The sequence below is a fragment of the Mesoplodon mirus genome, assembly GCF_964341445.2.
Source record: "Mesoplodon mirus genome assembly, chromosome: 2".
Lineage (NCBI taxonomy): Eukaryota > Metazoa > Chordata > Mammalia > Artiodactyla > Ziphiidae > Mesoplodon > Mesoplodon mirus.
Window position 1 is genome coordinate 54,176,093 of NC_138977.1, and position 288,358 is coordinate 54,464,450.

General features: G+C 35.2%; 1 pseudogene across 1 annotated transcript; it reads right to left on the minus strand.

The window, feature by feature from the left end:
• Positions 1–265,182: 265,182 nt before the first annotated feature.
• LOC309815803 (E3 ubiquitin-protein ligase RNF13-like) lies at positions 265,183–266,165 on the minus strand (annotated as a pseudogene). Its single transcript has 2 exons — positions 265,980–266,165; positions 265,183–265,748 (listed from the first exon to the last, which is right to left on the minus strand). The product of its transcript is annotated as an E3 ubiquitin-protein ligase RNF13-like (transcript).
• Positions 266,166–288,358: the final 22,193 nt, after the last annotated feature.

Sequence of the window (288,358 nt, forward strand, 5' to 3'; positions counted from 1 at the left end):
CTTTTATTTATTCATCTGATTATAAATTCATTAATTTAAACATGACTGTTCTACCTTTCTAGAGATTTAGAATGGAGAGAGCCAATTGCAATATGTAGTTACAATTTTGATCCAAGTTTCCTAAGTCAGTTTTTCCTTAAAAACTTTTGCAATAAAAATTAGTTATTGAGTACTCTAAATATAATATCTTAACACAACAACATCCCAAAACAACAGGATTGTTGAGTATTCAAATCAGTAAAATCTTATGCCCTCTTTTTTTGCCAAAGCAAATTTAAGGGTAAACAATAAGCTATTATAAATGTTTGCAATAATACATATCTATAATTTTCATGAGCTGTCTTCAGCTTCAGTTCTACATTTATAACACTGATGACTTTCTTGAGGAGTCTTTCTAGACTCACGAAGTAACTGGCAGAATCTCCAGCTAATTTGACATAGAAATGGTATTCCCATGATGAGTTAGCATGGACATTCAATCTCTAACATGAGGACTGTGGGATCAGTTAAAAATGATTTTCCTGAGTCCTATAAATCAGCAATCTACTTGGAAGGAAATAGCTTTTGTTTTTGTTTTGTTTATTGGTTTTGTTTATTGGTTTCCTGAGGACACCAAACTCTAGATTTTGCTTTTTCAGTTTATCGACTACTTTCCTTTGCATACATCATTTTTATACACATATTGCTTATGAATCTAGTACGGTTTTTTCCTTTAAAATACCCTAACTCATATGGCAGTTCTATTTTTAGTTTTTTAAGGAACCTCTATACTGTTCTCCATAGTGGCTGTACCAATTTACATTCCCACCAACAGTGTAGGAGGGTTCCCTTTTCTCCACACCTTCTCCAGCATTTATTGCTTGTAGATTTTTTGATGATAGCCATTCTGACAAGTGTGAAGATACCTCATTGTAGTTTTGATTTGCATTTCTCTGATAATCAGTGATGTTGAGTATCTTTTCATGTGTTTGTTGGCCATCTGTATGTCTTCTTTGGAGAAATGTCTGTTTAGGTCTTCTGACCATTTTGTGGTTGGGTTTTTTGTTTTTTGATATTGAGCTGCATGAGCTGCTTGTATATTTTGGAGATTAATCCCTTGTCAGTTGCTTCATATGCAAATATTTTCTCCCATTCTGAGGGTTGTCTTTTCATCTTGTTTATGGTTTCCTTTGCTGTGCAAAAGATTTTAAGTTTAATTAGGTCTCATTTATTTATTTATTTTTTAATATCCATTACTCTAGAAGGTGGGTCAAAAAGGATCTTGCTGCAATTTATGTCATAGAGTGTTTTGCCTATGTTTTCCTCTAAGAGTTTTATAGTGTCTGGCCTTACATTTTGGACTTTAATCCACTGTGAGTTTATTTTTGTATATAGTATTAGGGAGTGTTATAAGTTCATTCTTTTAGATGTAGCTGTCTAGTTTTCCCAGTACCACTTATTAAAAAAACTGTCTTCTCTCCATTGTATACTCTTGCCTCCTTTGTCATAGATCAGGTGACTATAAGTACATGGGTTTATGATCCAGCAATCCCACTCCTGGGCATATACCCAGAGAAAAACAGAATTCAAAAAGATACATGCACCCCAATTTTCATTGCAGCACTATATACAATAGCCAGGACAAGGAAGCAACCTAAATGTCCATCAACAGATCGATAAAGATGTGGTGCATATATACAATAGAATATTGCTCAGGCATAAAAAGGAATGAAATTGTGCCATTTGCAGAGATGTGGATGGACCTAGAGACTGTCATACAGAGTGAAGTAAGTCAGAAAGAAAAACAAATACTGTAGAATATCACTTATATGTGGAATCTAGAAAAATGGCACAGATGAACTTATTTTCAAAGCAGAAATAGGGACACAGATGTAGAGAACAAATGTATGGATACCAAGTTGGGGGTGAGGTGGGATGAACTGGGAGGTTGGGATTGACATATATACACTATGATAAAGAAAATGGGCAATGAATGAGAATCTACTGTATAGAATAGGGAACTCTACTCAGTGCTCTGTGGTGACCTAAATGGTAAGGAAATCCAAAAAAGAAAGGATATATGTATACATATGGCTGATTCACTTTGCTGTACAGTAGAAACTAACACCACATTGTAAAGCAACTATACTGCAATAAAAATTAATAAAATAAAAAATAAAATACCCTGACTCATAAGTGGCATTATAAAGTACATATTAGCAGTGGGATATTCAGAGAGAGAGAGACAGAGACAGAGACAGAGAGACAGAGAGAGAGAGATTCTTAGAAGCTTAGATATAGTTTAAAGAGTTACCAGTGTGTCATCTCTATTAAAGGTAGCTCAGAATCACATGCCAAGGAAAAAATGGCAAAGAAAAGAACAACAGAAATAAGAGTAGTGCTCTGAGTGGAAACTAAAAAATTTGAAATGAAAAGGCAAAAGTAGACAGAAAATGAATGTTTTCAATTTATGAAGGCATGAAAGAAGTGATGAAAATATCTCATTGTTCTACATGACTAAGTATAATTCACTTTACTTTCATTACAATTTATGGTCACTTCTCTAAACAGTTGTTTCATTTAATATGTGATTGACAAGTATTTTCCTTTTTAAAATAAACATGCACTTTAGCTTCAGTTATACATTTGAGGAAAAGAGAGACTTTTTTTAAATTTCATTTTTTATTTGTTTTACTTCTTTATAATCACAGAAGTGTTGGACTTAAAGTCAAAAATAAATAATATTTCATTTGATGCTGTCTTATCTCAAAGATGCATGAAAGGATTCACAGTGATTTTCTGGATAATGACATTTTGCAGGTATGTTATGACCCAGAATTTTAAGTTCTTTTATTTTCAAATGTACTGTTTATTTAAGTACACCAACATGATTATCAATAGGTTTTATGTATTATTAATAGGATGAAAATGGGGAATATGTTGGTCTTATAATGCATACATTATTCATCTTATGTCATTTCATTTACTCTTGAGCAAAACAAGATGTGACCTTAATGTTTAGGGTAATAGCTGACTGGCTTCCTTAACAAGAAGTGTGCCTGCATATCGAAGTTAACTTTAATCCCTTAGATATATCTTTAAAAGTTACTTTTTTATTTTAGAAAATTTCCAAAAGTTTTTTGTATACTCTGAACACTTAATTAACAGATATTGCTAAAATAATAAGTGCAATTTACACCAGAGAGGTAACATGGCAAATCCTAGAACCGTAGATATTATCAAATCTAAATATATGTAACATTATATACTGCAAATCTGTTTGACAAGTTCAAGTACAATAGCTTTACAATTCAACTTGCATTATGCTAGTGTTAATTTAGAACCTAACTCAACTCACATAGAATCTTTACTAAGCACACACATATACAGACACCCACATATTAAAATATATCACTTAATATTGTAGGCTTTCATATTATAAATATTATATAAAATTTTGATTTCTTAATAGAACTTCAAGAGACTTAATTTGTCTAGACATAAGTACAATTGATAGTATTGTGTCTAGACAATATTATAAAGCTTGTATAAGAAAAAAATTAATAATAAAACATTCACTTTTTAGGTGTCAGTAAATCTGTATAGAATTGAACATTTCAGAAATATTGTGATGACTAATTATGACAAGCTCTGCTTATACCTTTTGTTCCCTCTAAGAGAAATTGTGTCCCTTCTTAGGTTGGCACTTATCTCTCCACCTATATGTTTGTACTCATATATAATATTCTCCTGGCCTCTAAGGATTGTTGTTTCTTCATATTACCCCCATCTTGTCTAAATTTTAACTTGTCTACACTCACTGGCTCTTTGCAGAAGGCCCTAAACATATGCTATATTGCAAATCTTCCATATTATTGTTATCATTATTTTACTACATTTATTGTGGTTCCTCCAAAGCTATGTTCCTCTCTCTGACCTTTGCTTTCCAAATTCTTGGAAAGAACTTTCTTCCTGTTGATAATTCCCATTTATATTTTTAGTCTCTGGTTTAAGAATCTACCCCTGAAATTTCATTGTACTGGACTGCAGCTACCAAATTTAATGAATTCTTCATTTTTAATATTGTTCCATCCCATGAGATATATCTAATAAGACATGAACTCCTGTTCTGCTTTTATCAAACCATTTCATATCAGTCTTTGCTGGTGTCTTTGTATTGTGTCAACAGGGCTGGGGTGAACTACATTTCATTTCCCAGAATACCCTTCATTGTATATTTTATTAAAATGGGTCACAAAAGAGATATTTTAGAGATTAGAAGGTAAAAGTGAAGCACAATTTTTTTTTTTTTTTTTTTTACTGTTTACAGTGTTGGTGCAAGGGCAGCAAGAAGTCTTATATCTCAAGCATGTTGTCACCTACCTGTTAGTTTGTCTCATTGACTTGAGGCATCAATTGCTCCACCTTCTCTCAGGTCTGTCTTCAAGTTCTCCAAGTCCTGGGATAAGGGTTTTTTAAGTTTATGTGTAAGAGTACGATTTTCTCCTGAGGACAGCTATGTCATAAAGTTGGAGTCAGTAAGACACTTAGGTTCCAGTCTGTCCTGTGAGTTCCAGCCTATGTTCATGGGTTCCAGTTTATCTTTATTCTCCCCCCACTTCATATACATCTTCTGTTTCTCACAGGCTGCCCTACGGATTTCAACCTCTAGGATCAGATGTGAATACAGCAATCTTTTTTTTTTTTTTTTTTTTTTTTGGCTCCTTTGGGTCTTTGTTGCTGCGTGCAGGCTTTCTCTAGTTGTGGCGAGCGGGGGTTACTCTTCGTTGCAGTGCACAGGCTTCTCACTGCAGTGGCTTCTCTTTGTTGTGGAACATGGACTCTAGGCATGTGGGCTTCAGTAGTTGTGGCTAGTGGGCTCTAGAGTGCAGCTCAGTAGTTGTGGCGCACGGGCTTAATTGCTCCATGTCATGTGGGATCTTCCTGGACCAGTTATTGAACCTGTGTCCCCTGCATTGGCAGGCAGATTCTTAACCACTGCACCACCAAGGAAGTCCAGTAGAGCAATCTTAACACAGCCTCTTTAACCAACTCCCACAGTTGTGCAAGGGCAGACTTTTCTAATACATTATGTAAGTATATTTACCTCTATCTCATCTATCTATATCTCTATATATCTCTCATCTCTCTATCTAATCTGTCTCTCAATCCATCCATCTCTCCTAGTGATTCTGCTGCAATTATAAAAGCCAGAATGAGTCCTGTGATCTCTTAAGAATTCTTGTCTTTGATAGGGATTGCATTGAACCTTTAGATTGCTTTGGGTAGTATAGTCATTTTCACAATGTTGATCGTTTAATCCAAGAACATGGTATATTTCTCCATCTGTTTGTATCATCTTTCATTTCTTTCATCAGTGTCTTATAATTTCTGCATTCATGTCCTTTGTCTCCTTAGGTAGTTTATTCCTAGGCATTTTATTCTTTTTGTTGCAGTGGTAAATGGGAGTGTTTCCTTAATTTCTCTTTCACATTTTTCATCATTAGTGTATAGGAATGCAAGAGATTTCTGTGCATTAATTTTGTATCCTGCTACTTTACCAAATTCATTGATTAGCTCTAGTAGTTTTCTGGTGGAGTCTTTAGGATTCTGTATGTATAGTATCAAGTCATCTGCAAACAGTGACAGCTGTACTTCTTCTTTTCTGATTTGGATTCCTTTTATTTCTTTTTCTTCTCTGATTGCTGTGGCTAGAACTTCCAAAATTATGCCGAATAATAGTGGTGAGAGTGGACGACCTTGTCTCGTTTCTGATCTTAGTGGAAATGGTTTCATTTTTTCACCATTGAGAACAATGTTGGCTGTGGGTTTGTCATATATAGCCTTTATTATGTTGAGGTAACTTCCCTTTATGCCTACTTTCTAGAGGGTTTTATAATAAGTGGGTGTGGGATTTTGTCGAAAGCTTGTTTTGCATCTATTGAGATGATCATATTGTTTTTCTCCTTCAATTTGTTAATATGCTGTATCACATTGATTGATTTGCGTATATTGAAGAACCCTTGCATTGCTGGGATAAACCCCACTTGATCATGGTGTATGATCCTTTTAATGTGCTGTTGGATTCTGTTTGCTAGTATTGTGTTGAGGGTTTTTGCATCTATGTTCATCAGTGATATTGGCCTGTAGATTCTTTCTTTGTGATATCTTTGGTTTTGTTATCAGGGTGATGGTGGCCTTCTAGAATGTGTTTCAGAGTGTTCCTCCCTCTTCTGTATTTTGGAAGAGTTTGAGAAGGATAGGTGTTAGCTCTTCTCTAAATGTTTGATAGAATTCACCTGTGAAGCTCTCGGTCCTGGGCTTTTGTTTATTGCAAGATTTTTCATCACAGTCTCAATTTCAGTGCTTGTAATTGGTCTGTTTATATTTTCTATTTCTTCATGGTTCAGTCTCAGAAGGTTGTGCTTTTCTAAGAATTTGCCCATTTCTTCCAGGTTGTCCATTTTATTTTATTTTATTTTATTTTTATTTATTTATTTATTTATTTATTTGCGGTACACTGGCCTCTCACTGTTGTGGCCTCTCCTATTGCCTAGCACAGGCTCTGGACGTGCAGGCTGCGGACGCGCAGGCTCAGCGGCCATGGCTCACGGGCCCAGCCGCTCTGCGGCATGTGGGATCTCCCTGGACCGGGGCACGAACCCGTGTACCCTGCATCGGCAGGCGGACTCTCAACCACTGCGCCACCAGGGAAGCCCAGGTTGTCCATTTTATTGGCATATAGTTGCTTGTAGTAATCTCTCATGATCCTTTGTATTTCTGCAGTCTACAGATTCAGTGCAATCCCTATCAAACTTCCAATGTCATTTTTCACAGAGCTAGAACAAAAAATTTCACAATTTGTATGGAAACACAAAAGACCCCAAATAGCCAAAGCAATCTTGAGAAAGAAAAACAGAGCTGGAGTAATCAGGCTCCCATACTTCAAACTATACTACAAAGCTACAGTAATCAAGACAGTATGATGCTGCACAAAAACAGAAATATAGATCAATGGAACAGGATAGAAAGCCCAGAGATAAACCAACGCACATATGGCCACCTTATTTTTGATAAAGGAAGCAGAAATATACAATGGAGAAAAGACAGCCTCTTCAATAAGTGGTGCTGGGAAAACGGGGCAGCTACATGTAAAAAAATGAAATTAGAACACTCCCTAACACCATACACAAAAATAAACTCCAAATGGATTAAAGACCCAAGTGTAAGGTCAGACACTATAAAACTCTTAGAAGAAAGCATAAGCAGAACACTGTATGACATAAATCACAGCAAGATCCTTTTTGACCCACCTCCTAGAGAAATGGAAATAAAAGCAAACATAAACAAATGGGACCTAATAAAAGTTAAAATCTTTTGCACAGCAAAGGAAACCGTAAACAAGATGAAAAGACAACCCTCAGAATGGGAGAAAATATTTGCAAATGAAGCAACTGACAAAGGATTAATCTCCAGAATTTACAAGCAGCTCATGCAGCTCAATATTGGAAAAACAAAAACCCAATCCACAAATGGGTGGAAGACCTAAATAGACATTTCTCCAAAGAAGATATACAGATTGCCAACAAACAAATGAAAGAATGCTCAACATCACTAATCATTAGAGAAATGCAAGTCAAAACTACAATGAAATATCACCTCACACCAGTCAGAATGGCCATCATCAAATATCTACAAACAATTAATGCTGGAGAGGGTGTGGAGAAAAGGGAACCCTCTTGCCCTGTTGGTGGGAATGTAAATTGTTACAGCCACTATGGAGAACAGTATGGAGTGTCCTTAAAAACTAAAAATAGAACTACCATACGACCCAGCAATCTCACTACTGGGCATATACCCTGAGAAAACCATAATTCAAAAAGAGACATGTACCACAATGTTCATTGCAGCTCTGTTTACAGTAGCCAGGACATGGAGGCAAACTAAGTGTCCATCGACAGACGAATGGATAAAGAAGATGCAACACATATATCCAATGGAATGGTACTCAGCCATAAAAAGGAATGAAATTGAGTCATTTGTAGTGAGGTGGATGGACCTAGAGTCTGTCATACAGAGTGAAGTAAGTCAGAAAGAGAAAAACAAATACCATATGCTAACATATATAAAATCTAAGGGGAAAAAAGGCTCTGTCGAACCTAGGGGCAGGACAGGAGTAAAGACGCAGATGTAGAGAATGGACTTGAGGGCACTCGAAGGGGGAAGGGTAAGCTGGGACGAAGTGAGAGAGTGGCATGGACTTACATACTACCAAATGTAAAATAGATAGCTAGCGGGAAGCAGCAGCATAGCACACAGAGATCAGCTCAGTGTTTTGTGACCACCTAGAGTGGTTGGATAGGGAGGGTGAGAGGGAGATGGGAGAGGGAGGAGATATGGGGATATATGTGTATGTATAGCTGATTAACTTTGTTATAAAGCAGAAACTAACACACCATTGTAAAGCAATAATACTCCTAATAAAGATGTTATTAATTAATTAATTAATTAATTAAAAAAGAATCCTTGTCTTTTCTGACTTCGATTATTATAATCTTCAAATTGGTCTTTCTGTCTCCAGTCTTCACCTCTTCCAAGCATTCCCTACTGCTCTAAAACTTATTTTTTTATGAAAATCTGTAAATGTACTTCCCAAAGTAAAAATCCTTTAATAGTTTCAAGTCACTTTTATGGCACAGTACCGACACCTAGGTATGATCTCCAAAGCTTTATGATTTCTGGCATTTCTTTATCTCTCTACCCTTATTTTTCACTTTAACCTCATCTAGAAGTATCATATACATATTTTAAATCCAGCCATGCCTAACTACCATTAATTCTCTAGAACATTATTTTTACTCATGTTTCCCTCCTCCCTGTATTCTTTATGACTATATATTCATCTTCATGGCTTAGCTCATGGAATATCCTTACAAAATTTTTCCTGATCATCCTTTCAGGTAGATAACTTATTCTTCTCTCATTTATTTAGCTGTGGATGGAGACTGTCCATATAGCCCGTCCCAATGATAAAAGGAAAATTTATTAGCTTCACTGATTCTTCACCTTTCTAGTGTGGCCCCTTAACATATTAATAGGATCGGAGAGAGTGTGTTGGAAAGTTAATTTGGAATAACCTTGTATAGTACTCCTTAGTCAGCCAATGCAGGTATGTAAAATATGTTGAACTACACGCTGGGGATGTCTTTATGTCTGATAAACCTGTAATAATAAGTGTGCTTTGCTTCTGTGTGGTCAGCATTTCCATTCCTATGGACAGTGTTTCTGACTCTTAATAATTTTAGTCAGTATAGAGTAACCTATCCATTTTTTAGCTTTTTAATTCTTATATGGCAAACACTCTTTACAACACCTTTCAGTGTATGTTTTGTTCATTTACTTCCTTGACCCTTTCTCTGGACTTGTGGCTACCACATTTCACTCTGTACTAAATTCTACTCTTCTAAATTTGATTATGTGCAAACATGCAAAAACAGCCAAGGATCATTTATTCCTCTGTTCTACAGCTATTCAAAGCTTGGGATCTAATTATCTCAGATGATGTATGCCATGACTGATGTTCAAGATAAGTGGGATTCCTGTCCAAGGTGTCAACTCTGAGAGAAGTGGTGAAGGTGAAAGAGGGCCTTACTAACTGAAATGTTAGGATTAGCTACTTTCCTCATATTATACCCTGTACCATTTCAATATAGAAAAGGAGCACCTAGTGAGACAGAGGGGTCTCATGTTAAAGCACAGGGTTCTGAGCCAGCTTGTCTGCTCTTGATTCTTGGTTTCACTATTTACCTCTTATGTGAGTTGAGCAAGTGTCTTTCTCACCTACAGTTTAAAATTCTGCTCCTAGAAAATGGGTATATTGCTACCTACCTCATAAGGTTGTAGTGAGTAATTTAATAAGTTTAATGCCAAGCTTAGAATGCTGAGTGGAGTGAAATTCCCTATAAAAAAAGATGAAAAGACCATGACCTCAAAATCCCTTTATCTGCTATTTGGAAAAAATAGAGTGCTATAAATAGTTTCCCATCCTTTCTTTCTTCCTTCTTACCTCTCCCCCCTTTTCATTCTTTTTAATTAAACATTGTTCTGCCTTCAACGTCCAAAAATATAAGAGAGTATGGCCCATCACTGGAGATTTTTGTATGGAACCCAGAGAATGGGGCAAATCGGTTATTTTCTCCTGTAGGTTCAGTTCAATAAATCCACAGTGAAGAGATACAAGAGAACTGCTTCCTCTGTGTCCCTTTATTTTCTCTCATTTCTCTTGGTCCCTTATCTCTTAACATCACCACATTCCCCCACAGGGTCCTTTTATCTCTAAGCCTCTGCCTCTTCTGTAGGTGTTCCTTTCTTTATGGTATCTCCTTTAAAATATTTGCATATGTGGGAGGATTGAGAGCCTCACAGCCACTAAATTTGTGTAAAGCATGAGGGAAAGCTGTCCTCCCTTAACTGAGAGAATACTCTATAGCAGAAACATGCATTTCTAATGTTGAGATTTAGTACAATAGTAAAACACCAGTTATTATGCCAAAAAAGGATTCTGTTTCTTCTATGTCTTTCCAAAGTCCTTTAGTATTACTTTATCTTTATATAGCCCAGAGCACCATAGTAGGAGTATAAAACTTGCCTAAGGGGAAGAAGTACCCTCTCACTTTTTAGTTTTTTGTTTCTGTTTTTGTTTCCCTATGTTTTGATTTGTTTTACCTTTATGGCAAAGGCAGAGAAACAGGCCTATTATTTCTAAGCAGGAGCTTTGCTTATAGTGGACATGATAGTGAATGTTCAAGAGCAGGGACAACCCGTGCTGTATGAGTATGAAGGCCACCTTCAACTCTGAGTGCTTAGTATAGAATGCTCAACCAGGTAAGTATCAAAAAATAGTCATTTGACAACTGAGTAGAGTTGACATTGATGGGACACTGGTAAGAGTGGCAGCAAAGTCAGAGCAATGTTCCTGAAAGCAATAATCCAGGCTGCACTAATGGCTACATTTCTGGTTTCCTAGGAGCTACTGAAGAGTCTAAGTGTCCACAGCGATAACTGTGACTGTGGCCTGACCAAGATGACCTTAATACTCCCCCCAGCCTGACGAAACTTCAGACAGATTTCTTCCTGATTCCAGGCCTTTGACCTCCTTTTTCTTAGAGCATTTACTTTTTTTTAGTAAATTTATTTATTTATTTATTTTTGGCTGCATCGAGTCTTCATTGCTGTGCTCAGGCTTCCTCTAGTTGCGGCGAGCAGGGGCTACCCTTCCTTGTGGTGTGTGAGCTTCTCATTGCGGTGACTTCTCTTGTTGTGGAGCACAGGCTCTAGGTGTGTGGGCTTCAGTAGTTGTGGCTCTTGGGCTCAGTAGTTGAGGCTTGAGGGCTCTAGAGCACAGGCTAAGTAGTTGTGGTGCACGGGCTTAGTTGCTCCGCGGCATGTGGAATCTTCCCCAACCAGAGGTCAAACCCATGTCCCCTGCATTAGCAGGTGGATTCTTTTTTTTTTTTTTTTTTTTTTGCGGTACGCGGGCCTCTCACTGTTGTGGCCTCTCCCGTTGCGGAGCACAGGCTCCGGACGCACAGGCTCAGCGGCCATGGCTCACGGGCCTAGCCGCTCCGCGGCATGTGGGATCTTCCCAGACCGGGGCACGAACCCGTGTCCCCTGCATCGGCAGGCAGATTCTCAACCACAGCAGGTGGATTCTTAACCACTGCACCACCAGGGAAGTCCGGAGCATTTACTTTATTTTTTATTTTATTTTATTTTTTTTATTTTTATTTTTTTCAAGATATAATCTTTTATTTATTTTTTTTTAATTTTTTGCCTTATAACAAATTTAATCAGTTATACATATACATATGTTTCCATATCCCCTCCCTTTTGCGTCTCCCTCCCACCCTCCCTATCCCACCCCTCCAGGCTGTCACAAAGCACCGAGCTGATCTCCCCGTGCTATGCGGCTGCTTCCCACTAGCTATCTACCTTACGTTTGGTAGTGTAGACCTACTAGAGAATGGACTTGAGGATATGGGGAGGCGGAGCATTTACTTTAAACTTGTAATTGTAAACCCTTTTTTACCCCTTTGAAATGTGTGTAAATTTTCTTCCGGGCTTTTGTCAGTTTTACAACCCAGGACTGAGTTTCTCAGAACTCAGAACCTGGGAGCCATCTCTTTGAAATGCAATCACCAAGGAAGATTGCACCCCTGGGTTCCTCTTTCTGTGGGAGGTAGGGGCCTGAAAAGGGACTTGCTTTGTTCCAAGTTGTAAAACTACCTCCTGTCATGAAGATAAGAGAATGTTTACTTTTCCTTTGGGTAAGGCTAGTTACCAAATACAGATGACCAGGAAGCCTGCCCACCTCTCTTTGTACCCCTGCCTAACTCTTAAAAATTCTCCAGCTTTTTGTCTCTGGGAAATTGGGTATTCATAGTTGCTCTATGCTCTCTCCTCTATCAGTGGCAATGGTATCATAACATTGACTTCTGTCTTCTCATCATGTCTGGTACAATTTTTCCTTAACAGACCCAACCAGGAGAGTGCAACATGTACAACTGGTCACTTGAAGATTTGTCCTCAAGGAACAAAAGCAGGCCAGCAAAGCATCTGAAGCAGCTTCAGACATGGGAACCATAGAGCAGAGAGTTACCCGGACATTACTACAACTGGAAGAAAAAGACATCCAGGTAAATAAGACTTAGTAAAAATATGTGTGGGGAAAAAAGAAGCAGCCCCCTTACAGTGCACATGCACATACGTTTAGGAAAGCGTGAGGTAATTGTAACTGAAGCTGTTACCTAGAACAAACTCTCCTCTGACTGTGAGTGCGACTGCAGAATAATCTAGAGCTCCTATGGACAAATATATTGAACAGCCTGTTAGTCTCACCTTTGGCTCCTTAACCAAAGAGGAAATCTCCACCTTTCACCCTATTTATTAAACTTTCTTGTTGGAGCACAGCGAAGTCTATACAGGGACCATCTTTCCCTCCTGCCTTGTCCTCTCTGATACCTCAGGCCCTGGCAGTTTGTCTCGTGTCCTCCTGATGCTGTGTTGCAGAAACTTTATTTTTCTTCTGTCATTCACCTTACAACCCCACTCACTTCTCAGTCTTCACTTATTCCTTTTTTCCAATAAAAACAGTCTCTTCAGGATTTTTTTTGTAACTGTAATTTCTATGACAACCATAGAATTAACTAATTTAGAAAGAATCAAGGAGAGAATAGAGACAGGAGAGAAAAGAAGGAGAGGAAGAGTAGGTGTGAGGCTAAAGTTATAAACTGACCAAAGCTTCAGATTATAACAGAAGGGGGTAAGGTAAGTAGGGAAGGGACATACATACAGACTAATGCAGGTGAGCAAGGGCAAAGGCATAGACAAAGAGGCATAGACAAGGCATAGACAAGACATCACTTGTTCCAGAAGATGTCAGAGGCATAGTTCAATGCCAGCCATCATCAACTGGCCCCATGAGGTTTATATGTATTTAAACGCATTTATTGAAACTACACCTTTTGTGTTCAGTGAAAATGTAAGGCCTTTGTTTAATTTTGGACTAATCAAGTCTTTGTCTCAAGTTTTCACAAGATAACTAGAGGGATTGGGGATTCGATTTTCAGTACTATCATGTTCAAAACTGGCAACTTCAATAGTTTATTTTATGCAATACTCAGTCACAAATAGGAAAACTTCCTAGTCTTGCAGAGATTCAATTTCCTAATGCCTTCCTGGCTTCTCTCTAGGATGGCATCTGGGTATGTGGAGGATGAGAAGAGTGCTTTTACATTTAAAGTGGAGGCTAATATTCTGAGTGTTTGTGGTTGGCAAAGCTGGTTTCCAAAGCTACCCTGAGGTGAAGATCCTTGTCCACCCTGTTGTCGCTTGCCTGATAACATTTTGTGGTTGAGGCATGTGGCTTTATAACTCATCTGGAACCTTTTGTGGAGCTCAGAGCTCAGAATTGCTTCCTGACTAACTAGTGCCCACCTCTGGTCTTGCTCATTGAAGAATTCACAGTTTTCATTTGGATACATGTTATCATGTAATGAGGCATCCAAATGGGTATAAAAAAACATTGCCTAATTTGGTGTTCTTTGTTCAAGACTTTACTGGGTACCGTGGGAACTGTGAGATTACTGAAAAAGTGTTTCTAGAGGTGTAATATAAACTTCAGAAGGAATAGATGTTTCTAAGTCTGGAAAGTAATTCGATATACATGTGCACCTGAGGTTGCAAAAGAGAAAGCGTTACAAAGCCATAACTAGAGAATTTAGGCATAGATTTTTTTTGTAGCCAGACTGCATAGATCCTCCATTTTTTAGCTGCCTGTCTTTAGGTAGGTGACTTAACCTCTAGTCTTTATTTTTCTTAACTATAGGACGTGTATAATTCTAGTGCTAATTTCATAAAATTGTAATGAGGATTAAGATACATACAGCACTACTGTTGGTGGGAATATAAATTGGTATAGCCACTCTGAAAAACAGTATGGAAGTTCCTCAAAAAAACAAAAAAAATAGAAGTACTATATGATCCAGCAATTTCTGGGTATGCATCAAATAATACAAGAACACTAATTTGAAAAGACATATGCACCCCTATGTTTATTGTAGCTATTTTTTTTTTTTTTTTTTTTTTTTTTTGCTGTATGCGGGCCTCTCACTGTTGTGACCTCTCCCGTTGTGGAGCACAGGCTCCAGACGCGCAGGCCCAGTGGCCATGGCTCACAGGCCCAGCCGCTCCACGGCTTGTGGGATCCTCCCAGACTGGGGCACGAACCCGCGTCCCCTGCATCGGCAGGCGGACTCTCAACCACTGCGCCACCAGGGAAGCCCTATTGTAGCATTTTTTACAACAGCTAACATATGGAAGCAACATAAGTGTTCATCAGTAGATGAGTGGATAAAGAAGATGTGATACACACACACACACACACACACACAATGGAATATTATTCAGCCATAAGAAAGAATGAAATCTTTCCATTTGCAATGACCTGGATGAACCTAGAGTATATAATGCTAAATGAAATAAGCCAGACAGAGAAAGATGAATATCATATGATTTCACTTGTATGTGAAATCTGAAAAACAAAACAAGTGAACAAACATAACAAAATAGAAACAGACTCATAGATTTAGAGAAGTGGTGATCACCAGAAAGGAGGAAAGTAGGAGGGTGGGTGAAATAGGTGAAGGGGATTAAGAGGTACACACTTCACAGGGGTGTAATGTACAGGATAGTAAATATAGTCAATAATATTGCAGTGATTTTGTATGGTGACAGATAGTTACTAAACTTGTATTATGGTGATCAACTCATAAGGTATATAAATGTCAAATCACTATCTTGTACTAGAACATATAATATTGTATGTCAATAATACTTCAATTAAAAAAATGAAAAAAATGATACTTATAGCACTTAGTGCCTGTCATATCGTAAGTGATCATTGTTAGCTACCAAAATCATTATCTTTGTCACTGTCATTGTTTTTAATCTTTATTATTACGCCTCAGCTATCAGTTGAAGGATAAAGAACTCAGGAGGATTTTCCTAGTTCGATTATCTATGCGTACAGAGAGGTCACGTATGAGTAGGTCAGTGCAATTACTTCATGTGACCCAAATAATTAAACTAAGTTTTGAAGACAGGTAGACATTTGTTCAGAATTGTCAATTTAAACATTAGACCCCCTCCCTGCTATTCAGGTAAAATATCGATAGCATTTTAATATGTGTCCTCATGAAGTGATAGAGAATTCAGGGCAATAATACTGGACTCAGAATGAGAAGTTATAAATCTGAGACTGATCCTCCATCCTGTTCATTGAGCAATTTCTGGAACTTTCCTGAATCTAAATTTATTTCTCAGTAAAATGATGGCCTTGCCTGCCATACAATCAAGTGAGATAATATATGATTATATTCTTTAAAGTCCTATAAGGATTGTCAATATTCATTTAAAAATTATTCATAAAGTTCTTACTCTGTTAAACATTGAGAGTTACTTTTATGGTTTTTTTCTTCTTCACCATAATTCCAAATTGTTAATCTTGGCTATTTGCTTCTGATGAGAGTGGGCAATAAAACCTTGAAAGAGAAATACCCTGTATTCTTAAAGGCTATGGAAACATTTTTATTCACCAAAGGAAGAAATTCATTGTAGGAATTTAATAGCAAACTTCATGAAGCACAGAAAACCACCTTTAAATCAGTTTTTCATCCTCAGTCCTAAATCTAGAGCACACAGAAATACAAACAGACAAAATACGCTCTTCAGAGTTTGCTCTGTCCTAAGGAGGAAAACAGATTTTTTCTGATTTGTTTGTACTTTCCTGGAAATCTACGTATAATAAATGTTTTAATAGTGTACCAAAGACTCCAAGAGCCTGTTACAATAGCAATGCAGGTAAACAAATTTTGCTTGTTTCTCTTTTGATGTGTGATTTATTTGGAATCCTAGTTTTATTGAAGAACAGATTTTTTTTTATGCTGGATCTACAAGTCTCTAACATAAAATAAAGAATAACATATTCATTGTGTACAGCACAGTCATGTTTCTGTTACAGACAGCAGACTCTTAAGACTTTGTATCTTAAGATTGCACACACACCATTATTATGTGGCATTTGAAATACATAGCTCAGTGGTCTTAAAGCTCTGTGATGCTCTGGACTACATGCTTCCCATATACAATTTTGCCATCTGCAGCATCCTGATAGGAATCTCTATATCCAAGTACTGCAGTAAGATTAGGAGCTACAATAACATAAACAGATGCTATGCACTTTCTTTTTCAGTTATTAGAAAATTAATGCATATTATGAAGATTTTAAATTTTCTGGGTGGCAATTAAATATTTTTATAATGTAACATTATCCTTTATCAAGTAATACGTGGAAATAGTTTTAAAAATTAAATAGTTTTATATAGTTTATTTAAAAAAAGGAAAACAATTTCCTTCTCCCCGTCACCCCCCTTCCAGTCCTTGATTCCCACTCCACGGAAGTAACCACCCACCGCTAATTTAGCTCCACTTTAGTGCTCATTTAGTTCTTCTGTTTGTCCATATTCTTATGTAATATGCTTGTACTATTTAGTAGATTTTTATTCAAATATAGTTACTTTCTACTAACCTTACATTGTATTCGTATATCAACGTCATCTCCTAACTTCACATTTTATGTTTTAGATATAATAACTATTTTCTGTTATTTAGACTTTCATTCTTAAGATACCTAAATTTTCTTTCAAGGATATATCATATATCACTGGACATTTCTTACAATTATTTTTTATTATTGATGGTTTTCCTTTTCTTGTTCTGAATTGGCTCTGATTATTTTTAATTCCCCCTTTTTTTGTTTGTTTGGGTCTCTGTATTTCATGCCACAGCTTTTCTCAAGTATCTGGCAATCCTTGATTATCTAATATATTAAGAATGAAGCACTGAAAAGCTGGTTGGAACCTCTTAGTATATGGAAAGAATTTCTCAGTAGCAAGTGGCAGTACAATTTGAAAAATCTCTCATGAAATTTTTGGACGATGTCTGATTTTCAAAATCTACAGATTATTTTGCATTTGGGATGGTAAATTCCTGTGAGAGAATTCTCCAGTCTCTTGCTTAAGGGGGAGAATCTTGCCAACATCCTGAGAGCAATAGCAAGAAATGGCCTTTAGTATCATGGATTGGAATATAGTCCTTCAGTTAATCCCCTTGTTCCAGTGTTGCTTCCAGTCACTAGTAGTATCTGTCGTCCCTGGATTCAGCTTCTTGGGCTCAGTATCTCGAGAAAGTAAGTTGCCAGTCTTCTGCTGGAATGAGGATAGGTTATTTCTTTGCTGTGTGGATTGACGGGAAGGGATCTGTTAGGCTAATTGCTTTCAATTCCATTGGCACTTTCAGAGCTATTTAGGGTGCACTGTTCTTGAACCCTTCTATGGTTGTGCAGGTAAGGCATCTTGTGTCAGAGGTTTTCTCCACTCTCAGCTCTGGTTTCAGATTTATTTTTCTAAGTCAGCTAACTAACTCCTTTCCATTTGCCTCTCAGCTTCAGTAACGCTGTTTTGTTATTCTCCTTTTACTTTTACTTGGAGTATATTCCCTTTGAAAACATTTTCATCATCAATTTAAAGGAGTTTAGAAGGCAACACAAGTAAACAAGTGTTTAATATGTCATGTTTAAACAAAAGTTCACACTGTCCTTCTTTCATGGGGTCTAAGCATGATCCTTGAGGAGTATTATGGAAGAAAGAAAATTTCAAAAAAATTGCAAGTTACATGGCAGAACATTTGATAGTTTTTTTCCTATTTAAAGCATCAAATCACTATTCAGTCTACCTTAATTTGGTCACCAAGTCTTAATGTTTTGGAGAAAACTTTAGCCATATCATCGATAGGCAGTGAGTCACTACCTCTCACTGTTGTCACTTACAAAGTATTCCGCCCTTTCTATTCACATCACCAGATTGTTCTATACAATCCAAAGCATGATATTGATTATCAAGTTATTTTCTGTGGACTCTGAGTGTCTTTTGTTTGACTACTTTGTAGTTTTATTTAAGGGATTTCCATTGCTTCTTATAAACTCTCACTTGTGCTTTGAACGTTTTCCGCTTTCCTAGGCTGTAAAACTATTAATCTACTGAACCAGAGAATAAAAACTCTGAATATTGATCTACGAATTTAAAAGGCCACTGGTGAATCCAACAGATAGATTCAAATAAAAACTTGTAGAGAGGATTTTTCTACCACCAGACTAGAGGAAAGGTCCTAAAGTTGAAGGAAAAAGTGAAAGGGAGGGAAACAGAGCCAAGATTGAGTTAGAGAGAAAAGCTTGAGGTCGGCAAGCAGAGAGCCTCCTTGGAGTCCTATTGGCTGCTGCCTGGTGAGAACTGCCGTGGAGCGCAGCCAGCGAGCACCGACCTGCAGTGACACGGATCTGTGGGGCATGAAGCCCCACTTGAGTGGCTTAGGACACCCATGAGATGCCTGAAACTGAGATTGGGACATGGACCAAAGCACTGTAAATGGATCATTCTAGTAAAGACTCTATTAAGAATCAAATTATTCTTTTCTCCTTCTTTCTGAGGATAAAGGGGGAAAAAATATCTTGGCTACTTTCTTCCAGTAACAGATTCCCAAAGTGTAGTTAATGGATTTGAACATCAAAATCTTTTGGTGGGACTTTTATAACATATGCTGCTCAGCCCCACTGCAGCACAATCTCTGGAGGTGGGGCCAAGGGTTCTGCACTTTGAAGAACTGCCCTAGGTTGGTGTGATGCACACTAAAGTTTTAAAGCCTCTTCTATGATTATCTCTATTTTGAATGATTTCCAGGAGGGAGAGTATTACTTATATGAATTAATGAAGAAATTCAAATGTTTCTGTATGTGGTTTGGTAGATTTTGACCTACATTTGCATAAAGGATCTTTATTAACTGGTCACACTTTAATCCCCTACACATGACCTTTATTTTCTAATTATTCCTAACTATAAATTTACTATCTATTCATCCATCCACCTATCCATCCATCCATCCATCCATCCACCCATCCCTTTCTCTTATTAAATTGTTCATTTATGAATTTAACAGGCATTTATTGACCAAAATTATATATTAAGCATTTGGGAGATGTTGACTACCAAAAGATATAAAAGAAAGGATCAGGGTTTAAGAAATACATACCTGGGTATGAATCCTACATATGTTATTCATAAACTACGTGAGTTTAGTCAAGTTAATTTATCTCTTTACGTTTATATCCTCAAAGTCAGTAGGGAAATAATGATTTCTACTTTTCAGGGTAACTGAGAACTGTAAGTCATGTAGCTAATATAAACTATGCAGTGCAATGTGTAGTATATAATACTAAATCTTCTTGTATTATTGTATAATCTTCTTATGTTATTGTATAATCATTTAAATTATTATTCCTGTACACCTTGTGTAATTAACCTCTACGGAATTATACTGTGGGTGAGGATTTAACCCTGACATGTCTTGTAGGCTTTGGTCTGACAGGGATTTGTTCCAGTTGTAAAGTATAGAGCTTGGGAGTAACTTTAAGAAGTAACTTCATGATTATATTTTTACGTCAGTAACAAAGTGGACATTTAGGCACAAGTTTATGGACTCTAAACAGAGTAAAATAACAAGAGCAAAGTAATATGTAAAGACAAGAGCACTGGAAAATGAGGGACTTTTTGGATGAAGAAATTCAAAAAAGTAAAGACTGAAGAAATTCTGAACCAAAATTTCAGAATTGGTCATAAATATGGGGTGCCATCAGTGTAGGCAGAGAGGAAAGTAACAATGAAAAGAACACTTTTTCTGATGTAACTCATAGCTCTGTGAGGGAAAAATCCATGAAGATGAGTAACTAAAACAGCACATGAAAATGTAACTATAGAAGAACATACAAAGTATTATGAAATCACAGAGATGAAGAAAACAGTTAAATTTAGAGACTGCAGCTAAAATACCTGGTATAACAAACACAATCCCACTCCCAATATTTGCAAGGCTCAGGCAAGAGCACAAATAGAGACCTGCACACTGTTTGCCTAAATATTTAAAAGTTAAGAATCAAACTAACAAAATTTTATGCTAAATATGTTTTAAATTCTAGCTACTAAAACCATGGACTTGTATAACTGTTTGGAGAGCCCAGTACTAACTGAAATTCTTTTAGCTCCAGTGAGTTTCCTATGGGAACTTGGTGGTACTGGATTAAAAAGCTACAAGCTCAATTCCAGAAACCCCCTTTCTTTTACTATCCCACTCTCCAACTAGCATAGCAAGGGCCTGTGGACATCCTGGCATGTACTGTTAAACCTCTACCCATCACCATCCCCAAAAGCCACCCCTTGGTCACTCCCCATGCCTTGGCTTGTACATACTATTGGGTTAAGATATTTGGACAGGGAATTCTGGATTTCTGCATACCCTGGACATTCTCTAAGCATGGAAGAAATGGGTTCTTGTTACAGGATGGCCACATCCATGACTCTTTAAAACATGGGGCTTAGAGCAGGGGACCGTCTCTCTTGGGTTTCAGTTAATTTTAAGCAAATGTTTTATGGAAAACTTGAATATTGATGAGATAAATGTGGGCCGGAAGAACACACAAGAGTTCATCTGAAGGAGAAGATAAAGGTTCTTCTAAGAAAATGGAACAGTATGAGCAAATGCACAGAGATGCAAAAGAAAATGATTTGTGTTAAAGGAGTTAACCTGGCAAACCTCACAGTGGAAAGCTGCTTGCTCCACAGCAGACTTGGTCCACAGCAAGTGTACTGCAGACTCTGTAGAGAATCTCAGTCAAGGATTCAGGCCCTCATGCATATCTACATCCCCAGCCTAGTGCTCCATTTGGAGGCCATTTATGTGAGGCCTCCTCATGGTAGGTCTTGACTAAGACCCTGTTGAGACATCTCTGCCAGGACCTCCTTATAAGACGAGCGAGGGGAGCTTGAGAGCACTTAACTTTGATTCAGTTCTCAGTACTCTTCCACTCCTAGCCCTTCCCCCTCAACCTCCTCCAGCCCCGGGGGTCCATAAAATGTTAGGAGCCTTCCCTCTGGGACTTAGTGTCTCCCCAGCAGTGAGATGATCCTGCTGTGCTCTGCCCCACCCCTGCCCTTGCCTCAGTTTGCATGGTCACCTCTAACCTCTGGCCTCACCCAGGGCCGTGCCTTTGACAAAAATGCTATTGTAGGGATTCCTCTGTCATATAGGACTAGCAAATGCCCTTTTAAACTCCACTCTACCCTTGTTTTTCTTTCCATGGTAAGAAAGCAATTTTATATTACAGCATTATTAAGAGGAATTCTCTTCTATGTGTTGAGAAATGTTATGTTTAAGAAGAGGCAGAACCTAAAGAAAGTTTAAGAATTACTGAATGGAGCTTCCCTGGTGGCACAGTGGTTAAGAATCCACCTGCCAATACAGAGGACACACGTTTGAGCCCTGGTCCGGGAAGATCCCACATGCCGCGGAGCAACTAAACCTGTGCACACAACTACTGAGCCTGCGCTCTAGAGCCCGTGAGCCACAACTACTGAGCCCACGTGCCTAGAGCCCATGCTCCGCAACAAGAGAAGCCACCGCAATGAGAAGCCCACGCACCGCAATGAAGAGCAGCCCCCGTTCGTGGCAACTAAAGAAAGCCCGCATGCAGCAACAAAGACCCAACACAGCCAAAAATAAAATAAAATAAATAAATTTTAAAAGAATAAAAAAATTTTAAAATAAAATAAAAGTGACTTCTCAGAGAAGGTCCCTCCTATCATACCATTAAAAAAAAAAAAAAAAAAAAAGAATTACTGAGTGTACCCTCCCAGCACTGGCTGCTTGTGACTCACACCTGCTTTATAAAAAAGGACTTTGGAGAAAACTCACGCAAATGTCTCCTGATAGATGTTTAAAAGGAAATTCAGTAACCAAAGGCAAGTTTCATTTAAGTGTTAATGTAAAAGTAAGCATTATTGGAACTGCACAAATTAAGTGATCACTATCTTTGTAAAAAGAAAAAAAAATATGGAAGTTGTTCCAATATAAAAAAGGTTAAAATTTTCATTTTAAGATAATTTATATTGTTCATGGATAAGTCTGCTCTTGTCACTTTTTCTGGGTATCAACTACAATGAAAAGTAAAGTCCCTGATTAAAACACATAACTTCCCCTCTGTCAGAATAATTTTATGTTTATTAAAACTTTTTGATTACAAGTAAGTGCCAGAATTTTCTTATTCTCCTTTATGCCTTATTTCTCTGGCTTCCCATCTGCTCTGGTTCCTCCAGTTTGGCAGTATATCAGCTTTTTTTGATTCACAACCCTGCTGTTCTGCCTCTGCCTTAGGATCAGCAGTATACAGTGCAGCATAAATAAGTGTAGCCTGAGCTCCTATGAAGTCTAGGCGGGGAAAGGGGGAGACATCCATAGGCCTTTCTAGCAGCCTTCATCTGTGGATATCCTGATTCTAAGGGTTCCAACCAGGCTGACCTAGAGATTTAAACACAAGTTATACACACAAGATCCAGGTGCCTGGGGATATGGAACATGGGTAGTAGCTGATTTTTCAAAGTCAACCTCAGAATAAAAATCAGAAAAAGAGAGAAGTTGTAAAAGAAATGAAGCATATGGAATGTGGAGAAAGAAGGTTTGTGGATAGGAACAGAGGCAGCTCAGGTTTTACTGGCTTTGTAATCCCAAACCAGTTCCCTATGTTACCTGTAGATGAGATAGGAGTGCAAAAATATGACTAAGCTTGGCTTTCTTTAGAGCAGTGACCATAAACCCAAATGTCTGCAGAAGAGAGATACACGAATGAGTGAGGCAAATCCTGTGTAAGAGCATCGTGATCACATTGAGGAAATGGGGAAAACTGGCACATTATCTGGTAAGAAGAACTGTTACTCAGGTGCAGGCAATTATTGCCATTTGGAAATAAGGTCCAGTGTTGCCATCTATAGATTTATGAGGAGCTGTGTATCTAAAATTTAGGTGAAATCTCCTGTTAAAATGTTGGCAGAAATTAAGAAAGGAGAAAGAGTACTCTGTGTATAGCAGCAAAACAAAGTCTGCACTTGGTTGCAGACTACCAGTTTGAGAGATCTATTTAGATAGTAAGGAAAGCTGAGTTAGCAAATCAGTCTGATCCTGACCATTTTGGACAATCTCTGTGGACACTGGCCTAATGAAGCCTCTATAATGTTGAAATTTATTAAATTCTGTTGTCAAGAGTAGAATGACTTTCCCCCACTCCAGTAGTTCCTATATGGATAAAATTTTCTTAAATGCACGCCTGGCCTCTATCTGTACTATTACTCACTTTGCCCCAAATGGTTGTGAAGTGAGACTTGATTAGTGAGTATGGGAGCAAGACCTTGATATGCATGACTCTTCTCTTCCTTTCTTCCTCCTGAGGATAAACTGCTTATAGGGCAAAGTTAGTTGCCATTGTTACTCTAGGTACTTCTCCATCACTGGGAAAATTGCAGCACACAGACCTGCATGGTTTGGCCCAAGGGGTTGAATAGCTTGACCAATTTGGGGATCCTGTTCGAGCAAGTCTACTTGTCCAGTATAGCATAACGTTCCATAATCTGAGCATCCTTCAGGTTATATTTTTACTTCCATATACTACTCCTTCATTTTGTTTCTCAGATGAAATCATATGGGGAAGAGAGATGCTATTTATCAGCTGCCTTTTGAGAGACCTCAATGAATGTGTGCCAATTTTGTTTTACCAGCAAATAGTGTTCTATTTGATTATCTATTAAACATATCATAGAACACTATTTTGAAAGTATTGATTTTGTCCAATATTCTTTATTACATACATAGAAGCCAGTATACTGATTTATATAAGGTTATCTGGAAATTATTGTCAAATCTATGGTAAAAAAGTAAGATAGACTTCTAGTTTCCTTTCTGACATGTAAAGAACTTGGAAGTCATCTCTCCCATTTTGACAAAAGGAAAACATGCTGAACAATTTGTAAAATAACAACTCTTTTTAGATCCATCAGAGAATTGAGGTCACAGAGTAAGCTGTCACCCTAAAAAATGCAGAGGAAGATGGATCCTGAGAATCAGAGCTGACCAGGAGCAGAAGCTCACCTCTGAGGACAGCACTAGCAGAAAAACGCTGTGATTGATGAACTGCTGGAGGCTCAGTATGGACAAGCTTGAGTTAGGTATTCTGGGGGCCCAGTCTTAGGAGGACCCCTACAGTTTCATGAGTTTTACCTCCAGGAACCCAAGCATGTGAAGATTCTCTCAGGGTGAATATTGGAGAAAAATCCCCTCATGTTTCCAGCACAGGGAGGGAAAAAAATAGTCATTTTAAAATGTATTCGGAGCATTCTGTTCTTACTAGAGGATGCTTTCAAAGGAACCTCTTTTGCCGGATTCTAATTGACTTGAGGTTATCAGAGCAAAGGCCATTCAATAGAGTAAGGATCATCTTTTCAACAAGTGGTACAGGAACAACTGAATATCCAATTAAAAAATGAATCTAGATACTTTGCACAAAAATTAACTCACAATGGATAATAGACCTAAATGTAAACTGCAAAACTATAAAACAGCTAGAATATAACATAGGAGAAAATCTTGAGTTTGGTGAAGAGTTTGATACAACACCAAAAACACTATGAAATAGAATACCGGTAAAGTGAACTCTGTTAAAATTAAAAACTCCTGTACAAAAGGCACAGTTAAGAGAATGAAAAGACAGCCATGGGCAGGAAGAAAATATTTGCAAAACGCGTATCTGATAAAGGACTTGTATCTAAAATATGCAAAGAACACTTAAAACTCAACAATAACAAAACAGACAACACAATTTTAAAAATGGGAAGAAGATCTAAACAGGCCCTGCACCAAAGAAAATACGCAGAAGTAAATAAGCATAGGAAAAGATGCTCGACTTCGTATGGCATTAGGGACTTGGAAATTTCCTAATTTCCACTATTTGTTTTACTAACCTAGAATTGCTCTCTTACCATACCCATGAAGCAGTCCAAATTATGGAATTTGTTTTCCTATTTTAGAGGTAAGGAAGCATACAACCATAGCTCCTTTAATTAATTGGGCTATTCCCTCTTTTCATGACTTGGTTATGGTGGAATACTCCAAAAAGCAGCATTGCAGTGTGGTTGTTCTCCAGGGGCCAGAAATCTAAATTGTGGTTAAGCTCACCAATGTTATTTCATTCTGCACATCTAGCATACATGAATAAACAAAGTAGTATCAGCCCTGAGATTCAATGAACAGATATGCTGTTAACCATATACATGTCCTCTAAAGACCCAATGACGTAAATAATGAAATGTTACCACAACATAAAAGTAAAATCTTTGCAAATAAGTACATGAAAACACTCAAAAATATTTACCAATACTTATCTTAAATTTTGAATTTACATTTTATGTTAACATTAAATTCAGAAGGATAAAATCTGTACTTCAAATTCTTAGAGTAATTCTGGCATTTCCACTGCTTAATAGCTGATCAACAGAATGAACAGTGTGTTTTTACAGATATCTGCTGTTGAAGGAACCTGCTGTGCAAAAAGATGTAGATTTTTCCAATTTGGGGAAATTACTAGATTTTATTGTCTCCCTTTTATTATTTCTTCTTTTTTTCATGAATCCAATCATGAATATGTAAGAATATTGGCAGTCTATTTGTAGGTACAAGGAAATTGCAAAATAATATTCTATTCAGAGAATTTTCTATTAATAATATCACATTTAAGTTAATGTATAAATGAAACACCTCACACAATAAGAATTCTTAGCATCTTTTGTTTATATGTGGAAAATCTCCTTTTTCAGACTCCTGTGAACATATGTGTGTATGTACACATTCATAAGTCCACGTTTGTATGTGTGCTGTATTAAATGGGTCAGGGAGATCTGGAATACAGTGCACACTCAGTGTTAGTACTAACATATGGAATTACTACAACTTCATTGATATGACCAAATATTTACATGAAGGCAAATGTATAGTTTTGGTGTGTTTCAATGTCAAGCAACAACAAAGAACTAAAACTTTGACATGCAGATTCTTGAAGTTTAAACTGCTAAGATATTTCTGGAGAGAATTTGATAATGTCAATAATGTGCCTTAAAATTACAATTTTAGTCAGATAATTCTACTTCTAGGAATTATCCAAGGGAAATAAGCAGAGATACTCAAAAAGATGTATCTGCTGAGAAATCCACTGTCGTATTATTTGTTGGAGTGATAGAAAACAAACCAAGATCCTAATAAAAGGGTATATGTAATTTGATGAGATACTATGAATGAATAAAAATATGTTTTGGAAGAAAATTAATTATGATGTGAGAAACTGTCCTTGTAATATTATGTGGGGTAAAACAAAGCACAAACTTTATACAGAATGCGATCATGATTTTGTCTTAAAACACATTTGTCTACTCAAATGGTAGAAGGAAATATTGTACATTAAAAAGTTAATAGTGACACTCTTCTATTGTAAAATTAACGATACATCATATCTTAGTTTTATAACCAATTTACTGAATGAAATAGAATGTACAAATTAATTTTTAAATTAGCATATATGTTATAGTACCTAGTTTAATAAAAGCCACAAAATCAAGAGAAGTTTCAAAATCCTTGGATTCCAGAAGTAAATAGTTAAAAACTATAGAACTTACTAAATAACATCTAACCATGATAGCTTCTGATGAGAAGACATGAAAACTCAAGAAGGACTGTTAAATTCATGTGAACCTTCAAAGCCAGATGCTGGAGAATGTCCCATTTCATAACTCACCCATGTCCCCCATTGTTAACTAGGTGGTTATTGAAAGCCTATGTCTGATACTTACAGAGAAAAAAAGAATCAAGGAAATAGAAAGAATGAAATGATATAAAAGGTATATAAACCATGAATTTTTGTCATTAAAAATATTAGAGGCTATTGCATGTTTCTCAAAGCCACGTAATTAGTGTAGAGTTACCCAGAGTGTCTAATTAAATTCAGCAGATAATAGTGGAGCATACTCTTCACTCTGTGAAGAGGTGAATGCAAATGGCTCTTGCTTCTCAGAGGTTTTCACTGTAACAAGGGGTTAATTTTTCTGTATTTTTCTTTGGCTATAAGAGCAAAATCATACTATTACCTACCATTGATAAATCAAATACATATACAAAATATTTATATACATGTTTAGAAGTATACTTTGTGTCATTAACTGAAGATAATTCTTAGAAGAACAAAATGGAATTGTTGAATTAGTAAAGTAGATATTTGGAATTGGCATAAAAACAATATTGTGGGAATTTGGGAGGAATAAATAGGAACTGGAAGGCATGGTTCATGACTCTGCTGTTTACCATCTTCTTGAAGAGAGAAAATATGTATAGGAAGTGTCATGAACACAATGAAAAATAATGTACCTCAAGAACACAAAGAGCATGCAAGCATTTTGTGTAGGCATTAAAACAGGTTGGGCAAGATAGTCATTTGAGTTTTGTGGTAAGAAAATCAGGATGGCATTTTTTTTTCTAAATAACAATGATACGAGATTAAAAACAATGCCTAGCTCAGTGATATGTTATGCAGACGTGAACAGCATACTCTCAAATAATGTTCTTGAGTTAATGCACAAAAGCAGTTCTTAAAAAGAAAAATTTATGTAGAAACTGATGGTTTGTCTTTGCAATTTCCCTTACTTTGATATTCTAAAAAATGAATGTACTTTATTAACTAAAAAGGTGTGCATGGTTGCGGATGAGTTACCTACCTATAAAATATCTCATACTAACTGGTAACTGGGAAAACAGGAATCCTCATAAGATTTTGAACTTGAATCTACCTCAGCAATCCTATTAAAAAATCCAATTATACTTGTCTCTCCTTTTCTGTTTCTTTTGGATGTTTTTATCCTGAGCTTCAACTCAGGCAGTCAGATCTCCTCTCCTTTCTCAAAACCTTTTCTTTACCTGACCCTTATAAATCTTTGGAAATTTCAAAAACTAAAATGTTTTCATAATTAACTGAGCACAGCGGGGGTATATGTGCTTTTGCTTACTGGGAACATAATGGTCGTGTTAATATATTTCCTGTCTCTATAAAAAGGTGTAAAGATCTAAATGTTTTCTTTATTTAATTGCTGTCAAATAATTCAGTTAGTTACTTATTTAACTTGAAAACTGTATTCTTGAAAAACATAAGTGGTCACTTTTTTAGCCTCAGACAGTTAGATAATTCATAGTAAATAATTAGAGGGACTAATTAATTACTTATGTCTCCTCTTCTTTTTAATGTGGATGTATGTATATCCCCACTTTGTTCCAAAAATAACAGAGGCATATCAATGATGTTAGAAGACCCTTAACTCTGATAAAATGTAGTTGAGGTGTAAAAATAAGGAGAAATTTATAGAATTATAGAGACTGCAGTTTGGAAATGACCTCAGAGGGCATCTAATTTAACTAGCTGCCTTGTGGATTGATGTCTTCTGAAAGGCTCAGGAGTTGTGGCTGTATAGTTTCTGCTTGAATACCTCTAGAGAAAGGAAACTCATTCCTAATGCAATTAGGCTTTTTCAATTTCTGGAGAGAATAGTTATAAAGCTCTTTTTATTCTTCAGATCTATTTTATAATCCAAAACCAGAAGTCCTGCATTTTTTATAAATGTAACTTTCCTCTTCATAGTTTTCAAATTGAAATCAAAATGTGTACCAGAGGGCCTCACTGCAAGGGAATAATATTCAGTCCCAAAGGTACATGGTATTTGACATTTCTGCTTTAGTGAAACTGACTTGTTTTCCTCTTCTTCTTCTTTTTTTTAAGCAAGTTTTTTTTTTTTTTTTCTTAAGCAAGCAATACACAGAGCTAGGGCCTGACAATGTCTATATTCAGATATTCAAAGTGTTTCTTACACTGAAATTGCCTCGTTGGTTAAGATAACTAAGGGACATTGTAGGAAGTTAAGAAAAGTCATATTAGTTGAGGAATGTGTGGCTATTATGTGTGTGTGTGTGTGTTTGTATAAATGTATCTGTGTGGTTGTGTCTATGTTTATTGTGTGTCTGGAGAAGTGATTGTGTATATGAGTAAGAAAGGAGTACAAAACAGAGATTTATTATTGGTTCTGACTTCTTTGAGTGTCACTTAAACTTAACCCCCAGTAACTTTTAGCAATAGAGGAAGACTTTTGACTGTTGCACCTGCATCTTTGAATCATCTTGTGTTTTCACTTGAATATATAAGGCATAGGAAAAGTAAAAATTTATAAATAGCTTTAGGTGAATTGTGCATAATGTTGAATTTGTATATTAGATCAACTTTGTAGAGATTTTCTGATTTCAAGTATGTGTGTCTTTGTTGGAATAAGCATGGTATTTTTTTGTTTGATGGTTTTGGAGGAAGAGAAATAATCATTTGTTTGAGCAGTTATGTGACTTGGCAATATGTAGTACTCCTGGACTGAATTAAATATTCTGAATTTTGTATATGAGAAGTGAAAGATTTAATTTGCAAAATGTGAAAAGAAAATTATTAGATTTTGTGAGCACATACTGTTACCTTCTGCAACCATATTTGGGGTATTTTTAAAAATAAAGAATACCATTTATAAATTTGGAATTCTATCTTTCCTGGGTACCCAGAAAATAAAGCCAAAGGATTCATTTAAAAATACACTGGTAACTTTACTAATTAAATGTTCTATACGTAAATCAGTGGTACCAAAGACATGGAGCTTTTAGAAAACCTTATTGTTATAGGAGTACATATTCAATTTTCTATTTGGCTCTATTTTATGTGCTAAAATTACCAGGCATCTTGAATATAGTGTTCATTACATGAAAAATTAATTTTCTAACACAAAAATCATAGTGATTATTGAGTTTTACCTTTTCTGTCATATGAAGTATGCTTAGTATGCTTTTGTTTGCAAGACAATTTTAGAAATATTAAAGAGACATTTAAAAAATCAAACCTTTAAATACATAGAGGCTCTGAAGTGACTTTTTTCTTCATGTTCTCTTCTAAGGTTTTTAAGTTTCTGGTACAAAGGAGCCCTAACTGGTTTTTCTTGGCCCTGATATTTCTTTTGATCCACTGTGCTTATAGCATACTCTTTAATACATTCATTCATTCATTCATTCATTTTGTGGTATGTGGGCCTCTCACTGTTGTGGCCTCTCCTGTTGTGGAGCACAGGCTCCGAACGCGCAGGCTCAGCGGCCATGGCTCACGGGCCCACCCACTCCGTGGCATGTGGGATCTTCTCGAACTGGGGCACGAACCCGTGTCCCCTGCATCGGCAGAAGGACTCTCAACCACTGCGCCACCAGGGAAGCCAGACTTCTATTTTTTAAAAAAGCAAAAAAACAAGAAACGACTTTCTAAGCTTGTGCTCCACATTTTCCTATAGTTAACTTGAAACTTAGCCACAATCATTTATATTAATTAAAATCCAAATCTTAAAAATATAAGATTTGGATTTTAATCTTAAAAATATAATTATCTGAAGAAATCATATTTAGAATATATAAAGTACTCATACAAATTAATAATTAAAAGGCAAGTAACTAATTGTTCTAAGTGTGTAAAAGAATTCAACAGACACTTCACAAAAGAAGATGTTAAAGTGCCCAATAAATACATGAAAAGCTGCTTAACATCTTCAGTCAAGAAGGAAACACATATTAAAACCACAATAATATATCGTTGTGCAAAGAAGCTGTACCATTTCACCCTCCAACCAGCAATATATAAGATTTCCACCTATTACACATCCTTGCCAATATTTTGTATTGTCAGTCTTTCCTCCAATTCTAATTGCCTGAATTAGTATGTCATTGCTAAATAATATTATTATACATTTTTTTTTTTTGCATGCGGCAGTTTCTTATGAAGATAAACTTATACCTGTCCAATGATTAAGCAATTCTACCCCTGGGTATTTTTTCAAGAGAATGAAACAAACATATGTCCACAAAAAGAATTGTACAGAATGTCATGACAGCCTTATTCATAATAACTGAAAGTGAAAGCAATATAAACATTAATGAATAGCAGAATCATTAAACAAATTGTACTACAACTATTAAGTGGAATACTACACAGCAGTAAAATGGGAAACAAAACTGCAAATGCACACAATAATGCGGATGAATCTCAAAATTATTATGAGTAAAAGAAGCCACTTTCCAATGTTGCAGGCTGTTAATTTAAAGAGTACATTTCTATTGTTTCTTGCAGTGTTCTAAATATGTTCTGTACAATATGTCCAATAGCTGCATGTCAGTGGCCACTACCACTGACCTGTAGCTGTTAAGAATTTGAAATGTGGTTAGGTTAGTGTGATTAAGAAAATGAATTTTAGATTTTATTTAACTTTAATTAATTAAAATTGAAGACTAAGTAGCCACATGTAGCTAGTGATTGGTTACTACATTGCACAACACCATTCTTTATTTTAGATGGTGGTTAAATGGGTGTGTACAATTGTCAAAACTAATCAATATAAAATCCTAATACTTTATTAAATTTACATTATATCTCACAAAAATGCAGAGGTTGCAAAGTTTGTGAACATTTCTATTTAAACAACAAACAAAAACTAAAATTTAAAACAAATAATGACACATTTTTCAGAGGATACTTAAGAAGGCAAGAGGGGGGCTTCCCTGGTGGCACAGTGGTTAAAAATCTGCCTGCCAGTACAGGGGACACAGGTTCAAGCCCTGGTCCGGGAAGATCCCACATGCCGTGGAGCAACTAAGCCCCTGCGCCAAAACTACTGAACCTGCGCTCTAGAGCCCACGAGCCACAACTACTGAAGCCTGCGTGCCTAGAGCCCGTGCTCTGCAACAAGAGAAGCCACCACAACTAGAGAAAGCCCACGCACAGCAACAAAGACCCAATGCAGCCAAAAAGAAATTAATTAATTAATTATAAAAAAAGAAGGCAAGAGGAATAAAACTTCATCTATCTTCAAAATTCAAATAATCCCCAACAAATTAAACTAATGAAGGAGAGCCTTCAGGCCCAACTCAGTCTCTGTCTGTCCTAGCCTTTCTTAAAAATTTTTAAATTTATAAGCTGAACCCACAGTATGCCATCTATTTCTTCCAATGAGTTACATATGTGATTAATTGCATAGCTTTAATTAAACAGCAGATAGCTTGGGTTGATCACCACAACCTCCAATCAGATTAGTTCTGTGAACTCCAACTCTCTTATTGCAATTAACGCCACTCTTTCCACAGGCTCCTAAGAGAATCCTAATATGACCAGTGTCAAGAGGTAAAAGGGTTTGTGAGTTTGCGTTGCTTGCAAACTAACAATTTAGCCTGTCACAGTTTCCTGGGTGCTGGCAGAAGACATGAAGCTCATGGGTCATAGACAAAGAACTTTATTACTTGTAGCAAAGCAAGAAACATGAACTTCATTGTTGACCTGAAACAAGTAGACTGCTAGATATTTCCCCAGAAAAGATTGGTTTATTTGGGATCAGCAGAGAATTGCAATTACGTTTCTGTGTCTGCAGCCATGGCAAGCAACATGCAAGTCCCCACAAGGGAAGGGAAGGAGAACGCTTTTATAGAGATGAAAAAGAAGTTGGGAGGCTATATAAAACAAAGAGTCCGTGCCTTTTCATTGGCTGACTCCTTGCCAGGAAAGAAGAGTATTTCTTCTTTCTGTTGGGCTCTGCTATCACTGAAGGGCATGAGAGCTCCCCATTTTGGACTCCCATCTCTATTTAATTGTGGTTTCTGTTTATTTATGTTTTATATTTCCTCCTTTTGATCAAGATCTTTCTCTAAATTATCACTGAACAAGAGTCAGGTTTTCTGGTTTTAGAGTCTTTTTGTCCTTTGTCCTTTTTGTCTTTTTGTCCTCAGAATTCTTCCTGAGTGTAGTGTCTCATGTTGGAGGGAAAGTGCAAGGATTGGGCACCTATTAACTTCACATCTGAGTAACAAGGAGTAGTCTCAGGTACTTTTAATCTAAAGTCCATATGTTATCAAGATGCTAGACATTGGAGATCACCTAAAGTGTTACGCCATTATCAAAACTTTGACAACAAACTTCCAACAGACCTGTTCTGGATATCTTGGGAAAGCTCTCTCATCAGGTGTTATCTGCTTCAGTTCTGGGACGTCTTTACTTTCAGATCACCAGATAATGTGCAGTTACAATCGTGTTTGACACCTTTAGGTGCATCACGTGAATCCAAGTGTCTGTTCCTTGGAGTTTGTCGGCACAATGTTTGGTTAGTACTACCTGATAGGGACCCTTCCAGCCACATTGAAGAGAGTCCTAGAGGTTTCTTTTCCAATAACTAAAATCTTCAGATTGCAAAGTATGACACTTAAGGTCTTCATCTCCCAAAGGCTCACTGTGAAAAGATTGTTCTACCAAAATATGGTTACTTTTAGGAGAAGCAACACTACAATTAAGCCTTTGCAGTATCTCTCCTTTCATCAGTTGTGAGTCAAAAGAAACAGGAATCAAGTGCATTGGGCACCCTGTGACTATCTCAAAGACTGGGAGTTTATAAGTTCCAAAAGAGGTTGCTCTGAGATTTAGAAAGACCAGTGCTTTTGACCAGAGTATTGGAGAGCTCCTACAAATTTGACAACTGAGTCTTCTTCTTTTTTTTTTAATTATTATTAGTTTCTGCTTTATAACAAAGTGAATCAGTCATACATATACATCTGTTCCCACATCCCTTCCCTTCTGTGTCTCCCTCCCTCCCACCCTCCCCATCCCACCCCTCCAGGCGGTCACAAAGCACCGAGCTGATCTCCCTGTGCTATGCGGCTGCTTCCCACTATCTATCTACCTTACTTTTGGTACTGTATATATGTCCATGCCTCTCTCTCGCTTTGTCACAGCTTACCGTTCCCCCTCCCCATATCCTCAAGTCCATTCTCAAGTAGGTCTGTGTCTTTATTCCTGTTTTACCCCTAGGTTCTTCATGACGTTTTTTTCTTAAATTCCATATATATGTGTTAGCATACGGTATCTGTCTTTCTCTTTCTGACTTACTTCACTCCGTATGACAGACTCTAGGTCTATCCACCTCGTTCCAAATAGCTCAGTTTCGTTTCTTTTTATGGCTGAGTAATATTCCATTGTATATATGTGCCACATCTTCTTTATCCATTCATCCGATGATGGACACTTCGGTTGTTTCCATCTCCGGGCTATTGTGAATAGAGCTGCAATGAACATTTTGGTACATGTCTCTTTTTGAATTATGGTTTTCTCAGGGTATATGCCTAGTAGTGGGATTGCTGGATCATATGGTAGTTCTATTTTTAGTGTTTTAAGGAACCTCCATACAGTTCTCCATAGCGGCTGTACCAATTCACATTCCCACCAGCAGTGCAAGAGTGTTCCATTTTCTCCACACCCTCTCCAGCTTTTATTGTTTCTAGATTTCTTGATGATGGCCATTCTGACTGGTGTGAGATGATATCTCATTGTAGTTTTGATTTGCATTTCTCTAATGATTAATGATGTTGAACATTCTTTCATGTGTTTGTTGGCAGTCTGTATATCTTCTTTGGAGAAATGCCTATTAAAGTCTTCTGCCCATTTTTGGATTGGGTTGTTTGTGTTTTTGCTATTGAGCTGCATGAGCTGCTTATAAGTTTTGGAGATTAATCCTTTGTCAGTTGCTTCATTTGCAAATATTTTCTCCCATTCTGAGGCCAACTGAGTCTTGATGCCATTAGTGTGTTCAGGTGAACCAGAGGATTGAGGGTGGTAAAAGCACAGCGACAGTGTTGTAAGACCAGCCAAACAGCACAGACCTGTCAGAGTGCCTGGGCAGTAAAATGGATTTCTTGATCATTATGCAATTTGAGTGAAGTTCCCCAGGTAGAGATAATCTTTTCCAAAAGGACTTTAGCCACAAGAGGCAATAAGCTTATCTGCAAGGAAAGGCTTCAGTCCAGTGTGAAAACATACCGAACGTGACTAAAACATATTTATATCCATTGGATGGAGGAAATTGTCCAAATTCCAATTGTCAGACCTCAAATTGTCAATTAGGCAGTTTAAAATGTCCAGGAGCAGTAGAAACAGGCTTCCTCGGTTGTACTTAGGACAAGGGGGACGAGGGAGGTAGGCACTTTTTTCAGCTTTGTTAATTTTTCCCCACCAATATTGATTTATAAAGACTATCATTTTGTTGGTAAACCAATGGTTTAATGCAGGCACAGTGGTAAGCGGGGAGAATTTTAGATTCTACAGCAGTACTGGGTTGTTATTAGGTCCAAATCAGAACTTTCTCTTTTTATCAAACCAACGATTGTTGAATTTCCAATCTTGTTCTTTTTTTTTTTTTTTTTTTTTCCTGAGTCCAATTGTTGGCCCTTTCCAGCCAGTTTTTCTAAGTTGTAATTTGGGGAAATATCCCTTTGTACCATGACAGAGGTTTGCCTGCTGTTGGTCCCTTTAAGGGCAGCATTCCTTGCAGAAGTATCAGTAAGCTGATTTCCTTTAGCTTCCAGACACTCAACTTTAGAATATGCAGGAAATTTAATGATAGCTAAAACAACAGATAAAAGTATCACATTCAATAATTCCTGAACATAAGGACATTTTTAATCTTATTTCCAGTGGAAGTAAGGAAACCATATTGCCTCTGCAACATTCCAAAATCATGAGCTATTCCAAAAGCATATCTACTATCAGTATAAATATTGACAGTTTTGTCCTTGGCTAAAGTACAAGCCCTTGTAAGAGTGTATAATTCAGCAGGTTGAGCTAAAGTAGCCATAGGCAAAGATGCTGCCTCAAGAACATCAATAGGAACTGTAATAGTACACCCAGCACATTATTTGCCATTGTCACCTTTTAAGTAACAACCGTCAGTGAACCGTGAGAAGTCAACTTTACCCAGTGGATTTTCCTATTATGAGGAGTCAGGAGGTGATCCATTAGCATTAAGCAGTGGTTATGACGGACTTTCTCTGCGATGAAGGGGAAAACAGTATTTGGGTTAACGTTATTACAACATAAAAGAGTCATGTGAGGGGAAGTTAACAAAAAGACATTATGAGAGGTGAGGTGGCTAGCTGAGAAATGTGGAGGGAGATGAGAATTCAGGAGAGCTTTTACTGTATGAGGTACAAAAAAAAGTTGACCCTTGAACAATGTAGGAGTTAAGAGCACCAACACTCTACACAGTCGAACATCCGTGTATAATTTATAGTCAACCCTTTTGTATACACAGTTCCTCCATTATCCACAGTTCCATATCTGCAGACTGAACTGCGGATCCTGTAATACTGTACTATTTACTATTGAAAAAAATCTGCGTATAAGTGGACCCATGCAGTTCAAGCCCATGTTGTTCAAAGGTCAACTGTATTAAATCCCTCAGCAATTCTGTGAGGATCTAAGGTTACTTTGGGGAAATATTTGACTATGGCTCACAGTTCAGCTTTAGTCCAGAGAGTATAAGAAATTAAGGGTTTAGCTTTAGGTAACTCAGAAAACTTAATTTTAAAGGGACTGGTTTTGACAAGTTCAGAGGAAAAGGAAGTTGGGAGAGTTTTATGGAAAAGGGAAAGTTTGGCAAGAGAATTAATATGGGGGAACTGAGGGTATAGTAGAGGCATGGCTGGTGTAGAAGGGAAAAGAATGATTCCACTTGAGGCAGGGTCTGGCCATGAGGAACTGAGGGAGAAAGATAAGGTGGTGCCAGAGGTGGAGCCTGAGACAATGAAGCCAAGGAAGAAGAAACTGAGGCTTTGGGAAGCATTTTGCTTTCTTTAATTTTTTGTTTGCCTCAGTTAATTTTAAAATCTTATTTTGCAGAGAGGCAATTTTAGACTCCTGATAATGCTTGGAAGCCTCAAAATACCAATCTAAATAAGCATTCCACTGGGTTTTAAAATTTTTTGAGCTATTTTTAAGGAAATAAGTTTGGAGAGTTCAAAGTTAAGGTTTTAAGGAAATTAAGTTTGGAGAGTTCAAAGTTCACCATAATGGCCATTGATATTTTGAACTGCCTTTGATCAGGTTGGTTCATTTAGTTAGAAATTCACATGAAGAGGGATCAGTGTTTTTAAACATAAGCCAGAGTTCCTGTATGAGGGGAAGGGACACCCTCAAAACACTTAGATATCTTGGATCCCATTTGTAGAGGTTTTCCTCTATAGAAAAGAATAATTTTCAAACAGCTCATAGCACAAACTACTCAACTCAAATAGCTTGAAAGCCAATTCCAACCAGTCCTAAGGAGATAGTTTGGTCCCAGAGGAGCCTGGCTGAAGACAGCCTTTCCAAAGGAATAGGCTGAAAGCCATATGGGCACAGTTTCATTTAAAGCAGCTTTGGTTGAAACTGTCTGACCTCAAGATCAGACTGAAGTGCCAAAGGAGTACTCTCATATTGAACAAGGCTTTAACCAGAAAGATGAATTCTTTAAGTAGATGCCAAATTAAATCTGAAGATCTTCAAATGCAAAGAGGGAATGAGCTCGGATTTTATAATGGCCTGCAAGCAAACCTGCCCAACGTTTGCCCTGGATGGAGACTTTATCTTCATCTTCCAAGGCTGTTGACAGTACATCTATGTTTGAAAAGATGTTCCAAAACAAAAGCTGGGTCTGTTCCTGACCGTGATAAGGGGACAACATTGCAGATCTGGGACTGCTGTCCTTAGAAGATCTGCTTGCAAGATTGACCCTTGGCTGGCATCTGAACACATGAATGGTAAACAGTTCTATACACTGACATAAATTTTTCCCTAAATTATAAGAGTAACTCACTGGAACTAGACAGTTTGTACAAACTGAATGCTTACCTTCCTTCTGAGAATCTGGAATCTTGATACATGCGTGGCAGAAGTTACCTCCTGACTAGCTCTCAATAAAAACCCTAGGCAGGGCTTCTCTGGTGGCGCAGTGGTTGAGAGTCCGCCTGCCGACACAGGGGACACGGGCTCGTGCCCCGGTCCGGGAAGATCCCACATGCCACGGAGTGGGTGGGCCCGTGAGCCATGGCCGCTGAGCCTGCGCGTCCGGAGCCTGTGCTCCGCAACGGGAGAGGCCACAACAGTGAGAGGCCCACGTACTGCAAAAAAAAAAAAAAAAAAAAAAAAACCTAGGCAGTGAGTCTCTAATGAGCTTCCCTTCTAGACAGTCACACTAGTAGACACAGTTTGTCAGCAGCTAGTTTCTGGGGTAATTGAGTCCTGTGTGACTCCACTGAGAGAGGATTCTTGGAAGTGTGTGTGCCTGATTTCCTCTGGACTTTGCCCCTTGTGCCTTTTCCCTTTGCTGATTTTGCTTTAAATCTTTTCACTATTATAAATTATAGCTGTGAATACAACTATTTCCTGAGTCCTCCTAGTGAATCATTGATTATGGGGGGGTCTTAATGATTCCCAACACAACGAGAAACATAAGAAACCCGTGGAGAATTATGTCCCAAAAACCTGGAGCTAAATTTTCTTAAGAATCATGGTACTCATGCCCCTCCTGGCACACCTTTGCACCATATCACTGTGGCATGAAGAAGATAAGCACAGCTCCTACCAACTTCCACTCCTCTAACCTCTAATTCAGGAACCACAAGCATAATCAAACCATCATCAACCTATGCTTTTGGTAACATTAATCTCAAGTGAGTCTTTCTGACACTTCCCTGCTCATCTCAGGTTCCCTGACACATTGTGCCTTTGAGAATCCACTTCATGCATTGTCACTTCCCAAGTTTCCATAGATTAAGTTTTTCCTACCTGCCTCTTTTTATTAAAATGTATTTGCCTCATATCAGGTCAATAAAACTACAACCTCCAAGAGTGAGTTAGTTATTTGATAAATAAATCTGGATTAATACATTTATACATGCTGAGACACATCAGTTTAACTAGGGTGAGTTCAACTGAACAAAAATGGATTGCATGTCATTTAGGAGCCAGTCATTGTTATAGATGATATGAACAATGCCTTATAGTCTCCAAGTTAAAAAGATAGCATCATACATTAAGAAAGGAACAAGATGTAATAAATGGATGCTTGGCCAAAATTAGACCAACTAGATTCTAGACCGTAACTGTTTGAGTGAGATTGGGCAAATTACTTTGTCCCCAAGTTTTAGTAGTCCCTTCTATAAAATGAGGAAATTGGGCTAGAATGTTCCAAAAGTCCATTTCAGGTACAAACTTCTACTCAATAACATAGTTTTTTCCTCACTTATTATATAGTTTAATAATTATTATAGTAATAATAGATACTGATTATTTAGCATAAATTACATGCCAGAGACTGTCATGAACACAATATTAATAGTACCCCAAAAAGCAAATATTTAGTCAATGCTTACTAAGAGTTGGGAACTATGCTTTTCACTTTATTGACACTGTTTCATTGATTTCTCATGTCAAGCCTGAAAAGTAACTTATTAATCTAATACAAGTATTAGAAAATTGAGACCCAGAGTTAGAGTAATTTGCCAGAGTCACACAGCTACTGAGTGTGTGTGATATGAACATAGACTTTTTCATCTCAGATTCTCCCTGATGAATGGTGTAGGAATGTACTACAAGCAAGGAATTGACCTCCCCTCCATCCTCAGGCAGAAAGCACTTTGACTCTGAAACATGCCATCACCACCGCAGATCAATACAGAAAATTATGGTCCCAGTGGCTGCTCGGCTTGCAACATTATCCCCCACTGATATTCATTCACCTGTTCATCCATTTATACATTTTGATTAGATACCAATTTTTAAGGTGTTAGGTGAGTATATGGAGTGATTTTTATTTTCAATTCAATTTGTTTGGAGTACAAATAAGGTCAGATGGAATCTCACAAGCATAATGGTTGGTGACTTCTTGGTAACAGGACTCAATCTACAGTCACAAATTTAAGTGGAGACAATTTTTTTTTTACTTAATTGTGCCACATATAAATTATAAATTTAATGATTTCTAGTTGATTTTGTTTTCTTTTTTTTTTTTTTTTTTGCTTTTGCGGGCCACAGTGTTTCAAAGTCACATATCACTTTGCAGAAATATGATTTACTGACAGTCTTATCAACAAATTTACAAGTTAGTACTCAAGACTGGTTATGTCTAGATCAAGAGCTACACAGAATTTATGTGCTTTATTGTTCTTGTTCTTGTTGGCCAGAGTGATCCATATAAAGACGTACTACTTAAGGAAAACTATTTTCAACCAATCTATTCTGAGATCTACCAATGATTCTGAAATGTTCCTATACTCATTCTGAAATGAGTTTTTTTCCTAGACTCATAATAGTATTCTACTATAATTAAATATCCTTTATATAGTACTACAGTTTGGAATCATAATATATGTCTACATTTTTCCTACCTTTAAAGTTTTCAATTTCTTGAAATGTCATACATGATATTAAATCAGATCTTAGCTACTCATTTAAAATACACACATCCAGCTTGAATTAATGAATAGATGGTTGAACACTAAATTATCACACATCTATTTTTATCATTACAATTTCTACTGATAAATTCCCTTACAGATTTAGACACAGCACAGTAGAGTGGAGCCAGCCAGGTGGCTTGAATTTGAATCTTCACTATCTTATTCATCCACTACTCTGTATATTTGAGCATATTTGCATAGCCTCTCTGTACCTCAGTGTTTATATCAGCAGGAGACATCTCCACATTCGTGTGTGATTTGAGAGCTGCATCTCTGAATACCTAGATTAATCATTGTTCATCCTGCCCTAAGCTATGCTTTTCATAATTTATTAATAGTTTAACGTTAGATTCTAATGAATTCCTCTTCCTTCCATTAAATAAATCTTTCTCAGTTGCTTTAAAGAACATTTCCATTGTGTTAGGATATTTGCCTAAGAATACTTGTAACCTAAGAGATGGAAAAGAGAAGGGAACTATAATTAGATTGCTATCTATGATTTGGAAAGTTTTCATTGTTTTAGTAAACAGCACATTTTCACTATTAAGATAGTATTTCTGAATCACATTTGCAAATAGTGGAATATGTACCAATAGCAATCATGTTATACTAAACAGAGAATTTGTTTTTCTCATTCATATTGGTAAAATAACTGCATTAAATCAAAACGCTATTGTGTCATAAAAAGAGTTCTGCGTTTTGTAGAATTTCTTTTTTTCTTTACTATTTTAGAAGCTATCTTAAATATTCAACTATTTCTATCTTTTTTTTTTTAAATAGAGCTTTATTGGAGTATAATTGCTTCAAAATACCGTGTTAGTTTCTGTTGCACAACAAAGTGAATCAGCCATATGCATACACGTCCCCATATCCCCTCCCTCTTTAGCCTCCCTCCCACCCTCCCTATCCCACCCCTCTAGGTCAATGCAAAGCACCTGTGCTATGCTGCTGCTTCCCAAAAGCCAACTAACTATTTTACATTCGGTAGTGTATATATGTTGATGCTACTCTCACTTCGCCCCAGCTTCGTCCTCCCACCCCATGTCATCAAGTCCATTCTCTGTCTAACTCTTTATTCCTGCCCTGCAACTAGGTTCATCAGTACATTTTTTTCTTATTTTTTTTTAGATTCCATATATTTGCATTAACATATGGTATTTGTGTTTCTCTTTCTGACTTCAATCTGTATGACAGACTCTAGGTCCATCCGTCTCACTACAAATAACTCAATTTCATTTCTTTTTATGGTTGAGTAATATTCCATTGTATATATGTGCCACATCTTCTTTATCCATTCATCTGTTGATGGACATTTAGGTTGCTTCCATGTCCTGGCTATTGTAAATAGTGCTGCAATGAACATTGTGGTGCATGTCTCTTTTTGAATTATGGTATTCTCAGGGTATATGCCCAGTAGTGGGATTGCTGGGTCGTATGGTAGTTCTATTTTTAGATTTTTAAGGAACCTCCATACTGTTCTCCATAGTGGCTCTATAAATTTACATTCCCACCAACAGTGCAAGAGGGTTCCCTTTTCTCCACACCCTTTCCAGCCTTTATTGTTTCTAGCTTTTTGATAATGGCCATTCTGACTGGTGTGAGGTGATACCTCATTGTAGTTTTGATTTGCATTTCTCTAATAATTAGTGATGTTGAGCATCTTTTCATGTGCCTCTTGGCCATCTGTATGTCTTCCTTGGTGAAATGTCTATTTAGGCCTTCTGCCCATTTTTTAACTGGATTGTTTGTTTTTTTGATATTGAACTCCATGAGCTGTTTGTATATTTTGGAGATTAATCCTTTGTCTGTTGTTTCATTTGCAAATATCTTCTCCCATTCTGAGGGTTGCCTTTTTTTTTTCTTTCAAGATCCTCAGTTTAATCACATCTGCAAAGTTCTCTTTGCCTTTTTTTTTTTCTAACATCTTTATTGGAGTATAATTACTTTACAGTGTTGTGTTAGTTTCTGCTGTATAACAAAGTGAATCACCTATACATCTATACATGTACATATATCCCCATATCCCCTCCCTCTTGCACCTCCCTCCCTCCCTATCCAACCCTCTAAATGGTCACAAAGCACAGAGCTAATCTCCCTGTGCTATGCGGCTGCTTCCCACTAGCTATCTGTTTTACATTTGGTAGGGTATATATGTCAGTGCCACTCTCACTTCATCTGAGGGTTGTCTTTTTGTCTTGTTTATGGTTTCCTTTGCTGTACAAAAGCTTTTATGCTTAATTAAATCCCACTTGTTTATTTTTGTTTTTATTTCTGTTACTCTAGGAGGTGGGTCAAAAAAGATCTTGCTGTGGTTTATGTCAAAAAGTGTTTTTCCTATGTTTTCCTCTAAAAGTTTTATAGTGTCTGGTCTTAAATTTAAGTCTTTAATCAGTTTGGAGTTTATTTTTGTGTATGGTGTTAGGTAGTATTCTAACTTCATTCTTTTACATGTAACTGTCCAGTTTTCCCAGCACTGCTTATTGAAGAGGCTGTCTTTTGTCCATTGTATGTTCTTGCCTCCTTGTCATAAATTAGGTGTCCATATGTGTGTGGGTTTATTTCTGGGCATTCTATCCCTGTACCATTGATCTATATTTCTGTTTTTGTGCCAATGCCATGCTGTCCTGATTACTGTAGCTTTGTGGTATAGTTTGAAGTCAAGGAGCCTGATTCCTCCAACTCCATTTTTCGTTCACAAGATTGCTTTGGCTATTCGGGATCTTTTGTGTTTCTATATGAACTGTAAGACTTCTTGTTCTAATTCTGTGAATGATGCCATTGGTATTTTCATAGGGATTGCATTGAATCTGTAGATTGCTTTGGGTAGTATAGTCATTTGCACGATATTGATTCTTTCAATCCAAGAACATGGTATATTTCTCCATCTGTTTATGTCATCTATGGTTTCTTTCATCAGTGTTTTATAGTTTTCTGAGTACAAGTCTTTCGCCTTCTTAGGCAGGTTTATTCCTAGGTATTTTATTATTTTTGTTGCAATGGTAAATGGCAGTGTTTCCTTAATTTCCCTTTCTGATTTTTGTTGGTGGTGTATAGGAATGCCCGAGATTTCTGAGCATTAATTTTGTATCCTGCAATCTTACCAAATTCATTGATTAGATCTAGAAGTTTTGTAGTGTCATCTTTAAGATTTTCTATGTGTAGTATCATGTCATTGGCAAACAGTGACAGTTTTACTTCTTCTTTTCCAATTTGTATTCCTTTTATTTCTTTTTCTTCTCCGATTGCCATGGCTAGGACTTCAAAAACTATTTGAATAAGTGTGGTGAGAGTGGCCATCCTTGTCTTGTTCCTGATCTTAGTGGAAATGCTTTCAGGTTTTCACCATTGAGTATGATGCTTGCTGTATGTTTATCATATATGGCCTGTATTATGTTGAGGTAGGTTCCCTCTATGCCCATTTTCTGGAGAGTTTTATCATAAGTGGGTGTTGAATTTTGTCAAAAGCTTTTCTGCATCTATTGAGATGATCATATGGTTTTTATTCCTTAATATGTTAATGTGATGTATCACATTGATTGATTTGCATATATTGAAGAATCCTTGCATCCCTGGGATAAACCCCACTTGATCATGGTGTATGATCCTTTTAATGTGCTATTGGATTCTGTTTGCTAGTATTTTGTTGAGGATTTTTGCATCTATGTTCATCAGTGATATTGGTCTACAATTTTATTTTTGTGATATCTTTGTCTGGTTTTGGTATCAGGGTGATAGTGGCTTCATAGAATGAATTTGGGAGTGTTTCTTCCTCTGAATTTTTTTGGAACAGTTTGAGAAGGATGGGAGTTAGCTCTTCTCTAAATGTTTGATAGGATTCACCTGTGAAGCCATGTGGCCCTGGGCTTTTGTTTGTTGGAAGATTTTTAATTATGGTTTCAATTTCATTACTTGTGATAGGTCTGTTTATATTTTCTAAATCTTCCTGGTTCAGTCTTGGGAAATTGTAAGTTTCTAAGCCTTTGTCCATTTCTCCGTGATTGTCCATTTTATTGGCAATATAGTTGCTTGTAGTAGTCTCTTATAATCCTTTGTATTTCTGCAGTGTTAGTTGTGATTTTCATTTCTAATTTTATTGATTGCATCCTCTCCCCTTTTTTCTTGATGAGTCTGGCTAAGGGTTTATCAATTTTGTTTATCTTCTCAAAGAAGCAGCTTTTAGTTTTATTGATCTTTGCTATTGTTTTCTTCATTTCTATTTCATTTTTTTCTTCTCTGATCTTTATGATTTCTTTCCTTCTACTGACTTTGGGTTTTCTTTGTTCTTCTTTCTCTAGCTGTTTTAAGTGCAGGGTTAGATTGTTCATTTGAGATTTTTCTTGTTTCTTGAGGTGAGATTGAATTGCTATAATATTCAATAGAACTGCTTTTGCTGCATCCTGTAGGTTTTGGGTCATCATATTTTCATTGTCATTTGTTTCTATGTATTTTTTATTTTCTTCTTTGATTTCTTCAGTGATCTCTTGGTTATTTAGTAGTGCACTGTTTAGCCTCCATGTATTTGTGTTTTTTATAGTTTTTTTCGTGTAATTCATTTCCAATCTCATAGCATTGTGACCAGAAAAGATGCTTGATACGATTTTAATTTTCTTAAATTTTCCGAGGCTTGATTTGTGACCCTACTATTTCTTTCTTAATGATCTATTGTGCTCTTTCCTTGAGTTAGATCACTTCCAGTTTAAGGATTATTATTATTTTTTTTTTTTGCAAATAAATAGTTTAGCTCCTAAACGGCACAGGTGAGAAGCAGGATAGTCCACCTTAACATTGTATAATCTTATTATGTTTTAGCAGTTAGTTAGAATTTTGTCAATACATTAAAACTACAAATATTCTGAATATTTTATACAAAGATAAAAAACATTTTAAAACTATTTCTTTATCACTCAATATTATTGAGTCTAAATAGTTTTCCTGTCATAATTTAAAATTAAATTATTTTGTAGTCTCTAAGGCCTTCAAAATTTGAATTTACTAATTTGCCAATCAAATATCATTACTTTTATCATTCAGGTATTTTTATTCACTAGTGCTACTAACCTAAGGATGAGCAATGAAATTTAGGATTTAGTTTATTAGGCCTAAGAAAATGAAAACTTTCAGAATGTAAAGGATGTTGATCTGAAACTAACTTACTCTGATTTAATCTCCAGGGATTCCAGAAAGAAGTTTGTGATGGTTTTGGAAGAGCTACTTGTTCATGCTCAGGCCATTCAGACATAGTAATGTTGGGGTCAGGTTTTAACAGTGCTGTAATACAAAATCCATAACATAGTTAATAATGATTTAGACAGTAGTCTAAAATGATGGACTCCTTGTATTAATACTAGATATACTGTGACTTAGAGAAGAAAAAATGTGTAGTTAAGTAATATATATTTTTTGCTCCTAGCAAAAAAGCAATAACAACCAACACAATCCTGGACTGAATTTGTGAGAGTCCTTGACACTAGGAGGGCTATACCAAATAGCTGATGTAGCCTTAGAAAAAGATTGTATCAGAAAATGGAAACCCATTAGAGGATAGTAATGATAGTGAGTAGTTTACCAAAAACAGTTGTTTCTGCATCAAGAATGGATCGCAGCCATGTGATATCTGATTTCTGGTAAAGGGCTCTGCTAAGCACAGTGATTAACTATGAACATGTAAAGTTTTCATTTTAGCTTAGCTACCACTTCTCTGTCAATGGGTTACATATTACTGAATCAATAAGGAGTTTGCTAAACAGTATATAAAAAAATCATTTGAGCAGATTCATTAAGAATTTATCTACTTTCTTAGGAAAATAGTAAACCTAAATAAAATACTAGACAATTATACAAGGTTACTGAGCAAATAGAGTAAAACTCTTTATAAGACTTATGAAAAGATGTCACAACACAAAGAAAAATATATAAGTCAACAGGCAAAAAGGAATATTTTTGAAATTGATATTACAAGGAATTAAAAATGAACTTCTCACTAACTCATTTTACTTAGTATAATACAATTTTGGTCTATCCATGTTGTCTCAAATGGCAATATTTTGTTCATTTTATGGCTGAGTAATATTCTATCCTGTATATACAACATCTACTTTATTCATTCATCTATCAGTGGACACTTAAGTTGCTTCTATATTTTGGTTATTGTAAATAATGCTGCAGTGAACACTGAGGTGCATGTACATTTTCAAATTAGTATTGTTATTGTCCTTGGAAAAATACACAGAAATGGAATTTCTGGATCATATGGTACTTATATTTGGAAATTTTGCAGGAACCTAAGTACTTGTTTTCATAGTGGCTGCCCCAATTTACAATCTTACCAAGAGTGCACAATGATTCTTTTTTCCACATCCCCACCACTACCTGTAATTTGTTGGCTTATTGATAATAGCCGTTTGACAGATGTGAGGTGATATCTCATAATGGTTTTGATTTACATTTCCCTGATAATTAATGATATTGAGCATTATTTCAGATGTCTGCTAGCTATTTGTATGTGTTCTTTAGAAAAATGTCTATTCAGGTTCTCTCCATTTTTTAATTAGATAGTTTTTTTTTGAGTTGGGTGAGTTCTTTATATATTTTGGATATTAACCTCTTATTGGAAATATATTGTCCCATTCAGTAAGTTGAATTTTTTAGTTGTTTATGACTTCCTTCACTGTACAAAAGCTTTTTAGTTTGATGCAGTCCCATTTGTTTATTTTTGCTTTTGTTGTCCTTGTCAAAGGAGAAAGATCTAAAAAATATTAAGAATGATATCAAACAGCATACTACTTATGTTTCCCTCTAGGAGTTTTATGGTTTCAGATCTCAATATGTCTTTGATCCATTTTGAGTTTGTTTTTGTTTATGGTGTAAGCAAGTGGTGCAGTTTCATTCTTGTGCATGTCGCTGTCCAGTTTTTCCAAAACTACTTATTGAAGAGGCTGTCTTTTCACTATTTTATATTTTTGTTTCCTTTGTCATAGTTTAATTGATCATATAAGTGTGGGTTTATTTTGGGGCTCTCTATTCTGTTCCATTGAGCTGTGTGTCTTTTTGTGTCAGTATTATACTGTTTTGATTACTATAGCTTTGTAGTAAAGCTTGAAATCAGGGAGCATGATATCTCCAGCTTTATTCTTCCTTCTCAAGATTGCTTTAACTATTCAAAATCTTTTGTGGTTTCATACAAATTTTTTTTCTTTTAAAATATTCATTTATTTATTTGGTTGCATTAGGTCTTAATTACAGCAGGTGGGCTCCTTAGTTGTGGTGTGTGAACTCTTAGTTGTGGCATGCATGTTCTCACATCTAGTTCCCTGACCAGGAATCAAACCTGGGCCCCCTGCATTGGGAGTTCAGGGTCATATCTACTGCACCACCAGGGAAGTCCCTCAGACAAATTTTCAGATTGTTTGTTCTAGTTCTGTTGGAAAATGCCGTTGGCATTTTAATAGGCATTGCAATGAATCTGTAGATTGCTTTGAGTAGAATAAACATTTTAACAATATTAATTATTCCGATAGGTAAGCACAGTATATCTTTCCATTTTTTTTGTATCACCTTCCATTTTTTCATTAATGTCTTATTGTTTTCAGAGTGCATGTCTTTTACCTTCTTGGTTAAATTTATTTGTAGATATTTTATTCTTTTGACACAATTGTAAGTAGGATTTTTTTTCTAATTTCTCTTTCTGATAGTTCATTGTAAGTGTATAGAAGTGAAACAGGTTTCTGTACATTAATTTTGTACCCTGCAACTTTACTGAATCAATTTATTAGTTTTAATAGTTTTTGGTGGAGTCTTTGTGGTTATCCATATATAAGATCATGTCATGTGCAAATCGTGACAATTTTACTTCATTCTTTCTGATTTGGATGTCTTTTATTACTTTTTCTTGCCTAATGACTATGGCTAGAACTTCCAATACTATGTTGAGTAAAAGTGGCAAAAGTGAGCATCCTTATCTTGTTCCTGATCTTAGAGGAAGATCTGTCAGCTTTTCACCATTGAGTATGATGTTAGCTGTGGGTTTATCATATATGGCCTTTATTATGTTGAGATATGTTCCCTCTATACCCATTTTGTTCAGAGTTTTTATCATAAATAGATGTTGAATTTTACCAAATGATTTTTCTGCACCACATGATTATTAGCCTCTGTTTTGTTAAAGTGATGTGTTATGTTGATTGATTAACAAATGTGAAATGATCCTTGCATCCCTGGTATGGATCCCACTGATTATGGTATATAATCCTTTTAATGCATTGTTAATTTGGTTTGCTACATTTTGTTAGGAGATTTTTTCATCTTTTTTCATCAGGATTTTTGGCTGGTAATTTTCTCTTTTTGTGGTCTGTCTGATACTGGTATTGGGGTAATGCTGGGCTCATGAAATGAATTTGGAAGTTTTTTTCCCCTTCAGTTTTTTGGAACAGTTTAAGAATGGTAGCTATTAACTCTTCTTTAAATGTTTGGTAGAATTCATCTGTGAAGCCATCTGGACCTGGACATTTGTTTTTGGGGAGTTTCCTCATAAAACTAAAAATGAACTACCATAAGATCCAGCAATTCCACTTCTGGATATTTATTCAAAGAAAACAAAAACTCTTATTTGAAAAGGTATATGTACTTTTGTATTCATTGCAGCACTATTTATACTTCCAAGATATGAAAGCATCCTGTGTGTCCATTGATAAATAAATGGATAAAGAAGAGGTGTTATATAAGTACACACACACACACACACACACACACACACACACAGTGGGATACTATCCAGTCAGAAAAAGGAATACAATCTTGCCATTTGAGACAACGTGGATGGACCTTGAGGGTACTGTGCTAAACAGAATAAGTCAGGCAAAGAAAGACAAATACTGTATGGTTTTACTCCAATGTGGAAGCTAAAAAAACAAAACAAATGAACAAACAAAACAAAATAGAAAAGAGTTATAGATGGAGAGAACAAACTGGTGGTTGCCAGAGGGAAGGGTGGGTGGATGGAGGAAATAGGTGAAGAGGATTAAGAGGTACAAACTTCCTCTTAACACATAAAATACGTAAGTCATTAGAATGTAATGTACACATAGGGAGTGTAGTCAATGATATTGTACAACTTTGTATGGTGATGGATGGTAATTGTACTTATTGTGGTGATTATTTCATAATGTATAAAAGTGTTGAATCACTGTTATACCCCTGAAACTAATATTATACTGTATATCAAGTATAATGACTTAAAAAATAATAAACTTACTAAGTGATTATTTTAACTGCCACCAGGGGCTTTTAACTTCCCACTGTTCTTAGAGAAAAATATATTTAATTACCTTTGCATAATAACTCAATTACATATAACTAAGTATTCTTCCTATGGCCATCTCAAAGTTAATGTAATTTAAATCAAAATATGTGTAGAACACAACAGCTGAAACAGTTTTTTAAAGCATTTCCTTAAATGTTAGATCTTATGTTGGTTCTATTTCCTTCATCACTTCTCTCGAACTTTCAGTTCTCAATCAGATGCTGAAATTGAATGAAACTAGCTTAGTAATTTTAACACTTGAATATCAATTAAATATTACACAGTCCCTGAAATATGCATTTCATATATTGTACTATGCATGAATGTGATTATCCAAATAGAGAAGTTTCTATATTAATAAATATCTTTGACTATTTATAGAGTATATTCTAGGTTGTCTTTTTTTTTTAAATCTTGCAATTTTTTGCTTTGAGTTAAACAAAGAATGTTAAGCATACTCCCAACATTCTGATAATTCATTCACCACATTTCAAAGTTAAATACATGTCATACACTGATACAATAATGACCTTGTGTTTTAGCTTTCCCCAGCATTTTCCCTCTGGTTTTAAACTTTTTTCTCATATGCTGTCTACTGTGATCTAGTTAAGAAAGTAAAATTTTCCATTGTACTACTAAGCTGATAAACAGTTTTATTCCTTGAATGAAACTGTTTTTGAAATTTTACTGTTTATCAGATATAGTGAGTGTGCAAAAATATGTCAAACATTTATTTTCCCTTAAGGTAATCACATACATGTTATCATATATATCTAACATTTCTGTTTTAAATTGCAAGTCATTGTCACGAGGTCTATAACACAACCTCATGCATCCAATTATGGTGGCACAAAAAGGAGGAATAAACTTCACTTTGAGCAAAATCGCAAGTTGTTTAGGTAAAGCTGCATCAAGAAGATGCTTAAGAGCATTCTTGGAGAGTAGCATGTACAAACATTAAAGTGCATAGAAAACAGAGAGAGAAAGAGAACTAACATTTTTTTAATGCCTATGATGTATGAGACACTGTGCTAAGTGCTTTACATGGATTATATTCTGACAATAGAAAAGTGGTTTGAATTTTTTTTTATAATGATCATTCTTGTTGCTGTAATTTGGAGAACTAGTATGGAACCAGGAAAAGCAATTAGAGGCTATCACATATATCAGGGGAGAGAGGATGACAGCTTGAATAAAGATAGCAATAATGGAGACAGGGGACCGATGTGTTCTATATTTTGATGTAAAATTGAAGGGATTTGATAATTTATTGTAGTAAGAGTTAGAAAAAGAGATAAATCAAGGCTGGCTCTTAGTATTTGTTTAAGTAATTGTGGGTATGATATACTAATTACTGAGATGAGGAACACAAAGGAAGTAATCAATTAGGTCAGGAGAGAAGGAAAAGATGGAAAAAGAAAATTATAGTTTTACTTTAAATGTGTTAAGTTTTAGGTGACTCTATGGGCATTTATGTAAAGAAGAAAAGGAAGCTGTAGCAGTAAAGGGCCTGGAGTAGTTTAGGATAGGACTTAGGACTAGTTAGAGAGAACACTGAAAAGGCAAAAATCAAGAGAATGAAGTATCACAAAGAGGAGGGTATTTCAGGAGAAGAAAGGTGATCAAGAATGTCATTTGCTGTTGAGGGAATGAAAACAACACTCATATTTAAAGCCCTGACTATTCCTATGTAAATCTATCATTTTTTTGGAGAGTAGTTTTCTAGTTTTGTTCCAGGGTAAGTGATGTGAATCAAGGTAACAGTTCCAAAAGCAGTACATCACTCACCTGCTTCAAGTTCTGTGCCTTTTCCTACACCCAATCTCTGTATCTTTTCACTACTTTATTGTGGGCTTTACAAAAGTTGGATTTTTGGTGATAAGGTAAAATTTGAATGCACCTGTATTAGTCTTAACTTACTGTAATTTGCTCAGGAGGGTGCTCTGCATTGTCATTGTAGAAAAGAATAGGTGAATGAATAAATGAATGAAGGAATGGATAAATGAATAAATTTTGAGTAACTAATGTGTGTCAGTTACTAAGGTTAGATCTTTCATATGTATAATCATTTAATGTGTTAATATATTTCTATGAGTTAAATGTTCATATTCTCATTGTGTATAAAGAATGAAAAACACAAGGTTAGAGGCTCACTGCCATGTGGGTAGTAGGTTGAAGAAGCAGAATTTAAGCTCGGATTCCCTAACTTGGAGGGTTTTTTTCCATTGCACCATAACTATCTCAATAGTAGCAAACAAAGACAGCAACTCATGAAAATTCTATTTCTTTGATAACTAAATTTAAAAATAAATATTTTGACAATATAAAAATAAATTAAATTGAAACTATTGTTAAATAAAAAATGCATGTAAGACACAGCTTTACCTTTTTACCTTTAAAGGAAAAAAAGCCCCACAATCTGTGTAAACTGCGATAAGGAAAAACATAGGCAGAAAATATTTTCAAAATTTCTACAAAAGGCTTGTTGGCACTATAGAGATAACCATCAAATTTTGTTCAAAATTGTTTGCAATCATTGTATTACACTTTTATCAATAGCATTTCTATTAAATAATTAATTTAATAATTAATATTTAATAAAAATAATTTTGTGGAAAAATATGCTGGAGGAAATGCCCAGAGAGTAGGTACTTGTGAGCTGGTTCTTTAAGAATCCAAGAAGAAAATGGAGAGAAAAGATTGGGAGCTTCAGTGAGCATGTCAGCAACATATTGGGATGTTTCATAGTACAGTTCAGCTTCATGAGAGTTTATGGAAAAAATTAAATCAAAAAGTAACGCTGTGAAAAATAAAGTTTTTGGTGTCACTACCTTTAGGATACTCCCTAGAAGCTGTGGACTTGTTTAGAATCATACGACCATAGAGAGAGTAGATATTAGCAGTTAATGATAGGATATCACAAACCCAGACAAAAGAATAAACTATGTCCAAAATTAAATTATACTCTATCTCCATGTTATAATATGTTCTCTAAACTCTTACAAATTTAATTCCCTCCCATCACCCTAATGACCCATACACCATAATGAATAATTAGAATCGTATTCAGAGAGGCAAGAAAGAAAAAGAGATGCTTGTCTCCACAGTCCATCAGGGGCATATATCTTGCTCTTGAAATTGTTTATGTATTGGGAAATGTGGCCAATATTTGTATAAAACAACTCTGAGAAATTCAACTGCTCTGCTCATTTTGGAGTCAAGCATACAACCTAAGCCTATGCATGCCCCCCCAGTGTCAAGAAACTACATTACATATTTAGACAGAAGAGCTTAACACTACTTTAGCTTTTCTATCTCTTGCACCCTGACTCCCCAGATTACTGTGTATGACCCAGAATGATAACTTAATACTAAACTGAATCCTTGACAATTTTAAACACACACACACACACACACACACAAACACATGCACACCCCAATGGTGTGTTTTATTTTTTAATATTGAACTGAATATTAGTTGTCATATCCCAGCAGTCTACTTTTTACTTTGTATCAAGCACTCTCATTTTCTTTCTCCTCCCCAACTCAGAAATAAAACAAATATCTTGTCTAATTTCATACATATTGTTTAGTGATTACTTTTTTTGAATTTAAAAATATCCCAAGATTTTATATTTCCATCCTATTCTTTTTCAAATAAATTAGTGCTTTCCCTAAGAAAATGTGAAGAATAAAATTTGTTTCCATCTAAATATATACTTTTCATATATCTAGTTTCAATAGTTTTAAAACTCTGCTTCTCTTAACAAAAATAAGAAATGAAAAAGAGAATAGCTGTGAGACGGAGATTAATTATGCTTTGGATATGCTAAAGATTAAAGAGAAAAGAATGTACAGTGGATATCCAGGTTGGTGATTAGAAATATAGGACTGGAAATACGGAAGTATTTGAAGGCTTTTGATATACATGAGTAAGTTAAAAAGATATATGTAGCAGCTGGAATAAGGTTACTGAGAAAAAGTTAGCCATTGAGAATATATTGGATACTTTCATTTTTATAGAGAGGAAAGTATATGGACATCTAGAGAAGTAAATAGTAAGGAAGAATTCAAGATATTGAAAAGGAACCAAGAAGTTAAGGCAGGAATAAGGGAGAAATAAGAAATATGGAGTAGCCCTCAGCTTTAAATACTAATATTGTGCAAGAAAACATTGTGTATTAATCCTTTCCTTTGGCTAACAATTTTTGTGTGACTAACATGACATATATACTGTTCTAGGCTCTGGGAATACGAACTTGCTTAATTTTTTGTCTCTTACCTTTATGAATTTAAAAATTATGGAGAAACTCAATAATGCACCATAACTGCAATACAATTCGATAAGAGCCACAGTAGAAAGTGCTTTGGAAGAAGCACTGTGACAGAGACTGGTTTTTCTTCTTCTGGAGAAGATGGAGAAATCACTGCATAGAATAAGCCTGAACCGTTGAATCAGTGCTTGAAGGAGAACTATTCAAGAGAGCAGAAGTACCAGGAATATCGATTTATACTTGTTTTTCAATATGTGATAAAAAATGTTTGCTACATCCCTGAGATTCAGGAAATCATTTGTGACTGTAGCATAGTATTGTATAGCTTAGATAGATTTTAATATTGAGAAAAGGTCATTGGATCTGGAAAGTATGAGATCGGAAACCATTGAGAGAACAGGTTCCATTAAGGTAGCAGAGTTCAGATTGCAAAGGACAAAATGGTATGTGTTTTATGAAAGTGAATTAAGGAAATAAAGATGATTAGAGTCAAAATATGTTATTTTTAAAATCTGTTTTTTAAAGAAAGAAGAGATAATTTGGAAACTTGGTATGGAGCAGGGAAAATCAAAAGGAACGGCAGCAGCATGGGTAAAACTTGGATGTAACATAGTAGTCTTTATAATTGAGGCAAATGTACCATAAAGCTAGGTGTTTTATGGCTCTTTGATGAGCACATTAAAATAACTAAAATTGAGCTTCCCTGGTGGTCCAGTGGTTAAGACTTTGCCTTCCAGTGCAGGGGGTGCAGGTTCGATCCCTGGTTGGGGAGCTAAGATCCCACATGTCTCGCACCAAAAAACCAAAACATAAAACAGAAGCAATATTGAAACAAATTCAATAAACACTTTAAAAATGGTCCACATCAAAAAAAAATCTTTAAAAAATTAACTAAAATTAATAAAAGAAAATATACTTGTTTGGAAAGCTGTGCACCAAGTGGCAAAACAATTAAGAAGATAAAAGAATGAACTGGAGTTCAAAAGGCAGTGATAAAGAAGATGAGGAATGACAATGGATTTTTTTTAAATGTTAGTACATGTTTTCAGAATAAAGGCCTAGACTAGAGGCTGTAGTGAAGATCAGAGTATGTTGGTCCTCTTTTTCAGTCCTGTGACCAGAAAAAATAAGAGAAAAAGTAAACTCTTTCAGAGTTGGTTCCAAGGATAAACAATGTTATCAGGATATTGCAGGTTTTGATACATGTGAAAAGATAAAAAGAGTGTTTGTGTTTATATCAAATATCCTGGAATGATGGGTTTACAAAGAACTTTCAGACAGCATGGTGAAAGTTGTCAAACTTCAGGCTGAATTGGATGGGGATGATAATACAAAACATAATATGATTTGTACAAATGACACCATGCTACCTTGCTATGACCTTACCCATACTCTTCCTTTCTCCCTGGTGCCAGTCCCTTCTGTCACCCTGTCCAAGGCACTCTGACATACTATTGATTGAAATTCACAGCAAAGGTACAAATTATATATAGCAGATAACAAATTTGGAATGTGGGCAAGAGATATGAAGTCATTAAGAGGTGAGGTGGTCCGCTATAGAAATATGCTTAGACCTCTGGAGTTCTTTTCTGATTTTTCAGTTTTGTTAAATTAAATTTGGAACTTTGGAGCAGTGTATGAACACCAGGTACAGTTTGTACTGTTAAGACAGCTACATTTGTCTGCTTTATTTTTGCACACTTTATAATCTAAATTACTGTGGAGAGAAGGAAAACAGGAAAAAAAAAAACCTACTGTTAGTCTTATTTAAAATATTATACAGCATTATCTTTGGAAAGATGGGTTGACCTCTTTTCCTAGGTTTCTTCTTTTGAAAAAAACATCACTTTACTGATTGTTACCTAGCAATATTGCAACTTAAATTTCTTATCAAATTTCTTGACCCAAAGTTCCAATATCAAAAGAGAATTTAATGTATACTGAAATATTTATTTTGAAAAGTAGAACATCTTATCAACCAAACATGGGCTTAAGTAACATAAGTGCCATGATCTATAAGTCTGGTAAGGAAAAAAAGAATTTAACTTTCCTCCCATGAAAGCATTTGCCTATACATGGAGACATAGCTAAGAGCACCACATAGGAAAAGATGCATGCCCGGAATGAGAAGGAGAAACCCCCATGTCTGTTGAATTTACCACCCTCTTAGTCTATCCAAGAGAACTTTTCTGGAAAAAAAAAATGAAATGCAGCTGTTAAAGGATTAAGCAGATTTTCTCACAATGTAATCTGAAAGAGGAGAATGAAACCCAATACTTCTGCCCGAATGTGTAGGGCACAACAGGGAAAATTAAACCTAATACTGGAGAACTAAAACTGAATTTACAAACCTGAAATCATTCTATAAAGCCAAAACCAATGATGTCAGAAAACCCCACACATGAATGTTTGTTATTCTTCTAAGTTAAAGATGGTTGATAGGGAGAAAAAGTGGGTAGTTTTAAATTCTTTAACTTATTTTTCTAGTGCTTCAAAGGGGGATAGAAGAGTCTACTAGAAAGGTGACATTGAGCAAGTAGTTATAAGAAATGTAGAGTGGTCAAAAGTAACATTAATAGCCATGTTATTAGTAGGTACTCTTAATATGATATAATGAAAATGGCACGTACCTCTGTGGTCTTTCTCCCAAAAACACATAACCCCAATCTAATCATAATAAATATACCAAACAAATCCCAACTGAGGGACATTCTGCCAAATATCTGACCAATATTTCTCAGAAATACTACAGTCATCGAAAACAAGGACAGCCTGCGAAATTGTCACTGCTAGGTGTAGCCTAATGAGAATGATTACTAAATGCAATGTCTTATCCTGGATGCAATCCTCTAGTTCCTGCTAATATATCAATATTGGTTCATTCACTGCAACAAATATACCATACAAGTGAAAAATGTTGATAATAGAAGAAAGTAGATGCAGGGCACATGGATTCTCTCTCACAATCTTCTCAATTTTTTATAAACTTAAAACTGTTCTTAAAATATAGTGCCTTTTAAAAAAAGTATGTACAATGTATGGGTAGAGTTTAAAAAGTAAGAATAATAGTAACATCTGTGTACCCAGTGCCTGATACAACATAGAAGAAAATGACTAGTAACTTTGAAATCTCCTGAGTGCTCTTCTCCACTAGCTTTCCTCTACTCCATTCTCTTTATGATTTATGGTGTGTTACCTATAAAACATATAGTTGAGATTTTCCCCTGTTAAAATTTATATGAATGGCATTATTTTGCTTTTTGTGTTTAATGCTGTGCTTTCAAGATATTCATGTTGATGTAACTAGCTATAGCTTTTTTTTTCCTTCCATAAAATTGTTAATTTTAAGTTTCTTCCTCTCTGGTTTGTACTTTTTGTCATTTTTCAGAATTACACTCCTCTTCAAAAAAAAATCTTTGTGTTTTTCAGTATTAGCTTCTTTTTTGCTTTCCATGCACATTTCTTTGATCTACCTTGAATCAATGCTGTTTATGATGTGAGGTAGGAATAATTTTTATTGTTATTATATGTATAATAAAATCTCTCAGCGCTGTATATTTGGTAGTCCGTCTTTTACTACTGGTTGGCAATGCTGCCTGACAATATATAAAATCTCCATGTAGGCATAGGTTCATTTCTTAGCTTTTTATTTAGTTTCATTGGTCAGTTGTTATATTCCTATTTCACTAACACATGTTAATTTGTTCTCTGTTCTTTTAGATGATGGTCAGTCAGGTGCAGTTACAAGGGGAACACAGAAGAGGCACAGGAAAAACAAAAAGCTTACTATACTCAGAGGTCCTAGACAGAGTCACTGCCGTCCAAGAGTGGGTCTCATATAGGAGGAAGCACCAAGAAGCAGGCTCAACCAAGCAGATAGGAAGCAGAGAGAGCAAGCGCCCATGGGTAAATGCCTTTACCGGAGATCAGTGCGCAGTACACAGGAAAAGACATGAGGGAATTTCACTGATGTGTTCGCATGTCATTGGGACAGTCAGGGGAGGGAAGGAAGGAGAACTTGTGGCAGGGACCAGCCTTATTACATTTGGTGCATCTGGTCGCTAGCAGGATGCTCACAGCATGTTTGTGAGGATGCTGAGAGAGCAGGAAAAAATGAGGTTTCAAAATTTACAATGCAAAATTTGTATAGCATTATAAAAACTTTATGATATTGGGTGAGGCAGTCTCACCCAAATGTTAATCTTCTTTAGGAGTATCGTATTTATACCTTGCCTTTCATACTTGAATATATTTTTTCAAACTAACTTGTCAAGTTTCTAAAAATCAATTATATGATCATTTTGATTGAGATTGTATTAACGAGTTTATTTCGGCAAAAATTGATATATTTTTAATTTTGAGCCCTCCTATATATAAACACGGTATGTCTGTTTATTTATTTACACAATCTCTAAGGTCTTTAAATAAAAGGTGTGACTTTTGCATATAAATTATTGCATATTATTTGTTTGAATTAGAGTGCCATTGCTATTAAAAGTGTTTCTTTTTTAAAATTACTTTTTTTCTGTATGGTGGTTATGCAAAAAATTAAACAGAGAATTACAATATGATAATATCTAGCAATTCCACTTTTAGGTATGTAACCAAAAGAATTAAAAGCAGGGACTCAAACAGATATTTGTAAACTGCTATTTATAGCATTATTCACAATAGCCATATGTGAGAACTATTCAAATATACATCAAATGCGGTATGTACATAAATTGAGTATTATTTAGCCTTAAAAAGGAATGAAATTCTGACACATGCTGCAACATGGATGGAACTTAAAGACATTACGCTAAGTAGAATAAGCCAGAGGTACCTAGAGTAGTCAAATTGGTAGGCACAGAAAGTACAGTAGTGCTTGTCTGGAGCTAAGAGGAGGAGGGAATGGGGAGTTATTGTTTAATAGGTAATCGAGTTTTGGTTTGAGAAACTGGAGGTGTTCTTGAGATGATGGTGGTGATAGTTGCACAACAATGTGAATCTACCTAATGCTACTGGAATTTATACTTAAAATGACTAAAATGGTAAAGTTTATATCTGTATTTTACCGTAGTAAAAAGCATATTTTCAAAAAACTGAAAGGAATGGAAGTGCAAAGTTTCCGAATTATGCCTTTTTGTTACGCTTCTTTTCCTCTGTCATACCAATGTTGCAGATATGGGTACTCTGGATACTATGGCACAGCCCTCAGACTACCTGTCATAAACTTGAGGCATCTAGGTCAATTTCAGTCCATTTTTAATGCCAATTCTTGCATTCCTAGTTTCTAAAAGTTTTACATATTCCTTTTTCAAATGTTCTGGCTATTTTTTGTAGCCCCTCGCAATGTAATAATGTAGATTTTTCCTTTTTATTTATTAAAACACACTTGTATATTACATGTAACAGTTTTATTATTTGTTTTTAAGGCTCTTCTTTTGTAGCTTGTTGTTTCTTTTTGGTTTTGCTCAGGATACATTGTGTTTTGTGGTGTTTTTGAGCTCATGTCTCTAAGGGAACAGGTTGAGGTTTGTGTTATATTGTCTTTATCCAGAGAAGATTTGCCTTTGCTTCCCCCAAGTGTCTGGGGGCACCACCTACCTGGGACTAACATCAACTCTATTATCTATTTTGTGTTTTAATATCAAGAATTAGTGTAAATTCTAGCTTCAAATCCATGTAAGGGCAAGGTAGTACTTCTTAAGTCTTCCTAGAATCTTTCTTTTAATTAATGTTTGTATGTGTGTGTGTGTGTCTGTGTGAGTGTCTGTGTTTTGATTTCCTACACAGAATCAAGGCTGAGTAAAAAAAGCATCCCCATTTTTCCCCTAAACAAATAAGATCTACCCTACTGTACATATTAAGTGTTATATTTTAACACAGTAGGTGCCAGAATCTCTGGTCCAATCTTTCACTGTGCTTGCGTCAATCTTTGTACCATGCCCCAGATGCACCCATTGAAAACCAAGTTCAGGGCCACTAGACAGAGGTAGATGCCAGCTTCAGTGCTTGCTTGCCTCTCTAGATTTGTGCTTTCTTGTTATTTTCTTTCTGTGAGCATTTTTCTTACTTTCCCCTCAACCCAACCTAATATTATAGTCTCTTTTTCTTTTTTATCTGCAACATTGCAGGCGTTCTCTTCTAGGCTTTTTTTTTTTTTTGATAGCTTGTTTACCATATTGATGGAAAGATTATTCCCCTTTAATGATTTGATTTCTTCCTTTGGTTTTGAGAGATGTTTATTTTTTTTTAATTTCTTTATTTACATATCATTGTACAGCACTGGACAAGCAACCACAAATGCTCTTTAGAAATAGAGAAGTTATAAGTAAAATAATTATGCAATCAGTATGAATAAATAATTTATAATTCCTCATTTAATTAGCCTAATATGTAAGAGGACTAATTTGAAAAATCTTTTAGAAACAATTTATCTATGTGGTTATACGATGGGTGAATTAAGGAAATAGTCTATTGTTTGACAAACTAGTTATGTTTATATTCTGATTATCTCTTATTCACTCCATTGGTTAAGGAGGGATTCCCCTACCCTAAATATTAGTAGATAGCCAAACTCATGACACCTGATATTGGACAGATGAGACTGAAGGTAGTTTATTATTCACATATACTCAGCCCAAGAGAAGAGGATACCAAACACCACACAGGACCACATGGATGTTATACTGAAGAGCAGAGTGAAATAACAGAAGCTCTGGGTTGCAGGGTTTGTAGTGACAAGAGGATGGGATAATTCAGTGGGCTGGCAAGGAACTGAAATCCCCTATGTTGAGGATTATGTAGGGTATAGCTGGTCTGGCTGCTAAGAGTACTAGCTGGACAGGGAGCCTTTCCCACTGAGTGGGGAGCATATCTGGAAAGAGCAAGAGAGCTCATTTCTAGGTCTTTGGGAGGCTGTGAGACTCAAAGATATCAGGTCAGCAGACATAATTTCAGGTCTTATAATCCTGTTTGACAAGGGGTGTCAAAACCCTAGTATAGTTGCTATCACTCCTCTAGTCAGCAACCATGGTATACCTTGCTAATCAATTGCAGTCATATGTATCTGGACACTGAAGATGGCCTTAGAATCCTTCTCAAGACAGCACACTAACCAGACACTGTTGAAATATTTTAGTTACTGAGTCTCATGAAGCCTATTAATCTTTCCTAGTCAAGATCACTCATATGACAAGTACTTCATATTAATTTCAGCATATAGATGTCTTGAACATCTATGCAAGGAACAATATCTAAGATAAGTAGACATCTCTCTACTTGACTTTGCACATGATTAACTTTTCATACTCTGGATTTTTGTTTGATGGGTATGTGTGGGTATGTTTTTTTTGGGGGGGGGTTTGGGTTTTTTTTGCGGTACACGGGCCTCTCAATGTTGTGGCCTCTCCCATTGCAGAGCACAGGCTCTGGATGCGCAGGCCCAGCAGCCATGGCCCACGGGCCCAGCCGCTCCGTGGCATGCAGGATCTTCCCAGACTGGGGCATGGACCCATGCACCCCGCATCGGCAGGCGGACTCTCAACCACTGCACCACCAGGGAAGCCCATGGGTATGATTTAGATAGATAGATAGATAGATAGATAATGGAAAGTTTACATATCAGTTTTGCATTGAATTGCTTTCCAGTTTAATCATCTTTGGTATAACCATGTTGGACATTTCTGTCTTCACTGAACTTCCCACCTGAATTTTATGAGGCTTAAACTAACAGTGTTAACATATTTAAAATGTGTATCTCTATAGAAAATCACTTTTAAATGAAGTCACTTGTGACTATGACCATTGTCGACAAATATTATTATGAAGAAATGCCCAGTGAACCTGAAAGCTGGAGTTTTGAAGTTATGATAAAGCCACTTTGGAATCTTTCAGGCCAATAGAATCCTGAAATGTCACTAAGTTTCATTCCCCCAGTACAAAATAACTACATGTGCTTTATTTTTGCATTTTTGAAAAATATTGATGATGTTGAAATCTTATTTATTTACAGTTTCAATAAAATTCTACCCTAGATACTCTATTTGACAAAAATTTCACTATTTTTCAAAGTGCGCTTCATACATATGCATATGTGCATACCAAATATGCACATATGCATATGTGTGTATATCTGTGTGTGTGTGAGGCAGAAAGAGACAGAAGGACAGAGAGATTGAGAGACAGATGAAAAAGTTGTTTCTAAAATGCCAGGAAGCCAGAAAAGCATTTTTAAAGCCTGTGAGGATTGAAAAATACTTGCAGTTTCACTCATCTAAATGAAGTTTAGACTCAGTATATATTTATTTATAAACAAACAATTGAATGAATGATTAAAGGATGGATTGAGAACTTCTAGCATATAAATTCATTGCTGCTGCCACTGTATGTTATTTTAATGATTTTTTATTGGAAGTATGAATTGTTAGTAATTTACTAAGTATTTGATCCTCTGGTTCCCGACTCAGACACTGAGACCTTCGTGCAGTATGTGCACAGAAGTGCTGACTCAAAATCTAAGAGACTAAGTCAAATATAGAGAAAACAAAACATCCTGAAATAAAGTAAAAATCTCAGTGGAAATCAAAAGGGGCCACTATAGCACTAATGAGGCAGTGTTAGGCTCCCTCGATACATTTCTGGAAAAAAACAAAAATATTATTGAGAAACTAGGGAATGACAGTAAAGAAATTTTCAGGCATGATGATCTTGTCATCTACTTAAGAAATGTGCTGATAGTACTATGTATACTAAACACTTTAAATGAAGGAAAGAAGTCTACTTTGGGGGTGGATGTTCTTGTAAGTGATAGGATGCCAGATGTTCCTGTAATAAAAAATTTGGGCCAGCCGCACTTTCTTTAAAGTTCTTGGATATTTACTAGTGTGGCAATCTCAGTATACAGATATTTTAGGAGGATGTTAAATAACTTTGTTTAAAAATACATATAAATTATCATTTTTTTTTATGTTGGGGGTAGGAGTTTATTAATTTATTTTTGCTGTGTTGGGTCTTCGTTTCTGTACAAGGGCTTTCTCTAGTTGTGGCAAGCGGAGGCCATTCTTCATCGCGGTGTGTGGGCCTGTCACTATCGCGGCCTCTCTTGTTGCGGAGCACAGGCTCCAGACGCACAGGCTCAGTAGTTGTGGCTCACGGGCCTAGTTGCTCCGCGGCATGTGGGATCCTCCCAGACCAGGGCTCAAACCCGTGTCCCCTGCGTTAGCAGGTAGATTCTCAACCACTGTGCCACCATGGAGGCCCCAAATTATCAATATTTTTTACTTAAGTAAGGAATTTTTATTTTTAATGTGTATCAAATCTTTCATTATTGGAAAACAAAGTCTTGGGAAGACGTGTTTAAAATATTTATCTGTATAAGAATAGAACTGGCAGACATTTTAAATTTCCTACACAACTATTCCAAGTTTGTGAATTCATATTTAAATTTAAGAAGCATTACTTGAACGCATATACTTTATAGCATTATAATGTAATGAGTGATCTCTCTTAGACAAAATAGTAAGACGAAATCTTTTCATACTGATGGTCATAAATTTTCCTGTTTGTTCAGTATTTCTCAGTTCACAGGAACCAATCAACAGCCAAGGTTGAATACTGTAAAATGCATGGCTGCATTTTACAAATTCCAGAGGAAACTTATATAATAAATTTCTTTATTCTTTTTAAAACACATGGAATAGAGAAAAACATCTTCTTGGAAAGCCTTGTTAGTACACTGTACTGAGGAATAAATATATTTCACCTCTGTTTCAGCTAGGAATTTGTCATACCTAATTTGGATTTAACAGAATATGATGATCATTAATAACACTTGCCAAACAGTTATGGACCTCCCTGCTTCTTGGATTATGATGGGATAGTCTTTCTGTTAGTTACAGTATATAATTTAAATCTGAAAAAATGTAAATCTTTACTTCAGCTGTACTATCCATAAGTTGTCTATACAAATACAGTTAGCCAGTCAGTATGAAAGGCTAGTAAATTAATGTGAACTCTGGTTGGCTGATCTTTTCTAGGTAGTATAGAAGCAACTATACCATATGTATTAGAATTGTACTAATTTATATTTTCTTGGCATGCATCATGTTCGGCTATAACTTGCCTGGAGACAGTGGTTTAAATTAGTGTTAATAAGAAGCAAATGCCAATGCATATAGACAATTCAGTGTAAATATTTCTCCTCTATTTTGATTGTATTAGAGGTGGAAATAATGAGAACATAAATAGCTGCACAACAGTTCCAAACATTAATAAAGTGCTAGCCTTTCTCAGAAAGACTGTGAGACTTACATTTTTTAGGCAGTAAATAAGCAAACATGAGGCATCATGCTGGGCAATAATTTTTAGTCTTAGAGGATTTTAACTATCTTGCACTGACATCAAAATTATTTGATCGAATTTAGGTGCATTTTTCAGCCTTTGGGAGAATCATGGATATATAGAGAGATTTATCTTAAGTTTGCATCCTACTTAAGCTATATTTTTCATTTTATAACCCATTTTTAATATTCCGTTATATGTCAGACACCATTCTAAGTATTTTATAAGAATTATTTATTTTATCTTCATAATGATTTCATCAGGTAGGTGTAATTGTCCCTGTTTTTTTGATTGAAAAACAGGATCATAGATATTAATACAAGATCATTTAGTAAATGACAAATGTCTAATGCAAAGCCAAGTCTTTATAAATCCAGAATCCATATTCATGGCCACTGTGCTCTACTGTCTCTTTGTCACTATGCCATTTTTATTAGTATACATCTTCTTATATCTAAGGGAACTGCCATTACTGAATAGTGAGCCCCTCCTATTAAGGAAAAGAGAGAGAGAGAGATGGAGAACTGATAGTTCAATATGGGAAAATAATGAAGGATGATAAGATCTTTTCCATGAAAATTAGAATTAAAGAAAGAAAACAAAGAAAAGGCAAACCTAGATAATTGAACTTTCTTCCTCAATCTGTTCTGTGAGACAGAGCATAGACCTCTTTTGATGATGCTTGTCTGAATTTGGGTGGCAGAAGTAAGCATTTTATGATCGTAAAGCCGGTCGGGCTTTGAATACGTTCAGTAACAGAAAAATCTGAAAAATATTTTCTCTTAGTGTATATATTATGTTCAACAAAAATGAATTTATAAGTATTTCATTGAAATTATGAGAGATTCTGAAACCCTTATGTTAAGAATAAATAAAAGTATTATATTGGGTGTGTTATCACTAAAATAAAAAGCTTAAAATTTCATTGGAAATTCTCATAGTGTGATATTCTTATTCTTTTATTTTTGTGTAAAATAAAATTAAAATAGCTCTCTTAAAGTGACTGCTAACCTAATTCCCTCTTTGTCAATAGTGTTAGTCTTCAACCCTAAATATTTCCGTTGAAGGATTTTCATGAATGCAATAAACCCAACAAGAAAGGAATTAGAATTGCAAAATCTTAGAGCTAGAGGAGACATTGGAGGTCATAGTCTGATCCATAAATGCATTCTGTGATTTGATCAAACTCTGTAATCACTCCAGAAAATGACCTAGGAGTTACTTTTTTGAATCAGTGACTTTCCCCTCATCCAGTTTTCCTGTCCTCCCATTCAGAGCCATAATTTTCACTTAAGTCTGATGCCTTACTCCTCCATGGGCACTTTGCTATTTACACCTACTCCCCCTGGCTTCTTGGTCTGCTTCCCCACACCCACCCCACCCCAAGCCCTTTCTTCTGTACTCCTACAAGTTCTGTCAGGTATGTCCATTCTATTTCCCATTTCCCTAGATCTTGTTCTGGAATAAAAGTAATTTTTAGAAAGATGTTAATTAACATTGGTTTATTGTTTCCATAACCACCAATTACATTTCCATTTTTATAAATACTTTTTTTTTTTTTTTTTTTTTTGCGGTACGCGGGCCTCTCACTGTTGTGGCCTCTCCCATTGCAGAGCACAGGCTCCGGACGCGCAGGCTCAGTGGCCATGGCTCACGGGCCCAGCTGCTCCATGGCATGTGGGATCCTCCCAGACCGGGGCACGAACCCATGTCCCCTGCATCGGCAGGTGGACTCTCAACCACTGCGCCACCAGGGAAGCCCTATAAATACTTTTAAGTTACAAATACTACAAAGTGCCTTTCCCCAAGATCATGGGATTTGAGGCTGGAATTTAGGGTATGTCAGTTCGAAAAAAAAAATGTTTATTGGGAACAAGAAAGGTAAAAATATTGGTGATACATATTCACTGAGAAACAATGAGGAGCTTCTTTCCAGAGAGATGAGGAAACCATAACTAAAAATATGCAGTTAAATATGGGGTTCATGGTCATAGGTGCCATCATAGGCACCTAATTCAATTTTTTAAATTTCTCACATCCATGATGACTTTTGCTCTGGGGTGTCTTAAAGACACAATTAGGCCTCTGACAAGAGAAAATAATTTGGAAAAATTTGTGGTTTAGAGAGCTTTAGAATTCCTAACATTAAACTTGATTATTCACAGAAATTATTAATTATAACAATTTATACAATATAATCTTATGTCATCTACTTTTATGGTAATTAATTACTTATTTATTCACAATTATTACCTCTACTTCCATCATTTTTACCTTTCTTTTCTTCTCCATCCCTGCCTCAGGGCTTTTGCATTTCTATTTTCTCTATTTTCTATTTTCCCAATTGCTTCTCACTGGATTTTGCATGGTTAAATAATCTTCTCAGAGAGGCCTCCCTCTACAATAATTCTATCTAAATATCTTTGGTGCAGGTCATGTGATCTCAAGGAGCAAGAGTGATGGAGCAGTGAGAATGAGAAACGGAAGGAAGAGAAGCCAATTAAAAGTAGGTTGATTATCACTGTTGAAAACATATTTAAACCTGCTCTGACCCTCCTGCTCCAAGGAAACATCTAGACTGTGCCTCAGAATTGTTTCATCAAAGAAAAGTCAGGAGGCTGTGTCACTGATCCATTAATCCTGTCACCTGTCTTAGGGATGTTAATTTTTCTCTTTTGCTTGCATTTCTGGCTTTCCTGCACATAGGTTCAATGGAGTTTGATAGCTTCTGAAGATGCTCTCAGGAGAGCAAATAGAGAGATAGGCAGGTGGATTAGATGGGATGCTAACAGCATGCAAAGGCCCTGTCCACCAGAGCAGCAGTAGAGGGAACTGGGGCAACCCACGAAGAGCACCTGCTATATGAATAGAGTCAAACCATCCAATCAATCAATTGTTTTTTAATTATCATGTTTTATTTTCTTTACTGCCCTTACCACTTTCTTAAATTGTTTATTTTCAATTAACAATCAACTTCTCCAACTCAAAGGCAAACTTGGTGAAAACCAGAACATCATCTATCTTACTGATTACTCTATGCCCATGATGTAGAACAATGTTTAACACATAAGAGATACTCGGTATGCACTAGCTGAAACAATGAATGAATGAACATCTATAAAGGGAAAAATGGAGTAAAAAATCTCCAGGCAAAATTCTGACAAAACTTAACACTAATCATATTGCCTAAATCATAATCCAAGTACCTTACTTATCCTGACAACTAAGCCCCTGCAAGAACACATCAAAATGTTTTATTCAATCTACTGAAGGCCTTCTATACTTTAGCCATTTCAAACTAATCATTATTACTTAAGAATTTCCTGCTTCTGAGAATTTGCTGATGCTACCCCTTCTCTCTAGTATTACTTCACACTGGTTTCTACTCTTTAAAAACTTACCCGTTCTTAAGTGTCTGTTTCAAGTACACTTCTTGTGTTAAGGCCATCTTACTATCCAATATTACTCTATCTCTCCTTTATGTTTCCATAACATATTTATCTCCATCACTGTACTTTTCTCATTCTGCTTTGTATACAAGTCTGTGCCCATATTAGATGGACTCTTGAAAGCAAGAACATGGTCGTATCACTTAAAATTGTTTCTGAAAAAAGAGGGATAATAAGTAATTGTTAGTCATCTTTGTATCTCACTTCTATATGTCTAGCATAATGTAGGACCTAAGTAAATATTAATTGAATTAAATGATTCAAGTCTGGAGTTTTGAAAGAAATTCCTAGCCATAAGTTACAAATGATCACCAAGTGACTTAATCTTTTCAGAGCAAATTATCCATCAATCTGTTTCTATTGAGCATCTCATTTCCATTTTTCCCTTTTCTCTTTCCCTGGTGTTTTTCAAACCATATAAAATGCCACAGTCTTGGGATGGGGTTAAATATTCTCTATTTGAATAATGTAGTGGACACCTTAAAGAGTAGAGTGCCATTTCTGCCCTTGGAATTGAGATCTTTTGAGTAGGTAAATGGATAATGGCATTTCTAAATGACCATTGCTATTTAGTGGCCTTTTTCTTTTCCAGAATTGAGATGGCTGTCTCACTCAGTTTTAGCTCATACAATCTGCAATTTGTACCTAATTCATTAGTAAGGGATTTGGTTATAAGGAAATTAAGTGTTGAATGTTCAGTTTGGGGGCAATCTAGTAGACTTGGTCTATTGTGGTTGCTTCTTAATAAAGATATTAGACTTCATAGAGTTTCCTCCAGCTATCTCTGTTAAGTATCTTCAAGCAGAAAGACACTTCATCAGTATTTTAAAGCTTTTGTATTTTTATTGTGTTTGGAAAATGTTTGAGACATTCTAACAGTAATGAAAAATTGAAGCTATATAACAATTCTAGGGATAGTACTGCCTTGTCTTTTTCAAGAGGTATGATTTTGTCCCCCTTTCAAATAATCTTAAGTTTCTTAACTCCTTTCCCTTAATAAATTTTGAATTTTTAAGCATTCAAATATGAACTATCATATAAGATCTTCCAAATAGCTGAAGACAAATAGCTGCCTAGATCGCTCCACTAACTATTTTCTCCAGAAATAGGGAACAAGGAGGGAAAATATAACACTACCAAAAAAGCTCAGTATAACTTCAAGACAAAAGATGCTCAAACACCAAATTACCTAAAAGTAAAAATAGGAAAATGCCAAGTTCTGGCATGTTATCTCTAATGCTCCCACCCAGTGCCAATCTTTGAGGCAAGCAAAGGCAGATTGAGAAAAATGCAGGGAATGGAGAAGGAAGTAAGCAATAGGACCTATGTTTGATCTAAAACCACTGTCAGGAAGACAAATTCACCCTAAGTATAAAAATACTAAAACATATCAGGGAAGATGTGACAGAAAATAAGTAAGATAATTAAAAGTATATGCAATCTTAATAAAACTTTGTAGCTTCTGGAGGAGGAAAAAAGTGGAAAAGGGGGAATTAGAAGCACCTTTTGGTAACTGAGTGGTTAAGGGAAAAGAGAAACAATGTGAGAAAATGTATGGTCTTGAAAAGCAAAAGAGAGCTAAAAATTCAAGAGGTACAATTTCTCCATCCACCAGAAGAACAAACAAAGAAACAAAATTCATTAAAGTACCTTGATCTTGCTGTATTTAGAGGAGAGTCAAGAATTTTGAACCCTCCTTATAAGAAAAAAATCAGGAAATGACTAATAGATTGATCAGAAAACAAAACTCAACATACATCAATTAAGGAAAATTCCTCCTTAACCATAAAGCAGAAGAAAACTGTAAGAAACACACCAAAGAAAAATAAGTATACTAAAATAAATAAGTAAACTCTATGAAAACCCACTTGAAATTAGAAATTAGTACACTAAGGAAAAAATGGACAAAATATAGGAAAAAATGAAAATAGTATTGATTAAATACAGGAAAGAAAGGGGTGAAAATGACACAATTATCTTAGAAATAAAGAATAAATTGCAAAATAAATAAAGAATCATCTTACAGATACAGAATGAATTACCTAAAATAGAATAGACTTAAGTAAAACTTCAATTTAAAAAAAATTGAAGAAAGGCACAAAATAACCAAGACAATAAAAATAAAATAAAGAAGTAAAAAAGGGTCTGAAAGAAAATAATGAAAATGAAAGACAAGCAAAGAAAAGATAACATTTGTTTTATTGGAGACCCTGAAAAAAAGAAAATAGGACAAAAATGCATACTTAAAACTTTAATTCAATAAAATCTTCCAGAATTAATGAAATATTTAAATATACATATTTGAAAGGTCCATCAGGTACTTGGAAAACTAAAACCAAAACAAACTACTCAGACACATATCATAGTAAAATTATTAGATTAAAAATATGCAACCTATAATAACTTCAGGCAAAAAAAGAAAAAGAAAAAAATGTCTTAAAATGGCAAAAGATTAATGAATAACAACATGGATAAGAAAGCAGCAATTGGGTGGTATTTTTTAACTCAAATAAGGTCTGAACCTTATTTATAAACTTAGTGCTTTATAAATTTATAACCTTATTTATAAAGTATTTTATATATAACCAAACTGTCCTTCAAGTATCAAGGCTATTGGGGAGAATATATATATATACACACACACACAAAAGTAAAATGAAGGAAGGAAAAATGTGGAATTTTTTTTCACCCTGTCATATTTTAACTGATGTAAATATCATTGACTTTTGCACTGGACACATATAAATCTTAATTTTGCCAACAAAATCCCTTGAAACAATTATGAAGATGTCTCTGAATTGATATTCACATTCTGACTCACTTGAAAAATAGCCACAGTATTCAAAGAAGGATCAAAATATTACCACTATTGCTGGTAAACCAAGTGAGAAAATGCTGCCTGGGTCTGTCATCACTTTAAAGACTTCTAGAATTCAGGGCCTTCATTAGAGCCCCTTTGCAAAGCTAAAACTCTACTAAATATTTGCATAGAACATGAGGGGCTGACTTTGCCCTGCTCTCTTTCCTGGTGCTAGAAGTCAGAAACTGGACCTAATCTATGTGCCTGTAACAGAGGAGAATATTTCTGTGTCCCAGCAAAGTATCTAGAAAAATAGAGATCAGAAAGGACTAACTCAACAGGGTCATTTGTTTTCCAGATCTTACTGATCAGATGAGTCATTCTTCCTTCCTTATGAAGTTACTGAGTAAGGAGTAAGGGCAAGTATTCTCAAGAAGACTTAGTTTATACTTTATCTATTAGCAGGAACCTGGGAGAGGGTAAAGAATTGTTATCTGTAATTAAATTGGCCATATATCCTAGCTTGCACCATAATATATCAGTTTCCACAGGAATGAATAAAATGTTACATAATGTTCTTGTGAATATTTTTTTCTTCAGACAGATCATCAGCTTTTCACTTTATCTGTAGTTTATGAATTATTGCTAACATTAATCAAAATGAGTCATTAACCAATATGATGGTAAAACTTCCTGTCTGGATTAACTATTTGATTAAAAATAGTTTCTTAGGGTTCTAGAGACTTGTTTTTCGACATCAATCCCCTCCTATTTTGTTGCTCTAGAGAACACTCTCTGACCCTAGGTAAGGAGGAAGACAAGTGTGCTCACTCTCACTATTCCTATTCAACATAGGACTGGGACTAGTTCAACATAGGACTAGTTAGAGCAATCAGGAAAGAAAAAAAAAGGCAACCAAATAAGAAGGAAAAATGTATAATTGTCTTTGTTTTCAGATGCTATGTTCTTACACATAGAAAATCCTAAAATCCTAAAGCACAAAATTGCTAGAACTAGTCAATATATTTAGTAAAGTTGCAGGATACAAAATTCAATGTACAGAAAGCAGTTGCTTATACATCAAAAACAAACATCAGAAAAAGAAATAAAGGAAATAATCCCATTCACAATAGCATCAAAAATAAGAAAGTGCTTAGAAATAAATTTAATCAAGGAAGTAAAAAATCTGTAAACTGAAAAGTACAAGATTTGATAAAAAAAATAGAAGAAGACACAAACAAATGGAAAGCTATCTCCTATTCATGAGTCAGAGAAATAATATTGTTAAAATGTCCATATTACACAAAGCCATCTGTAGATTCAATGAAATCCCTATGAAAACTCCAATGACATTTTTCACAGAAATAGAAAAAACATTCCTAAAATCTGTATGGAACCACAAAAGATTCCAACAGCCAAAGCAATCCTGAGAAAAAGAAATAAAGCCAGAGGCATCACAATTTCTAATTTCAAACTATACTGCAAAACTATAGTAATCAAAATAATATTATGTTGGCATAAAAATAGACATTAGACCAATGGAACCCAGAAATAAACCCTCCTGTATATGTCAACTAATATTTGATAAGGGGGCCAAAAACACACAATGGAAAGAGGATCATCTCCTCAATAATTGGAGTTGGGGAAATTGGATAATCACATGCAGGAAAATGAAACTGATTCTTTATCTTACAGCACTCACAAAAATTAACTCAAAATGGATTAAAGACTTAATCATAAGACCTGAAACCATAAATCATAAGACCTTAAATGCAAAACCTGAAACTGTAAAACTCCTAGAAGGGAACGTAAGGAAAATCTCTTTGACATTGTTCTTAGCAGTAATTTTCTGGATTTGACACAAAAAGCACAAGCAACAAAAGCAAAAATAAATAAGTGGGATCACATCAAACAAAAAAATCTCTGCACAGTGAAAGAAACAATCAACAAAATTAAAAGATAACTTACAGAATGGGAGAACATATTTTCAAATCTTGTATCTGATAACAGTTAATCTCCAAATATATAAAGAACACATAAAAGTCAATAGCAGGGCTTCCCTGGTGGCACAGTGGTTGGGAGTCCACCTGCCGATGCAGGGGACACGGGTTCGTGCCCTGGTCTGGGGGTATCCCACGTGCCGCGGAGCGGCTGGGCCCGTGAGCCATGGCCACTGGGCCTGTGGGTCTGGAGCCTGTGCTCCGCAACAGGAGAGGCCACAACAGTGAGAGGCCTGCGTACCGCAAAAAAAAAAAAAAAAAAAAAAAGTCAATAGCAGAGGAGACCTTCAGGATGGCAGAGGAGTAAGACATGCAGATCATCTTCCTCCCTGCAAATACATCAGAAATACATCTACATGTGGAACAACTCCTACGGAACACCTACGGAATGATAGCAGAAGACCTCAGACTTCACAAAAGTCTAGAAACTCCCCCACGTACCTGGGTAGGGAAAAAGAAAAAAGAAAAAACAGACAAAAAATAGGGACAGGACCTGCACCTCGGGGAGGGAGCCCTTTCACTGGTGTAGACTGCGGGTGGCAGAGGGGCAAAGCTTCGGAGCCATGGAGGAGAGCCCAGCAACAGGGGTGTGGAGGGCAAAGCAGAGAGATTCCCGCACAGAAGATCAGTGCCGACCAGCACTCACCAGCCCGAGAGGGTTGTCTGCTCACTGGTCGGGGCGGGTGGGGCTGGGAGCTGAGTCTCTGGCTTCAGAGATCAGATCCCAGGGAGAGGACTGGGGTTGGCTCTGTGAACACAGCCTGAAAGGGGCTAGTGCACCACAGCTAGCCGGAGGGAGTCCAGAAAAAGTCTGGACCTGCCTAAGAGGCAAGAGGCCATTGCTTCGGGGTGCGAGAGGAGAGGGGATTCAGAGCACCGCCTAAACGTGCTCCAGAGATGGGCGCGGACAGCAGAGAAGGGAATGAGACTCTAAGGCTGCTACTGAAGCCACCAAGAAGCCTGTGAGCAAGCACAGGTCACTATCCACACCTCCCCTCCCAGGAGCCTGTGCAGCCCGCCACTGCCAGTGTCCTGTGATCCAGGGACAACTTCCCCGGGAGGACACACGGCAAACCTCAGGCTGGTGCAACGTCATGCTGGCCTCTGCCGATGCAGGCTCGCCCCGCATTCTATACCCCTCCCACCCCCTGGGCCTGAGTGAGCCAGACCCCCTGAATCAGCCGCTCCTTTAACCCCCTCCTGTCTGGGCAGGGAACAGACACCCTCAGGTGACCTACCTGCAGAGAAGGGGCCAAATCCAAAGCTGAACACCAGGAGCTGTGTGAACAAAGAAGAGAAAGGGAAATCTCTCCCAGCAGCATCAGAAGCAGCGGCTTAAATCTCCACAATCAACTTGATGTACCCTGCATGTCTGGAATACCTGAATAGACAACGAATCATCCAAAAATTGATGTGGTGGACTTTAGGAGCAAATGTAGACTTGGGGTTTGCATTCTGCAAATAATTTGTGTCTGGTTTTAACTTTATCTTAATTTGGTATTTATAGTTTATTATCACTGGTAAATTTGTTTATTGATTTGGTTGCTGTCTTCCTTTTTTATTAATGTGTATATATATATATATTTTTTTCCTTTTTCTCTTTTTGTGACTGTGTATGTGTATGCTTCTTTGTGTGAGTTTTTCTGTATAGCTTTGCTTTTATTATTTGTCCTAGGGTTCTGTCTGACCATGTTTTTCTTTTCTTTTCTTTTTTTTAAGTATAGTTTTAAGCACTTCTTATCATTGGTGGATTTGTTTTTTAGTTTGGTTGCTCTCTTCTTTCTTTCTTTCTTCCTTTTTTAATTTTAAATTAATTTTTATGTTTAATATATTTTTTATTTTAATAACTTTTTATTTTATTTTACTTTATTTTTTTCTTTCTTCATTTCTTTTTTTCTCCCATTTCTTCTGAGCCATGTGGATGACAAGGTCTTGGTGCTCTGGCTGGATGTCATGCCTGTGCCTCTGAGGTGGGAGAGCCAAGTTCAGGACATTGGTCTACCAGAGACCTCCTGGCTCCATGTAATATCAAATGGCAGAAGCTCTTCCAGAGATGTCCATCTCAATGCTAAGACCCAGCTCCACTCTTTGACCAGAAAGCTACAGTGCTGGACACCCTATGCCAAAGAGCTACCAAGACAGGAACACAAACCCACCCATTACCAGAGAGGCTGCCTAAAATCATAATGAGATCACAAACACCCCAAAATGCACCACCAGACGCGGTCCTGTCCACCAGAAAGGCAAGATCCAGGCTCATCCACTAGAACACAGGCATCAGTCCCCTCCACCAGGAAGCCTACACAACCCACTGAACCAACCTTAGCCACAGGGGGAAGACACCAAAAACAATGGGAACTACGAACCTGCAGACTGTGAAAAGAGACTCCAAACACAGTAAGTTAAGCAAAATGAGAAGACAGAGAAACACAGCATATGAAGGAACAAGGAAAAAACCCACCAGACCAAACAAATGAAAAGAAATAGGCAGTCTACATGAAAAAGAATTCAGAATAATGATAGTAAAGTTGATCAAAATCTTGGAAATAGAATGGAGAAAATACAAGAAACGTTTAACAAGGACCTAGAAGAACTAAAGAGCAAACAAACAATGATAAACAACACAATAAATGAAATTTAAACTTCTCTAGAAGGAATAATAGCAGAATAATTGAGGCAGAAGAACGGATAAGTGACCTGGAAGATAAAATAGTGGTAATAACTACCACAGAGCAGAATAAAGAAAAAAGAATGGAAAAAACTGAGGACAGTCTCACAGACCTGGGGAACAACATTAAACATACCAACATTCGAATTACAGGGATCCTAGAAGAGGAAGAGAAAAAGAAAGGGTCTCAGAAAATATTTGAAGAGATTATAGTTGAAAGCTTCCCTAATATGAGAAAGGAAAGAGTCAATCAAGTCCAGGAAGCACAGAGAGACCCATACAGGATAAATCCAAGGGGAAACATGCCAAGACACATATTAGTCAAACTATCAAAAATTAAATACAAAGAAAAAATATTAAAAGCAGCAAGAGAAAAGCAACAAATAACATACAAGGGAATCCCCATAAGGTTAACAGATGATCTCACAGCAGAAACTCTGCAAGCCAGAAGGGAATGGCAGGACATATTTAAAGTGATGAAAGGGAAAAACCTACAACCAAGATTACTCTACACAGCAAGGATCTCATTCAGATTCAACGGAGAAATTAAAACCTTTACAGACAAGCAAAAGCTAAGAGAATGCAGCACCACCAAACCAGCTTTACAACAAATGCTAAAGGAACTTCTCTAGGCAGGAAACACAAGAGAAGGAAAAGACCTACCATAACAAACCCAAAACAATTAAGAAAATGGTAAAAGGAACATACATATCAATAACTACCTTAAATGTAAAAGGATTAAATGCTCCAACCAAAAGAGACTAGCTGAATAGGAAAAAACAAACAAACAAACAAAAAAAAACAGACATAGACTGGCTTAATGGAAACAAAAACAAGACCCATATATATGCTGTCTACAAGAGGCCCACTTCAGACTTAGGGACACATACAGACTGAAAGTGATGGGATGGAAAAAGATATTCCATGCAAATGGAAATCAAAAGAAAGCTGGAGTAGTAATTCTCATATCAGACAAAATAGACTTTGAAATAAAGACTATTACAAGAGACAAAGAAGGACACTACATTATGATCAAGGGATGAATCCAATATGAAGATATAACAATTGTAAATATTTATGCAACCTACTTAGGAGCACCTCAATACCTAAGGCAAATGCTAACCATCATAAAAGGGGAAATTGACAGCAACACAATCATAGTATGAGACTTTAACACCCCACTTTCACCAATGGGCAGATCATCCAAAATGAAAATAAATAAGGAAACAAATTTTAAATGATACATTAAACAAGATGGACTTAATTGGTATTTGTAGGACATTCAATCCAAAAACAACAGAATACACATTCTTCTCAAGTGCTCTTGGAACATTCTCCAGGATAGATCATATCTTGGGTCACAAATCAAGCCTTGGTAAATTTAAGAAAATTGAAATCACATCAAGTATATTTTCTAACCTCAGTGCTATGAGACTATATATCTATTAGAGGGAAAAACCTGTAAAAAATACAAACACATGGAGACTAAACAATACACTACTAAATAACCAACGGATAACAGAAGAAATCAAAGAGGAAATAAAAAAATACCTAGAGGGGCTTCGCTGGTGACGCAGTGGTTGAGAGTCTGCCTGCCAATGCAGGGGACACGGGCTCGTGCCCTGGTGCAGGAGGATCCCACATGCCATGGAGCGGCTGGGCCCATGAGCCATGGCCGCTGAGCCTGCGCGTCTGGAGCCTGTGCTCCACAACGGGAGAGGCCACAGCGGTGAGAGGCCCCCATACCTCAAAAACAAAACAAAACAAAACAATAAAACCTAGAAACAAATGACAATGAAAGCATGACAACCCAAAACATATGGGATACAGCAAAAGCAGTTCTAAGAGGAAAGTTTATAGCAATACAATCCTACCTCAAGAAACAAGAAACATCTCAAACAAACAACTGAACATTACACCTAAATCAATTAGAGAAAGAAGAACAAAAAAACACCAAAGTTAGCAGAAGGAAAGAAATCATAAAGATCAGATCAGAAATAAATGAAAAAGAAATGTAGGAAACAATAGCAAAGATAAATAAAACTAAAAGCTGGTTCTTTGAGAAGATAAACAAAATTGATAAAACATTAGCCAGAAACATCAAGAAAAAAAGGGAGAATACTCAAATCAATAGAAATAGAAATGAAAAAGGATAAATAACAACTGACACTTCAGAAATACAAAGGATCATGAGAGATTACTACAAGCAACTCTATGCCAATAAAATGGACAACCTGGAAGAAATGGACACATTCTTAGAAATGCACAACCTTCCAAGACTGAACCAGGAAGAAATAGGAAATATAAACAGACCAGTCAGAAGCACTGAAATTGAGACTGTGAAGAAAATTCTCCCCACAAACAAAAGCCCAGGACCAGATGGCTTCACAGAATTCTATGAAACATTTAGAGAAGAGCTAACACCTATCCTTCTCAAACTCTTCCAAAATATAGCAGAGGGAGGAACATTCCCAATCGCATTCTACGAGGCCACCATCACCCTGATACCAAAACCAGACAAAGATGTCACAAAGAAAGAAAACTACAGACCAATATCACTGATGAACATAGATGCAAAAATCCTCAACAAAATACTAGCAAACAGAAGCCAACAGCACATTAAAAGGATCATACACCATGATCAAGTGGGGTTTATTCCAGGAATGCAAGGATTCTTCACTATATGCAAATCAATCAATGTGATACCCCATATTAACAAAATGAAGGAGAAAAAACATATGGTCATCTCAATGGATGCAGAAAAAGCTTTCAACAAAATTGAACACCCATTTATGATAAAAACCCTCCACAAAGTAGGCATAGAGGGAACTTACCCTAACATAATAAAGGCTGTCTATGACAAACCCACAGCCAACAACATTCTCAATGGTGTAAACCTGAAACCATTTCCTCTAAGATCAGGAACAAGATAAGGTTGTCCACTCTCACCAATATTATTCAACATAGTTTTGGAAGTTTTAGCCACAGCAATCAGAGAACAGAAAGAAATAAAAGGAATACAAATCAGAAAAGAAGAAGTAAAGCTGTCACTGTTTGCAGATGATATGATACTGTACATAGAGAATCCTAAAGATGCTATAAGAAAATTACTAGAGCTAATCAATGAATCTGGTAAAGTAGCACATACAGTATTAATGCACAGAAATCAAGGAAACACTCCCATTTACCACTGCAGCAAAAAGAATAAAATACCAAGAAATAAACCTACCTACAGAGACCACGACCTGTATGCAGAAAACTGTAAGACACTGATGAAAGATATTAAAGATGATAGAAACAGATGGAGAGATATACCATCTTATTGGATTGGAAGAATCAACATTGTGAAAATGACTATACTACCCAAAGCAATCTACATATTCAATGCAAACCCTATCAAACTACCAATGGCATTTTTCACAGAAGTAGAACAAAAAATTTCACAATTTGTATGGAAACACAAAAGACCCCAAATAGCCAAAGCAATCCTGAGAAAGAAATAGGGAACAGGAAGGATCAGGCTCCCGGACTTCAGATTATACTAGAAAACTACAGTAATCAACACAGTATGGTACTGGCACAAAAACAGAAGTATAGAGCAATGGAACAGGATAGAAGGCCCAGAGATGAACCCACGCACATATGGTCACCTTATTTTTGATAAAGGAGGCAAGAATATACAATAAAGAAAAGACAGCCTCTTCAATAAGTGATGCTGGGAAAACCGGACAGGTACATTTAAAAGAATGAAGTTAGAACACTCCCTAACACCATATACAAAAATAAACTCAAAATGGATTAAAACCTAAATGTAAGGCCAGAAACTATCAAACTCTTAGAGGAAAACATAGGTAGAGTGCTCTATGATGTAAATCACAGCGAGATCGTTTTTGACCCACCTCCTAGAGAAATGGAAACAAAAATAAACAAATGAGACCTAATGAAATTAAAAGCTTTTGCACAGCAAAGGAAACCAGAGACAAGACGAAAAGACAACCCTCAGAACAGGAGAAAGTATTTGAAAATGAAGCAACTGACAAAGGATTAATCTCCAAAGTTTACCAGCAGCTCATGCAGCTCAATATCAAAAAAACAAACAACCCAATTCAAAAATGGACAGAAGACCTAAATAGACATTTTTCCAAAGAAGAAATACAGATTGCCAGCAAACACATGAAAGGATGCTCAACATCACTAATCATTTCAGTATTGCAAATCAAAACTACAATGAGGCATCACCTCACATCAGTCAGAATGGCCTTCATGAAAAAACCTACAAACAATAATGCTGGAGAGGGTGTGGAGGAAAGGGAACCATCTTGCACTGTTGGTGAGAATGTAAGTTGATATAGCCACTATGGAGAACAGTATGGAGGGTCCTTAAAAAACTAAAAATAGAACTACCATATGACCCAGCAATCCCACTACTGGGCATATACCCTGAGAAAACCATAATTCAAAAAGAATCATGTACCCCAATGTTCATTGCAGCTCTGTTCACCATAGCCAGGACATAGAAGCAACCTAAGTGTCCATCGACAGATCAATGGATAAGGAAGCTGTGGCACATATATACAATGGAATATTTCTCAGCCATAAATAGAAACGAAATTGTATGACAGACTCTAGGTCCATCCACCTCACTACAAATAATTCAAAGTGAAGTAAGTCAGAAAGAGAAAAACAAATACCATATGCTAATACATATATATGGAATCTGAAAACAAAATAATTCTGAATAACCTAGGGGCAGTACAGGAAGGAATGAAGATGCAGTCATGAGAATGGACTTGAGGACACAGGGTAGCGGAAAGGTAAGCTGGCACGAAGTGAGAGAGTGGCATGGACATATATACACTACCAAATGTAAAATCAGTAGCTAGTGGGAAGTGGCCACATAGCACAGGGAGATCAACTCGGTGCTTTGTGACCACCTAGAAGGATGGGATAGGGAGGGTGGGAGTGAGATGCAAGAGGGAGGAGGTATGGGGATATATGTATATATATGGCTGATTCACTTTGTTATAAAGCAGAAACACACCATTGTAGAGCAATTATACTCCAATAAAGATGTTAAAAAAAGAAAAAAAGTCAATTGCATAAACAAAAACAAAACCTCGATTAAATCCTGGGCATGGGACCTGAATAGACAGTTTTCCAAAGAAGACATTCAAATGGCTATCAGGTACAAGAGAAGGTGCGCAACATCACTAATCATCAGAGAAATGCAAATCAAAATGACAGTGGGATATCCCCTCACACCTGTTCGAATGGCTAGCATTAGAAAGACAAAAGTGTTGTGGAGAATATGGAGAAAAGGGAGCTCTTGTGCACTGCTGGTGGGAATGTACATTGGTACAGACATTTATGGAAAAACAGTATGAATATTCCTAAAAATTTTTTTTGAAAATAGAACTACCGTGTGATCCAGCAATCCCACTTCTGGGTATATATGCAAAGGAATTGAAGTAAATATCTCATAGAGATATCTACAACCCAGTGTAACTTTCAGAATCATCTGTGAAAGCCAATTGGAAATGATATAAGTATCTGTCAACAGATGAATAGATAGAAAAGCAGCAGGATATATGTACAATGGAATACTATTCAGCCATGGGAAAGAAGGAAGTCCTGCCGTTTGTAACAACTTGAATAAAATTTGAGGGTATTATGCGAAGTGAAATATGTCAGAGAGAGACAAATACTGTATATCACTTATATGTAGGATCTAATACAACCAAACTCAGAGAAACTGACAGTAATGTGGTGGTTACCAGGGGCTAGGGGTTGGGTGAAATTGGAAGATATCAGTCAAAGAGTACAAACTTTCATTTATAAGATTAACAAGTTCTGGGGATCTATTGCACAGCCTGGTGATTATAGCTAATAATAATGTATTACATACTTGAATGTTGTTGAGAGTAAATCTTTATAATGTTCTCACCACAAAAAAGAAATTGTAATTGTGTGCCTGGATGGAAGTGTTAACTAAAGCTGTGGTAGTAATCATTTTGCAATGTATAAATGAATCAAATCAACACCTTGTATACCTTAAACATATACAATATTCTATGTCAATTATACCTCAATAAAGCTTGGGAAAAAGTTAAAATGACTCTGTAAGTTTCTGATTACAAATACAATCAGTCCCCTGTATCTACAACTTCTGCATCCATGGATTCAGCCACCCTTGGATCAAAAATATTTTTAAAAAATTCCAGAAAATTTCAAAAAGCAAAACTTGAATATACCATGCACTGGTAACTATCTATATAAGATCTATATTGGGGCTTCCCTTGTGGCACAGTGGTTGAGAGTCCGCCTGCTGATACAGGGAACACGGGTTCGTGTCCCGGTCCAGGAAGATCCCACATGCCATGGAGCAGCTGGACCCGTGAGCCATGACTGCTGAGCCTGCGCGTCCGGAGCCTGTGCTCTGCAACGGGAGAGGCCACAGCAGTGAGAGGCCCACGTACCGCAAAAAAAAAAAAAAAAAAAAAAAAAAGATCTATATTGTATTTACTACTATTTATGAAACATTTACATTGTATTAAGTATTATAAGTAACCTAGAGATGATTTCAAGTATAGGGGAGAATGTGAATAAGTTATATGCAAATACTATGCATAATTTTATATAATGGCATCCTCAGATTTTGGTATCTGTGGTGGTGGGGGGTGTCATAGGACCACTCCCAGAGGATACCAGGGACAACTGTAAATTACATTATATTGGAGGAAGAATCTAACAGTATCTAAATAAGTATATGATAATCATATCCATTGCAATAATTGAAAATCATTATTTAATGTGCATTGAGTCATATGTGCTAGGGTTCATTGAGAAATAAGACACACATGGTCTTTACAATTAGTATGTGGATGTAATTATTTTGGACATGTATGTGCACAATAGAGGCAAAGTGTTAGATGACTTTGTAGGAAGAGAGAACCAAATAAGCTGTGAGGAAATGTGACACTACATCAGGTGTATATTTGTGACCACATAATGTTTAAATTGGCCATTTGGTAATGTAATTATGGAATTTTGCTCAGTGCCCTTAAAAATATGTTAACTAAAATGAATAAAGGTTTATGCTCCATCAGAATCATGAGTGAGTAGTTTGAAGGTGTCCACCTAATTTATTTATCTGCCACTGATTGAGAAAATAAAATGTGTCAAAAACGGTTATTTCTGTAAACATACAGAAATGTTCTTTACCTCAATACATTATAAATAGAGAAAAAATAATGATTGAGACCACAATATAGGATGAGAGCTATGTATAATTTGTTACCATTAGGCTTAAGTATACTTAAGTCTACATAAGCACAATGAAATATTAACATATTTATAACATCAATATGATATTAATTTTCTATTATAATTCCAGAGAACTTCCTACACCAAACTTAAGTATGGGAAAGAGTAGGCTCAATTGCATTTCTAGGCCCATTTATTTTCTCACATTTTCCAAGTTCAAATGATCCCTTCTTATTGACCCATCTCTTTTTTCTTGTCTCCTATTGTTTAGTATCAGAATGAGCACTTCTGTTATCAAGGTCTGCATTTGCAAGCGAGTTTAACCTTATTGTAAAACAAGAAAATTAACTAGAGGAGATCAGGAAAGAATGCAAAAAAAAATTCCATACATATGCAGAGGAAAGAGAACAAAGGGAAACTTTTTTAAAAATTTTATTTATTTATTTATTTATTTTTGGCTGCGTTGGGTCTTGTTTGCTGTACACGGGCTTTCTCTAGCTCCTGCAGGCAGGGGCTACTCTTTGTTGAGGTGCGCAGGTTTCTCATTGCGGTGGCTTCTCTTGTTGCAGAGCACAGGGTCTAGGCGCAAGGGCTTCAGTAGTTGTGGTTCATGGGCTTCAGTAGTTGTGGCTTGTGGGCTCAGTAGTTGTGGCACATGGGCTCAGTAGTTGTGGCTCACGAGCTCTAGAGCACAGGCTCAGTAGTTGTGACGCACGGGCTTATGTTGACATGTTGCGTGTGCTGTTCCATGGCATATGGGATCTTCCCAGACTAGGGCTCGAACCCGTGTCCCTTGCATTGGCAGGCAGATTCTTAACTACTGCTTTACCAGGGAAGCCCCGAGGGAGACTTTTAAAACTAAAATATTTCTAACCTCTCATAATTTAGCATTTATAGCCTGGAACTTTAGTTTCATAAACAATTGCTGGTCCCACGATGAAATTTGCCGTCTTTCCCTTGCAGGTTTAAAGGGTATTTTTCATTCTGTTTCTTTCTCTTTCGAACACAAGCAAAAAGTTACACAAGCTGAAAGTGAAGCAAAAATCAAAGCCTAGAAGTATGTATCCTTCCCTCCAAACCATGGTTAATCACTGATTTCCTCAGAATAGTCAGCAGAGACATTAAAAACAGCAGAGGAGATGGACTTCCAGAATGGCAACAAGAGGACCTGAGTAAGTTGTCATCCCAGAAAAATAATGAAATTACTGTCAAAACAGTAAAATTAACTATTTCAGCATTCAGGAAATTAACAAACGAAACAGAATAAACTGAAAAATCCTTATTCAAGAAAAATTACTGAACCTCTGTAAGAGAGCATTGCTTGTGGTGTTTCAACTTGGGTCTATTCCCATGGCCTTTCAGTTTCCCTCCTACCCCATCTCTCAGGTGCAGTAGCTCTGGAAAACTGGTAGTCTCACAGCCAATGGGGATCACTAACCTCTTTTGGATCTCAGTTATAGGACCCACCCCCCATTAGCAGTGAACTTTTCCACTGAACTCCATTTCCAAGATATGTGGCTGTTTGCCATGATTCACAGCTCATTTCAGTAGGAAGGGGAAAAAAGCCCTATCCCCTGGGCATTACTAAAAAGTATAGCAATCACCCTGCAACATCATGGATGTTTAAGGCTGTGATTTCCGTTGTGGTAAACAAAAACCCAGCATTCCCCCAAAAACATTAAAAGAAGGTAGTAGTGAATTAGATAATCACAGGGGACTTTAAAAAGCTTCAGCGTATTTCTAAAGATCTAGAAGGCTACACATAGGCAAAAGGTTGTATACATTTCCAGGATAGAACTGGGATAAGAAAAGACCACTGTCATTTACCGCTGGCTGGCCTTGAGTCTATACCCAAGCAAGAAGTGAAAGCTAAAGCTGGCTTATAAACTGCCTGAAGTTCAAAGGTGTGCCTTCACACAGAGCTCTCTTTGGCAAAAGATGGAAATCAAGGCTTTTAAGGAATTTTCCTGACCAATTAATGAATGACCACTAAATTATAGTGACCCAATGAACCCTAGGAAGCCAGGCTTAAAATTTTTTTAAATGCAAATATTAAAAAAAAAGAACTCCATGCTGTGTACCACAGACAATGCACAATCTACAGAATTCATACAGAAGAGTGGCTAAACAAACAGAAGTAACAAGAAAAATAACAACAACAAAGATAAATATTGAGGGAAGAATTTATCTGAGAATAAACCTTGGAGGAAGGGATCTGACCCTAGAATTGTTAAAATATATTACAAAAATGTCCAGTTTTCAAAAAAAAAATTACATGATACCCAAAGAAACAGAAAAGTATGCTACATACACAGGAAAAAAAAAATAGCCAACAGAAAACGTCCCTAATCTAAAAGTGTGTGAGCTGTATTTTTAAAATGGAAAAATTTTATGGTATATAAATTTTACCTCAATAAAACTACTAATAATATAACATATACATTTAGATGTTCAAGTTAGGCTTACTTTACACTACCATCATTGCATAGAATTACATCTGTGCCTAAACTGAGGATAATGAATTATATATAATTTTCAATAGCCCATGTAAAAAAGAACATAGGGATTTGCAAAGGTTTATGTTTTAAACATTACAAAGCCATAAAATGAATGTATACCAACCTTTCGTCTGCTACCATTTAGGTGAGCATTTCAATTGACACTTTTTGCTTAGTGATTTTAGTGATTTTCTTAAAAAAGAGTAAATTAGACCCCTTAAACATTGAATATTCATTTCTATGCTTTAACACATAGACTAGCCCTCCATTTTATACCTTTGGTAGACAATTGTTTTCGTACATGAGTATGTAAAAGTAACACACAGTTTCGATCCAGTTTTGCATTTTAAACTATGGTGGAAGGTGGATTTTTTTCTTCTAAAGGAACATATCAATCTTAAAATGTACCACACTGTAAATAGTGTGCGTAAAATTGTGTCTCAGCAGGATAACCAGACTGAAAGTTTGGGGACTGATATGTTCCTCTGGTAAAAAATGCAGTTCAATGAGTTAGCAAAATTTAAGAGTAGAACAATAAGAGATAATGTAACATGTTCTAAGTACACTGTGAAAAAAATCATGTTCTCCTTTTCACCTCCACCATGTAGCCCGTCATCTGTGTACCTAGCTATACTAATCAGAGACATTTGTTCAAAAGGCAGTGATGGTGAAATGTAAACATATATTACAAGCTGCAGAGATATAACCATGGAAATCCAGATAATGTGCAAGATAATACATAGTTATCATTCACGGGCCATTTGAACAAAGAAATAAGTTTTTTTTAAGAAAATAAAGCTGTAAGGTTACATCTGAATTATAAAATGAAAGCTAAAGCTTGATCGTTGCATTTGAAAATGTCAGAAATTATTTAAGGTGCCTGGAAGTCAGGTAGAAAATATACCACAAGCCCCCAGGAATACTGAGAAAGTATTTGGAAAATGGAGGCAGCGGCTTGCAAGATATTTTAATGGATCTATAAAAGCTCATGTCTCTACGAGACTTTTCTTTACTCAAGAAAATGTCATGGAGATGTATGTTTCAGACAGTGCTTATGAACAATAGAGTAATTCATAGCTTTCTTTCTGCAATTCCTGTGGTCTCTTTGTCAAACTGCTTGTTTACATGTATGATTGTCTCCTGACATATGAAGTTAGGTGACAATACATATGAACTTGTGTTGCTCATACAGCTTTCACACACCAACTGGCTTAGAAGTATCCTTAATCTAAAGAATCTTTATGTAGTTGTTCAACTAAAGTTTGTAAGAAAAAATGTAGATAGTTTTAAATTAGCCGTGGATTGAAAGTAAGTACATAGATGTAATTCACTTATTAAACTTCTCACTTGCCCTCTTGATATTAAAAAATAATATGTTTGAGTGGAAATGTATTGATAATTTACCTTAAATTAAGTTAAAATAGAAAATAAGAGAGGGACAAAGAGGCAGAGAAAACAGTCTAGTGGCTTTATGGCTTGGATATGCTTCCAAAAGTGTATTATTTGAAGGACTTTTCTCCCTGGCATTTATAAGGAAGGAATTTAGTTCAGTAACTTCATCGTTAAGACCTACAGAGTCAGATACACCAGAAATACAGCTACACGTGGAACAACTCCTACAGAACACCTACTGTGTGCTGGCAGAAGACCTCAGACCTCCCAAAAGGCAAGAAACTCCCCACGTACCTGGGGAGGGCAAAGCGGAGAGATTCCTGCAGAGAGGATCGGTGCCAACCGGCACTCACCAGCCCGAGAGGCTTGTCTGCTCGCCTGCCGGGGCGGGCAGCGCTGGGAGCTGAGGCTCGGGCTTCGATCGGAGTGCAGGGAGAGGACTGGTGTCTGCGAAGTGAACACAGCCTGGAGGGGCTAATGTGCCACAGCTAGCCGGGAGGGAGTCCGGGAAAGTTTGGACCTGCTGAAGAGGCAAGAGACATTTTCTTCCCTCTTTGTTTCCTGATGTGCGAGGAGAGGGGATTAAGAGCGCTGCTTGGAGGAGCTCCAGAGACGGGCGCGAGCCGCGGCTGAAAGTGCAGACCCCAGAGACGGGCTTGGGACGCTGGGGCTGGTGCCGCCACCTCGAGGCCTGTGTGCGAGTTCAGGTCACTGTCCACGCCCCCCTTACGGGGAGCCTGTGCAGCCCGTCACTGCCAGGGTCCCGGGATCCAGGGACGGCTTCCCTGGGAGAATGCACGGCGCGCCTCGGGCTGGTGCAACGTCATGCCGGCCTCTGCTGCTGCAGGCTCCACACGCACTCCGTGCCCCTCCCTGCCCCCCGGCCTGAGTGAGCCAGAGTCCCCGAAGCGGCTGCTCCTTTAACCCTGTCCTGTCTGAGCGAAGAACAGACGCCCTACGGTGACCTACATGGAGAGGTGGGGCCAAATACAAAGCTGAGACCCAGGATCTGTGAGAACAAAGAAGAGAAAGGGAAATCTCTCCCAGCAGCCTCAGAAGCAGTGGATTAAAGCTCCACAATCAACTTGATGTACCCTGCATCTGTGGAATACATGAATAGACAACAAATCATCTCAAATTGAGGAGCCAGGAGTCAGTGCTGTGCCTCTGAGGAGGGAGAGCCAACTTCAGGACACTGGTCCACAAGAGACCTCCCAGCTCCGCATAATATCAAACGGCGAAAATCTCCCAGAGATCTCCATCTCAACACCAGCACCCAGCTTCACTCAACGACCAGCAAGCAACAGTGCTGGACACCCTATGCCAAACAACTAGCAAGACAGGAATACAACGCCACCCATTAGCAGAGAGGTGGCCTAAAAACATAAAAAGTCCACAGACACCCCAAAACACACCACCAGACGTGGACCTGCCCACCAGAAAGACAAGATCCAGCCTCATCCACCAGAACACAGGCACTAGTCCCCTCCACCAGGAAGCCTACACAATGCACTGAAACAACCTTAGCCACTGGGGACAGACACCAAAAACAATGGGAACTATGAACCTGCAGCCTGCAAAAAGGAGACCCCAAACACAGTAAGATAAGCAAAATGAGAAGACAGAAAACCACACAGCAGGAGAAGGAGCAAGATAAAAAACCAGCAGATCTAACAAATGAAGAGGAAAGAGGCAGTCTACCTGAAAAAGAATTCAGAATAATGATGGTAAAGATGATCCAAGATTCTATTTCCATGATCCAAAATCTTGGAAATAGAATAGACAAAATGAAAGAAACAGTTAACAAGGACCTAGAAGAACTAAAGATGAATCAAGCATCGATTAAAAACACAATAAATGAAATGAGAAATACTCTAGATGGGATCAATAGCAGAATAACTGAGGCAGAAGACCGGATAAGTGAGGTGGAAGATAAAATAGTGGAAATAACTGCTGCAGAGCAAAATAAAGAAAAAAGAATGAGAAGAACAGAGGACAGTCTGAGAGACCTCTGGGACAACATTAAACGCACCAACATTCGAATTATAGGGGTTCCAGAAGAAGAAGAGAAAAAGAAAGGGACTGAGAAAATATTTGAAGAGATTATAGTTGAAAACTTCCCTAATATAGGAAAGGAAATAGTTAATCAAGTCCAGGAGGCACAGAGAGTCCCATACAGAATAAATCCAAGGAGAAATACGCCAAGACACATATTAGTCAAACTGTCAAAAATTAAACACAAAGAAATCATATTAAAAACAGCAAGGGAAAAACAACAAATAACACACAAGGGAATCCCCATCAGGTTAACAGCTGATCTCTCAACAGAAACTCTACAAGCCAGAAGGGAGTGACAGGACATAATTAAAGTGATGAAGGAGAGAAACCTGCAACCAGGATTACCCTACCCAACAAGGATCTCATTCAGGTTTGATGGAGAAATTAAAACGTTTACAGACAAGCAAAAGCTGAGAGAGTTCAGCACCACCAAACCAGCTTTACAACAAATGCTAAAGGAACTTCTCTAGGCAAGAAACACAACAGGAGGAAAATACCTACAATAATGAACCCAAAACAATTAAGGAAATGGGAATAGGAACATACATATCAATAATTACCTTAAATGTAAATGGACTAAATGCTCCCACCAAAAGACACAGATTGGCTGAATGGATACAAAAACAAGACCCATATATATGCTGTCTACAAGAGACCCACTTCAGACCTAGAGACACATACAGATTGAAAGTAAGGGGATGGAAAAAGATATTCCATGCAAATGGAAATCAAAGGAAAGCTGGAGTAGCAATTCTTATATCAGACAAAGTAGACTTTAAAATAAAGACTATTAGAAGAGACAAAGAAGGACACTACATAATGATAGAGGGATCGATCCAAGAAAAATATATAACAATTGTAAATATTTTTGCACCCAACATAGGAGCACCTCAATACATAAGGCAAATACTAACAGCCATAAAAGGGGAAATCGACAGTAACTCACACATAGTAGGGGACTTTAACACCCCACTTTCACCAATGGACAGATCATCCAAAATGAAAATAAATAAGGAAACACAAGCTTTAAATGATACATTAAACAAGATGGACTTAATTGATATTTATAGGACATTCCATCCAAAAACAACAGAACACACATTTTTCTCAAGTGCTCATGGAACATTCTCCAGGATAGATCATATCTTGGGTCACAAATCAAGCCTTGGTAAATTTAAGAAAATTGAAATTGTATCAAGTATCTTTTCTGACCACAATGCTATGAGACTAGACATCAATTACAGGAAAAGATCTGTAAAAAATACAAACACATGGAGGCGAAACAATACACTACTCAATAACGAAGTGATCACTGAAGAAATCAAAGAGGAAATTAAAAAATACCTAGAAACAAATGACAATGGAGACACGACGACCCAAAACCTATGGGACACAGCAAAAGCAGTTCTAAGGGGGAAGTTTATAGCAATACAATCCCACCTTAAGAAACAGGAAACATCTCGAGTAAACAACCTGACCCTGAACCTAAAGCAATTAGAGAAAGAAGAACAAAAAACCCCCAAAGTTAGCAGAAAGAAAGAAATCATGAAGATCAGATCAGAAATAAATGAAAAAGAAATGAAGGAAATGATAGCAAAGATCAATAAAACTAAAAGCTGGTTCTTTGAGAAGATAAACAAAATTGATAAACCATTAGCCAGACACATCAAGAAAAAAAAGGAGAAGACTCAAATCAATAGAATTAGAAATGAAAAAGGAGAAGTAATAACTGACACTGCAGAAATACAAAAGATCATGAGAGATTACTACAATCAACTCTATGCCAATAAAATGGACAACCTGGAAGAAATGGACAAATTCTTAGAAATGCACAACCTGTCAAGACTGAATCAGGAAGAAATAGAAAATATGAATAGACCAATCACAAGCACTGAAATTGAAACTGTGATTAAAAATCTTCCAACAAACAAAAGCCCAGGACCAGATGGCTTTACAGGCGAATTCTATCAAACATTTAGAGAAGAGCTAACACCCATCCTTCTCAAACTCTTCCAAAATATAGCAGAGGGAGGAGCACTCCCACACTCATTCTACGAGGCCACCATCACCTTGATTCCAAAACCAGGGAAGGATGTGACTAAGAAAGAAAACTACAGGCCAATATCACTGATGAACATAGATGCAAAAATCCTCAACAAAATACTAGCAAACAGAAGCCAACAGCACATTAAAAGGATCATACACCATGATCAAGTGGAGTTTATTCCAGGAATGCAAGGATTATTCAATATATGCAAATCAATCAATGTGATACACCATATTAACAAATTGAAGGAGAAAAACCATATGATCATCTCAATAGATGCAGAGAAAGCTTTTGACAAAATCCAACACCGATTTATGATAAAAACCCTGCAGAAAGTAGGCACAGAGGGAAATTTCCTCAACATAATAAAGGCCATATATGACAAACCCACAGCCAACATCGTCCTCAATGGTGAAAAACTGAAACCATTTCCACTAAGATCAGGAACAAGAAAAGGCTGCCCACTCTCACCACTCTTATTCAACTTAGTTTTGGAAGTTTTAGCCACAGCAATCAGAGAAGAAAAGGAAGTAAAAGGAATCCAAATTGGAAAAGAAGAAATAAAGCTGTCACTGTTTGCAGATGACATGATACTATACATAGAGTATCCTAAAGATGCTACCAGAAAACTCCTAGAGCTAATCAATGAATTTGGTAAAGTAGCAGGATACAAAATTAATGCACAGAAATCTCTGGCATTCCTGTACACTAATGATGAAATATCTGAAAGTGAAATCAAGAAAACACTCCCATTTATCATTGCAACAAAAAGAATAAAATATCTAGGAATAAACCTACCTAAGGAGACAAAAGACCTGTATGCAGAAAATTATAAGACACTGATGAAAGAAATTAAAGATGATACAAATAGATGGAGAGATATACCATGCTCCTGGATTGGAAGAATCAGTATTGTGAAAATGACTCTACTACCCAAAGCATTCTACAGATTCAATGCAATCCCTGTCAAACTACCACTGGCATTTTTCACAGAACTAGAACAAAAAATTTCAAAATTTGTTTCGAAAAATAAAAGAACCCGAATAGCCAAAGCAATCTTGAGAACAAAAAACGGAGCTGGAGGAATCAGGCTCCCTGAATTCAAACTATACTACAAAGCTACAGTAATCAAGACAGTCTGGTACGGTCACAAAAACAGAAAGATAGATCAATGGAACAGGATAGAAAGCCCAGAGATAAACCCATGCACATATGGTCAACTTATCTTTGATAAAGGAGGCAGGAATGTACAGTGGAGAAAGGACAGCCTCTTCAATAAGTTGTGCTGGGAAAACTGGACAGGGACATGTAAAAGTATGAGATTAGATCATTCCCTAACACCATACACAAAAATAAGCTCAAAATGGATTAAAACCTAAATGTAAGACCAGACTCTATCAAACTCTTAGAGGAAAACATAGGCAGAACACTCTATGACATAAGTCACAGCAAGATCCTTTTGGACCCACCTCCTAGAGAAATGGAAATAAAAGCAAACATAAACAAATGGGACCTAATGAAACTTCAAAGCTTTTGCACAGCAAAGGAAACCATAAACAAGACCAAAAGACAACCCTCAGAATGGGAGAAAATATTTGCAAATGAAGCAACTGACAAAGGATTAATTTCCAAAATTTATAAGCAGCTCATGCAGCTCAATAGCAGAAAAACTAACAACCCAATCCAAAAATGGGCAGGAGACTTCAATAGGCATTTCTCCAAAGAAGGTATACAGACTGCCAACAAACACATGAAAGAATGCTCAACATCATTAATCATTAGAGAAATGCAAATCAAAACTACAATGAGATATCATCTCACACCAGTCAGAATGGCCATCATGAAGAAATCTAGAAACAATAAATGCTGGAGAGGGTGTGGAGAAAAGGGAACACTCTTGCACTGCTGGTGGGCATGTGGATTGGTACAGCCACTATGGAGAACAGTATGGAGGTTCCTTAAAAAACTACAAATAGAACTACCATATGACCCAGCAATCCCACTACTAGGCATATACCCTGAGAAAACCATAATTCAAAAAGAGACATGTACCAAAATGTTCATTGCAGCTCTATTCACAATAGCCCGGAGATGGAAACAACCGAAGTGTCCATCATCGGATGAATGGATAAAGAAGATGTGGCACATATATACAATGGAATATTACTCAGCCATAAAAAGAAACGAAACTGAGCCATTTGTAATGAGGCGGATAGACCTAGTGTCTGTCCTACAGAGTGAAGTAAGTCAGAAAGAGAAGGACAAATACCGTATGCTAACACATATATATGGAATTTAAGAAAAAAAATGTCATGAAGAACCTAGGGGTAAAACAGGAATAAAGACACAGACCTACTTGAGAATGGACTTGAGGATATGGGGAGGGGGATGGGTAAACTGTGACAAAGCGAAAGAGAGGCATGGACATATATACCGTACCAAAAGTAAGGTAGATAGATAGTGGGAAGCAGCCACAAAGCACAGGGAGATCAGCTCGGTGCTCTGTGACCGCCTGGAGGGGTGGGATGGGGAGGGTGGGAGGGAGGGAGACGCAAGAGGGAAGGGATGTGGGAACAGATGTATATGTATGACTGATTCACTTTGTTATAAAGCAGAAACTAATAAAAAAAATGTAGTTCATAAAAGAAAAAAAGACCTACAGAGTCTTAGACAAATTCAATTTTGATACTTCTTTCTAAAGCTTATTAAGTGTATAAAAATTTAACATTTATTAAGTGTGTTTAAATTTTTCATTCTTATTTTTACCATGAAAAATATTGTGTTAATAACGGTGCACATTTAGGTGGGTTAATGGAGGTGTAAAGTCATTGTAACAATACCTGATGCATAAATTGTTGGTATGATTATTATTATTAAAGTAGTTCACCCTAAGTGACGGTTAAAGTAAGTGAGGTTTGCCTTAGTGCTCTCTCATCTTCCTTTTTATCAGTCTTTTCCTTTCTATTCCTTGTCCCTCAATACTTTTCTCTTGATTACTTTGTATTTATTTCAAGGATATTGATCTCCCTGGTAACTATTTCCTTTATCCAAAAAAAAAATTAAGAAAACAATTCCATTTACCATAGCATAAAAAAGAATAAATTATTTAGGAATGAATTTACCCAAGAATGTAAAAGATCCATACACTGAAAACTACAAAACTTTAATGAAGATAATTGAAGAAGCCACAAATAAATGAAAAGATATCTCCTTGTTTGTGGATTGGAATAATTAATATTGTTAAAATATTTCTAATACCCAAAGTGATTTACAGATTCAAAACAATTCCTATCAAAATTCTAATTGCATTTTTCACAGAAATAGAAAAAGCCTAAAATTCATATGGAACCACAAAAGACCTCAAATATCCAAAGCAATCCTGAGAAAGAAAAACAAAGCTGGAAAGATCACACTTCCTAATTTCAAATTATATCAAAAAGCTATGTAATCTAAACAGTATGATAATATTATAGACATATAGGCCAAAGGAACAGACTAAACAGCTCTGAAATAAACCCATAAGTATACAGTCAACTAATTTTTGACAAGCATGTCAGAAATACAAAATGCGGAATGGATAGTCTTCTCAATAAATGATAATGGGAGAACTGTATACCCAGGTGCAAAAGAATAAAATTAGACCCATACCTTATATCATACACAAACATCAATTCAGAATGAATAAAAGGCAAACTTAAGACTTGAAACCATAAAATTCCCAGAATAAAATGGGGAAAAAACTCCTTGACCTCAGTCAGCTATAAAACAACATGGATGAAACTTAAGGGTATTATTCTAAGTAAAATAGGGAGTCACAGAAGGACAAATACTGCAGATTCCACTTATGTGGCATCGAAAGTAGTCAAACCCATTGAAGCAAATAATAGAATGCTGCTTGGTATGGACTGGGGATAAGGAGAAATGGGAGTTGTTAATCAATGTGAATTAAATTTCTGTTGAACAAGTGAGATCTGTTGTATAATGCTGTGCCTATAGATAACAATACTATATTATACACTTAAAAGTCTAAGAGGGTAAATCTACTCTTAAGTGTTCTCAAATAAATATTTTAAAAACTTTAAAAAATAATTGGAAACAAAATTACTAATGGCAATAAAGAATTACACATGAACAGGATTGAAAAGTGATTTGAAGATGTAAGTCTAGGCACGGCACTCTTAATCTTAGGCAAGTCATTTAACTGCCTAACTCCCATATCTTCATCTTTAAATAGGATAGAAAAAGTGGATTATCTAAGGCCTATGTTATAAAATTGAGAGTCTATAACTATCGTTTTATAAGTACAAAATAAGAATAAGAACAATCCACATAGGGAATATGTTTCTTTTATGATAAATGTTGACATTTTTAATATTGTTATAAAATACTTTTCCTTTCTGGAAGGACAGTTGTAGATCAGGATAGCTACCAATCTAAGGCACTATTTTAAAGTCAAGTGAGACACATTTTCAAAGATAAAAACCCTGTACAATTCTGGTAGGAAAAAAATTGTGATTTTTCACTTATTACAGGGAATACTGAGTGTTTAGCAATATGGGTGTCCTCTATCTGATCCTAGGAAAATCCTAGAATAAACAAATATGAATAGACAGTAAGTGGCCATTATTATTACTATTAATAATTTCTCTTCTTTAGTTTATATGATTTCAGTGACTTATGTCACTGAAATATCTTACCTATTAAAATGATAATATGATAAGTCTTTTTGTGTAATGCCTCAGCAACAAATAACCTCATATTTTCAGTGTCTAGTAAGACAGTTTATTTCTCACCCATATAATATATCATATTTTATGGATTGGTTGTAGATATGATTTGCAAATCCATCACCCTTGATACTGTACATGCTGATTTGGTAGCATAGGAAAAGTGCAAGGCAGATGATAGAAACATAGTAGCTTTTAATGCTTCTGCTTAAATGTTGTGTATGTCATATGTGTTCATGACTATTGGCCAACATAAATCATGTGACTAAGCCCAATATCAGTTGGGTAAAGAGGTATACCACTTCCTAAAGAGGCACTACAAAAGACATGTCAATGGGTAGGTATGATGATTTCAAATGAAGGGGGATTAATATTTGACCAATAATAACAATCTACCATAGCTACTTTTCCCCAACTTAATCAATATTCTTAAGTAGGCACAATTTCAATGGTATCTTATGTATTACTTCAGAGGTATAGATTTTTGTTTATTCACTTATAAGGTCTCAACTTATAACACCTACTGAATTTGAATTTGTGCTAATGTTGCTGATTTGATATGGATTCAGACATTTAATTTAAAAGTGCAGTTTTGGATTTAAATATTTATATTTCAAGATATTCCTGATACACATTTGTTATAATTGACATTTTAAAGAAGTTAACTTATCTAAAACCTGAGGGTATCTTAAATTTTGTACCCTTCTTATTCTTTAAATGGAAGAAGTAGTATTTCTTCTTGAGGGATTAGAACCAAAAGAGATTTGACTCAAATTTCTTCCATTTGACTTTGAAGAAGGAAGTCTAAATAAGAGAAGCTATGTCCTGGAAATGTAGGCTCTAAAGAAGAAATTAATACATCACATTTTCACAGAAATTATTTTAATTATAATCAGAGAGTTAGCGAATTCAGTTTATGTAGGATTTTTTCCCCCTAAGGCAAGCACGAAGCACATACTTAGGGTTGTAAATATAAGCCTTAAAATGTAAATTTCTAAGCAGAGTATGGCAAAATAGATGAAAGGGTTCCATTAATGTCAGTGGGAGCCATGGAGTTAAATCCTTTTTCCATTTGCCTCAAAAAATGAAGCCCTAAGCAAGTTTTGCAAATGGCAAGTTTTGCAAATGGCAAGAGAAATAACGTCATGAAATAATAGTCATGAAACTATTGCTCTTAGTGTAAATGTATTAATTCATTATACCAACTTCTCTTCTAAAGTCATTTTCTAAATGGTTTCTCAGCCAAAATGCCTGGCATGATGAAAATCTAGATTTTGGTTGTTTCCTTTATCCCCATATTTTGGTAATTCTTTAAAAAATACCCTGCATCAAATCGTTTTCCAAAAAAACGTTTTTCCAAAAAAAGTCTTTAAAATGTATGACAGGTTTATTATTTGATAATGTTTTTCATGATAAAAAATAAACCAACAGAATGTGAAGAAAATTCACAATTGTATTGTAAATTCTAAGAAAATTTTAATTAAATTGAGTCATTGTGATAGCTCTAGAACAGGGATCAGCAAACCCTGGCCTTCAGTCTGTTATTTAAATAATGCGTCATTTGTTTACATATTATCTATAGGCTCTACTTTCATGCTACAATGGCAAAGCTGAAACAAAGAAAGGGAAGGGAAGGGAAAGGAGGGGAAGGGAAGGGAGGGGAGGGGAGAGGAAAGGAGGAGAGGGGAGGGGAAGGGAGGAGAAGGGAAGGGAAAGGAAAGGGAGAGAAGGGAAGGGGAAGGGAGGGGAGGGAAGGGGAAGGGAAGGGAGGGAATGGTTGGGAGGGGAGGGAGGGGAAGGGAGGGGAGGGAAGGGAAAGAATGGAAGGGAGGGGAAGGAAGGGAAGATAAAGGAGGGAAGGGAAGGGAGGGGAGGGCAGGGAAGGGAAGGGAAGGGGAAGGAGGGGAGGGGAAGGGAAGGGAGTGCAGGGAAGGGGAAGGGAAGTGGAAAGGAAGGAAAGGGAAAAGAGGGGAGTGGAGGGAAGGAAAGTGAAGGGAAGGGCAGGAAAAGAAAGGCAAGGCAATGCAAGGCAAGTCTCCTTTTTCTGTAGGACACAGATACTTGGCTATGTGGCTCAAGCTAAATGATAGAGCCATTCTGTACTCGGCAGACATTTTTTCTTTCTACCCAGATTCCTATCATCCCATAAAATTGGAACTTCATCCTTTTTAATGGGAAAAAGCTTTACCTCTTCCATTCATTATTAATTGGATGTGTCAGTAATAGGGACATAGTTTGTCAGCCACACCTCTGTTCATATTTCTCTTTGTTAAAATCACACATCTCTTGGTTTCTTTGACCCTTTTGGGGACACAGAGTCTGAGATGATAGTATCTTCCATATGGCTCATTTGATAAATGTCTGCTGTGAAAAAACAAATCTTGCCACATGCAAGCACAAAGGTTAATTTTTGAGGAAAATAATATTAAACTTGATTTTAGTCTCCAGTCCAAGTCCTTCAATTCAGCATTTGTAGAAATGTTCAAAATCACTGATGTTTTGATTCCTATTGATTCTTACTGAAATTACTCAGTTGACTGAAAATTTGGAGAGAAGAGAGGAGTGAATAAACATCATTCTCTAACTTCTACACCAGCACATGAACCCCAGCACTCCTGGAGCTGACCAGGAGTCTCTCCTGTGTCCCACACCTGGCAAGGAAGAATTGTACTACAAAATGCCCAATGTTTGGTAAAACCAATGTGGTAAGTGGACAAAAATCTGTAAATACACAAAAGAGATATTTCTCTCCCAATAGCACACACTGTGCAGCCCCCAAAACAGGAATTTTTTTTTGTAGCATTGAGAAGATAGCTGCTGCTGTTCCATCACTCAAATCTTCCCAAGGGGACTATTTTGCTTGGTCAGAAAGAGAAAGAGGTCTTATGAGCCTGTGGAGTAAGCCCTTCTTGGTTCTCTATGATTTGTTTTTCTGAACAGAGAAGAGGCTCTCCTCTTACTCTCACTTCCTTGAGTTATACAAACCTGGATCAAGACCCAGACAAGGCCTAGGTCTCTTCAGACTCTCTTGGGCTCAAGGGCACACTTGACTGACAAGTGAAAAGGTCAAGATTCTTTTTGTGGCTGAATTAGAAACCCCATCTCCTGGAGTCTGGGGGAGAATGGATACATGTATATGTATAGCTGAGTCCCTTTGCTGTATACCTGAAACTATCACAACATTGTTAAACAGCTATACTCCCATATAAAATAAAAAGTTAAAAAAAAAACCAAAAACCCATCTCCTGATTAATGAATTCCACAATTTACATGTAAAGGATGGGAAGACAGGGCCATTTCATGGATGAGTGACCTATGCAGTTGCAGAGGACCCCATGATTAGAAGGGCCCAGTGTTAATGTTCTACTATTATTTTGAATTTCTAAATCTCTTTAAAAACAAACGATGCTGCATTTTCATGTTGCATAGAGTCCCATAAATCATGTAGCTATCCTGAAGAGAGGTATTAGAAGTCACACTCTTTTTGTTACCAACTCTTCCCCAACAAGGGTCCTCCTGCTTGGTGTCATTTGAGCCAATAGAATGAGGTCGAGTTCAGTTCAGAAGCAAAGGAAATTTTTATTCTTTGATTTAAGAACGGAGAGAGCCTTAGGGTTAGGAATGTCGAGGAGGGATAAATTGGGAGATTGGAATTGAGATATACACACTACTATACATACAATAGATAACTAATTAGGACCTACTGTGTAACACAGGGAACTCCGCTCAATACTCTGTAATGACCTATATGGAGAAAAGAATCTAAAAAAGAGTGGATATATGTACGTGTGTATAACTGATTCACTTTGCTGTACACGTGAAACTAACACAACACTGTAAAGCTACTCCAATAAAAATTATTTTTAAAAAAATAGAGGTTTCAGTTTGACCTCTTGAGGCCAGACGGTCCCTGAAAGGCTGTGGGCAGGGCTGCTTTATCGGGTTTTTTCCCGCGGGGCGGGGCGGGGCGGGGCGGGGCGGAGTTCCCGCGGGGCCGAGCTCTCCTGGTGCCGGGCGCACCTGTGCTGCTCAAGCCTCCAGATCCTCAGCTCCCAGTGTGGAACGCAGCACGTCTCCACGCACCCACGGAGCTAAGATGTCGGTGCAGCCGTTTTACACTAAGAACTCTAGTCTGAAGCGCCGAGACAAGGCCTGTGTGGCACCCTAGGAGCAAGTGAATCTAGATGAAGCGAAAAGGAAAAGGAAAAAAAAAAGGTTAGACTTTATGTTATTACCCAGATTCTATTTTTATTCCCCAGGAATTATTATTGGGCTTTACCTCCTTGGTCTCTTGTCCTGCTCGTCATCCTTGAGAGGAGCTGAGGGGCACTGGTCCATCTTCTGAAACTGCTTTCTGCTGATTTGGGGTGTTGTCATAACCGTGGGTAGAGCGGAACTTCTCCCAGCTGCCTTTACACGTGTTTGATTATCATCGGGTTTCAGCCCTGATTATTGCTGAGCGACCACCACTTCTCTAACCTTCTGGAGACAAAGGACACCAGATAATTTAAAATTCATGGACCAAATATTAACAGGAGGATAGTGGTCACATGTCAAATTTTTGCTAAAAATGCAGGTTTCTAGGTCTTTTGTCTGTAGGCGAAAGTGTGCTCTGATGTGGAGGCTCACCGCCCTGGCCAGAATCTCCCTGGTCACACTTTTGTTGTTTTTTGAGAAGAGAAGCTTCAGGGCAGAGAGAGAAGTCAAGGGGGTTTGTTGCCCCAGGTTGTCTTCTGGAGGTTGGGATGCTCTTCACTCAAGTGTGAAGCACCCACAGAGTGACCCCCTGCAGCTTTGGGGCAGAGTGAGTGGTTAGGATCACCCAGTGGAGTCTGCTCCACTTAGGAGTGAGCTGGTCTTGCAGACCACTGGTTTTCCAGGTTTTTAGGTTCACCCAGTCTCCTTGCTGGAGGGGATGTAAGGCCAAGTTAGTACGTGCCAGCACCCTGTTACCATATTCCATGAGAGCTTTCATGGTTTCTCCTACCTGAAGGGCATACTGAGTTGTTCCATTTCAAGGGGGGTTAAGGTGTCCCTTCTCTCAGGCTTGGGGAATGAGTCTACCATACATGAGTTGAAAAGCGCTTAGCTTTAACCCCTTGGGGCTAACTGCATGTGGAGCAGGGCAATCAGAAGTAACTGAATCCAATTTTCTTGAGTTTCCTGACATAGCTTAAGTAAGGCCTATTCCATAGTCTGACTGGATCTCTCTACTTTCCCTGATGATTGGGGTCTCCAGGCTGAGTGCAAAGTCCATTTTATGCCCAGGGCACTCGTTTGCCACTTAGTCACTTGAGACACAAATGATGGACCATTATCTCTTTCTAGGGATCCTGGGAGCCCAAACCTGGGGATTATTTCTTTTAGTAATGCTTTAGCCACTTCAGCTGCTGTTTCAGTTCTAGTGGGGAATGCTTCTATCCACCCAGAAAATGTGGCTGCTAGCCCCAAAAGATACCTGAAATTGCCCGATGTTCTTGGTGTGACAGTGAAATCAATCTGCCAGTCCTCTCAGGATATGTCCCTCTGGTCTGAATAAGCCTTATCGGGGGTCCTCTCATGTTGGGGTTGTTACTTTTCATGCTAGGAGCTAACATGACCTCAACTAATCAGTTATATAGGGCTTCCCTCCTGTAGTGAGTTCCTTGATCAGCCTCCCTGATGGCTTGACAAGCTGCAGTTGGGGGAAAGAAGTATTGCCCACGTTCGTTAACTAGCCACCCATGGCCTCCTAGATCTCTCTTACAGCCACATTTTGGGGATTTGTCTAATTCTTCCTTGGTGTAGATTGGGGAATAATTGGATGGGACATGTCTTCAGGGCATGAGGAGTAGTTGCCAATTTACTGGTTTTAGGGCCACCCTTTTGGCAGTTGTGTCCACTTTGTTGTTTCTCTTTATTATCTCTGCATCCCCCTTTTGGTGACCCCCTACAATGAATCACTGCCACCTTTTTTAGAAGCTGTGTGCTGCTTCTAAGAGCTTCCATATGCTTAAGCCATGTTTCACTAGTTTATTCTCCACAGTAAGCATAGCATTTAAGATCTTCCCTGGTTCCAGCTCTAAGGCTCAGGTGAGGGCTATCAGCTCCACCTTTTGGACAGAAGTTCCTGGGGGTAGGCTTCTTGCTTCTATGACTTGGGTTTGGGAGGTTCCTGCATATCCCACCAGGCTTTTCCCTCTCTAGTGAAACTGCTTCCATCTGTGAACCATTCCTCTTTGATGTTTGGGAGAGGGTCACTTCCTAGGTTGGGGCGACTGGAATAATCATGTCTATGCTTTCTGTACGATCATGCTCCAGGGACCCATTTCTGTGGGGAGCAGGGTGGCAGGATTTAGCATATGACAGGTTTTTATGGTAGCCACTGGGTTGTCTAAAAGCATAGCCTGAACTTGAATCAACCTTCTGGGGGATAGCCTTTCTGTTTCCTTAGAACTTGCTAAAGCCTGAACCTAGCATGGAGTCCATAAGGGATTGGCTGACCAAATGTTAACCTCTCAGCCTCCTTTAGCAGAGTTGCAGCAGCTGCAATGCCTGTAGGCGAGGAGGCCATCCCTTAGCAGTTTGATCAAATTGTTTAGAGAAATAAGCTACCACCCAAGTAAGCTAATACTCCAAGGGCAATTCTGCTTCTCTCATGAATGTAAAAGTCAAAGGGTTTAGCCAAATCTGGGAGGGCCAGGGCAGGGGGCTGAAGTAATTGCTTTTTTTAATTCTTGAAAGGCCCCTTCACATTCTGGATTCCATTCAAATGGATCATCATCCTTTCCTTTCAAGTTTTCATATAGAAGCCTAGCTATCCCTAGTTAGGGATCCAGATGTGGCAAAACCTGGAAACCCCTAAGCTGTCTTCTATTTTTAGGAGGGGCAAGGCTACAAATGGCTTCTTTTCTTCCCTGGGGTAGGCTTCTCTGATAATGAAACCTAGGTAGATCACCCTAGTTTGTGATATTTGAGCCTTTATCTTGGACACCTTATATCCTTTATTGGCTGGGTGATTCAGGGTAGTTACAGTATTTTAGGTCAGAGTTCTCCTTAGTAGGGCTGGCAATCAGAATGTCACCTGCATACTGGAGGAGGATCCCCTTCTCTTTTAGGTCTTTAGCTAAAGTTTTCCCAAAGATGGCGGGGGAATTTTTGAACTTCTGGGGCAGGACTATCCAGCAGAATTGTTTTTCTTGTGTTTGGGTCCTGCCACTCAAAAGCAAAAACTTCTTCTGACTCTGGGGCTAATGGAATACAGAAGAAGGCATATTTTAACTCTAATACAGAACACCAGGTTCTGATGGATGGTAGAATGGCCAGCAAGGGGTAGGGATTAGGGACTAGTGGATATATATCCTGTGTGGCTTCATTGACTGCCCTGAGAACCTGTACCATATGGTATTCCCCATTAGGTTTCTTTATGGGGAGAATGGGAGTATTGCAAGCTGACTGGCATGGTCTAATAGGACCCTGGTCAGTAAGGCTCTGTATGGCAGGGGCAGTGCCCAACAAGGCCTCCCAGCAGAGAGTACTGTTTTCTTTTGGGCCATGTGTGTCTGGGATTTAGATGGACTATCACTTACTCCACCAGTCCCCAGGCCCAGACCTTGGGATTTACTCCAGGGAGGTCGACTTGCTCTGTCTGAGGAGGTTTGTCCTCAGTCATTAACATTGTCATCTTGTGCCTTTGTCCAGGGGACGCCAATCTCCAGTTTGTCTCCCATTAGGTAGATAGTAGCCCCCAATATACATAAGATATCTCTTCCTAGCAGGGGCATAGGGCATTCAGGGACATACAGGAAGGAATGGGTGAGCTTGTGTTCACCCAATTTATATTCTATTGGCTCTGTGAATGCCTGCTCTTGGGCTTTCCCTGTTACTCCCATACTTTTACAGCTCTTGCGACCAAGTTTGCCTGATCTGGTGTTTAGAACCAAGTAAGTGGCACTAAGTATTGACTAAGAATTTGATAGGCTGTGCCCCTATGTCCAATATCAGCTGGACTCCTCTGGGGTCCATCGGAGTGCCAGCTTAGGAACCCCCTGACCCCATAATTTTAATCTATTTGGGCCATCCGCCTTCCAGGGGAGTGGCCAGGAACTGCCATTTCCATCTCCCTTTGGGAGCAGTAGAGAATTCTCTCTTCCAGTGTCCCTCTTGTTTACATTTGGCACACTGACTGGGTCCTAATTTCCTTGGCTTGCTATCCCTCCATGGGGGCTAGGGGTCACTCTCCAGAGTTGAGAATCTCCATGGGCAGTTAGTCCAGATTCCTATGCCAACCAGTTGACATTGGAGGGCAACAACCAGTGGGTGGGCTTGCCTCTGGGCCTTTTCATCCTCTAACTTTTCCTCCTCTATATCTCAGTTATTAAACACCTGGTAGGCAACCTCGACCAGGTAAGAGGTAGGAGGTATCTGGTTCTATTTCCAGTTTCTGAAGTCTGTGCCTAATGTCAGGAGCACTTTGGGAAATGAAATACAACCTCAGGGTTGCATTCCCTTCCAAGGACTCAGGGGCAATGGTAGTATAAATTCAGAGGCAGTCCCTAAGGCTCTCTAGGACTGGGAAGGGTTTTCTTTTGGCTCCTGATTGATTTTCCTTATCTTATTCCAGTTGACAGGTTTCTTTCCTGCTGCCTGGATTCTCTTTAAGATCATATTTTTATAATGGGTCAGCCTCTGTCTTGCACCCCATTCTCCATTGTCTCAGTGGTCCCAGTTAAGTTTGTTGTCTGAGATCTCTTGATTCCCCAATCTGAACATAGCATAACCTGAATCGTTTCTGTTCTCTTTGTTTGCTTCCTCTCCAGCTTTTGAAAAGACCATGGCCTTTTCTTTCTCTGGTAGGGGTACATTGAGGAGGCTCTGGATGTCAGCCCAGGTGGGGTCATGGGTCTCAAAGCTTCTCCTAATCTGGATCTTTCCTCAACTCTTTACCATGACTTTTCCAGTTATACAGATCAGAAGTGGTAAAGGGAATGTATACCTGGACGAGCCCTCCTTCTCCATTGGGGACCTGCCTCAAAGGGAGTTGTTTTTCTGAATTTCACCCCATTTCTTTTGTCTCTGGCATATCAGGCCCAATTGTAAAATGGTGTTGTAATTTAGAGACCCATGGTTAGGCCAACTTTCCCCATTTCCCAGATGGTATTGAGGCGAGGCTGTATTCCATAGGAAGATACAATGTTTGGGGATCAAGGAGTGATACCCGAAAAACTTCCAGTTCTGGAGGATATACCCTAATGGGCTATCTTTCCATATGGTAGATATTTGGTTCCCCATACCTTAGATGTTGTTTTGGATTTGTTTCCATCTACCGAGGGGGTGGCTGGAATAATTTGTTGGCTTGCAAATGTCACAAGATTTAACCCAAATAAGATTTCCAGTTCAGGAAATTTGGAACCAGCGCCAAACTCATAATGGATTCCTCAAAAGATCAAAATAGGAGGTGTCCAAATGGCGTGGTGGGCTCTGGTATAACTGGGGGTCCCCCTTTAATTCGTAGCAGCCCGTTCTTGAGACAGCCCCTCCTCAGTCAGAACATCCCACAGGTGGTGAGATGAGACCACCTCCAGGCCAGAGCAGCTTAGCCATATTAGTTCCTGACCAACTTGGTCCGTTAGTCAGTGGCACAGCTGTCTGAGGTGGGGGGGGGTGTCTTCGTTTTCCTCCTTTTGCTTGAAAAGGAGGAGTTTTCAGACTTCCCACTGGGTGAGACCTAAAAGCACAAGGGATTCCCAATGGGTACTCACCAGGTCGCTGGGCAACTGGTATTCTGTGCTGATACTGGGAGGAGAGCCCATGGAATCTAGGTCAACAAAGAATCACCCAAGGTTCACCTCACAGAGTGGTGGGGAGGGGGGCAGGGGCAGGCAATGAATGTTTCCTGGTCTTTCCAGCAGCTCACAGGGTTCCCCAGCCCACTTCAGAGAAACTAACTCTGATTGGAAGAGGTCAAGTCAGCAGTCATGTACCTACCTTGGGACCCTTTCACACATGGGCATCCACAGTGCCTTTGCCTGAACTGGACTGAGTATCCTGTTCTGTTTTGTCAGGTGGTCCTTGTTATCTGAGCCTTTTCCTGGTCTTGCCTCTTGACTCACAGAGCTGGACATTTTCCTTTACCAAACCAAAAGTGACTATGGAGAGTGCTACTGTTGACGCCTGGAGATTGGCAAGGAGGGAGAAAAGGCCCTGGTGTGGCTGCTACTGACTTGTACAGGGGTCAAGCAGACAGCACTACTGGCAAGACAGTGGGCAAGACTGCTGTGGCTCCCTCTTGTCCACAGGTCCCCACTGTCCCTTGGGCATCTGATACTGTGGGAAGGACAGCCAGAGGAAGGGGGCAGACACAAGTGAGTTTTAGTCTCTGATCCCCAGTGATGCCACAGTTTGATCCCCTCACGGGAGTACAGTCTGAATGACTCTGGGGGCTACACGGTGTGTGTGCGCCACACCTGAGTGGTTGCTGGGCAGAGCTGCTCTGAATTTGGCCAAAAGCTGCTGCCACTCTACCCCATCAGAGTGTACACAAAGACCAGAGCCAGTCATCCACATGCGAACCGCCCAGAGCTTCTGCCATCCTCCTGCTGGAGCCCGGGTGAGCCCAGAGCCTAGTGGATAGGTGCAGGCAAAAAGGAAGAGGTCACGGTTTGTACCATCTGGGGTGCCAAAATTTGTTACTGACCCTTTTGAGTCAGGCCCCCACAAGGGTCCTCCTGACTATTGAGCCAATAGAAGGAGACCTAGTTCAGTTCAGAAGCAAAGGAAAGTTTTCTTTTTGATCAGAGAGCTCCTTGTGCTGTAGGGTACATGCTCTCCCTGAAAGCTGCTCTATAGGTGGAGCTGCTTTATAGGGTTCTTATTAGTGCAGAGGGGGTCCAAGTTCTTGCCAGCCAGGTTCAGGGGTATTGATCACAGCCCTTCAGATCGCAGTGCCGGGCACAACATGTCTGCACCTGTCCGGGCTGGCCATTTCACACTAGAAACTGGTCTGAAGTACTGTGCTGGGTGTAAGGCCTCTGCATGTGGCACCCTATGAGCAAGAGAGACTAGACTGAACACAAAGGAAAATAAAAAAAAAGGTTAGACGTCATTACCCAGATGCTGTTTTTATTCCCTGGGGATTGTTAATGGGCTTTGCAGGTAACATTTTGTCAAGTTCAACCAGAAATAAAGATTACTTTGATTTCTGTGTTGTCCCTATGTGTATTTCCCAATTGCCCCATTACTCAGTTGAAAAAGACTAGTGTCCCCCTGCCTCACCACTGCTAGGAATAGTTTACCCAGAAATCTCAAGCAGTTTGTTCAAGCAGATCATCAAATGTCTGTCCATGAATACCTTCCTATAGTCTCAAACTTGCATAATCATGTTTCTAGAAGTAAATCCCCAGCTCTGCTCTATACACACATTCAAGGTTCTATATTTCTTTTACTTTGTCGCTGTGCCATTTTTGTAAGGAGTTGTCCTTGACCCAGCGGTTGAGGCTGGCATACTGCTGTGTACACATTCCTGTCCGTAGGTTAGAAAAAGATCTGTCAAAGATGAAAGGCTTCATTTTTGAAGAGGGAGCCTGCAAGTGCATGTGTGCCTTTTTCCTAAGGTATTATTTTCCCACTTAGTCATGACACTGTAACTATGAGGGGAGTAGCAGCTATGGTTCACGTGCCAACTAAAAGTGACTTCTCTTAGAAGAGAAAGAGGAAGAGGACAGAGGAGGAGAGGAGAAACCATATGAGGGTTATAATTAGTGCTACAGTATCTGAAGTGTCGAAGTATTTATTGTTGCTAACACATAGTTCTAATAGGGTCCAAAATACATAAAGGATTTAATATGTAAAGCATGGTAGTTAATTGTTAGCATTGTTCTCTTTCAAAGTTGGTTGCTAGCAAGTAGAAAAATATTACAACCAAGTATTTATTCAGTATCCTTTTTTCCTTATTTTTATATTTATACTCTTTCAAGAATTTGATATTAAAATATATTTTTATTTATAAAATTACAATGATATAGGTTTTGCTTATTATTGTTAATTCCATATTTCTAAAGTATAAGTTGGTAATCCATAGTGGTGTTCTGTTTAAAAAATAAATAAACAAGTAAGAATTAAAAATACAGATGAGCCAAAAACATTGTGACTAATAATATGAGGAGTAAATGGAATTTTTCTCTCTAATGTGTTTATATTGCACAATGCACCTCTGAAAAAAATTCCAAGATAAAATCATATCTTTAGAGTATTAAGATAATTTAAGAATCATCTAGATCAAGAAACAACACAGAAGCCTTAAAGAATTTGTGCAAGTTTGTCCAATTTAGTAAAGGCATTTCTGGCCCTAGAACAGTAGTTACCAGCTCATTTTTTTCTTTTCTTTTTCTTTTTTTCTTTTTTTATTTATTTTTATTTATTTATTTTTGGCTGTACTGGGTCTTTGTTGCTGCACACGGGCTTTCTCTAGTTGCAGCAAATGGGGACTACTCTTCGTTGTGGTGCATGGGTTTCTCGTTGTGGTGGCTTCTCTTGTGGATCACGAGCTCTAGGCACGCAGGCTTCAGTAGTTGTGGCAGATGGTCTCAGTAGTTGTGGCTTGCGGGCTGTAGAGTGCAGGCTCAGTAGTTGTGGTGCAGGGGCTTAGTTGCTCCGCAGCATGTAGGATCTTCCCAGACCAGGGCTCGAACCCATGTCCCCTGCATTGGCAGGTGGATTCTTAACCACTGTGCCACCAGGGAAGCCCTTCATTTTTTTTTTCTTATTTCATTAATAAAAGTAATGCTTCTGTTAAAGCAGTATTGCTCAAAGTACAGAAAGTAGAACACAGTTCCACTGAATATCGTTTTTTACAAAATAAATTGGAGACCATGTCAAATAAGTTCATAAAAATCTGTAGTAACAATTAAAGAATGGAGCTAGCTTGTAGGGCTTTACCCAGTTTTTCCTAAACTAAAATCCTTTGTGAGTCATGAGAGGGATAGAAGACAGAGCATTTCACATAGGTCCCTGGTTTTGAAACATCACTTTATGTTTACTCTCTGAGAACACTTTTTGAGAAATGTTTCTCTCTTGGAAATGGTTTTATCAAGCAGTCAACAGAATTTCAAAAGTCCTATTGTATTAATACATTTCAAATTCACAAAAGCCTTATGATATGCCATACACCTTATGCGTAATATGCAGCACACTGACAAACTATTAACTGAAAATCCATGGATATGAGTTTAGGGTTCAAGGAGTACAAATCACTGTTTACTTTTTTGTTCTTATGGAATCTTTGTACTAAAGTAAAAAGTATAGTAATTCAGGACACTCACCTTTAAGTTTTTGAACAGCATTTGATGCATAATATGTGCTAAAGAATGCGTAGCATGAATCACTTGTGAAAGCTGCCCACTTTAGGTTTTTAGGATTTGTCATTAGGTGATTGAAAACACTAGAGGCACATCTTCCCTCTTTAGTCAATGACAAACAAAGAAACAAGAAAAGTCACACACACACACAATTGAGGAGGTGATTGGAACTACAAAAACTATCGATAGCAGGTTATCCCTTTTTCCATTTGTACACAATTTTATCTAGTTTTTCTGATTTAGTGTTTTTTTTTTTTTAATTTGGGTCCTCTTTTCCAGTGCTCTTAATTTCCCATTGCTCTTTTTTTTGTAAATGTGCATTACTTTTTTCACTCTATTACCCATAAATAGAACTCATTCTAATTGACTCACAAATGATCCCAGAGCACAGAAATATCTTTAAAAGAATATTTCTGAAGTTCAGAGGGTTTTATTTTTATTTTTTTTTAAGTGAAACAATGAATACTCTGTATCTGGGCTTGTTTCACGTTTTACAAGAAGATTAATAGAGATGTCATTAGAGTCAGGTAGTAAGTATTTTTTGGAAAGTGGTTTGGTGTTAGTTTCACATCTCATATTAGCAGATTTGTTTAGTGTTAATAAAGTTCCTCTATTGGGATTTGTCTGATATTTTTCTCATGATTAGACTCAAGTTTTGTGTTTTGGGAAGAAAGTCACTGAGGTAGAGTGCCATTCTCATCTAGTCATATACAAAGTAGTACATATTGTCGAGATGACTTATTATGGTTCCTATTGACCTGAGAGAGTGTTTGTCAGGTTTAATCACTTTAAAGTTAGGGGTTTTTTCTCCTTACTTTTCTATACTATATTCTTTGGAAAGAAATTACTATTTACAGCCCATGCTTAAAGGAGTGAGATTCATGATCCACCTCTTGAGGGCAAGGAATCTAAATAAATTATATAGAATTGTTCTGCAAGGGAAAAGCATCTCTTTTTCACCACTTATTCATTCATTTATTTATGTCAGTTTTGACTCATAGATATTTATTTTATTCTTTGGGTTATACTCCAATAACATTTGATTTATTTTGTTGCTCAAATTGTCCCAGGTTTAACCATTGGGAACTCTCTCAGTTGGTTCCTCTGTCTCCTTAATATACCCCCATAATTGTGGGTTTTTTCGTTGTTGTTGTTTTTGGTTTTCTTGCACAACTCTTATGTTTCATCAGTACAAGATACTCTGGGATCATCTTGTGCATTCTCTACACAGTCTTAGAATCTGCCATTTCTCCAAGGAGTCCTGATTTATTTTATTGACGAATGGTATTCGAAACTAAGATCGGAATGCTATGTATTTGTACATTATTTGATACAACTACTCTTTCCCCACTTAAAAGTGATATCCCATGTAAATTCTTGCAATAATGCTGGATAGTATTTATTGAGTAGTTGCTGAGTTCTGGGCAATGTTCTGATTACTTTATCTATATCGCCTCAGTCTCTAAAATAATCCTTTGTTATTGGTACTATTGCTTTCCCTACTGTATCCAAGATTGCTCAAGCTCACACAGAATAATAAATTATGTGATAGGTATTCACACCCATGCAGTCTGACTTGTCTGATGTCATTCTAATCCAAAAATGCTGGTTATTTACTATACTTTTTTAAATGACATTTAGTTCTTTCTCTTTCATCATATTACTTTGTATATATAACTATCAGCTTATTATATTTAGAAATTAATTTCTAATTTTGTGGAAGCCTTCCCTAGAAACCCCAATAATATATAGAAATTAGGTGCCATTCTTCTATTTGCAATACTGTGTCACTATATTGTAATTGTACACGTTTAAATCTCTCTCTTCACTAGTTAATAAACTCCTTAAGTGCTGGAATTCTGGCTTGTATATCCCAAGTCCTGTCATAATTTATGGTTTTAGTATATTTGGATAAATGTACATCTTTATGAGGCTGCAAGCAACTAATATAGTTGATTCATATTAATATTTTTAGAAGTAATTTGCAGTCTTTTGGCCAACTTGTAGTTGTTCAATAATTGTTGAGTGAATGAATATGGATTTATGAAATAAGTCCTATCACTCCTTATGTGGACTCCTTATTGAATTGTTTCTCAAATAGAAAATAAATACAGAAGGGCTAGGTCTAATTTCATCTAGGTCTTCATGCTAAGAATTTGTTTCTCTAAATAGTATGTGATACTTCTATCATTTGAAATTGTTTTAAGGTTCATGGAAGTTTGTTTTGTTCTGTTTTTGTGTGGAATTAATAATTCTTTATTGACCTAATAAACACAAAACTTGTTTTCCTGCATATTTTAACCAAAATAAATGAGAATATACTTTAAAAAAGATTGGGTAAATGGTAAATTTAGAAGAGTTAGGAATACTGGAACAGAAGAGAATTATTTCTGGTACTTAAATATTTATTCATGATTTCTTGTCTCTGGCAAAAAGAAAGGGAGGGGGAGTTAAAAATCAAAGTGGATTTAATTCTTTATCATTATTCAACAAATTCAGTGAACAGAAAAATATAATGGATTTTCTAGGAACAACTTTTGTTATTTGGGAAATGTTAAAGTAGGTTAAAAGAAAAATAGTTATTGACCTAAATATCTCCAGTGTTAGAAGATTTTTTCCCTATTATTCAGAAATAAATACTTTGCTAAAATCTGTAAGTAAAATGGTCCTGTTTTTATATTATATTTGAAGAATTCACTTTTGATGCAGTTGATCAATCCAAGATAATTTTAATCTATTGAAAAAATTAGAGAGTCATGTTTATTAGATGTTTAACTCTGCATGAGAAAGGATTTCTTATTCAAGTTCCTGCCAATTTTTGCACCCTAGAGTGCCTAGCCCATAAAAGTCACTGAATAAATAGTTACTAAATGTCTGCATAACATATTGGTTAAAATTGAGCTTTAAACCAATTTTCTCATAGGGAAATACTCTGATTAAGAAATAATATTAAGTAATCCAGTACTTAGTTATTGAGATAATAGTTATTGAATGTAAATATTATTCCATCCTTTATTGGATGGAATTCTCTTTAAAATAAAATCATTTATTCAACTGCTATTGTACCCCCACCACTTTGAGGGGGAAGAAGTATCAATTATAATATGCAAGGGAATCATTTTGACAAGAAATAAGTGACTGATAAGGTCAGTTTTCTGAATTTCACAGTCTTCTGAAGTTCTACAATAAATGATATTAATATTCTCATTGAATTCTAATAAAGTTCTATGCATAAACTTTTTTACTATTTTAACCACCCTGAGAATCAAAATACTTAGCCCTCATGTATTGATATTTTAAGTCTCATTCTAGAGACTGGTCAATTCAGTCAAAGCTATTGCTTCACAATCCCAATAAATAAACTTCCTTGTGTTAAAGGAATCTAATGTACCATATAGATTTACACTCAGTGGAAACCAACAAATAAATTCAATATATAAAATTGTTTTCTGACAGTGTGCCCAGAATGTTCTAATATTTCATTTATTATTTCTTTAAATGAGTTGTAGAAATCTAGTTTACAAATCATTACATTGGCCATTAGCATATTATAATTCTCAACTTACTCCATCATGCATGAAGAAAAAAATGAAGTCTTAAAACTAATGCATAAATAAATTCATACCAGTGACTCTAGAAGAAGTAACAGCATTTGTAACTTTGTAAATAGTCCAGTTTATGGCAATAAGCCCATGTTAAATCATTCAAAAAGGATTTGTTGAGTTTATATTAAATCATTCAAAAAGGATTTGTTGAGCTTATATTTTCTTTGTGCCTAGCATAGCTATAATATATGATCTCTCTCTCCTTCTCCCTCTCCTTTTCTCTCTCTCTCTCTCTCTCTCTGTATGTATATATATATATACACACACATATATACACATATATGTATATATAATCTATATTTAATATCCAATATATACAAATATATACATATATATATATATATACTTTGCTCTTTTTATATTTAATATTACATATACTTTCACAGCATGATCATCATAATGCTGGTATTTTTCAGGTAAAGAAAAATCCTCTTCTTTCAAGGTCATCAACAGAATCCCCAGGCTCTCCCTGAAGCCTTGCTTATTATCACAAGGGAGACCAGGCAAAGACTATTAAGTGCCTCAGCCCTGCACAAAAATCAGTTCAGGGTTCATATTCTACTGAGAGTGAAGCCAGGAATTCCAGAGGGTCATGTTATATTTTATAGTAATGATTCCACTTTCTTTTGCTTTCTGTCTGTGTGTGTATACACACACACACACACACATTGTACTGGGCAAGAATAGACTAAAAGGATTTTACTAAAAGAAGACTAAATTAGAAAATGTATCAGATTTGCATGTAAGGGGAAGAGGCCAATAATGAAAAAGGGAACTAGCACTTGGAAATATGGAAATAGCCCTTAGCAAACCATGGTAAACTATTCAATTTTGAATTAACAGTTTTATCTTGGGGTAGGTTCTCAAAGTTGTGGTTTTAGATTCACACCTTTAAAAATCATTATGTATCAACAATACCTTTTGGTTTTGTGGGTTATACTTTATGATCTTTACCATATAGAAATTAAGACTGAGAAACTAAAATATTTATTATTTAATTTAAAAATAACATTTAGAAACCCATTTCACATCAATAAAAATGTGGTTTCTATTAAAAAATAGAATATAAACAACAAAAATAATTTTATGAGAATAATGACATTGTTTCACATGTTGACATATCTCTTTCATGCATAGCTTAATTTAAGACATCTGGATACTCATACTGCTTTGGAATTCATCCTGCTGTGATATTTTGTCTTGGTTCAAGTATATGAAGAAAATATAAACTCACACATACATATATATATATATATATATAGTTGGAAAATGGAGGAATATTTTAGTAACCTTGTCAGATAGTTGCAGACAGTCTAATTTGATGTTATATCAAACCTTGATAAATGGCAGTTTCTTAAGGGTTAGTTGCTATTTGGAATGTGAAATCATATCAATGAGCTCATATTCTGTTAAATTCCATTAATATGTCTTGGACTTAAAATAGGTTTTGTGTGTGTGTGTGTGTGAAATCATTGGTCATTTGAAAAATATTGTTTTACTGGGCAATGTAGACTTCCCAAAAGTTGATACATTTCAGGAAAACAAAATTTAAAAATCACATGCTAATATCATTTAGCTCATAAGAAAATTTTTCACATCTTAAGAAGCAATGGTGCTCATGATGGTAGATAAAAATTTTCCAAAATTCAAATATTCCCCTGAAATTAAATCATTGGCAACACATACTTTAGCTGTTTGTTTTCCTTGAAGTAACAAGTAGTGTTCCTTCATTTTTGAGAAAATATTTCCTAAGCACAAAATTCTAAATAACAATAGTTTTTCAGTCATTCTTTTAAATTAAATGGTATTTAACAACAATAAAGTGGTTAGTTCAGCTCACAACTCAAACAATTTCTTGGGTGGGCAGCAGAAGTGCTTTATTGGTATATGTACTTCCCATTTCATCACTTAGAATATTAAAAAGACATGTTCTCAAAGTAAATATTTAATAAAATTAATAATTATCAAAGATATTCTTAGATGAAAACAAGTATTTTTTTTCCATGTTTGTGTAGCAGGTAAAGTTACGACATTTTGTACAATTTGGCACCACTGCCTTGAGTTGTGTTAAGACATCAGCTATCTACACACCACTGCTTTTATACCATCAGTACAAATATCTACAAATGAAAGCAAATACTATCTTAGTATTGTTAAGAAAAGAATTTTCTTGGACTGCCTGAAAGTGTCTCAGTGAAATCTGAGGACAAAAACTGCACTTTGATAACTATTGTTCTAACAATATCAACTCAAAGCCGATAGTATTCTATGGAATTGAAAGCAAAGTCACTATTGACTGCAGTATCTCCCATACATGCACCAAGAAAAAAATTTTGAATCAGAGAGAAATTTGTTTTCTGGGGGGATTTTTGCTTATTGAGCATATTTTGGAGGGTACATTCTTATTATGTGAATTTAATACAGGGCCATTTGTATCTTAATTCATCATTTCTTACAGGTTCTTTTATGTTTCTATTCACCCCTACTACCTTTAAAGGAACATCTAATTGATAGACATTCAGGATTCATATTATAACTTATACCTAATAATGAAACAGTACTACCTTTAAAGGAACATCTAATTGATAGACATTCAGGGTTCATATTATAGCTTATTCCTAACAGTGAAACAGTACCTATTTCTCATGACAATAAATAAACTTTACTTACATCTTACTTTACAAAGCCCCTCAACTTAGCAGATACAGTGTGGGAGAGCATACCACCTTCTCTTTTCAGAATCTAAATTTGTGTATTGAAAGGACTTTAAGAATCAGTTCAAATCATTCTTATGTAGAGGATGAAAATGACAAATATTTATATAAGTTGATATAATATTTACAGTCAAGTTATAATGTATATACTGTGTTTTGCTGGAGCCAGCTCATAATGGCTCACAAGAGTCAAGTGTATATCTGTCTTCCCAATTCTACATTCACTGATGTTACCAAAACTTAAGCTGAGATTTGCTGAGTTTACCATAAATCAAACTTTTCATTAGGAGGTATTCCTGAAGATAAAACATCATTGAGTCCAGAGGAGGTACTTACATGATCATGTTTGATACCTCTACTATTGATGATGATGGTGATGATAACGATGATGATGACAGTAATTTTAATAATATGCATTTTTGCCAAAGCGTCTGACACAGGGTTGTGGTGAAGGAATGTGCAGCGTCTATTGCAAGGCCAAGCAAGAAGTACAGGTGGCTAATGCTCAAAAGACAGAACTCCTAAATGGCTTTCAGGAAAATGTGAGGGAGAGGGTTGTGGGGTGTGAGATCAGCTTATAGACATTCTTCTGATTGGTTGGAGTGAGGTAATTGGGAGTCAAGGTCATCAGCCTTCTGGTTCCAAGGGGTCTGGGTCTAGCTGCTTATGGTCAGCATACTGTTTACTTCTTCCACCTGGTGGGGATTTCTGTATATGCAAAATAGCTCAAGGATATGGCTCAGAATACTATCTATAGCCCTTGAGGAGGAGGTAAAAGTCCTTGATTTTGTTTAGTGGCTGAACTATTATTTTGTCCTGCTTGACTATTTTCCATTGTTTCTGCATTTTCTCCTTTGATTAAATTTGTTCTTTGGAACTTGGGGAAGGCCTTAGAAGGCTAAAGTTTTTGTACAAACAAGATACAAGTGGAGGACATGGGTGTGTCTGTCCTGAGAAGGCCCCTTAGGGTCCTGCTCAGTTACAATCTCCCCTTTTCTTTGATACTCTCAATCTTGAGGGGTAACAAGTGCAGGACAAGGGAGTAAAGTTTGGGATATAGAGGTTAATCATAAACTCAGCAGAGGAACTTGTCCTGTATGAGACTTAAATCTTAAAATAGATGTAAATATTTTTATTTAAGCATTTTAGCAATTTTTTCCAGTGCTTTGGATGGCATCATAGGTATATTGGGTAATATTTACTAAAGGATGTCAAAATCAAAAACATTGGAACTTTGGCAAAAATCCAGCTCAGTTTTGGTATCAGAGTTTATCCTTTTTTTCCAGTTCAAATAAATTTCTGATTATCTTTAGCAAAAATGACTTCTATATTTTCACAGAATTTTGTTAGTGAAGAAATATTAAAAACCCATGTGGGGGTAGTTTAAAAGTAATATACAATAATTCTTTAATAGGGTGAAAAAATCTCAATAACTAGAGCTACATGAGAAAATAGCACTAGCACAGTTCGTGGTGGTAAATCAATAAATAAATATTGATTAAGAGAAGTTTTGCCTGGGTCTAAAAAAAAGGAAAGAAAATGAGAAGTTAGGTCAGTAAACCAAGAGTGAGAGGAGGAATGCTTGGTTAGATGTCAAGATATCCACTGATGTTTATTCTAATTGTGTCATTAACTGTCTATCCTAGTTGTGCCCTTGACCATATGGAAAGTGCTTCTTTGGACCTCAGTTGTCTTAAATTTACAATGAGAGAAATTGATTGGTTTGCTTTTAGTTGCCTTATATTTCTAAAATCTACAGTATGATTGTGGACATATATAAGATGACCAAGGAGATATATATATACACACACATATGTATACAATAATTATATAAAACATTATATATGTATAAACATTATACATATATGTAATATATAATCTAACAGCTACTACATGAGATATATATATCATGATAGAAATATAATTATATATATTTGTATATATGTATGTATAGTAGTATTAGATTATGGTTTCAACCATTATCATGATTTTTGGTCAAACTTGTTGAGCTGTGATGAGTTTACAAAACAGCCTAATCAGATCAATCTCTCCTCTTGTTTCTGTTCAGAACATGGCATCTGCAGAAAATCCATGGCTAATTTAATCCTAAAAGTTACAACATTGTGACACTTTGGCCAAAAAATAAGAGAGATTCTAAAATCTCTAGAAATGTTCAGAGTAATTCCACAGGTTTTATTGAAGCATAACAAAGCAGGACTATCTATTACCATATAGAATTTGGGGAAATGTACATGTTTCTTTCTATTATATATAATGTTGAGAAGGCATCATCCATAGTACCAAATACAAGATAAAATGAGGCACACTCTTGGCTTGGTGACTAATATTTATATTGGATGGTTATAATGAAGTGATTCAGAAAGTGTTTAAATTTTAGGAGTATCAGGCTTGTTGGCTATAAGAAGAAAATAGTAATTTAAAGATGTAAAAGGTCTTTTATTAAGACATAAAATAAAACAACTCATGTAATCAAAAATAATGGGCTATAAACCAAATGCAGTGATTGACATCAGTGCTATCAATAGCTATGTTGCAGTGTAAAATAAAAATAAAAATCACAACTTGGAAGTATAAGACCACATTTCTTCAGAAATCACAAATTGAAATAAATTTTCTTTAAGGACAAACCTTAGACTCAGATATTGGCTGACCTAGATTTTAAGCTCAACTAACCTTTTTCTAAACATGGAAGCTTCTATCTCCATCTCTTTGTAATAAAGTTCATCTCAAGTAAATAGTGCCAATTTCTCTACTGTGATTTGCTTTTATTTTATTATTATATTTTCCATTCTATATTGTTTGAATTTTGTATAATGAGCATATATTACTTTTATTAAAAAATACATAATGATAAAACTCAAAACAAATACACCTAGATTTTTTCAAGTAGTTTATTTTGAACAATAGGAATTTGAAGAATGATAATGTTCTTTTAATTTTCATGTATTTGGGGGATTTTAATAATTTAAATTAAATTTATTAAAATCATTAATCAAACTGTTACTAAAAGTAAAAAATTTACTTTACACATACGATAGCCTAAACACTTTACATAGGTTTTTACTTATCTCATTAAATACTCATAACAACTCTGTGCAACTGAAAATATTATTTTCCCACTTTTAGTAGTTAGAAAACTGAATTTGAAAGAAATTAATATCTCTTCCAAAGTTGTGTTACAGAAAAAATTAGATAATAGATATGCCTTATTTTGCCTATGAGATATGCACTTTGCATTTTCCGTTGAATAAAGAGACCAATTAATTCAGTCATAACTGCATATTCAGTTGTCTTCTTTGTACATAGCCTTAGGGTTGTGAAAGCTATTTTGATTTGTAACCCATTTCCAGTAAGCAGAATTTCCTTTCTCTTTCATTTGTGCTTAACAATAATGTAGAATAAAAGGTATTTGGGGGAGACTATTGAGAAAGGATTTAACTATTAGCATTGCCTGAAGTAGATGAAAAGATCTAGGAAACATCTAAGTGTGTTTTTGTTTTTAATGCCTAGAAAAGTCAGCACTGGTGGTTTCTGTGTTTCAGTTAAACACTGTGTTATCTCAACCAGCATGTGTGAATGATTATAGTTGAGAAATAAGAAATGATTTCAGCTCAAGCCCTATTTTACAACATGGCTCCTACACATATGAGATCATATTTTTTGCAAAAGTTTTTATTTTTTCTCTCAGTTTTCTCTTTCCTCTTCTACTTTATGTGCGACTTAACTTCCTCTGAATATGTTTGGTCGGTCACTCTGACCTTTTGCTCCTAGTCAAGAGAAAGCCTGCAAGGGGAATCACCATATTCAGACGTTTTAAATAGAATCAAGTTTGCACCATTTTGGTTTCAGTGAGAGTTAAACCTGAATAGGTTTCCTGCCTGTGATTCATTGTCTGTTGAAAAAGGATATAATCTGTAAATGGTGATTAATTTCTCTACAATATGCTCAGGTCAGTGTTTTCTTGGTGGTCTAAAAGAACCAGAGAAAGATGTAATTGTGTTTGTATTTCCTTCATGTGTTCTGACATTTCATTTCCTACCTCTTATCAACGGGGGTTTGTGGTCTTCTCATTAAAAAAAGAAAAAAAAAATCTTCTATCTTACCTGCTCAAAATTACAATAATGTTTTTAATCTGCATTTGAAATGTCACATATCATCTTTAAAATTCTCCCTAAATCATCCTTTTAAATTCTATAATCTTTGAGTAGACTTTTTATAATTTTTTCTTTTCATTGGAAGTTAGTAAAAGGAAAGGAAGGGAAAAATATTAAAGATAGAGAAGCTAAAAAAGTAAAGGACAGGGAAATGAAACTAAAGAGAAGGAAAAGGAAGAAAAGAGGGAAGAAAATGTCAGATTTCTCAGCATATAATTTTCATTATCTTTCAGTTAAAATATATGATAAAGTTATACATATTATATATTATATTAAATTATTTCAATGGGCTATTTTATCCAATTTTTATTTCTAAAATATAATTGCCTTACTATTATTTGACATACTTTTATACTGTTCTATTTTTAAAGGCCCTTGTTATTAGATTTTTAAATCATTAGTGATTAGTCTTTAAAAATGATTGGAATTATTTATGCATTATATTTGTTCCTCTTCAAATTTTACTTTATTTTTATGCTGCTTTTTAAAAACAAACTTAACTTGAAAATAAGTTTTTTTCTGATAATTAAAATCTTTGAAGATTTAATTTATTTAAGTAAGTATAAATTGACTATGTTATCTAGATCAGTGTTTTCAAACTTTCCTATGTCCATGAAACATCTGGGAATCACACTAAATGCAGATACTGGTTTACCTGTCTGAGATTTGGCCTAAGGTTCTGCATATCTAACAAACTTCAGGGTCGTGGTGATTCTACTATTCTGTGGACTGCACTTTGTATAGCAAAGACTGTAACAAGCTGTTTTTAAATTCTCATTTAGAAGTAATCTCTTAATTGTGTTTTTTCTCAATGTATTCTTCCTTTAGTCAATTGAATTTTAAGAGAGTATTTCTTAATTTTCAATTAATATTGATTTGATTTGTTTGATTATTTGATTTCTTATTTTTATTTTTATATTTTCATTAGATGGAAAAGTCTGCTCGTATGTAGCAAGTGTTATTTTGTTAAAGTTGGATTGCCAGATATTGCAAATAGAAATATAGATTACTCAGTAATATGACTTTCAGCGAAACAACACATTTTTGGTATAAGTTGTGTCCCATATATGGATGTAGCTTAAAATTATTCAGTTTATCTAAAATTCTAATTTAACTGGTGTCCTGTAGTTTATCTAGCAAACACAGTTTGAGGTCTAATATAGCTCTAATATTATGGACAGTTATAGACAGCTGAAAATATGAATATCTTCATTTGGAAGAACATAAAATCCAATTTAAACCTACAAATTCTGATTTTTTAATTATGTTTACATTCTCTATATCTTTCTTAGTTTCTTTTCCATTTTACCTAACAAATGTAGATAATAAAGAATATATTTTACAATTTTATTTCTGTCAATTTGTAATTATAATCCTATTTGTTTCAGGAGTTTCACTTTTCTATTTTTTGTCCAATTTTTTTTTCGTTTTTGCCAAAATGTAGTATATTATTAATATTTTAGCAGTTTTAGTGTTGCATTCTATACCATATAACAAGTTTTATGGTTCTCATTTTCCTTATGTTTGACTATGGTATTTATTTGTCTAATGATCTATGATAAAACATTCTGAGATTTTCAAGGCTATGTTACCCCGAATACAAAAGGTCATCATTTTAAATGTATATAGACTTTTTGACTTTTAATGATGGAATTTGGACAATTTTTATATCTAGAGTTATATTGGTTATGTTTGCAACCAATAGGTTACAGGTTTTGTCATCCTAATTTTTCTTAATGTTTTGCTGTAACTTCATTTTATTGGGTTTTAAGTAAGCAATGTATTTGATTTCCTTTTATCTTTTAAATCAGTTGGTAAGGTGAAAACAGTTTAAACTTACAATAATTTGCACTAGTTTCTGTGTTTGCCTAGTCTCACATAATTGAACATAATAACTTTGGATTTTACTTTATTTAAGAGGGGCAAATAGTTGTACCCTTTTGGGCTTCAATGAGTCTCTCCTTTACCTAAATTTCCCATTTCTATTAATTTAACACCAAATCTAGTACCTCTCTCCTTTAAGGATTTTTTTTTCTATTTAAATTCTGCATTGCATATTCATTCAATAATTAGAAAAAAATAGTTATATTTTGTTAATATTTAATATTATTTGTTATAATATTAGAAAATATCACATCTCAAAGCTAAGCAGCAATATGCTCTTAACAATTCATCTGAATAACTGAAAACACTATCCAGAAATTGCTTAATGAAAATTTCTACCTTGTATATACTCAAATACTTGAGGCATCTCAAATAAATGGCTTTTTAATTTTTCTTTACCAAAGTAAGTTTCCTTGGTTCAGAATTTTCCCTCTCCAAGATATCTTAAAAGTGCTGTTATATTGCATTTTTATCTTGTTAACATTGAGAACTTGGAGCTACTCTGATTTGTAATTGTATTATGTCTCTCTGCAATTGTATTATGTCTTTTTCCAAAGACACACTTGTTGAAAAGCATTTTTCATTTGATCTATAAAAGGTTTACATTGGTCTTATTTTTAAAATTAATCTTCATTAATATATCTTTAGTTTTAACTAATTGTACTGCAATAGCTGAAAAATTATTTAGATGATTATATTTTCATGTTTATGGAAGAGAAAAAATTTGAGAAAAATGTTGGTGTTGGTTAACATGCTCCAATTCTGGGTGTTTTTTATTTACTTCATGTTAAACAAAACACTAAAAAATAATTAGCAGAGAAACTCCACCAGGCAGTTCAGACAATTAATCTTTCCAAGACAGTGTGGAGTTATAGGGAGGAGATCAGGAACAAAGGGAAGATCTAGAATATAAGCCTGGCCATTTTTATTTCACCTTTATTCCAGAAGCGTTTTTATTCCAGAGACTTCTACCAATTATGAAAGTGATGTCTAGGAGACTGAGATGTTAAGCAGAGTTTTTACCCATCTTATGAGCCTGAGGGACTGAAATAGAAGTTTAGGGCAATTTAAGGAGGCAGGACTCTATTCAACATCCCAGTCTTCTGATTGGAATACCAAAGAGGGCTTCTCTAGAAGAAAGAATAAGCTACAACTAGACCAGCAGTAACTGTGGCCCAGCTTGCAATCATCTAAACTTCTAATTGGCTTATAAGGATCCTGAATTGATGGAACTCCTTTGCTAGCTGAATGCCAGAAGCAAAAGTGTACGTTCTGTGGGGAAAATGTCATCATCCAGATACTCAAGTTAGCTTTACTTTTTTTTATGCACAATGCTTGTGATCAATATAAAATAGCTAGTCATAATAGAAGGCAAGTAATGATGGAAGACAGAGAAGGGGAGAGAGAAAAAACAGACAATAGAAACAGGTCCTCAAGAGATTCAAATGATGGAATTATCAAACAAGCTAAAAAATCAATATGATTAACATGTGGAAGAACGTAAAAGACAGGATGGCAATTTTTGCCATACAATTCGGAATTGTAAAAAAAGAAGCAATTTGAAAATCTACAAAAAAGTCAATATCTAAAATTAAGAATGTCATTGATTAGTTTAACAGCAAATTTGACAGAGCTGAACTAAGAATTGAAGAGCTGTAAGATAAGTCAGTATGATGTATCTAGGTCTAGAGAGACAAAGGGAAGGGAAATACATAAAAGAGCAAAAGAAAAATAGGAGATTCACCAAAAAGGTCAAGCATAGGCATAATTGAAGGGCTAGAGAAGTGAGAGTTAATGGGACTAAAGACATATTTGAAGGGTGAATAGCTGATAATCTCCCAAAGTAATGAAACCCACCAGCCATCATTCCAGAGACACGCACGTGCACACACACACACAGCCAATCGAAGTAAGTATAAAGAATATTACCTCTGGTTCTTCTTTTCAAGACATCACAGAAAAACAGCTTAAAATAAAAATTCAAGTCAGAATAGCTCAAACACTCATTAAGCCTATAATACCTTAGTGTAATGATCTGTCTCAGAACATTTTTTAAAAATTGTATTCTTCTAGCGGTCTTGTCATTAATAGAGATAAGGGGAAAAGAAATTTACTTTCCAAATATAAATTATTTGCAAATAGAATTTATTGTTTCTCTCTTTCATTCATAATAATTATTTTATTAGCCATGATCAAAAATCTTTCTTTTAAATTTTATTTTCTTAAAAATTTACTTTTAATATATTAAAAGAAAAAGGCTTTATTCACTTTCAGCCAAGAAGATACATACATCTATATAATTTTCTTTTTGAACTCAAATGATACCCTATAATACATATTCTTCGGTTTCAAAAACATATTTTTTAAGCCTCTTACTGGCTTCTAAGCAAGTTGGTACACTACAATCAAACTCAATAAATTAGTCAAATGAGAAGTATACATCATTTCAAGGGTCCATATCATAGCCATATATTATAGTCACAATTTAGAAACTGTTCTGTCCTTTCTTTTTTCATATTCTGAAAGGATCCTTTTGTTACATCATTCACTTCTACTTTCAAGAGCTGAGTTTGGTATACTTAATTAAATCAGAAAATAAGGCAGGGTACACACATCCAACAGAGACAGGATGGTAGGAATTTGCAATTATCTGTTTAATGTTTTAATGTAAAATCAAATGTGAGTATTAAAGTGAAGATCTATGTGAAAGATATATATCTTCTAGAGTGAATTTTTGAACATTTTTTTCCTTTTACTTGATGATGATTTACTAACATTAATTTTAATACATATGTTGCTCACTCACATACATGCTCTTTATATCCTGGAAATATAAGGGCACCTACGTGATAAAAGAGAATGGAATCAGTGAACCCATAGTAAAAACTTCTAGCTTGATCAACTGTGGGGATTTTAAAAGTGGCATGGATATATATAGGGTTATTTTCAAATATTTTAAGATACATGTAATTTGATAAGCCTTTAAATAATTAAAATTCCCAAGAATACCTATCCTGAGCATCACATGAGCAAATATATAAGGGTCCAGTGGTAAAAGGGTAAAGCTGGCCTGTGGTTGATAGTATGGCATGATGAAAAATATACACTAAAGTGTTGACCTAGCTAGTCAGCTCCAGTATAGTTTTGCCATGAAGGGAAAAGGAAGCACAGTCTCCTGACACTCTAGATTTTCTAAAGAAATAGGCATTCAGATTCTTATTTGAAGTCTTCTGATTTCTTTATATCTCCCAAATGACAGCTGATATTTTATGACTAGTGTTTTAGAGTGTATGTGGTTTATATTCTTATATCTCGGTGGATTCTCATAACAGTCTGATGAGTCAAGCAAAGGATCAGGGCCCAGGGCCTAATAAAAGACAGTAGTTCAGCAGTAATTCTTGATGCCTAAATTCTGATAACAGTTCTCCCATATGATACATTAATTCAATATCATTGAGTAAAGAGTCCTTCTGATTTTCTCTAGTTTGTCTAAAAACTTCAGCAAGGGTTTTTTGTTGTTGTTTATTTCCCTTTGCAACAAGTGTTTTTCCTTCATGCTCAATAGTTATTTCAATTAAACTGTCAGGATATGTTTCACACTCCCCTAAACCTGACATCTTACAGCAGAGTGTACACAACCTTTTGTAAAAGAAGTTTGGAGAGCTTGCAATGAATATAGAAATGTTTTGATCTAAAAATCTTCTGATCTCTACATAGGTAGCACTAAATAAATCTCTATATAGGCTACTGTTATAAGAAAAATCGAAGGCTTAGTTCTAATTATACATAGATTTAAAACTCAGGTTCAATAAAGACTGAAAGTAAAGGACGTTACATTTTGCTTTGTAAGCTCTTCCAAGAATGAATTGCATTGGCCTCTTGAAATGGTTCTTAGTCATCACTTTCAAAGGCATTTAATGGTTGTACTAGATCTAAATCATAACTTACATGTTCATTGATACTTGCTAGCTGTATTAAGACCTGAGTCAGCACTGGCCATGGCTGAGCAAGATCAGCTGATTTGGTGGCTTCCACCTAACTGGAGAAGGGTTGCAGCTTTCACTGTGACTATGATAAACCATTCTGTCTGTAGAGGAGATTCCTTGAACTTACTATATTGTAGAGTTTTTGGTTATAGTTTTAGATGAACTCCTAAGAGATTTGATTTAAGCTGGAAATTTAAATATGGCTTTTAATAATTAAAAATAATTTTATAATTTTGAGTGTGAATGCAGTTGAGAGATAATATAGCCCGACCCTTTATATTAAAGATAGGACAACCAGGCACAAAGCAGGATGACTGATCCAGGCCACGTAGCTTGTTAGCAGCCATGCTGGAATGAGAATACGGGACTCCAGAATATAATGCAGGTTGAGCCCCTGTATTTTGTTGCTAAGTACCAAGATTTAGTATTTAGCCATACTAACATAAAAAGAAAGAACAGGAGAGGTGGGGTCAGACTTGGAGATAACACTGATATTCTTTGTTAGTTTAAATTTTCCTATGAATTGTTTCACTACAGCTATGATGTTTTCTTTTTTACTGAAAAACATCTGAAACAATCAGCAATTCTACAAAAGAGTCAAAAAGCATACAATTTGGAAACAACTACAATAACCTTTCATAAGCAAGGGTTCCTTCCTAAAAGATACACATTTTAATTCATCTCTTCTGCATTCAAGCTATTCTTCTAGGTGATGTGGATGTAACTAGTTCCCATAATATGAAGCTTAAAGTTAATAGGAGAAATAACAGGAGTGCAAAATGATTCTTTCATTAAGTATTGATTAGGTTCAGGATGAAGTGATATTACTTTTGATTAATATATCCAGCATAGGCTCATGGACATGAAATAATGAACAAAGATTAGGAACAGTAAAGTGGAACACATTTTGAAAGGAAGGTGAGGAGTTTAGTTTGAATCCTCTAAGTTTAAGAAGACACTAGTCTGGTTAGGTAAATTTTATTGATAGATATAAATATATGGATATGGGGGGAGTATCTTCCAAAATGTGATATTAGAAACAATCAAGGGAATAGGCATCAAAAGGAGTGAGAATTTCAAGAATGTCTCTATTTATGGAGAAGATGGAAAAGATAATCCAATGGAGGAGCAAGAGGAGATGTAATCTGAATGTAAGAAGCAAACCAGTGAGTGCTGAATGCCAAAAAGTAGCCAAAGAACAAGGAAGTCCTGGATGAAGTTGGAAGCGATGGGGAACTGCCATTTCCTTAAGCTCTGACCTAGGACCACAGAGACTCGTCTGAATGTCATACCAAACTTGAGGACTTTACAGAACTTGAAAGTATACAAGAGCAAAGGTACAGCACTTAATATACTATAAATAACATCTTGCTTTAAAAATATATGTATTTCTTATATTTAAAAATAAATAATGTGAGATATAAAATATTTGTCAAACAAGCTGTAAATATGTGCCATTTTAATATGTTACAACATCATTTCATGTTGCAAAAAGCCTATTTCTAGATTTTGTTGACGGTGAATTATATGATGCCTGTCAAACTGAGTCCATCACTGGTCCAGACAAATGTACAAGTAAACACGGTATGCTTCATGTGTGAATTAAACTTCACGATAAGTGCCTTAGCTAATCCATTGCTCCTCCCAAACTATTTTACCACTCTTAGGCACCTCTTTCTCTGATATAAATCCCTATTAATGAGCAACTCTTCTTTTCATGCTAAAATTATATTACATTAATTTTTTTCTAAAACAGGAATACATGTCTTCAAAAAATAAAAAAGCATTAAAAATTTCACAAATTTATGTTTGATAAAGTGACACATTTTGTTTCAAAGGACACATTCATTTCTTTTCCCCATTACTTGAATGAATAAAAACATTCCGTACTCTTCATTAGCATTACATGAGGCAATTTTCAAAAATATTTATAAGTATTTTCTAACAAGTATAATTTGTTTTTAAAATAAAACTCAATTCAGGAATAGAGAATTTTGTATTCCAACTGCCTAATTTTATTGAAGGGTTAATAAGAAATTTAAAAGAATAGAAAGCAACTGCTTTGATGAACAATAGTAAGATTATTCTCTCATCTTTATTTAACATTTAAATAGTCAAAAATATTGACAAAATTACTTTATAGAATGTAAAATCCATGTCCCAAGTCAACAATAAGTGAATGTGACCTGATTTTTAGAATACAAGATAAAAAACTATTGAAGATTATTTTACACACACACACACACACACACACATTCCTACCTCTCCCCTTACATCATATGCATTAGAAGAATTATAGCTTTCCTAAAAAGTAAGGGTTTGGACTTGCATTCCCAGTAATGTAATTAACTGGAAATATAGTGAAACCTCTCTAATATAACTTTCTTAGAATTACCGTAATGTATATATTTAAACTTGAGATGATGCAAAATTAATGCAGTTTTTCAGAAGCTGTTTTTTTCTAAAACTCATGAATCCATAGGGATAAAGTGGCTCCCAAAACAGCATTTGTCCTGAGTTTATCTACTAATCTCAGACTATCTAGAGACTGGGATTTACCAAGTAAAGATAAAGGGGTCAAATAACAAAGTCTAGGCTATGAGCAGATTGAAAGTTTGGGGCATAGAAGTGGAGCTAAGACTCCAAAGGCACAAAACCCTCAGTGAGAGGAGCTAGACAGTGGGGATGCATGCATGTCCCAGGTTTGGCTCTGGGAGGAGCAGGAAAACACATTTCTGTGAAACTTTTGAACTACAAATTTGCATTTTGGATTTGGGGTTAAAATCCACTTTCCTGGGCTTCCCTGGTGGCGCAGTGGTTGAGAGTCCGCCTGCCAATGCAGAGGACACGGGTTCGTGCCCCGGTTGGGGAAGATCCCACATGCCGCGGAGCAGCTGGGCCCGGGAGTCATGGCCGCTGAGCCTGCGCATCCGGAGCCTGTGCTCCGCAACGGGAGAGGCCACAGCAGTGAGAGGCCCGCGTACCACAAAAAAAAAAAAAAAAAATCCACTTTCCTTAATGATCTGAAAACTCAAACTAAAAATTATAAAGAAATTCTGATTGGTGGCACCATCAGCTCCAAGACAGAAACAAAGCCAAATACTCTGTAGAAGGAAATACTTTAATTCAAGCATCAATACTGTCTTGATTAGTATAGCTTTATGTGAGTCTTTAAAAAGTTTATTGTGAGTCCTTCAAATTTTTAAAAATTGTTTTGCCTTTCTGTAGGAATTTATATGAGATTTAAAATAAAAAATAAAAGCTGCTGGGATTTTGACTAGGATTACATTGAATATAACTATATTGAATCTTAAAATCCATTAACATGTCTCCGTATTTAGGCCTTGTTGGTTGTCTTCCATTAGTGTTTTCTAGTTTTCAGTATACAGATCACATAGAAATTTTGTTCAATTTATACCCAAGTATTTTATTTTTGGTATTTTGTCAGTGATATTTGTTTTACAATTTGGATTCAGTGCTTTATTGCTAGACTGTAGAAATGCAATTGATTTTTTAATATCACTTTTTAGCCTACAAACTTGCAAACTTCACATACAGCTTCTGTAAATTTATTCTAGATTTATAGATTTTCTTTGTAGACAATATCATATGTGAACTGAAATAGTTTTATTTCTTCCTTTCTAATCTGGATGAATTTTATTTCTTTTTATTGCCTTAAGTTTTAATATAATGCTGGATATGAGCATTCACTTTTTTTTTGAGTGAATATTAAATTTTTCCAAATCCTTCTGCATCTATTAAGATGATTATAACATTTTCTTCTTTTAACACGTTGAATTACATTCGTGTGAAACTATTTTTCAAGATTATTCTTTTTATATGTTACTAGAATAGATATATTAACATTTTGCTAAAGATTTTTGAGTCTATGTTCATGAGTATTATTGCTCTATAGTTTTTTTTTTCTACTCTTGTGGTTCCTGTGTGGATTTTGATATTAATGAAATGCTAACCTCATAAAATTTGTTGGAAAATATTCCCTCCTTTTAAATTTTTCTGAAGAGTATTGCATGAAGATGTGGAATTACTTTTTCTTAAATGCTTGAAAGATTTCTCCATTGAAAACATCTGGTCCTGAAGTTACTTGATAGAAAAAATTTTACTACAAATTCCAATTTTTTTTTAGTAGATGTGAGACTATTCAGGTTATCTATGTCATCTGAGTAAGTTTTCATAATTTGCATCTTTTGTGAAATTAATATTAACTATTTGTTGAATATGGGCGTAGAGTTGTTTGTGGAATCTCTTATTTAATGGACAGAATAATGCCCTCCTCCCCAAATGTCCGCATCCTAATTCTCAGACTCTGAAAATATGCTACCTTAACATGGAAAAATTAACTTTACCAGTGTGATTAAATTAATGATTTTGAGATGAGGAGGTTATTCTGGATTATCCAGATGGGCCCAGTGTAATCTTAAAAGCTCTCAAAAGAGAGAGAGGGAGGCAAGAGAGTCAGAATTAGAGGTGATGTGATGATAAAAGCAGAGGGATAGAAGACAATATAAAAATGGAGGGAGATGCCAAAGGAATGCAGACAGCTAGCTACCAGAAGGCAGAAAAAGTAAGGGAATAGATGCTTCCTTAGAATCCCCAGAAGGAATATAATCTGCTTGACACTGATTTTAGGGTGTCTGGCCTCTAGATATGTCAATTCCTATTGTTTCAAGCTAATAAATTTGTGGTAATTTATCACAGTAGGAAACTAGCACATCTTCTTATACTTTTAATGTCTGTGTGGTCTGCATTATGTCCCCTCTTTTATTTCTGATATTGGTTAATTGTGTCTTTTCTCTTTTTTTGCTTGCTCAGTCTGGCTAGAGATTTTTTAATTGTACTTTTTTTTCCCCCAAAACTCAGTTTCACTGATTTTCTCTATTCTTTCTCTGTTTTAATTTATTTCACCTCAACTTTTAAATTTATTCCTTCTAATTGTTTAGGATTTAATCTTCTATTGTTTCTCTAGTTTCTTAAAATGAAAGCTTAAATAATTGATTTGAGCATTTCCTCTTTTCTAAAAGAAGAAGAAGAAAAAGGAGAAAAAATTTCGTCTAAGCAATGCTTAAACTAAATTCTGTACATGATATTTTGCACTTTTATTTTCATTAACTTCAAAATATTTTTAAACTTATTTTGAGAATTCCTTTTTGACCCATGTCATATTTAGAAATTTTTATTCAAATGTGAAATAATTAGGAATTTTCCATTTATCTTTCTGTTACTGGTTTTTAACTTAAATCTCTTACTATTGCATAAAATTCAGACTACATGATTTCTATTCTTTTAAATTTCTTAAAGTCTGTGTCCCAAAATGGGATTTATATTGGTAAATGTTAAATGCAAACTTCAGAAGAACATGTATTCACTGTTGCTATGGTGTGTTCTATAAATAACAGTGAACAACAAACAGAATAAATTCAAAGAAAATCACTCCTAAACATATAATAAAAGTGACAAAAACATAAAGAAAAAACATTGAAAGCAGCAAAAGAAAAATGACAGAATGCATAACACATGGGAATAATTATTCAAATGACCGTGGGTATTCTCATCAGAACCACTGAATGACAGTGAAATAACACTGTCAGTTGAAACAGTGAAACATTTTAAAAGAAGAAAATAAAAACACAGAAATCTATATCTAATGGAAATATTATTCTTATGTAAATGCAAAATGAGAACATTTTCAGATGAAGGAAAACTAGATAAATCAACTTCAAGCAGCCTGGCTATATACAAAGATGCTAAAGGGATTCTTCAGGCTGAAAGGAAATAGTGCTAGTGGGCAATTTGGGTCTTTGAGAATGAGGGAAGCCCAACAGTAATTGTAAATATTTGGAGAAATATAAAATACTAAGCATTTTTCTTCTTAAGCTCTTAAAATTAATATAAATTATTAAAAATATATAATATTGCCTGGTAAGTTTTAACATATATGTGCATGACAACTATTACATAATGGTTGGTAGAAGAAAAGAATCTATTTGTCTCTAAGCTTTCTACATTTTGTGTGAAGTGATAAATACTAACTCCAGACAGTTCAGGATGATTAGGTATGATGAAGAAAGCTAAACTAAAAATATGTATATTAGGGATAAGTAAAGAATTTAAGCCAAAAGAAGCCAGGGAAAGGGAAACAGTGGAACAACAATGACAACAATCACAGAACAAATGGGGCAAAATGAACACAAAGAATAAAATGGTATATTCAAGTCCAACCACATCAGTTGTTACACATCAAATGGTTAATATCTAAACACTCCAATTAAATGGAAGGGAGTGGTGGGGTGGATTCAATAATAATAGGACCTTACTATATGCTGCCTACAAGAGACAAATTTTGAACATAGAAACACGGGTAAGTTGAATGGGATGGATGGAATATGATAAACCATACAAACCATACACATAAGAGGACTGATGTGACTATTTAATAAACAGGGAAATAGACTCTGAGATGGGCTTATTTATTTATTTATTTTTAATCAAAATCTATAATGAAAATTACCACTAACACTAAAACTTGAGACATTCTTTTAAATTTAGGAATAAGGTAAAGGTGCTTATAATCAAAGTTCTTCTCTTGTATAGCAGCATGTTGGAATTCTTGGTCAACAATAAGATGATAGCATAGAAAGAGAGGTACAATGTGAGTTTCCAAGGAACAAGACATACTTGACATATTATTTGTACTAATATGAGAGTTAGCAAGGCTGCAAAACAGCAAAACAAAAACATCCGTCTATCCCAGAAATAACCAACTCGTGAAGAAAATGTTTTATAGTTTTAGATTTTATTTTTAGTTCTAGTTCAAGTTATGAATTAGTATCTAATTAAGGCTAAAATGTATGTTGTGAAGTTGGTGTAAATGCTTAGTTACTTCCATAAGTTTCCTCAGGTAATCCAGCACCCTTTGTTAAAAGATTTTTCTTGTCCCATTGAATTGCCTTGGCAACTAGTTTTGGATTCTCTTTTCTATTACATTGATCTATATATCTGTGTACCAGTATCAAAGTGTTTTAATTCCTGTATCTTTCAGTCTTAAAATCAATTAGGATAAATCCTTCCACTTTTTCTTTATTTAAAAGACTGCTTTGGTTATTCTCTAGGTCTTTTAATTTTCATATACCTTTTTTAAAAAAAGCTTGAAAATTTCTACTGAAAAAGCCTGCTATAATTTTGATTGATATTTGAAACTACAGGTCAGTTAGAAGAGAATTGACATCTTAGGAAATATTGAGTCTTCCAATCTATAAATATGATATATATCTCCACTTATTTAGGTCTTTAAAAATATTTCTCCAGATACACTTGGGTAGAGGTCATTGATGCCTTTCTTAGATTTACTTCTAAACATTTTGTATTTCTAGGCATTACTGTAAATTGAATTGTTTTATTCATTTTATTTTCCAATTGTTTGCTGCTAATATAAAAGAACCCTCTGATCTTGTTAAATTCATTTATCAGTTCCTGCAGTTGTTTCATAGACTTCCTGGGATTCTCTATTTAAACAATGCTGGGATTCCCTGGTGGTGCAGTAGTTAAGAATCTGCCTGCCAATGCAGGAGACACGGGTTCAATCTCTCATCCAGGGAGATCCCACATGCCACGGAGCAACTAAGCCAGTGTGCCACAACTACTGAGCCTGCGTTCTAGGGCCCATGAACCACAACTGTGGATCCCGGGTGCCAAAACTACTGAAGGCTGTGCACCTAGAGCCCGTGCTCCACAACAAGAGAAGCCACCACAATGAGAAGCCTGTGCATCTCAACGAAGAGTAGCCCCCACTCACTGAAACTAGAGGGGGCCTGTGCACAACAACAAAGACCCAACACAGCCAAAAATAAATAAATAAAATAAATTTTTAAAAAATTAAAAAATAAATAAACAATGTTATTCTTAGCAAATAGAGACAATTTTTTTTCTTTCTGTTCTTGATGTTTCCTCTTTATGGAAGTTTGTTTTTAGTCATTTATTTTCTAATATGTTTTACTATATATATATTTATTGAACATTAAGAAATGCATTTTGCATCTTTTGAGATTATAGTATCAGTCTTCTCTGTGATCTTTTAGTGTAATGAATTCTATTAATGGATTGTCTATATTGAATCTTATATGTTTTCCTTAGGTAAAGCTCATTCATTGTCTAATACTTTTGTGGAAATTATTTTTGCATCAGAGCTTCTGTACTATTTGGGCTTATTTTTGTTTTCTTTCCCTGTATTGTGTTTATCTATGTTTATTGCTGAAATTATGTATAAATTATATGTTCTTGTTATCTGAGTTGATACCTCCTCCTCACACTGTTTTGTCTTGTTTTGTTTTGTTTTGTTTTAATGGAGCTACTAAAGTATGTAAAGCAAGGGAGTGACATTATCAGGTCTGCATTTTGTAGAGGTCACTAAGATAGAGCGGAGAATGAATTTGAAGGCAATAATATTACTAGAATCAGGGAAAGCAGTTGAGTGTTGTTGTTTGTTTCTGTAATAGGAGCTTAAATGATCAGGCAGTGGACGTAGAGATAAAAATATGAGTTGTCAGTTAGATATGGTGAGATGTAGTAACAATTAGATAGGTGGGCGCAAGGGCTAAGAAGTTTACAATTTTCTGGTTCGGGAATCTCTATGATAAAGCCATTGCTTAGATAGGGAGTATAAGAAAAAATAGTAAGCATAATAATGATCCTGACAATTTTTGATGTGCCTATGATTATTGGTAGTCATTTCAGATTTATAGGTATAGAGCTCAGAGAAGAATTTAATTTTAGAGATTTCTGAGAGAGGTTAGTGATCATGTTTTTAGCCATAAAAACAGGTGAAAATATTCAGCTTTGTTAGCAATTTGGTAGAAAGCAAGAGTTCCATGAATTGAGAGTAAATTAAGAGTTGTGAAAACTATGATTTAGCCTTGGATTTTGTTTGTTTTGCCATAGCTTCTTGAATCACTTCTTAATGAACTGTGTTTCAGGGTCAGTGTACTAGCAGCTCCAAATCTGAGATTTTAAAATTACGGAGTTTAAGGAATCACCCAAATTCCTTATAGCTGAGTGATGCAGCTGGTAACGTGACTGCAATCTGTCTTCCATACTCACGCTCTTGGCTTTCAGGCTACAAAAGAGTAACCTTCTTAGACAGCGCAAATGCAATAGTCTTTTCTTTTGCAACCCTGATGTGTGATTTTTGATGAAGTAGTTTTGGGAGCTATCAAGGACTCCAGTGTAAAAAGTAAACATAAATTCATGATATTGGTTAGGATTCTCTGCACCTTTGTAGACTAACAATAACTGCCCTCTCAGTATTGTAATGTTGATGGGGAAATAGAGTTGAGTGTGAGCACAGCTCTAGTAAAAGCCTTTGTTAAATGGCTTAACACCTTGTTATATAAAGAGAACATAGTCCCTATTTTTTTTACGGAAAATGTATCCAAGAAATTCTTGTTCTTGTGCAAATGAGCATTAATGCTTTATTCTTCAGATTTCACCTACAAAAGTAGTATAATATAAGCCCCTTTCTTTCCCCAAAGTGGCTGCTATGGAAACAAGCCCTGATGCCAACAGAGGAAGAAATCTAGCTGTACTGTGCTTAAACAAAGAGGAGAAATTTCCACAAGATTTCGAATTGTATGTGGAGCCAATAAAGTAGTGACTGGGAATTACACTGCACTGCAAATCTAAAGAAGAGATTGCTAATTCAGCTTCACAATATACATTTTTTCAAGGCCTATAATTAAAAGTGAGCTTCAGGGCACTAGCAGAGAAGTCAGATTTGCTCCAAACCTGAGGGGCTTATAAACAGGTTGCTTTTGCAAACTGCTTTCACTCTTTTAGGTCAAGAGCATAAGAATTAATGCCTTTGTGTGGTGGAATAAATGCTCCCCTAGTGTCTTCAAAGAAGAGATTTGCCTCCCTAAAGCTCAGATTACATACTGATACAAAGGAGAACTGGCTTTGGAAGAAGTTAAATTTGCTGCAAAAAGTTACAGGTATACTGGATTAAAACACCATGCTTTGCAATATAATTGCATGCCTCCAGTTTTGTCTTCAACATGCCCTTATTGTACCTGCATAATTTGGAATTTAACAGGCACATTTATAAAGTTTATGTATAAAAGTCTAGGCCAAAATATACTGTGGGCAGCAGAAGTAAGAAAAGAGGAGTGGTCTCAAAAATCCAAGAATATTTTGAAAAAAATCTTGGAATCTGTTTCCCTAGGATATCACAGTGTTGGTTTAAAATCTAGTCACAATAACAAGAGGGCAGACAGCAGACGCAAGAAGAACTACAATCCTGCAGCCTGTGGAACCAAAACCACATTCACAGGAAGATAAACAAGATGAAACGGCAGAGGACTTTGTACCAGATGAAGGAACAAGATGAAACCCCAGAAAAACAACTAAATGAAGAGGAGATAGGAAACCTTCCAGAAAAAGAATTCAAAATAATGATAGTGAAGATGATCCAGGACCTTGGAAAAAGAATGGAGGCAAAGATCGAGAAGATCCAAGAAATGTTTAACAAAGACCTAGAAGAATTAAAGAACAAACAAACAGAGATGAACAACACAATAAGTGAGATGAAAAATACACTAGAAGGAATGAATAGCAGAAAAACTGAGACCAAAGAATGGATAAGTGACCTGGAAGACAGAATGATGGAATTCACTGCTGCAGAACAGAATAAAGAAAAAAGAATGAAAAGAAATGAAGACAGTCTAAGAGACCACTGAGACAACATTAAAAGCAACAACATTCGCATTAAGGGGTCCCAGAGGAGAAGAGAGAGAAAGGACCAGAGAAAATATTTGAAGAGATTATAGTCGAAAACTTCCCTAACATGGGAAAAGAAATAGCCACCCATGTCCACGAAGTGCAGAGAGTCCCATACAGGATGAACCCAAGGAGAAACATTCCAAGACACATAGTAATCAAACTGGCAAAAATAAAAGACAAAGAAAAAGTATTGAAAGCAGCAAGGGAAAAATGAAAAATAACATACAAGGGAACTCCCATAAGGTTAACAGCTGATTTCTCAGCAGAAACTCTACAAGCCAGAAGGGAGTGGCATGATATATTTAAAGTGATGAAAGGGAAGAACCTACAACCAAGATTACTCTACCCGGCAAAGGTCTCATTCAGATTTGATGGAGAAATCAAAAGCTTTACAGACAAGCAAAAGCTAAGAGAATACAGCACCACCAAACCAGCTCTAAAACAAATGTTAAAGGAACTTCTCTAAGTGGGAAACACAAGAGAAGAAAAGGACCTACAAAAACAAACACAAAACAGTTAAGAAAATGGTAATAGTAACATACATACGAATAACTATCATAAACGTGAATGGATTACATGCTCCAACCAAAAGATACAGGCTCACTGAATGGATACAAAAGCAAGAACCATATATATGCTGTCTACAAGAGACCCATTTCAGTCCTAGGGACACATTCAGACTGAAAGTGAGGGGATGGAAAAAGATATTGCATGCAAATGGAAATCAAAAGGAAGCTGGAATAGCAATACTCATGTCAGATAAAATAGACTTTAAAATAAACAATGTTACAAGAGACAAGAAAGGACATTATGTAATAATCAAGGGATCAATCCAAGAAGAAGACATAACAATTATAAATCTATACACACCCAACATAGGAGCACCTCAATATATAAGGCAACTGCTAACAGCTCTAAAAGAGGTAATTGACAGTAACACAATAATATTGGGGGACTTTAACACCTCACTTACACCAATGGACAGATCATCCAAACAGAAAATTAATAAGGAAACACAAGCTTTAAATGACACAGTAGATCAGATACATTTAATTGATATTTATAGGACATTGCCTCCAAAAACAACAGATTACACTTTCTTCTCAGGTGCACACAGAATGTTTTCCAAGTTACATCACATCTTGGGTCACAAATCAAGCCCCAGCAAATTTAAGAAAATTGAAATCATCAAACATCTTTTCTGACCACAACACTATGAGATTAGAAATCAATTACAGGGAAAACCATGTAAAAAACACAAACACATGGAAGCTAAACAATACGTTACTAAATAACAAAAAGATCACTAAAGAAATCAAACAGGAAATGAAAAAATACCTAGAGAAAAATGATAACGAAGACAAAATGATCCAAAACCTATGGGATGCAGCAAAAGTAGTTCTAAGAGGTAAGTTTATAGCTATACAAACCTACCTCAATAAACAAGAAAAAATCTGAAATAAACAATCTAACTTTACACCTGAAGGAACTAGAGAAAGAAGAACAAACAAAACCCAAAGTGAGCAGAAGGAAAGAAATCATAAAGATCAGAGCAGAAATAAATGAAATAGAAGCAAAGAAAACAATAGAAAAGATCAATAAAACTAAAACCTGGTTCTTTGAGAAGATAAACAAAATTGATAAACCATTAGCCAGGCTCATCAAGAAAAAGAAGGAGAGGACTCAAATGAATAAAATTAGAAATGAAAAAGAAGTTAAAACAGACACTGCAGAAACACAAAGCATCCTAAGAGACTAGTACAAGCAACTCTATGCCAATATACTGGGCAACCTGGAAGAAATGGACAAATTCTAGAAAGGTATAACCTTCCAAAACTGAACAAGGAACAAATAGAAAATATGAACAGACCAATCACAAGTAATGAAATTGAAACTGTGATTAAAAATCTTGCAACAAACGAAAGTCCAGGACCAGATGGCTTCACGGGTGAATTCTATCAAACATTTAGAGAAGAGCTAACACCTATCCTTCTCAAACTCTTCCAAAAAAGTGCAGAGGAAGGAACACTCCCAAACTCATCATATGAGGCCACGATCACCCTGATACCAAAACCAAAGATACTACAGAAAAAGAAAATTACAGACCAATATCACTGATGAATATAGATGCAAAAATCCTCAACAAAATACTAGCAAACAGAATCCAACAATATATTAAAAGGATCATACACCATGATCAAGTGGGATTTATCCCACGGATGTAAGGATTCTTCAGTATGTGCAAATCAATCAATGTGATACACCATATTAACAAATTGAAGAATAAAAAAATATGATCACCTCAATAGATGCAGAAAAAGCTTTTGACAAAATTCAACACCCATTTATGGTAAAAACTCTCCAGAAAGTGAGCATAGAGTGAACCTAACTCAACATAATAAAGGCCATATATGACAAACCCACAGCAAACATCATTCTCAGTGGTGAAAAATTGAAAGCATTTCCTCTAAGATCAGGAACAAGACAAGGATGTCCACTCTCACCACTATTATTCAACATAATTTTGGAAGTCCTAGCCATGGCAATCAAAGAAGAAAAAGAAATAAAAAGAATACAAATTGGAAAAGAAGAAGTAAAACTGTTACTGTTTGCAGATGACATGATACTATTATATAGAGAATCCTAAAGATGCCACCAGAAAACTACTGGAGCTAATTGATGAAACTGGTAAAGTTGCAGGATACAAAATTAATGCACAGAAATATCTTACATTCCTATACACTAATGATGAAAAATCTGAAAGAGAAATTAAGGAAACACTCCCATTTACCATTGCAACAAGAATAATAAATACCTAGGAATAAACCTACCTAGGAAGACAAAAGACCTGTATGCAGAAAACTATAAGACACTGTTGAAAGAAATTAAAGATGATACCAGCAGATGGAGAGATATACCATGTTCTTGGATTGGAAGAATCAATATTGTGAAAATGACTGTACTGCCCAAAGCAATCTACAGATTCAATGCAATGCCTATCAAATTACCAATGGCATTGTTTACAGAACTAGAACAAAAAATCTTAAAATTTTTATGGAGACACAAAAGACCCTGAATAGCCAAAGCAGTCATGAGGGAAAAAAATGGAGCTGGAGGAATCAGACTCCCTGACTTCAGACTATATTACAAAGCTACAGTAATCAAGACAATATTGGTACTGGCACAAAAACAGAGGTATTGATCATTGGAACAGGATATTAAGCCCAGAGATAAACCCATGTGCCTATGATCAACTAATCTATGACAAAGGAGGCAAGAATATACAATGTAGAAAAGACAATCTCTTCAATAAGTAGTGCTGGGCAAACTGGACAGCTACATGCCAAAGAATGAAATTAGAACACTCCCTTACACCATACACAAAAATAAACTCAAAATGGATTAGAGACCTAAATATAAGCCCAGACACTATAAAACTCTTAGAGGAAAATATAGGAAGAACATTCTTTGGCATAAATCACAGCAAGATCCTTGATCCACCTCCTAGAGTAATGGAAATAAAAACAAAAATAAACAAATGGGACCTAATGAAACTGAAAAGCTTTTGCAAAGCAATGGAAACTACAAACAAGATGAAAAAATAATCCTCAGAATGGGAAAATTTATTTGCAAATGAATCATTGGACAAAGGATTAATCTCCAAAATATATAAACAGCTCATGCAGCTCAATGTTAAAAAAGCAAACAACCCAATCAAAAAATGGGCAGAAGACCTAAAGAGACATTTCTCCAAAAAAGACATACAGATGGCCAAGAAGCACATGAAAAGCTGCTCAATATCACTAATTATTAGTGAATTGCAAATCAAAACTACAATGAGGTGTAACTTCAGACCAGTTAGAATGGGCATCATCAGAAAATCTACAAACAACAAATGCTGGAGAGGGTGTGGAGAAAAGGGAACCCTCTTGCACTGTTGGTGGGAATGTAAATTGATACAGCCACTATGGAGAACAGTATGAAGGTTCCTTAAAAAACTAAAAATAAAATTACCATATGATCCAGCAATTCCACTACTGGGCATATACCCAGAGAAAACCATAATTCAAAAAGACACATGTACCCCAATGTTCACTGCAGCACTATTTACAATAGCCAGGTCATGGAAGCAACCTAAATGTCCATCAACAGATGGATAGGTAAAGAAGTTGTGGTACATATATACAATGGAATATTACTCAGCCAGAGAAAGGAAATAAATTGAGTCATTTGTTGAGACGTGGATGGATCTAGAGACTGTCATACAGAGTGAAGTAAGTCTGAAAGAGAAAAACAAATATTGCATATTAATGCATATATGTGGAACCTAGAAAAATGGTACAGCTGAACTGCTTTGCAGGGCGGAAATTGAAACACAGATGTAGATAACAAACATGTGGACACCACGGGGGGAAAGCAGTGGTGAGTGGGAGTGGTGGTGTGATGAATTAGGCTATTGGGATTGACATGTATACACTGATGTGTATAAAATAGATGACTAATAAGAACCTGCTGTATAAAAAAATAAATAAAATTCAATTAAAAATATATTTACTTATTACTTGTGTTAGTTTCCATGGCTGGATTAAAAAAAACAAAAATATTAAATCTAGTCACATTAATATTTATAATTCATATTTCTAAGGCTTTCCTCCTTTCTGATATGGTGGGATCTCTAACCTCAAGCTATGTCTTACATGTACTAATAAACGATGCCTGTAGCCTCCCACAAAAAGTCCACTCCCACTCTGGCCTACTTTCAAAATGTACCTGACAGTCTTGCTGACTTCAGGGCCTAGAATCTAGGTGCTTTGCACCTGACTTTGCCTCTGCTGGTGGACACTGGTGCCCTTAAGGGTCCCAAAGAACCAAAGAAAATTTGAGAAACCTAAGATAATCTGGTGTGACAAAACCTCTTGTGGTCCATGCAAAAGAAAGGACAATGTTTCTCTTTCAGGTTACCGTTGTACACAAATGCATAATGAAATTGATGAGAAGCACTTTTTTGTTTGTTTAATTTTTATTTTTTATTGGAGTATAGTTGATTGACAGTGTTGTGTTAGTTTTGGGTGTACAGCAAAGTGATTCAGTTATACATGTATCTATTCATTTTCAAATTCTTTTCCCATTTATGTTTTTATAGAGTATTGAGCAGAGTTCCCTGTGCTATACAGTAGGTCCTTGTTGGTTGTCTATTTTAAATATAGCAGTGTGTATATGTCAACCCCAAACTCCCAATCTATCTCTCCCCTCACCCTTCCCCCTGGTAACCATAAGTTCATCTTCTAAGTCTGTGAGTCTGTTTCTGTTTTGTAAATAAGTTCATTCATATCCTTTTTTTTAGATTCCACATATAAGCAATGTCATATGATATTTGTCTTTCTCTGTCTCTTGTATTGACTTGCATTTTCCAGCACTCTTCTGAAACCTCTCCAGTAATACCTTATTTAATCCTCACCATAGCAGCACTGTGAGGCAGGGTTTCAGGCATGGTGGACAAGGGTTCAGAGAGACGGGATGTGTTCCTTACTCATAAGGCTCTCCTTTTCTGTTCTCTCCCCCGAATGTCTTGTATAAAAAGTTCTCTTCATTCTGACTGGGATGGAAATTTAATATCTCCAACCATTGCTCAACTTTGAATATCTCTAATTTACCCTAACCCCACAGCACCTGCTCTGGTCTCCCTTGTACATGTGAAGCTCAACTTTCAGCAAAATATTCCTGGGGGAACCCTCACACATTGTCCTGGGGCCTAGTCTCTGCACCGTTCTCTCCCATTGCTTACCCTCCCATTGCAGCCCCTTCAGCAAGCCTGACCTCTGATATTTGCCACCTAAGTGCAGCAGGATTGCAGCAGTTGGTTGGAAAACTTTCCCTGGGCAGGGAACCTGCCAGGGAAAGCAGTAGGGCTCACCTCTTGTGTTTCCATTTTATCCAGGATCGCAGCCTAGGTTGGCCTATTTTTCAGTGCCTAAAAGCAGTTACCTCATCTATTTTGTCTGTTTTACAGTTGTTTAGTTGTTAGTCAATACCAGTTGGTTTTTCTTGGCCAGAACTATAGCTTCTTAATTACAGAGTAAGGTATAATTTTATTCTATTTTTCCCTCAAATTATCGGAAGAATGAAAGATACCAATGGGCTTAAATTCTACAACTGTTCTTCATTTTATTGTTAAAATCTCTGCACTAGATGCAAATGTCACTTGGATTTTTTTAAAGCATCTCTATGCATTCTGTGTTGAATCACCCAAAGGACAGGGGCTGGTGTATATGCATTGTTTAATACCCAGATCCTGGCACAGAGCCCAGCACTGAAATATTTGGTGAATAATTAATTGGATGTACAAGTAAAGTATTCACAAGGTTTTAAAATGTAACATAAATGTTAATAGAATAAACTTTGTAGCCATTCTTTGGAGATAATATTTTCTTTTTCTGAAACATAGGATTTACTACTAAGAGTTTAGACTGAAAAGTGCAGGAATTATGGCTTAGTGTCAGAAAAAAAAAAATTTGGAATTTTTTCCATGGTAAAGCATTATGTGCTAAAAAGGGCTAGAGACCACGGAAGCTAAAACAATTTAAAATCAGAGACTTTAAATCATATTTCCATATTGATATCGTATTTTGAATGACATTAATGGCATCTTTTCATTGATATGGCATCTACTCACAACCTCTAAATGTAGAGCCCAATTCTAAATATCCTATCCATGGCCTTCTTTACTTCTAGAGTTAGTTTTCCTTAAAACTTATGTGCCTTGCTCAAGATCACAGGGTAATAAAAGACTGAGCTGGAATTGGAAATACCAGTGTGGAGGAATTAGCATCCTATATACATACATATCAAAGTTACTCTGGATATTTGTAGGTATTAAGCTTGCATAAGGACAACACTGGCTGTGTAGTCAAGTTTAATAAGGCAAATATCACTCTTAATGTACTTCAGAAGTAAGACCCTTTGGCATGATTTGTGCATCTAAAATTACATTTTAAACAGTACTATCTGTTTCAATTTCATTTAAAATAGACTTATTAAGAGATTTTAAAGGAAAAAATACTGAAATTAGAATTGGAGAAATAAGTTTGTATCTTTATTATTTCATGATTTTTGTGTGACATGATTTTTTGTGACCTTAAGCAAATTTTTAAAAATTTCCTTAGTTTTCTTCATGTTTAACATCAGAATTAAATAGTAAATTTGAGAAAATGTAATAGATTTGTTCAACATGTGTTTGTAGAATGAATAAATGAATTTATATTATATATATACAAAGCAATTCAAAGGTAAATTCTTAATATTACTTATTCTGAATGCCTCTACATGTTAAACCTTAGTATGTCTTAGAGTAAATGCTTCACATTTCTGAACACAATGAAAGAGAGAGTATTATAATCATCCAGGGAATTATTTTTGCCTTGAATATTTATAAGATAATTGCCTAATCTAAATTTAAGCATTTTTCTCAGTAAGTTCTCCATTTTCCTTTGTATATTCATAATCACAAAAGCTCTTTCTGTTAAAGTCTAGTATCTGGTACCCCAGGATTCATCTTCAAAGTTTCTTATAGTGACTTGAATCAGAGTTATTAGGTCCTAAGCCCCAGCCAATGTCAACAAACATAAAGCAGTGGTATCAAGAAAAAAAGAAATTCAAATGATACTATCGCATAAACAGTGAGAAAATACCTTAAATGTGATACTCTGATTATATAAAAGATTTAAACAGAAATATTAAAAACCTGAAGTTTATTCTAAAAATTAAAGTTAGCCAAAAAGGAAAGGAAAAATACAGTCTACAGGGAAGTGAACTTTCAAAAATGAACAGGGTGGGAGAAAAGAAAAACATACCAACATATGTGAATTATTTTCTTGACTTTCATTTAATTATTCTGTTTACAAATGCTCTTTTAAAAGTCTATAGGAAGAACTTTAATTAACATTTCCATGAAGTGTGTTTATCATCTTTACACATTCCCAGTAAAATTTCTCTTCCAACACAAAGCAAGTTTTTAATCACATAAACTAGAAGAAAGGAGCATTATGATATTTCATTCATCCTGCTGATTATATTAACTCTCAATTAAGTTAAATGAAATTACTGCTCTGCTCAGGGCTTTCTATGGTTTCTCATATCAGAGAGAAAGGCAAAGTCCTCACAGTAGCCTGCAGATTTACATATACACCTTTTCCCTTTGAGCATGAGAGAACTTTTTGGTATAAAGGTAACATTCTCTATCTTCATTGGATTCTGGTTGTTTGAGTGGTTATATCGCTTATAATCCAGCAAAAAGTTTTCAAAACACATTGGTTTATCTTAAATAGGTGCATTTTATTATATAAGTTATATCTTAATAAAGTTGAGTAGACAAAATAGAGAAGGAGAGAAAGGGGGGTGAAAAGGCACCAAACTCAAATACATTTTATTTGTTCTTCTTAATAAAAGGCAAAACTCTCCTATTTATTCAGATTCTTGAATAACAAGGAAGGAGGTATATATCAACTTACAAATAATATTGTAGATAGTTTAGAAATTATGGGAAGTTATAATGAATACAATTAAAGTCACAGTGATAAACTATTTAAATTTGATGTATATTACAGGTATCCCCCACTTTTTGAAAGTCTGCTGTACACTGCTTCACCGTTAAGAAAGACCTACTTTAGTTCCTGTTTTCACTAACTGAAAGAAATCCGAAGAAACTCCTCCAAGCTCCTTCCTAGGAACTACAATAGCATCTCAGCATCAAGCTGCCATAGCTTCGAACTGTGTCTCTGAGGATCTCTGCTTTGTCTGGATTTATTTTATGCATCCATTAGCAAGATGTGTCCAAAGGTAATTGCTTCTTTACTTTATACCATTTCAGCTTATGAAAGGTTTCATAGGAAAACTCTACTTTCTGAGAGTGGGGAACACCTTTACTTTGTTTTTTCCAATGCTTTTATTTTCTGTGGTTGCAATGATACTAAATCTATGCTATGCTCTACTTCTTTCTCCTTAATTTTAGAACTTTTATATCATTTACAATGAATGGAAGGGCACAACTTCTGAAGACTCTGAAAGCCCAGCATTGGGTGTCAGCTAAAATACAGAATACAGATTTCAATCTGACCACCCAATAATTACTGAGACCCACTCAATAATCATGAGTAGGTCTCTCCACTTACAACCATTGACTTATATCAGATATTCCTGGGAAGCATCAAAGCCATCTGTCAACAGCAATATAAAGTTCTGACTTGGGTCTAATGAAATATTTTTGCTGTAGTCTGTTTGCAAAGTCAGTCTCATTCTTGGATTTTTCTTGGGAGGTTATCCCCCGAAGTCTGAGCTGTTACCTGAGAGTAAGAGGAAATCCTACTATTAGCAGGTATAATACACTCACTGTTCTCTCTATACCATTTTGTCAAAATGATACACTTATAACATTGTAAGTTATGATATATCCCGTTGGATTCATCCACATACTGCAAAAAACTTTATCTCAGAATCTAGTTATTATTGTGATATGTTTTAATTTTTGCCGAATAATTCTAAAATTTCTAAAGTAAATATTTAATTCTCAAAGCATTTATCTTAGGAGTAATTTCTATAGACATATATAAACAAGTAAATATAGTTTTATTATTTTAAAAAAGTAAATGTTGATAGTATATTCTGGGGATGTTTATTTTACTAGAAAAATCCATCTTATTCAGGATATAAACCAGAGAAATGTTAGGATTTACTGCCACACAGACATACAAGAGATCTTATCAAATTATCATTGATTGATCTCTTGGGTTTCTAGTGATTAATTATTCACTGATTATTTAGAAAATCACACTTAAGTTTCCTCTGAGAAGGGAAAAATAGGAAAAGAAACAAGATGCTCTAGAAAAAAATTATATACTTACATGTCTGGGCTTATCAAAGTGTACTGTGCATATAAATCAATCTAGGAAACTTTTTAAAATGCATTTTCTGAGGCCCCTTTTCCTTGGAAACTCTGATTCTCTAGGTCTTGGATAGAATCTAAGTACCTACAAATTAAATAAACACCTGAAGTGACAGTATCTTGGAAAGTCTGTTGGCAACAGTTAGAAAAACTGAATTATCTGTTCCCTGAAAGTCTTTCTTAACTCTAAAATGCTATGACTTAAAATCCACAATGAAAACCAGAACTGATAAAGAATCAGTAATCTAAATGTAATTAAAACATTGAAATCCCATTAGTGAATTTTTGTAATCAATAAACTTTATTTTAAAAGGAGTTTTGGTTCACAGCAAAAAAGAAAAGAAGGTAGAGAGTTCCCATATACCCTCTATCCTCACACAAGTACAACCTCCCCCACTATCAATGTGTTGTATTGACAGTGTACATTTGTTACTACCTGCTGGGATACCCACTGTAGTACATTTGTTACAATTGATGACCTACAATGGCACATCATCATCACTCAACAGTCCATAGTTTACATTAGGCTTAACTCTTTTTTTTTTTTTTTTTTTTTTGTGGTACGCGGGCCTCTCACTGTTGTGGCCTCGCCCGTTGTGGAGCACAGGCTCCGGACGCGCAGGGTCATGGGACCAGCCGCTCCGTGGCATGTGGGATCTTCCCGGACCGGGGCACGAACCCAGGTACCCTGTGTCAGCAGACGGACTCTCAACCACTGCACCACCAGTGAAACGCTAGGCTTCACTCTTGATGTTGTACATTCCATGAGTCTTGACACATGTATAATTACATGTACCCATCATTATACAGAATAGTTTCACTGCCCTAAAAATGCTCTGTGCTCTGAATCAGTAATCTAGATATAATTAAAGCTTCATTGCAATTCCATTAGTAAACTTAAAAAATGAATTACACTTTAAGTATATCTTAAACTTTTCTTATCCTTTGGTGTCAAAACATTTAACTTAATATTTTAATTCTTGGGTTCCAAAAGTTTTGCAAGAGCTTGATAATCCTAACAACCCATGCTATCTTTTGTCATTTAATAACAATGCTATATAGAAGTTGAATATCAGATGGCGAAGTCAGTTCACTAGGCTTGACACAGCAACTGCTCATCATGTCAGGATTTTTATCTATAGAAGTCTGAATACCAACAAAAAGAATAACCATCATTTTTTTGCTCACATAAAGGATTTTTTTTTAAATCCTCAAAATTGTCTTAGGTATTCTACAAAAAATTTCTCTGGTTTTCGAAGAAGTCACCTCCAGTGTATTCCAGTTGATGACTGGTAAACTGAAATAGCTTGGAGTTTGCTGATTTTGAAGATCACAGAGGTCCAGTAACTTGTCCACAGCTCCTCAGTGATTTCATTGTGCCATGGCTAGGCTATCAGCTAGACAGTGTCACGGCGTATTTAAATATCAACAATTTAAAGTCATCTTTGATTCTTCTTTCGATGATACGAGTCTTTAAACTGTCGGACAAGGATATCTATCTATAAGTAAAATAACAATCTCTAGCGTTCTCTCACCCTTTTCTTTCTTTCAGTTTTCAGATCCTGATGTTTTTCCCATTTTACTACTCATTGACATATTGTAAACAGAGTTTGTATTAAATTTAACTTAAGGATACTAGAGATACTTAGTACTAAATATTTTCTTAGCATACCTAAAAAATATAGTACTTATGACAGCTCTCAAATAACGTAATTATTGACTCATAGTCTGGAAATACTGCCTATGTCTATTCAGATTAATAATGAGAATTTGGGGCTCTGAAATCATTTGGAAGCACACTGTTTAGATTGGTTGGTTCTAGAATCAAACAGCCTCTATTCATTTCTTAGTTGCATTGCTTGATTGCTTTTTACACTTCGGTAAATTACTTTCAACCTCTTTTTTTTTTTTTTTGCGGTACGCGGGCCTCTCACTGTTGTGGCCCCTCCCGCACAGGCTCTGGACACGCAGGCCCAGTGGCCATGGCTCACGGGCCCAGCCGCTCCGTGGAATGTGGAATCTTCCCGGACCAGGGCACGAACCCATGTCCCCTGCATCGGCAGGCGGACTCTCAACCACTGCGCCACCAGGGAAACCCCCCAACCTCTTTGATTCAGTTTCCTCATCAGCTTAAAGGACAGTATCATAATAGTACATACCTCATAAGGTTTTCTGGACATTAAATTCGTGTACATAAAGCTCTGCTCATCATATCATTTTTATAAATTGTGGCTAATATCAATTTATTCAACAGTTAAGCAAAAACACAGTATGTTGCTCTGTGAGTTTCAATAATTCACTCTGTAATTTGAATTCAATTTATTATTTGTAAGTTGAATATAGGGTTTTGCTTATCTTCTGAAGTTCAGGTTACAATTAAATTGCTGATTATACAGGGTCACTAAAGGTATTTGTGTTATGTGAAGTAGTCTATTATCCATTCCATTCTAGTTTTTCAATTTCAGCTGCAATCCCTCTAAACAAGTTGAAGTCAGCCTTTATTTTAAAAATGCTTTAAATACATCACTGAAATAATTCAATGTCCTGGTATTAATGTAATTCTCATGGTACAGAAGAATAAATGGGCTGTTAAGACTATTGAAAGGATTAGGGAACACTGAATTTAAAGTGCCCTCTTCAACTATTTTCAGACATTATAAATGTAACCAATAATATGCAATTTCCTACTAAAGTTCAACATACTTGAAAGATCTTTTTTTTCTTTTATGATTTAGAAACGGTAGTTACGATATGTTGAAAGGATAAACATTGTTTATATATATATATATATATATATATATATATATATATATATATATGAAAGCACTCCCAAATCATAACTGGGACATTTTTTCCTATAGCTCTAAATTACCTATTTAATAACAGACCGAAAAAATTTGGCTTACAGAACAGGTCTAAAAGTGTCAGTGAATGTTAGAGTGGATTTTGGAAGCCTTTCAAAGTATATACTTATTAAGTATAAGGTTGCTTTGGAGAATATAATACATTAGAGTTTTACCTCATAATAATATCACTTATTAAATATGTACTATAAAAGGTACTAAGTATGTTACATTTTAATCTTATCTAATATCTCAATGACCAGTTCTGAGTTGTCTTACAATTAGCATCAGCACCATCTAAATTGTCTTCAGCTTCAAGAAATAACAAGAACCAAGTTTTACTGAATTCACTTATGTGTGTGGTTCTGACCTAGTGTCTAAAGTGAGAAATCTTGTCTGAGACATAAAAAGCAGGAAAGACAGACCATTATTCTCCAGAGACAGTTGCCCTTTGGGAAGATGTAAGGTTCAAGGCACCTTTTAGATAAGCTTCTTGAGAAGAACTTGCATCATTGCTGCAGTCTGAGACCATCTAGAGAAGCTTTCCCAGAGCTGTTGAAATTCGCCATAGCTTTGGGTGAAGCTCCTAATAACCATCTACTTCTGTGCTGTTGACTGACACTGATGATGGTGGCTTCCCTGACCTTCATTTCCTCAGACACCCCAACAACTGTTTAAACATTTAAAACGTTCCTACTTGTAATACATAAGGTGGCTTCTCTTTTCCTGATGGAAATTTGATTGACACAAACCTTATGACACAGGTATCATTATTCCCTGTAAACAACTCAGAGATGTTAAGATCAAAAAGTTTAGATAAGATGTACAAATATCACACAACTAATACTTGGCTACACTGGCATGTGGCCCTATTTATTCAAAGGTCGTTTTGCCGAGTGAAGAACACTTCAGCCATTGCGTTCTGGGGTTGGTTCTAAAAGTGGTGTGTCTTATACTAAATTATTCTATACTGCATCCATTATTAAACACAAAGAGGGGAAAAAAGACTATACGTGACAGCTATATATACTAATATAAATTTCATTCAGTATAAATTGATTCTATATCAAATAGAAGGGCAGCTTAAAAAATAACATTATTAGGCAAACTTCATATATGCTCAGTTTTATCATCCAAATTTTCCTAGGCTTAACCAAGCTTAAATGCCTAGGGTGCCCTGAGTCTGTTGGTACTAACACGTGAAGACCCTTTCATCATGCAGCAGCCCGTGCAGGAGACCTTGGGACCAGACACATGAAGATTAAGAACATTGCACAGAAGATAATGACCAGAAGCTTAAATTTTCAAGGAGGGTAAATAGAATGAATAAGAGTATGTCTAGGGCTTCCCTGGTGGTGCAGTGGTTGAGAGTCCCCCTGCCAATGCAGGGGACATGGGTTCGTGCCCCGGTCTGGGAGGATCCCACGTGCCGTGGAGTGGCTGGGCCCGTGAGCCATGGCTGCTGAGCCTGCGTGTCCGGAGCCTGTGCTCCGCAATGGGAGAGGCCACAACAGTGAGAGGCCTCCATACTGCAAAAAAAAAAAAAAAAAAAGGGTATGTCTAAGAAAGTTGAGTCAAAGAATACAGTTTTATAGAAGAGGGCAAGTGGTACTCTCAGTTTATATGTTTTAAGTGTTTCCAGTAATTAATTGTTTCCTTTTATTGGAATATTCTTTGGGTGAAGCTCTCACATCTCTCAGGCTATGTTCAATAATGCTTCTTCTACAAATCTCTTTACTTATTGTTATATCTAATAATTTGCTTGCTTTTAAATGTTTGAACATTTAATGTCCATTTGTAAATGGAAAAATTTTCAAAGTCTGCAAGTAAATTTGATCTGGGCCTCTCATTTTTTTTTTTTTAACATCTTTATTGGAGTATATAATTGCTTTACAATGCTGTGTTAGTTTCTACTTTATAACAAAGTGAATCAGTTATACATATACATATGTCCCCATATCTCTTGCATCTCCCTCCCTCCCACCCTCCCTATCCCACCCCTCTAGGTGGTCACAAAGCACTGAGCTGATCGCCCTGTGCTATGTGGCTGCTTCCCACTACCTATCTATTCTACGTTTGGTAGTGTATATATGTCCATGCCACTCTCTCACTTTGTCACAGCTTACCCTTCCCCCTCTCCATATCCTCAAGTCCATTCTCTAGTAGGTCTGCATCTTTATTCCTGTCTTGCCCCTAGGCTCTTCATGACCTTTTTTTCCCCCTTAGATTCCATATATATGTGTTAGCATACAGTATTTGTTTTTCTCTTTCTGACTTACTTCACTCTGTATGACAGAATCTAGGTCCATCCACCTCACTACAAATAACTCAATTTCGTTTCTTTTTATGGCTGAATAATATTCCATTGTTTATATGTGCCACAGCTTCTTTATCCATTCATCTGTTGTTGGACACTTAAGTTGCTTCCATGTCCTGGCTACTGTAAATAGAGCTGCAATGAACATTTTGGTACATGACACTTTTTGAATAATGGTTTTCTCAGGGTATATGCCCAGTAGTGGGATTGCTGGGTCATATGGTAGTTCTATTTTTAGTCTTTTAAGGAACCTCCATACTGTTCTCCATAGTGGCTGTATCAATTTACATTCCCACCAACAGTGCAAGAGTGTTCCCTTTTCTCCACACCCTCTCCAGCATTTATTGTTTCTAGATTTTTTGATGATGGCCATTCTGACAGGTGTCAGATGATATCTCATTGTAGTTTTGATTTGCATTTCTCTAATGATTAATGATGTCGAGTGTTCTTTCATGTGTTTGGTGGCAATCTGTATGTCTTCTTTGGAGAAATGTCTATTTAAGTCTTCTGCTCATTTTTGGATTAGGTTGTTTGTTTTTTTGCTATTGAGCTGTATGGGCTGCTTGTAAATTTTGGAGATTAATCCTTTGTCAGTTGCTTCATTTGCAAATATTTTCTCCCATTATGTGGGTTGTCTTTTCATCTTGTTTATGGTTTCCTTTGTTGTGCAAAAGCTTTTAAGTTTCATTAGGTCCCATTTGTTTATTTTTGGTTTTATTTCCATTACTCTAGGGGGTGAGTCACAAAGGATCTTGCTGTGATTTATGTCATAGAGTGTTCTGCCTGTGTTTTCCTCTAAGAGTTTTATAGTGTCTGGCATTACTTTTAGGTCTTTAATCCATTTTGAGTTTATTTTTGTGTATGGTGTTAGTGAGTGTTCTAATTTCATACGTTTACATGTACCTGTCCAGTTTTCCCAGCACCACTTATTAAAGAGGCTGTCTTTTTTCCACTGTACATTCTTGCCTCCTTTATCAAAGATAAAGTGACCATATGTGCATGGGTTTATCTCTGGGCTTTCTATCCTGTTCCATTGATCTATATTTCTTTTTTTGTGCCAATACCATACTGTCTTGATTACTGTAGCTTTGTAGTATAGACTGAAGTCGGGGAGCCTGATTTCTCCAGCTCCGTTTTTTTTTTCTCAAGATTGCTTTAGCTATGCAGAGTCTTTTGTGTTTCCATACAAATTGTGAAATTTTTTTCTACTTCTGTGAAAAATGCCATTTGTAATTTGTTAGGGAATGCATTGAATCTGTAGATTGCTTTGGGTAGTAGAGTCATTTACACAATGTTGATTCTTCCAATCCAAGATCATGGTATATCTCTCCATCTATTTGTATCATCCTTAATTTCTTTCATCAGCATCTTATAATTTTCTGCATACAGGTTTTTTGTCTCCTTAGGTAGGTTTATTCCTAGATATTTTATTCTTTTTGTTGCAGTAGTAAATGGGAGTGTTTTCTTAATTTCACTTTCAGATTTTTCATCATTAGTGTATACAAATGCAAGAGATTTTCTGTACTATTTAGAATCATATACTAAATGATTCCTTGCTGATACCTTTTTTCAAATTACAAAGCCTCTTATTAATAAGAGTTGGACTTTGAAAGCACCATGAGCAATTGCCCCTTTGGGCTTCTTCATTTTTTGTTTTCTCATTGTGTTTGTGTTTCTTTCCCTATGTGATACAAGGATATATTCTGCCCTGCAGCTGTAGGTATATTTTCTTCTGTTCTTGCTTTGTTTAAACCCAGAATAGAAAACATTTATTGGAGGTAAATTGGGTCAATATAAACATTAGTTAGCCAGTAAAGTTTTTCCAAATTGCAATAATTTGTGAAGGGAAGTAGATAGAGAAATAAGCCAACATTTGAGTGAAATACAATTAAGGGGGTTAAGCCATTGGAGGCAGCACTAGAATAGATGACCCTAATGCCCCTTCCAATTCTGAGATTCTGTTATTCCCTAAAATGATATAGAGTAAAAGAGTAAAGATTCTAAGTGGTAAAGCATTGTTATTTTTATTTTAAGTTAAATAAAATCTGAACATTTTCATCCTTTATGTTCCTTACAAATAGGAGAGATATGGTGACATTTAAGTTTGACCCAAATTTCTTAAATCTTTTTATATTTCTCTTATTGTGTTAAAATTTTTTTTAGCTTACCTCAATTTCAAGAGGAACCCAGAATGTTTCTGACTACTTTTCACTTAAGAAATGATGTGCTTTTAAAGAGCTAGTTGGTGTCTTGAAAACTCTATTAGAGCTTAGTACTAACCCCACTGAGGGAGTGTTTTGTTTGTTTGTTTTGTTTTTGAGACAGGAATACACATTGAATCAGTTCTTCTTGTAATGGAATTTTTGTTTTTGTTATAAATCCTAAAATCCATATGTTAGATTTCCCCTTTTTTTGTTAAGCCATAGTTAATTCAAAAATTATTTTCCTTTTTAAAATTAACAAAACTAAGATATGGGCAGTTTGGGTGAATTTGTGAAAAGCCACAATAAAATGATAATAAGCTCAAAAAAGATAATTAATTGCTTCCAGTTACCCATCAAGCTACTTTCTGGGTTTAAAATATGAAAGCTAAAGTTCATGTTGGTTTTTAATTAAGCAAAATACATGTAAGGTATATTTTCATGTATATAAAAAGGGAACACAATTATTTTGCATTGTGAAACTTCTAAAATTTAATTTCCACTTATTACATTGGCATAGTACCTTGTTCTATAAATAAGTATATATATGTAGTACCTAAGGAAAAACAACCCTTAAGATACAGCAAACTAAATGACTTTTTAAAAATAAAATTCTACAAGCATAACATTACTTACAACCAAAATATCATAATAATAGAGAATAACATCAAAAAATTAAACTATTTTATAGTTTAGAAAATTACTCTATAGTTTTCCATAAAATGTCTGTAATGTAGGTATTATTTTTCTTTTCTACTTTAATACATTAGAAATCAAAAACTCAGAATAGTTAAGAAATTGACAGAAAGTCACATGAAATCACACTGAAATCCAAGTTTTCTCATTCAGTTATGCACTCATTCATTCAAAAATCATATTCATTGAGCACCAATAGTGTTTCAGACAATCCATTAAATATTTGAGGTTACAAGAAGAATACCATATCTCCTAATGTATTGAAACAAGTAAACTGTTTGGATGTTACAGAACTTAGAAAATAGTGATTATTTTTTTTTTTGTCACCATAAGAAATGTCCAGGGAAGTCATAGAAAAGCTGGCAAAAATGAAATGAGGGAAGTAATCCATCCCATTATTGGCATGATCAGGGTCACTGCCTGGTCCAGGACTATTCCGTGACCTACTGAATAGACTCCTAATTTGTTTTCTTGCTTCTTTTCTATCTCCTCTAAAGTTCAATCTTCACTCACAACTCAGAGTTATTTTTAGACTATTAGTTCAGTCATAGCACTCCTCTCCCCTTGATATCACCCAATATATAGATGGTAAATCTCAAATTTATTATCATAGAATGTTTTAAACTAATGACAAACTAATCCTAATCAATCTTCCAATATTTTCCTCAAAGGATTGAAGTTGGCTTATCTTGACACATATTTTGACTTAAATGGCAGAAACTGATTCCTAATACTCTCCTTTCTGAATCTCAGTCAAGATAATAGTATATTTTAGATTAGGAGGTTCTATTGAATAAAAGTTTTTAAATGCTCTACAAATAGGTGCTTTTAACTCTTTCTATATTGTCTTATAAAATAAACAATGCAATTTGCTGTCAACAAAAGATACTGGAGGGCTTCCCTGGTGGCGCAGTGGTTGAGGGTCTGCCTGCCAATACAGGGGATGCGGGTTCGTGCCCTGGTCCAGGAGGATCCCACATGCCGTGGAGCGGCTGGGCCCGTGAGCCATGGCCACTGAGCCTGCGTGTCTGGAGCCTGTGCTCTGTAATGGGGAGAGGCCACAGCAGTGAGAGGCCCGTGTACCACAGTAAAACAAACAAACAAAAAGATACTGGATGTCTCCAAATGTTTTTGAGACAGGTTATAATTTGTGATTTATATTGATATATAATTTGTAATTTTATATACTTACATTTTTAATATTTGTACTCAGATGTATCAATAATAATGCAGGTAAACAAAACAGAATTTTCTGTTTATTAATATGATCTTTTAAATTATGTACAAAGCAAAGTTAAAATAGCTCACTGGTTGCATATATGTAGTATAAAATCAGCCTAGTGGCATCAGATCTTTGTTTTTCCAGTAAATCATTATCTAAAGAAGAAAGCCTACTCTTGCTTTTATGAATTGTGTACTAATTTGTTTAGTGAGAAGCAATGTCTTTCCCTTTACATTATCACCTCTAATGGGAGGGGAGATTTTGTCATAAAAAATGTCATGACACATCCTAAGAAATGCTAGCAATATTAACATAAGGAATGGTTGAGGATTCATGCACAGAATATTCTGAAAGAGACCTGAGTATTTCCAGTGAGGATACAGTTACCTCCCAAACAAAGTAATAGGGTCTTTGCAGCCTTGGGAAACCATGCATGGGTGGTATCTGGCAGACGAAGTCATTGTTTCACTCTGGCTGGGACATAAAATTGATAGCTTGCTTAGCTTTTTTTCTATCTTTCCCCATCTTACCTCTTCCACCCCTTACTAATCTTCCCTGGGAGCAATTACTTATTAACCCATCTGAACTTAAATCCCCCTCTCAGGGGCTGCTTCTGGAGAACGTGACTCTAAGGGGAAGAAATATAGAAATCAGAGGAAAGAGGGAGAACAGGTCTGGAAGTCAAATTGTGTAAATTTTTAGCATGTTTCTAATCAATTAGTAATTGTGTCTATTTTCAGATAAACAACTGTATCTACATTTATTTTTAGTTGCTAGGGGCCTAATGGCAGGATTGTGTTTATATCAATTTTTGTGGTTTTTTGGTCTGTGTGTGTTATGTTTCTCCTCTTTGTGTCTAATTTGTATCCAGTTTGTGTACTTAATTACAATTGCTTAATGAGAATGGGATTTATTCTTTATTCTTTATATAGGGAACACCCATGGTATAGACTATACTTGGTCATGGGGCTTGACTTTGCCCCATAAACATATTTCCAAAAATTACATATTGTTATAAAGCTTAAGAATAGAATGAAAAGGGTTAAAGTTAGTCATTTAAAAAAAAGACCGTGGTGAGTTGTCAACTTTACAGACCCAATACCCCATCTTCCACCCCTGGCCTTGGACTTGGTTCTCAGATGTTATTATATACAGAAGTCCCTAGGGAGAAGCCACATGAATACTGGAGCCAACTGTTAGTTAGTACAGAACATAATACTTTTTATCTTGATCCATATTTCTATTTTCAGCATCTAAATGTTGCTAGAACAAGTCACTCCCCCAAAGAGATTATATTCTGACTCATTTGGACTATAATGTCTAGGACATTACACTTTGTGTTAAATGACACACAAAGTGAGTTGAATTGATTTCTATTGTGACATTAATTTTTAGTTAGTGAATTGTGTGTGCTTATGTGTGCATGTGTGTGTGTGTGTGTGAGCTGAGTATATTACCATAAGTGTTAGTGAGAGCAGGAGGAAAGCAAGACAGAGATACTTCATGGATGAAAGTTCAAGTTCTGTGATCATATAACCTTGCACTGAATTCTGGTTCTGCCCATCCTAGTCAAGCTACACTAACCAAATTTCTTAACTCTTTGGAGATTTGTTTTCCTCTTCATCAAATGGGATCTTGCCTTTCATTCCTTGATGTAGGTGTGAGTTTACATCTGGTGTCTTTCATCTTCATCCTGAAGGACTTTCTTTAGCATTCCTTGCATTGAATATTTGCTGGTGATACCTCTCCATTTTTTGTTTTATCTGAAAATGTATTTTCTTCTAATTTCCAAAGGATATTTTTACTAGTTATAGTATTATGGTTTGAGAGGGTTTTTTTTTTCCTTTTCAGCATTTAAAGTTGTTGATTCCTTGTCTCCCAGTCTTTATATTTTTCTGATGAGAGGTCAACTATCATTTGTATTATTAATTTTCTGTTTGTAATGTGTTTTTTTTCTGTGTCCAAGATTTTCTGTTTATCTTCAGTCTCCAGTACTTTGATTATGTATGGCTGTAATTTTTTGTTTGATCCTGCTTGTGTTTTGAAAAAATTTTTCGACTTGTAGGTTGATTTCTTTCTTGCTTGCTTGCTAAATTTAGAAATGCTATTTATTTATTTTTTATTTTTATTTTTGCTATTTTTTTTAGTACCATTTTTCATCTGTTCTCAATCTGGAATAAAAACCATGTGTATTTTAGACACGTGATATTTTTCCATGTTTTTTTTTTTAATTTCTGTGTTTTTTATGTAGTATAGTTTCTATTAATATATCTTGAATTTTATTGCTCTTTTCTTCTGCTCTCTCCAACCTGCTGTCAAGCCCATATAGTGTTGTTATTTAACTTTCTGTTCTAATAACTTTCTGTTCTATAATTTCTAATTTGATCTTTTCCATTTTTATTTTCTGCTGAGTTTTCTCTATATTTTTATTCATTAAAAATATTTTATATTTATGCTTTTGCAAATATTTATCATGGGTGTTTTAAGGTCCTTTTCTACTAATAATAGTATCTGGTTCATCTTTGGGAAATAGATTATATTTCCCAGTTTTTGTATTTTCAATAATCTTAGACTTTATATTGTACATTATGAATAATATGTTTCAAAGACCCTGACTTTTTTATCTACCTCTGAAAAATTTTGTTATTGGTTAGCAGCATGCAATTTACTTTTGTGAACTCAAACTCCAAAATATGTCATTCATGGATGCACAGCAGCTGCAAAATTCTGTTCTTTGAGACTTCCAGCTGTGACTTTTACTTGCATGAATACTTTAGGGGTCATTTGAGGATTTAGTGTGGGTATAAACCAATTATGGGGCTCACTTTTCTGTGGCTCTGTCTTTTCTTCCCCACCTGCATTCTGCGACTATGCTGGTAGCCTACAACTCGGTCTCTGACAACTCCAGCTACTTATATTCTTTTTCCTTTTTTTTTTTCATTAATTCCAACCTTCTCTCATTGCGAATGCTGGGGTATATCTTAACACATTAAGCCGTATAAATGCAAATTTACCTGGTGCAACATCTTTCTTTAGGTGGTCATCTTCCCTCTAGTTTCTGCCTGCTTTTGTTCATTCTTCAGTGCTTTCAAATATGTGTTTTTATATTTTGTCCAGATTTTATAATTGTTATCCATGAATGTGTCAGTTCACCATGAGGCACCCCACCATTTGGAAACCATTTAAATATTATTGTATTTATTAAGTTCAATGCCATGAGAACACATAATATTAATAATCACTAATCAAAAGATATGTCTGATAAAATATAGATTGTAAAGATTCCAAATTAAGTATCTGGATTTCCTTTGGGAGGCTGTAAGTGTTTTGAGTAAAGAACAGACTGAAGCAACTGAGAAAATACTTTACTATCTCACTGAGATAATTGAGTTGATCAGAAGCATAGAAATTAGAGGAAGTACCTCATATCACTCAGGAAAGGGTATTTCCTGGAGGACAATAAATAAACATATATATTTAATAAATATATATATTAGTGGGGTGCTCTTCAAACTGTTTATGTATTAAATATTCACTTGTCTAATAATTTCATTTAATTCTAAAGTTCCATTTTGGCAAATGAATTGCTTATAAACATATCAGGCCACTTTTAAGAAAATAATATAAGTTGAAATTATGAAAACCAAATTTTGTGTTGCTCAGGTGGGTACTGTGTTATGTTAGTTATTAAGTATTGTAGCTCTTGGAATGTGAGGGCCATGAGGATCATCACATTTATACCTAACAGTTTTTTGAGCTACTTATACAGATGCATTAATCTTACAGTTTCTAACAATCCAAAGTACCTCAGAGAATTGACTTATACTGAAACCTAATTTACATGTGAATATAATCTGCAATGATAGATTTTAAAAATATCAAATAATCTTACTGGGCATTATCATATTAAAAATAAGTAGCTATTATCTAGAGAGGTATCATTATATCTTATATGATTAACTACCAAGTGGATTAAATATGCATAAATTTAATTTAGAATTAAATTTTATTAAAATATCTCTAAGGTCTTGGATTTCACAGTTTAAAAAAAATCTCTGTATTATATACATATGTCTATCACTGTTACTCTTTAGCATGCTAATAATAGACTTCTGGTCAACACTAAAAGAAACAAGAAAATAGAAGAAAGAAAAGAAAGAAGAAAAGAAAGAAAAATTAGTAATGTGGCATATGTATTTGAAAAGACAATTCTCTTCTTTTTTCAGGCAATAAGATTTCCTCTTTAGTAGAGAACAAAAACAACACAAAAGAGGATCAGTCCCTAAACTGTTAGAACTGAATCAGGTTATTGTCAAAATCAGGACTGTTTCCTCTAGCACAGACCTTAATTTTGGTTATTTAAGTTATTCTAAAATAAACTATGAGACAGAAATTTTACGATACCATGAAACCTAGGAACCAAAGTGTTATTCTACAGCTGCCTTATGTTCTTCACCAAAACTCTTGCACAATATTCAGGTAATATTACTCCAGTGATTTTAACCCTTTGCTTGTATGTGTTTAACCCACTGTTTGTGCAGATGGAGATCATTTTTTCCTTTTTCAAATATCTAAGTAGATCTGAATTCCAAACCTTTAGATCAGGTAACTACATTTTTTTTTTCTGTAAAGGGCTAGAATATAAATATTTTAATCTTCACAGGCCATTAGGTCTCTCTTGTAAATATACTGCACTGCTATTATAGCATGAAAGCAGCCTTAGGCAGTATGTAAATGATGGGCACAGCTGTGTTCCAATAATACTTTATTTACAAAAGCTGGTGACTGGCCTCATAATTTACCCAGTATTGCTTTAGGGAGATGGAGTGATAGCTCCATCAATAGAATATTGATTTTGCCATCAATAGAATGTCTTCCAAAGGATTCTATCAATAGATCTTGTTATCACCTCTCCTGGTGTAGATAAATAGACAGTAATAATATCAAATTGTTATTTCACTTTTCTTTAAAGACAAGATTAATAAGGAAACCCCTTGCTCTTCTTTAGTTGCAGCCTAAGTCATCAAGATGGAATAATTTTAGAAGAAGCTTCTCTCACAACCATGACAAGTGGTTTCAGGATTCATTTGTTTAGGAATGTGATAAGTATTTGACTGAGAAATGTGCCCAAAGATCTAGTTACTTAACCAGAGACAATATTTAGTAAATTACATTTGTAATATTAGTGTTTTCCCAATAAAATGTAGAGGAACTTATATGGATTGGACTTCAGGCCACTAAAGAAAAGTTTTACTAAGGATCTGTCTGAACAAAACTGACAAGAAAAGGCAGCAAGATGCACATATTAAAAGCAATGGATATTTTTAAATTGCAGCAATTACTAATTACTGGAGAAATTTTAAAATTTCATAATAACAAATAATTTTTAAAACCCTAGATGCAAATGTAAGACATGCAAAAATTATATAAAAATATGTAACTTTACTAATGGGTGTAAGATGTAAACAGTGGTAAAATATACCTTGTTTTGGTGGCAATGTCTTGTAGGAAATATGCACATTCTTCTTAAATTTATCACTGAAATTTAACGTATCACTTAAATTGAAACCCTGATTGAAATCGATCAGGGAATTCCCTTGAGGCCTAATGGTTAGGATTCTGCCTTTCCAGTGCAGTGGGCACAGGTTTGATCCCTGGTCAGGGAACTAAGATCCTGCATGCTGCCTGGCACGGCCAAAAGGAAAAAAAATCATCAATAAAAATCTCAACCAGGTTTTTATAAGCAGTTGATGAATTTACCTTCAACATAAAATATTTAAGAATAGCTGAGAATTTGGGGGAAGACTTGGAGCAATAATAGCAAGGGCCTAATTTGAAAGACAGCTAAATATGTTACAAACAGTGTAAAAATAGAAAAAAATTTATAAACAAACATGTTACAACTCTGTCTTATATTTTCATGAAACAAATTCTCAATATAGTAAGGAACTAAGTGTACAAAAATGGAAAATCATACATAAAAGGGTGATTAATAACATTATGGTTCTGGAAGTTCCCACAAAATAAAAATATAAGGAAAAATATGTTTACTACCTTAAGTTTTAAGATATCAATATGATAAAATGCTTCACAGATAGTTAAAATGAAAATGTAAGACCTGGAGAAAACATGAACAACCTATATGAAGACAAAGAACCAATCTCTATATTATTTACTTATATAAATAAATAAGAAAAAGGCTACTAATAGAAAAAAATGGAAAATATGAGAAGGTAATTTACAGCAAAAAATGGTCACAAAATTTTAAGAAAAAATATGCTCAACCTTATCAATCATCATGAAAATACAAATTATAATAATAAGATAATATCCTTCACTCATTTGATGGATAAAATAAAAAAGGATGATTAACTCCTGGATTAAGGAAACTTTTCCTGCTTTTGAGATTTCAAATTAATACAATTATGTGCAGGATAATTTGACAGTATTAGTTAAATTAAAAGTTATATGTCATTAATATTATTATTTCATTCCTCTATATATCTGCTATAAAAGTAATCAATGGTATACAAAGAGACATGGCAAATGGGGTTGTTGTAGTACTGGTGAAACAACATCAATATGGATATAGTTAAATAAATTATGCTCTATCTGTACTGTAGACTGCTATGTAACAGTTAGAACTATGTGTTCTGATGTATGTTAACGAGATTTATTATGATGATCATTTTGCAATATATACCAATAGCGAATCATTATGTTGTACACCTGAAACTAATATAATATTGTGTGTCAAATATATCTCCATTAGGAAAAAAAACATAAGGTAGATCTTTTTTATTCTAACATAGAAAAATCTCTACAGCACATTATGATATGGAAAGCTAAGCATCCAGAGTATATATGACACAATTCCTTTGTTTAAGTAAATACACCTAAAACATGTTTCTGTAATTGTTTCAAGTTTTGTGTAGTACTATGGAATACTAATACAATGAAAACTGATTATATAATTCAGTTAAAAATAGCACTTTTAAAAAATTAGTAGGCAAAAACAAGCACCTAATATATCTTGTCATTTGTATAAAATCTTGTAAATCAAGAAGTAACCTATGCTTTTCTTTTAATCACTGAAAAACTTTACAGCAAAAATCTTTAAGCATGTAAATATCATCATTACCTACTAATTGTGGTTAATTGGTCTGTTCATTTGGTTTAGGCAAAGCTAGAAGTGACTCAATATTTACAGAGCATTGAACCAGCAGCCGTTTTGAAAAATCCCAAGATGATATTCTGCAGGAGAGTGCTTTTGGTTAATACCACAAAAGGTAAGTTTTCATAAAATAATATGTAAAATAGGTCATCTTTACTATAAAATTCCTGCGTTTTTTTTAAGTAAAATTGGTATATAACATTATATTAGTTTCAGGTATACAAAGTAATAATTTGATATTTGTATACACTGCAGCATGATCACCACAGTATGTCTACTTACTATTTGTCATCATGCAGTTGACTCCCTTCACACACACACACCCAACCCCATTCTCCTCTGTAAACCACAAATCTGTTTCCTGTACCTATGAGTTTAGTTTTGTTTGTCTATTTATTTTTAAGTCCACATATTGATGAAATCATACAGTATTTGTCTTTCTCTGTGTGACTTATTTCACTTAATATAGTACCCTTAAGATTTCACTTAGTATAATACCCTCAGGTTGTCACAAATGGCAAGATTTCCTTCTTTTTTATGGCTGAGTAGTATTCAATTGTGTGTGTGTGTGTGTGTGTGTGTGTATCACATCTTCTCTATCTATTCATCCATCTATGGACATCTAGATTGTTTCCATATATTGACTATTGTAAATAATGCTGCAATGAACATAGAGGTGCATATATCCTTTCAAATTTGTATTTTTAATCAAAGAACTTGCTCTAGACAGCAAATATTTAACATTTTCCATTGTACTATAAAGGGAGTGAAAACTATAAGAGGAAGAATTTAAACTCTGAAGCTCGGGTCTGCAAGTGTGGATATCCAGGGACATTCGCCCAGGGTAGTTGTCGTAAAGATTCTGGGAAGCCACCAAGAACCTTATGAAATAAGGTAGCAATAATATCTTCCCTTTATATACTGAAGATAGTATTGAGGTAGGAGATAGATGAGCTCCAGGCCAGACATGCATTATCAGCCCCCTGTTTACATTTCCTGAGTCAAGAGACAAACGGGCGTCAGACTACTTTCTATATTTCAAGATCTTCACTTTGATATAAGAAATGGCAACAGGAATAGGGTGGGTAACCGGACATTGGACACTTTTATGACAGGGACAGAGACGGGCTAAACACTGTTAAAAGATCAAGAGGTCATACATGTCCCATCCTTGGGGCAAGGGAAGCATTGTACATGTGCAGAAAGACTCCTTGGGATTCAAAAAGGAGGGGTCACCACCCTATAATATATGATGCTAAGGCTGTCCCTTAGGCCTCTGGCCTGTAATTCATCTTGGAAAAAAGTTGTGCATGCATGTTGGGGAGGGTCCTAAGGCAGGTCAGGTGTAGAAAAAGAAACCACATAATTGGCCAAAGGTAAACAAAGACCCGGAAGAACTACCCTATATAAGTGACTGAACGGCCTCTTTACTGCACTCCTCCTCATTAGGGAGGACGCCCACAGCCTTTCTCTCTGTGTGCATCTCTGCCTTGCTTCTGTATTAACTAAGCAAACTGTTTCTCTATGTGCTCTCTCACTTGTTGTTGTGCTATGTCTCTAATAATAAACTTTGTACATGTTTTTACAAAAAAAAAAAAATTGTATTTTTTGGGCTTCAGATAAATGACCAGAAGTAAAACAGCTGTATCATACGGTATTTATTTTTAATTTCTTGAGGGACCTCCATACTGTTTTCTATAGTGGCAACACCGATTTACATTCCCACCAGCAGTGTACAAGTGTTCCCTTTCTTCACATTCTCTCCAACACTTGTTATTTCTTGCTTTTTTGATAATAGCCATTCAAGCAAGTATGAGGTGATGACTCATTGTGGTTTTAATCTGTATTTCCCTAATGATTAGTGATGTTGAATATCTTTTATGTGCCTGTTGGCCATTTGTATGTCTCCTTTGGAAAAAAGTACCTTTTTAAATCAAATTGTTTATTATTTTTGCTACTAAGTTGAGTTCTTTACATATTTAGGATATTAACCCATTATCAGATGTATGATTTGTAAATATTTTCTCCCATTCCACAGGTTGCCTTTTCATTTTTTTATTTTAAATTTTTATTGGAGTATAGTTGATTTACAAGGTTGACTTTTCATTTTGTTGATGGTTTCCTTTGCTGTGCAAAAATTTTAGTTTGATGTTGTTCCACTTGTTTATTTTTGCTCTTGTTGCCTTTGCTTTTGTAGTAAGATACATAAATTCAATGCTAAGACTGATGTGAAAGATTTTACTGCCTATGTTTTCTTCCAGGATTTTTATGGTTTCAAGTCTTACCTTCAAGTCTTTAATCATATTAACTTAATTCTTGTGTATGGTGTGAAACAGTGGTCCAGTTTCATTCTTTTACGTGTGGCTGTCCAGTTTTCCCAACACAATTTATTGAAGACAGTGTCCTTTCCCCATTATATATTCTTGACTTCTTTATCATAAATCAATTAACCATATGTGTTGGGGGTTTATTTCCGGGCTCTTTATTTTGTTACATTGATCTATGTGTCTGTTTTTATGCCAATACCATACTGTTTTGATTACTGTAACTTTGTAGTAAAATTTGAAATTAGGGAGCATGATACATCTAACTTTGCTCTTCTTTCTTAAGATTGCTTTGGCTATTTGTGGTCTTTTGTGGTTCTATATAAATGTTAGAAATATTTGTTCTATTTCTGTGAAAAATGCCATTGGAATTTTGTTGGGGATTGCATTGAATCTGCAGTTTGCTTTGGATAGTATGGTCATATTAACAATATTAATTTTTCTAACCCATGAGCACAGTATATCTTTCCATCTATTTGTGGTATCTTCAATTTCTTTCATCAGTATCTTATGGTTTTCTGAGTACAGGTCTTTCACCACCTTGGTTAAATTTATTCCAAGGTATTTTATTCTTTTTAATGCAGTTGTAAATGGGATTGTTTTCTTGATTTCTACTCCTGATAGTTTGTTTTTAGAGTATAGAAATGCAGCAGACTTCTGTACATTAATTTTATATCCTGCAACTTTACTGGATTCATTTATTAGGTAAGTTTTTTGATGACATCTTTAGGGTTTACTATATATAGTATTGTGTCATGTGCAAATAGTGACAATTTCCTTTTTCCTTTCCAATTTGGATATCTTTTGTTTGTTTATTTTTTGCCTAATTCCTGTAGCTGGGATTTCCAATGCCATGTGCATAAAAGTGGTGAGAGTAAGTATCTTTGTCTTGTTCGTGATCTTAGGGGGAAAAGTTTCAGCTTTTCACTGTTGAGTATATGTTAGCTGTGGGTTTGTCATATATGGCATTTATGATGTTGACTACATTCCCTCTATTCCCACTGTGTATAGAGTTTTTATTTTTTAATCATTCATTGGGTTATTTTTGTTAGTTTGTTTATCACAAGGAAGATAAAGGTATTTAAAATGATCTGGGACATTAGAATTTTCTATTCTGAATTTATTAGTATATGATCAAAATTTTGAATGGATTCATTTATTTAAAAGTATTTTGTATTTAGGTATTCAATCATCTGGTTTATTTCTTAGAGTTTCTTATAAGACTGGAGGATGTCTTCCAGTTCACCCAACACACAAATATCCTGTTAGGTCACTAGAAGTACAAATTCCTCTTTTCAACTCCAAATATATCTATGGGAGCTGCACATTCCATTCTCATTGATCAAAGTCCAAGGCAAAGAATAATCTTTGGTAATTGCTTACTTATTCAATTTGCTTTTTGGCTCAATGTTCTAGTAAGATTCTTTCTGAAAGGTCAGCAACTTGTCTCCAATTCATTTCATTAAATATGAAACAAGAAAGAAGCTTTTTATAATTTAGTGAGAACAAGGTGCATAATCACAAAGTGAAAGGTGTTAATGTCTATTCTTAGTCAAAATGAACTGCAACATTTTTCATCTTTTATCAGAACTTTAATTGGCATTATAATAAGGGTGTCTTATAAAGCAACTGCATAGTAAAGAAAACAATAGCTAGCAAGAATCCCCATTGTTGAAGAACCCTTTTCATCATCTGAAAGAAAAGAAGGATTAAAATAGATTATTAAATGATAACTTTATACGTTTGAAATCAGTTCTAAGAGGAGTTTTTTGTAGTTGCTGCAGAGCAAGAAGTCATTTAGAATGTGGACTCATTAACAAACCTACCTAAATTTGAATGAGAGATTGATAAGATTTTATTCAAGTGCCAAGATATTCCTTCTACAAAGTCTCATTTCTATTTTCATCTCAAGATCAACCATCTGCTCCAGGCAGCACTGGTTAGTGAGGTTTTTTTTTTTTTTGCAGTACACGGGCCTCTCACTGTTGTGGCCTCTCCCATTGTGGAGCACAGGCTCTAGACGCGCAGGTTCAGCGGCCTTGGCTCACGGACCCAGCTGCTCCGTGGCATGTGGGATCTTCCCGGACTGGGGCACGAACCCATGTCCCCTGCATCGGCAGGCGGACTCTCAACCACTGCCCCACCAAGGAAGCCCTGTTAGTGAATTTTTAATGGTTAAGGTTTACACCTTGTCACCCACTTGTTAGCTACACGATTAATACCAAGTTTCTTATCCTCACTGATCATCAGTTTTCTTATACGTAAAATGGGATAATAAAATGCACTCTAGTACCTGTTTTATAAAGTTGTAGTGGGCACTAAACAATACATGTAAAATGATTTGCACAGGAATACTTTTGTAGTTAATATTCATAAAGATGGAAGTCATTAGTGCCTTTATCCCATAGTGCATCCTTTTTAAATACTTTCCTCTATACTCATGGTACAATAGAAATGGTTTCCTTGAATGCCTTTCTACTCCTCTCCACTCATGCAAATGTTTCCAGATCCTCTAATGAATATCTCTCTGATCAGCCCTGTGAGTTGGTATTATCAATGCTACATACTTTACACTTTTAAAAGTCTTTCCTCTTTATTAGAATAATTACTGTTCCCAAATACATTTACCTGTTCCTCTATATTATAATTTTTAAAGATTTTATTCTTCTTTTGTATCTCAGTTCTTGTTGAGAATATGAGAAGATCTACAAAATATTTCCTGAAAACATGTCATATATATGATAAATATTTTTTCATACATATGTATATTTATATACATGTTTGTACACATATATGATTTTTTGCACCCAATTTCATGGGAGTACATAACCTACATCACATCTTTAGTCCATCTAGGTGTCATCTAGGTGTCTATGAAACCAGTCTTAAAATATTGTGAAATCTCTGTATATGTAGAAATCTTAAACTGGCACACAGCCAATTCTGCATTAGAATATTCCAATTTCCCTTTCCTCAAAATTACAGAAAAATGTAGATATTGTATAAAACACTCGGAAACTCAATGTAAAGTCAACTTGGAAAAAAAAAAGTGGAAAAAATATTAGCTTGAAAGGAGGGCAGCTGAAGTCTTGTAAGCTAAGGGATATATCAGAACATGAAGACATAGCAAGGGCATATAATATTGTAGAAAAGTTTAAGATACATTAAGAAAGGATATATTTCTACCTTGCTTGTGATGGAGGTACAGAGAAAGAGGGGTCCATCATGGATGCCCACCAGTGGAGATGGACAGGGTTTGGGAATGTTTGTATGTGAAGGAAGGTAACTTATGGCAGTGAGAAGTGAGCCTATGTAATCAACTCTTTGTTTCTTCATATTGGGCCAAGTTGGCAGATTCTAACTTTGTGTTGAACACTTGGTGGGCTAATGTAAACGACCAATAATAATGAACTATTAGTGAAGATTTTCCAAGACTACTAACTCCTTGTCATATCAAAAGAGATCTATTGGAGATGTTTGCTGCAAGAGATTAATATGAATATCATCCCTCATTTTTCTTTTTGTTTGGCATAGCAACCAACACACAGTGAATGTTGAAAAATCTTTTGTTGAGTTTTTTTTTTTTTTTTTACTAACCTGACATGTGTCTGTGCAAAAACCTGGACAATTCCACCATACACTAGCAAAAGTTGTTCAGCTTATTTCAGCTTTACAAGGAAATCTCTCAACAAAGAGAGGTACAGACTTTTTGGAAATCAGTGTGGGAAAGACAGTGAGGCGCCAGAGGAAGTGATGGAGTAAAGTGCCCCTATGTCTAAGGCACTCATGTGGAAAATTAACTGTTCACCATCTGGGTCATTAGAGTGACTTGGGAAGACTCAGGTAGGCTTAGTGATTAAGCTACTCTAGTAGAAATTCAGAAACCTCAATTTTGTTACTGGCTTTCTACCTTTTGACCTTTTGAAAAAGTAATTTCAGATCTCATTTTCTCTGGCTCTTAAATAGAATCATACTTGTCTGTAAGGCAATTTTAAGATACTCAGATGAATGATATACATGTTTAAATGCAATTCTCTACTGATTTACTGGAAGACATATATTTCTTTATTTGGAAAGTGTCTTTTATATTTTATTAGCTGTTATACCTTATTTAAAAAGTCTTGAAATAGGCAGCTAGTAGAATTGCCACTTTGCCAATATGTAAACTGAATAATAGAACTACAAATAAAAGGATCAGAAGTCATAATCTCAAGTATCATATAGTCATTTAACCCCAAAATGAGAGTGAATAAAGAACTTTGATAAAGCACAATGTTGAACCTTAGATAAGACATAATAATGTTCACTATATCTAATTTGTGTTAATAATAGTAGTTAATACAAAGCAATGATTATATGCAGGTACTGTTCTAAGAATTTTACATATATTAACTTAGATAATCTCACCACAGCCTTGCAAGTTATATACTATTGCTGTTTCCTTGTTCATTTGAGGAATCTGAGACATAAACTATCTAATATACTTGAGATCAGTAAGTGACAGAACCAAGATTTGAACCTGGGAAAAATGCATTCAGAATCTGGATTCATACCACTGTATTATACTATGCATCCAGTTGGATAGCTTTTCAAAACCATTGTTAGGTCACAAATCCAGTAAGTCATCTCTACTCAAACATTACCTATCAACTTACTTCAACTATTTTAAAAATTGGTTAAACATATTTCGTTTTTTTTAAAATACATGAAATAACATTTATTTAATTGCTATAATGTGTAAGGGGCTAAATTTTACATTGGTTAGATGGAAAACTGAGTAAGACCGCATTGGTTTCTTGTTATTTCTGCATTCTAACCAGAAGATCCCAATATCAGTATGAAAAGGACAAAAGTGTACAATCAGATATTTACTATTAAAATGGCCATAGTTACCCCAAGACTTATTGACTTTTATGACAGTATAGACAAGGACTTGGACATTGTAAAACACAAATTAACACTTCCATAAAGGTTTCATTTTTTTTGTTTGTTTTTGTTTGAGACTAAGAGTTTCAACTATTCTCCTAAGCTCCACTTAATGCTCACATGCACTTCAAGCAAAACTTTTGGGACAGACACTTTACATTTTAGATATATTCATAATAATCAAAATATTTTCATTGCTGATGTATTAATAGGTGGTTCAAAACACAGTTGGCCCGAACCATTTGTTACAAATCAGTGTATAGTTAAACTAATTTAAACAGAGAATGTACGTTCAGATTCACAATTCTTAGCCTATAGCTGATCCATAGTCACAAGCCATTCCTCCTAATTAAAGCTTGGTCTTACACTCTGCTAAAACTTGATGATAGATTTAAAGGAGTCATTATCCATGTAAACTCATCTCAACAAGTTCTTATAATTTTTTTTCTTAAATGAGCCCACGAATATCCTTTATTAAAATGTGGGTGGATTTTCTTTTTTAATACTCTAATCAGAATGAGTGGCTCAGATTGTTTCATACACCATATTTTCTAAATCATTTTAGCAGCTGAAAGGTCCTGCCTCTATGTAACATAATGCATCAATATTATTTTTCATCTAGTTACTTTTGTATAGACACCCCCCCAAAAAAAAGGTTTTGAGGAAATAACATCACCAAAATTGTTTTTGTAAAAGACTATCTATGCTTCATACATTATTTTATATTCTACACTATGCCAAACTATATTATTTGGCTTTCCATTTTGAAATCTTGCAGGTGGAGAAACATGTTTCTTCTCTTTTTCTTTTTTTTTTTTTGGTTTTCCCCTATAAATTTTATATAGTTATTTACTTGAAATTGTGTTCAACTTGCTAGAAATGTGGTGTGACAAATATAACTAACCAAAATTATATGCATATTTGTCTGTCAAAGGTTCAGATTTATGTTTTGGATACTACTTATGTACTTTGGACGTATTTATGTGTGGCTTCTAGAGGAAAATGAGAAATTGATCATCACGATTTCTAAGCAACTTAAACTGCAGTGTGAGACATGCACAGGCATTGGTCTTTCTAGGATAATATGTCATATGGTAAATGGCCAGTTAGTCTCTTACTTAGATTATAGATTATTCCACACAGCATAAAGCAATGGAAATGGAATACTTTGATTCAAAATGGTAATTCATTCATGATGTGATACTACAGGTTGTAGGGTTTGAAGTCACTAATATAAAGGTAAAAATTAGCAGGTAATATATCATATCTGTTTTTCCTTCATAATTTCATCTTTAGAGAAATACAAAGTGGCATGAAATAAATACTTAGTAACTATAAATAAACTAACTTAATAAGACACTTAGGAGTAATAGCCATAGGAATGCAATTTAAATAAATAGGAAAACCATTTGGGTACCTAGTATGAAGAATAGGATTAGTTTTACAAAGAAGGATGGCATAAAACCTATGTTACAGCACAAAACAAAATAGCCATAGGGTCTGAGTTCCCTGAAGTGTCTTCTATGGTTGAAGTAAATATTTATTTCTGCTTGTGAATAAGGGCATGTCAAAATTCTCTATGCTGCATCTGGGGAAAGTGACATACATTTTCACTTCTGTTACATGTTACAAGTTCATGCCAGTGAAATAGACAGTTGTGTCTTCTGTGGGTTTCTTCTGACAGAATGAACACCATAAAAATACTAATAAAGAAGTTCAAGCCAGTTATTTGTTCCATAGCTATTTCCACCATTGCAACTTAACACATCTTGGTTTTTCAAATTGGATAGTACTAGTCCCTCAAAGATAATACATCAGTGTTCTCAGTCTGCTCTTTGAATGGGTATATTGAGCAATGCTCCACCAACTACACTTTATAAGGGAAAAAAATGTACCAATTCATATAATAGATAAGATTCTTCTTTTGGACGGGACCAGTGGATAGGGCTGCTGATAGACTTCATGCTTCTTTGCTACATGTACCAGTTATGTTTTCTTTTACAAGATATTTCTGCAATTATCCCAAGAGCAGCTTCTTTGTTGTGCTACAAATATAGAGTGATGCTACACACAGAATGGGCATGATATGTTAAATGTATTCTATTAGCACTTCATAAAAGTTACATGGACTTAAAACATCTGCATTCAAGTCTAGTTCTGCCATTTCAAGCTATATAACATGGGCTAATTTTTCTTATATGGGTAAAAAGGATAATGATACTTTAATATATGGTTATGATGACATGATGGTCAAATGTGGTAATATATGAGAAAGTGACCTTGTGAACTCTAAACTGCTATAGAAATATATAATGTTATTATTCAGGATATGAACTTAGCTACATAAGTGCCCATTTAAAATTGTACATTTAATTGTATGTTATAAAATGCTTTGCTTTTATACAAACTATTTTTCAATGAGCTTTTTTATTCATGCACTTCTTAAAAGGTTTAATTTTTTAATATTTAAGCATCATTTAACTCTCCCAAATTTTCACTAAGTCAGGAACCAACAAATTATGTAAGTTCATCCTTGCCACAAATGTTTTATGTGCAAAAACAACAACATTGACATTTATCGAGTATTTTTCATTGTGAAGGGTGCAAATATTAAATGAACTATTTTCAAAACCATAAATTTATTCTAAAATAGTGTTATTAAGTTCCTCACACATCTAACAAAACAAACATAGAGGTACAATCTCATGAAACATTCTCTATCTCAAAGAATTAATTTTTTCACCACCTAAAAACTATTAACACAGTAAGAAAAAGTCAATGGTTATTTCAAGCCAGATAATAGGGCATTCTAAAAAATAGGCACAATCATTTACTTGTTTCTATGATTCAGGTACATGTGACATTGACCATTTGGTGTCTTTTCTTGAAACTACACAAGAAAATTGTGGGCATTTCTTATTCTACTCGATGGGGTATTAACTTTAGAGCTACCTATCTTTGAGAACAAGAATTGAATGGAACTATTCAACAAGCTGGGGTTTAACTTTTGTTTTCAATTTAGAACTGAAGGGATGCATTCAGGCAGAAAGCCAATTTAGGTCTTACAGGTATCTTGTCCTTGGGACTAGTAGACTTGTATCCAGAGGTAAAGTTCCGTTTTTCCATTGTTTTTACAAAACACAAAATTAAGAAAATAAATAAAAAGATGTGCTGTTATATTTTCCTACTATTCCCCTGACATTTTACACACACACACACACACACACACGATTAAATTCTCTGACAAATTGCTTTTTTTTTAAAGATAGATTCTATTTTTTTTTTTTTTTTTACTTTTTTATTTTTGGCTGCGTTGGGCCTTCGTTGCTGTGTGCGAGCTTTCTCTAGTTGAGGCGAGCAGGGACTACTCTTTTTTTCAGTGCACAGGCTTCTCATTGCGGTGGCTTCTTTTGTTGTGGAGCACCGGCTCTAGGCGCGCTCTTCCCACCCTTTATGCTACTCTGACGGCTTGGGACTTAATGCTACAGTAACTGTTTTGGTGTATCTCTCAACAGAAACAACATTATCAGTACTTGTTTATTCTATATCTCCTATGTGTGAAAAAGAAAAACATAATATAATACTCATTTTTAAGAACAAACTCAAACATTATACTGCTCTGGCAGCATTTTTTTTTTTTTTTTTGGCAGTATGCAGGTCTCTCACTGTTGTGGCCTCTCCCGTTGCAGAGCACAAGCTCTGGACGCGCAGGCTCAGTGGCCATGGCTCACGGGCCTAGCTGCTCCGCGGCATGTGGGATCTTCCCGGACCAGGGCACGAACCCGTGTCCCCTGTATCGGCAGGCGGACTCTCAACCACTGCGCCACCAGAGAAGCCCCATATGTATTTTTTTAGAGGACGTCAAAGCTTTCTCCAGAGATCACTAATATGAATTTCTGATAAAAACAGCAGACTAATTAATAAGATATTCTTTGGCAGGAGGATATGTCTTTCAAATCTTAATGCATATGTTGTCACATATGTAGAGAGCCGATATCATATCTCCTCCACTTCTACTTATTCTTCTTTTTGGCCCCCTCCTGATCCATTTTTCATGTTCATTGGGCCTCTGCAAGTTATTTTTTTATGTACTGCATCAAGTAGTTCCTTTGAGGTCTGCCTTCTGGTTGATTTGTTCAATGGAAGGCAATTATAGGAGATTAGAAAAAGAAATGAGAGTAAGATCAGAATATTTATTATCCATTTCCTCTCTGCTGGGCTATAGTTGTATCCCGTAACCAAAAGCCACAACTCCTATTTGACAGCAGGAGAACAATTCTGAATTCTGGTAACTTTGCCATACTGGAGGTAACAGCTCTTTACTTTTGTTAGCCCTGAGGTGTTTCACTATCTCTTGTTGGTTTCCAGTAATCTTTCACACACCTCTGAGTATCTCTCACAGAAGTCTACTACCAATTGTCATGACACTGACTAACATAACAGGGTGCTGAAAAAACAAAAATTCAGGGACTACCTCTTGAAATAAAGAGAAAAAATAAGTTTTCATCTACCACCAACGGTTTTCACAGATGTTCACGTTCATATTTTCTTAGTTTCTTAGTCTTTGCTTTTCAATTAAAAAATTAAGAAATGATATATACAAAATTAGCATCAAAAGCTATAAAATTATGAAGTAAAAAGTGAAAGTTCCATCTAACTACCTACATTCTCACTAATGACATCCCACTTTACCCTAACACTTCTTCTACTCAGAAAAAGCTATTGTTATTGTAGTATATTTTTTCCTATGCATGTATTCATTTTTACTTTGCTGGTAACAAATTATTACAAATTTTGTAGCTTAAAACACCCATTTATTATCTCAAAGTTAGTCTAGGTCAGAATTCCGGACCGAAGTTTCTATTCAGAATCCTAAAATAGTGATATCAAAGTGTTGGCCCAGATGTATTCTCATCTAGAAACTCAACTGGAAAAGGATCTAACTTCACCCTCCTTCTGGTTGCTGGCAGAATTCATGCCCTTGTAGCTAAAGAATTCACGGAGGCTTGTTTCTTCAAGCCAGTAATGAAGAGAAAAAGAGTCTTTTTGGTTTTAAAGTCTCTGACCTCTAGAACATCTTTTAAATGGTTCACCTAATTATGTCAGGCCCACCAAGAATAATCTGTTTTTGTTTATAGTTGACCGTTGAATAATGTGGGGGGCTAGGGGTGCTGAACTGCAGCACAGTTGAAAATCCACATATTACTTTACAACCAGCCCTTCATATCTGGGGTTTTGCATCCAGGATTCAACCAACTGCAGATCCTGTAGTACTGTAGTATATATTTATTGAAAAAATCTGAGAATAAGTAGACCCATGCAGTTCAAACTTGTGTTGTTCAAGAATCAACTGTACATTAAAGTCACAGTTGGGCATTTCTTTAAATATTTATGAGTTGTATAAATTTATTATTTATTACTAAAGTAATTCATGTTAATTTCAGGTAAAATGCTTTTAATGAAACAAACATATGTTTTAAAACTGTCCTATTAATTTTATTGAAGATAAACACAATTAACATTTGTTTATAATCTGTCAGACATTTTTCTAAGTGTACATGAAATCTGTCAATTTTTAAAACATAAATGCTATCTTAGAATGCATACCTAAACATAGATATTGTTCTATGCCACATATCATTCTATATCCTCATTTTTAATGGCTACATAGTATTGTATTTTACAGAAGAGCCATAATTTTTATACCCAATTTCTTTATACGTGGAAATAGTTAGGTTTTCAAATATTTAGTTTCCTACTCAATGCTGATGTGCAGCTGTGTGTGTGTGTGTGTGTGTGTGTGTATTTCCTTGGAATAAAGTTCTAAAAGCCATTCATAATTTTTAAGACATTGTATTTATATTGCCAGTTTTCCATTTAGAAAGGTAATACCAGTTTGAATTCATAAGCCATATTCAAGAATTTTATTATTCACAATTCTCTAATTTATCCCTATCTAAGGATGAAAAATCATGTCTCATTTTTTTTATTTTGCATCTCTTTGACTACTACTGTGTTTGATTATTTTTCCTATGTTAGCTATCAACTTCTTTACTTAATATCTGTTCTGACCCTAATTTGATTTTTGTATAGGAAAAAATAAATATTGCTTCTATTGACTTACAGGAAAATCATATAAATATTAATAGTATAAAAATACTGTCAAACTTTGCAAATATGTTTCTCTGAGTATGCCATTTAACTTTGTTTACTAACTTCTGTTTTGTTGTTATTGTTTGTTTTTCCTCTGGATGATTTTGGCCACAATTAATTTCCATGATGAAGAGATATTTTACTCTTTTTTTGATGTTTATTTTATTTATTTTCATCTCTTTAGTCTCTCTTTTTTAAATGTTTTTAGCTCTTTTATTTATTTATTTTTAGTTAATTGATTAATTTAATTTATTTTTGGCTGTGTTGGGTCTTCATTGCTGAGCACGGGCTTTTCTCTAGTTGCAGCGAGCGGGTCCTACTCTTCATTGCAGTGTGCAGGCCTCTCATTACAGTGGCTTCTTTTGTTGCAGAGCATGGGCTCTAGGCATGCAGGCTTCAGTAGTTGTGGCACATGGGCTTAGTTGCTCCGTGGCATGTGGGAACTTTCTGGACCAGGGCTTGAACCTGGGCATCAGCAGGCAAATTCTTAACCAGTGCAACACCAGGGAAGCCATTGATGTTTATTTCAAAGTTAAATTTTTTTCTTTACCAAGTTTATATATTTATATTTTTTTCTAGTAATTTTATGTTTTTCTTTTTCTCTTTTAAAATTTTGCTTAGAAATACGATGGAAAAACACACTAAGATAGTTCAATTTTACCCATATGTTGTTTCACATTAGAAATACATAAACATATATACATGTGTACAAATATGCATGCATACATATGCTTGTGTTTCCATGTATGTACATATATTTCCTTTTCATTCATAACATCATGGCCCTAATTGTTAACTTTATTTTGTGTGTGTCATATATTAATTTTTCTTAAATTCATATTGATGTAAATCATCTATGAATGTAAACACACACTCATATTATGCTCTAAATATTGATCTATAAATTGCTTTTTTTAAACCTGAAGGTACCATTAGGCATTTATGTATGTCAATTCATTTTGCACTGTTTTTAATGACTGAAATTATACCATTTCATATAATGAATTTATTATAGTTTATTTATCTACCTACTGATTAATATTTAAAATATTTTCAATCTTTAGCTACTGTATATTTATATGTGCTGGTGGTTTTGTTTTGGTAGAGTCAATTCCTATAATGATTTTTCTAAAATACATCTACAAATATATAAAGACCTTCAATTTATTGGATGAGGGTCACCCACAGTGTGGAGAGTAATCTGTTTTACTTAAAGTCTACCTATTTAAATGTTAATCTCACCTAAAAAATTACCTTCACAGTGATGTCTAGACTGGTGTTTGGCCAAATATCTGGTACTTTTGACACATACAATTAATCACCAGAGAGTCTTAATTCCTTTCACTGGACAATACTTAGAAATCAAGATCTGGGTGCTAGGTGTGTTCATTGCTACTGGGAAATCATTGCCTCTCAGTGAATAGACCTCAAAAATATTTGTATATATACCAACCCCATGCACACACAACTAGTCTGTCTGTCTGTCTATCTATCTATCTATCTGAATGAGTTCATACTTATACTTCTGATTTTAGTCCAACACCATCAGTTCATCTTAACCTTCCCATTTCCATATTTTAACTTTTTATCCTCCAACACTGATAAGCCTGGATCTCATTAACTACACATATGTACTTATTTGTTTAATCCTATTGTACACATACAGTCATCTCAGAATTATTTACTCATACCCCTGGCAGAAACAGATTTACTAATTATATTACAGTATGTATGTACAGTTTCTTGTGTCTTAAGCCCTACAGTAGCTAGTGAAAATACTATTTTCTGATGTTACTTAGGTTAGTTATTTTCTGCCTCACCACATATGGTATGGTGATCTTATTCATTGGTAATATAGTTAGCTTCCTTTGTTCCTGTTTTTATTAACTGTTTGGTTATGTCTATTTTTAACTCAATACTAAAAAGTAATTATGTAATGAAAAACAGATTTTTTAGATTTAAATTTCTATTTTAAAACTTCCAAAAATCGGTATTAATCTCTAAGTTCCAAATATGAGTTTTATTTTACATTTTCAATAAGCTCAGTCCTTTATGGGAGTGGGAGTTAAGGGGGAGAAGTCACTGACCTTGCTTGACACATAGATTTTGTTATCCCCTCCTCCAGAAGGTGCAACTTCTCAAGACACTCAACCCAGCGTTAATAAAACATTTTTGTGATAGAAAACAAGCCAAAGTTCTAGCTTATTGTTTGAAACTGCCATGGTAACTCTTATGAATTCTCTAAGACATCTGGTTTGTTAAACTGATTTTCATTAGTTTTTCTATCTACTGGGAGTTTTCCACAAAACACTGAAACTCTTTAATATGCCTCCTAAAGTTTGATTCAACAATGATCCTTGATCATATTATTAAAGCAGGTCTGACTTCAGATAAATTGTAAACAACATTTTTCTATAGAAATCAATTTAAATCAATAAATATTCACATTTAAAAACTTTAATACTTGTTATATAAGATAAACCTACTGTATGATTTCATTTTTATGGCATTCTAGAAAAGACAAAATTATAGGGTCAGAAAACAAATCACTGTTTACCAGGGCTAGGATTGAATTTAAGTGGGCATAAGGGAATTTTTGCTGTAATGGAAATGTTATATATTTTGTTATTGGTGACAGTTACACGAATGTATATATTGTCAAAGCACATCAAATTGCACACTTTAAAAGGGTGAATCATTGTGTGTATATTATATTTCAATTTAAAAATCATGCATAATGCACAAAGCACAAAAGCTAAAAGTATGGTATATGAAATGTATGATTTACTGGTAGCATTTATAAAGAAGATGTTGGAATTATAGATTACTCAAAGATACATAGTATCTGACCAAATAGACTAATTTGATCTTAGGTTATTTTATTTTATTTTTATGTATTTATTATTTTTGCAGTATGCGGGCCTCTCACTGCTCTGGCCTCTCCCGTTGCAGAGCCCAGACTCTGGATGCGCAGGCTCAGCAGCCATGGCTCACGGGCCCAGACACTCCATGGCATGTGGGATCTTCCTGGACCGGGGCACGAACCCGTGTCCCCTGCATCGGCAGGCAGACTCTCAACCACTGTGCCACCAGGGAAGCCCTCTTAGGCTATTTTAAAAGAGGAACACTGTTCAGGTAAAGGGAAGTTTCCCATAATGTGTGGGCACTGGTCAAATGATAACTATATAATTCAGCTTAGCTCTAACCTCTGGGTGTCACACTTAAAAGGGAAATTAGAGAAAAATCACCATATATGGCCTAGGGACTGTACACCCCTGCTACTGAAATCATAGTCCGAGGACCAGCATCAGTAGCATAACCTGGGAGCTTGTTCAAAATTCCGAAGCTCAGGCCCTGTTTTATAAGATTCAAAGATTATTTTTACTTCAAGACACAGCACAGAGACAGTGGGGTACATGGAAGGCAGAACTCTGTATTGCTTACAATTTCAAAGGAGAAAAGTCTCCAGGCAGGACCACACAGGGGGTTGGACCCAGGAGAAAGGATTATAGAAAACTGGAGCGTAGGGAGCAGTTTATATGTGACAAGTAGGATGGAGTCAGCTAGGTTCCCTTTGAATTGGTTTATTTGAATAATTTCCACTGTCTCCAGGGCATAGAGGCCGTCCCTAGTTGTATGAAACCTGGCCCCAGGTTAATTAGGGCAGACGCCTAATGGCCCAGAATATGAGAGCCCATTAATGAAAGTCTTTGGGATGTGGACCTATTTAACTACTCAAGAAGGGGAACCCACCAGCTTCTAGCCAGTGCCTCAAAACTGAGCCAAGACAGCATAAAGCAAACACACGCACAACAACAGCAAACTGTGTTACAATTGACCTGTTGATGTCTTGAAGTCAACTTTAAGGTTGAGTATTTGGGATATCTGAGCTGCCCAAATAGTACAGGAGACTTTTTGAAAGTAAGGCATAAGTTGCCTTAAACAGTATAGAAAACATTTTATTATAAAAAGGAGAAGAACACAGTAGAAATATAAAGAGTCCTGTAGGCCAGCCCATTACCAAGGTTTCCATTTATATGGCATTAGAAAACAGATGTAAATTTTGGGAGTCTCTAGCATTGTCTTGGTGGGTTTGTAAAGTGTGTTTAAAGTATGAGTTATATTTTTTATGACAATAACATATTAGTGTATTCCTTGAATAAAGTTGGAGGTTTCCCAGCTTCATTGTTGGAAGGTATGAACTGACAGTTTAGTAAGGTATATGTAAAAGTTAGTAGTATTTGTAACCAAGGGTAAGGAGCACTCTTGAGACCAAGGACAGGATGTCATGGTAGCAAGCTGAAGGGAATTAGGAGAAGTCCTGGGAAATGGTATGTCCTACCCTCAAGAGGTCAAGAGGTGTACTTCTATGAGGCAGTTGCCTACTGTAGAAAGCAATAATTTTCACTTGTTTTTAGAATGACACATTTAGTAGCAACCTCTATAAGATTTCACCTTAGGAATGGAGTAGAGTGCAGGGTGTAGAGTGCAGTTTTGGCAGAGAACAAGAGATGTGAAAGGATCATGGGCTAAGCAAGCAACAAGCTCAGGAAACGTAATAGAATCCCTAATATATGTTGACCTAAAACAAATATACTGCCAGATCTTTCTCCAGCAAAGATGGGTTTATTCAGAATCATCAGAAAATTGCAGTTAGATGTCTGCAACCATGGTGAGCCACCTGTTAAGTCCCCGAAAAGCAAGGGAAGGAGAACACTTCTATAGAGAGGAAACAGAAGTTCGGAGGGTTACAGTAAACATAGAGTCCATGGCTTTTTCTTGGTTGAGCCCTTGCCAGGAAAGAAGAGGAGTCTTTCTTCTTCCAGTTGGGCTCTGCTATCATTGAAGGGCATCAGAGCTCCCCATTCTGGTCTCTCTGATCTATTTAATTGAGGTTTCTGTTTATTTTTTCATATCAAAAAAGAGAAGAAATGAATACCCTGTGTCCAATTTGTCAGTGCCTTAGGAGAAGCAGTCTTGAATTAAGAGAGATTAAGACCTGTTTTTCATTTTCTTCTTTTTTTTTTCTCTTATCTTTTTGGCTGCACTGAGTCTTCATTGCTGCATGTGAGCTTTTCTCTAGTTGTGGCGAGTGGGGGCTACTCTTCATTGCAGTGTGCGGGCTTCTCATTGCAATGGCTTCTCTTGTTGCGGAGCACGGGCTCTAGGGCACATGGACTTCAGTAGTTATGGTGCGTGGGTTCAGTAGTTGTGGCACACAGGCTTAGTTGCTCCACAGCATGTGGGGATCTTCCTGGACCAGGGCTCGAACCTGTGTCCCCTGCATTGACAGGTGGATTCTTAACCACTGTGCCACCAGGGAACTCCCTTTTTTTCATTTTCTGATCTTATACTGTTGTTCTTTGGAAACCCAATTAAGCATTCTAATTAAACCAGCTACCTAGAACCTACCAGATAAATGAAAGTTCTATAGAATGCCTTTTTTAAGAGCCCAGTAACATGTATTTTGAGAAGTGAAATGTGAGCTTTGGTCACTATCAGTAATGTCAAACTCCAAGGGGGATAAGAAGAGTCCTGGTAAAGACTTGTACTGTAATCTTATTAAATGTGGAGATATTTGTGACTTTGATTTATATTTGGGGCATCTGTTAGGCAAGAGATTCCCAGAATTCCTTACCATGAAGGGGTAAACTCCTCTTAAGCTGTAGCCCAAGAGTTTGTAGAAATGTATATATTGAACCATTTGCTAACCCGGGCCTCCAGCCTTAAGATGACTGCTTGAACTTTGGCCAAAAATGCTGACCCTTAAGTCCCATCTTTTATCGGGGACATCTCAGTTATTGGTTGGAAAGTAGCAACATTCTACTGAGCTCCAGCATTTATGTCGGTGGCAATGCTATTGGTACAGTGTATGGACTCACTGCTGTTCTCTCAGTTTATCCTAAGGGCCTTCCCAGGTAGGTAAGGAGTCTGGGGATGGAGTGACCTCCTCCAGCACCATTACATCTGGAAAGGATTAAGGACAGGAGAGGCTGCTCCCTCCTGCATGTGGAATATACCACAAGCTCCAGGTTTGCCTCCAGCATTTATTAAGGAGGCCTCAGTAGAACTGCCAAGCTTGTGGTGTGCTGCTTTCATGACCCAAGCAATAATGGACAGCTAGTTATGGAGGGCCACAGAAGAGCCTAGTCTGTGGCCAGCAATTTTTACTCTAATGGTGTATAGCATAAGTCTGAGAAGGGCAGTTTTTTGCATGAGAAGCCCATGGGTAATTTATGGCCATCATAGGTGATCCAGAGACTCCAAGAGGCATGAGAAAAGGCTGCTAAAGTCTTTACAGTGAAGGAGTCTCTGAGAGCACTAAGAAGAGTGCCTGTTAATTTTGACTTGGACCAATTCTAGAGGCTTTTTTGTAAGGTAGGCTGGTTTGTTAGTAGCAGCATCAGTGAAACAAAGTATAATCTGTAAATGAGGAATATGCTGCCTCTAGAACTCAAAAAGAACTAAAAGATGTTGGATTTTTATGTTTTTAATGCGTGTGCCAAATGAATCTCCTTGGAGGAGGATATTGGCAATGTAATGTCATACCTGTGGTACTGGAGAAAGGTTGGTGTAGTTAAGATCTTGTCTGCAAATATGTGTGCAATGGCAAAGCTGTCAAGGTAACTTATGTGGAGTCTAGTAAAGGTGTGTTGTGTCCTTTGGAGGTGAGAGTGAACTGTAGCTGAGGGGTTGTTGAAATAAGCATGGAATAGAACACATTAGTTGAATCTATAATGGCAAAATATTTACTAGCTGCTGATTGGATGGAGTTAGTAAATTAAATAATATTGGGTATTGGGAACTTAACAGATGTGAGCACAGCATTAAGGTGCTAGTAATTTACCATGATGCACCATTTATTCTTTCCATGTTTAAGAACAGTCAGTGGGGTGTCAAATGGAGAAGCACCCTGAATGCTTCACAATGAATGAATCACCTATTCATTAATTCGTTCTTATAAGTTTCAATCTTTGAAGACCCTTTTTAAATTTGTGTTGGGCTGAACCATTCTAACTAGGGAGTCTACGAAGTCCCATTTCATACAAGTTGTAAGTGTCAAAAATTTAATTTAAATTTATTATTCACTATGTCAGAGTATTTATGTCTAATATAGGATATTTTAGGGCAAAAGGTACTATGACTATGGAAGATTTAGCCAAGGCTATAATTAAACTGAGGCATAGCTTTTTTTTCTCTCATTATATTTATTTTCCTAAGATTATAGGGGATGCCATGTTTCAACTTAGTAGAATCCTCAGGTATAACTATAATTTAAGGCCCAGTATTAATTAAGTCCATAAAGCTTTGTCATTGGTGCATTTTAGCAAATGTTGAAGTTAATTTAAAATCTATGTTATGGAGGCACAAAAGCCAGTCAGTATCCTTATATCTTTTTATTATATACATTTTTATTAGTGAATTGTGGATTTTCAGTTGGGTCAAATAATTAAGCTTTGTTTTAATTTAATTGTATATGTACCTATGTGTTTGTTTTGTTGTTTCCTGCCCACACATTCTGTTTTTTTCCTTTTTTTTTCATCCACCTTTTCTCTACTATTTTAAACTTCTAGCAGCCTAAAGCCACAGTTTTTAGTTTCTGTTTCTGTCTGACAAGTCATATGTGGACCTTCTATGTGGTTACGGGAAAGGGGAGCAGAGTGTACCCTGCCTCGTGGGCAGCCATCTCTTGTTCCAAACCTTCCTAGTACACCTCAAAGGGCTTGGAGCGTACACGTAGGGAGCTATAGCTGTCTCTTGGGACAATGCAATAGCCCCCTTGTGCAAAGTATCTGTCAGTTCAAATGCAGTGGCACTTACCAAGGCTCAGTTATGCTGGCTAGTGTTTTTTTCATTATTTAAGCCATTGGGTAACTTCGGCAGGTGTATGGATAGTACAGGGATGAGATATTCATCCCCTTGTCCAAGGGGCCCCACTTTCTTTAACCATCTGGCTACTGATCTCCAAAAGTGCAACCCACAATACCCCTGAGGATCTTGGAAGCATGCAGTTAGCTGGCAACTGCAGCAAGGGATGTACTAGCAGAGAAGAGAGACCACCGCCACCGGAGGAATATCAACAACAAAACAGGGTGCCATTTTTCCACTGTAAGGAAGTCCAGTCAACACCTTCTTCCTTAGGGGTCACCTGAAACACATGGACAAACCAAAATTCTGCTCCAAATAGTAATAGTAATGAACAGTGACACTGAGGAAGTGACAAGCCCCTGAAATAACCCTCTGCCAAACACAGATTATGACCAGAAACACACCAGAAAGCTGACTCCAGAAAGTACAGCTCAAGTGAACAATTATTTCTACTGCTCTAAGGGATGGCCTCACCTGGGCTGGAATCTAACCTCCCTGAGTTTAGACAATATTTTGAATATTCCAACATAAAGGAGATTTGGGTAAAGAAAGACATGGGAGCCATTAACAGTAAGTTTTCTTTTTCTTTTTCTTTTTTTTTTAACATCTTCATTGGAGTAAAATCGCTCCACAATTGTGCGCTACCTTCCACTCCACAACAAAGCAAATCAGCCACACACATACACACGTCCCCACATCTCCCCCTTCCTGTGTCTGCCCCCTCTCCCCGCTCCCTACCCCACACCTCCAGGCTGCCACAAACCACCGAGCCAATCTCCCCGTGCCACGCGGCCGCCCCTCACCAGCTACTTATTTTACATTTGGTAGTGTACATATGTACATGCCACTCTCTTACTTTGTCCCAGCTTACCCTTCCCCCTCCCCATATCCTCAAGTCATTCTCTAGCAGGTCTGTGTCTTTATTCCGGTCTTACCCCTAGGTTCTTCATGACCTTTTTTTTTTCTCTTAGATTTCATATATAGGTGTTAGCATACTGTATTTGTTTTTCTCTTTCTGACTTACTTCACTCTGTATGACAGACTCTAGGTCCATCCACCTCACTACAAATAACTCAGTTTCATTTCTTTTTATGGCTGAGTAATATTCCATTGTATATATGTGCCACAGCTTCTTTACCCATTCTTCTGTTGATGGACACTTAGGTTGCTTCCATGTCCTGGCTATTGTAAATAGAGCTGCAATGAACATTTTGGTACATGACTCTTATTGAATTATGGTTTTCTCAGGGTATATGCCCAGTAGTGGGATTGCTGGGTCATATGGTAGTTCTATTTTTAGTTTTCTAAGGAACCTCCATACTGTTCTCCATAGTGACTGTATCAATTTACATTCCCACCAACAGTGCAAGAGGGTTCCCTTTCCTCCACACTCTCTCCAGCATTTATTGTTTGTAGATTTTTTGATGATGGCCATTCTGACAGGTGTGAGATGATATCCCATTGTAGTTTTGATTTGCATTTCTCTAATGATTAATGATGTTGAGCATTCTTTCATGTGTTTGTTGGCAGTCTGTATATCTTCTTTGGAGAAATGTCTATTTAGGTCTTCTGCCCATTTTTGGATTGGGTGTTTGTTTTTTTGTTAATGAGCTGCATGAGCTGCTTGTAAATTTTGGAAATTAATCATTTGTCAGTTGCTTCATTTGCAAAGATTTTCTCGCATTCCGAGGGTTGTCTTTTGGTCTTGTTTATGGTTCCCTTTGCTGTGCAAAAGATTTTAAGTTTCATTAGGTCCCATTTGTTTACTTTTGTTTTTATTTCCATTTCTCTAGGAGGTGGGCCAAAAAGGATCTTGCTGTGATTTATGACACAGAGTGTTCTGCCTATGTTTTCCTCTAAGAGTTTGATAGTGTCTGGCCTTTCATTTAGGTCTTTAATCCATTTTGAGTTTATTTTTGTGTATGGTGTTAGGGAGTGTTCTAATTTCATACATTTACATGTACCTGTCCAGTTTTCCCAGCACCACATATTGAAGAAGCTGTATTTTCTCCACTGTATATTTTTGCCTCCTTTATCAAAGATAAGGTGACCATATGTGCGTGGGTTTATCTCTGGGCTTTCTATCCTGTTCCATTGATCGATATTTCTGTTTTTGTGCCAGTACCATACTGTCTTGATTACTGTAGCTTTGTAGTATAGTCTGAAGTCAAGGAGCCTGATTCCTCCAGCTCTGTTTTTCATTCTCAAGACTGCTTTGGCTATTTGGGGTCTTTTGTGTTTCCATACAAATTGTGAAATTTATTATTCTACTTCTGTGAAATATGCCACTGGTAGTTTGATAGGGATTACATTGAATCTGTAGATTGCTTTGGGTAGTAGAGTCATTTTCACAATGTTGATTCTTCCAATCCAAGAACATGGTATATCTCTCCATCTATTTGTATCATCTTTAATTTCTTTCATCAGTGTCTTATAATTTTCTGCATACAGGTCTTTAGTTTCCTTAGATAGGTTTATTCCTAGATATTTTATTATTTTTGTTGCAGTGGTAAATGGGAGTGTTTTCTTAATTTAACTTTCAGATTTTTCATCATTAGTATATAGGAATGCTAGAGATTTCTGTGCATTAATTTTGTATCCTGCTACTTTACCAAATTCATTGATTAGCTCGAGTAGTTGTCTGGTAGCATCTTTAGGATTCTCTGTGTATAGTATCATGTTATCTGCAAACAGCGAGAGCTTTACTTCTTCTTCTCTGATTTGGATTCCATTTATTTCTTTTTCTTCTCTGATTGCTGTGGCTAAACGTCCAAAATTATTTTGAATAATAGTGGGGAGAGTGGGCAACCTTGTCTTGTTCCTGATCTTAATGGAAATGGTTTCAGTTTTTCACTATTGAGGATGATGTTGGCTGTGGGTTTGACATATATGGCCTTTATTATTTTGAGGAAAGTTCCCTCTATGCCTACTTTCTGCAGGGTTTTTACCATAAATGGGTGTTGAATTTTGTCGAAAGGTTTCTCTGCATCTATTGAGATGATCATATTGTTTTTCTCCTTCAGTTTGTCATTATGGTGTATCACGTTGATTGATTTGCATATATTGAAGAATTCCTGCATTCCTGGAATAAACCTCACTTGATCATTGTGTATGATCCTTTTAATTGCTGTTGGATTTTGTTTGCTAGTATTTTGCTGAGGATTTTTGCATCTATATTCATCAGTGACATTGGTCTGTAGTTTTCTTTCTTCGTGTCATCTTTGTCTGGTTTTGGTATCAGGGTGATGGTGGCCTCGTAGAATGAGTTGTGGATTGTTCCTCCCTCTGCTATATTTTGAAAGCGTTTGACAAGGATATGTGTTAGCTCTTCTCTAAGTTTATGATAGAATTCGCCTGTGAAGCCATCTGGTCCTGGGCTTTTGTGTGTTGGAAGATTTTTAATCACAGTTTGAATTTCAGTGCTTGTGATTGGTCTGTTCATATTTTCTATTTCTTCCTGGTTCAGTCTTGGCAGGTTGTGCATTGCTAAGAATTTGTCCATTTCTTCCAGGTTGTCCATTTTATTGGCATAGAGTTGCTTGTAGTAATCTCTCATGATCCTTTGTATTTCTGCAGTGTCAGTTGTTACTTCTCCTTTTTCATTTCTAATTCTATTGATTTGAGTCTTCTCCCTTTTTTTCTTGATGAGTCTGGCTAATGGTTTATCAATTTTGTTTATCTTCTCAAGGAACCAGCTTTTAGTTTTATTGATCTTTGCTATCATTGCCTTCATTTCTTTTTCATTTATTTCTGATCTGATCTTTATGATTTCTTTCCTTCTGCTAACTTTGGGGTTTTTTTGTTCTTCTTTCTCTAATTGCTTTATGTGCAAGGTTAGTTTGTTTATTTTAGATGTTTCCTGTTCCTTAAGGTAAGATTGTATTGCTATAAACTTCCCTCTTAGAGCTGCTTTTGCTGCATCCCATAGGTTTGGGTCGTCGTGTCTCCATTGTCATTTGTTTCTAGGTATTTTTTGATTTCCCCTTTGATTTCTTCAGTGATCACTTGGTTATTAAGTGTATGGTTTAGCCTCCATGTGTTTGTATTTTTTACAGATCTTTTCCTGTAATTGATGCCCCATAATGTTGTGGTCGGAAAAGATACTTGATATGATTTCAATTTTCTTAAATTTACCAGGGCTTGATTTGTGACCCAGGATAGGATCTATCCTGGAGAATACTCCATGAGCACTTGAGAAAAATGTGTATTCTGTTGTTTTTGGGTGGAATGTCCTATAAATATCAATTAAGTCCATCTTGTTTAATGTATCATTTAAAGCTTGTGTTTCCTTATTTATTTTCATTTTGCATGATCTGTCATTGGTGAAAGTGGGGTGTTAAAATCCCCCACTATGATTGTGTTACTGTCGATTTCCCCTTTTATGGCTGTAAGTATTTGCCTTATGTATTGAGGTGCTCCTATGTTGCATGCATAAATATTTACCATTGTTATATCTTCTTGGATTGATCCCTTGATCATTATGTAGTGTCCTTCTTTGTGTCTTGTAATAGTCTTTACTTTAAAGTCTATTTTGTATGATATGAGAATTGCTACTCCAGCTTGGTTTTGATTTCCATTTGCATGGAATATCTTTTTCCATCCCCTCACTTTCAGTCTGTATGTGTCCCTTGGTCTGAAGTGGTGTCTTGTAGACAGCATATATACGGGTCTTGTTTTTGTATCCATTCAGCCAGTCTGTGTCTTTTGGTGGGAGCATTTAATCCATTTACATTTAAGGTAATTATCAAAATGTATGTTCCTATTCCCATTTTCTTAAATGTTTTGGATTTGTTATTGTAGGTGTTTTCCTTCTCTTGTGTTTCTTGCCTAGAGAAGTTCCTTTAGCATTTGTTGTAAAGCTGGTTTGGTGGTGCTGAACTCTCTCAACTTTTGCTTGTCTGTAAATGTTTTAATTTCTCCATCAAATCTGAATGAGATCCTTGCTGGGTAGAGTAATCTTGGTTGCAGGTTTCTCTCCTTCATCACTTTAATTATGTCCTGCCACTCCCTTCTGGCTTGCAGAGTTTCTGCTGAGAGATCAGCTGTTAATCTTATGGGGATTCCCTTGTGTGTTATTTGTTTTTTTTTTTCCCTTGCTGCTTTTAATATGTTTTCTTTATATTTAATTTTTGATAGTTTGATTAAATGTGTCTTGTGTGTTTCTTCTTGGTTTTATCCTGTATGGGACTCTCTGTGCTTCCAGGACTTGATTAACTTTTTCCTTTCCCATATTAGGGAAGTTTTCAATCTAATCTCTTCAAATATTTTCTCAGTCCCTCTCTTTTTCTCTTCTTCTTCTGGGACCCCTATAATTTGAATGTTGGTGTGTTTAATGTTGTCCCAGAGGTGTCTGAGACTGTCCTCTGTTCTTTTCATTGTTTTTTCTTTATTCTGTTCTGCAGTAATTATTTCCACTATTTTATCTTCCAGGTCACTTATCCATTCTTCTGCCTCAGTTATTCTGCTATTGATTACTTCTAGAGTATTTTTAATTTCATTTATTGTATTCTTCATCTTTGCTTGTTTTCTCTTTAGTTCTTCTAGGTCCTTGTTCAATGTTTCTTGCATTTTCTCTATTCTATTTCCAAGATTTTGGATCATCTTTACTATCATTATTCTGAATTCTTTTTCAGGTAGACTGCCTATTTCCTCTTCATTTGTTAGGTCTGGTGGATTTTTATCTTGCTCATTCACCTGCTGTGTGTTTTTCTGTCTTCTCATTTTGCTTATCTTACTGTGTTTGGGGTCTCCTTTTCACAGGCTGCAGGTTCGTAGTTCCCGTTGTTTTTGGTGTCTGTCCCCAGTGGCTAAGGTTGGTTCAGTGGGTTGTGTAGGCTTCCTGGTGGAGGGTACTAGAGCCTGTGTTCTGGTGGATGAGGCTGGATCTTGTCTTTCTGGTGGGCAGGTCCACGTCTGGTGGTGTGTTTTGGGGTGTCTGTGGACTTATTATGATTTTTGGCAGCCTCTCTGCTAATGGGTGGGGTTGTGTTCCTGTTCTGCTAGTTGTTTGGCATAGGGTGTCCAGCACTGTAGCTTGCTGGTCGTTGAGTGAAGCTGGGTGTTGGTTTTGAGATGGAGATCTCTGGGAGATTTTTGCCATTTGGTATTATGTGGAGCTGGGAGGTCTCTTGTGGACCAGTGTCCTGAAGTTGGCTCTCCCACCTCAGAGGCACAGCCCTGATGCCTGGCTGGAGCACCGAAAGCCTGTTATCCACATGGCTCAGAAAAAAAAAAATTTAATTAAAAAGAAAAAGAAAAAAAAACCCATTGGACAATACCCTAGGACAAATGGTGAAAGCAAAGCTATCTATACAGACAAAATCTCTCACAGAAAAATATATATACACACTCACAAAAAGAGGAAAAGGGGAAAAAAATAATATATCTTGCTCCCAAAGTCCACCTCCTCAATTTGGGATGATTCGTTGTCTATTCAGGTATTTCACAGATGCAGGGTACATCAAGTTGATTGTGGAGATTTAATCCACTACTCCTGAGGGTGCTTGGAGAGATTTCCCTTCTCTTCTCTGTTCACACAGCTCCTGGGTCTCAGCTTTGGATTTGGCCCTGCCTCTTCGTGTAGGTCGCCTGAGGGCGTCTGTTCTTCGCTCAGACAGGGCGGGGTTAAAGGAGAAGCTGATTCGGGGGCTCTGGCTCACTCAGGCCAGTGGGAGGGAGGGGTATGGATGTGGGGCAAGCCTGCGGCAGCAGAGGCCAGCATAATGTTACACCAGCCCGAGGTGCGCCGTTCATTCTCCTGGGGAAGTTATTCCTGGATCCCGGGACCCTGGCCGTGGTGGGCTGCACAGGATCTCGGAAGGGGAGGTGTGGATCATGATCTGTGCTTGCACACAGCCTTCTTGGTGGCGGCAGCAGCAGCCTTAGTGTCTCATGCCCGCCTCTGGGGTCTGTGCTGTTAGCCACGGCTCACGCCCGTCTCTGGAGCTCCTTTAAGCAGCGCTCTTAATCCCCTCTCCTCGTGCACCAGGAAACAAAGAGGGAAGAAAAAGTCTCTTGCCTCTTTGGCAGCTCCAGACTTTTTCCCGGACTCCCTCCCGGCTAGTCGTGGTGCACTAGCCCCTTTCAGGCTGTGTTCATGCTGCCAACCCCAGTCCTCTCCCTGTGCTCCAACCGAAGCCGGAGCCTCAACACCCAGCCCCGCCTGCCCCGGCGGGTGAGCATACAAGCCTCTCGGGCTAGTGTGTTCTGGTAGGCATGGATCCTCTGTGCGGGAATCTCTCTGCTTTGCCCTCCGCACCCCTGTTGCTGTGCTCTTCTCCGCGGCTCCAAAGCTTCCCCACACCCCCGCCACCCGCAGTCTCCACCCACGAAGGGTCTTCCTAGTGTGTGGAAACCTTTCCTCCTTCTTGGCTCCCTCCCACTGGTGCAGGTCCCATCCCTATCCTTTTGTCTCTGTTTATTCTTTTTTCTTTTGCCCTACCCAGGTATGTGGGGCGTTTCTTGCCTTTTGAGAGGTCTGAGGTCTTCTGCCAGCGTTCAGTAGGTGTTCTGTAGGTGTTCTGTAGGAGTTGTTCCACGTGTAGATGTATTTCTGATGCATCTGTGGGGAGGAAGGTGATCTCCGTGTCTTACTCTTCCACCGTCTTCTCCACACCAGTAAGTTTTATAAGATTTCAAGGTTCCTTTGTTGGTGGGACACAACACACTGATACTGGGATAGATGAAAGGCAGAACTCTTTGTTACCTATAGCTTCAAATGAGAGAAGGCTGCCAGCATGGTCACATAGTGGCTGTACATGGAGACCGGGTAACATAAAGTTGGAACTGTATGGGGCCCCTTCTACATGGCAAGTTGGGTGGGGTATCCATATTTCTTGGCCTTCCTGTGGATTAGCTTATTTGAATAATTTCCCAGGGCCTGGGGCAAGGGGGCTGCTGCTATTCATTTGATAACTGGCCCTGGTCCATTGTTGCAGGTGCATAACAGCCCAAAGTGTGAAAGTTCATTAATGGAAGTAGTTAGAATATAGACTAAATACGCTGCTCAAGAAGGGGAGTTTTAACCTCAAAACTAGGTTAAGACATCCTTTAGAAAATACTTACAACAAACAAAAAACTATATTACAGGACTTATCCAGGGCTATTGAATCTGAATCTGCATTTTAATATCTCCAAAACCTGCCAACACACATTCAAGTTTGAGAAGCACTGCTTTAAGCAGTTCCTTTTCAGAGACAGTTGAAACACTGGAAATATTTAATTTGGAAAAGAAGAAGTGTTGAGATGAATATTGGAGGTGAGTCAAAATACATTTTTAAAATCTAAATATATGAGGGCTCTCATGATATTACTGGTCCCTTAGGAAGGAAGATGAAATGTTAAATACAAGTCCAAGAATATAGATTTTATTGAAATAAGATCATGATCAACCCACTGTATTGTTTGGTGACCCTCTCTATAGAAGAACTTCCCATATGGAATATTTCACCATTTTTCCTCTCCTTGCTTCTGGGATCATAAAAATATAGGTCAAGACAGAGCTTCCCGTAGCCTGTGTACCTCAGGGCATATAATAAGTAGTGTTTTGCTATCTTGCAATGGACATATAGTGTGAACAGGAAACGCTTTTGTTTTAAGAACCTTTTTTTTATTCATTTGTTTCCTTCTTTTAAGCCTCTGAAATTTGGAGGTTGTGTAGCATAACCTAGGGTGACCTGGCTGAGACAATGAGGAACTTTCTGAAATAAGAAGTATGCAAAAAGGCAATGCACTTTCTTCTGAGTAATGGGAATAAGGCTTTGCAATCAATTAGACATTGACTTAAAATCAGCTCCACTGTTCCCAGCCAATTACATGTATATGGTCTGGCACCTCATGAATGTTTGATAAGTGTTACTTTCCCTCCACTAATGCAGCAGTTTTCAAGTAAGCCTGTGGAGCTCCATGTTCCCATAGGGGTGCCTCAGGGATCCCAGTATCCCTCTGAGAAGATGCTAAAGGTCCAGAGCTCCAGGTCTATAATCTCCTGTTCAATCAGTGTAACCCTACATGAATATTTTAACATATTACAGTGGCATTTAAATTTAGGTGACTAAAAATCTCCAAAGGGGCATGGGATATAAAACTAGTGCACTAGAGAATTCCTTGTGAATGGGAGTGTACTAAACATTTCAGGTATCTATAGATGAGTAAAGCTAGTGTGGAAAATATGCTAGCTTTTGCAGGCCTGATTACTTAATTAGTAATTGTTCCCTTTTTGCGCTATCAAAATTTGCCCAGTTTGTATAATAAATTATGTGGTGACCCCAATAAAAAGTTGAGTATAGGGCTTCCCTGGTAGCACAGTGGTTGAGGGTCCATCTGCCGATGCAGGGGACATGGGTTTGTGCCCCGGTCCGGGAAGATCCCACATGCCGCGGAGCGGCTGGGCTCGTGAGCCATGGCCGCTGAGCCTGTGCGTCCGGAGCCTGTGCTCTGCAGTGGGAGAGGCCACAACAGTGAGAGGCCTGCATACTGCAAAAAAAAAAAAAAAAAAAAAGTTGAGTATAATGGCATTATGAATAAATGATGATGATGATAATAATAAGCAGTTAACATTTACATAACTGCTCACAATGTACTGAACAGATTTCTTTCCTTTTTAAAAAGTGATTTTTTCATCTGATGAATAAATGGACTAGATATACTTTAAAATACATTTCAACTTTGAAATTCTATCATAACATAAACAACAGAAATAGCCTAGAGTAATTCAATCTCTTTAGAGGATGAAGAAACTGTCATTGCTAAAAATAATAAATTTTGACAACTCCAAATAAATAGAAGCCAAGAGAAGCAGAAAATTTTCAATTGGCTATCATTTTCTCTATTTGAAAGCATTATGTGGTTCTAAGATATAAGATATATCTTATAAGAATGCAGAACTCCATCATGTTCAAAAATCTTTAGAGTTGCAGGGGAACGTCAACTACCTAACTTAAAAGCAATAAAAATAATATCCAACTGAGAACCAGAGCCATCAGGCACCAGTTATATATATTTTTTTTCCTTTTTTTTTTTTTGCGGTACGCAGGCCTCTCACTGTTGTGGCCTCTCCCGTTGCGGAGCACAGGCTCCAGACACACAGGCTCAGTGGCCATGGCTCACGGGCCCAGCCGCTCCAAGGCATGTGGGATCCTCCCGGACCGGGGCACGAACCCGTGTCCCCTGCATTGGCAGGCGGACTCTCAACCACTGTGCCACCAGGGAAGCCCTCCAGTTATATATTTTAATCTAACTTAAAATATAATTTTTAAATCTAAGGGACATGTCCAGAATCACCACTTACACCTTTTTGTGATAGAGTCACTGACAATTATAAATAGAGTTCACATGTATACCCAGACCTAACATCAAGGGTTCAGCTGCATCCTAGCCAGTAGTTCCAGTTCTTAAGTACTCAGAAAATCAAAAGAGCAGCTCCAAACACGTTGGTTTAGGAAAGCAGGTCTTCAAGTTATGTTGGCTTATGTAATTGTGGTGTGAGTAGCAAGCATTTTAAAACTTATGAAGGCTTAGAATCACTTATAAAAAAATAAAATTGACTTTATATTATTTTATATTTGGAAATATAAGCATATATGTTTATATTTTAGCTATTTAAGGCAATATGACTTTTAGGGAAATGACTTCAATATGTGACTCCAATTTCAAATATAAATAATTGGAAGTTTAGATTTTAAGTTGAAATCGTCCTAAATTTAAAAACTATATTGGAGTGTTTAAGATAACTTAGAATCACTCTACTAAAGTTTTAATGTGTCACAATTTTAAGAGTCACCTGAGTGCTTTCAAAAGTTTGTCAACCAAATAATGGAGGAACTTAAAAAGGAAATCCAGTATTTCAAAGTATTTGATCAGTGGAAGGCCTATATGCAGAACCTACTATAGTTTAAGTACCTCACATTGTCATTTAAATTGTGTTGCCCAATATAAACCAAATCTAGAAAATTCATCCCTGTCTAAGCATCTCTGTGGGGAAAAGAAACAATAACCAAAAGTAGTCCAATATATATAAATGTGTGTTTGCCTAAGTAGCCACACATCCATCCTGTTTCCTGATAACTTCCATCCTTACTTTTCAGGTGTGAAAAATAATGACATGTGGCCACAATGAAGTTTAAGTATTTAAATGTAATCATAAATTTGACAAAATACTAGCCTCTTGTGAGCAATGGGATTTGGGAGCAAACCTAATCTTCTCCATGCAGAACATTATTTCTATATCTTATTAATGAAAATAGACAATTTTCAAATATTTTCAAGCCATAAATGCAACCCAGTGTGAAAAGTCTAAAGCTCAGACCTTGAGTTCTTAACTGATGAAAAGTTTAATCATGAAATCAATATTTTGTGAACAAAACTTCTAGTGAGTTTTGTGGGCCTGGGGCCAACATTTTTATGGCTCAGTGATGCTATTTAGTAAGTGAAAATCATTGAGGCATAACCCAAGAAGGGAGTTAGTGAAACAGAATATTCAGCTGTTTTTACAAGATATTGAGCAGTGCAAATTATTTTGTCTAACCACTGTGCTTCTTTTAAAGCTTGCCAATTCCTATATAACGGCCCATTAGGGTACTATAACTTGTAGTTGTGTGTGCTTTTTATTCCCTTGAGTTTATTGATACCTAATTCCATATTTTAAGTCACTGTACATCAGCATTGCATAAGGTTAAACAAAGTTTTTAGAATCAAAAGAGATTTGGGGTGGAGAAAATTGTGGCACATCCTTTTCTTTCTTTCTTTTTTTCAAGGAGAAGAAAGAGGCTGAAAGAGCTAGTTCCGTGTGCAGTCATATAAGCATCCACAGAGCACTGGGGCAGGAGTATTCACATTTAATCTTTCCCATACCTTTCACATGAGGTTTCTATAATTCACCGTAACCATGACCTCCCCACATGCCACAAAGCTCCACAGCGATAAGTCATTTTGGTGATGACCAATGTTCTTGCATGGTGACTTCCCTGATTCTAGAAAACACAGCAGAACAATCAACAGGAAGACATTTTCTTTTTCCGTGTAAGAGTGAAAGTAGTGAGGTTAAAAAATGAAAGAATAAATACAAATATGAATATAAGGGAAATTCTGGTCAGACAAAATGCCACTTACTCAGGGGAAAGATCAAATAATTAAAGAATTGTTTGCCTCTCTCTAAGTAGATAAATGGCTATGTTGACCTGATACAAGTGAAATGTACTGCTGATTCTCTCATCTTTTCGTTTTGGAGTTTCTTTCTTTTCTCTTGTTATACCTATTCTATGAATTGAGGGATCTAGTCTTCCCTAGTGGGTAAGAAGGACACATGTGATATAACTCACCAAAAGCAAGATCTGTTTCAAGTCCTTCAGCAAGTTGTGTGTCTGTCATTGTCTCATTGAACTAGGGTCTCTTCTTTTCAAATGCAGCTAGTTAATCTAAGTGTGATAGACACAGTGAGTGCCACCCAGATCCCCCTCAAGAAAGGATTGCCCTGCTGCAGGAGTATTGTCAGCAGAGAGCTTCCAACAGTCAACTCTATTATGATCAGTTTCAGCTGCAGAGAACAGCTTCATCAGAGGTTGCAACTCCCTGGGAAGTTCATACTGGAATAATGAGAAGGCTGGGAAATAAATGCACAGCCATTTCAGCTCAAAATATAACAACTCTAGTGGATAATACCCCTCCTGCAGGTTTACCAAGTCTTTGTAGGACCTACATCAGACAAACTTCTTCTGTCCAATCCTGCTTCTTCACTTTTTTTCCCCACAAGTCTTGATATCTAATAAATACTATGTACCCAAAACTTCATCTTAGTGTATGCTAAGCCCTCCAACATGTAATGCCAACAAATTCCTATTAAAGTATTGCTAGCAAATAACAGCTTAATACATAATGCTCAGGGTGCATTGTAGCTGAAGAAGAAACCCTTTCAAACACAAAGCCTTTACCTGCAAACAGTCAGTTTGTAATGCTAGAATTCTCATAACTTGGTAGTGCAGAAGTTTTTGCACCTGTTTGGAGGGCAGGAAAGTCTTCCTAGGTTCATTTTAAAGGACCTCTTTAGTAGGTGGCTCAATCGTTATCAACCATTTTACCAATGCAGATAGAAAGAGAAAACATCAAATTATCTCTGAAAGACAAATGATTTCACTGCTGATAGTATTTATAATTATTTTAAAACCAACACTGTATCAGATACTGTATTAAATTATGTTCATTTATTATAACTAATCCACTTATGGGGCAATCTCTATTTTACTCTATGGATAAGAAAACTGAAGCTCAGAAAAGATGAATTAATGAATGATTGAAGAGATAGATAATAGATTGGTAGATAAATAGTGAAGCAAAGCAAAGCCATCGGCCAAAATATATCTGAAAACTGTATTTCTGTCTCCCTGGGCGAAAGAAAGGATGAGATCTGGGAAGAGAAGATACTGCTGATGCCTCCACTAGTATACCCAGGAATTGGGAGCAGAGATTCAATAGAAAGAAAGAGAAGGAAAATGTAGAGGCCTGAGAGAATTTCTCAACTATCTTTTTCCCCTTTGGAATTGCCCTAACCAGTGTCAAATACTTCAAAAAATTATTTTTGCATGAAGTTTGAAATAAAATAATAAAAATGAAATGTTTTAACTTGAATTCCCTATTTATAAACTAAAACTTTTAAGAATGTAGTAAAGATGAGTAAGTGTAACCTTATCAAGACCTTTGCTAATAACTGACTAAAAATGTAAAGAGCTCGGCATTATTGCATATTTATTGAGTCTCTAGGAAATACCATGTGAAGCACAAAGACACATTACCTTGATTGCTTTTATTATTTACTTTCAGTCAGGGTTTTCAGGTATCTAATGACAAACTCCTAAAGGCAGTAGACAGAAGGATGGTTACCTTGGCAAATGAGTCTAACCAACCACAGAAATATTTTAGTATGACAGCAGCACTGTCAATGATAAACAGAACCAGTTTGACAGAGGAGTGAAATGGGCACACTGAACCTGAACAGGACAGGAACACATATAAGATAGACACAAACAAATGCTGCAGTACGATGTGTTCTAAAATTCTACTTGCAAGAAAAATCATTGCAGTTCAAAAACGTATACTAGTTGCCAGAGGATGTTTAATATTCCATTGTGCACTGACTGCTCACAAGGTTGAAGCTATAGTTGACCTGCCATAATCTTTAACAAAATTATTGGAAGGTTACACTCAATCAAGTCTAGGCACACAAATGATATTTTGAAGTGGGCTTTCAGGGCACTAGAAAACCCTTAGTAAAGTGCTCCATGAGTGCCTTTGAAATAAGTGGATGCAGAGGTGGCACTGAAAGGTCGAAGCTTAATTCATTGATCTAATCTGTTAAGTATGTGTGGAGAAGTAGGAAAGTGAGCAGACTGCAGTCTTCCTCATGCCTCTTCAAACATATCACAGGGACAGTTCCTCCTCTCTTGATTTGTGAGGCAGAGTGGTGGCCTTCCGGGAAAGTTCATTGGAATGTCTTTTTTTTTATAAGCCAGACTAATCCCTACGGATTGGTTTTGGATCCACAAAATAAAATAACTCAGTTTGCAGATAATGTGCTGAACAGTCAACTGAGAATCCTACACTATTATTTCAGTATGTACAGGTAGCTGGATTGCAAACACCACACTAAAATTAGCATATTTGCGCAAAAATAGTCCATTTGTTGAGGCTGAATAAATATGGGCATAACACAACTCTAAAAAAGAATCATACTTTGTATTTCTTGTATCACTGAGCCCTATTATAGATAGTGATCATTTCAGTGTGGCTTCCTCTGGCCTGATTTTTCAAGGCGGGTTAGGAACCCCATTTTGTCGTCTGCCTAAATAACCTTATAAAACTATTTATTGAATTATTTTGTAATTTTTGTATACTTGCTTACATCTTCTTTGTACTGAAAGCTCTTTGAGAACAGTATTCCTATTTATATAAATGCATATCGCCAGGATGTTATCCAGCATCTAGCTCAGAGTATATGTAAAGTAAATGTTTTTTGACTGCATCAGTAAAATAGTAGAGAACACATGTGAATTACAGTTATTATAGCTAGTGGGACTCCTTTTGACTTCTAATCTCCTCTCTGATGTGGCTGCCTCACACAGAAACTTGGTAACTTGGGCTTTCTTGATGTACAGGAAAATAAACTGTGAGTGAGAGGGCAACTTCTATTTTCCACCACCCCCCCCCCCTTTTTTTTTGTTAGACTCACATTCACTCTGAATTATCGGTTGTCTAGTGTTGGTTTGAAACAATCTTACCTATTGGAATTTTCCCTTCCCATACTCCCCAGACATAAACTTCAGATCTAAGATCTTAAATTTATCACATGGACTGATGACTCCCTATACTCCTTGTGTTGACTGGTTGCTGCTTTGAGAAGCAGCTGACTGAGCCCCACTCAGGCTGTTGAATCTTGGTCCCTGAACTGTGCCTGCCTCCTGATCTGCTTAATGTAAATGATTAACATTGATGACCAAGGATTTTGTTTTTTAAATTTTGTGCAGTTTCTTTATGCCAAGAGATGTTCAGAAATTACATACACTGGCATCATGAAAAGTCAATCACATAAAAGTGAGATCATATAGAATTTGTCTTTCTGTGACAGGCTTACTTCACTCATCAGATTGTCCTCCAGGATCATCCATGTTGTCACAAATGAATATGTTATAATCAACGTGAGAATATAGATATCTCTTCGAGATAGTGATTTCATTTTCTGTGGATACATACTCTACTATGTTCTGAATGTTACTAAACCCCCAAATTCCTGTGTTGAAATCCTAACCCCTAAAGTTGATGATATTATTAGGTGGAGCCTTTGGGAGGTGATTAGGTTATTAGGGAAGAGCCCTCATGGATGGGATTAGTGCCCTTATGAAAGAGGCCTCACAGAGGTCCTTAGCCCCTTCCATTTTATGAGGATAAAATGAGAAGTCTGCAATCCAGAAGAGGGCCCTCCATACTGGCACCTTGATCTCATACTTCTAGCTTCCAGAATTGTGAGAAATAAATTGCTGTTTCTAAGCCATCCAGTCTGTGACATTTTGTTTTAGAACCTCAACAGACTAAGACATGCACAGAAGTGGCATTTCTGGGTCATATGGTAGTTCTGTTTTTTTTTTTGTTTTTTTTTTTTTTTTGTGGAACCTCCATACTGTTTTTTATAATGGCTGCATAAATTTATATTTCCACCAAGAGCATATAATGGTTCCCTGTTTTCCACATCCTCACCAACACGTGCTATCTTTCATCTTTTTGATAACAGCCATTCTAACAGGTATGAGGTGATATCTCATTGGGGTTTGGATTTGCATTTCCCTGTTGATTAGTGATTCTGCTTCCCTGTTGATATACCTGTTGGCTATTTGTATGTCTTCTTTTAAGAAATGTCTACTCAGGTCCTTAGCCCATTCTTAGAAGCAGAGAGAAGAATAGTGGTTGCCAGGCATTTGAGGGGTGGGAAAAATGCGGAAATGTTGGTCAAAGGGTACAAAGTTTCAGATATGCAGGATGAATGAATTCTGGAGATCTAATGTGCAGCATCATAACTATAGTTAATGATACTGTACTGTACACTTGAAATTTGCAGAATAAAAGAGTAAATCTTTATTGCTCTTGCAAAAATATAGTTAACTCTGTGAAATGAGGATGTGTTAATTATCTTGATTGTGGTGATCATTTCACAGTAATACTAAATCAAAGCATTATATCATGTACACGATTTTTATTTATTAGTTAATACCCCAGTAAAGCCGGGGGTGGGGCGGGAAGTCTACTAATCATCTTATCATCTGTTTGAAAAAAAATATATGTACAGGCACATTACATCTTGATCATTTTTCTTTTTATCAGAGAGGAATATTTACTTGGAAGTTACCATTTGATCTTTGTATTAACAGTACCATTGCAATCAAAATAAATATTCTATCCCTTTTTTAGATGAGCAAACTGAGATTCTGTAAGTTGTGAGTGAACTAGCAGTTTATAGAGCCTGGACAAAAATCCAGGTTTATTTTCTCCTTGCGACTCCTACAGATAACATCCCATATCAGGAAAAAAACAAACAAACAAAAAAACCCACCATACATCTTTACTAATTCCACTTGGGTCATGAAAAAATGCTGTATTATTCATACTGTTCTTACATAAGAGGGTGTTATGGTGATTTGAGAGGATTTATATATACTAGCAACAACATAGTAGGTGCAATATAAGAAAATGAGGCTCTTGTGTATAATTTGTCAAGCTATTATGTTATAAAAAAGTAGAAAAGTCTTTCAGAAATGTTTATTGAAAAAAAAATCTGGCAAATATATCTTTGCTTTGCTGTATATGGCATGGTTTGTATGTTTTAAAGGTCTCCTACTTGAAGACACCTCATAATTCAGTTTAGGTCACTCGTATTAGAAGCTTATCTCTATATTTTATCCATTGTATCATTTCTCCCAGAAATCTGTGCAGTATTTTTTCTAGGAAATATCTTCCAATCTGATGAGCTAGGAAGCTACATTATAATAGGCTTCTTGATAGACAGGCATAATAAAAATTTATTTAAACTTATGTCATGAAGATAAAACAAATGTCATATTTTTTTAAAAAATTACAAGATGACCTTTTGAAGCAAGGCTAACAATCTCACACCAAGATGCATACATGATATAACTAATATTACTTCTCATTTGTCATGATGTACAACCACACAAACGACATCTGTATTTGAAAAGGTCAGGATGGATGATGTGATTGCTTACTAAGATTAACACCCGATAAAATTTAAACCAGGCATTTTACAATTGCATTATTGAAAAGTTTTAATGGCCATGGGGACAACTGAGGATTCCATCTGAAATTTTCCCACTCTAAAGTTATCATGGCCATGTGTAATTTTCTATGATTGAGAGTGGTAAAAATGTTAGATCTCGGAATTTTTTTTCTGTGATCATATCTTGGGCCTGAAGAAAAAGCTTGGGAAATGTGGCTGTATTCCAACAGAACTTTATTTATGAAACTAATAGTGGATGAATGGGCTGTAGTTTGACTCTTGATAGAATAAAAACATCTACAGTTTTGATAGACAAAAATTATTCTGAAATCTTAATATACAAGTTACCAAATAATCTATTGTGAACAGTATTAGTCATGGGATTTTCCTTGAAGGAAAGGCACTCCCCTCATTTCACCAGCTTCCTATTTACCTGAGCCTTTACTGAAAAAAATAGTATTTCTTAAATACTATTTTTAAGTATTTAAGTATTCTTAAATACTATTTTTTTCAAAAAAATAGCCTAATATTATTAGGCTCTTAGTAACTTTGTGGTTTAAAATTATGCTAGATTAAAAAAATGTAATAGGCTTTTTTGGAGCAAGAGTTATGGTAATTTTTAATATAACAAAGTGCACCATGAATCTTCAAAAGGGGCAGGAGAGTTTCTCTAAATTTATTTTATGTGTGAGCCTCCTTCTTTAGTATTCTTTTTTTGTTTTTAACAAAACATTTCTCAATGTATAGTTTTTTGTGGGACACAGTTTGTAAGAAAATTAACTTTAGTTTGTGAGGGAGTAGGTAGTGCCATGTTCAGGTATTTAAAATGTTATTTTAGGTTTTTTGTTGGTATTGTTGTTTCTTTATAGATTTGGTAAGTATCCATCTTAAGAAAGCTGTGAGTTATCTCACGATATACGTCATATAAATCTTTGCCTTTAAAGAAGGTTTGGAATTAAGATGAAATAGAAGAAACGTAAAATGACAGTGTTGTCATCCTACTACTCATGAAAACTTCACAAAGAGAAGTGTAACCATTCTAACCTGTCAAAGATTTCCACACAATTACCATTTCTACATTATAAGTGCTCTTGGCCATTTAAGTAATACAACTTTCGGACATTTTTTCCACTGCAGTCTGTAAGTGAAAACAAGTTTATTAATATTAAAAGTAATGTGAATTCATGAAAGCATACCCAGAATATTTAAATAAATTTTCCTTTTGTTAACTCAATCAATCCCCAGACTTCTAATTGCTTTAATACATAATTTCAAACAGACCTACCTCATATAACTCCTTTCTTTTTTCTTTTTTTTTTTTTTTTTTTTTTTGTGGTACATGGGCCTCTCACTGTTGTGGCCTCTTCCGTTGTGGAGCACAGGCTCCGGACGTGCAGGCTCAGTGACCATGACTCACAGGCCCAGCCGCTCCACGGCATGTGGGATCCTCCCGGACCAGGGCACGAACCCATGTTCCCTGCATCGGCAGGTGGACCCTCAACCGTTGCGCCACCAGGGAAGCCCATATAACTCCTTTCTTAATAATTTTTTGTTACAATGACTCTTTCAAAAGTATTCCACTTTTGGAAAACAACTTAAAAAAATAGGTGAGGAATAATAAGAGGTACAAACTTTCAGTTGCAAAATAAATGAATCATGAGTATATAATGTACAGTGTGGGGAATATAGTCAATAACTATGTAATATTTTAGGATGGTGACAGATCATAACTAGCTTACTGTGGTGATCATTTCAAAATGTACAGAAATATTGAATCACTATGTTGTGTAACAGGAACTAACATAGTGTTGTAGTTCAAATACACTTCAAAAGCAAAAACAAAAAACTCATAGAAAAAGAGATCAGATTTGTGGTTACCAGAGGCTGGGGTTGGGGGGTGGCCGGGGGGAGGGGTCGTGGACAGGGAATTGGATAAAGGCAGTCAAAATGTATACGCTACCAGTTATAAGATAAATAAGAACTAGGGATGTAATGTACAAGATGAAAAATATAGTTAACACTGCTGTAATGTTATATATGAGATTTGTTAAGAGCATAATTCCTAAGAGTGCTCATCCCAAGAGAAAATTTTTTTTCTATTTCTTTAATTTTGTCTCTATATGAGATGATGGATATTCACTAAACTTACTGTGATAATCATTTCATGATATATGTAAGTCAACTCATTATGCTGTACACCTTAAATTTATACAGTGATATATGTCAATTATATCAATAAAATTGGAAGAAAAAAATATATAATCACATCTTATGCAAAAGACACTAATGTGTAAAGTACAACACATGGACATTAAAAATTCAAGTAAAGATGCAGTCACAATTTTTTCAACACAACCCTCTTCATTCACAGAACATCATATGAAATAAATGTGAATGTACACCATATTTGGATAAATCCACCACAGTTTGCCTTGCCTACTTTATCAAGGATGACAAAAAATAAGATTACACTGTCTTATGATTCTTCTGTATTCCTCATCCACCAACCACTGCCCACTGTCAGCTTGTCTGTTCCTCTTTGGTGATTACAACAGAGCATCATTATATTGTATATTATGTATAAACTCTATGTTTATGTTTAAATTGTTCTTTACAAATATAAATTCTCTTTTTCTTTTTGTTTGTTTCTCCTACTTTTATTGAAATATACTTGACATATAGCACTGAATAAGTTTAAGGTGTACAGCATAGTGATTTAACTTACACACATCAAGAACTAATTATCACAGTAAGTTTAGTGAACATCCATTTTATCTCATGTAGATAACAAAATTAAAGAAATAGAAATTTTTTTTCTTGTAATGAGAACTCTTAGAATTTACTCTCTTAACTTTCACGTGTAACATAAGTAGTGTTAATTATATTTATCATGTTGTATACTACATCCCTAGTACTTATTTATCTTAAAACTGGAAGTTTTTGCCTTTTGACTATCTTCAGCAAATTCTCTCTCCCCTCATCCCTGCCTCTGGTAACCATAAATCTGTCTTTTTCTGTGAGTTTGTTTGTTTGTTTGCTTATTTTTGAAGTATAATTGACCTACAACACTGTTAGTTCCTGTTACACGACATAGTGATTTTATATTTCTATACAGTGAATATAAATTCTTTATCTGTTCAATTGATATGCTTTTCCTTTTGTGAAAATTGTTTGAATTTCCTTGGTTAGGATGGAATGTATCATTTTCATTTAAAATTGATAATATTTTTCCATTAGTGGTTTTTTTATTTTCAGAAGAAAGGATAAAAGTCATTAAATTGAGGGATAGATGTGATAGATATCATTTCAATTAATGTCTGTTGAATATTCCCAGTTAATTTTAAGTTCTTGGAATGCAGAAATCATGTTCCATTTTTCTAATATATTCCATAGGATATAATATTATGCTGGGTATCAGGTAGATTGATGGAGTGATTAAACTTCCTCAGAGCACAACTGATGAGACTTTCTTATGGCTCATATCCCTTAGGGATTTTTATTTAGAAAAAGCAATCTTCATAAAAAACAATTTTTATAATAAAGGTTTGGTGTATATTATAATATTAGAACTAACATGGGAAAAGCATAAGATATATGTCCAGGGAACATGAGTTTAAGTTTCTGCCATTGTGGTTACTAATAGTATCATTATAACAACTTAGTTAACTAGCCTGAGCCTCATTTTCCTCATTTTTTGAAAATTTATTTTAATTTTTATTGGAATATAGTTGATTTACAATATTGTGTTAGTTTCTGCTGTACAGCAAAGTGAGTCAGTTATACATATACATATATTCATTCTTTTTTAGATTCTATTCCCATATAGGTTATTGCAGAGTATTGAGTAGAGTTCCCTGTGCTATACAGTAGGTTCTTATTCGTTATCTATTTTATATATAGTAGTGTGTATATGTCAATCTCCCAATTTATTCCTCACTCCCTTTCCCCCTGGTAACCATAAGTTTGTTTTCTACATCTGTGACTCTATTTCTGTTTTGTAAATAGGTTCATTTGTACCATTTTTTTTTAAATTCCACATATAAGCAGTATCATATTATATTTGTCTTTCTCTGTCTGACTTACTTCACTCAGTATGACAATCTCTAGGTTCATCCATGTTGCTGCAAATGGCATTATTTTGTTATTTTTTATGGCTGAGTAATATTCCATTGTATGTATGTACCATATCTTCTTTATCCAGTCCTCTATCAATGGACATTTAGGTTGCTTCCATGTCCTGCCTATTGTAAATAGTGCTACAATGAACATTGGGCTACATGTATCTTTTCAAATTATGGTTTTCTCCAGATATATGTCCAGGAATGGGATTGCTGGTTCATATGGTAACCCTAGTTTTAGTTTTTTAAGGAACCTCCATACTGTTTTCCACAGTGGCTGTACCAATTTATATTCCCACCAACAGTATAGAAGGGTTCCCTTTTCTCCACACCCTCTCCAACATTAATTGTTTGTAGATTTTTTTCATGTTGGCCATTCTGACCAGTGTGAGGTGATAACTCATTGTAGTTTTGATTTGCATTTCTCTGATAATTAGTGATGTTTAGAACCTTTTCACGTTCCTCTTGACCATCTGTATGTCTTCTTGGGAGAAATGTTAATTTAGATCTTCTGCCCATTTTTTGATTGGGTTGTTTGTCTTTTTTGATATTGAGCTGTGTGAGCTGTTTATATATTTTGGAGATTAACCCCTTATCTGTAGCTTAGTTTGCAAATATTTTCTCCCACTCTGTGGTTTGTCTTTTCAAACTTTGTCATGCAAAAGCTATGCAATATTCAAGCCAATTTTGAAAAATAACAATGATAGGAAAAAACTATTTGATTTTAAGATGTACAATAAAGAAATTGATATGTGTAATCAAAAGAACAGAAAAATATAAAGTCAAGAAATAGACTGACACATAGGTAGTCATTTGATCTTCAACAAAGGCACCAATGTGATTTAATGGTTAAAACTTAGTATTTTCAATAAATCATGTTGGACAACTGGATATATATATCTATGGAAAGAAACTAACCTTGACCCTTGCCTAATATCATATTAAAAAAATACTTGGAAGAAATTATAGTCTTAAAGGTAAAAGCTACAATACTAAAACAGGAAAAAAATCTTGGTAACCTTGGGATTGGTAAAGATTTCTTAGATCACACACAGACACACACACACACACACAGAGACACACATGCACACACCCCATAAAAGAAAAGCTGATAAATTGGATCAAATTTTGATTTAAATTGTCTACTCCTCAAAAAACACAATAGAGAAGGGAAAAAGTAAGCCACAGACTTGAAGGATACATTAACAGTTACTATATCAAACAAAAGAGTTTTAAACATAGCATATGAAGAATTCTAATAATTCAATTCTAATAATTCAATAATAAAATTAACTAACCCTGAGATGTGTAAAAAAATGTTGAAAGACACTTCATAAAAGATTTATGAATATCCAATAAACTAAAGATTTATGAATATCCAATAAACTAATTAAAAGAAGCTTACATAATTAGTAACCAGAGAATGACTTTGAGATACCTCAAAACACCCACTGGATTGGATAAATTTAAGAAGGCTGGCAATACCAAGTATCAGTGAGGATGTGGAACCAATTGGTGTTTAGAGTGTAAAATGGTACAAACACTCTGGAAATGAAGTTTGGCAGATTTAGCAAAGTTGAAACACACTTATATGAGACACCAATTCCACTTCTACATATTTTCCAAAAAGAAATTAAAACACTTTATTAGCAAACCAAATCCAACAATACATTAAAAGGATCATACACCATGATCAAGTGGGATTTATCCTAGGGATGAATAATAATTCAATATCCACAAATCAATCAGTGTGATACACCATGGTAACAAATTGAATGATAAAATTATATGACTATCTCAACAGATGCAAAGAAAAGTTTTTGTCAAATTCAACATCCATTTATGTTAAAAACTCTCCAGAAAGTGAGTATAGAGCAAACATACCTCAACATAATAAAGTATATATATGATAAGCCCACAGCTAACATCATATTCAACAGTGAAAAGCTAAAAGGATTTCCTCTAAGATCAGGAACAAGACAAAGATGCCCACTCTTACCACATTTTTCAGCATAGTCCTAGCCACAGTAATCAGGAAAAAGAAATAAAAGGAATCCAAATTGGAAAGCAAGCAGTAAAACTCTCACTGTTTGCAGATGACATGATACAATACATAGAAAATCCTAAGGATGCCACCAAAAAACTACTAGAGTTCATTGGTAAAGTTGCAGTATACAAAATTACTGTACATACATCTATTCCATTTCTATACACTTAACAACAAACTATCAGAAAGAGAAATTAAGGAAACAATCCCATTTAAAATCTCATCAAAAAAATAAAATACCTAGGAATAAACCTACTTAAGGAGATAAAAGACATGTTCTTAGAAAACAATAAAACACTTATGAAAGAACTGAAGATGACACAAACAGATGGAAAACCATGTTCATGGATTAGAAGAATTAATATTGTTAAAATGACCATAGAACCCAAGTAAATCTACAGATATAATGCAATCCCTATCAAAATACAAATGCTATAGGTTTTTTTTACAGAACTAGGACAAACAATTTTAAAATTTGTATGGAAACACAAAAGACCCTGAATAGCCAGGAAAAAGTACAGAACTGGAGGAATCATACTCCCTGACTTCAGACTGACTACAAAGCTGCAGTAATCAGAACAGCATGGTACTAGTACAAAAACAGACACAGGTCAACAGAACAGAGTAGGGAGTCCTGAAATAAACCCACACCCTTATAGTCATTTAATCTATGACCAAGGAGGTAAGGCTATACAATGGAGAAAGGACAGTCTCTTCAATAAGTGGTGATGGAAAAACTGGACAACTACATGTAAAAAAAAAAAAAAAGAAAAATGAAATTAGGGGCTTCCATTGTGGCGCAGTGGTTAAGAATACACCTGCCAATACAGAGGACATAGGTTAGAGTCCTGGTCTGGAAAGATCCCACATGCCACGGAGTAACTAAGCCCATGAACCACAACTACTGAGCCTGAGCTCTAGAGCCTGTGAGCCGCAACTACTGAAGCCCACATGCCTAGAGCCTGTGCTCTGTAACAAGAGAAGCCACCACAATGAGAAGCCCATGCACAGCAACGAAGAGTAGCCTCTGCTTGCCACAACCAGAGAAAAAAAAAAGTCAGAGCGCAGCAACGAAGACCCAATGCAGCCAAAAACAAAATAAATTAAATAAATAAAATTTTTAAAAATTAGAACATTCTCTAACACCATATACAAAAGTAAACTCAAAATAGATCAAAGGCCTACATGTAAGACCAGATACCATAAAACTCCTAGAGGAAAACATAGGAAGAACACTCTTTGACATAAATCACAGCAATATTTTTTTGGATCTGTCTCCTAAAGTAAAGGAAATAAAAGCAAAAATAAACAAATAAGACCTAATTAAACATAAAAGATTCTTGCACAGCAAAGGAAATCATCAGCAAAATGAAAAGACACCCTACTGAGTGGGAGAAAATATTTGCAAATAACATGACCAATAAAGGATTAATATCCAATATATATAAACAGCTCATACAACTCAACATCAAACAAAATCAAAGAACCCAATTAAAAAATAGGTAGAAGACGGGCTTCCCTGGTGGCACAGTGGTTGAGAGTCCGCCTGCCGATGCAGGGGATATGGGTTCATGCCCCAGTCTGGGAGGATCCCACGTGCCGTCGAGCAGCTGGACCTGTGAGCCATGGCCGCTGAGCCTGCGCATCTGGAGCCTGTGCTCCGCAACGGGAGAGGCCACAACAGTGAGAGGCTCATGTACTGAAAAAAAAAAAAAATGGGTAGAAGAAATGAATAAAAATTTTATCAAAGTGGAAACACAGATGGCCAACAGGCATGCAAAAAGATGCTCAACGTCACTAATCATCAGGGAAAAGCAGATCAAAACCACAATGAGATATCTCCTCACACCTGTCAAAATGGCTGTCACCAAAATGAACACAAATAAATGATGGCAAAGATAAAGGAGAATTTTATGTTAGTGGGAATGTAAATTGTTGTAGACACTGTGGAAAACAGTAGTTTTCTCAAAAATCTGAAAATAGAACTATCATGTGACCCAGCAATTCCACTCCTGGGTATATATCCGGAAAAAGAAACATGCTACTTCAAAAACATATGTGCACTCCAATGTTCATAGCAGCATTGTTTTCAATTGCCAAGATATGGATGCAACCTGTGTCTATTAACAGATGAATGGACTTGGAGGACATTATGTTAAGTAAAATAAGTCAGAGAAAGACAAATATTGTATGATATTACTTATATGTGGAATCTAGGAAATACAACAAACTAGTGAATATAACAAAAAAAGAAGCAGACTCACAGTTATAGAGAACAAACTAGTAGTTACCAGTGGAGAGAGGGGGGAAGAGGCAATATAAGGATGGGGGAGGAGGTACAGAATACTGGGTATAAGATAGGCTACAAGGATGTATTGTACAACATGGGGAATATAGACAATATTTTGTAACTACTGTAAATGGAGTGTTACCTTTAAAACTGTGTAAAAAATAAAAAATAAAAAATGATTTTTCCTAAAAAATAAAAATAAATAAATAAATATGTACATACTTACATACAAAAAAAAAAGATAGGGGCAAGAATGTCTGACATGATATAATCTTTTGAACAAAGAGATGAAAGTGGAAGTCATTGAAAAGACTTCTAGAAAAATTATTTTAAACAAAGGGGCTTTCCTGCCATTTCCTTTCACTTATTTCTATCTGAAATGCCAATGAGACGGTGTTAGTAAAGCAACTATTATGCAACCACGAGGTAATAAGATAGAGGCTATAAACCACCTTGCCAAGACGACTAAGCAGAAGTTTTGACAGTATTGTTTCACTGACCACATTTTCAAACCACCATATCAGCTCCAGATCAAATATCTTTTTATTTCTTGTTAGATGGGAAAAAATTAAAACTGATATAGATACATTCATTAGTTAGATATTCTGTTACACTCAGGTTTATTCCCAACTAATGTAGAAAGAAAGTGTTGTCTTATTTATCTTATTTAGTAAGCACAACTGTGATCAGTTGTTCCCTCTACTTCCTCACCTGGTTTGTCCCTTAAGATACTTTAGCCCACTACAAGCCATGTATCAAGTCCCTTTGGTAAATCAGGAAAAGATTTCACAGAGTATGTCCTCCTGCATGTTCAAGGCATACCTAGACTTATTCCAGTAGTATCCCTTTGAGAAAAGATTCATAAAAGCATATAAACATTTTTATAATTTATAACAGGAATAGTCCTCTGTCTCTTTTTTAGAGTCTGAAATGATGTCTTTTGTTCTCATCTGTTCTCCTGTTAAAACTTATTTCTGGCTATAATTCAGCTAAACCAACATAGCATAGCTATTTTTAGGTATAGATGAACTTGCTTTCATGTGATTTTTTTTCTTTTTTCTACAATGAACACAGGTCCAAAGAAAGTAATTTTCCAGAAGTTTCATGACGATTTTCCCCTTAGCTTAAGGAATAAATTGCAGCCATTTAGAGAAGCAGAGAAACTAAAATATTGCACATTTCCCAACAAAAGAAATCATAATATAAAATTAGATATAATTAGACACATTGTCTCTTGCCTGTTAATTATCCATGTTCAAATCCAGTTAAAAATACCTTACCCACTTTATCCTTTGTTCCTATTTTCATCCAGAGGACAATTAATATCCTAATATGCCATAAAGAAAGACTGTTGTACTATATTTTTTTTTGAAGGAATGAAAGCTAAAAGCAGGGGGTGAAATGATTGTTCACCTTGGTCTGAGGTAAAATTGCTTTAATTTTTCCAGCTATGTTGCTGCAGTAATTTAAAAGCCTGAGCACGTCTCCCAGTATCATTAAAACAAAACTGGAATTAAGACTCAGCCCACTCAATCCATATCATAAAGCAGTCAAGGAAATGCTGATCGTGTTTGAACTATTGACAGTGGGTTGAATTTTATGAACTAATGGAGTATATATCATCCACGATTATGCTGGTAATGAATTGATGATGTTATGCTTAAACAAAGAAAAGGGCTTGCCTAAAAGATTTCCTATTTGAGAAATCATTTTTCTTTCACTTCATGCCTAAAACATGGATATGGGTAAGAAAAAATTACCCATGAAAAGAGATATTGTTATATCTGAAACTCAAATGTGAACTGTGTCAGCCAGATAGAACACTTGGGTTCTACAAAAGTATAGCTAGAACATTCCATTTTGTGGTGGTGATGTGTTTATGTGAAGTACTTAGCACTAGAGAGAGATCTCCATCCCTGCAAGAGTGTCTCTGTTTTGAAAATTATTGTTTAGTACCTTTCCTTTAAGTGGTGGTGGTGGTGGTGGTGGTGGTGGTGGTGTGTGTGTGTGTGTGTTGGGGAGCAGAAGTGGTTATTGAGGACTAGCCAGTCAAATGATGATGATTATTAGGGATATCAACAGAGTTGGTGTTGAAACCAAAGGAATCAGTGGAGCCAAAATTCAAAGGAGACACTGTGATCAGTAAAATAAACACACACCTTACCTACAACCCAGCAATTCCAATTCTACATAGATAACTACGGACACTCTGGCATAGGAGGCATGTACAAGAATTTTTGTAATATAAAGAAGAAGGGAATCAGCCTAATGTCACCAATATTAGGCTGAACAAATTATTATTTATTCATTCAGTGAATCATATGCACAATAAAAATGAATCAATAAGCCATATGCATCAGATATGATGAACCCTAAAAATGGTATACTAAGAAAAGGAAGCAAGTTACTTTTGAAACTTTAGTTCAAAAGCAGATAGTACTAAGTAATATAATTCGAAAGGGCAATTAACATGAATTTAAGAAGAGCAATTTAAGGGAGCAATTTTGAAGGGTATGGTGAATGATGGCTAGAAAAAGTTTTCCAAAATACAGTAAATATTCAATTTTTAAACTTGGTTTGGTAGAAACTGGAATGTTTGTTATGTACAAAATGTAAACCACTTTTATTGGCTCTCTTTTCTTGAGCATTGTCTCATGGAATTTTCACAATTTAACATATATTACTATTATCCTACTTTTTATAAAGGCAAACTTAAGCACGTATTAACCTGGCCAAAGTTTCACAGAGTGAATTATCCAAAATAACACAGCTAGCGAGTTTCAGAACTGGGATACAAATCTTGGTAATTTGACTGTAGAGCAAGTGCTCTTAACCACATGATTATAGACTCTCTGTGCCCAGGACATTATCAAAGCACATGCATAATTTTAATGTAGCTATAATCATATTATATCCTGCATTTTATATGTAATATTGCATTTAGGGAAACAGTCTGTGTCATTATTACCTTCTGAAAATATACATATTAATGGTTGCATAGTATTTTATCCCATCTGTGCCATACTTTATATAAAAAACTTAAATTTTAATTTCCAATGTCTTGATATAATAGTGTTTCAGAAACACCCTTGAAAGTATCCATTATTTTCCTAAAGTAAATTTTTAGAAATCTGATAATGGTAAAACATAAAAACACAATTTTTAAACATTCTGTCTAATTACTCTCTAAAGGGTCTTTATCAACTCATTCTCTTCCTAGCTGTTTATGAGAAAACAAGCATTTTGAAAATTTGACACATTCTGATTATATAATAGTGCTGTTTTAATTTGTATACATCTAATAAGTAATGGAGTTTTATATTCTTTCTGATAAACAATTTTTATTTCTTTTGATGATCTTCCTATAGCTATATTAGCATTTGTTTTAGTGTTTGGTAAGATAATTTTCTGTTAAAAAAAAAAGAAAGAAAAAGTGATTCTCTGTCATATTTGTTTAAATGTTTTATTAGTCTACAGATACCTTCTAAGTTTATTTTTAACCTAAAATTTTTTAGAGTCTTTATAAGTCTATGTGGCATTAAAATATTTTTAATATGTTTAGGAGATAATTTTCACCACAAAATGCCATATGTAGGCACCTTTTTTCCTTCTCTTCATATTTTTAAATTCATAAGTTCTCATTACACCTAAAAGTATATGTTATTGTCAGATGTAAGATAAGGATGTCACTTTTTTCAAAATTATTTCTTAAATTTCCAGCAATGTTTGTATATTTACTCTTTTTAATTAATTTGGGTATTTCAAAACTTATGCATGTATATTATACATACAATGGTCAATTTCTGGGCTGTCATTCTTTTCCATTATTTTCTCTATCATTTCTTGCCCTATTGATTTCTAAATCACTGACTTATCTATCAACTTTTGTACTAATCTCTACTCCTATAAATGTAGTAGCATCATCAATTTCTTGGATGATTACAATGACATCTTCACTGGTTTATCTACTTCATCACTGCCCTCCATCATCAGTTCACCATGTAGCAGTCAGAGTAAATCTCAAATAAGTCAATCACATCATTTCTCATTGTAAATACTCTAGCAGCTTTTATTTCATTTTTAAATTTGAACTAATCATGGATTACACGTCTCCATAACACCTGACCTCCTCATGCTGGCCGTAGTTTTTGACTTAATTATCCATTTCTCTCATTCTTCTCTAGTCATTCCTGTCTTCTTAGTATACTAGTGATGAACCAAGTATACTTCTCTCCATACAAAATGTTAAAATTTAATAAAATTTTCAGTACTTTCATGCTTATTTCAATAGTGATTTGGAGGAGAATAAACCTGTCACTACTAGCTGTCTTAGTACATTTTAATCAGAAAACACTTTACAAGATTTATAGATCTTAAAATGATGTTGGCATCACTTAAAAATAATATTACTGTCACCTTCTAGTTTCTAAATGCAATAAATGTAAAATAAATTTGTATTGCTCAAGCAGGCTTACCAGCAGACTTAGATAAAAACTTTTTTTTTTTAATGTGAAAGGAGTACCATGTTATTTATTGATGAAAACATCTAAATTGTAGCCCCTGGGTTAAAATCTAATCACAAAAATGCTACTCTCTCCGATATTTGGGAGTGACTACAAGCCCATTTGAAAATTAGGGGTAGGTGAAACTCAGGAATTTGTGTCAGCACAAGAGTCTCGGGGAAATTAGTTACATCCCACTCCCAACCCTCAATTTTTTTGTGGCAAAAACTATAGTGAAAACACATCCAGTAGTCATATTCTATCTGTTAAAGGCACAGTGTGGTTAAGCAGAGGTCATTGGCTAGCACAATGACATTCCGGTGTTCTTAGTTTATTTTTCTTATGACTCTTTAAAACAACCTAAGAACACAGGACAAAGAAATTATTATCAGGCTTTGTTTACAGATGAAAAGATTAACAAACAAATTTTCTATGCATCAAGTACCTTTATACTGGGGATAAATTTTCCCAAGCAAAAAACTCAGCTCTCAAGAAACATTGTCTGTTTTTTTCTCTTGGTTGACTGAAATTTATTTGTAATTCAAGCCTTTAGTCCACTAGAAGAAAATAACTTAATCTAAGTAAATTGAGTTATTTTCTGTGTACACAAGGATCCACTTTCATGACATCTGCTCTTCTAGGGATCAAATCTAATTTCCTCATGGGAGTTGCGTACAAACCGGGCATTTTGTTTAATATCATTTTCCATGGTGATATGACTTGGGCACCCAGATTCCCATTAGTTCTCACAATTCACAAGGTCCAGGAAGATCACAGCAATAATCTTTTGACCTCCAACTGCATGAGCATTTTAGATCCTACATTTTTCAGTTATTTTCATGACCCAGAGAAGACATAAGAAATGATTTCATGCCCTCCTGCACATCTCTGGGGCTATGGAAAAACTCTCTTAAAATTACCAGCTCTTGGGGAAAGAATAGTCTCTTCAGTAAATGGAGATGGGAAAACTGGACAGCCACATGCAAAAGAATGATGTCGACCACTGTCTTACACCATACACAATAATTAACTCAAAATGGATTAAAGATGTGAACTTAGGACATGAAATCATAAGACTCCTAAAGAAAATATAGGCAGTAAACTCCTTGACTTAGGTTTTGGTGATGATTTTTTGAATCTGACAAAAAGTAACAGAAGCAAAAATAAATAAGTGGGACTATATCATACTAAAAAAGCTTCTGCAAAGCAAAGGAATCCATCAACAAAATAAAGCAACCTACTGAGTGGGAAAAAATATTTGCAAGTCTTATATCCAAAAAAGCAGCTAATATCCAAAATATATAAAGAACTCAAAGAACCCAACAGCAAATAAACAATCTCTTTAAATATTGGCAAAGGATCTAAATAGATATTATTTCCAAAGAGGACATACAGATGGCCAACAGGTACATGAAAAGATGATCAGCATCATTAATCATCAGGAAAATGCAAATCAAAACCACAATAAGACATCACTTCACACCTATTAGAATGGCTATTATCTAAAAGACAGGAAATAACAAGTGTTGGTGAGGATGTGAAAGAAAAATCCTTTTACACAGTTGGTGGTAAATTAGTACAACCACTATGGAAAACAGTATGGAGGTTCCTAAAAATATTAAAAATAGAACTACCATATTATGAAGCCATTCCAGTTCTGGGTATTTATCTGAAGAAAACGAAAACACTAACTTGAAAAGATATATGCACCTCCATGTTTTTTTGCAGCATTATATACTATAGTCAAGATATGGAAACAACACAGGTGTTCATCAGTGGATGAGGGTTAAACTGTGGGATATATATTTATATGTATGGAATATTATTCCACCATAAAAAGGATGAAATCTTGCCATTTACAACAACAGGGATGGACTTCAAGAGTGTTATGCTAAGTAAAATCAGTCAGAGAAAGACAAGTACTGTATGATCTCAGTTATATGTGCATTCTGCAAAACAACAACAACAACAAAAGCTCCTGTATACAGAATACAGATTGGTTGTTGCCAGAGGCAGAGGAGGGACTGGGGAAAATGGGTAAAGGGAGTTAAAAGGTAAAGAAAAACAGCAACAACAAAAGTAAATATGGTGCAGCATTACTGAGCAACAAAAAAGAAAAGAAAATTTTGAAATGAGAATCTCTGATTATTTCCTGGAAGGTAGGTGGAAGAGGAGAAATAGGGAGGGAAGAAAAAGAGTAAAATTTCCTTGTCTTATTTAAAGATTATGATATAGATTCTGATTAAACTCTAGAGGTGCTTATATAAATATAGTTCTAAATATTTGTATTAAAATTTTAAGGGTAGAGAACTTTCTGAAAAACCAATAAAATGATGGCAAAATATTTTTAAAACATATAGATCCCAAAAAAGTGGAGAATGGTAAAGAAGACAATAAGTAGATTGACAAGTGGTAAGTGATGCAACAGACTCAAGAAAGCTGAATCTTAGAGCATAAGTTGGAAAGCTGGAAAGGATACCATAGAAAAGGAACATTCAGTGTAAGAAATGAGCATTTGGAAATTAAAAACACGACAGTAGAAATGAAGAGATGGAAACTAAAGTGAAGGAAATCTCCCAGAAAAATAGAACAAGAGACACAAGAATAGACAGTAGAAGAGAAATAGAAGGTAGAAGATCAATCCAGGAGATCCAATAGTCATATAATTGGTCAAGAATGAGAAAATGGAGAAGAGGAAATTATTTACAAAACAATTTAATTTGATACAGTTTTCCAGAATTTTTGCCATGATGTGCAGTACTGCTGTGAATACTTGTATATTGTTAAGAACACACCACCATCATTTAGCCTATGCATATTCTCTCAGTTTATGCATTTTGATTTGCTCATGTATGCATTTATGGATGCATTTATTTATCTAATAAATTCCCATAAACCCACTACCCAACTAGCCAATAACCAGCTATGGTATTGTTTTTTTTTGTTTGTTTTTTGTTTTTGATTTTTTTTTTTTTAGTGGTGCATGGACCTCTCGCTGCTGGGGCCTCTCCCTTTGTGGAGCACAAGCTCTGGACATGCAGGCTCAGTGGCCATGGCTCACGGGTCCAGCCACTCTGCGGCATGTGGGATCCTCCCAGACCGGGTCACGAATCCACGTCCCCTGCATTGGCAGGCGGACTCCCAACCACTTCACCACCAGGGAAGCCCAGCTATAGTATTCTTGCCTTTCAATAAACAAACCAACAAATAAATACGACCTCCCATATTTTAATCCCTTATATTGTCCTTTCTACTCTTCTGTTCCCAGAGAGTTAAGAGCTTTGCTCTTTGAAAATCTATCTGGGAAACTGGTGACAAACTCCACACTCATCAATTCTCATAACTTCCTAGAGAAACTGTTCTTCAGTTCATCCATCTCTACCCCATGAAGCAGTCCTTGTAGTATGGCAGGTCAGAAGCCTTTTTTCTCAGGAAAATATACAGGTGATTAACTCCTTTCTTGCCATTAGACTTCATTTTTTTTCTGCCCTTTCTCTAAGTGGGGGAGAAAACTGGCTACTACTAAGGAAGCATTCTTCTATGCTCAGTATTAGTTTATAATGTACATTTATGTCTACAGTTATCATGGGTTGTGGCATTTGTAATACAAAAGTAATTTTCTTTGAGAGATTATACTTCTCTGGTGATTTTAAAATCCCATTCTGAAACTCAAAAGCCAATACTTGATAAGTTTTGTTCTTCGTATTTTTATGTGGTATCTTTTACTGAATGGACCAATTAATCATTCTGAATGAAGGGAAACGGGCAAAAGACAGGAAAAAATTCTTGAGAATTTAAAAGACATGCATTGATACATAAAAATAGTCTCATTTTAAAATGAAACTACTCAAGAAAATAAAATCAAAGATGGAAGCTTCTGTTTTCCAATTTCTAGTATATTGCATTGAATAAAACTGGCTTCACTGGAATATGGATAATCAGGATGTTAACTGAACCCTAGCCCTACTGGCCATCTTTTGAATTATCTCCCTATCTATCTAATCTCTATCCAGTATCATCTATCTATGGACATGCAAATAAATAAGAAATATAGGCACATAAAACTAACACTTGTGATTCACAACTCAGTTGAAGGAGTAGAACATTACAAATAACTAGTATCAAATACATTTCTCAATTTTATGCTTATCACTCTTTTGCTTTTCACAATAGTTTTAATGCAAGTGGATGTGTTTTTAAATATGAAACTGTTATAATTTGTATTCTTAAAAATTTATATTAATAAGATTATATTACATGTAGTATTGCCATTTTCTTTTTTCACTCAACATTGTTATTTAATATTTATCTGTGTTATTTCACACAGATCTACTTGATTTTTTTAATGTTATCAGTATTCCATTGGTTGGATATTCCACAATTTTTACATCCATTCCAGCATGTTCTGCATGATACCATTTTTTAAACTTTTTTGAGATATGCTTTTTGCCTCAATGCAAAGTAATTTTTCATAATTTTGCTCATGGACAAGAATATACTTGGGTTGAGATGATTGCATTTAACATCACATATCAATGATTCTAATATAAAATACAACACACCCTTCATTCCTCTTCAGTTTCATGCTCTGAAAGCAACCCTGTGCATTTTCTTCCTTGGTAAATGTGACTATGGGGAGATATCAGTCCTGCTGCCATAAGTATTCCAACCTCTTTGGTAGTATTGCTTTTCTCCTTGCAATCAATATATTGGACTTGTAGTTTATATGTCAGTCTCTTGTGAATCTTACCTGGAGAGAACAAATCAATTTTCTGGAATGGCAAACTCGAGGATCAAAACCCTTTAGCCTCAAGCAATTTTGTTTCCCTAGAAGACTTTTCATCTTTCTTCTTACTATGCCACACAGTTGCTCAGAGAATTCCTTCTCTGAAAACTATAGGAACCCACAGTAGCTCTACTGTATATTCTCTGAAAAAATGTGTAATCAACGAAGTGGCATATACGACCAAAACAAATAAATAAAAGTCCTCATGATATAATACAACATTGGTCAGTCTTTATTCTTGTAAGATATTGGTTGCAGTATAGATTAACACACAATAGAAAAAGTTTCTCCTATTTTTTTGTTTTTCATTTTTTACTTTCCTTTTATTGTTCCTTATTTTCATCATTCTTTTTTTTTACTTTAATTGCTTTCCTTGTTGATAGATGAGAAAAGTTGATAAGGTTTAAGATAGGGTTATGAAGGAAAAGCAGTAGAAAATGATCATATGCTATTTTAAAAATTGTAATGTATCATGATAATTCATGAGATAAAGAATGGTAGAAATCTGTTGAAACCTGAGAAATAATTAATGTCATTTAAAGATAATTGGTGGGAGCCAAGATAATTTCTTATTAATTATTGACAGTTAAATAGAGGCAGATAAAGTAAAAAGTATGAACTAACTCTGGAGTAAGATTGCCTTTCTAAAGAAGCATATGTTGACTTCCAAAACCTAAATTCTGTCAGAATTTTTTATCTTTAAGCAAACCAACAATTGAATTTTCTTTTAGATTTAAGGAAAATTATTACTTAAATATGAAGCTAGCTCTTGATGAATCTACTGTGTGAATTTACTTGATGAATCAAATTCCTTGCTCTACTCTAATTGTCTTATGTTTGCCTAAGGATTATATATGAATGTTATCACGGTAGTCTGCTTATTCTGATATTCATAAACAGTCTATTTATTCATACATATTAATGCTATGAATCAAATAAAACATGTCATTGCTATAGGCAAAATTGTATGAAAAAGGAAATCTGAAAGGGAGCTTTCTCAGGTCACATTAGTATTGTTCTGTGTCTGTCTTATCCTTCATTTGTCTATAGATAAATAATAAAAATGTAACTTTCAAGGTAATTCCTCTCCTCACAGAATTATTTTCCCAACAATTTTCAAATCATATGTTATAGAAATTAATATTTTCGAATTTCTCCTTTTTTGCGAATTTCTCCACATTTGCATATTTCCTTTGTGAAATACTACATACAACATGTGATTATCATTGAATATGCCCAGACTAAATTTTTGGTGATTACTCAAAGTCATTTCATATTTATTAAGTACTAATTGTATAGTCTTATAGATGAAAAAGTCAATATAGTTTAATTGTTACCAGTGACTGAATCTATAATGTGTTGTATTCATTATTGCATGTTCACTTAAACATAAAGTTAATAAATCATATGTAGGTGATGTTTAAATTTGGAAGACTAATTTGTCCTGAGATCTAAGCATGTAGTCAACAATGTTAACTGAGATGAAGTAAGCAAAGTGATTATAAACTTAAGTATTTAAACATATAATCATTCTCCAGAACTAATATTGTCTGATTCACTATTGATATGACAGTGCATGTCAGACTCATATCATCTACATGTGTATATATATATATATATATATATATATATATGTGTGTGTGTGTGTGTGTGTGTGTATATATATATATATATATATATATAAAGAGATATATAGATAGATATCCTCATTATTTGCTGACCTCATATTCATATATTTTTCTACTTGGGAAAATTTATTTGTGATATTGGCAGTACTTCTGCAGTCACTCATGGACATGCACAGACTGGTAAAAAATTTAAGTCACCTAAGGTACATGCTCCCCGCCGAGGTCAAACAAGACGATGCTCTGTCTTAGTTTTATAGCTTTCATATTATAAACAAAGGTGTTTTTTTCCCCACAGTCTGCTTAGTGCCGCATTTTTCACATTATTGTGCTTTTGGTTGGTTGATGATTTTACTGTTTAAAGTGGCCCACAGGCATAGTGCTAAAGTGCTCTCCAATGTTCTAAGCACAAGAAGCTGTGATGTGCCTTACGGAGAAATATGTGTGTTAGGTAAACTTAGTTCAGGTATGAGGTATAGAGCCAGTTGGCTGTGAGTTCAATGTTAATCACCTATATATACTTATATGTATATTCATATTTATGTATGTATTTATATTATATAAAGTGTCTTTAAACAGAAACACACATAGAACAAGGCTACTTATAAATCTGTTGAGGAAGATGTGTTGACCAGAGGCTCACAGGACTCTAACCTTGTGAGACTCTAAACTTTATCTTAGGGCAATGGTTCAGATTTCATTAATTGAGATTTTGCAGAGCCTATAGATTATAATTACTATTAATAAGGAGAATTGACTGTAAATAGATGATAGATGGTTGATAGACAATTATATAGGTGTATGTATACATACATAAAATAGTGAAAATATAGATGTTTCAATAACTTTTCTACAATGATCTCTGATATATTTCCCACAGACACATTTTTTCAACTGTGTATGTCATGCAAATACATGAACGTTACACAAAAATATTTTGTAAACTTATCTATATTCCTGAGTTTCTGTTTTAGCACAGATAAATTATAATTTCTATTTTAGCATAGATCTGTGGTTTTCAAAGTGCATTCCCTGAACCAGCAGAGTCAGCATCATCTGGGAAGTCATTAGAAAAATCTGAAGCCTCACCTCAGATTTAGTAATCCTGAGTCTCTGGAGGTGGGGCCCAGGAATGCTGGTTTTAACAAGGCTCTAGGTGATTCTGACATACACCAAAGTCTATGAAATGCAGGTCTAGATGATTGCAGTGGCCACACAGAGATTTGGCAACATTCTATTATCACAATTCAAAAGAAGAATCTTAATTTGAATGAAATAGTAGATTTATATCAACTTAATATTTGGCTTCTCTACTTGACTATATTATAAATAAAAATGATGACACCTCCTTTCAATTTCAATTTCTTTCTTTCATTGCAGCTACGATTCTTAGGAGACAATCCTTTATAAACAGTCATAGACACCTTCAGTCAATCATACATAACAACATACCACATGTTCCATAATGCAACATGTCACATGCACGTGTACAAACACACACCTAAGCACACACACATTAAGTCTTTATTCAGGCTATTTGATGGCAGATCTTACCAATGACAAGTAATTTCAAAAATAATTTATTTGTGCTTATGTTACAATAAAAATATGAAGGATATTTTCAAACTACTTATCTCAAGGACAAACATAAACACATTAATATGGCATTCTTCATTTTCTGAGGATCTTTGCATATGATATAAATTATAGTTCATTTATATTCTACAAACATTATTAATATGGGATTTCAAACAAGGAAATTAGATTAACTGTAAACACCCAGAAAAGAAATTCAGATGCTCAAAGATAGTAACTGTGCAGTATCTTCAGGTATAGAAAACAAACCTACATCTGAGAGATATTAATAAGAATATAATTCTAATGTCTTGGCATTTTCCTAAAAGAACACTGATTTCAGAATGAAACACTACAGAATCTGCTTAGGTTCATCTGTCTTAGATATCCACATCTGCCACTAACTTATTTTTTAATTTTTTTTCACAATTTCCATCATGCCAATGGCAAGTTATACAGTGAAGCCAAACCTTAGCAACTTCTAGGACTAAAATCAGTAAGTCAAGGAACTCTTGTGACTTTATCTGGGTTTTAAAAATATCTTGGGCAAGATCATCAGCCTTGACTCTTGACATCTCTAAATGACTTCTCAAAATGTCTTCACACAGATCTAAAGGTAGAAAGAAGGCCTGAAGTAAATGGGAGATGCAGTACTGTAGTTAAACCAGTAAAGTCTAAGGTTGCAGCAAGCATAATGATTACCTTGTCCTTTTTTTTTTTTTTTCTTTTTTTCTTTTTGCAAGATAATTTGCCTTTCTCTCATGGAGTGATTTTATAGGCTTGGAAATAAACACTAATTTGCAGGTAGTAAATATTTCTCAAAGGGTTTAATGCAGCCCAAAATTAAGAACTGGAGAAAACATAACTACATGTTGTGTTTACAGAACAAGAAGCTGTATTTTGACCAAATTCTAATATTTCCAGTTTGAAAAAGAATAATTGAAAATGTGCAGCTTACAAATGTAATGAGAGTTTCACTGTATTGTTGAGATGTCTCAGCTTTTTAACTGGTTTTGTTTTTTTTAATGAATTTATTTATTTATTTATTTATTTATTTATTTATTGGCTGTGTTAGGTCTTCGTTGCTGCACACAGGTTCTCTAGTTGCGGCGAGTGGGGGCTACTCTTCGTTGTGGTGCGCAGGCTTCTCATTGCAGTGGCTTCTCTTGTTGCGAAGCACGGGCTCTAGACGCACGGGCTTCAGTAGTTGTGGCTCCCAGGCTCTAGAGCGCAGGCTCAGTAGTTGTGGCACACGGGCTTAGTTGCTCCATGGCATGTGGGATCTTCCTGGACCAGGGCTCAAACCCATGTCCTCTGCATTGGCAGGCGGATTCTTAACCACTGTGCCACCAGGGAAGCCCTTAACTGTTAAGTGAACCCCTTTGAGCCACTTCATGGAACAATCTTATGATTTTAGTGTTTTTGTTTCTTTGTCATCAGGATTTGTCCAGAGCTTGAGATCTGCCTAGAACATTTCTGGGCCTGTGTCCCAACCAATCATAATTCATACATACATGTAATTCATGAAATTTCCGAAGAGCTGTTCTGCCAAGTAAATCTATTCTGAACCTTGTTATGTATATAAAAGTTGGACTCATGATGTGAGTAGAGAACAAAATTATTATCTTCAGATGATGAGCACAAACATATTTTATTTAAAGAAAACTCCCAGTTGGTGCAGAACTGAGAATAGATGGAACCAGCAAAATTGCCTACTTGCCTAGGCTCAATGCATTAACTATTTCAGATCACTAGGAAACCTCTAAGTAAATTACTGTTCTGAAAAACTCCAATGGTGGGATAATACAGCTATGCTAATTAGAATGGTTCAATAAATACATGGGCCTGAAATCTAGGAGTCTATTGGTAAGTGTTGGTCGTTTAATACAACATGAAGTGATACTTCTTTCTAGGGTATTACTTACTAACATAATCAGATTTTTCACATTTTAAGGGCAATGTAAGAGCAAGTAAAAATTGAGAAGGGAATGAAGTATGATAATATCTTTGAAAATAAAAATATTTTATTTAAATTCCTTTCTAGACCTGCTAATATATTGGAGAATACCTTAATGAGATGACTAAGCAGATAAGAAGTCTTAATTTACTTACTTCTTATAGTTTTTTGATGCTATAAAATGCCCTGCATGTTTGCATACATATGTTTTTTTTCTTCTCTGAGAACATGAATTGCTCCTGTCCATTGACTGTTTTTGTTTTTTGGGGTATTTTGGAATAAAATACACATAATGAAAGTTACCATTTGTTATATTTAGTACATTCACAATGCTGTGCAACAATTACCATAATTGAGTTTGAAAACATTTTAATCATCCCAAAAGGAAATCTCAGACCCATTATGAAGTCACTCTCCATTCCCGCCTCCTACTAGCTCCTTGAATCCACTAATTTGCTTTCTATCTCCATGGATAGTCTAATCTGAATATATCATAGAGATGAAATCATTTAATATGTGACCTATTGTGTCTGACTTCTTTCACTTAGCATATTTTCAAGGTTCATCCAAGTAGTAGCATCTACAAGTACTTCATTTGTATTGCCAAATAAGATTTCACAGTATATATCATTTGATGTTCATCAGTTGATGAACATTTGGGTTGTTTCCACTTTTGGCCATTGGGAATAGTGCTGCTCTGAACACTTGTGTATAAGTTTTTGTTTGAGTACCTGTTTACCATTCTTTTAGGTATTTACCCAGGAGTAGACTCAAATGGTTATATGGTAATTCTATGTTTAACTTTTGAGGAACTGCTAAACTATTCTCCAGAGTGCTTGTACCATTTTACATTCCATCAGCAACATACAATTTCTCCGTAATTTGGTCAACACTTTTTCTTTTACAATAGCGTTTGTAATGGGTGTAAATTGATATCCCACTGTGGCTTAATTTGCATTTTCCTAATGACTAATGATGTTCAGTATCTTTTCATGTGCTTGTTTGTGACTTGTAAATCTTCTTGGGAGAAATGTTCATTTATATCCTTCATCTATTTTTTAAAAATTGGGTTGCTTCCCTTTTTGTTTTTGAGTCATAATAGCTCTTTTTATATTCTGGATACTAATTCCTTATCATATATATGATTCACAGACATATTCTCCTATTCCATGGGTTGTCTTTTCACTTTGTTTATAGTGTTCTCTGGTGCATGAAATTTTTAATTTTAAAAGAGCAAGATATATTTCTTTTTCTTTTTTACCTGTGTTTTTTATGTTGTGTATAATTAACCATTACCAATTCCAAGGTTGTGAATATTTACCCCTAATATCTTCTTCTAAAAGGTTTAGGGTTTTAGCTATTATATTCAAGACTCTGATCCATTTTGAGTTAATTCTTGTATATGGTTTGAAGTAAGGATCCAACTTCATTCCCTTGCATGTTCCCAGTGCCATTTGTTAAAGACAGTTCTTTCCCCATTGAATGGTCTTCACACCCTTGCCAGAAATTACTTGATCATAACAGTATGGGTTTATTTATGTACAGTCACTTCTCTTCTATTGACCTATATGTATATCCTTTTGTAACATCAAACTGTTATAATTACGGTAGCTTTATAAGTACTTTCAAAATTGGAAAGTGTGGGTCCCCTAACATTATCCTTTTTCAAGATTGTTTTGGCTCTTTGGGGACCTTTGCAATTCCATACAAATTTTAGAATAGGCTTTTCCATTTCTGCAAAAGAAAAGAGCAGGGGCTGTTGGGATTTTGATGGAGAGTGCATTGAAAACATAGATAGCTTCGAGTGGTAGCACCATTTTAAGTGTTATATCTGCCAATTCATAAATACAGATGTCTTTCCATTTGTTTATTTTCATTTCTTCCAAAGATATTTTGTGGTTTTCAGTGTACATATTTTGTAGCTCCATAGATAAATTTATTCTAAGTATTTTATTCTGTTTGATGCTAATTATAAATGGAACTGTTTTCTTTCATTGTGTATAGAAATACAACTAAATGTTTCATGTTGTATTGTACTCAGCATCTTTGATGAATTCTATTAGCTGTAATAGTTTTTTCATTGATTCTTTAGGAATTTCTATAAATAAGGTCATGTTTTCTGCAAATAGAAAAAAATTTACTTTTTCCTTTCCAACTTGGGTGCTGTTTGTTTCTTTTCCTTGACTAACTTCTTTCACTAGAACTTCCAGTAGAACATTGAATAACAGTGTAAAAATGTGATGCTTGTCTTGGTCCTGATCTTAGTGGTACAACTTTCAGTCTTTTACCATTTAGTAGTATGTTAGCTGTGGGTTATTCATAAATGTTTTTATCATGTTGAGAAAATTCCTGTATATTCTAACTTCCCTCTTTTTTTTTTTTTTTTTTTGGCGGTATGCGGGCTTCTCACTGTTGTGGCCTCTTCCGTTGTGGAGCACAGTCTCCAGACTCGCAGGCTCAGCGGCTATGGCTTATGGGCCTAGCCGCTACGTGGCTTGTGGGATCTTCCCGGACCGGGGCACAAACCCGTGTCCCCTGCATCGGCAGGCAGACTCTCAACCACTGCGCCACCAGGGAAGCCCTTTCCTCTTTTTTATTACGAAAGGATGTTGGATTTTTTTCAAAGCTTTTTTCTATGTCAACTGAGAGAATTGTGTCAGTTTTCCCTTCATTCCGTTAATGTAGTGTATTATATTTATTGATTTTCATATCTTGAACCACCCTTGCATTCTTGAGATATATCCCATTTGGCCATGAGGAAAAATCCTTTTAATACTATGCATTTGGTTTGCTACTATTTCGTTGAGAATTTTCACATCTATCTTCCTATGTGGTCTATTGTTTTCTTTTCTTGTGTAATCTTTGTCTAGTTTGGTATCAGGATAATTTTGACCTTATAGAATGATTTAGGGAATGTTTCCTCCTTTTCTATTTGTTGGAAGAAATTTGAGAAGCATGGATGTTAAATCTTTTAAAAATCTCTGATAGAATTCACTAGTGAAGTAATCTAGTCCTAGTTATGTCTTTGTTGGGAGGTTTTGATTAATAAATCTGTCTCTTTATAAGGCTGCCAAGATTTACTATCTATTCTTGAGTTAGTTTTAGTAATTTGTATGTCTCTAGTAATTTTTCCATTTATGTATTTTTTCTAATTTGTTAACATACAGTTGTTTATGATATTCTTTTAATATTGTTTTTATTTTTGTAGGGTTTATAGTAATATCTTCACTTTCATTTCAGATTTCAGTTACTTCTGTCTTCCCTCTTTTTGTAATAGTCTACTCTAATGTTTGTCAATTTTGTTGCTCTTCCCAAAGAACTAACTTTGGTTTCATTCCTTTGATTGTTTTTCTATTTTTTTGCACTTATCTTCATTCTAATCTTTATTATATTCTTCCTTCTGCTTGCTTTGCGTTCAGTTTGTTATTTTTTCTAGTTCTTTAAGATATAAAGATATAAAGTTAAGATATAAAGTTAAGATATATTAAGATATAAAGTTCTTTAAGATATAAAGTTAGGTCATAATGTAGGCAGTCATAGTTATAAATCTCCCTCTGAGCACTCTTCAGAGGTGTTAAAGAGTAGTAGAGGGAAAGTGTTCTATGGCCTTATGATTAAACCTCAGTCTTTAAGTGGGGCTCTTCTTAAGAGCTATGACCTTCATGAGTTTCTCTCACCTTTTTTTTTTCCCCTCTTCTCCTTACCTTAGGTGAGACAGGAAGGTTAGAGCTGGGTGACTTTGACACCTGTCATCTCTGTGAATTTGACTCCATATTATGTTGTCCGTGATCCTCACGGACTAGCTTATAGCTCTCTTGAAAGTGACTCTTGGCTTACTCCTTGTTTCAGTCTGGGTGCCCTGAATCTCAGCTGATGCATGTCAGGCAGGTAGAAAAACATCCAGAGAAGGGTAATGTCCAATAAATTTAAGAAAATAGAATTTTGGAAAATAGGAAATATGAGCATTGACAAATGTAATGGGACTACAAAGAAAATCATGTTTGAGAGGCTTGGCCAAGCACACACACATGCACACGCACATGCACACACACACACAAAAGGAATGTTTTTGAGGCCCTTTGAGACAGTATAGTACTGGATACACAGATGGGATCATTGCTGTTTAGTTTGATTTAATAGATATGTCTGTTTATTTTTTAATGTTTTTAGACTTGAAGTAATTTGTTTTCTCCCCTTAGAATATGTGTATATCTACAATATTCACTAATTTATCTTTTATTTCTTCAAAAGTAAAAGCAGTAAAAGAAAAATGTCTCAACAAAGAAAATTAAATAAGTAGACAGATATTCTATCATAATTCAGAGTAAATGACTATTATTGCTTTCATGAAAACAAGTTTCATAAAAATATCTTGTGAAAGATGATATCTTTCCATGGAAAAGTGACTTTATCTAATTATTTTTCAAAAGCAGCATCAGTTCAATTGAGAACAAGCTATGAAAACCTGTATAAACACAGTCAGAATGCATTTAGAAATTTTATTCAAACACAACATCTAAAAAACATTAAATTACACTTCCCATTAGAGTTGGCACATTTCTAAACATTTACAGGTGTCCATAAATGTAATCTTACATGTATGTTTTTCAATGTCACATATTGAAAATTTAGTGGTAAAAGGAATTTTAGAAAACACTGTGATCTATTATGTCTTAATTTGTACAGCCCTCATTTAACATTTATGTTCATATAATGACTGGGTTCAAACTCACATAACAATGAAATTCTAGGACATAAAAAGAAGCGAAGTTCTATAGCTATTCTCATAAGGATGCTAGGGTGACAGTTAAGATAGGTTATAACTGACACTAATTGGTGCTCTGGATTGCTATGGCATTATCTTCTTTATAAGAATGTGTGCAGAATAGCTTGATACTTTCAAAGTATCAAAAACATGTCTTTTATGAAATAAATGCACTGGCATCTATAACTGAATAACAAACAGCAACAAATAGAGGTGACATTTTGAAAAATTCATTATTGTTTTACAAAAATATTCAGAGGTAATATAGAAATGCTGTAGATTCCATATATTTTTTTTCTTTCTAAAGTGAATTTTTATTATATTAATTAAAAGATAAACATAAATATTAAAAACTCTGCTATCTGAAGCATAACTATTCAGTCACAACTATTCTCTATGATGTGCGTAGTTCCTTCAAGTTTTCTTTTTGTAGACAATTGAAATATTAAATATGATTTTAATGCTGATTTTTTCTTCTCTTATCTTCAACTAATAAATATTTTCCCAGTGTATTCCAATAACATTACCTATTAACATTTTCAATGGCCACATACAATTTTCAGTGATTCATCACCATTTACTTAGCCTTTTCCCTATGTTTGGAAATGTAACTTATTTCAGAATTGTACAGTTATAAAAAAACACTACCTTTAGTATCTTTGTGCTAATCAATATTTCCAATTCATAATTATTTCTAAAATTAACAGCTGTAAAATTTCTGGGATAGACACATAAACATTTTAAGTGTGTTGATACAAGGTTATATATTGCCAAACTGCTTTATAAAAAGATAAACTCACTTGACAGTCTCAATAAAAGATCTTATGAATACTTACCAGCCTAGGTAAGTTTTTCCTAATTTTGTTTTAAACTGTATTTCTCTTATTACTAAGGAGGCAGACAATTTTTATACATTTGCCTAATACTTGTATGCCAAAGGGATTATCAGTTCCTTATCTTTACTCACTTTTTAATTAGGGTCACAATGTTACATCTTATTGCTATATACGTTTCTTATTTAGTAAAATATAAATGTATGTCATAATGACAATAAATGCATTCCCTATTTTTGATCTGTGGCTTCTGGTTACTATTTTACATATCCAATTTTCAAAATTTTGTGAAGTTAAAATCTATCCATCTTCTGCTTTATAATATCTCCTATTATTTTAATAAAAATTAATCTATCCAAAATAACTACATTTTTATCCATTTAGAATGTTTTGGTTTGTGTTGTAAGATAGGACTCTCATTTTTCCAAGTGGTCTATCAATTGTCTCTACACTGTTTAATATAAATTCTATTTCTCCTTGATTTATGCTTTCTCTCTTATCATATAATAAGCTGATATATAATAGGTCCTGTTTCCTGGATGTCAACTCTGTTTTATTGCTCTGTTTCTCTAATTTTATGTCATTTCATACTATTAAAATTAGGCATAAAATGGCTAGTGCCCTCTCATTGCCCTTCTATATTAGAATACTTTTTTCTAGTCTTGTCTGCTTATTTTTCTTGATAAGTTTCAAAATCATTTGGTCAAAACTCCAAAATAAGTTCTACTGTTTTTTTTTGTAGAGTTGAATTAAATCCATTAGTGAATAGGAGTTAAAATTTGTCTAAAAGTGGCTTCAACCCAAATTAAGGAAACTATTCTAAATTCATCACTGAGTTTACGAGGATTAGTAGTCAAAACTAATTTGGTCACTATTTCTTCACCATTATCCTCCAAGATTTATAAATATTACTGTTAATCCATGTAATTCAGCATTTCTTATTTATTAAATGTTACCACTCAGTCCCTGTGACTATTCCAATATGAAGGAATTATGAGACTTTCACTAGTCATCCCGTCTGATTTCACTAGTCATGATGCTGGACATGAGGAACAATTAAGCACTGGGGTGTAGTACTGAATGTTGCAAAAACATTAATGAGCAAAAAGCAAGGTTCACAGTACAAGGCTTACTTTCCCTGTCATAAGAGTGTCATATATTTTCCCACATTTTGGCACTCATGGGAGGAGAGTGGACTGTGAATATTTGCAAGGGGAGAAAAGACTGTTTCTTCTTTCTCTATAAACACTGTTAAGAATGTCAATGTCTAAGTGAGCTGGGAGAAGTTCTACCCCTAGTTGCATTAGTATATTATATTTCAGGATCCTTCTCCACAAAAGTGAGATTTGAATTCTACATAATACTCAGGTCCTTCAAAAGTAACCTTGTTATTGGAAACATTATCTTCATAATATTTATTTGTATTTTTCCCATGAAAGATATAATTCATGCATCCTCCTTTATGCCAGAAAAATTAAAAAGGGCAGTTGCAATACCAAAAGAATAAAATATCTAGGAATAAACCTACCTAAGGAGACAAAAGACCTGTATGCAGAAAATTATAAGACACTGATGAAAGAGATTAAAGATGATACAAATAGATGGAGAGATATACCATGCTCCTGGATTGGAAGAATCAATATTGTGAAAATGACTCTACTACCCAAAGCAATCTACAGATTCAATGCAATCCCTATCAAGCTACCACTGGCATTTTTCACAGAACTAGAACAAAAAATTTCACAATTTGTTTGGAAAAACAAAAGACCCCAAATAGCCAAAGCAATCTTGAGAACGAAAAACGGAGCTGGAGGAATCAGGCTCCCTGACTTCAGACTATACTACAAAGCTACAGTAATCAAAACAGTATGGTACGGTCACAAAAACAGAGAGATAGATCAATGGAACAGGATAGAAAGCCCAAGATAAACCAACACACATATGGTCAACTTATCTTTGATAAAGGAGTCAGGAGTGTACAGTGGAGAAAGGACAGCCTCTTCAATAAGTGGTGCTGGGAAAACTGGACAGGGACATGTAAAAGTATGAGATTAGATCATTCCCTAACACCATACACAAAAATAAGCTCAAAATGGATTAAAGACCTAAATGTAAGGCCAGAAAGTATCAAACTCTTAGAGGAAAACATAGGCAGAACACTCTATGACATAAATCACAGCAAGATCCTTTTGGACCCACCTCCTAGAGAAATGGAAATAAAAATAAAGATAAACAAATGGGACCCAATGAAACTTCAAATCTTTTGCACAGCAAAGGAAACCATAAACAAGACCAAAAGACAACCCTCAGAATGGGAGAATATATTTGCAAGTGAAGCAACCGACAAAGTATTAATCTCCAAAATTTATAAGCAGCTCATGCATCTCAACAGCAAAAAAACAAACAACCCAATCAAAAATGGGCAGAAGACTTAAATAGGCATTTCTCCAAAGAAGACATACAGACTGCCAACAAACACATGAAATAATGCTCAACATCATTAATCATTAGAGAAATGCAAATCAAAACTACAATGAGATATCATCTCACACCAGTCAGAATGGCCATCATCAAAAAATCTAGAAACAATAAATGCTGGAGAGGGTGTGGAGAAAAGGGAACACTCTTGCACTGCTGGTGGGCATGTGAATTGGTACAGCCACTATGGAGAACAGTATGGAGGTTCCTTATAAAACTACAAATAGAACTACCATATGACCCAGCAATCCCACTACTAGGCATATACCCTGAGAAAACCATAATTCAAAAAGAGACATGTACCAAAATGTTCATTGCAGCTCTATTCACAATAGCCTGGAGATGGAAACAACCTATGTGTCCATCATTGGATGAATGGATAAAGAAGATGTGGCACATATATACAATGGAATATTACTGAGCCATAAAAAGAAATGAAACTGAGCTATTTAGAATGAGGTGGATAGACATAGAGTCTGTCCTACAGAGTGAAGTAAGTCAGAAAGAGAAAGACAAATACCGTATGCTAACACGTATATATGGAATTTAAGAAAACAAAATGTCATGAAGAACCTAGGGGTAAAACAGGAATAAAGACACAGACCTACTTGAGCATAGACTTGAGGATATGGGGAGGGGGAAGGGCAAGCTGTTACAAAGCGAAAGAGAGGCATGCACATATATACAGTACCAAACGTAAGGTAGATAGCTAGTGGGAAGGAGCCACATAGCACAGGGAGATCAGCTCGGTGCTTTGTGACCGCCTGGAGGGGTGGGATAGGGAGGGTGAGAGGGAGGGAGGCACAAGAGGGAATATATATATATATAAAACCAAAGTTCTACAGAATTAAGGTTGAACTGCAAATCCAGTTCAAATAAAATAGAAATACTTTCATCTATGTGACTCACTTTGTTCATCAGGCCCACACATACTGATTTCTCAGAGGAAAAGGATCATTTCACATGCTTTTGTTAAGGAAGAAATTTCAGACATGAATCTCATCGTACAGGCAAGATTGATGATGTTAGAATTGTTGGCGCTTATATCCGTTTAATAAATGGAATAAACAAAGCTGTACAGATTGTTACCACAATCTTCAATACTGCTCAATGTGATGGTGTTAAAGTATAGGTCTGTTATCACCCTTTTGGGTGGGGAGCAAAACGGAATGACCAAAGCACCCAGCTTTCTGATCATTTGCCTTGATTCAAGATAAAAACAAGAAGATATAGAGTAGATGAACTGTGAATCACAAGCTGCCTTACAAATATATCAATTCTTTCAACCTGACCTTTAACAAAAGTTAAAAATCAAACACTTTGAAATCACAATCTTTGGCCTGGTCTATGTTGTTCAATAAAGAAAAGTTATATACTTTACAATTATATGAATAAGTAACATGGTCTATTATTCTCTTGTGAAAGTAGATAGTAGCTGCTGAGTGAGTGTCTAGTCATTTTACCACTGAAGAAGGCTGAGATTTTTTTTCTCAAAACAGAGAGCTTGTTCCTCCACTCGTTCCAATTATAGTTGACCTTGTGTATTGGAACTACATTCTGCTTACATTTTGATTGATTAACTTGTGTCTAATATTGACATTTTTCTGTTTTAAATATTGCTTCATTGAACAGATACCTTATCCCAATATTAAATTACCAGTTGGCATTTTGTTTTCCTTTTATTCATTTTCTGAAAATGTTAATTGAACTGATTGTGACCTACTGCAAAATCTCATCTATAACCACTGTTCAGCATCTTACTACACAGGTCTTTGCTTAAATGTCACTTCCTGAGACACAAGTTCATGGACCCCTTTGTCCAGTGTATCTGCCCATGCTCTCCCTGTCCCACCACTGGCTTTTATATTCTTCAGAGCACTTACTATAGTATTTCTCCCCCTCAGTAGAATGCAAAACCTATGAGGCCAAGAACTTTTAGAACCTAAAACAGACTATAACACACTGAATATTTGTAGGATTGATGAATTAGAGAAAGCTGAATGAATACATGAATAAAATTATTAATGTAAGTAATATGTGCTGACTTCTTAATTATAATAATGACTGGTAAGTACAAGTAAACATTCTTTAGCACACTAAAATGTTTACCTCTGTCTTCTCTAATAAGTGTATAATATGAGTATTGGATTTTATCAAAATTGTAAGACTAAGATTGATGCATTAATTATTTTATCTGACCTTTCAAAATCATATACTTTACTACTACATATCCCAATTTTCCTTGTGTATTTGGGTAAACCCTACCTAGAGGATCACCTTTAAATATACTCTTCATTTCTATATGCTATTATTACATCAAGGATTTTCACACTTACACTTCACAGTTTTTAATTAGTTTATATTAAACATAAATAGATTCATTTAGTTGTATGCCTTTCAAAAATATTAAAATTTTCCTTTCTTGGCCATTTTTTCTTTTATTTTGGGTGTGAGCTATAAAAAGGTCATACAAAGAATAATCTGTTATATTTAGGCATTCAAGGTGTTATCCCTTAAATTAGCCAATTTGATTGACATCACAGTTAATATTAGATGAAATATATAAAATATTTTCTGAAATATCTGTTTCAGATGGATATTTAAATTTATAGACAGCAATTATTTTAACTCTAATGGAAATTAACTTTTTAACTGAAGAAGTAAATATTGTGCCTATGCTTTTTGTAGAGGGTGTGCGTGTGTGTGTGTGTTTGTATGTGTGTCTATTATATTACTTACCTTTCAATGTATCCAAGAAAATTTGGGATATCCATAACTAAAGGAAAATTAACATAATAGATATTGAGATGCAACTAGAACAACTATGTATAATCTATACAAGATTATACATAGATCTCTCAACCTAAGATGCATATTTCTTTGTAGTAGATGCAGTGTTAGTTCTTCATATATTTGTGGTAACATGAAGAGAGCCTTAAGGACAAATGACATTTAAGTTATGCACTGGAAGAAACCAGCCACTCTGCTTTTGTACTGGAGGATGACATGACCCTTAGGTCTTAGTATATTTTGATATGTTCCACAGGATCTATTTTATTTTTCTAGCATGCCAATCTCTTGTACTGTGTTAATGCCAATAAGTTACACCAAATATTATGACAAAATGTCTAGTATGCTCAACTGGGGTAATAAAAATTTCCTTGTTTTCTCCTGCCTGAGGTAATGTTCAGTTATAAAAAAATTTCTTCTCACTGAGATTCAATAGTTAATCAGATATATGTATATATATATATATATATATATATATATATATATATATATATATATATATATATATAATCTTGTACTTGTTGATGTGCTGTAGAGGAAAAGAAAATTAAAACCCTTTCTTTGAAATTTGCAATTTGGAAATAATTTTTTTATTGCACACTGATTTGACATATCAGTTAAATGTGCAAATTTTAAATGGCAGTTATCCCTCTCCCATCTACTGAACCTTTTAATACACATACAGAAGCACAGAGAATTAAAACGATGCAGGAAGTACTGGAAACTTACCTGCTTGCTGCTACTTTTATGTGTTGCATTGGAAAAGGTAGTTAACCTCTTTGTTTCCATCTCATTTTTCACTTATGTGATGTGATAGAGGGAGTTAGCTGCTATTTGTAAAGAGCTTCAAGGCTGAAAACTAGTGTGTAACCAGAGAAAGTGCTTCAATTAGATTTCAGATGATGTAAACACAGCCCAGTGTAAAGCATCTCCTCAAACACCTGCTCTCTCTTTTCAAATTAATGTGTTTTTCTACAGGACATGAGTTCATTTGAATTACTTTTTAAAATATATGCTTCATACATATTTTTAGAGTCCTGTTCTATTAAAGAAATTGATTCACATCTCATGTAACTATGTTTTGAAAGGACTGAACTTTCCTCTCTCCTATAATTTGCTTCCCCACTCAAAGAATAAATAAGAAAAAGCATGGACTAAATGAAACAACTGACAAAGCTAAGAAAGAGCTAAAGAATGCATGTATTGGTTAACCCTAACTACGTTGCCTCCTACATGTGAGATTTAATAAGTAAATGTAAGTTACATAGCATAATCTTTGTGAAATAATCACTAAACGTAAATACAAATACATTATAACATTTACTGATTAAAACTCTCCAGAAAATTCAGTATTTCACTTTCTTCTTTATGAAGTACATTATCTCCTTGGCATTTTCAAGTTTCCAGTTTTAACGTGGGAAAGCAAGTTCAAGTTTGTGGGATGTTTCTGGTATTCTAAGACAGCTTGATCTTCCCCATTGTGAGGCTTGTGAGCAAATGGGAAAAGATTTCTTTTGCATTTTGGAAAAGAGTACATATTTACTAGTATTTATTGAATTCATAACAGCTTCTATTTTTAATGGAAAGCGTAGCTCAATTCGTATCTACCTAGTAGTGCTTAAATGCATGTCAATACTTGTAGCTGTTATACAAGCAAAACTCATAGTTGTAGTTCATCCTATAATATTTACTAAAAATATAACTTCTTTCTTTAAAAAAAAAAATTATACCTGAACCATTATGTCAAAATATCCTACCAACAAAATTTTTGGAATTTAGCCCCCATTTAGTGGGTTTTTCATTTATGTCTGAGTTTCTCAGAAGCAGGCCTTCTGATTCTTGCCTTGACAGTATTGACTTTGCAATTCAGAATCCTTGAGATGCTGTCATCTTGCTGCTCAGAGCTGGCCCTCATTAGTGACTACTGCTGTCCCTCGCACTATTATTTTTTTATTTTATTTTATTTTTTCTGGTACGTGGGCCTCTCACTGTTGTGGCCTCTCCCGTTGCGGAGCACAGGCTCGGGACGCAGTCTCAGCGGCCATGGCTCACAGACCCAGCCGCTCTGCGGCATGTGGGATCTTCCCGGACCGGGTACGAACCCGTGTCCCCTGCATCGGCAGGCGGACTCCCAACCACTGCGCCACCAGGGAAGCCCCAAGAAGCCTTAATCTTATTTCCCTATGTTGCTCACTACATCTTACACCTAGGCTTGGAAGTTTGGATAAACTGACCTCAGGTTCTAGATAGAGGCAATATTTTTATTTTAAGCAGATTTTTAAGGCTTGCTTCCAGAAGTTCTTATTTTTTGCCCCTTATGTTTTTTCCCAGATGATTGGCACCAGGACTGCACATCCCATGCAGGCAAATGCCCACCCTCCCACTATGCATGCTTGCTTTATGGTCCTGCCAAAATACCATAACACATTCCATAGTTGATAATTTCCTAAAGTCTGTATTATTCATCTATAGCAACTGTTGTATGGCAGTTTGAAGATTTTGATATAGTGTATTATGTTTGCAAAATGAAAATCACAAATAAAAATTGCATCATTTGTACATTACAGAAATCTGTGAATAGTTGAAAAACATAAAGTTATACAAAATAGTACCAACTACAAGATTACTGCTATTTTTTATTTTGGAACACTGATTTATCTATAGCAATCAAATAATTGATAATCTACTAATGGTTACTAGATACATATAACACTGTTTTAACCATTTAGAAAATCTTGATAACATAGCTATATATTTAACATAAATAATAAAACTATATGGGTACTTTTTTAAAGTCTAATAGGAGTTTTAAGGTATTGTTGTTAATGATTTCATTCAAAACATCTAGAAGGATGTGTGTGTGTGTGTGTGTGTGTGCATGTAGCCCACATGTGAGTGTTCTGAAAAGCTAAACAAGTGTGTACCAGGAAAAGAAAGCTTCATACACTGTAACTTCTTAAGGAAATGTTTGTATTTCTTTGCGTAATTTGTACCAGCTTACTGTACATAACAATAGATGTCAGAAAGATAATTCTACTAACATTCTTTTCTAAAAATCTTTAAATGATACTTGCTTTTAGAGAAACTCTGAAGTTGTTGCAGCTCATAGAGAAGTACAATAATTTCGAACAAAATATGAAATTGCCAGTATAAGTGATCAACTTCTAGTTCACAGTGTAATTGAAAACCATTTTTTTATCTTAATTCTTACAATGTTTTTGCAAAACTATTGCGTGCAAGGCAGTCATTGTGTTTGAAAGATCTAAAAACACAGTCTCTGCTTTGAAAGATATTTCAGTATGGTGGCGGGTTTGGTGAGAGAACAATCCTGAGATTAGGTATGAACATGAATATAATGTATGCAGAATATGTAAAATGTTCCAAAATATTAGAAGGATTTTTGCATGAAGATATTATTACCTTCTGTAGGGGGACTTCAAGAAGGATTAAGGGAATGTTCGGATTGTGAGGTTGGGACACTATTTGAAAGGAGTTACATTAAGTGAGGTAAATTAGATTTAAAATGTGGAGTTCAGAATGGAGTTTAATTTGTATCTTTTACACTAGAGATAATTATAACAAAAATAATTACAGCTACAACTCATAAAGTTGAGTTAAGTGCTATGGGCTAAGATAGATAGTTGGGAGGCATTATTTCATATAGTTGCAACTAATTCCTTATAGGAAGGCACTGCTTACTATCATCCCCATTTTATAGGTGAGGAATCTGAATCGTAAAGATCCTGGATAATGTTCACAACTTGTAAGAGGTGGACTTGAGTTCAAGAAGCAAAAAAATCTTTGTAAATTTAAAGACCATGCTCTAAATTAAAACTGTATATTTTTCACAGATAATAAGGATCAGAACATGGCTTTGGTCATTGAAACAGCATAGGCCTCCTTGGCTCTAAACAGCAGGTTCAGAGAAAGGATATGGAAAGGTAAAAGTTTATAAGCAGGATATACTGGATCTGAATGTCATAATATTTTTAGACCTGATGAGCTCAAATATGTACCCCCAATAAAAATGATAGTTATAAAATAGATTATGTGAAATAATGGATTTTCATCCAATAACATTAACTAGCTTGCTATAATTATGTATAATACTTTAAGGTTTTATCTATTGATACTACAATACTATAACAATTAAGACATTTAAAAGTATTATATCTCAAATGTTTACTTTTATATTTTATATGCTTTATAATACACATGAAATATTAGTTCAGATATATATATAAGGAGTGAGTACTCTAAATTATTTTAGACAGACATAATATAATCAATCTAATTTGCAGACCACTGATTAAAGAGGCTGCCATCACAAGGGTCCACATCTAAAAATTAAAATAAAAATATGACCATAATACTTAATTTTAAAAACTTTCCACTCTCTTTCAGCAGAGTAACATTTTAGTATTTGGCTTCACTTTTAACTCCATGAGTAGATTTTTTCAGTAGTCTACTAGGAAACTTATTTCTCATATATAGATTTGCAGTAATTTTCAGTAATTCTTCCCATGACAGATTAAAGAAAAATGCATTTCTGCCAAACACATGCAAAACATTTTTACTCCCTTCTCCTTTTCATTTTTCCCTTTATCTTTCAAACTGACTGATTCTTGAGTTCCATGTATACTGTAGCATTATTTTAAATGTTTATTGTGAAATGTGATGCAAAATAAATATTCTTCTATTGAATGGCCTTGGAACCCTTGTTGAAAATCAAATGACTGTAAAAATTTAGATTAATTTCTGGATTCTCAGTTCTATTCAGTTGTTCTATATATCTATCTATATGCCAATACCACACTGTTTTGATTACGATTACATACCTCTGCAGTAAGTTTTGAAATCAGGAAATATGAATTCTCTTTGTTCTTTTTTTTCAATGTTGCTTTATTTATTCAGGGTCCCTTGCATTTCCATATGAATTTTAGTAGCAGCTTGTCAATTTCTGAAAAAGAAGCAAGTAAGATTTTGATAAGGATTTTGTTGAATCTATGGATCAATTTAGGGAATATTGCCATCTTAGCAATATTAAATACTTCAATTCATAAATGTGGGAGGTGTTTCCACATAGTTTGATCTTTAATTTATTTCAACAGTATTTTATAGTTTTCAAAGTACAAATTTTACATTTCTTCTGTTATGTTTATCCCTAAGTATTTTTTTTTGGTATTACTGAAAATTGAATTGGTTTTTTAAATTTTCATTTTCTGATTATTTATAGCTTTGTATAGATATAAAATTATTAATTTTTGTACACTGATCTTGTACCCTGCAACTTTATGGAGCTCACTTTTTTCTAATACTTTTTTGTGGATTCCTCAGGATTTTCTGTATGCAACATAATCTTATCTGCCAATAGAAATTGTTTTACTTCTTCCTATACAATCTTTATGCCTTTTATTTGCTTTTCTTGCCAAATTGCTCTGGCTGGAAACTCCAATATAATGATGAATAGAAGCGGTTAACATAAGTGATAAAAACAGAAATCCTTGTCTTCTTTTTGATTGCAAAGGGAAAATATTTGGTCTTTTACCATTAAGTATAGTGTTAGCTGTGTATTTTCATAAGTGGCCTTTATCCTGTTAATGCCCTCTAACAATTACATAAATATACTTTCTATTCCTAATTTTTTCAGCGTTTTCATCATGAAAGGGTGTTAGTTTTTTTCAAATGTTTTTCTGTATCATGTGTTGAGATAATCATGTGTTTTTTGTACTTTTATCTACTGATGCTATATATAACATTCATTAGTTTCATCTGTTAAGATAATCTTGCATTCTTTGGATAAATCCCACTTCCTCAGGGTGTATAATCCTTTTATTATGTTGCTGGTTTTGGTATTTTGCTAAGGATTTTTTTTTTTTTTTTTTACTAAGGATTTTTGTGTCTATGTTTATGAGATATTGGTAAATAGTATTTTTCCCTGTGAGGTAAAAAAAAGAAAAAAAACGTTATTTTCCTTGTTATTGATATAAAGATAATACTCACCTCAGAGAATGAATTGATAAGAGTTTCCTCTTCTTTTTTTCTGGGAAGAGTATGTTAAAAAATTGTATAAATTCTTAATTAAATATTTCATAGAATTCACCAGTGAAGCCATTTGGTCCTTTTCTTTTGGAACTTTACTTTGCGGGTTGCTTTTTCATTACTAATTCAGTCTCTTTCCTTGTTAAAGATCCATTCAGATTTTCACTTCCCTTTTCAGTCAGTTTCAGTGGTTTATGCCTTTGTAGAAATTTTTCCATTTTATTTAAATTATTTACTTTTTGACATCCAGTTGTTCATAGTATTCCCTTGTGATTTTTCTATTTCTGTAAGGTTGATAGTGATGTCCTCTCTTTCATTCCCATTTTAGTAATTTGAGACTTTTCTTTTTTCTCTAGGTTAATCTATCTGAAAGTTTGTTAATTTGTTGATCTTGTCAAAGATCAAATTTTTTTGTTTCATTGATTTTCTCAAATGTTTTTCTACTCTAATTAATTTTTGCTCCAGTATTCATTATTCCCTCTTTCTGCTTGCTTTATATTTAGTTTACTCTTCTATCTTCAGTGTATTAAGGTGGAAGGTTACATGATTGATTTGGGATCTTCTTTGTAATATAGGTATTTATACTTACAAATTCCTTTCTAAGCACTGCTTTAGCTACACACAGTATGTTTATTATTTTTATGTTATTTCCGTTCATCTCAAAGTATTTTCTAATGTGTTTTGTGATTTCCTCCTTGATTTATCTGTTATTTGGAAGTATCTTGATTGCTTTCCACATATTAGCAAATTTCCTAAAGTCCTTTCTGTTACTGATCTCTAGTTTCACTCCATGGTGGTTAGAGAACATACTTTATATGATATCAATCTTTTTTAATTTAATATTTTTATGGCCTAGTATACAGTCTATCCTGCAAAATGTTCCATGTACACCTGAAAATAATGTATATTAGGTTATTGCTTTGTTGAGTGTTATACAAAGATCTCTTAGGTCTAGTTGGCTTATAATTCTATTCAAGCATTTCATTTATTTCTGTGTAGTTATTCTATCCATTTGAAAGTGGGGTACTGAAATCTTGAGCCATTATTATTGAATTATATATGTCTCAGCTAGATTCTGTCAATTTTTGCTTCACGTATTTTAAGTCTCTGTTGTAGGTGCTTGCTTATAATTATTATTTATAATGGTTAATTGTTTATAATGTTTCTAACTACAAATATTATTGTATGTTTGTATTTATTAAATAGTCCTCATGTATTAACCTAATTATTATTACTAAATCTTCTTATCTCTAGTAACATTTACTTGTTTAAAAGTCATTTTGTCTCATGTTAGTAATGCCATTCCACCTCACTTATGGTTGCTGTTTCCATGGTATATCTTTATTCATCTTTTTATTTTCAACCTACTTGTACCTTGAATAGCAAACATGTCTCTTTTAGATGGTATATTGGACCTAGCATTGTGTATGTTTTCTTTTTAATCCAATCTGACTCTCTTTTCTTTGGATTGTTTAATCCATTCACATTTAATGCTATTATTAAAATAGTTGAATTTGCATCTGCTTTTTAAAAATTATATCTTATTTATTTTTGTTCCTTTGTTCCTCTTTTATGTTGTTTTCCTTTTGCATTAATGGAGTATGTTTTAGTGTAATATTTTAGTTTCTTAATGATATATACTACATTAAATTTTTTTTTTTTAGTAATTGCTCTAAGGCTAACAATATACAACTTAATTTATCAGAACCTACTTCATATTTACATCACCTTTATTCCAATGAGATATAGAAACATTATTCATAAAGTTCTGTTATCTCATCCACATTTTTGTGCTATTGTGATTATGCATATGACATCTATTTTTATTACACACCCAACAATATATAGTTATAATTATTACTTTCTATAATATTATGTATTTTAAAGAAGTTGAAAAAAGAAAGGATAGAAAGTATATACTTCAGATTTTGTTATATTAACCTTTATACTTAGAATTCTGGGTTTTCTTAATTTTCTATTTCAGTTTGAAGGTCCAGGCTTTGGGTAGCACACAACTTAAATGTCAACTGTGATCTCCCCTTGGTATCTTTCTCATGATTTATTCTGTGATGAAGAACAGCAACATGTGTCTCTTTTTACTCCACGTGAATAAAAATATTAGTGAGAATATATAATTTAGAGCACACTACATATTTTATAACACGTTGATTTATCCTTTGACCAGAGACAACATATGTTTTATCAACGTTCATATAAGCAATGAATTTGTGTTACTCTTCAACAATTCGTTTGAGGAAATTCTATGCATGGGATGAACACTGCATGCCATGTATAGAGCTTGGGTCACCCCATCAGAATCCATTTTACAAATTTCTAATTGGATTGGATGGGACTTAGATTTATTGTTTCTAATCTTTAGTCCCGCTTGGACTTCTGATAATGCAACTACCCCTCTCAAACTAATGGGAAACAGGAAAATGCAGCTGGCAAAAGAAAAAGGCAACTTTAATATTCCCAAACACAAACCTGAAAAACATTATATAATACTGGCATGTTTACATGAAGGTAAAATGTTACTAAAAAACATTAGGAATTTTAACAAATCAAAGAAACCTGAAATTGTTGAATAGCAGGTAGTTTGGCCGTTATACTAGTGAGATCCATTTCCTTCACTAACTGTTCTAAATACATTTCTTCTGCAAAGAGGAAACAGTAGGATACTGATTGTTTCTCATCCTTTCTGGCCTTGTATCACACATTCAAACGAAAACTGCCCTTTTAACTATAATTTATGATGCATTATGTAATTCACTGCTACAGTGAACATGCAGAAAGTATTTGTTTAATTTGCAATTTGGGGACAGCTGAGCTTGGACCAATTAGTGTGGCAAAGCAGAAATCTTTTACTTTTGCTGAAACTCCACATTCCACACTCAATACTTGAGCAAATTTTTTTTAACATCTTTATTGGAGTATAATTGCTTTACAATGGTGTGTTAGTTTCTGCTTTATAACAAAGTGAATCAGTTATACATATACATATGTTCCCATATCTCTTCCCTCTTGCGTCTCCCTCCCTCCCACCCTCCCTATCCCACCCCTTTAGGTGGTCACAAAGCACAGAGCTGATCTCCCTGTGCTATGCAGCTGAGCAAACATTTCTGATATGTCAGCTTAACCATATGTCATTTCCTTTGTAAGTTGAATTCTATGAATCACAATTTTGATTCCCACTTATGAAAACAAGCTCTTTATAATGACTCATATATATCTCAATTTGGCTGCAGATATTCCATAATAATAAGTCATTTCCTTTTTTACAGATGATAAGCAATTTAATAACATTGATCAAGGGTTTTGGTCTTCCTACATTCTAAGCTAATAAATGATGATGGGACTGCTATATGTTTGTGTGAGTGTTTGTGTGTGTATGTGTGTATCTCTCTATATATATGTATATATATATGTACATATATATGAAAATACTTTTATTAACATTTTCATATAATTTGTGAGTGATCATTAATCCTATTTTAAGCTGACCTACTCTTTAATATATGTGGCCAAATACCTAAGGGATGTTTCTTAGGATTTATCTTATTTCCACCTAATTAATTTGTGAAGCCACAGAACTTAGACCACCAGTAATTTACAAAGGAATGAAAAAACATTATTTGGACACCTACTTATAACCCAAACCCCAAGTATCAATATTTAGCCAGGCAATACTGGAAACCTCAAGATCCCAAACCATTAGCAGCAAATCAAGATTGATATTAAGGATTATTGTTTCCCAGTTATCCCCCAGGAAGTCAGGCCCCCTGCATATATTTCCAGACGTTGTGTGCTACCCAGCATTAGGGAACTCTAGTCATATCAGCTTGTGAACATCAACCATCTTCAGTTTAACTTCAGTTCAACTCCATTTGTGAGTCTTTGCCCTCAGGAGAGCCAGCGGACCAGCTTCAGGCAGGGTTAATTCCATTTCTCTGATGGGATCTGTTTTATGTAGAATAGAGACATTCACTCTCCTCTCCTTTCCTGCTTCCATCTCTTTTTCTGATACTTTCCTGCCCTACCTCCATATTCAGTATTTCCCAATTGGTAGGGATATCAGAGATTTCTTTTCCATGAAGCAAGGGATGCTTAGTCTGTTTTCAGCAGTTTTCTTGGAGATATTTGGCTAATTTAACACTGGGCCCTGTCCCCACCTGGCTAGTGAAGATAAATCTCTCCTGTTCCTGGTAAATTTTTCGCTTTTTAACTAGTGTTATCTGCCTTGCTCTCAGTTCTCTGAACGTTCATTTTTTTTACTCAGATTGAGCAAAATATAGATGCACATAATTTAAATATACCTTCTAAAAACCGTGGGAGATAGATATTATTATCCCAATTTTATAAATATGGAAACCAATTTTATAATTCAGCCAAGTCAGGCTACTGATAAATGGTAGAGTTCTAGTCTCATTCTATCTTATTTCAGTATCTTAAACTCTTTCTGCTAGTTAACAATTTCTTAACATTGCATTTAGTGTTCTTAATTGTCCCTTTCCATCTCCCTGACTCTTACACTTTTGATCTCGTTGGCAAGCTTTCATAGTAATATCTGGATGTAATATATTTTTCTTTGAGGGCTATGTATTCTCATCAGTTTTCTTCTAAATTGTGTATAGATACCACATTTTGTTTGTGAAGAGGGCTGGATTATAAACCTCGGGAGTCAGTGACATCTAAAACCTAATTTTTTAATTAAAAAGATTTAGGAAGATACCACAATAGGTGAGCACAGAGTAAGAGTAATTTTATGATACTGATTTTCATCAGGAGACCTCATTCCAAGAACCAAATCTGACTGATGCATTGACACATTCTGCTTGCAGATCAGTGTTGCCCTGCTGGATGAAAAGCCCACTTTAAGCCCTGAGTCCCTGAATGTAAGATTGCAGCCTGTCTCTTAGAGTTTAAAGAGTTTTCAGGTAAGGACATTCGGCATTTCATAGAAATGAGAAATTTTAAATGCTTACAAATAAAATATACCTCAGATGACAATGTCACTTACATGAAGATTGGGAAGCACCTCTGTTTTGAGAGTTAATTTTACTCTGTTTGCTAGAAAAGATTGCCCAGGAAAATCAGAATCTTTGGAGAAATAGTTAAGTATCTAATCTCAATTAGAGTGTGCATTTTCACTCCCATGTTCATTGTAGAATTCTTCACAATGACCAAGATATGGAAACAACCTAAATGTCCTTTGATGGATAAATGGACATCTATCTGTCTACCCCTATCTATTTATCTATCTAGATATAAATATGTAATGGACTATTATTCAGCTCTATAAAACAAGGAAATCCTACCATTTGTGACAACATGGTTGAACCTGGAGGGTATTATGCTAAGTGAAATAAGCCAGACAGAGAAACACAAATACTGTATGATGTCACTCTTATGTGGGAATCTATTAAGAAAAAAAGAGAAGAATATTAAGAAAAAAAAGAAGAAGAAGCAAATTTCATAGAAATAGAGAATAGAATGGTGGGAAGGGGAAAAAGGAGGGAGGGGTAATCTGTAGTTCTCAAAAAGTACAAGCTTTCAGTAATAAGAAGAATAAGTTCTGGGGATCTAATGTACAGCATGGTGACTATAGTTAATGATACAGTTTTATATACTTGAAAGATGCTGAGACTAGATCTTAAGCATTCTCACCACACAAAAAAATGTAAAAGTTAACTATGTGAGGTGGTGAATGTGTTAATTATCTTAGTTTTGGTAATTATTACACAACATACTTGTATATCAAATCAACACATTGTACACTTTAAATATATTCAATTATATTTGTCAATTTTTCCTCAATAAAGTTGGAAAAAAGGGGGAAAATAAAAGAAGAGAAGAAACAGACATATGCCAGTAAAACTGAAAACAAAAGAAAATAGCCCACACAGCTTATGTCAATTAATTTGAAGATCAATGTGAAATACATGTTTTGGGGTAAACGAATATTACTGCTATTGACCCAAGAAATCTAAAAAAAAAAAAAAATCAAGTTAATTGAAAAGTCAATTAAAGATCTCTCTGTAATATCCAAGGAACATGTAGTTAATGTACTCTTTGTCTCTTAGTACAGAAAAAAATTGGAAAACTGCAAATTTATTTTATGACACTAAATTATGTTGATAATACAATGATTAATGTTAGCCCCCAGAAGAAGTGTACTGGGGGGCCCACAACTGGTGTATTACATTAAGAATATGCAGATTCTGCTATTCTGAAGAAGGCGGCACAAGCAACACACACGTGGTCAGAGGGTAGCTCCCTCATCACCCAAGCTCCCCCTTTGGGGAAGTGAAACCCACAGGATCATTTTGATTCAAGTCACATTTTCAATACACTGACACAAAAGAAATAGTCACAAGATCCCAGAAACAAAGAGGCTCAATGAGCTGAGTCTTTCCTCCAAGGTCAGAAGTGAGCAGAAGATAAGGAACAGAACAGAAAGCAAAGATGGTTGGGGTGAGGGTTACTAACTTTTCCCAGGCTTAACTCTGAGTGGTTACTATTTTTAAAAGTGCCCAGGAAAAAGGAAAGCAAGAATTTATGATAGGCATCCTAAATTCAAGTTCTTATCTAAATGTCCAGACTCTGGGTATGAGCAGGGTTATTATATTGTAAAATGCCTAGGCGGCAACCCAGATAAACAAAAGTTGTTTTCTTCCACAGCTGTTTTTCTCATCACAAAAAGTTTGTTCCAATTTCATTTACTAAATTGAATTAAAAAATCATAAATAAAATGTTAGCAAATAACATTCAACTGTTCTTTAATTCATACTTTGTCCTATTTTAGAAGGCATTATCCCCCCAAAAGTTGCAAGGATGTTACAAATGAAGAATTATTTGTATAATTTACCACATTGTCAAATGTGGTTATTTGAATAGAGAGTGACTGTGGGAAAGTCTGGAGGTAGGAGGATGTAATTAGGTATTCATGAGTAGCACTGAATGACCCTGATCTTGGTGACTATCTATGAACAAGAAATATCTGTCAGTGTCATTTTATCAACAAACACCCTGTGGGTAGGAATAGGCTTTACCTTTGTTTCAGCCATCTATCCCTGCTGAGAAACTATCCCAAAATTTAACAGGAAACTAACTTTCAATTTCTCATGATTCTGCCATTTGCGCATTGCTCAGCTGGGTAGTTTATCTGCTACATGGAGTGTGTTAGGGATAGAACTTCCAGGATGGCTGTATTAGTTCTCTAGGGCTGCCATAACAAAATCCCACAGAATAGGTAGTTTAAAGAACCTAAATTTATTTTCTCACCGTTCTGGAGACTGGAGGTACAAGATCAAGATGTCAGCAGGTTTGGTTTCACCTGAGATCTCTCTCTTTGGCTTGCAGACAAGAGGCCTTATCAGTGTGTCCTCAGGTGGCTTTTTCTTTGTGCTTATGCATTTCTCATTCTTCCTCTTCTTATAAAAATCCAGGCCTATTGGATTATGATCCTACTCTTATGACCTCGTTTAACTTTAATTACCTCCTTTAAAGGCTATATTTCTAAATATAGTCACCCTGGAGGGTTAGATCTTCAACATGAATCCAAGGGTGGGGGTGAGGGGTGGCACACAATTCAGTCCAAAATGGTGGCTTTATTACTCACCTGTTCTAATTCCTCAGTTGGGATGGTTGGAACATCTGGAGGCTAGTTGGATATTCTTCTCTCTCCAAAACGCTTCTCACTGTGGCTAGCTTGGCATTTCCTACAGCATGGTGGTCTTAAGATAGTTAGACATCCTATATGGTGCTGGCTTTCAAGAAAATAGAAGCTTTGAGGTCTCTTTCTTGAAGGTTAGGCCAGAAACTGATAGAGCATTATTTCTGTCACATTGTATTAATCAAGGTAATTAACAATTCAGCCCAGATTCAGAGTGGGAGGATTGGAGATATGGACTATTCCTTCTTCATGGGTGCAAGGGCACACATACGTAAGGAAGAAAGGAATTACTTTTTTAAAGTTTTTATTTATTTTTGTCAAATAAATATTATATATATTTAAGTCATACAATGTGGTGTTTTGATATATGTATACATTGCAAAATGATAACAACAAGCAAATGAATTAACATAGCATTCTGTAGTTACCCCCCCCCTTTTGTTTTTGGTGTGGTATTAACATGAGATCTACTCTTTTAGCAAATTTCAAGTATATAATACAGTATTATTAACTATAATCACCATGCTGTACATTAGGTCTCCAGAACTTATTCATCTTACAACAGAAAGTTTGTGCTCTTTGATTAATATCTCCCCTTTTCCCCCACCCCCAGGAAGGAATCAATGAGTTCTTTCTTTGAATGGTTTCTATCACACACCTAAAATGAATTAGTGTTCCCAATGTCAAGCCACCTACGAAGATTAATCCTGGGTAGGGAATAAATTTCACGAAAGAGACATTATACAAACTCAGGAGAGAAGCTTCTTTTTTTTCTGGGCAATAGAATAAATGTCCATATTCCAAGCCCTCTGGAGGCCTGAAGCAGTTCTAGAGTTATTAGAAAGATTGGCTGAAATTGATTAAGAGACCCAAGGCTTGACCAGAAGTTTTACTTTACCCTTGTGCCATAATTTCCATGCATTGTCCATACCCTTCCATTAAACTCTGACTAAAGTTACAGCCTGGTATTGGTTCTGCTCTCTGGAGAGAGGAAAAGGTCTATGTCCACAATTGAGATGAAATGATACAAAGGAAAAAGCAGTGCCCTTTGCCCAAAGACTAGGGAGGAAGTATTAGGGGTGATCAGTAACAGGAAATAGCCCAATCAAGGCATTGCAGTAAGGCAAATGTTATCTATAATACAGACAGTAACAAGGTTACATCAATTAACAGTTCCTAATCTCATGAGAAGCTGTAACCTAGGAAATAATGTTGGTGAATGCTTGTGCCACTGTGATTGGATGCAGAAAGACATCATACTAATCCCTGTTCCAATTTAAATCACTCATGTCTTCTAGTGTATCTTGTCCCATTCATGTATCTGGTTTCATTTAAATCACTCACGTCTTAAAGTGCATATAGGATAAAAAGTAAACATCATAGCATAATATAAAAGGTCCTCTGTGATCTTGAGTCCATGGATGGACATAATATTGATGAAAAATTCTTCATAAAATAGAGTATGTGTCTTTTCTGATTAAGATATTTTCCTTCAGATTATTAGTAGAATTCAATATCCAAAAAAATTAACAACACTGTCTTACTACCTTATTTCTCACTGTTATTTCTGTTACACTTTACCTTCAGTCACATTATTTGCTATTCCCTGAAACTGTTTTGTTCTTCCATATTAGCATGCCTTCATTTGTTGTCTTTCTTAATCCTAGACTCCCCTATCCTTTCTGTGTTCCCTCAGAAACCAAGTACTAAGATTCAGTGCAAGCCTAACTCTTCAATGAAACATTTCCCAATAATTCTTAGCTCCTGACAGTTCTCCCCTACTATATTGTGAACTCCTTGATTGTAAAGACCACACCTTATATACATCTCCAAGGAAAAATAACAGGAAACATTTTTAAATGATTAAAAGAATGATATAATATCACACTCAGATTTTTAAATGTAGAGTGCACTGGCTTTCAATCCCATGAAACTTCAATTTTGAAGAAACTTGACAAAACAACAAATTAATCTCCATATGTTCTTCTTGGAATGCATATGCATACTGAATCCCAGGGTAAAACCTCAGAATTACATAGGTTCCTAAAATAAATGTGAAAAGTAATTCTAATAATAATATTTTGTGGCATATGTTTTGGTCAAATAAAAGAAACCATAGCAAATATGCTGCAAAAATGCTTTGGTTCAAAATGTCATTTTAGATCATCTTTTCCCAGGCAAAGATAAACGTGATTCTAACAGTATTTGGCCAGTAAATGTGTTTTCATTGATGTAGGTTGGCATTTTCCTTTTATAAACTAAAAATTAATAATTTGAGGGATTGAAAAGACATGTAAGATATGGTAACTGAGAAAAGAGACATGTATAACATCGTTTAAAAGAGTAGAGCTTTCATAATATGTTTCTTCTTGGTATGCAGCTATAAAAGTGATTTTTTAATGTTCATAGTGTAACAAGTTAGTTTTTTCCCTCTTGATGTTAAAGAAAAATAATAAAATATTAGATTATCCTTTGGAGTGTTATTTCTGATACAAGAAATCAAGTAGACATCAATGCATTTCTCTATATAATTAGATTGCTTTACTGCAGTCATCAGAAATTAACTTTGCTTAACCATAATAGAAAATTTTTGGAAGAATATCAGGTCTTACAGAATTACATTATAGGCTAGATAATCAGGTCTAGAAAATGAACAGACTTCACCACCACTCTCTAGGTTATTGCCACTGACAGCCTTTGACACTGATATGAATAATTTCTCAACCTTGCTATACCTTTGACTCAGTTCTGAAGATGTCAAATCTCTAGTTGACCCTGCCTGATGGGGAGCAGGGACTAAAAACATCTTACCTCTTTCTCACTTGTTGTAGGAGGTGGGACCTAGGTAAGGAAGATTTCCCAAAACTTAAAAAGATTGTTGAGAAATTGGTAGCCTTCACATGTATAACCATCTGGTATACATTTTTAATACATCAGGAGATAGATCATATTACACATTTTGGCTCTTTTCAAACACAATATTTGTCAGTCTCCATGTTAATCTAATATAAAAAGTAAAGGTTGTAAGAGGACTCATTCCTTTCTATTTGAAGTTAATTTTCATAATATACATCTATGTATCATGGGAATAAAAAGATAAAAATATGTTACTGTAGAGTATGGAATCTTCCCTTATATTAATCAGACTGTTTGTACAGGGTAAACTTGACAATTTTAGAGTTGACATAAAAAATAATCACCAGAAGTAAGATTTTTGTTTTAGTGCCCCCAAACTGAGTCATTTACAGACTAGGTGGGGGTTCCAGAGAAGATTATGTCATTTGTTTGATGAGAGATTAAAACCCTACATACTGTGATCCTGTGCTGACGCTTATTTTTAATGCTGTAATAACAAAGTAAATGCCAATGGTTATAATTCAGAAGGTAAAGACATTTCTTATGGAACTGCTGAAGGCAAATCAAATCACCAGAATAGTGTCAAGTGGTGTCAACAGAATGGAGATTATTAAAGAACATGAAAATACTAACAAAGTATCCTCACTGAAGTTCCAGTAGCATGATAATTCTTGAAATGGTGAACAACCCTCACAAATAATATGTATCACCACTGCTATTAAAAAGCCATTAGCCTAGACTGGGAAGAACTATTCAAACTTAGAAGTAATAGAAGAAATTACAAACAGAGGTATAGGCATATTAAAATATACAACACTTGAAACATATACATCAAAGTAAATATCACATCACAATTAAAGGCAAATAATATGGTACTTAAAATATTTTCAGTAAATATGACAAAGGATTAATATTCTTAATGTATCAAAAATGCTTTCAAATTGATAGCCTTTTAAGATCTCAATATATAGATGGGTAAAGATCATAATTAGAATCAAGAAAGAAGATGCTGAAATAGCTTGTACAAATATAAATATATATACACATTCCTCGACATTTTTGTAATAAAATAAATACAATTAACAGCATCAGATTTCACTTGGAAAACATCAATTTTTTAAATGATAATATGCATTGTTCAAAAAGTACAGTAATAAAAGGGCACTTTTATTCACTCTCATAGGACCCGAGGATATGGTAAGTTTTTTTAAAACAATATGGCTTTAGGTATCAAAGCAATAAATTCATAAACTTGAACTCAGTAATTTAAATTATATGGATTTAATTTGTCATGATATAAAAATATTGCTTATCTCTGTATTATCTCTTGTAATTAGAAAAAAAACTAAATGCTTAACAAGAAATAAGTGAAACAAACTATATTCACATAAAATAGTTCAGCCATTAAAATAGTTATGAGACAGTTTTAGCTCCAGAGAAATAGTCACTTCCATCATTACAACAACAATTTAAAAATGCCTCTTTGACTCATCAGAGAACTGAGATTTCAGGGCACATTATTTTCATGAAATTTAGAGAGATAGGTGAATCCAGAAAGTCACAACAGAGATCTGATTACCTGGAACAAAAGTCATTGGAACCATAAAATGGTAGGAGCACTGAACAGTAATTTTGATTAATTACTTTAGATTGAGTATAGACTAACGTGAGAGGAAGAAACTCCTGGAGGCCACAGTCTTGGTGGAATGTGGGCAGCAAAATGTTCATGAGCTTTACCTCCAGGAACTCCACTTGATTCTCATGGTTGAATATCTAAGAAAGGGCACCTTTTGATTCAATCAACTAGAAAGAAAGAAAAATCATTCTGGAATATTACCACTGCATTGTCTATAACAAAGACTTCTCCAGGATAAAGACTTTACCAGAGTCTTGTTCCAGAGTCATGGAGGAAGGGTGTTCATCTCACTGCAGCCCCTTCTATCCTTCCTATCTTACCAAAGTACAGGACTGGAGTGGGAAACTCTACGAGAATAAACACTTGTAAAGGTCACAGGTCACAGACATGAACACACTAAAAGACATTTTCCTAGAATGCTTCCAACTCCCACACCTTACCACCACACCAAGAGGGCTCCAGCATAATAGTGGATTATCAGAGATAGTAGATAGCTAGTATCTCTGAGGAAGGATATATAAGGAAGGCCAAAGTCAATACAGGAGACAAAAGCAAAAACACTGCAGGAATTTGAGATCCCTAAGGGGTACAGCTACTGCAAAGATTAAACATGGCACAACTCTTAGCCAGATTTTTAAAAAAGCACAGTGGAAGAGACAAAGCAGATATTAGAGCCAGATCCAGGTATGACACAGATATTTTTACACACAGGAATTTTAAAACACTATAATTAATATGGTAAGGGCTCTAATGGAAAAAATAGACAATATGCAGGAACAGATTGTAATGTTATTAGAAAGATGGACATTCAAAGAAAGAATCAAAAGAAAATGCTAGAAATAAAAACACCCTACTAGAAATGAAAGCAATCTTTGATAAGCTCATTGGTAGACTGGACATGACTTAAGAAACAATCAGTAAGCTTGAGATAAGTCAACAGAAACTTCCCAGACATAAATGCAAAGAAAAATAAAAATAAAAAGACTGACAAAACAGAACAGAATATCCAAGAACAATTTCAAAAAGTGCAAAAATGCATAACTGGAATACTAGAAAGAGAAGAGAGAAAAAATGAAAGAAGTACTTAAAGTAGTATTAACCAATGACTATGCAAAATTAATGGCAGACACCAAACCGCAGATCTAGGAAGCTCAGAAAACATTAAACAAGATAAATGCTAAAACATAAACATATGTTTATCTTATTTACATTGTAGAAAATTAAAGACAAAGAAAAAATCTTGAAAGAAGCAATAGGTTAAGAATAAGGATAGGAATTAAAGTGGATTTTTCATCAGAAATCATAATAGCAAGAAGAGTTGTATGAAATACTTAGGTGCTGAAAGATAAAGCCCTAACAAATGGAATTCTATATCCAATAATATTACACTTCAAGAGTGAAAAAGAAATACTTTCTCAGACAGAACAAAACTGAAGAAATTATTCACCAGAAGATCTGTCCTGCAAGGAATGTTAAAAGAACATGTTTGAGGAAAAGAAAAATGAAACTCAAATGTAGAAACTCACACTCAAAACTCCAATGAAGGTAAAATAAACTTTTTTTACTTTTCTTGTTCTTAATTAGTCTAAAAGTTAAAATAGTAATATTTTATAAGTAAGTTATAATAGTAATATTTTATGCAGTGATTATAGCATATGATAAGTAAAAGGAATGATAGTAACATCAAAGGGAGAGAAGGGAGGAACTGAAACTTCATGTAAAATGGTATAGTGTTATTTCAAGGTGGACATATATTAGTTACAAATGTGCAATTGGAAATTCTAGGGCAATCACTAAAACATTTTTTAAAGTATAATTGCTATGCTAAGAGAGGAAGTAAAATGGAGTAAAATACTCAATAAAAATGATCAATTAAAAGCAGAGAAAGGAGAAAAAGAGAAAACAAAGAACAAATGCAATGATTAAAAACCAGTTACCAACGTGATATATATTAATCCTGCTATATCGATAATCACTTTTTTATGATACCTGTATGGAATCAGTTTATTCTGCAAGACTAAAACAAAATGTGTGTATATTTAAGGAGGTGGCATTCCATAACGATTTGGAACACAGTCTTAAAATCAGACAGAACTAAGCAGCTCTGTGTCCTTGTGGAAGTTTCCTAAACTATGTCTTCATTACTTCATCCTTCAAATGAGTTCATAATACTTCAAATTGATTTAAATCAGGTTATGCATATAAAGATCTTATCCCAAAGTCTGGTATGTGGTAAATGTTAAATACATAGTAAGTATTATTATCAAACTTTTTATATTCCTATGGGAAGAAAGTCTCACTCAAGGTAAATTTCACATCACTAATAGAAAATAAGGGCAGACACATTCTATATGGATGTTGCAGAGAGGAATTCATTTATAGGGTAAATTGTTGCTAAGTCTTCTCAGTTGAAATGTACAGTGATGTTATGACTTTGGTCTCCTAGTCAGTGTTTTCACTTGTGAACTTCAGGAGAAAATAGAAAAGGCATTATATCAATAATCATTTTAAATGTGAACAAGCTAAACACACCAAATAAAAGAAAGAAACTGCTAGAATGGATAAGTAAATAAGACGACCCAGGTATATGTTACAAACAATAATGGATAAATCAATATATGGATGTATATATATATAATATATATATATATTATATATATATATATATATATATATATATAGAGAGAGAGAGAGAGAGAGAGAGAGAGATGACAGATAGATAAATTTAAACTTAAAGGATGGACATGTCACACTAATGCTATTCATAAAAAGTTAGAGTACTTATATTAATTTCAGACAAAGTACACCTCAGATCAAGTAAACTGATGACATATATAAAGAAAGGAAGTACATAATGATAAAGGAATCACTTATCCAAGGATATATAACATTCTTAACATATATGCTCTTAACAAGAAAGCATCAGAATATGAGGCACAAACTGCTGGAAATAAAAGGAGCCCTAGGTAAATTCACTATTACAATTGAAGACTGCAACAGCCCTCTTTCAATAATTGATACATCAAGCAGGCAGAAAATCAGTAAAGATAATAGTTGACCTTAACAGGACTATAAATCAACTAGATCTAACTGGCGTTTATAAAGTACTTAATTCAACATCAAAATACACATTCTTCTTAAGAAACATGAACATTCACGAAGATATACCACTCCTGGTTTATGAAACACAGCTTAATAAATTTAAAAAATAGAAATCCTATAAAGCATGTTCTCAGACCATAATGGGCCTATATTCAAAACCAATAACAGAAAGATAGCTGTAAAATCACCAATTACTCGAAAATTAAATAGTATACTTCTAAATAATACATAGAGAAAAAAGAACTCTCAAAATAATAAAACAATATTTTTAACTAAATGAAAATGAAACTACATCTTAGCCAAATATGTGGAATGCAATGAAAATGGCACTTGAAAGGGAATTTATAGTGTTAAAGAAATATGTCAGAAAAGAAAAATGATCTAAAAACTATCTTAAACTTCCATCTTAGGAAGTCTTTTAGAACACCAGAGAAAAAAGAATTTAAGTCTAAATCAAGCAGAAGTAAATAAATAATAAAAGCAGAGCAAAAATCAATGAAATTGAAAGCAGGAAATCAATAGAGGAAATCAATGAAATCAAAAGCTATTTCTTGGAAAAGGTAAATATAATTGATACACATGTAGGTGGGTTAACCAAGAAAAAGACAGGGAAGACAAAACTTACCAATATCAGATATGAAAGGGGGTCATCCCCGCTGCTCCCACTATCATTAAAATTAGAGAAATACTATTAAAAGTTCTATCAATTTGATAAATTACACATAAAGTATCAATTCCTTCAAAGACCAAACCACCATAACTAGGTAACCTGAGTTTCCCTCTTTCTATTAAAGAAATGGAATCAATACTTAATAACCTTACAAAAGAGAAAACACCAGACCCAGATGGTTTCACTGCTAGATTCTACCAAACATTTAAAGACAAAATGTTATCCACTCTCCACAATATATTTCAGAAAATAGAAGCAAGTAAAACATTTCCTACATCCTTCTATAAGGCCAATATTACCCTAGTACCATTAAATACCATTATAACCAGATAAAACCATTACAAGAAAAGAAAACCACAGACGAATATCTCTGTGGACATAGATGAAAAAGATTCTCAACAATATATTAGCAGGTGGACTCCAACAATATATAAAAGGAATTATACACCATACCCGACCACATCCATAGTTTTAAGAGGAAAAATCTTATGATAATATACACTACTCCCTCAAGGAGATGGAACATAAAAATCTCCACTCCTTAAATGGTGGCTACACAAAGTGATTTTCTTCCAAAGAGTACAGTTTGGAAAGTGGGGGAAGGGAAGTAACTATACAATGCAAAAGTTGATAAATACCACTTCAGTTAGGTGGTCAAAGTTAATATCAACAAGTATAAGTCACGTTGATAGTTTGTACCCTTAATATGGTAGGATGAAAATGGCCTCTTCTGTGGTCTCCTTCCCCAAATCACTTACACTAATCTAATAATAAGAGAAATATCGACAGATTTCAATTTAGGGTCATTCTATCCAATACCTGACCAGGGATCCTCACACTATCAACATCATTAAAAAAAAAAAAAAAAAAAAAAGTCTGAGAAGTTGTCATAACTAAGAGGATCCCGAGGAGATATGACGACTAAATGTAATGTGTTATCCCAATACTGAAACAAAAAGTATATCAGGAGAAAATTAAGTAACTCTGAATAAAGTGTGGTCTTTAGTTAATAATAATATATCAATACTGTTTCATTAACTGTAACATGCACCATTCTAATGTAAGATGTTAATAACAGGGGAAACTGCAAGTTATTTGGGAACTCTCTGTACTATTTTGCAATAAATCTTCAAATCCAAAATTTTTCTAATCTATAAGGATTATTTTTAAATATCTATGAGTTTTTTAATGATGGGGAGGCATGCTTATATTATAAGATGAAGTGAAATAGAGACACAATTAAAAATATAGTAAGATCTCAGCTAGGTTAAACAGTGCTCATGCAAAATAATCTGAAGAACATCTACTACAGTATTATCAGCACTGTTTTTTTTGGAGAGGCTGTAGCAGAATAGGTGATGCTTATTATTGTTTTTATACTTTGTACAATTTCAAATAATAAGAAAAATGTTACACTAAAAAGATATAAATAAAGGTTGATACCTCAGCTTTGAATGTTTGAAATCACAGAATATCACACCTCAACACATTTTCTCAGTTTCTGTAACAGGGTCAATGTCAGTAAAAGAATAAAAATTTTAAAAAATTTAAAAAAAGAACAACCTCTTTGAACTACTCATGCCAAGTGCTATTATGGCAATATTCTAAATGAATAATTAAAGTACATTTTAAAATTAATAAACATTTGATAGTTTGGAAATGTTCCCACAGTTTCTATGGAGATAATTATTATGCCTATTTGAACAAATATTTCTCTTGATAAATGAAACAGTTTATTTTCAAAATTAAAACTAAGGCCTCTTACTTTAATTTACTTAACACAAAACAGAATTAAACAAGTAAAGTACTCTAACAATCACTGAAGACTAGAAACCACAGAAATTTCTGCACTCTATGCTTTAAAATATGAATATGCTGGATCTTATATTGCAAGGAAAGAGGCACTTCGGGCATTTAGCTTTCCCTGAGAATGAGTTTTCAAAGACTGTAGAATCAAAGATGAACTGAGGTTATTTTTCCAAAATGCAGTGTTTAGGTTAGAAGTTTTATTATGAAAGAAAAAAAATTAAACTTGAGCAGTAGTTTAGGTTAAAGGTCATTATAAAGCAAAGATTTGTTTGATTAAAACATGTCAAGCTTTGTATTAACCTCTATCCCTGATAGAAAATATCAGGGATATTTTCTATCTGAACTGAACCAAGGAAAGGTTAGAAAGAGTGCCCCCAAGTCTAATATGATGACTTGTAAGGTGATAAATTGGCTGGCTAGTAATTCATATAGCTCTCTAAAAACTTACATTATACGAAAGATCTGGGGCGGGTGGTGGTGGGGAATGAATTTGATATTAGGTAGACAAGAACCAATTAGGATTGTCGTCAATTCTAAGCAAAACACACAAGTCTCTCTGGACTCCATGTGACTTTCCTATGATAGATTTGGTGGGACCATGATTTTGATTTGTCCTTTCTGACTCTGAGCTAGAGAATTCAAGTATGCTCAGGAAAAACATCAATGCATGTATTATATAAGTAAAGAAATGTGATAATAATGTGAAGTGTATTCTCTTTGAGTTTATAAGAAAGTGAAAATAGCATTTGATATTTTGTGAGAAAACTGTTCAAAAGAAGTTTGAATGCTAAAGATGTTTAAACATGTCATTTAGAGGCAAAGAAGAAAAAAAAAACATTTTCACAAAAACTGTATGAGAAACCAATATTAAGAAGACAAACAACCCAATCAAAAAATGGGCAGAAGACCTAAATAGACATTTCTCCAAAGAAGACAGACAGATGGCCAAGAAGCACATAGAAAGCTGCTCAACATCACTAATTATTAGAGAAATGCAAATCAAAACTACAATGAGGTATCACCTCACACCAGTTAGAATGGGCATCATCAGGAAATCTACAAACAAGTGCTGGAGAGGGTGTGGAGAAAATGGAACCCTCTTGCACTGTTGGTGGGAATGTAAATTGATACAGCCACTATGGAGAACAGTATGGAGGTTCCTTAAAAAACTAAAAATAGAATTACCATATGATCCAGCAATCCCACTACTGGACATATACCCAGAGAAAACCATAATTCAAAAAGACACATGCACGCCAATGTTCATTGCAGCACTATTTACAATAGCCAGGTCATGGAAGCAACCTAAATGTCCATCGACAGATGAATGGATAAAGAAGATGTGGTACATATATACAATGGAATATTACTCAGCCATAAAAAGGAACAAAATTGGGTCATTTGCAGAGATGTGGATAGACCTAGAGACTGTCATACAGAGTGAAGTAAGTCAGAAAGACAAAAACAAATATAGTATATTAACGCATATATGTGGAATCTAGAAAAATCATACAGATGAATTGGTTTACAAGGAAGAAATAGAGACACAGATGTAGAGAACAAACGTATGGACATGAAGGGAGGAAAGCAGGGGGGGAGAGGATGAATTAGGATATTGGGATTGACATATATTCACTAATATGTATAAAATAGATAACTAATAAGAGCCAGCTGTATAAAAATAAAGAAAAAATAAAAATAAAAAAACTATGTGAGAAATGTTTCAGGGTAGAAAAATTGCAATGATTTTGAGAGGCTCTGAGTCACCTATAGACCTTATTATTGTAGGTTTGATGAGAGTGGGGTTCAGCTCCTCTGTGGGATTGACCTTGTGGATACACCTTGTGTGCCTAACCTGACCTGGTCCTCTAAGCCTTTTGTCTCTTACATTATTCATTTGTTCCCTTACACTGTTGATCAGTTCTTTTTTTTTCTGTTCTCTTAAAGACTTTTAAGCCTGAAACCATAGAAATTCACAATGAGAGTTAAATGTTTCATGCTTAATCAAATGCTTTGTCTCTGACTGTTTTTTTTTTCATTTTTAACCTTTTCAACATGAAAGTAAATATTAAAATATGTGTATTTTTAAATTTCAATAGAAAGTCATTGAATCTTTTTATAGTTAAGGCCATTTTAGAATCTAGAAGCATGATGTTGTCTTTCTTGGAAGTATTCAATTTTATATCTTAGTGTTTTAATACAAAGAACTCTTGGAACTTTCTAAAATCATGGAAGACTTTTTGATTTCTATTGTGGGGTTGATTTTTTGTAATTTATAAAATTAAGTTTCTTGAGATATGATTTGTATACAGTAAAATACAACCATTTTAACCATACTAGTTTTTTTGTTTTTATTTTGAATTTATTCTTTTTACATCTTTATTGAAGTATAATTGCTTTACAGTGTTGTGTTTCTGCTGTACAAGAAAGTGAATCAGCTATATGTATACTTACATCTGCATATCCCCACCCTCTTGTGTCTCCCTCCCACCCTCCCATCCCACCCCTCTATGTTGTCACAAAGCATCGAGCTGATCTCCCTGTGCTATGCAGCAGCTTCCCACTAGCTATCTATTTTACATTTGGTAGTGTATATATGTCACTGCTACTTTCTCCCTTCATCCCAGCTACCCGTCTCCTGCCCCACCATGTCCTCAAGTCCATTCTCTACATCTGTGTCTTTATTCCTGCCCTGCCACTGAGTTCATCAGTACTGTTTATTTTAGATTCCATATATGTGTGTTAGCATATGGTATTTGTTTTTCTCTTTCTGACTTACTTCACTCTGCATGACAGACTCTAGGCCCATCCACCTCACTACACATAACTAAATTTCATTCCTTTTTATGGCTGAGTAATATTCCATTGTATATATGTCTTTATCCATTTATCTGTCTATGGACATTTAGGTAAGCATACTAGTTTTGACAAATTTAAATTTGTGAGTAGTCACCACCTCAGTCAAGACAGTATTTTCATCCACCCAAAATTTGCCTTTCCCAGGCAATCATCTCCTCCCAACAGTGGCTCCAGGCAACCATTGACCATCCTTCTGTCACTAAACATTCAATTTATATTTTCTAGAGTTTCATATGAGTAGAACAATATGGTACATAGTTTTTTGGAGTCTAGCTTCTTTGTCTCATAGTGTTTGTAATATTTACAGTCCTCTTGGGTTCCTCAGTAGTTTGTTTCATGTTATTTTGAGAAGTAATCTATTCTTTGAATATACCACAATTTGTTTATTCATTTAACTGTTGGTAGATTTGAGCTATTTACAGTTTGGGGCTACAACAAATAAAACTGATAGGAACCATCATGTAAAGTCTTTGTGTTGATGTAAAGCTTAATTTCTCCTAGAAACATATCTAGGAGTGAAGTTGTTGGGTCATATGGTAATTGTAGGTTGAAATTAATAAGAAACTCAAAACTGTTCCAACTTGGTTGTATCATTTTGCATTTCTACCAGCAGTATATAAGAATTCCAGTTGTTGATATCCTTACCAAAACTGGTACAGCCTGTTCTTGTAAACTGAGCCAATCTATTGATATGTAGTATTATCTGCTTGTGATTTAGTTTGAATTTCCACAGTGGCTAAATATCTTTTCACGTGTTTGTCTATATATCTTCTTTTGTGAAGTGTCTGGTTTAAATAGTTTGTCCATTTTTTTTTTCTTTTTCTTTTTTATTGCAGTACGTGGGCCTCTCACTGCTGTGGCCTCTCCCGTTGTGGAGCACAGGCTCCAGACACGCAAGCCCAGCGGCCATGGCTCACGGGCCCAGCCGCTCCGCAGCATGTGGGGTCTTCCTGGACTGGGGCACAAACCCGTGTCCCTTGCATCGGCAGGAGGACTCTTAACTACTGCGCCACCAGGGAAGCCCGTTTTTTTTATTGGAGTTTTAGTCTTATTATTGAATTGTTAGTGTTCTTTATACATTTAGCATACAGTTCTTTTATCAAATAAATACACATATATTTATTTATCAGAATTACATATAAATATACATACTCATATGTCATATATATTTCTTTGAAGTCTGTAATATGCTGTTTTATTTTTTTAGTCATGTCTTTGAAAAAGCAGAAATTTTAATTTTTTTAAAGTCCAATTGTCAAATTTTCATATTATGTGTGTATTTGTACAGTCTTAATATATGATAATATTATGTTCTCCAATGTTGTTATTTTCTTTTTAAATTGTTTATTGGTCCTTTGAAATTTCACATAAATTTTAGAATTGCCTTGTCAATTCCAACCAAATAAGTATGCTGGGATTTTGAGCAGGATTATATTAAATCTATAGATTCAAATGGTGGATAATCTTAAAAGATATTGAGTCTTCCAGTACACAAACATAGTATTTCCTCTTTTGCTATATGTTCTTTAATTTCTCTGCAATTTTTTTAAGATTTTTTTCATTGAATAGGTCTTTAAATATTTTTAAATAATTTATCTCTAACTATTTTAGGTATTTTTATGTTTTATAAATGTTATTTTGCTTTCAATTTCCAGTTGTTTATTGCTAGGCAATAAGAAACCAATTGCATTTTGTATATTTATTTTGCATCTGGGAAACATTAATCTCACTCATTCTAATAAATTCTTTTCAAATTTTGTGAGATTTATATCATATAAAATTATGTCACCTGCCAGAAGAGACAATTTTGTTTCTTCCTGTCCAATCTGTATGCCTGTTATTTTTTTGTTTTTGTTTGATTGTATTACACTGACTAAGATCAATACAACATTGAATAGAAGTGGGAAGAATTGTCTTTCTTTCATTTTACAAATCTTACCAGGAAAGTTTTCATTAAATATGATGTTAGTTGTAGTATTTTTATTTATTCATTTATTTATTTATTGCCAGTTCTTAAAGTGGAAAACGTGTTTATTAACATTCAAACTCCCTTCATACAAGGCCATATAAAAATTCTTAACATTTTGAGTATACATAAGTCTATATTTTCTACATAGTTACAATAATGTATAATTTAGCTTTTCATAATATATTGTTTAAATACATCATTAGTTCTGTTAAACATAAGCAATATTTGCAACTCCAATACTTGAACAATTTCCTCTGTACATAGTTCAGCTAATTAGCTTTTTTTTTTTTTTTTTCGGTACTTGGGCCTCTCACTGTTGCAGCCTCTCCCTCTGCGGAGCACAGGCTCCGGACGTGCAGACTCAGCGGCCATGGCTCATTGGCCCAGACGCTCCACGGCATGCAGGATCCTCCCGGACCGGGGCACGAACCCACGTCCCCTGCATAGGTAGGCGGACTCTCAACCACAGCGCCACCAGGGAAGCCCCAAGATGCTCTTTTTTAAGAGGTATATAATCTGAGTATTAATAATTACTGAAGTTTTGTATTTTTATACAGCATTTTCTTTTTGCTTTGATCACAATAACACAAAAAATCCTTAAGGATACTGAAATTCAGTAACTAAAGTCCAGAGACATTAGCCAATAAGTCAAGTTCATACATAACACTATAGAAAGGAAAAAGACAGCTTTGAGTCTCTGTGGTGATGATAGGAAGAACAATGCTAACTTACCTTGTCGCCTCTCACTAATGATGGCAGAAATACCAGAACAACCATATTCCAGCTCAACAACTCTAGGTAACTTTATGGAGATGGGAGTTGGCTTAGCTCATGCTAGGTGGCCACAGCACTGACCTTGTGTGTAAAAACATGAAACATTTGCATATTGTGATCTAGGTCTTAATTGTAAGCTATACTGAGGAATTTTTTTAATGTTTTGGCTATAGTTCATTCCAAAAGAAGAGTTGATTTGATGCTTGAGTTATAGCACCAGTCTGTATTAGTTATTAGTGAAACAAAGTATACTCCTGCAGATAAATACCAGGTCAAAAAAACCTGTTTCAATAATCTGATTAACCTGTAGACTACTAAAAAATAAGTTATTTCTACAGAAATCTCTGAAGGGAGCAAAAAAACTATATGGCTAAATAAACATTTTAAAGGGAAATAACCCAAAACCCTCTGAAGGGTTGTAATCCTGTTCACCATTAGGCTGCAGTTGGACCACAACACTATGTTCATTAATTTCATTTTCTGCATCACTACTGTCAGTATCTTTATTGTCATCTTCCTCATAGTCTGAAGATTCTGTCACGTTCTGATGTGAGCAGGATTCCGACAAAGCCCCAAATGACTGGATGCTGACAGAAGCCAAAGGTCTGAAAAAGGGGTATGTTTTGACACTTCATTTTCTTCTTGACTACTATTTGTGCCAGAGTCTGAATCGCCTTGAGAAGGAACAACTTTTTGCTTGCAGACTGGACAAGTTTTTTTGGTTTTAGTTAGCCAAGGATCTACACACTTGCAATGATAAGCATGGGAATATGGAAGGATTCTAAGCTTGTCTCCATCTTCATATTCATCCAAATAAATGGCACATACATCATACTCATCTTCTTTTTTGAATTTATGTATAGGGACTTTCTTAAGTTGATCTTTACGAAGTCAGTTTCTTCTAGCCCTATGTCTATCCTGGACAAATTTTGTGATCTGTACTTACTGTCATTGGATCCCATGTTAATGAGGTCATCAGAATCAACATTGTGAACTATGGCTGCTTTGTATCCTGCTCTCTGTGCATTTAAAACCTTTTCATCAAAACTACAATCAAATCTTCTAATTAACACGATGAAAGTGCCAGATGAATTTTCTCTTAGTGGCGGAGGCACTATGGGTTCACAGGCATTCTCTGGTTTTGAGTTAATCAAAATCCCTTTAAACCTTCAGCTGAAAGTCTATAACCAAATCTTGCTGGAAGGTCATCAATGTCTGAGATGAGTTTTCAAAATTATATGCTAAAATGTCCGCTTCTACAGGCAGTAGGTTTAGGAATGCAAAGAGCTGGACAGTCAAGATGGTATAGACTTGTGTGGCCGACAGCATGAGCATCCCTATGGAGAGCAGCATCTTGCTGTAAAGTCACCTGGAAGCCTGACGCCACAACACAAATAGGCTCGCCAGCCACGTCACTGTGGGAGAAGTCCCTATCCCGACTTCATGACTGAATCTCCGCACCGATCCCCACCCTAGCTGTAGTATTTTTATTGATGTCTATTATCAGAGTGGGAAAAAAGTCCCTTTTTATCCAAGTTTGCTGAGTGTTTTTATCATGCGTGACTGCAGAATTTTTCAAGTGCTTTTTTCTGCAACATTTATTAACAAAATAGGTATTGAGGTGGTCAATTGGACAGAAAGACTTGAAAGTACTAATCAAGCCTTTATTCACTTACTGTGACAGTGAATAATGCAAGAGGTTAAAGGAAGCTCTGGCTCCCTGCTATTTTGTTTTTCTTCATAGAATGGCAGGAGAGGGTCAGATGGATGGAGCACAGAAAGGGGTAGCTGTCTCTGAGGAGAGACTTAACAAAAGGCTCTTGCCTCTTCGTGGACCATGGGTTGAAGGTAAGGAAAGAAAGAAGGGGTAGGATTTGGAAGGTACTGAGTTGAAGTAGAGTGCCTCAGCCACGGGTACTGAGAAGGAGCCTCAAAATAGGTGGTCAGGGCTAGGAATGCCCATATGCCTATGAGGATGCTGATGAGTGGGGTGGGGGAAATCTGAGTCCTTGACTACAATTTTCTTCATAAAATTGCCATGTAACGTTGTGCACCAAATCTGGTGAGGGGAAAGCAGCCTTCACTCATGAAGCTTGTCAGGCAATGCTTGGTAATTGCCTATAGTTGGGCCCAAGGATTCCACACAGGATTTGGGGATGGAGCCAGACTCCTCAGTCACAGATTTTTCTCCTTTATTGTCTTGATAAAAACAATACTTTAAGATCATTCTTCTTTCCTAATATATGCATTTGGAGCTTTAAGTATCCCTCAAAGCACCACATTGGCTGCATATCCTGTTATTAGCTATGCCTTGCCTTTTTTTTTTTTTTTTTTTTGCAGTTACTCATGTGTTGACATTATGCGTCTTTAAATTTTCCAGTCTGTCTTCAGATAATATTGAACTACTTCACACAGAATCAAAGGAAAGGCTGAAATGAAAACAGGGATCTGTGATGTATTATTTTAAAGCAGGATACTTTTTAGCTGGCTTGCTTGTCCATGAGATTAGGATAAATTGAACGTGGAAGTACAAAAGTGTGGTGTGTTATAACTGATATGAAGATATGAAGGAGGTATTCAGGAAGGCATCAAATGTCCAACTGAGTTTGGAGAACACAAATTTGTAATGACACTTGTATGTAAGGCTGTATGGTTTTCTCCAGCAGATCTCAGCAACCTGAGTAATAAGTGGAGAAACGTGGGTTGGAGTTGAGTAGGACTGATGGGGTAGAAAGAAAAAGCTCAAGTATTGATGGTGAAATTAATTGACTGAAATGACACATCATCTTCCCTAAACTGGATAAGAGAGAAAAGGAATTGATGAGGTAGGTGAAAGATCAGGAAACAAGGAAATTCCATATTCAGTCTAACATTTCATTTTCATGATAAGTGTGAGATGAGAAGAAAATGTACAAAAATAGAGGGAGAGAGGGAAAAAAAAAAGAAAGAAGCATGAGAAAAATCTTAGATGTAGCAGAATTTAACAATGATATAAAATCTCTATCAGATCCAATTTGCACCATTCTTCACTGTACTCCTTGCCCTGAGAGGATAGCCTGCATAGAATTATATCATTGATAGATTTCCTTTACCTCAAGCTTCTTTCTAGGTTTGAACATTGAGAGTCACTAGCATGAGATCAGAAGACAACACAGGTCAAGGTAGTTATTCTTCTTGATGCCTCTTTGTCACGCTGCAGCTCCTTCCAGGATGTTCCTTCTATAAGGCTCCTGTCTACAGAGTCTAATATTTATTTCCTTTCTTTGTCCCTTAAGAAGTAGGGTCGTAGCCGTTTCAGGTGCCACATTATTCCCCAAATGCTGCTCACACCTTTGTAGAGCATCTCCTTATTAAATTGACCCTGAACTTTCCAGTTTGAGTGTTCCATCTGTTTCCAGTAGGACGCAGGCTAACACACACGCACGGGCATACACAGTAATAGCTCAATGTGATGTCAGATTTCCTTCCTCACTGAAAATCAGCATTTCTCTTGGATTTGTTATACAAGTTCACATGTTACACAAGTTCATATATAAGTGGAAAGTATGGCCACCAAAGTGCTATGTCTTGAGTGGACAAACTGTCTGATCTTTATGCCCCACTAATTTGGTGTCTAAAATAATATTATTACCACTCTAAGACAAGATAATGAATCCAGAAAAATCTAATCCAACAAATATTTATTTAAATGCTTAGTATGTACCTGGAACTGACCTGATGAAATGAAAATGACTCAGTGTGTGTCATGAACACTAGTGCAACTGATTTATATGAATTATCACTGCATTTCTCCAGCACCTAATGTCTTCTTTCTTCTTTAAAACTTCATAGAAAGTTCTGTTTGAAAACATATATTTTAAATGTCTAGCTTAGCTTATACCATTGTTTATCTTTGTATGTCTACATATATATATATATATTTCCCTGTCAGATTCAATGTAATTCATTTTTATGAATTCTGAGTTGCCTGTATTTTTCAATACCCTTCATTTGCTACCAATCAACTTAAGACTCATAGAATTTAAACAGTTTTTTTTTCAAGATGATATTGAAGATACTCATGTTGTTAGGTCAGCAATCATATTTCTAACTGCCTCTCCCCAATATCTGCCTTCATCTTCATATGGCGTTCGTCCCCTGTGCATATCTGTGTCCACATTTCTCCTTTTTATAAGGCTATCTGTCATGTTGGATTAGGGGCCAAACCTACTACAGTATTACTTAATCTTAACTAATTACATTCCAATGACCCTATTTCCAAATAAGGTCACATTTTCAGGTACTAGGTGTTAGGACTTCAACATATGAATTTGGGGGGGGACAAAATTCAATCCATAACAATACTCAATAAATAAACTATTGCATTATTTGCCAAGTGCCTCAGGTAGACTCCAACTCTGAGACTTAATATATTTATCTTATTATAAAATACAAGAAACTGGTTAGGTATACTTTGCTAATCATAAGGACTTATTTTATTTTCTGTACTCCTGATAGCAATTTATGGAGGTTGACTAGAAGTACCTCATGAATGAATCCAAAAGACTACCTTCAAAGTTTAGAGCACAAAAGGTGGAGTATTAAATTCCAAGCATAGGCACTTGTCTGATGGATGAGTTCTTTGATCCTATTCTCCCCTTCTCTGAAGAGGATTTAGGGTGAAGAACTGAGTATATATAAGTACAGTCTCTTTTTCACTCTCCTCCTCTCCAGTTCTTCCATTTCACTTCCTATTTCTTTGTATAAAAGACTTTGGAGAGCCCAAGAGCATAGCAGGCCTTTTTTGTGTGTGTTTCAAATCAAAGAGATATCCAGTCAGCAAAAATCAAAGATCACAAGTAGCAAATCTGTCAGGTCTGAGATGTAACCCTGTGTCTTTTTTTCCAAAAGAGACAATTGACCTTCTCAATAAGTCATAACTTATGTACTATATATACAGAGGTATCAAGGGTTTTGAAAGCACAGCATGTTTAATACAAAAAGGTGTGTTCTGCTATCTATAAGTAACAGAAAATAAGAGAATAAGTGTGACTGAGTCTACTTTAGTCTAATTTTTATGCTAATAATAATGTATCCCAAAGAGCACAGATTGTTTTTTCCTTAGTAGGTGGAAAGATATAGAAACAGATATAATGAAAGCTAGATAACATAAAATATGATTTTTTAAACTACTTATTCATTTCTTTTGTTCTTGAAAATGTGTCACATTCACTACATAAGCGAGAAATAAGTGATAAGAAAGAAGGCAGCCCAAGCTTGAAGAAATAGCAGAACATGGAAATAAGTCTGAGGTGAGAACCATGAAATAAGATTCAGATCAAGGAAGAGAACAATTCTAACTAAAATACACTCTGAAGAATAAATGTAAGAATAAAGGCAATTTTAATCTGTCATCCTATTTGAAGCTTAAGTTCACATTAAATCTCCTACTACTGGAAAAAAGGAGGTGGTAAGAAAATACAAAGGAAGAGATTATTGGAAACTGTGTAAATTAGTTGATGAGGACTCATGCATAGGAGCTTTCCAAAGTTTCAAACATATATTCTGTATGTGTGTATTTGTTTGTATAACTCATGTTTTGTCAAGTTCAAGACAGTTGTGACTCACAGGACTGCTGAGGGTCTAAGAGGGGGAAAATGTATCTAAGAACAACTACCACAACAGTTGACATATAGTAGAGGATTAAAATTAGAAGTCAGTTTCTGGTGTTGGTTTCATTATTATTGGCAGCAAAAGTTTTCACTTTGATTAAATAATTTTCTCTTTTATATTCAAAAGCTGGAAAAACATAACCTACAAAATAACATTAAAGGAGAAAAAGTAGGATGATAAAGCAGCTTGCTCCCAAGAAATACTTAAATCTCAAAAAAGAGAATGATTGCTGTTTTTTGTTGTTGTTGCTGGTGTGTGTGTGTGTGTTTTAGGAAAACAGATGTATATATCAGCAAGGGATGGTTAGGCTGGGCAGAGGTCATGAGAGAATAAGTGATATGAGAGCATTTTATTTTTATTGTCTGGAACTTTTTTCTCTGGGATGGAGCTTCAGAAATGGAACCTTCTCCCCTCAAGGTTTTCTCCTCCTAGATATTTTGAAAAATATCTTTATTTTAAGGATTTTTTTCCATGATGGGTTAAAATAACTACATAAATTATTTTATGTAGTTAAAAGGCTCCAGATAGGTGACAGGGAGATTGAAGAAGGAGGATGATATGGTCCAGAAAAACTATTTCCAAGAAAACCCAGCCCCTGAAAAATCACGTGAAGTGTTTGACCATATAGCAAGGTGTTTTATATTCCTTTTTATTTTCAGTAACTATAGCGGAAAAGATGGATAGGTAAGCACCTAATGAGGCATTAACTAAAGTGGGGTGGAAGGCGGGGAGATGCATAAGAAAGGAAATGTGATCATTATGGTATGTATCTCAATTGTGAATAATACTATGAATTATTATGTATTTCATAATAATGAAAATATATAATACAATTTGCCCCCAAATTTTGATATGATTACATTGGAAGAATACCTTTAAGGTGGAAGGAGCTTTATAAGAGTGCTAAACCCTTATTTTACTGATTAGGAAGGCAGTAGGTAACATGTGTAACTGAAAAATAAATACATTATATTATAAGCGTGTAATTTAAACATATAGTGCAAATACCTCCCAAAATAGTTAGAAATGTGTTTCTTTCTGTGAGTGAGCAAAGGAGATTGGAGGATGGAAGGTGGGGACTGCTGACTTATACAGTGAATCTAAACGATAAAAACATATATTTTTAAGTCAAGAAAGAAAGAAACGATAAATTTATTTTTTAAAAGCTGTCTAGTTTCTCAGGAATTCCCTGGTGGTCCAGTGGTTAGGACTTGGCACTTTCACTGCCAGCGCCTAGGTTTGATCCCTGGTCAGGGAACTAAATCCCACGTGTCATATGGTGCAGCCAAAAAGAAAAAAAAATTGTCTAGTATTTTATCATAAACTTAGAATAATGTTTGGACACTGTGACTAAATTAAAAAATAAATTGTTTCAAAGATAAAACCTCTACTTGTCTGTATCTTAAATAAGACAGCAGGAAGAAAGACAAAGAATGTGAAAGAATAAAGACCAGGTTGCATTTGTGCATATGAATATGACACAGCACTTACTTTTGACAGCACATATGTAGCTAAAAATGCATACATACATCTAAATGCTAAACATTTCTACTGCCATATATATGTAACATATTCACATCAAAGTTAATTAATGTGTTATCATTCTAAAAATAAATACCAGATTTTACCTTATGTGTTTCCCACGTCCAGGCTTCAAGACTTTATTGTGCCATTTATTCCTTTAAGAAATTGCTACTCAGAGGAATATTCAGTTTGGTTTGGCAATTAACAGCATAAAGAGCTTAAGTGGCATTTGTTGAGAACTTTTTAGCCTTGGACAGAAGCCTTCTCATAGAACAAAGTTTCGTATATATTCTTCAGAGAAATAATACCAGAAGGTTCTCCTTCAAAAGAGTAGTTCCAAGACAAATTATTTTGGAAACAACATATTACACTTTCATTTTGGATTTTGACCAATATAGCCTTAATGTTTTCCTCAGTTTGACTACACATTAGATAGGTTTATTCCTGAATCTAGCCCCCTTTTTCTTAGAACAATGGCAGTTAGAAATATGATTGCTGACCTAGCAACATGATTATCTTCAATATCATCCTAAAAAAAAAAAAAACTGATCAAATTCTATGAGTCTTCAGTTCCCTTTTCCTTAGAACAATTACTATAGAAAACTTGCATTTGTAAGTTCTTTCTCTGTCCCTTTGAGATGTAAATCTTCCCTCAGTCTCTTACCAGCTTTACAAACCAGGAAGGTCTCTCTCAAGCATCTGGGAGCCATTTCTGTGAAATGTAGTCATCAAGAAAGATAAAGTCCCCATTTCCCTCTCTCTGGGGCAGGTATCACTAGCAAATACAGATGCCCTGATCACAGTCACCACCCTTCCATCTAAAGTCATCTAGTACATTTCCACTAGCTCACCTCACCGCTTCAAAACTCCTAACTTTTGTTTCAATAGAGAGGAGTTCAATCTCTCTCCCCTATTTCAATAGTCTTGAATAGTTTTCCCTGCCTGTTTACTGCCACCTGTTGCAGTATTTCTTTGGCAATATTTATAAAATACATTTTATATTAAATGTTTTCAGGAATACTGCAGAAAAGAAACGAACCTACCTGAGGTTCCTAACCAAATGTTCCCAATTCATAGCACAATGAAAACTTTTATTTGTTAATACATATTCCATTATACCAGTAGTTTTCTTCAAAGCATGGTTCAAAGACCAGCAATATCAGCACCAAATGTAAACTTGTTAGAAATAAAGTTTTCAGGCCCCACCGAGACATTTTGAATCAGACAATTTGGGGGTGGGGCTCAGTAACCTGTGGGTTACCAAGTCTACCAGGTAATTCTGATGCATGCACACTAAACCAACACTTTTTATCACATGTGTTGGGAAATTCAATCCTAGGTAACAGCAATAAAGAAATAAAGGCCAGCTAAGAAAGAACATTACTCTATTTATTTATTTATTGCATTTTAATAATTGAAATTAACACTCAGACAAATTTCTGTCCTAAAATTTAGAATGCAGAGCAAACAAATATATTTATATTTTATTTATGACTAAAGGCTTTTTAGGTTTCCCAGTTAGCTGTCCTCTCTGCCATGCACTCTTCTTTCTTGCTCCACGCATTATATAAATACGTTTTAATTTGTCATTATTCTAGAACTAATATAAAAGTTTTATGATCAAGAAGCTGGAGGTTTATTTGCACTCATTACTCTTAATTCTGGGAAGTCTTTCTCTTGTCATATTTTTTGACATCCCATGACAATACAAAACATTTCTCCAGCACCTAATGTCTTCTTTCTTCTTTAAAACTTCATAGAAAGTTCTGTTTGAAACCATATATTTTAAATGTCTAGCTTAGCTTATACCATTGTTTATCTTTGTATGTCTACATATATATATTTCCCTGTCAGATTCAGTGTAATTCATTTTTATGAATTCTGAATTGCCTGTATTTTTCAATACCCTTCATTAGCTACCAATCAACTTAAGACTCAGAATTTGAACAGTTTTTTTTTTTTTTTTTCAGGATGATATTTAAGATACTCATGTTGCTAGGTCAGCAATCATATTTCTAACTGCCATTACTAAACAAAATATTGTTTCTTGTGATTAATGTATTTCCTTCCAGATGCATATATAAATTGCATGTTACATTCAGAAGTAGTACAGAGTCTGCAGAGAAAGCAGAACTCTGAATTAGAGGCAATAGCCCTTACAGAAGGCTCATGTGACTTATTTTTTGGTTTTTTTAAGCTGTGGAGAAATGGCACTAACTACCCATATTATACAAGGCTGATTTTCTCCCTCCTTTACAAACAAGATCCATTCCCCACCCACATCTTTACCTTAGGTCTTTAGACAATATTTTTAACACTGAAGCTGGAAAAGCTAAGACTGAGAAAGTGGGAAGCTATAATGCCTACATACCAAAGTGTACTTAATAATCACAGTCATGCAGAGAGATAAAGTTCACCTTTTATAATAACTTTTGTGAACTTTTACATGTACATAAGTGTAATAAGCCTAGCAATTTCTCCAGGTATGCATATTAAATCTTCAAGCAAAGACAGGTATACTGTGTATTTCCTTGCATTTGCATTAATTAATATTTGCCACTTTTTTTCATTGTCCCATCGTGAATATGTTGGAATCTACAGACTTTTCAGTTGGTTTTGTTACAGCATTTTCTTTTGTTACCAATTTGTCACCACATTATAGATGAGAATGACACAAAATATAACTATCACTGAATGAAATTTGAATTTGTTAGCCCATTGGGAAGGACTGTTGGTAGAAAAATCTACTCGTTCCCACTTTCCAAGAAAAATCAATGAGAGGAAATGAATTCAAGTGCTCATTTTTTTTTCTGGATTCTTCTCCTAGAAAATATTTAGTCAACAAGCAAACTATTTGTCACAGATTGCTTAGGGTAAATTTTACTCTGAGACAGAGAATTGTCTACATGAGAGCATTAGAATTCTTGACAGACATGGGCTCTGTCTGGAGGAAGATCTTTGAACTTGGATGCTGAAGATCCTGTTTATAAATATAAATCTACTTCATATTTTTGTAAATATATCTTCTCTGCTTTTCTATTTTCCTTTGTGTTTTGAAGGTGTTCTGTGCAGTGATTTAAAAATTATTGGGGACCCCACTGAGGTTAATGAATAGGTGGAACCAAATACTTTGATGTCACGAAGACACTGATTGGCAGTGATTGTGCTGGCAAAACACTTTCCTCTCTTCTCTAAATTCTCTATAATACCATTTTCTGTTCTATTAGTCACATAACTGTGTGGAGGAAAAACCTTTTCAGTTCCTAATTGCACTTGTTGCTTACTGTAAATTACTCTTATGAAAATATTCCCATGTATTTGCCTGTGCAAGTGTGCATGTAATTGCATTTTGGCAAGAGGGCAAAAATACAACCACTTTGAAAATGAAGTCTAAGGGGTGCTTGTACAATGACATTTTTAGCTTGACTCTTAGTTGAAATTTCTTTTGTACTCCTAAAACTGACAAGCTGACCGTCTCGTCATCTTAGCTTCTCCAGCCACAAGATAGGTACAAAACTGATGCTTCTAGGTTTTTCCTGACATTGAACCTTTCTCAAACATACCACATTTAAGGATAAAGGGAATTCTCTTGTAAACTCTCATATCTTGCAGTGGGCATGCATATGTACCTCTCAAAGCCCATCACCAAGTCATATGCAAATATATTCCAAAAGGTGACATTGCTGTCATAACAGGGAGGTGAATTGGAGGTTTTTCCAGAATAATGGTAGAAAGCTGAGCTAAAGGACTGTTGTCTGCTTCTACTTATGAATAACCTATCCAAGGTGGCACCCCAGGCAATCAGCTCACTCATGAGCAGATGATAGCTGTCTGGAGTTTCATGTAATAATTACTGAAAAGGAAAATTTCTGAAGTAAAAAAAAAACAACAAATGCGTTTGATAAATACACAGTCACCACAAGAGTACAAAAAAAATATTTTTTATAACTACAGTATCAAAAATAGGCTATACATGTTCCTTCTCAGAATAAGAAGTACTATTATGAGGGTGCTAGAGCTTTGTATAATCTTTGTTTTCCCAGGTAGAGATCATTAGGAATTTTACTGGTTTAAGCAAAGTGATCTGGCAATAATAAATGGAAATATGAGTTTATAAGCTCAGCTGTCTTGCCAGGCTGGACTGTCTGCCCATCTCTGGACTATTATTTGTATAAAAAATAAACTATCTTATTTAAACTACAAAAAGAAAATAGAAAGAGTAGTGAAAGGAGAAAAATGGGAAAACTAATGGTGTTTCTCTTTTTCTTTTATTTTTTGGAATTTTTGAATGTTATTTTATTTATTTTTTATACAGCAGATTCTTATTAGTTATCTATTTTACACATATTAGTGTATATATGTCAACCCTGATCTCCCAGTTCATCCCACCACCACCACCCCCCTCTGGCCACTTTCCCCCCTTGGTGTCCATACGTTTATTCTCTATATCTATGTCTCTATTTCTGCCTTGTAAACTGGTTTATCTATACCATTTTTCTAGATTCCACATATATGCATTAATATACCATATTTGTTTTCCTCTTTGTGACTTACTTCACTCTGTATGACAGTCTCCAGATCGATCTGCGATTCTACAAATGATCCATTTTCTTTCCTTTTTATGGCTGAGTAATAATACACTGTATATATGTATCACATCTCTTTATTTGTTCACCTGTCGATGGGCACTTAGGTTGATTCCATGTCCTGGCTATTGTAAATAGTCCTGCAATGAACATTGGGGTGCATGTGTCTTTTTGAATTATGGTTTTCTCTGGGTACATGCCCAGTAGTGGGATTGCTGGCTCATATGGTAGTTCTATTTTTAGTTTTTAAGGAAACTTCATACTGTTCACCATAGTGGCTGTATCAATTTACATCCCCACCAACAGTGCAAGAGGGTTGGTTCCCTTTTCTCCACACCCTCTCCACCATTTGTTGTTTGTAGATTTTCTGATGATGCCCGTTCTAAACAGTGTGAGGTGATACCTCACTGTAGTTTTGATTTGCATTTCTCTAATAATTAGTGATGTTGAGCAGCTTTTCATGTGCCTCTTGGCCATCTGTATGTCTTCTTTGGAGAAATGTCTATTTAGGTCTTCTGCCCATTTTTTGATTGAGTTGTTTGTTTTTTTAATATTGAGCTGCATGAGCTGTTTATATATTTTGGAGATTAATCCTTTGTCCATTGATTTGTTTGCAAATATTTTCTTCCATTCTGATTGGTTGTCTTTCCGTCTTGTTTACAGTTCCTTTGCTGTGCAAAAGCTTTTAAGTTTCATTGGGCCCCATTTGTTTATTATTGTTTTTATTTCCATTACTCTAGGAGGTGGGTCAAAAAGATCTTGCTGTGATTTGTCAAAGAGTGTTCTTCCTATGTTTTCCTCTAAAAGTTTTATAGTATCTGGTCTTACATTTAGGTCTTGAATCCATTTTGAGTTTATTTTTGTGTATGGTGTTAGGGAGTGTTCTAATTCATTCTTTTCCATGTAGCTGTCCAGTTTTCCCAGCACCACTTATTGAAGAGGCTGTCTTTTCTCCATTGTATATTCTTGCCTCCTTTATCAAAAATAAGGTGACCATATGTGCGTGGGTTTATCTCTGGGCTTTCTATCCTGTTCCATTGATCTATATTTCTGTTTTTGGGCCAGTACGGTATTGTCTTGATTACTGTAGCTTTGTAGTATATTCTGAAGTCAGGGAGTCTGATTCCTCCAGCTCCGTTTTTCTTTTTCAACACTACTTTGCCTATTCGGGGTCTTTTGTGTCTCCATAGAAATTTTAAGATTTTTTGTTCTAGTTCTGTAAAAAGTGCCACTGGTAGTTAGATAGGGATTACACTGAACCTGTAGATTGCTTTGGGTAGTATAGGCATTTTCACAATATTGATTCTTCCAATCCAAGAACATGGTATATCTCTCCATCTGTTTGTGTTATCTTTGATTTCTTTCATCAGTGTCTTATAGTTTTCTAAATACAGGTCTTTTACCTCCTTAGGCAGACTTATTCCTAGGTATTTTATTTTTTTTGTTGCAATGGCTAATGGGATTGTTTCCTTAATTTCTCTTTCTGATGTTTCATTGTTAGTGTATAGGAATGCAGGAGATTTCTGTGCATTAATTTTGTATCCTGCAACTTTACCAAATTCATTGATTAGCTCTAGTAGTTTTCTGGTGGCATATTTATTTATTTATTTATTTATTTGTATTTGTATTTTTGGCTGTGTGGGGTCTTCATTGCTGTCCATGCACTTTCTCTAGTTATGGTGAGCAGGAGCCACTCTTTGTGGTGGTGCACAGGCTTCTCATTGCAGTGGCTTTGCTTGTTGTGGAGCACGGGCTCCAGGCATGCGGGTTTCAGTACTTGTGGCATGCAGGCTCAGCAGCTGTGGTGAATGGGCTTAGTTACTCCACAGCACGTGGGATCCTCCCGGACCAGGGCATGAACCCATGTCCCTTGCATTGGCAGGCAGATTCTTAACCACTGCGCCACCAGGGAAGCCCTGGTGCCATCTTTAGGATTATCTATGTGTAGTCTCATGTAATCTGCAAACAATAACAGTTTTACTTCTTTTCCAATTTGTATTCCTTTTATTTCTTTCTCTTCTCTGATTGCCATGGCTAGGACTTCCAAGACTATGTTGAATAATAGTGGTGAGAGTGGACATCCTTGTCTTGTTCCTGATGTTAGAGGAAATGCTTTCAGTTTTTCACCATTGAGAGGATTGTTTGCTGTGGGTTTGACGTATATGGCCTTTATTATGTTTTGGTAGGTTCCCTCTATGCCCACTTTCTGGAGAGTTTTTATCATAAATGGGTGTTGAATTTTGTCAAAAGCTTTCCTGCATCTATTGAGATGATCATATGGTTTTAATTCTTCAGTTTATTAATATGGTGTATCACATTGATTGATATGCATATATTGAAGAATCCTCGAATCACTGGGACAATCCCACTTGATCATGGTGTATGATCCTTTTAATGTGTTGTTGGATTCTGATGCTGGTATTTGATGAGGATTTTTGCATCTTTATTCATCTGTGATATTGGTCTGTAATTTTCTTTTTTTGTAGTATCTTTGTCTGGTTTTGGTATCAGGTTGATGGTGACCTTATAGAATGAGTTTGGCAGTGTTCCTTCCTCTGCACTTTTTTGGAAGAGTTTGAGAAGGATGTGTGTTAGCTCTTCTCTAAATGTTTAATAGAATTCACCTCTGAAGCCATCTGGTCCTGGACTTTTGTTTGTTGGAAGATTTTTATTCACAGTTTCAATTTCGTTCCTTGTGATTGGTCTGTTCATATTTTCTATTTCTTCCTGGTTCAGTCTTGGAAGATTATACCTTCATTTCTTCTATGTTGTCTATTTTATTGGCATAGAGATGCTTGTAGTAGTCTCTTATGATGCCTTGTATTTCTGTGGTGTCCATTGTATCTTCTCATTTTTCATTTGTAATTTTATGATTTGAGTCTTCTCCCTCTTTTTCTTGATGAGTCTGGCTAAAGGTTTATCAATTTTGTTTATCTTTTCAAAGAACCAGCTTTTAGTTTTATTGATCTTTGCTATTATTTTGTTTCTATTTCATTTATTTCTGCTTTGATCTTTATGATTTATTTCCTTCTCCTAACTTTGGGTTTTGTTTTTTCTTCTTTCTCTAGTTCCTTTAGGTGTAAGTTTAGATTGTTTATTTGAGAATTTTCTTGTTTCTTTTCTTGTTATAAACTTCCTTCTTAGAACTGCTTTTGCTGCATCCCATAAGGTTTGGATCATCATGTTTTCATTGTCATTTGTCTCTGGTATTTTTTGATTTCTTGGTTATTTAGTAACATATTGTTTAGTCTCCATGTGATTGTGTTTTTTTACAATTTTTCCCTGTAATTGATTTCTAATCTCTAGCCTTGTGGTCAGAAAAGATGCTTGATATGATTTCAATTTTCTTAAATTTACTGAGGCTTGATTTGTGACTGAAGGTGTAGTCTATTCTGGAGAATGTTCCATGTGCACTTGAGAAGAAAGTGTAATCTTCTGGTTTTGGATGGTATGTCCAATAAATACCAGTTAAATCTATCTGGTCTATTGTGTCATTTAAAGCTTATGTTTCTTATTAATTTTCTGTCTGGATGATCTGTCCATTGGTGTAAGTGAGGTGTTAAAGTCCCCCACTATTATTGTGTTCCTGTTGATTTCCTCTTTTATAGCTGTTAGCAGTTGCTTTATGTACTGACATGCTCTTCTGTTGGGTGCATATATATTTATAATTGTTATATATTCTTCTTGGATTGATCCCTTGATCATTATGTAGTGTCCTTCCTTGTCTCTTGTAACATTCTTTATTTCAAAGTCTATTTTATCTGATATGAGAATTGCTCCTCCAGCTTTCTTTTGATTTCCATGTGCATGGAATATCTTTTTCCATCCCCTCACTTTCAGTCTGTATGTATCCCTAGGTCTGAAGTGGGTCTCTTGTAGACAGCATACATATGGCTCTTATGTTTGTATCCATTCAGTGAACCTGTGTCTTTTGGTTGGACCATTTAATCCATTTTTGTTTAAGGTATTTTTGTCTTGTTTTGTTTTTTGCAGTCAGTTGTGATTCTGGTGCTCTCACAAGAGGGAGTGAGAACATGTCCTTCTATTCTGCCATCTTGAAGCAATCTCTCTTTTTCTGACTTAATCTTCATTCTGCTTGTGACACTATTGACCTCCTCCTTTATAATCCAATCCTAAAATATCTTGCCAAATTTTCCCACTTTAATGTTCTGATCTAGTCAAATATATTGTAAATATAACTTTATTTTAAATGTGCCTCTTTCTTTCTATCTTATGTGACTTTATTTATCTTGTACTCTCATTTTGGAAGCCCTTCTCATGGCATGAAAGTTGATGGTGATTGTCCAGAGGGAACTTCTGCCCAGTGACTCTTGCTGCATTCTCAGTTTCTATTTGTACTTGACTGAATGAACGTCTTTCACTCTTATCTAACGGTCCATAAGTAAACATCTCAAGCCTTTCAGGTGGTGGTTCCCAGACTTAAGCTTCTTTACATTCTCTGTTATGCTTTATACAAAGAGAAGGCATCTATATTTCTTAGTAAAGTGTTTTATAATAGGTTTACTGGCATTTTGATTTAATAGCTGACTATTAGGAGGATTCTTCTATCTTATTAAAACTCATGACCACCCATTATCATTATCAGAGAGGGATTAAAACAAAGGGCTATGCTTGCTGATGTTTGTAAAAGCAAGACAAGTGAGAGAAAAAAAAAGATATGGAAAAGCTGATTTAGCATATAGAGTACTGGTATCATGGTTCAGTTTCAGGGGTTCTGGCAATTAGTGCAGTAGTTATAAAATGGGATGATCAGTTTTAGAATCAAAGTAGGTATTATTTTAATGTACATTTCTTTTCCTCCTTGAAGATTATTCACATATTGGGAAGAAGAATTTTGGAGGTGAGTGGAGTATGCATGTGCATTTTGACAAAAATCCCCAAACAATTTAGAAATCCCTGTTATATATTTTCTTCCACAGGTAGGAAAACAATAACATAAGGATAGAGAGCCACAAAAGAAGCGATATAAGACTGATTTACCCCCAGAACTTCACCTCTGTGGTTCCTGGGCCTAGCACAGTGTATGTCATAGAGTAATTGTATAATACATTTGTCTTGTTAAAAAGAAAAGAAACAGCACTACTTCCACAGTGGCATTACATACCTACAAAGAGTTCTGTAGTCAGATGTGCTTGGGAAATTCTGGATTAAATGAAGTTTAACCAAGTCTTTCCTGAAGTCTTCTCACAAATGTAAACATGCTTTGTAAGTTTTCAAAAGAAGCTATATGTTTCTCAAACTGATTTTACCAAAGAATCCTATCCCTGTGTTTTTCCAGGGACTCTAATGGAGCTCTGATTCCATGGAATAAACTATTGGAAATACTGAATTAATGTTTTGTTTGTTTGTTTGTTTTTTTGGGGTTTTTTTTGCCGTATGCGGGCCTCTCACTGCTGTGGCCTCTCCCGCTGTGGAGCACAGGCTCCAAACGTGCAGGCTCAGTGGCCATAGCTCACAGGCCCAGCCACTCTGTGGCATGTGGGATCTTCCTGGACTGGGGCACGAACCCATGTCCCCTGCATCGGCAGGCGGACTCTCAACCACTGTGCCACCAGGGAAGCCCTGAATTAATTTTTAAAAATTAAAGAAAACATATGTTAATATAAAAAATGAAGTCAAGCTAATAGGTCATTTGTGTTATGCTTTAACATTATTTCTCTAAAAATTTACCTTTGTTATTTACCATTTTATGTTTAAAAATATAGTTTAGCTGTTTGCTAAACTATATTTAACAGCATATAGTGAATGCAGGATTTTTTGATTATTCTTTTGTTAGTGAAGTGTGTTTCACACTGACTCACATCTCTTAACCCAACCATCACCTGTAGAAATGGAGATCTCTATTCAGAATTCTATTTTACATCTGAAAGAAAAAGGCCATTAAATAATTGTGCTCTTATAACAGAGCTTGGACTACAACCGGGAACTCAACTCACCAACAGTGGGTCTTCATATACAATCTTTGATGTCACATTTCTGTCTACCCCTTGATCTCATGTTTCAAAATTCTCATGAGATACTCCTTTCAAAATTATTAAAAGAAACAATTCATATTGTCAAGTGTTACTGATTTGCCTACTGGAGTGCCTAACACTTCCAGGTTTTCAGATAGAATAATTCATTCCGTTAAATTACTGAAAGAGATTATTTCATCTGTATTTATCAAAGAGGAGAGAAAAATACTGATAGAAATTTTAATGCTTTGACAGACATTTTAATGATTTCGTATAGAAACAAACCATTGTTTTGAAATATTTAAGTAATAGAATCTGTCAAAAGTGAGATCCACAAGTGACATATATACTTTATGCAGTTTTCCATTTTTTATTAATCATTATGAATTTATAAATTTCTTCATGAAAGAAGATAAATACAAAAAAGTAAAGAGAGCGGTGTAACAAAACCTCATGTACTGCCTATTTCACCTCACCAATACCAATACAAGTACAATTTTGTGTCACCTCAAACATTATACCCTCCCACTACTGAATTATTTCTAAGAAGAAAATCCCAACCATCATATTTTACTCATAAATTCTTTAGTACCTTATGTATTTTCATACAATATATGTGTTGCAATAAATACAATCAGTATTATCCTAATCACATTATTTCCTTTTTTACTTCAATTCTAATGAGAGCTTCCCCAGGCTGAGGAGGGTCCTAAAAATGGCTCCTCTCTACTTTCTCCTAGGACATGTTATTTCCTATCAGGATGGCAATTTCTCATTGTTCTTGTCTTTTTTAATTGAATTATTTTATTTTTACACAGAAATTCCTCTAAGTTTCTGGGGAAATGGAAAATATTACCATCTTTGTAGGAAGTCTGGGTAAGGTTGGAAACCTCTGCTTACCCTCCTTTTTTGTACAAACTTCAGATCCTGATGATTAAAAATAACTCGATCATTATTATTAATTGTATATTTTAGGTTATTTGAAATAAATAAATAAGTAGGCCAGAGGGTTCTGCATTTGTTTTGGAAGTAGCTCTTGTACCAAGTCTTTAATCTGAGAGTTGGTTATTTAAGTATTTTTTTCTGTCCTTTCTAGTAGGACCTATATTTCAAGGTAACCAGTAACTGTAAGTGATAAGGAAAAACTCTTCTTTACAAAATAACCCCATCTAATATACAGTGAAAGAAAATTTTAAAATTCTCCACTTTTCTTACTAAATAATTTCCTCAAGCTAAAACCATTATATTAAAAAAAAGTGTTTAGGAATTGAATATTTATAGTGTCCAAAGTGTCATCTGGAGTAATATAAAGATTTGTAATGGAGGAATTAGAGTATAATCACCTGAATCCCAAGTTAATTTTATCCAAACTAATAGTAAGATAAATAACACACACGTGTACACTGATGTGATCCAATATGTAATACACAGCTTCATCTCTAAAGTATTCTTGCCTAATTTTTAAATCTGAATTCAGTTAAATCTCTTTATAAGAAATGTAGGGGATAGAGGGATATGTAAAAGGCACTACCAGGATGAATTAGATAAATCCATAAAGAAAACTGATTTTCTCCCAACAAGTTCATGGAGTAAAATACAAGGGAAGAGCAGTGGAGTTTCTAGGTTAAAAGAGATTAAAACGACATAATATCCAACTCTCAATAATTGATTGTAGAAAGATACTTCAGGTACAATTAAAGAAAAGTGAATATGAATTGAACATCAGGTGATATTAAGGCACTACTGTGATTTTGGGATATGATAATGATACTGCTGTGACAGAAAACTGCTAATGTCTTTGTTCATGCATACTAAAGTAGTGGTGAGATATAATGTAAATAAATGTAATTTATATAATAAATATATAAATAATATTTCTGTTACCCCAGAAGTTGCCCTGGACCTGCTTCAAGTCAATCCATTCTTCCACAGAGGCAACTGCCATTCTAATTCTTATTATCACAGATAAGTTTTGTTTGTTCTTTGGCTGCTTATAAGGATTGTCAAATAGATGTAATTTTTGTATGTGGCTTTACTCAACATACTGGTGTCATGTTCTTTTGTATAGCTGTATTTCTTTTTTATTTCTGTGCCATATTCCACTGTATGAATATGTCAAAATTATTTTTACTTTGCTCAGAGTTTTTATTTTAAAAGGGAGAAACATTTTATTAAATGTATTTTACACATGTATTTAGATGATAATATTTTTTTTCCTTTTTGGTAATGAATTATATTGATTGACTCTAGGTTCTTTGAATTTTAGGATCAGCCTGTCAGTTTCTATGAAAATCTAGCTGAGATTTTATTTTTTTTTAATTTTTAAAGTATTTTTATTCTATTTATTTATTTATTTAGGTCACACCACGCAGCTTGTGGGATCTTAGTTCCCCAGCCAGGGATTAAACCCAGACCCTGAACAGTGAAAGTGCAGAATCTGAACCACTGGACTGCCAGGGAATTCCCTAGCTAAGATTTTAAGTGTGATCTGATCAAACTATAGATCAATTTGGAAAGAATTGACATAACAGTATTGAGCCAATCCACAAACAAGATACAGCTCTCCATTAATTTGCATCCTTAGTTCCTCCAAGCAACGTTTTGTAGTTTTCAGTGTACAAATCTTTCATATATTTTGTTAGAATTATTTCTAAATGTTTCATATTTTGGTGGTATTGTAATATTTTATTTCAACTTCTTATTTAATATAGCAAATAGAAATACTTTTTTATCTTGATCTTGTATCCTGCAATATTGGTAAACACACTTATTATTTCTAATAACCATTTTATAGATTTTATCTAATTTTCTTCATAAACTTTAGTGCCATCTGTAGATAAAGACCATTTTATTTCTTGCTTTCCAATCAGGATGCGTTTCATGTATTGGGTTGGCCAAAAAGTGCCTTCGGTTTTTAAGCAAAAATGAAAGACACATTTTTCATTTTCGCCAAGAACTTTATGGAACAATGTATTCACCCTTTTGTTCCACTACCTTCTGCCATTTTTCAAGCAACTTCATAATTCCATCTTCCCAAAACTTTTTTATGTTTTTGAGCAAAGAACTGGTTCAGGTGTCTTTTACAGTCTTCCAGGGAATTGAAATTTTTTCCATTAAGAGAATTTTGTAAAGACTGAAATAAATGGAAATCCAAAGGTGTAATGTCTGGTGAATATGGTTGATGAATCAGAACTTCCCAGCCAAGATGTAACAGTTTTTGCCTGGTCATCAAAGAAACTTGTAGTGCGTTATCCTGATGGAAGATTATGCATTTTCTGTTAACTAATTCTGGACATTTTTTGTTGAGGCTGCTTTCAGTTGGTCTAATTGGGAGCAGTACTTGTTGGAATTAATCATTTGGTTTTCAGGAAGGAGCTCATAATAGAGGACTCCTAATCCCACCATATATACAACATCACCTTCTTTGTATGAAGACCGACCTTTGGTGTGGTTGGTTCATTTCACTTGCCTCGCAGTCTCTTCCATGCCACATTATTGTACAGTAGCCACTTTTCATTACCTGTCAAAATTTGTTTTAAAAACGGGATGTTTTTGTTACATTTAAGTAGAGAATTACATGCGGAAATAGGGTAAAGAAGTGTTTTTTTGTTTAACTTATGTGGAACCCAAACATCAAAGTGATTAACATAACCAAGCTGGTGCAAATGATTTTCAGTGCTTGATTTGGATATTTTGAGTATGTTGGTTATCTCCCACGTGGTATAACGTTGATTGTTCTTAGTTAATGTCTCGATTTGATTGCTATCAACTTCAACTCGTCTACCCTACCGTGGATCATTGTCCAGTGAGAAATCTCCAGCATGAAACTTCACAAAGCACTTTTGACAGGTTCGATCAGTCACAGCACCTTCTCCATACACTGCGCAAATCTTTTTTGCGTTTCAGTTGTGTTTTACCTTTCTTGAAAAAATAAAGCATAACATGCTGAAAATGTTGCTTCTTTCCTTCTATCTTCAATATTAAAATGTCTATACAAAAATTCACCAATTTTGATAAAACTTTTTTAAAATACACGCTATGACAGCTGTCATAATCTAACAAAATTGTTTTGAATGAAGTAAAAGACAAATAAGTGCTACTAGAGCCATCTTATGGAAAAAAAAGGAAGGAACTTTTTTGGCCAACCCAGTATTTTTCTACCTGATTACACTGGCTAGAAACTCCAGTAGAGTGTTGAATAGAAGTGGCAAGAGTGGATGTTTTTGTCTTGCTCTTGCTCTTAGAGGAAAATCATTGAGTTTTTCTATCAGTATTATGTTAGTTAAAGGATTTTCAAAGATACCGATTTTCAGGTTTAGGAAGTTGCCTTCTATGCCTAAATTGCTAAGGGTAGGTTTGGTTTGTTGGTTGTTTTATCACAAAGGAATGATGGCTTTGTCTAATGTTCTTCCGGCATTTACTGAGCTAATCATATGATTTTTTTTTTTTTTTAGCTTGCTAATGTGGTGAATTATCGTGATTGATTTTTTGAATGGTAAACCAAATTTATATTCCTTGGAGAATCTCCCACTTGCTCATGATGCAATGTTCTTTTTTACATATTGTTGAATTTCTTTGTTCAAATGCTATTTTAATCTTTTTATCTACATTCATGAAGACGTCAATTTGAACTTTTCTTTTTCCCCTCTTTATAATTTTTCAATCTGATTGATAGAATGAGTTAGAAAATATTCCTTCTTCTTCAATTTTATAGAACAGTTTGTGTATAATTGGTATTATTTCTTTCTTAAGTATTGGTTGAATTTGCCAATGAAGGCATTTGGGCCAGGAATTTTCACTTTAGGAAGATTTTTAACTCTAAAGTTAATTTCCTTAGGGGATACAGGACTCTTCACATTATGAATTTTTCTTGAGTGAACTTTGGTACCTTGTGTCTTTAAAAAACTTTGTCTATTTCACCTAAATCTTTAAATTCATTGACATAAAGTTGATAATAATATTTCTTCATTATCTTTTTGATATCTGGTGAATATCTCACCTTTTTCATCCTGCTAATGGTGATCTGTGTCTTTTCTCTCTCCTACTCTCTGTCTCTCTCCTTTTTTTAAATCTATCTGGCTAGACACTTATAAACCAGTTTTCATGCTTTAAACAATTTTTCTCCATTGTTTCTGCTTTATATTTCATTAATTTTTATCTGATTCATTTTATTTGTTGTTATCTACATAACTTGGTTTCATTTGCTCTTTTTTGTCTAGCTTCTTAATGTGGAAGTTAAATCCATTGCTTTGAGATCTTATTTTCTAATACAATAAGTATAATGCTATAAATATTCCTTAAGTATTGCTCTAGTGGCCACTCACAAATTTTCGTGTGATATGTTTTCATTTTCATTCAGTTCAAAACTCTTTCTAATTTCCCTCTGTATTTTTTTTTTTGACCATGCTATTTTGGATTTTTTTCCCCCTAAATATTTGGACATTTTCCAGAGATCTTTCTATTTTTTTTTAAATTTTTATTTGAGTGTAGTTGATTTAAAATGTTGTGTTAGTTTCTGCTGTACAGCAAAGTGAATCAGATATATATGTATATGTGTGTGTGTGTGTGTGTGTGTGTGTATATATATATATATGGTCACTCTTTTTTAGATTATTTTCCCATATGTATCATAACAGAGTATTGAGAAGAGTTCCCTGTGCTCTACAGTAGGTCTTTATTAGTTAGCTATCTTATATATAGTAGTGTATATGTGTCATTCCCAGTCTCCCAATTTATCCATCCAGAGAGCTTTCTATTGATTTCCAATTTAATGTCATTGTTTTCAGAGAACATAATTTTTATATGTCAT